General features: G+C 39.6%; 4 protein-coding genes across 8 annotated transcripts; 2 read left to right on the forward strand and 2 right to left on the reverse strand.

The window, feature by feature from the left end:
* Positions 1 to 20,658: 20,658 nt before the first annotated feature.
* On the reverse strand, positions 20,659 to 40,457 carry LOC310644883 (homeobox protein SIX4-like; the record flags this gene model as incomplete). The annotated part of the gene is made up of 3 exons (XM_083370211.1): positions 39,511 to 40,457; positions 28,743 to 29,446; positions 20,659 to 21,461 (listed from the first exon to the last, which is right to left on the reverse strand). The coding sequence occupies exons 1-3, from the start codon at positions 40,428 to 40,430 to the stop codon at positions 20,659 to 20,661; spliced, it is 2,427 nt and encodes an 808-aa protein (XP_083226337.1). The 5' UTR covers positions 40,431 to 40,457.
* Positions 40,458 to 47,242: 6,785 nt separating this feature from the next.
* Positions 47,243 to 179,942, forward strand: MNAT1 (MNAT1 component of CDK activating kinase). 2 transcript variants are annotated; one of them, XM_083370343.1, is made up of 9 exons: positions 47,243 to 47,389; positions 90,768 to 90,920; positions 91,849 to 91,922; positions 96,437 to 96,540; positions 97,172 to 97,312; positions 107,150 to 107,275; positions 134,097 to 134,218; positions 170,638 to 170,800; positions 179,835 to 179,942. In XM_083370343.1, exons 1-8 carry the CDS (start codon positions 47,301 to 47,303, stop codon positions 170,756 to 170,758), a joined length of 930 nt encoding a protein of 309 aa, XP_083226469.1. In that variant the 5' UTR covers positions 47,243 to 47,300; the 3' UTR covers positions 170,759 to 170,800; positions 179,835 to 179,942. The 2 variants fall into 2 exon arrangements, with proteins under 2 accessions (XP_083226469.1, XP_083226470.1); XM_083370344.1 differs by lacking the exons at positions 170,638 to 170,800; positions 179,835 to 179,942 and adding an exon at positions 172,835 to 172,964.
* Positions 173,012 to 183,779, reverse strand: TRMT5 (tRNA methyltransferase 5). 2 transcript variants are annotated; one of them, XM_083370235.1, is made up of 5 exons: positions 183,725 to 183,779; positions 179,556 to 180,193; positions 177,082 to 177,209; positions 174,361 to 175,006; positions 173,012 to 173,317 (listed from the first exon to the last, which is right to left on the reverse strand). In XM_083370235.1, exons 1-5 carry the CDS (start codon positions 183,727 to 183,729, stop codon positions 173,241 to 173,243), a joined length of 1,494 nt encoding a protein of 497 aa, XP_083226361.1. In that variant the 5' UTR covers positions 183,730 to 183,779; the 3' UTR covers positions 173,012 to 173,240. The 2 variants fall into 2 exon arrangements, with proteins under 2 accessions (XP_083226361.1, XP_083226360.1); XM_083370234.1 differs by lacking the exon at positions 183,725 to 183,779 and having other exon boundaries at positions 179,556 to 180,357.
* An 8-nt stretch (positions 183,780 to 183,787) lies between these two features.
* SLC38A6 (solute carrier family 38 member 6) lies at positions 183,788 to 228,548 on the forward strand. 3 transcript variants are annotated; one of them, XM_083370253.1, is made up of 16 exons: positions 183,788 to 184,093; positions 185,450 to 185,580; positions 186,974 to 187,047; positions 192,040 to 192,092; positions 193,010 to 193,049; positions 203,681 to 203,759; positions 210,260 to 210,342; positions 210,829 to 210,887; positions 219,106 to 219,171; positions 219,716 to 219,769; positions 220,545 to 220,624; positions 223,830 to 223,930; positions 225,564 to 225,688; positions 226,747 to 226,891; positions 226,988 to 227,082; positions 228,274 to 228,548. In XM_083370253.1, exons 1-16 carry the CDS (start codon positions 183,992 to 183,994, stop codon positions 228,352 to 228,354), a joined length of 1,368 nt encoding a protein of 455 aa, XP_083226379.1. In that variant the 5' UTR covers positions 183,788 to 183,991; the 3' UTR covers positions 228,355 to 228,548. The 3 variants fall into 3 exon arrangements, with proteins under 3 accessions (XP_083226379.1, XP_083226380.1, XP_083226381.1); XM_083370254.1 differs by lacking the exon at positions 226,747 to 226,891; XM_083370255.1 differs by lacking the exons at positions 185,450 to 185,580; positions 186,974 to 187,047.
* Positions 228,549 to 248,857: the final 20,309 nt, after the last annotated feature.

Consider the following 248,857-nt stretch of genomic DNA (forward strand, 5'->3'; position numbering starts at 1 on the left):
TTATTATTTTTATTGTTACTGTAAACCCTTCTTTAGAAAAATGAAAATTTCCCTGGAGTTTCCCAACTATCAGAGATTGAGTATCAAGATACTCAATTTATAATCATAGGTCTACTTTCCTGGAACCTTGTTCCCCTTAGGTGGAACAGTATCTTCTTTGGTAGAATCTGGAGTATACGTAAATTCATGGGCTGATCTAAATTTTGCATCACTTTCTCTTAAAGGAAGGACTTGAATGCTTTTAGAAAGCTCAATATAGGTCAAACTTTGTGGTTTAAAACCTATTCCATTGTGATCCACTTTATGTACTTTAATAGATTTCTCCCCATCAGCATCAGTAAGCTAAGTGCTATTACAGAGCCAATCTTTTGCTTTCATTTTCTTGTAACTTGCAGTTAAATGGAGTTTACTCCTTTGGAAAACTATAGATTATTTATAGTCACTAAAGAAGAGGCACAAATGCTGGCTTGCTACTGTGGTTGCTTTTAAAGGCTTTTTATTGATTAATGGTTTGCTCAATTCTTCCTGCTACGCCCTGAACACTAAATCAAATGTTGTTCTAGTTTCTCAGAGGTGTTTGTTTTGGTAGACGATACACCATATTGAAGACAGGAATCAGGTACTGTACCTGTTAACTAGAAGGAATAGGAAAAAACCTACAATACACATGCAAATAAGACTACAGATTGTTCTAAACCCACCTGCTCTCACAAATCTCCATTGTTTATTTTGGTGCATTGATTTATTTATTTTTTAAAGAGATCAGTCAGTTTCGAGAGTTTTCTTCCTTTCTTTGTTGCCTACAGCTGAATTGATACCCTAAGTGAGAAGTTAAGAGATTATTCACAAGCCTGGGCAAGAATATTTGACTTAAATGGGTGTAACAAATCTGAACACATTTTTACAGTGTTTTGACCTCGGCACGGTACTTGGTTCTTGTCCGTTTTTGACCCAACTGAGAATACTGATATTGAAGCATTAGGCCTGATTTAAAGAGTTGTGCTTTAGAGAATCTTCTCAATTCATTCTGTGATTCTCCTTCTTTACATGTGATAGAACAGCTCCTAGAGAAGGATTTCTTTCCTGTAACACTTTTCTGTAACACTTTGAAAATGATTTGGAAGAAGTCTTTGTACCGATATAAGCAAAGCACCACTGCAGTTCAGACTCAGCAAGTGAGAGGAAGTAGTTACTTTGAGGAATTAAATCTGCAGATCATGTGGATGGAGAGATATGTTCTTGTGATCTTGGAACATACCCTCACAAGATATGTTCTTGTGATCTTGGAACATACCCTCATCAGAAATCCTGCTGTCATGGTTTCCGATAGATGAGACCAATTAAAGCAGAACTCCGAGGCTTGAGTTTTCTTCTAAGAACATGTTTATTGGTTACAAAGAATCGGCTCGGTCAAAAGTGAAACCAAAACTAAAGTTCCCTCTGGAAAGTAAAAGTATTACAAAGTTAAACTTCCCAACCCATAACCTATGCAATCAACTATGTTTCCCAATGAAATAGTTTGGCGGGTTTTCTAATATTTAGCACAACCCCCAGCCTAAGGAACAGAAATGACCTTGGTTCCCATGGAACAGAGAATTGTTTAGGCTAGCATAAAACTCCCCATTCCTACCCCCAATCTTGTGGCAACTGAAAATGAGCAAGACAGCTTCAGCCAGGTTCATTGCAGAGTTTACACCAAGTTTGTTTTAGGATAAAGCCCGTGGAATTAGTAGATTTATATGGAGATCTAGGATTGTGTAAGAAAGTTCTGTATGTATTGCTTGAGAAACATCTGAATCCATTGTTTGCAAATTAATGACATTGCTAGCTTAAAGAATTTAGCAGTCAAAACATGTGCTCTACTTTTGAATTACTGTATATTTTCTCAACCAACATACTGCTCAATAATTCCGAGCTACATTCAAACTACATTAAAAGGTGAACTTCAAACAAAACCCAGTAAGACATCGAGTCAATTTTATTTTCAATGTAAGACTAGATTTGTAAACACCAGTAGAATAATGTATATAATTCTAAAACATAACAGGAATTACTGATCAATTTATCTGGAGATACTAGTTTAGGAGAATTTGACTCTATAGGTAGTCCTCAACTTACAACCACAATTGGGCCTGAAATTTCTGTTGTAATTAGTGTGGTCATAAAGTGAATCATCATGTGACCAGACACAATTTTACAATCATGTTTTATCACAGTCATTAAGTGAATCTCCATGGTTGTTAAGCAAATCTGGCCTCCTCGATTGACTTTGCTTGTTGGAAGCTGGTTGGAAAGTCACAAATTGTGATCATGTGACTGCAATACACTGTAACCAATGTAAATGCAAGCTGGTTGTCAAGTGCCTGAATTGTGGTGTGACATTCATAAGAAGGACAGGTTATAAGTCACTTTTTCCAAGGACCTCATAACTTAAAGCTCTTGTTAAACAAATGATTGTAAGTCAAGGACTCCCTGTAATGTCCTCTCCTTTTAAAGATAACTTGCTAGCTCTGGATTCTGCTTAGAAAAATTAGTGTGAAAAAATTAAGACTAATCTGTAATATAACTTGGTCTTCAGGAAGCCAAATTTTAATAAGCACAGGTGAAAGATGAGCATGTGCATTGTGCAAGGATCAGACCCTAACCCAGGGTACTTCATGACTATGGAATGTGCTCTCAAGATGGGAATGTGTTTTGGTTTCCACTCTTCCAGTGTAGAGAGGATAGTAAAAATACATTTCATCAAGGTTTTAATTTTTAATTATCTCATTGATTTAATTATGATTTTAAGATTGTGTTTAGTTTTACACTTGCTTTTTAAAAATTGCTGTGAATAACCTTGAATATGAAATAAACAAAATGACAGGGAAAGGGACAAATCCAGGGAACTATAAAATAGTTTCCTAAGGATTTGAGGGTGGGCAAGGTTCTAGATAGGGACGCGGTGGCTCAGTGGGTTAGGACGCTGAGCTTGTCGATCAAATGGTCGGCAGTTTGGCGGGTCGAATCCCGAGTGCCGCATAGCAGAGTGAGCGCCTGCCAACCTAGCAGTTTGAAAGCACGTAAAAATGCAAGTAGAAAAATAGGGACCACTGCGGTGGGAAGGTAACAGCGTTCCGTGCGCCTTTGGCGTCTAGTCATGCCGTTCACATGACCACGGAGACGTCCTTGGACAAGCGCTGGCTCTTTGGTTTTGAAACGGAGATGAGCACCGGCCCCTAGAGTCGGAAACGACTAGCACGCGTGTGCGGGAACCTTTACCTTTACCTTAAGGTTCTAGAATAGGGGTCTCCAAACTTGGCAACTTTATGACTTGTGGATTTCATCTCCCAGAATTCCCCAGCCAGCAAAACACATGAAGCAACATGTCAGTAAGAATTCAGGAAATGATGTTGCTGTTATCAGGAATCATTAGGGTTTGTCAAGATCAAGTCATTTCAGAGTAACCTTAAAAAACTTGCTTGGTAGAGCAAGGGAATGTTGAGGATATATGTACTCTGATCACAGTAAGAATTTAACAATATTGCTCCTAATAGTTTGTAGACAAACTGGCTTAATATTCATTAGATGATGTTGCAGTCTAGTGGATTTCCAAATGGTAGAAACTTACATCTAAAGATTCTTGTACAGTAAATGGTTCTGCTCTTCCCGAAGAGACATATTGGATGGGTTTCTTAAAACTCCATTCTTGGCTCAATATTATTCAAATGCTTTGCAAATGGCTTAGGCTGGAAGGGATGCTTATTAAATTCAAACTAGATATTCACTAATACCTTAAGAGATAAAAGCACAATTCAAATTGAATTTTCCATAGGCTTGAGCATTGGCTCAAATTCAATAGGTTGACTTCAACCATGGCAAATATATGATCCTACAGTGTTGGTGGGGAAAAAAAAATCTAATATGCATATTGCTTGTGCACAAGAGGTGGTGCTGGTTACCGGATCAGCTGGTTTCAAAAAGGGTTACCAATTCATGAAAGTATAATGGAAGTGTGGCTTTCTTTGAAAGCTATTTCCCAGCAGACTAGGGGCTTCTTTGTGCAGTTGTTTGGCCACTATGAGAACAGATTGCTGAACTAAATGGGCTAGGGCAGGGGTCCCCAATCCCCAGTCCATGGAGTGGCATCGGTCTGCAGCATACCAGAAACTGGGCTACACAAACAAGCAAAGCACCATCCGCGGGATGCAGGTAGCCCACGAAACAGATCCTTTGGTCTGCAGAAAAACCCCTCTCCATGGATCCGGTTCCTCATGCCCAAATGTTTGGGGGCCAGTGGGCTAGGGGTTCAATCCAGCAGAGCAGTTTTATGTTTCTAGATAATAACGATCCTGGAATACTATTGACCAATCAGATGGATATGGGCAATGTAATTAGTGGTGTAAAATAAATGTAGAGTAAAATAATGAATGTTTAACAATAGCTCCTCCAGCTTCACTGCTGCAGCAGCACTGCAAGCTACCAACAACTGATTTGTGTGCCAGCTTTGCTCTCAATTCCTGAAAATTTAACAATGAGCTCCTCCTGTGAGTGGATATGAGCAGGCTCCAGCATACAACTGAGTGCAATCCAGCAGCAACTAAAAAATAAAATCCAGTCTAGACATTGCATTCACAAAAGCATTGCGGACCAACTGTATGGCGGAAGCGGCAGCAACGAAGGCGAGGGCGGCGATGACAGCCTCTCCGGGCCCCGGTCGACCGTTTTTGCCCAGGGGCCTTTGACAGCGGTGGTAGCGGCGGCGGCGAGGCATCTACGGCCCACACCCTGAGCCACCTTCTACGAGGCACCTTGAACGGAGACGTCAACAGCAGCGACATGACACCAGGGACTCCCATACCTCTGGGAGGTCACGCTCCGGACGGTCCCCAACCAATAGGGGCCTATGGAGCTGCGGCCGGGAACAACGCCCAGAGTATCAGGGAGGAATCTGTTTGGGCGGCTGAACCACCAAAGCCGACGCCAGTTAATGAATCCCTCCACCTTGCCTTCTGCCCACTCTCAACCATCCTTGCCCACTCTCTCCCCACAGGACATGACGGGCCTGGGTGCAAGCCACGGTGGCAGAGTGGCTTGGCCTTACACCTGCAACCCCATAGAGGTGGGAGCTCTATGGGGTATGCTTCACCCAGAGTACGTTCTGGACCACCCCCGGAAGCAGAGTCACAACCCATCTTGAGAGGATGAGGAGTGGCCTGCTTCTGGGGTTCGCCCGGCCAAGTGGCAGTGGCAGGGTGACGGTCCAGAAACCCACCTACCCGGCTCGACCCTCCTGCAAATTTACCATCCAGGGGACTGCCTTCCCGGAACCCCTTGTGACTATGCTCCTTCAATACTCCAGCACAGTACTGCACGCCCTCAGGGGTTCCCCCCTCTCCTGGGTGCGACCCGCCTGCACTACACCCAATCTCGATGATGGGCCCGACCACTGGGCCTCTGAGAGATGGCCGGGCAGGGTCAGGGGCCTCCAGCATAATCCCAACAAGAGGCCCCTGATTAAGTTCTTTTTTTTTTTTTTTTATTAAAAAGTTTTAAAATACAATTTTCCTTTGAAAAAACCCCCTTCCCCCTCCCTCCTCCCCTCCCTACCTCCCCCCTATCTCCCCCCCTCCCCCTCTCCCTCCTCCCTCCCCTGCCTCCCCCCCTCTACTTCCCCTCCTCCCCCCCTCCCCCCCGACTTCCCAGAGCAAAATACAAGGTATATATCTAAAAAGCAATCATAAACAATCATATACTAACAATTATAAACTCTAAAATCCATCACTCTCTAGCTTATATAAAGTAAACCAATCCTTAACAATACTAAATATGTATAAAGAACTAAAATAAAAGAAAACTAGCATCATTCCCATCTATGTTCTTCCACAATTCACTATTACCTAGACATATTCTCACTTACACATCACAAGCACCTATCCCTATTAACCTCTCTAGCCAAAATAGGCTATAATAGATAGTTCTTACACAAATTAACCCGCATTAACCCACAAAACTTTCTTCCTCTTCCTCTGTAGTAAATTGTCCATTAATTCCAAATTGAAAATTCTGTTAGCATACATATCATCCCAAAACTCTTAAAAACACAACTACCACTTGACTATAAGTATATTGTGGAAGTTCCATAGATTTCTACTGGTCTTATTTTTTAATCTTTTTTGAGCGTTTTAAGGCAGCACGCGTCACCCTCTGTTCTCTAGGATCATCCAAAAGAGTTGCAGCTTGATCTCCTCCTGTACCCTTCTCGTCTATCTGTCCATCTTCATCCTCTTGATGTTCTCCTTCTCCAGATCCCTCTACAGCTTCCAGAAGTGTTGATGGAGTTGCTTTTAAAACATTGTTGTAAAAATCATGCGCTTGCTTCACAGTACCCAAACAGTACCTTTTGCCATCATACATGAAGCTCAACCCAGCTGGGATCTCCCATCTGAACCTTATATCTCTTTGCTTGAGCTCTTGCACAAGAAATATAAAGTCCTTCCTTCTCTTTAAAATCTTTGGAGGAATTTCTTTTAGAACCAAAACTTCTTGACCAGCAATCACAACTTTAGTATCATAGGCAGCTTGTATAACTTCATCTCTAATTTCCCTTTTTACAAAATAAACCACCACATCTCTAGGCAACTTTCTCTGCTTAGCAATCCACGAATTCACACGAAACACTTTGTCCATGCCTTGTTTTATTTCAGATGCTGGATGGTTCAATACCCCCTCAAAAGCCTCAGAAACCAGCTGCTTTAAATCTTCCTTAATATTCTCTTTTAGGCCTCTAATTCTAACAGCAAACTGCATCTGGTAAAATTGAGCCAGACTCTGTTCGCTATCCATTTTGTCTTTTAAATCTTCAATTTCCAATACTTTTGCTTCTAATATAGCATTCTTTTGAGTCAAGTCTTCCACTTGATCATCCAGCACCTCCACACATTTAGCTACTTTATGCACTGAGGACAAAATGTCTACCTTCATCTCTCTAAGTTTCTGCGCCATCCTTTCTTCCATTCTCTGTTCCAATTTCTCCAATTTCTCCTCCATCTGTGCAAATTTAACACCCATTGACTCCAAAATTAGCTGGGTATGTTTTTCAAGATCCTTCGATGTCAATACATCAGGAGAATGCAACGCCTGCAGTAATGATTGTTGTTGCACCGGAGAATTTCCAGCACTCCGAAAAGTTCTAGGGGGAGGTTTAGCCGCCATCTTTTACTTACAATTGTGACGCACTTTCACTTTAAGTTTTAAGCAAAGTCCATCAAGCTTGAGAGTAAAATAAAATAATCCTCTTCATCTCTTCATCTTTCCCTCTTGTACTGCTCTGCCTGCTCTTTTCCTTTCATAGTCTCTCCTTCAAGCAGGGATGGTCGCAGACGCCTGGCTCTGCTCCATAAAGTCCGGAGCAGAGACGCTAGCCAGCTGGGAGCAGCCCAGGCTACGGGGGAGTTCAATCCTTCAGCCGCCCAAGCTCCAAGCTCAGGCGGCCCCGGAGAACTCGACCCCTACCTGGGGGCTCACCCCCTCCTCTTCTCCCGAGGAGGGGGCTTCAAATTCGCCCGAACAGCTGATCGGCGCTGTTTCGGGCGAAAAATCACACAGCTGAGCCGCGGGCAGCCCGGGAAGGCTGTCTCCGGCGCCGCGGAGCCACCGGGTCAGGGGCCTCCATCACAAGACCAACAAGAGGCCCCTGATTAAGTTCTTAGTTAAGTTTTTTGTGGGGTTAGGGAGGGGGGTGGGAGAAGATTATGGTTGCTCGGGAAAGGCACGCCTTCCAGCCACCATAACGCAGGCCAGGCCTACGACCATTCGCGACGGTGTAAAACGAGGACCAGTCGCCGATAATACCCAGTGGTGTACGGACAAACAGCCCATTCCCAGGATGGTGGGGAACGGCAGAAGGTGCACAAACAGAGGGCCGTATCGTCACCGGGAGTGTCATCTCCGCTCTGTACAAGCGGTGAGACGCTCCGACCCTCTGTACTTCCCCGGAAGACCCGGGAGCGAAGGCGTGCAGCCTCCTATGCTAAGGCTGGTCTACCTGAATGCCAGGTCCGTAGCTAACAAAGCTCACCTCGTTCGTGACCTAGTGGAGAGCGAGCATGCGGACCTGGCTTGCATCACGGAAACCTGGCTGGGCCCAGAGGGTGGTGTCCCCCTGGTTGACCTCTGCCCGCCAGGTTTCCAGGTGCTGCACCAGCCTCGGACTCATGGGAGGGGCGGGGGAGTGGCAGTTATCATCAGGGAGTCCCTTAGCCCGCGAGAGACCACCGTCCCTCAGATGGTCGGGTGTGAGTCTCTCCTACTGAGATACGGCCCGGGGGCGCAGTTGGGCCTGCTGCTGGCGTACCTACCACCTAATCGTGCAGCGGCGGACCTGCCCGAGCTACTCGATGTCCTCTCAGGGTTGGTGGTTGAATTCCCAAAACTCATGGTCTTGGGCGACTTTAACCTACCGTCCCTGGGAGGATCGTCCGAACTGGCTCGGGAGTTCATGGCTTCCATGGCGGCCATGGACCTGTCGCAAATAATTTCTGGACCGACTCATGAGAGGGGCCACACCCCAGACTTGGTGTTCTTGTCTGGATGGTGGCGTGATGATATCAGTGGGGGTGCCACGACTGTTACGCCCCTGTCATGGACCGATCACCACCTCCTATGGCTAGACTTCCCCTTTGCCACCCCCCACCGTGGGTGCACGGTGCCAGCCAGATGGTACCGCCCTAGGCGCCTAATGGACCCTGATAGGTTCCAGGCAGCGCTTGGGGATGCACATGCACTCCCTGCTCACAGCTCGGCGGATGCCTTAGTGAAAGCCTGGGAAAAGGCAGCCACGGAGGCTCTGGACCGAGTTGTACCCTTGCGGCCTCTGACCCGGCACAGATCCCAGCGAGCCCCATGGTTCACCGCGGAGCTCCGGGAGATGAAGCGCCGGAGACGGGGCCTAGAGAGCCGTTGGAGATCCAGTCGATTCGAATCCGACCGATTGCGATTAAGAATCCTCACCAGGTCTTATCTCGCTGCGATAAGGGTGGCAAAATCCAACTACTTTTCCACCCTCATCGCGTCCGCAGATAATCGCCCGGCTGCCTTGTTCAGGGTGACTCGCTCCCTACTGAACCAAGAGGTGAGGGAGGAACCCTTGCAGGGTCGAGCCGAGGAATTCGGTCAATATCTGCTGGATAAAATTGTTCGGATTCGAACCGGCCTGGACTCCAACTGGGCTGAGCTGGAAGAACAAGACATGGACAGTCTTGTCGACATCATCTGGGAGGAATTTGATCCTGTGACTCCTAAAGAAGTGGACAGGATTATGAGGAGGTTGAGCTCCTCCACATGCTTACTGGACCCGTGCTCTTCCTGGCTGGCTTATGCAGCTCGAGAGGGGACACGAGGCTGGTTCCTGGCGGTCATCTCTGCTTCTCTGACTGAGGGTCACTTCCCCACCGCCTTGAAGGAGGCGGTGGTGAGACCTCTCCTCAAGAAGCCCACCTTGGACCCATCCTCTTTGAATAACTTTCGTCCAGTCTCCAATCTTCGCTTCCTTGCGAAGGTTGTTGAGAGCGTGGTGGCGCACCAACTTCCTCAGATCCTGGATGAAGCGGTTTATCTAGACCCGAACCAATCGGGCTTCAGGCCGGGCTACAGCACGGAGACGGCATTGGTCGCTCTGATGAATGATCTCTGGAGAGCCCGGGACAGGGGCCATTCCTCTGTCCTAGTCTTATTAGACCTCTCGGCGGCTTTCGATACCATCGACCATGGTATCTTGCTGCGACGCCTCAGGGGACTGGGAGTGGGAAACACGGTTCTGCGTTGGTTCTCCTCCTTTCTCCAGGGTCGCTCGCAGTCGGTGCTGGCAGGGGGACAGAGGTCGACCCCGAGGCCTCTCGCTTGCGGAGTCCCCCAGGGGTCGGTCCTCTCGCCTCTCCTGTTCAACATCTACATGAAACCGCTGGGTGAGATCATTCGCAGCTTTTGACACCCAGCTTTTCATCTCAACTCCAAACAACATCAGTGATGCCCTCGACGTAATGTCCTGCTGCCTGAAAGCGGTCCGGGAATGGATGGGGAGGAACAGGCTTCAACTGAACCCGGACAAGACTGAATGGCTGTACATACCGGCAAGCCAGGATACTCAGAACATCCCATCCCTTAACAGGTGCTAACAATGACATACAAAGCCCTACATGGCATGGGTCCGGACTACCTACGGGAGCACCTTCTGCCAATGTCAGCACCCCACCGTCCTGTGCGCTCCCACAGAGAGGGCCTCCTCAGGGTGCCACCGCTCAAGGAATGTCGGCTGGTGGCCCCCAGGGGGAGGGCATTCTCAGTGGGTGCGCCAGCCCTCTGGAACTGCTTGCCAACCGAAATCCGGATGGCCCCCGACCTCCGCACCTTCCGGCGCGACTTAAAAACTTACCTGTTCCAGCAGTCCGGCCTGGCCTGATAGCTCTAATTGGGGTCCCAGTTTGTTTTTACTATTGTTTTTCACTATTGTTCAATCTGTATACCTACCTTACTCTGTACACCGCCCCGAGTCCCTCAGGAGAAGGGCGGTTTATAAAAACAAATAAATAAATAAATAAATAAATTGCTTCCAGATTACAGGAGGTATTAATTCCATTACGTATTTAATTTTAATTTAATTTTAATTTAATTTATTGAGATTTTTATACCGCCCTTCTCCCAAGGGGACTCAGGGCGGTTCACAGGGCATAAATATAAATAACAATACAAACATTAAAAACAATTAAATCAATGCCCAAGTTAAAACCAATAATAAAGCAAGCCTATATAAAAAAAAACCCATGTACCCCCATCAGGCCAGACCCGCTAGTTCAAATAAATGGGTCTTCAACCCGCGACGGAAGGATCGGAGGTCTGATGCCATCCGGAGCTCTACCGGCAGTTGGTTCCATAACGCCGGAGCACCCACAGAGAAGGCCCTCCCCCTGGGGGCCACCAGTCGACATTCCTTGACAGGAGGCACCCTGAGGAGGCCCTCTCTGTGGGTGCGCACAGGGCGGAGGGGAGTCGACGCCGGCAGCAGGTGGTCCTCGAGGTATCGCGGACCCATGCCATGTAGGGACTTAAAGATCATAACCAAAACCTTGAACCTTACCCGGAAGACAACTGGCAACCAATGCAGCTCACGGAGCAAAGGTGTAACATGGGAGTACCGGGAAACTCCCAAGACAACTCTCGCGGCCGCATTCTGTACCAGTTGGAGCCTCCGAGTAGTCTTCAAGGGAAGTCCCATGTAGAGAGCGTTACAGTAGTCTAGGCGAGAGGTCACGAGCGCATGAGTGACCGTACATAAGGCCTCCCGGTCCAGATAGGGTCGCAACTGGCGCACCAGGCGAACCTGGGCGAAAGCCCCCCTAGTCACGGCCACTATGTGATCCTCCAGAGTGAGTCGTGAATCTAGGAGGACTCCCAAGTTGCGAGCCCTATCCACAGGGGGTAAAAGCTCACCCCCCATAGAAAGAGGTGGAACGTCCCAGGTGTCCCGGGAAGCCGGAATGTACAGCCACTCAGTCTTGTCAGGGTTGAGTTGAAGTCTGTTCCTCCCCATCCAGACCCGAACCGCCTCCAGGCAACGGGACATCACAGCGAGGGCATCACTGGGGTGGTTTGGGGTCGAAATAAAAAGTTGGGTATCATCAGCATATTGATGATACCCAACTCCAAAACCACGAATGATCTCACCCAGCGGTTTCATATAGATGTTGAACAGGAGAGGCGAGAGGACCGACCCCTGAGGAACTCCACAAGTGAGAGTCCTAGGGGTCGACCTCTGCCCCCCTGCCAACACCGACTGCGAGCGTCCCAGGAGATAGGAGGAGAACCACTGGAAAACCGTGCCTCCCACTCCCAATCCCCTGAGACGCTGCAGCAGGATACCATGGTCGATGGTATCAAAAGCCGCCGAGAGGTCTAATAGGACTAGGACAGAGGAATATCCCCTATCCCGAGCCCTCCAGAGATCATTCACCAGAGCGACCAATGCCGTCTCTGTGCTGTGCCCGGGCCTGAAACCCGATTGGTAAGGGTCCAGATAATCCGCTTCATCCAGGACCAGGGGGAGCTGATGCACCACCACACTCTCAACAACCTTCGCAAGGAAGCGAAGGTTGGAGACTGGACGAAAGTTGTTCAATACAGCTGGGTCCAAGGCAGGCTTCTTGAGGAGAGGTCTCACCACCGCCTCCTTCAAGATGGTGGGGAAATAACCCTCGCTCAAAGAAGCAGATATAACCGCCTGGAGCCAGCCTCGTGTCCTCTCCCTAGCTGCATAAACCAGCCAAGAAGGGCACGGGTCCAATAAACATGTGGTGGAACTCAGCTTCCCCATAATCCTGTCCACTTCATCAGGGGTCACAGAATCAAACTCCTCCCAGATAACATTGACAAGACCGCCCGCGTCCTGATCGCCAGACTCTGCCCAGCTGGAGTCCAAACCGGTCCGAATCCGAGCGATTTTATTCGACAGATGTTGACTAAACTCCTCGGCACGACCCTGCAAGGGATCCTCCCTCACCTCCTGATTAAGAAGGGAGCGAGTCACCCTAAACAAGGCGGCCGGGCGATTATCTGCGGACGCGATGAGGGTGGAGAAGTAATTACACCTCGCCTCCCTCATCGCAGCGAGATAAGACCTAATGTAGGTTCTTAACCGCAATCGGTTGGGTTCAGATCGGCTGGACCTCCAGCAGCTCTCTAGGCCCCGTTTCCGACGCTTCATCTCCCGGAGCTCCGCGGAGAACCATGGAGCTCGCTGGGATCTGCGCCGGGTCAGGGGCCGCAAGGGTACAACCCGGTCGAGTGCCTCAGTGGCTGCCCTTTCCCAGGCTTCCACTAAGGCATCCGCCGAGCTGTGAGCAATGGAGGCAGGTGGGGACCCCAGCGCCGCTTGGAATCTATCAGGATCCATTAGGCGTCTGGGGCGGTACCATCTAGTTGGCTCCGTACCCCCACGGTGGGGGGTGGCAAAATGGAAGACCAGCCGCAGGAGGTGATGATCGGTCCATGACAGGGGCATAATAAATGGAAAGCCCCCACCAAGATCATCTAACCACCGTCCAGATAAGAAAATCAGGTCAAGGGTGTGGCCTCCCTCATGAGTTGGCTCAGAAATTACCTGCGTCAGGTCCATGGCCGTCATGGAAGCCATGAACTCCCGAGCAAGCTCAGATGAACCTCCCAGGGATGGTAGGTTGACGTCTCCCAAAACTATAAGTTTGGGGAACTCAACCACCACCCCCGAGAGGATATCGAGCAGCTCGGGCAGGGCTGCCGCTACGCGACTAGGCGAAATGTACACGAGCAGCAAGCCCAGCTGCGCCCCAGAGCCAAATCTCATAAAGATTTTTCATTTCATTGATTAGACCACACTAGGAATACTCTACCCAGTTTTGGGGATTGCAACTTAAAAGGGAAATGGAGAAATTGGAACAGATTCAGACAGCTATCATGAATAAGAGGATTGGAAGTTACTTTCCACTGAGAAACAGTTAAAGCTGGACACATTTTGCTTGTAAATGAAGACTAAGGGGAGTTATAACCATAAGGTGTGTGTGTGTGTTTGTGTGTGTATTATCCCATCTGAAATGGGCTTGGATTTTATTAAACTGACAGCTGAGATCAAATCAAATTTTAAAAGATCAACCTGAGTGTAAAGAGGCACAAGCTGTAAAGCAGTGAAACAGATTGGCTAGAACAATGATAGGCCCTCTATATCTGAAGGCTTTTAAACAGAAGTCGGATAGCCATTTGTCAGGAATGATTTAGTCAATCCTAGCAAATGAAGAGGCTGGACTAAATCACCCACAACGTTCTGCACAACCCATCCATTCTGTTTTTTTTTTTAAAAAAAGCCCTTCATGTCTGACACACAGAGAAAGAAATGGTTGTTATGGAAGATTTGTATGAGATTTTACTCATCACTCAACTTAAATGAAAAGTGGCAGCTTTCAATCTATGATCCAGAGTGTTCCATGATTTCTTAAAAATAGTGATTCCTTAATTTTTAAAAAAATGGTGGAAATGTTTCCTGTCAGATTGTACTATATTAGTACTTTGTATATTTCTCAGAGAAAATGTATTGTTTTCCAACTTACAAGATTTTTTATTTCTTTTTTTGGAAGTTGCTTGTTTTTAGACATGTACAGATCAGAACTCGGGAGAATATATCAGAGATTTGTAGTAGATAACTGCTGTGAGAAGTGTTTCTATAAGAACAGTTAAAAATGCTGCAATAAATGATCTAATAACTTTTGACACCCAGCAGATTATACTATTGTTGTTCTGCAGAACAGCAGACAAATACAAACATTTTGGTGAACAATTTTTCTTGCTCATTTTTCTCAGAAGAAACTGTTGTATAAGAGTTGATCCCGCAAAGAGCTTCTTTAAGAAAGCAGATGTCCTGCTTTGCCATGGAAAATAGCAACACAAGCCAGTTATAAATATAAAGTTTATTCAGTATATATTGTTTAGAAAAATAACTTCACATTTTAGAATACAAACAAACAAGAACACAATTTTCCAGGCACAAACTTCTACATCAGTGTTTCTGAACCGGGACAACTTGAAGATACGTGGTCTTCAAATCCTAACCACATCTTAAAGTTGTGAAGGTTGAGATACACTGCTCTATTCAGTATAACATACATACATATTTTCCAATCTCTTTGGTTTGGGAGCAAAGCACAGCAATCTCTCCAGAAATGCAATATATCATTCCTTAACAGTGCAGCAACACCCTTGCCTCCTAACATCTACATTCCATGTAATTTTCTTCTTTTGTCATAAGGCACAATCAAAACCATACTGATTTACCAAAATAAGATTTGCTCCAAGCATACAATTGTGGACAACAAATGGACCCTGTCCAAGCTGAATGCCAAAGACTGAAATATTCACATGCTTTTCTTTCTTAGGTTGAGAAAGGATATTAAAATTAAGTTATTAAAATATTACAAGAAATTTAAAAAAACATATGTCAATCTATCCTTTTAAGATATGACTGCTGAGTGATGAACTGCAGAAACAGCTTAGGCATAGTTCAAAACCTTCACTACCTCGAGTAACATGCATTCTCCTGATAACAGCAAAGAAAGACTGCTTTATTCCTCCCACAAACAGTTTCTTGCTTACTTGTAGTAAGTTGGACAATAGCCATTTACTGAAGGCTGGTTACTATGAGATATACACAATGATCAAAGGATAACTTACATTCTTTACTAGCAAACCACATTAAATTGAAGGGAGCTGAATAGGATTCCACAGGCATCACACTGGGCCCTCAACTGTTCAATACTTTTATGAATGGCTTGGATGATGAGATGGTGGTGCTTGTTAAATTTGTAGATGACACAATAGTAGGTTGCAGAAAAAAGCTAATATCCTTCAAACCCCCCCCCCCAAATTTCAAAATAATCTTAAAAAGTTAGAGAAATGAGCCCTAAAACAACAGAATGAAATGTAACAGAAGTAAAGACAAAGCAGAAATGAAATGTGTAGTATTGGCAATATTATTTGTGAGAAAAACCTTGGAATTACAATTGATAAGAAACACTATGAGACAATTGTTTGATATTACTACAAAAAAAAAGGCCCTTGTAGGCCGAATCAAAAGAATAAAGTTTCCAAATTAAGAGCTGACAGTTTTTCTTTATTTTGCATTGGTCAACATATCTTAATGTCCCCAGTTCTGGGCACCATACTTTATAAAGGATTTAGATAAACTGGAACAGATTTAGAGAAAGGCACTAAGAAAGATCAGAGAACTAGAAATTTACTGAACATGTTCAACAATTCTGTTTTCATAGTAGAAAAAATATTGATTCCTATTATCAAGGAAGGATTAGTCAAAGCAGAGGCTGAATAGACATTTGTCAGGGATATTTTAATCCAGATCTCTGTACTAAACATAGGATTGGGATTGATGTTCCAAATGGCTCCTTCCAACTCTATTGATATCTTTGCTGCAGAATTCCAAAATTGTTCAATTTTTCTTTTTCATTTGGGCAAAATATAACAGAGAAAATACATTATACAATAAAAAAACTCAACTGTTTAAGGTGTCAACACAAGTCTGGCAAAATGTTGTGACTATTTAGGTGTCCCAATAAGTTTTCGCTGTTTAAAAAGTGTCATCTTTTATTCATCCTTACCTGGAAGGCTGGAAAAGAGGTAAGATAGCTTTAATGAATAGCCGAGATCTGCTATGCTCCTGTGAGTTGTGAAACACTTATTCCAAGTAATTTTTGATGACCCTGACATCATATGGGAGTAGCTTGAATGGGAATTAAAATATTGTTTACTGGAGAGATTCTAGAACAAAATATGATTCAAAGGTCAATTTTTGTCATGTCACCCAATGTCTTCCAGTTTTTCATATAGTATAGATCAGGGGTAGACAACCTCGGCTCTTTTATGACTCATGGACTTCAACTCCCAGAATTCCTGAGTCAGCTGACTCAGGAATTCTGGGAGTTGAAGTCCATGAGTCATAAAAGAGCCGAGGTTGCCTACCCCTGGTATAGATAGATTTATGCATCCATCAACATGTAAAAAGAATGAATGGGTTTTCTAACTGTTTAGATCAGTGGTTCTCAACCTGTAGTCCACAGACCCCTGGGGGGGGCACACAATGTGTCACAGGGGGTCCACAAAGGCTTGAAAAAATGTTATGATTTAAATCTTGAGTTAGGTCCTGGGGGTCTGCGGCTACAAAAGGTATTTAAAGGCGGTCCATGGTGAAGGAAAGGTTGGGAACCACTGGTTTGGATGATGGGATGTTTATTTTTGGATACATAATTGTTACAAACAGAAATGCAGGCATAATTATAAAAAGCAGTCAAAATGATTTAGTGTTTAACCTGGAAAAAAGTAGCATGCATACATGAAACCAAGACATTTATCATTTATCACAGAGCCTTTCTCCAGAGTCATCATGATCACCTCCAAACCATCACAAACCAATTCATAGAGCCCTATGATTTTTTCAGTTGAACAGCTCTTGTATCCTCTTCAGCTAAGGAACTGGTGAATGCAGAAACCTGTGTTCAGCCAACACACTCCCCAACACGCTTCCTAACTTCACAGGTATGCGTTCATAAGTTGGTTCCCCCCTTATGTTACAAAGACAGGGAAACAGTACTGTGGCCTGATGTCTTTTTAACCTCAGATGGGAAAGGAAGAGAGCTGGGCCAAGGCAAGAATATTTGCAGTGCTACTGCTAAACCAGAAATTCGTCAGCCCAACAGTATTGAAGGCAACATGCAAGCACATTGGTGGGGAGATGTGGTGGAAATGCCACATTTGGAGGACCTTAGTGCTTTTGAAACTGGATCCCTGTTTTTTCAAGACAATTATTTCAAGTTGGGAATTTAAAACCTGTTTGGTTTCTTTTATCATAGTTCCTAGGATGCATTCATAGCAATCGGAAAACACATGCAGATTTCCGAGATGAACAATCCATCCTGTGGGCAATTTCCCAGCAAAGTAGCCTGCTACCTAATACATTTTTTTCACTTCAAAAATGGTTGTGGGAATCAGCAATTCATAAGTTTGCTTTTCCTTTAAATAGATTCTTTTAAATCCTGGGAAGCTATCCTGATTTCTGAATAGGAAGAGCTGCTAAAGTGGAAATGATAATCTTTCTGAATTACAGGCCTATGAGTTCCACAATTCTGCTAAGCAGTTTTCTATATTACTACAGAAACAATGTGAATCTCTTTAAAGTACCAGACTTGGATACTATTAATTTAGATCACCTACAGAAGGACAACTTACTCCTCTCAGAACAGATGATCAATTAACTATGTGGCTCAGCCTCTCTCTGGTAGTATACTACTGATCGGAGCAATTATATCTACTACACCACCACCACCACCCAGCCCCCGTTTTGCAGCTACTGTATTCTTTTAAATAAAAGTAGCCAGAGATGCTTTTCTTCAGGACAGTCTTGGGTGCAACCACTTAACCTACTGTCTTATTCATTTAAGATGGATCTCTACATTTCAGCAACTTAAGCAGAGCACTTACATATGCAGCAGAATCCTGTATAGATTATACCATTTTGTGTTTGAAAACTAGATATTGATAGGAAAGTAATTTCTCTGCCAAATCAAACTAGCCGTGAAACTTATTTTTTCTGTGTGCAGGAAAAGCAATAAACATGAGAGATCCAAGTATGTGTGTATTGAATAACTCAAGAAGACAACTACATGGTGGTACTCATTCATACCTCAAAAGCTTCCTTCCAATGTATGCACATTCTATCAGCCTTTCCTGAAAGATAAGATTTTTCAATTGATGGGAATTGCACTAACTGGTAATCCACGCTTGTTAAAAGCTAGTAAGGCAATCTTTTTTGACCTCATTAAATAAAACAAGAGTGAAGGACTTAAAAAAAATACTGTAGCCTGATATCTTTCGGGGTTTTGCTATATGGTGGATTTGGAAAGTACTTGTTCTATTTCTTCAGAGGTTCTTGAGATAACCTGACTAGATCATTCTTCTTCATCTTTGGTATATTGCAAAAAGAGACAAGTTAGAAATGAGATTGGGAGAATGCTTTTATGCATGATCACTATCATAAAAAGCACTCAGTCAGAGGAGTTACATTTAGTTATATCACTGATTTTTACCCAAATCCAATATACTAAAATACTACCAGCATTATGTATCTGAAATTTAACTTCTAGCAATACAGAATAATTTAGCATTTCTTTTGATATTTCATACATCTGAGATTCTTTTAACCAAAATGGATTTTCCCCAAAAGAAAAGATTCTCAAGGGTTCCTATTACCTTCAAAGTGATGAAGCAAGAGATTTGAGTTTGGGATATGGCAGTCATTCTTTCTTAGACCTCTAGGCACGTCCTACATGCAGAAAGGCTGAATGAATGGCAGCATAAACTCTTTTTGCCAAACCATTGCAATTCAACAAGTTGGGGGTGGAATATGGAGGAAGAAGGGAACATACTTTGAATATTTATAGGCAACATACCATCTGTCAGAGGTATCCTGCATTTATTTCACATCTACTAGTATGGAAATCTCATCCCTTGTTTATCAGAGCAATGGAGTTTTCAAGGGAATCTTGCATATGTAAAGGAATTAGGACCACTGTTTTGACTGCTGCCAGACAGATTTTTCTTTTCCTATGATGATGAATCATAGAATATATGTGGAAGGGACCTTCTGGATCATCTAGTCCAGGGGTGTCAAACTGCTGGCCTGCGAGCCGGATGTGTCATCCGGAAGCCACACCCACCCCATTGCTGGCATATGTCTTGCGATGTCACGTGACGTTGTGAGTTTGACATGTCTGATCTAGTCCAACCCTCCCTTCAGTATAGGATTCAATTAACTCATCTTTGGAGGATAACTATCCAGCCTGTTTGAAAACCTCCAGCAAGGAGGAATTTATTACTGTTCTAGGCAGACTCTTTCACTGCTTAACAGCTGTGCTGGTTAGAACAAGGATTTAAGGCCACTAGGAAGAAAGGCACATAGGATTAAAAAAAAAGAAGAAAAAAGAACCAATTAGCAGCCATTCTCAAACCATGTAAATTATCTAAAGCTAAAACGTAAGTAACTTTCATGAGGGTTTGTTCTAAAATCTATAAATGCATTTGTTCATAGCCAAACCTAAGACTAGTCCAAATTGTTACCAAAAAAAAGGAAAGAAAATCAATTAATGAAGCTTTATCAGGGAAAGAAATCTTTAAAATTAGGCAGAAATAATTTCCTGTTCAAAAATACAGAAAGAAAAAATAAATTAAACTGCTCATATCTCAAAATGATAAAATGGACACCAATGATTATAAATAGAATCATCCTACTAATAAAAACAATTCTCATTAGCACAATTAAAACAATATTTACATAGGTGGCAGAGCCAAGGATTGTGGGTTGCATAATTTCAAGTGGCAAAATGTTTTCTTCCTCTCCCCCACCAGTCCAAATCAGACAAAGAAAACTTGCACCATTTCAAAAACTATAAAAATTGAGAATGCAGAACATTAATATTCTGGTGGAAAACTTTTAACAACACACACATACACACACACACACACACACACACACACCAGAGTATTTGCAATTGTGCTCGCAAAAGAAGGTAACAGTAGCTTGTGAGGTATTGCCTAAAGTACTCCTTTGAAGTTGAAAACTGAAATATCACTTTCTCAATGCCCACCATCTGCAAGTAAAATTGAATCTAGACCCCAAAACAGTATGCATTTTGTCTTTTAGTTCCAGTCTTTTTAGAAAGATAATCTTGTTCCTAACCAATAGCTATTGGTTAATAAACATTCTGAAATTACTTTGAAGCTCTCCCTGCCAAAGAAGCTACTTGGGTAAGCCAAACCATCTCATATTTGACTGACATTTCCCTTCCAGCCATGTATAATTCCTTTTGATCAGGCTATAACAAAAGTTAGCATTCATGCAAACTTTGCATGGCAACTTTGTATTTATTCTTAGTGAAGACCTCCTTTTAGTAAACTGGATTCTTCTTCAATTATGCATTTTTTATTGTTCTATATGCCTATGGGGAAAAAAATTCACTGCTGTGCTTCTAGCCTTCAAAGGAAGAGATTTCTCTACTGAAATGCAAATACAAGATTATTAATCTTAAGGTTTTTTTTTTACAAGTCTTGCATATCTTCTTCCATCTGTACTGTCTGGAGTTTAGCCAGCTGTTTCTTGTCTGTTCCCAGTTCTTCACAGAGTGCATCGACTATATTGCTAGTAACATACTTGTTTTTGGAATCCAGCATCACCGAACTGCTTCCTGATCTGCTTTCTGAATCAGATAAAAAGTTTTCCTTTAGAGTGGGAATGGATTGCAGGATCAGCCGCTGTTCTCGAGTGAAATGGGGATGTCCTTGCAAAGAGAGGTGGGATCCAATGTCATTGCTTGCTACCCCACTGATCCCTGTTAGCGCTGGCTGCATCGGAGAAATGGACACCAGGTCGTGGCTACTGATGAGGGAGCAGTTCTGAAGTGTTGCATAGTTTGCATTACTAATGGAAACAACAGTCGCTCCACTTGTGGTGGAGGGTTGCATTGGTGGGCTCTCAGAAATGGCTGAGTTGAGTTCTTCTGCATTTAAAAGAGAAGGTGGTCCAAGGGAAAAGTTATGCGATATAGTCACGTTAACTAAGGAGGAGGCTCCTCCTGGCTGGAGGACCCCATTGGGTAAGTTGTCTGAAGGTAGACTAGCATGAAGTTGGGCATTTTGACCAAGGGGCATGACTTGAGAAAACACCAGGCTCGTTTCCAGTCCTTCCTGTTTCACCGGCTCAACTGCCTGGCTGGTGTTTGGGATGGTGTACACCACAGTGCTGGGAGCAAGAGAGCTGAAAAACACTTTCCCTTGTTGTGCTGTTGTAGAGTCAGTAGTAAATGTGCCATTGCTTGTTGTGCCTTGGTTAATGGAAACACTACCTGTGGTGGGAGAGAAACAAACAAATAAAAACAAGAGAAAATTTTAAAGGCACAGTGTAAAATTAAGAGTTGTAGGTTTCTTACTCAATCAGAGCATCAAATTAAATTAAGAGTTGAATTTTCATCTCCCCCATGGTTTTAAAACAAAACTTCCATCCAATAATGTCTATTTAAAAAGGAGATTTTTTTGCTATTCACATAAAATTCTAAGCCTTAAGTGGTTTTCATTTTGAGGTGTGACCACCCACTGGCTATTTTAATATTTATGGTTGACCATATTTTATGGAAATTGTTCTACTGATGTTTCATTTTTATTATATGCCACCATGACTCCATATGAATTTGTTGGCATATACATTTAATAAACAAGCATATGTTATCCTTGAAACTATATAAAATGTAAAGATCAACAGAGAGCTTTCTCACCATATGAAAGGCATTTCTCTCCATTCATGGTGGTTTTGACCAAATGCAGTGAATAACGAAATTGTGATACTTAATTCAATTTCAGAAATTGTTTTTCTAACCCTTCGATGTGTTTTTTAAATTATGAAAAGTATACAGTATTGATACACACAAGCACGCAGTGGTTGTGTGAGCTGCAGTCAAATTAGTTTTGACAATACACCAGAATGCAAATTCTACTCTAATAAAAGAGTTCTGACAAAATGTGATCCACTGGAGAAGGAAATGGCAACCCACTCCAGTATCTTTGCCATGAAAACCCCATGGACAGTACCAAAAGGAAAAAAGATATGATGCTGGAAGATGAGCCCCTCAGGTAGGAAGGTGTCCAATATGCTACTGGGGAAGAACAGAGGGCTAGTACTAGTAGCGCCAGAAAGAATGAAGCGACTGGGCCAAAGCTGAAAGGACACTCAGCTGTGGATGTGTCTGGTGGTGAAAGGAAAGTCCGATGCTGTAAAGATTTTTTCTCCATAGGAACCTGGAATGTAAGATCCATGAATCAAGGAAAGCTGGACATGGTCAAACAAGAGATGACAAGACTGAACATCCACATCTTAGGAATCAGCGAACTAAAATGGACAGGAATGGGTGAATTTAATTCAGATGACCATCAGGTATACTACTGTAGGCAAGAATTCCTCAGAAGAAATGGAGTAGCCTTCATAGTCAATAAAAGAATAGGAAAAGCAATACTGGGATACAATACCCAAAATGACAGAATGATCTCAGTTCGAATCCAAGGCAAACCATTCAATATCACAGTAGTCCTGAAATTGTTAGAAGGGCTAAATATTTGGGGATATATTTTTCACCCTTATAAAATAACTATGTGTGGTAATATTTTATGTTGCTTTAATTTTAAGATAATTATGAAAATTTAATTGGGAAAATTTGTAGTAGTGCTTACTGAAATTTTGTAGGTTATGATTTGCTATTTGGTTGGTATGTATAGTTATGGTGTGATAAGAAGGTGGATATTGTGTTTCAGGTATATACTTTGTGATATGCTCTGGTGCAAGTTTGGGAAAAATTATAGATGAAAGTTAACTTGTAATATCTTTATGGGCAATAATGAAATATGTAATAGAAAATATAAGAATGATGTGATTATATAAAAAAAACTTTTAAGTTTGGAAAGTAATGTATGGTACTTTAAGCTGTATAATATATCAGGAGAAGGAAAGATTGTATAAACTTGGTTTTAGTATGGAAATTTAAAGCCCAGCTGGAAAGAAGAATAGTTTTTAATAATTGATATAATATTGTTTTGTCTGTGATTGTTCTTATTGGGTATTATTGATATTATTGTGGTGGATATTAAATGGATGTTGAATTTAACTATGGCAGTAAGATTTCTAGTAAAAAGGTAGAATTACTGATTACAGAAGAATGGACTGTAAAGTTTTTAATTTCGAGGATATGGTAAAGATCTTAGTGCACCTGAAAGACTATTTGCAACAGAGAGATACTATGGAGTAAATATGGGACTAAAAAGTATTATTTTGCATTTGAATAATTATTGATATGATATATATACGTTTGGAGTTTATCTATATGAGTTAAAGTGCGATAGTTTAAATAGTTTAGGATTGTTTGCATAAGTTAGATTATGATTGTTTGTATTTTTATACCCTGTACTCAGCTCTGGGAAGTCAGGGGGGGGAGGGGGGAGGGGAAAGGGAGGGAGGGGTTGGGGAGGGGGAAGAGGGTGGGAGGGGAGGGGGTTGGGAGGGGTTTTGTTTTGCTAAAGATAAAATGTATTGTAAAACTTTTCAATAAAAAAAATCACAGTAGTCCAAGTCTATGTCCCAACCACCAGTGCTGAAGAGGATGAAATTGACCAGTTCTATGAAGCCCTACAGCACCTTATAGAACTAACACCAAAAAATGATGTACTTATTATCATGGGGGATTGCAATGCTAAAGTAGGAAGCCAAAAGATAACCGGAATAACAGGCAAGTTTGGCCTTGGAGTACAAAATGAAGCAGGGCACAGGCTGATAGAATTTTGTCAAGAGAATACGATAGTCATAGCAAATACTCTTTTCCAACAACCCAAGAGATGGCTGTACACATGGACATCACCAGACAGTCAACACAGAAATCAGATTGACTATGTGCTCTGCAGCCAAAGATGGAGAAGCTCTATACAGTCAGTAAAAACAAGACCAGGAGCTGACTGTGGCTCAGACCACGAGCTTCTCATTGCAAAATTTAGGCTTAAACTGAAGAAAGTAGGGAAAACCACTAGGCCACTCAGGTATGAACTAAATCATATCCCTGACGAATATACAATAGAGGTGACAAATAGATTTAAGGAATTAGATCTGATAGACAGAGTGCCTGAAGAACTATGGACGGAGGTTCGCAACATTGTACAAGAAGTAGCAACTAAAACCATCCCAAAGAAAAAGAAATGCAAGAAAGCAAAATGGCTGTCTGAGGAAGCTTTGCAAATAGCTGAGGACAGGAGGGAAGCGAAAGGCAAGGGAGAAAAAGAAAGTTACGCCCAATTGAATGCAGAATTCCAGAGAATAGTTAGAAGAGATAAGAATGCCTTCTTAAATGAACAGTGCAAAGAAATAGAAGAAAACAATAGAATAGGGAGGACTAGAGATCTCTTCAAGAAAAATGGAGAGATGAAGTGAACATTTCATGCAAAACTGGGCATGATTAAGGACCAAAATGGCAGGGACCTAACAGAGGCAGAAGAGATTAAGAAGAGGTGGGAAAATTACACAGAAGAACTATACAAGAATGAGCTTAACGTCCCTAATAACCACGATGAGGTGGTCACTGACCTCGAGCCAGACATCCTAGACCTAGAATGTGAAATGAAATGGGCCTTAGGAAAGCTGAGCAACAACAAAGCTAGTGGAGGTGACAGTATTCCAGCTGAGCTATTCAAAATCTTAAAAGACGATGCAGTAAAAGTGCTACACTCAATTTGCCAGAAAATTTGGAAAACTCAACAGTGGCCACAGGATTGGAAAAGATCAGTTTACATTCCAATTCCAAAGAAAGGCAGTGCCAAAGAATGTTCAAACTATCGCACCATTGCACTCATTTCACATGCTAGTAAAGTTATGCTTAAAATCCTACAAGTTAGACTCCAGCAGTATGTGGATCGAGAACTACCAGAAGTACAGGCAGGATTTCAAAGAGGCAGAAGAACTAGAGATCAAATTGCCAACATAAGCTGGATCATGGAGAAAGCTAGGGAGTTCCAGAAAAACATCTACTTCTGCTTCATTGACTATGCTAAAGCATTTGATTGTGTGGATCACAACAAACTGTGGCAAGTTCTTAAAGAGATGGGAGTACCAGACCATTTTATTTGTCTCTTGAGAAATCTATATGCGGGTCAAGAAGCAACAGTGAGAACTGGACACGGAACCACTGATTGGTTCAAAATTGGGAAAGGAGTCCGGCAAGGCTGTATACTGTCTCCCTGCCTGTTTAACTTATATGCAGAGCACATCATGAGAAAGGCATGGCTAGATGAATCAAAAGTTGGAATTAAGATTGCCGGGAGAAATATCAACAACCTAAGATATGCAGATGATACCACTCTAATGGCAGAAAGTGAAGAACTAAAGAGCCTCTTGTTGTGAGTGAAGAAGAGTGCAAAGGTTGGGTTGAAACTAAACATTAAGAAAACCAAGACCACGGCATCCACCCTCTCAATTCCTGGCAAATAGATGGGGAAGAAATGAAGGTAGTGACAGATTTTATTTTCCTGGGCTCTAAGATCACCGCAGATGGGGACTGCAGCCAAGAAATTATAAGATGCTTGCTCCTGGGGGGAAAGCCATGGCAAATCTAGACAGCACACTAAAAAGCAGAGACATCACCCTGCCAACAAAAGTGTGTATAGTAAAGGATATGGTCTTCCCACTTGCAATGTATGGCAGTGAAAACTGGACCATAAGAAAGGCTAAGCACCAAAGAATTGAACCCTTTGAACTATGGTGCTGCAGAAGACTCCCGCAAGTCCCTTGGACTGTAAGACGATCAGTCCTAGAGAAGATCAACCCTGACTGCTCTTTAGAAGGCCAGATTCTGAAGTTGAAACTCAAATACTTCGGCCACCTGATGAGAAGGAAGGACTCACTGGAGAAGAGCCTAATGCTGGCAAAGGTTGAGGGCAGTCGAAGGAGGGGACAATAGAGAATGAGGTGGCTGGATGGAGTTACTTAAGCAGTAGGCGTGAACCTAAATGGACTCCAGAAGATGGTAGAGGACAGGAAGGCCTGGAGGAACGTTGTCCATGGGGTCGCGATGGGTCGGACACGACTTTGCAGCTAACAACAACAAAGTTGTTAAGATCTTTTATCAAATAATGAAACTGATAATTTATTCTCCTATGAAGATGAACTATGAAGACTGGATATATGAAACTGTTGGTTTCTTGTAATATATAATTAAACTATATTCAATATTATATTGAATTGATAAAATAGTAACGGAAAGGACAATATAATCCCCTGAAAGTTACTTAATTATAGCAGCTGTGATATCAAGGAATAGCATTGTGCAGGCCTAAAAAATATGAAAAAAGTAGAAGAATTAAAAGAATTTGATTTGTTTTCCAAATTGTACAAGGAACGATAGAAAAGTGGGAATTGTAATTCAATTCTAACTAATTCTCATAATTGCTGAAGGCAACAATTCAGTGTCTCTGGAAGGCCACAAGGTACAAATCCTGCCTTGAGGGGGGGGGGTTGGACCTCCGAGTTCCCTTTCAGCCCTACGATTCTATGTTCTATAAAAATACAGATTATGAGTTAAATTGTTTTTTTTCTGAATACCTTCAAGATATTTTTACAGATTAATGGTGAAGTGGGAACTATTTAGTCATGTTTTCATGGTCTAGCAGCATATGGGGAAATGTCCTTTCCATCCAGTTCTTGCTTTGACCTTGGCCAAAAGTATGAGAGCTAAAACCACAACTGATGTGGGGAATAAAGTCATGGATCTTCATCTTAAACACTGCTCTCATGATATATTAAACACATAGGCATGACAGAGGTGTATGGCTTACTCCACTAACATGGGATAGGACAGTAAATACTACCAATATGTGATACTTGGTAAAGCTCAAGAACAGTCAGCCATGATATGTAAAAGAAGAAGATAAATATGAACATATGCAAATCTCAGTGAGGTTTCAGAAAACAGAGAGGTTGGTGAGATTTACAAGAGGTAGTGCTGGACATTAGTAGTACATAGTACATAGTTTACCTTTCTCCATTACTATCAAGCACAGGGTTATGTAAAGTAGTGAATAAATGCAAATACTAACTGCATACGCATGAGTGTGCTTCAGCTGTTCATAGGGAATATTAGAGCTTAGAAGTCATCTCCAGGGGATAATACACTCTCTCTCTCTCTCTCTCTCTCTCTCTCTCTCTCTGTGTGTGTGTGTGTGTGTGTGTGTGTGCATGCGCACGCCTTTGAGTCAGCATTGATTCCTGGTGACTTCCTGGACTGGCTCTCAAATAAGACATTATATATGAATGATACATAAGCCAATGTCAACTAGGAATCTCAGTATAATGATTATACTGTAATTTTATACTCACCTAAAAGCATGATCACTTAAAAATAATGAAACATTACCAAATAGGATTGTATAGTAATAGCAAACTGGTGTGCTATCCAGACCATCCTGGCTAAAATCTCCTCTGTCAAGGTTTAAAGTAAAACCTACTACTACTACTAGCAGTTACAGGGTAAGTCTCTGTTACTTTCTTGGCAACATTACATAAGTGGTCAGTGATTATTTTCTTCCAGGATATTTTTTTTTCAATTTCCCAATCTAATCTTCATCTGATAATCTCCTATCCAAGTACTAATGAGGTCTGATCCTGTCCAGCTCTTTTGTGATCAAACATGGGCATGCAATGGAAGGATTATTATACTGCCCCATCATGCATAGTTGTAAATATTATGTGTGATAACTCTATAAATTATCTGCTTTGCATTTTAATATATCCCTATCAAATTCACACTTCCCAAATATGAAAGTACAATATGTAGTAGACTGAATGTCAGTATTTACACATTTCAAATGTGTAAGGTGCAATTTTCCAGTTATTAAAAAAATAATAAAAATGTTAGTACACATTAAATATTGTGTACTGGCAGAAATAACATTTAACATTTAACAAATAATATACAGTAAAACCTCGTGTTAATGAAGGTTTGTAGAAGAAAGAGAATCACATTAAACCTGCTTTTATATTATTTGCATGAATTAATGTCCTGGGTAATAATGATGTGCGTTATATAAGTTAATGCAAATGACAAACATTGAGAGGAATCACTCAAATTACATTGAATACAATGGGCTTTGTTATTTTGATAAGGTATCCAAACAGAAACTACACCCAGTGTAAAAATGAAATCTGTTAAACCAAAGATTTACTCTCTTGAACAGTATCTTTTGCCACACCTAAGAGCAGCAGGCTAAGTAGGGCTGAACTGTAATCTATATGGCTCCCTCTACTCAAAAACAAAGCTAGTCCTACAGCCAAAACAAGCAAATGAAAAATAGTGTACATCATAATTTGCTGAAGCCTGCTGATATGGGAAAAAGTTTGAATTTTCATTGACTCTCCATCACTAGCCATCTAAAAACCTGTTTCGCTGGATTTGGGTGTTTTCCCATCAGTACAAGTCTCCACCAGGTCAAAGTGTCTTCTGGTCATGGAAAGGCTCCTTTTGTACACAAGGAGCATGTTACATATCTCCAACATTCTTAATTTCACAACATAAAAGCAATAATTTAATACAGTGAAGGGTTTTTACCTCGGGAAGTTGCTGCTGATACTGGGGGAAGCTGCACTGGGGAAAAACTGAGGCCTCCATTAAGTAACTGGCCACTGTTTGCTGAATTAGGGATTTGGACAACACCATATTGGTTGATTTGGATTGGAGTGGTAAAAGTGACTACTGAGCCACTGTCTTGCGATGCTATTGCTTCTTCGCTTTCTTCCCTCTTTACTTCCATGCTTGGTGTCAAGCCTGGGAAAGAGGCAGGCCCAGAATTGGGGCTGTATGTTGTTGTGGGTGTTGATGGTGCAATGGAATTGGACAGAGAAGTCTGGAGGATTTTGAAGTCTTTCACATCTTCTGCAGAAGGGACTAACATGTCACCCATAGAGACTCCATTGCTCAAAGTGTTGGGTGATGTTTTGAGTGGACTTGATGATACTGCCTGAGAAGTTCCCACACTGAGACCATTGAGGAGGAGACCATTGGGGCCCTGAATGAAAGAAGTACCATTAAGAAAAACAGATGGATTGGGAGGCATTAGGTTTCCATTCAGTAAAACTCCTGAAGAGCTTAAAGATATTTTGGAGTTTCCAAGTTGTTGCATATATACTTGCTCCATTGGGCTAGGAAGGCTTAAGCTGGTGCCGCCATCGGAGGTGCTTGCTAGGGAACGTGGAGACAAGTCCTCTTGCCCCTTGCTGGATTCATCTTCTGTGCTGGGGTTACCATCCGACTCACTACAAATCAAGAGAGAAGCAACAGTAAATTGATGTGGTATCTTCACTGGATTCCAACACTTTACTGATGGGATAAACAATTATTGTACCCACAGAAAATTAACAGATCAAAGAAAAAAAAGCACTAGATTAGTCCCTATGAGGATTCCAGTTTTCCATGTGTAAGCTGTGTATGAGAAGAAAAATTAAATTGGCACTACCATCCTGTATATTTCTAAGGCTAACAAAAAGACTCCAAATCCTTGGATTCTTAGTGACCAAATGCAAATATCCATATAGGTTTTCTTAGCGACAATATAGAAATGGGTTCACATTGCTTTCTTCCAGCATGTTTGTCACTTCCCAGTCTAGCCTACAATGCTGATGCTTCCTGATGATATTAACCAGGTCTGAGCCACTTTAGCTTCCAAGCCCAGGCAACATCAGTCAGTTACTGCCACTTGGTGAGGCGTGCCTACTCAGAGATTAAAAAAACAAAGAAGCAAGCAAGCAAGCAAGCAAGCAAGCATTACTTCCATATTCTTGCGTCCAGAATTACACCTTTATAGCAGAATTCCATACAGTAAGTACGTTATACAGAGGTTCACACCACTGTATGCAAAGTGACTTACTTAGAACTTCAAAAGAAACTCCAGTTTAGATAATCAAAATAAGGGGAATGGGAATCAAAATGGCACAGTCACAGTCACATAAAATTATACTTGTAGCAGTCACTAATCTTACATTTTCTTATTTACTAATGTATGAATAAGGGATTGACCAGGAAACATCTCTTGGTGTTGTGATGAAAAGCCCAATTAAGATATTGGCCAATACTATGGAAAAAGCAAATTTTATGTTAGCCTTTTAGTATACCCTCTTGCTAACGTCATTGGTCTCCTTCCTGAGATTCTCATCATTCCCCCCCCTTTTTAAAGCCAATGGAAATATTACTATTTTTTTCTTCATGTAAATTCATAAAGCTATCATGCTTGCCTTTCTATAAACTTATAGTATGGCCATTCGCAACACGTCATGTAATTGGTGCTATAGAACAAAATATTCTGCTACAGCAGAAAATAACTATCCTTTAAGGGGAATTTATTCAATAATATATAGTATTTAAGATTAGAAAAGAATGCAAGAATAATTGTCATAGAAGAACAAAAAAAATGTCACATGGTTTTTAGGGAACTTTGATAATTCAGGACCCTGAAATTAACCATTAAATTTTTTACCTTGAGTACTATGTCCACTTCTGGACATAGCATAATTATGCATAGAATACTGCATAATTCAGAGAAAGACAACAAGAAGATGAGAAAATTAGAAACAAAGGCTTATGAAGACAGAGAATGAAAAATCTAGGAATGCTTTGCTAACATCAAGCAGGACATGAAGACACGCATAGGGCAGGCGGACTACTTATTCCTTATTGTTCCAATATTCAAGATTAAAAATAGTTTTAAATTATAGAAAGACAAATTGTGATTATCAGAAAAAATGTCCAATAGTTAGAAACAGTTATATAGCTGAACCAATTCCCCACCAAAGGAATGGTGGCCAGCCTTTCAAGGGCAGAAGCTAGACAGCCATTTGTCAGAGATTCTTGGATTCTTGAACCAAGCAGGTAGTTGGATTTGATAGTGTAAATGGTCCCTTCCCACACTATCATAGTCACCAATTTAGGTGGATTTAAAAGATGATGAAATAAAGTGTCATCCTTTTGATTCATATGGAAATTTAGTTAATCAATCCGTGAATTGGCTAAAATCCATACAACTGGTCGAATAAGATTCCTTTAAGTTGGGTAAAGCTTTACTCTGGACACATTGAAGCAACAAAGTCCCTCCCACATGTTTTGGGATAAAACATTTCATTTAAAATAGAGCAGAATCTGCACTTTTCCAGGTATTATATTCAAGTTATATTAATTTCAGAAACTAAAACATGTCTAGGTCATATTTTTAGGACAATATATTTAATGCAAACCTAATGAAATATATACTAGAAAGCCAATTTAGCTAAACAGATAAGCAGAATGACCATGGGTAGGCAAAAAAGCAGTGAGAACAAAAGTGACTTCCTGCGGGCTTTCCCATTGCTCGTTTATGGGAAGCTGGCAGAGAGTGTTGGAAATCACAATCACCTGACCATGGCCGACTACAATTACACTGTAGCAGCCACAGCTTTGCAAATACAAAGCTGTGAATATCCTTGAAATTTCAACACACATTTATTAAAGTTTTATGTTACCCATCTCGCCTAGAGATGACTCTAGCTGGCTTACAACCAAATGGATATGTGGACCAAAAGTTAAAGAAAGGGAATTCTCAAGGAATGTTTGCATATAAAATAATACTACAGCTTCAAAGGATTGATCACTATTTTAGAATACAAGCATGGTTGATATTTTAAAATGCCATTTATACTTCTAGTTTTAAAAGTTTACACTAAAATGCATGGGAAGATTCCTATTCTTCTAAGGCTATTAAAACAGGTTTTTACATTGTTTGATTTAAGTACTTTGCAAGTTCCACTGATTTAAGGAATGATTTAAGGACATACATAACTCTCTCACTGAGGTCCATAAAAACCTGAAAGCACTTAACTTTGACTGGATTATATCCAAACTATTTAGATAATAGGTTCATTTAAAAGAAAGACTTTCTTCATAATCAGCTTCAGACATTAGACATGGACCACTTGCTTATATGTACAAAGAAAAGAAAGAGCTGCGAAGATTAACATTCTTAATGTGTTTCTACAATATCTTCATCAAAGACAAAGCATCATTATTACTCTTTCAACAGTGTTGAAAGGTTTCTAATTACTGCAGTGTGCAGCTTTTACATGAGATAATTTTCATGAAAGGAATAAGCTGACATTCTCCCTCACTAAAAATCTTGACAAAATGTATGTTGCACTTATTTTTATGTGGTTGGATTATCCACTATGGGTGGATTCATACAATATGTGGCTAACTCGAGACTAAATTAGTCACATGATCAAGCACAGTGTGTGAACCTAAACTGATAAATCATGATGTAATAAATCATACTATGGTTTGTTTAGCTTTGACTGTATGCTATGTGAATCCAGAAATTTTGATTTGCAAAAAGACATGGGTTATGTCTTAATGACTTGCAAAAATTCACTGGATAGTGATTTGTTGAATAAAGTATAAACAATCCACAGCCCGGATCAGAATGTGAACCTCTGCTCTGGCAGAAAGCTGAGAAAATTGACGAATGTACATACCAATCGTTTCACATCCTTTCAGGATAAATAATTTTATAATACAAATGAATAAATGAAGTAATACAGCTTGGTTTCATTCTTCTCTATTTGTTTCCTGAATGCATAGCTCCACACAGGGGCAAAAATGACAAAAAGAGTAATTCTGGATATAAACAAAAATAAATAATTTTATTTCTTTAATTTAGTAAGATTTAAAGTAGTCACTTTTATATTTTTAGAATGCTAGGATACTGTATTCTACAGGTTTTAAATTAGCATATACCTCCAGAAGCACTTCTACCTATTGTTCAGGGAACTATATGATTTAATTCTGCCTGCTCATCAAGATTTCTGAGATTAAGAATCCAAAGAAGTTGTGATACACAGTAATTCTTGTTCAAAACTTGTAGTGATCTGCAGTTCCAAAATTCAAAAGTGTTGCTGGATCTTTGCAAACCTTATTATGTATATCAGCAAAAATAAATTGCTGATTTATGCCGTGGTGACACAGTGGTTAGAATGCACTATTGCAGTTTGACTCTGAGCTTACCATTAAGTAAGGTAAAAGTTAGCAACACCATATATATTCTACCAATATTAGAGTAAGTCAAATGCAAAAATACCAAGATCCCATTATGGTATAAAAAAAAATAATAGATTGGTAGGGATAATGGATTTAATGCCCAGCCACACATGTATCTCTATTGTTGACGGATAATTTCCTGCCCATAGGGAGAAAAATTCTAAAGAGTTTTAAATGCATTGGTTCCAATGCTAGTCAAATCTTTCAAGTATTGTGAAATCTATCAGCTCTTCTATTCACTATGGAAAGAAGTGTCCAGCACACACAGCTTGTGCTCTTTGTGAAATATCACATGTGTACAGTACAACAAAGTTCATTTCACTCTGCCTTCTGTCTCATTGTCCAGGTGCTTTTAGAAAGCCTGCAGAAATGGTACCAATGCTGCAATATCAGTAGTGGACAATTTCTATAAATGGAGATTTAACACAGATATTCAAGGTAACAGTTCTTCAATTAGATCAGTGATTTGATCTGGTCCCTTTAAGAACTACAAGAAGGTATTTTTAAAAACAACCAGATCATCACAACTCTCAATGGCAAATTGTGTAAATCCAGCATGACCAAGAGTCATTTTTGGTCAAGCGGATAAGACGCCAGGCTAAAAACCAGAAGAGTGTGAGTTCTAGTCATGCCTTAGGCATGAAAGCTGGCTGGCTGATTTTGGACCAACTGCCTTCTCTCAGCCCAACTCACCTCACAGTGTTGTTGTTGTGGGGAAAAATAGGAGGAAAAAATAGTGTTAGGCATTTTCGCTGCTTTATTTATAAAACTAATGAAGGTGGAATAGAAATAAATACTAAATAAAAAACTTCTGTGAAATAGGTGGTTTTTGTTTTGCTCAACTTTGCATCTGCCAGTTTTTACTAGGTTTTCCCTTGTTCTAGGATCAAGGGGAGGAAGAAAAGATCTCTTTCCCAGCCTATCAGGAGACGCCAAGGCAGAATATGGAACTAGCATTCTGTTCTAATATTAAGTAGAATTGCTTCTACTACTAAGTCACATCCTTTTTTTGAATATGTGTAACCAAAGGAAAACAGCAGCCAGGACATTCCTGTAATAAGCGTAATAGACATCTAGTGATGTGTAGTAAGGCAATATCCTGATCATCAAGTTGCCCCAAATGGCAGTGGTTGGTCTCAGACACAACAGTCTACTAATGGCAACTTGAACTGATGAATTTACCACCATTGTGAGAGAAGGGCCAAATTGTGTTAGCTGCCTTCAATCCTGGGTATTTCTCAAGGGAAGAAGAAACAGCTCAGCAGGGGAGTGGAAGAAAAAGGTTATTGTAGTCGAAGCTGATCAGAGGGAGGATACCCTTGCAAATAAAGAGGGACTGGTTGTTTCTGTTTGATTACTCTCATATATGCAATTCTTTCAGATATAACAAAGGATATTTTATAGACATCTCTACAAGAAGCTACCTTTTCCCCCCCTGGAAATCACTTAACAGAAAGGACTAAGGAAGATTTTTAAAAGGACTGGGATACTAGGCACACACAAAAATTAACCCATAAGCAGTAATTAATGCATTGCAAAATAAGTAGGTATCTTCTCTTGAAAGAGAGAAGTTGGTTGTATTCCAAGAGAGTTCATAATATCATGAATGTTGCTAACAGCTGAAAGCAGTCTATTCTTAGACAGGAACAGGGGCAACAGTTCGTATTTCTATAAGGAAGGCAAAAAGAGCCAGTTAATTATCATGATTACAGTGGATATGTTCATATAACATATTAATCTATGGTTAGGTGAACTATAGTTTAAATTAATCCAGCTGTCTGAGTTTGAAGAACTCTCAGAACTACAAACTTATCATACAGGTTTATTTCCAACATACATAAAGCCACAAACTAGCCAACCATTATTTTAGCCACTTGTACTGTACAAACTTCTCCAAAATAAACCAGGGAAATCTAGGCTGAATTTCCCATCCAGCCACAAAGCTTATTGAATATATATCCACACAACACAATTAATAAGACAGTTATAAACATAGCAGTTCATTTGCATGATGTACAAAGATCAGTTTGAGGTTCAGCTTTTGAGAATTGTTAATTTTAAATTTAAATGGTTAATTTGCCATTATTGCAATTGTTAATTTATTGGTTATGATTCAGAATGTCTGAACCCAGGCAGTGGTAGCTTATCAAAAATCATGATTCAACAAACCACACTATGAACTGGATAGCTAATATTTTTACTATTTTATGAATGCAAAGTATTATTGACTTGGTGTATCTATCTATCACGTTAACTGATCATGGCACAACTGATAAGGTTGGATAGAATAACATTATTCCTTTGCTCAGTGCACGAACCAAAATTATATGTTTCAGGGATAATAATTGCTTACTCTTTTTAAATTTCAGAGCTGCAGCCATAGAGGTGATGCTTTTACATAAAAAGGATCTGTGTCTTTGACCTTGTGCACAAGCTAACAGTTATTGGCTGATGATCATTACAGTCAGTGTACTATCAGTGAACCAGTTAATTGATTGGACTTATAGATAGATGCTGTAGAGGTTAGGTGTCCAACCTTTTGGCTTGTCTGGGCTGCATTAACTATATATAATATAGTTAATGTAGATAAATCACATAATATTAAAAGTTGATGAACTTGTGAGGCCACCTTACTACCGTAGTTGTCTAGGGCTGCATGGGGCCTGTAGGACAAGGGTTGGACATGCCTGCTGTAGACCATCTACTGCAGACATGTCAAACACAAGGCCCGGGGGCCAGATCCGGCCCGCGAAGTGGTTTCATGCGGCCCACGAAGCCATCCTGGAAGCAGTGAGGGAATGGCCCCCACTGCCTTGGCCCTGGCCCAGAGACCCTCCTCCTGCCAAAGACCCTCAGATCTGTCCCACTCCTGCCCAGGCCCCCATAGGCACCCTTGATGCGAACGATGTAGAGCTGGCCACGCCCACCCAGTAGGCCATACACACTCTAGTCACGCCCACCCAGTAGGCCACGCCCACCCAGGCCATACCCACCCAGCCCCCTGAGGGTAACTGCAATGCTGATGTGGCCCTCAATGAAACTGAGTTTGACACCACTGATCTACTGTGATCTAAAGCAAGTTGAAACTGGCCCCAACCTCTATAAATAGCTTTGCTAGCCAGAATTTAAATTAAATTTAATTTAATTTGAACAATTTTAAATTGTTTAATTTTTTAAAATGAACTCTTCAGGACACGAAATTATGCTTGGCAATATTGATGGAAACAGAAGAGGAAGACAACTGATAAAGTGGATGGAAAGGATCAAAGAGATGCCCATGGAAAAGTAAGGAATTATTACAAAGAACAGGACAGGAAGGCAAGCATTTGTCTATGGAATTACTATGAGTCAAACCCAACCTGGCAGCTTCTAGCTAAACAAAAAAAATGTTTATAAAAAGAGGAAAAAAATTACAATGTAGCCTACAGTTACACTACATAATAAAATTTGGCCCTGGTTTAGGCTCCTTTCGGAAAGCTTGGAAAGAAAAAAACAAGGATCCTTTTAAAATGGAAAAGATCTGGGGTCTTAATAATCATTTTACCCACCAAAGGAAAACTGTTTTCAAAAGCCCAGCAAGGCCCAGAAGGTAATTATCTCATAACACACTCCCTCCCCAAGCCCCTTTATTCTTTAGCAGCTGTAGCAAGTCCAAACATCCACACATGCCTTCAGTATTCTGTACTTTCTACCTGGCTACAGTTTGCTGACTGGCCCTCCTCCACCCCACTTCCCACTTGCCATTTGTGCATTTGATGCCTTTGCTCCAAGGACGCAAAAAGGGGCTGGATCAGCACACTTGTGTCCTTATTTGAAAATAGGTCTCTGAAGCTTAAAAAAAAAGCAGGCAGCAACTTTTCCTGACCTCAACCAGTCCCTCTGAAAAGAAGGAAGGGAGGCACCTTGTGCAGAGGCAGGTCACCTCACCTGGCTATTGCAAGACAGATGACTATCTGGGGTGACCTCTTGTCAGACAACTTTTCTCTCCTTTTAAAAGGTTAGCATTTGGAAGGCCCTAACTAAGCAGTTCCCTGGAGCTACAGAAGGGATTTCTGCAGCATCAGGAATTATTATGTCCATGGATTTAGTTGGAAAATAAGAGCTGTAACAGGTAAGGTTTCCCCAAAGGAAGACTGAATTAACCAATTGTGCCAAGTCCTCCTTTGCAAATTCACAACTGCTGGATTCACTGCCACACCATAAATTATCAAACCTCATTACGGCTCAGCATGATGTGAAACCCCAGAGGACTCTGGCTCCAGTGGAGAGGCCAGCTGAAAAGACATCTGGCAGGTTGCTTAGAATCATAAAGTAGGGAAGACCTCATTCCCATCTTCTGAGGACATAAACCTGATCCAAATCAGCACAGAATCAAGTTTCACAACAAGAAGAGCAAACAAGGCATCAACCAAAAGGGTGGAAGGGAGGGAGGGAGATAGCTCACTAGCCAAGCTTCAAATTTCACTTTTTTTCCTCCCTCAGTGACATAAAACCTGGGGAAATAATTAACGCTGTCAAACAAAATGTGTGGGGAAACAGTTTCCTCACAATCTCCAAACACAAAGAAGCAGGTCAAGGAATAGGACATTCTTTTTTATTAAAGGGAAGTATATAAAGCATCCTTTATATTCCAGACCTACACAGCAGCAGCCTAGGAAGAAACAGAATTTTTCACCTCTGTTAAAGAGAAGATAGGCTGAAGACCTAGAGAAAAGGGCTTCCTTCTGTCAGAGGTAGACCCAAAATACTAGTCTGGACGTAGCAGGGAATAAGGCTGTATTGCAGAGCGTGGCAATGAGGTGCTTGGGACAAAGCACTAGTGGGTACAAAGTTTTCCATTTTTGCAGAAAGAGGAGAAACCTTAGGCATAAACGCTAGACCCAATCTGAGCTACAAAGAACTCTTGAGGATTAGGGAGAGGAAGGTTTGAGAAAGTCTGGGGAAGCTATGCCCCCAGGCATAGGTTTTTTTTTTTTGAAGATTACAAGGAGAAACCAGAGCTGAAAAAATGGGGGTGGAGATTTTGGAGACAGATTGTGAGAGAAGATGGGGAGAAAATTATGTCTAAAGGATCAAACAACCTTTTTGTTTGCAGTCAACAATCCCTTCCTTGAATCCAGCAACTAAGAAGCAGAAACTTGGAGAAGAAAAAGCAAGGTTGTTGGGAAGTGGGAGACAGGAAAGAAGAAAGGGGCTGCTGAAGGTAAGCGCCATATTTGTTAGGAATGAAAGCCAGGCAAGGACAGAGGGCAAGGGAGGGGGGAAGAGGGGAGAAAGGCAGACAAGAGGGGAGGGGAACAGGAAGAGCAAGAATGAGGCAAGGTGTTAGATTGAGGCAAATTGCTCTGGTGGAAATGAAACAAAGCCAGTCCAGTAGGTTAGAAAGCAGGAGGGCAGAAGGAGGGCAGCTGGGAGGCCTAGGAATTGAGGCCCAAGGATAGAGTTTGGGAAAGCAGCAGAAGCAGCAAACCAGGTGCCTTCCTTGGAGCCATGTTGTTTAATCTTGCCAGGGCCCCAAATTCCATAGGAAGCCTTGAGGAGTGCCGCAATTTGCCCTCCAGAAACCTCAGCCAGCAATACAGGAAGGATCATAACGATGTCCTGCACTGCAGGGATGTTGTGAGGTTTACCAAGAATATATAGGAAGCACTTGGAAATCCAGACCCAGATGGCAGAAAGCCAGCAGAGGAAGAGATGGCATATAAGCAAAGGAGGATTATCCCTCCCAGGAAAGCCAGAAATCAAGTGGTAGAGAAGATACCAAGAAGCAACGGATGGGGATGTAGGGGATGTAAACCGAATTTACTAAACTCAGAAAAGGATGGGGCTCTTTCCCACTCTCGCGATGATTCTATCTGCTAACCGTGCTGGTCATTTCAGAGTCACTGTTGGGAGGGAGCAACAGAATTTGTTCCAACGTTTAAAGCAGCGTTTCCCAACCTTAGGAACTTGGAAGATGCGTGGACTTCAACTCCCAGAATTCCCCAGCCAGCATAGCTGGCTGGGGAATTCTGGGAGTTGAAGTCCACGCATCTTCAAGTTCCTAAGGTTGGGAAACACTGGTTTAAAGCATAAGTAAAGAGTCTCTGAACATGTGCAGTGAGTTTCCTTTCTCGACGGAATTTACGCGGCGAATCTCCAGAAACAGACGCCGCTCTGCTTCCCGCCATGCCGCCTACCCCCCCCCCCACACCCCCCCCGCTCCGCTCTGGTGGAAGTGAAAGGCTCCGGGGAGCCGTTCCCGCGAACACGCGGCTCTCACCTTTTGGACTGCGGCTCCGCGGGGTTGCGATCCCGTTGCCGCCGGTTTTTGAACCAGTTGCTGACCTGGGTGAGCGAGAGGCCGGTGATCTTGGCCAAGTTGCGCTTCTCGGCTGGGGAAGGGTAGCGGTTCTGCTTGTAGAGCTCCTTGAGGGCGTTGCGCGACTTCTCCTTGAAGCAGTAGACCGTCTCCTCGCCGTCCCAGATGGTGCGGGGCAGGGGGAACTTCCTGCGCAGGCGGTACTTGTCGACGGCGCCCAGGGCTCGGCCGCGGGCCCTCTCCGCCTCGGTGTAGCGCGCCTTGTACCAGAGCTCCTGCAGGAGAGGGTGGTTGGCGGCGTCGAAGCTGTGGCTTTCCAAAATCCCGTAGAGCTCCGCGTAGAGCCCCTGGTGGAAAGCCACCAACGCCCGGGCTTTCAGCAGGCTCTCGTTGCCACGTAGTAGGTCGCTCTGGGGCAGGGACCACAAGAAGCGGGCCAGGCGGTCGAGGTTCCCGCCTTGCTGCAAAGCCTCGCAGACGCAAGCGACGTGGTCCGGGGAGAAAGCGAGCAAAGCCTGGGGCGAGGTGGAAGACGACGACGAGGAGGAGGAGGACGACGACGACGACGACCGAGGCGAAGCCGAGGACAAGGGAGACGCGGCGGCGACGGTGCCGGGATTCCGCACCAAAAGTTCCGAGTGGAGTAGAACTTGACCCACAACCCGACCGGCTTCCTCCTCCTCGTCCTCCTCTTCCCCGGCTTCTTCCTTCCTCGCAAAAGGAGCTGCCGCTGCAAGACCAGAAGGTGGTGCAGACGCGGGAGCCGAGCCGTCCGAGGTTACCTTCTCCGTCACCCCGCCACAGAACATTTCCAAGACGTTCTCTTGCTTGATCGTCGCCACCACGCTGGGAATCGCGGTGGTGGGAGAGGCAGAAGACATCTTCCCCCCCGGTCTGCGTTTGGTGTTAGGTGGAGGGGCTTCTCCCCCGGCTTTCTCCCCCCCCCCTCCCCGGAAAGTGCTCACACACCCCTCCTGCTGCTGCTGCCGCCGCCGCCGCTCCTCCTCCTCTTCCCGGACCGCCACCCGGCTGGCGTTTAGCTGATCAAGTTTCCCCTCCGCCACGTAGTAACCATTAAGACAGCTTGTTCTAGCACAGCTCGTGTAAACGGATCGCGGTTTCTCTCCCCCCACCCCCCCCAGCCGCTCTCCTCTCCCCCTCCTTTTCGCTCCTTCTTTCGTTCCTTCTTTCCCTCCCCAACGTGACTCCTCAGCCCTTCTCTCACCAGCTACATATTCTTAATAGCTCAAGCGGTCGGCTGGATTCGGGAGGGATCGCTGATTGGCCGATTCCTATGGGAGGGGGGGCGGAGGATCCGGTGTTTCTATAGAAACCGTCAATCAACTCCTCCCTCTCCCTCGGCTTTATGCTCAACTCGACTTCCTCCTCTAAATGTGAAATACCTCTACCTGGAGGCTTGTGCTGCGTTTTGATTTGGCTCCGTGCTCTCGTTTCTCTCCGCTCCAGTTGCCAAACAAAATATTAATACTGATATCTTAAGCTCTCTGTGTGGGCAATTTTGTTTTTACACTGTGTAGGAGAGACCTTTAAACGCACGGGCGCACGATCCAATTTTTTTGAAATTTTCAAATGAATTGACTGTACTCCGATTGGGCGGTTCTGAACGGAGAACCAGTACCGGGCAGCGTTGGAGTAGAGATACAACTTCAGGTTGCGCCAGAGACACAATGCGCGTCATCTGATCAATGGATTAAGGCTACAATGCTGGTGCTGAGTTTCAATTAACCCACTGGGACTTGCAGAAGTTTGAAAATTTGAGCGAGTTTATTTTGGAGAGAAGCCAGTTCGATCTATTCACTATGGTCGCAATCATTTGCATACTTGTTTGAGTTCCGTGGAACTTCACATTGGACTGCAGCTTTAAGCCTGCACTCTTATCTTGGAATAAACTTTACTGAACTCAATGGGACTTTCTTTTGTAAGTGCCTAGACTTGCTCTGTTGCTTTTGTTATTTAAACAAACAAAAAAAGGATTCTTCTGCCCCAAAAACCAATAAGACATTTTGGGCAGATAACATCCAGATGTGTAAGCTTAAAGACTCAGTACTAGAAGACAAGGATCCTAATCTGTAAGGAAGGAACTGTAAGGAAGGAACTGAACTCACTGGGATTTATCTCTAATTACTTTGCATTTGTGCTTAGGATTCCAATGCAATTTTTAAAAATGTATTCATTTCCATAAGTTATATGAAGAAATGTGATATACCCATTTTACAGATGACAACTGATGATGGAGAAAGATTGGTCAAGGGCAATTGCTTTTTCTGCACTTTTTTTTTAGAGCAGGCTTAACTGGCTACTGCTATTAACTTTTCCTTAGATGCAAATTCTTCCAAGTTCAGTTATGTTTACTTCCAGGTCATCATTTGATAGAATTATAACTTTAATTTCTCAGAAATATTGAGTTTATAGGACCAGAGCCACAGGAGTTCAATCTTTTCCCATTCATCTACCCCAATGCCTTTAAATGTTTTATAGGCAAAGAAACTTAAAGCCTTTCAATTATAAATCATAATAATAGCCATAATGTACATGGCCTAGCACAAAGTTGGCATTAAACAAGTATAGGTGATAGCTACATATTAGTGAATGATAAATAATCAAGTATGAACGAAAGCATATCCTGATATGTTGGAATAGTAACTTGGTACAGAACAAATATATTCCAAAAAGTGGTGGGATAGATCAACTTTTCACAGCTGGTTTTCTGGATAAACATTCCCATAATTTTGGGTGAGAATTAAAATCTAAAACACCTAGAGGGCTCATGGGTATGAAAGGTGTAGGGATGCTGGACTGTTTTTAATATCTCATGTACAGTCATCTGAATAAACAATAATTAAAACCAAATGACAATTACAAATCAAGAGATTGAGCACCACGTAGTCAAAGTATAAACACTTTGTGACTGGATTCACAGAACACATAATGGCACTTATGTGTTCTAGAGAAGACAAGAAGGTAAACATTGTGAAAATGCTTACCTTGGGGTGGTTAGCTTCTCCAGTCTCTGTGTTTCCAGGAAATTATCAATTACACTTTACTGTAGATGTCATCATTAATTTACAAAAACATTTCACCATTCAGTAGAATCAACAACTAGTGGTAAAATCCCAATTGCTCTTCTAGGAAGGAGTAAGAAGCACTCCTCCTTACTGGGAAAGTACTATGGGAAAGATATAAACAAAGGTTGTCTTGATACCAGAAAGAAGACTTCAGAGCAACCTGGATGATGCTGTCTGAGAATGATGAGGATGTAGCTCCAGCTTTCTAGAGGGTGCTGGGTTGAGAAGGGCAACTAGTAGAGTAGAATTAGAATATAATGGAATGGAATGGAATGGTTTGATTGTTAATTTTACAATACTCTCTGGGCTCTTTGATTCTCAGAACTTGTCTTAATTCTGAAATGAATAATGCTAAGGATGCTGGCATGACAATCAATTCTCTTGAAATGAGTGAATTTTAGCTGAACTTCTTTGGAATAAACTTATTTGGCTCTCCAGATCCGATCCTGCCTGCATTCTACCAAAAGCTTGTCTATCTTCAATTGAATTAAACCTCACTTTTATGTAAGTTTGCTCAGTGGGAAGCCCCATTGATTCCAAGTTTTTCCATACACAGATCTGTGTATTTAAGCTTTCATCCTTACCCACTAACAAAGTTTCCAAGCCTTCTGTTTTCTGGTCTATGGACATTTTTCAACTGCTGTAGCCATTTTTGACTATGGATGATGGCCTTCATGCTTCAATACATCAGGAGAGTATCAGCCTGGGGAAGCCTAAGCCAAAAAAGGAGATTAGATCTACATTACAAGAGTGTAATTGTAGGGCTATTTACTTAGGTGTAAATCAAATTAAGACCATTGGATTTATTGCTTAGTAAGTGCAGGTGAGGTCTGACTTATCCAGAAGATGTTCTTCACAGATTTCTACAGGAACAACAGAAAATGAAAAGTCTGATAAAGACTATTTTGTTCATGGTTTCTTTCCTATGAGGCTATTTCTGCAATCTTTATATGACATCAGGCATTATCTTTGTTTTAGAACACTTAGGAAGATCTATATTTAATCCACCTCAGCATCACAGACTAGGACATGGGGATCAATAGATACAAATATTCCTTTTCCATTGTTGGAATAGGCAACAATATTCCACAAGCAACACTACTGTATGCTATATGAAGACACATCCCTTTTAATTTAGTGGGACTTGCCTCTGGGGAAACATCACAACACACACATTGGAGAATGCAATGTTAAGATATGCAATTATTTTAAAGCAATTTTTTGATCCAAGGCATCAATGTACTGGTTGGTATTGGGGATGGGTTGGGGAGAATCTTAATCTGCCATATCTGGTTTTTGAGCATCGCTGCCAAGCCACACAACTTTGGCAGCTCTTTGGAAGGGCAATAATGTGAACTGGGATTTCAGAGTGTTTACTACCATTTCCTCAAGGTAGGTAGAATTATATTTATAAGCCAGCCAGAGTCTCTTAACAGTGAGATGGGTGGCAATACACTTAATAAATATATCTTTTTCTTTCACAACGCATTCAGGAAGTTTTAGGAAATCTGAATCAAGATGGGAAAATTATTTCTCTCTGTAAATGGAAACTCTTTCTTTCAAGGTGGATTGAATCCATTATGGGGGTTTAACAAGCTGTCACTTGCACTTCTCAACTGACTTTGGGGAAGGTCCCCGCAATCGGGCTTTGTTGTGGTGAGGAAATAGGGAAATAGGGGTAGGAAGCACAATCCCATTACCGACCTCCTGATCAGAACGGGATCACCTTTGAAGAAGCTGTTTTCAGACATCGGGCTCAACCTTAGCCTGCCTTCGCATTACAGGTTAATGATTTTTGCCAGCCTCGAATCACGTTGCCATACACAGTCGGGATCACAGCGACATCAGGTCTAAAATGATGTGTGGTTGGTTTGAGGTTCAGTGCAAACATCCTACTTTTGAGATGTGCCTACAAACCAGTTCAGTAGAAGGGTATTATAAGGATCATCTGTGCATTCCAGGTTCCTTTGTATCTATGCCCTGAATAACATGCACGCCCCGCATTCCTAATACCGCTGTAACTTGATCGGAGTGATCTTCTAACCTGCCTGGAGATGTCTCTCCCAGCACGGTGGATCCTTTTTGGTCCCGGAAAATAAAATTAAATCTGAGTTAGAGGTTTTGGGTAAACCCTTTTACATAATTCTTACTCCAGTGTAGAGCAGAATGGTCGTCGCTCAGAAGCACCCAGGACTGACTGAAACGTGTTTCCCTTTCCACACATCTGGCTGCGGGGACGCTGAATGGGAACAGACCTAGGGGTAGAATGGCTCAGTCACTGTCAGTCATTTGCAGGCAGCCGAATGCCCGGATTACACCAGGGCAGTTAGATTTGGGAACCACAGGCAAATACAGTCAAGGCAGGCGGAACGACCGACTTGGTGCTTAGGCACCCCCCCCCCCCAAGGCTTTCAGCCTGAAGGAAATGAAAGCAGAGCCGTTTTTGGTCTGCTGGAGTTTCAGCGGCTGGAACTCAGTTACTGTATTTGCTCACCATCGGGGGCGGGAGCCGAGGGGCAGGTGGTAAGGAGTCACTGTCTTCAGACCATACAGAGTTGGGTTCACCTCTAAAAGGCAACAAGGAAATACAGATAACTCTTAGATCCTTTGTGTCTTTCAGCGGCTATCCGGAGTTTTGAGCCCTGTACAGCGTAATTTACGTGGCCAATTTGTACAGGCGCAAGTCCGGGCATGGGAGCAATTGTGCTGAGGGACGGAGCGGGGGGACGGGGGAAATGGGGGTCTAAATTTAGAAATCTACCGTAGGTCCACCTCGGTCTCGGAACGCTTCCACTCTAATTGGCTGACGAAATCAGTACGATCCTCTCAGAGCCTGGCAGCCCTGGACCATAATAGTCGACAATGACTTGGACGTCGGTGCGATGGAAGCTCCGGCTGTTTCTGAACACACACACACACACACACGTACCATTTAATACGAATCCAAGCTTATTCTACAGTCAGAGTCTAATGTGATGTCAGAAGCCATCCCATACATTCAAAAAGAAATCTCAAATTAGATAGAGGATGCATCTAAGTGGATACATTTTTCAATTAGTTTTATTTCAATGGGCTTTGTTTTTAAGAAGACTTCCGGAATCTTGGGATGAGTTAGACTGAATACGGTGGATGACCCTTTGTCTCAATGGCCCCAAGTACATCTATATACCAATCTTCCATTCGTCTGACCTCAAAGAGAGACTCACAACTGTATTAACTAACTCTCTGGGGTTTCGGAGCCCTAATAAGCAGGCATATACATAGAATGAAGGCTATTGCTAAGCACATTGGTTTGTGCTTAAATTGTAAGCCGCCCTGAGTCTTCGGAGAAGGGCGGGATATAAATGGGATTAAAATAAATAAATAAATAAAAATAAATAAGCCTGCGCAGTGAGAATCTTCATTCAGAAACTGCCAGGAATCCCTGACCAGCTTCTTTCAATCAAGCTGCACTGTCGTTCTATAGGTCAATTCCTTCCCAGCACCATCACTTGCACATCACCACTATCTGGATACTTCTCTTGCTCGAAAATAAATGCCAATGTCGTTACCAACTTCATTCATTCCTCCAAGCCAAAACACTGACAGAGTTGTAGCCTGATCCCTATATATGTTTCCTCATAAGTAAATTTGAGCTAGGACAAATGGCCAGATTCATTTCATCCCAGAGAAGCGCACATGAAGGAACCCTGGGTCTCGTTCTTTATGCATGCTTATTGAAGAAATATTTGTGTGCCTCTCTTCCAGTGGGATTTCGCAAAACAATATTAAACGAAGCAACGTTTGCTTTTGAGTCGTGCTGACTAATCTAATGCAACTTTTCTTGAACATTTACTTCGACTGTGTTTGTAAAAACTGGTTTCCAATACGATCCTTGAGAGTCGCTCTACACCAAAATAGCCGACAATGACTTGGGTAAATACTATTGAAATCAATGGGCTATGTTTATGAGGGACCTACAGTATTAAGCAAAATGGAACAAAGTGATAGGAACCCATCAACAGGCTTCAGGTTTATCTCAGAGACATTTGAGGGGGAATAAATGCTATTCAATGCAATGCAGAAGACTTACTTCTGAATAATTTTATGCGTAGGATCTTGTAAGGATGTGATCCACTGCTCACTCCCTGAAGACACTGAGGTTTTCACTTTTGGAAGATATATATCGAATTAGGAAGCACATTCCACTGTTACTTTATGATTTTCCTATTGCTGTTGCGGCTGCTGTCTCTAGTAATTTCTGCAAGCCCCAAGGGAAAGGAATCGTCTCGTGTGAAGCGATGTTAGCTCTAAAGCCGCAAGTGGCGCTTTTGTAAGCATTGAAACTGCCTTTTTTTAATGAAATAAATCCATCGGATGAATGAAACTTACTTCCGAGTAAGCATGGATAACAGTCTTTCACATTACGGTTAAATACCTGCTGAGGAAATTCGCTTCAAATCTGCCCTCCCCGCTTCTCATCCGCTTTCTTTTTTCAAAGCACACGCAAAGTAATTAGCAAAAGGGCGCAAGATGCTTAAATGTTCCCCCCCCCTCCTGCTGCACAGCGGAACGATTCTTTCCTCGCTAGAGAGCCAGACGGCCGATTTTAGCGGTAGGACGCCTCCTTTCTGGAATGAGGGTAGCAGCGGCTTCGGCGGCAAATTTAGTCGAAAGCTTGTCGCCATGGATGATCAAGGTTGCCCCCGGTGCAAGACCACCAAATACAGGAACCCTTCCCTCAAGCTGATGGTCAACGTTTGCGGACACACGCTGTAAGTGTTTCTGGCTTGCAGAGGAGCGGTGCGAGAAAGGAAGGGGGCTTAGCTGTTAGGGCTTGACGTCCCGAGTCTCAGTAGACCGAGGGTGGGGAAGCCTGTTTCAAAAGCTAACGTTGCTCTCTAGAATTTACATTTCTACACTCTGAGCACCTTATTTATTATCTAGAGATATGGAGATAGGCCGTAGTGATATAAGTGCAGTTTGCAGGTGCTTAGAGGTGTCCCTGTTAACATGCTAGGAGATCAGATCTTAAGCTCTAGAAGAGTTTGAAACAATACAGAGGATTTCAGAGGATCACTGTGCAGTAAAATATTGAAAGTTCTCGTGATGTTGAATGTATTTAGTGCTATCTTGCAGCTGCTCACATCCCAGGAGACAGCTGTCATGTCGCCCCTAATTCTTCTCTTCGTCAGACTAGATCAGGGGTCTTCAAACTCGGCCCTTTCGTGACTTGTGGACTTCAACTCCCAGAATTCCTCAGCCAGCGTGCCTGGCTGAGGAATTCTGGGAGTTGAAGTCCATAAGTCACAAAAGGGCCGAGTTTGAAGACCCCTGGACTAGATGTACCCATTTCCCAGAACCGTATGTATCCTGCAGACCCTTTGACATCTTTCTTGCTCTTCTCTGCACTCTTTCTAAAGCCTCAGCGCCTTTTTTTTTAACTCCGATTACCAAGAGCCTTGGTGGAGCAGTGGGCTAATGCCTCCTTCAGTAACACCAGCTGCCTGCAATTAGTGCAGATTCGAGTCCCACCAGGCTCAAGGTTGACTCAGCCTTCCATCCTTCTGAGGTAGGTAAAATGAGGACCCAGATTATTGGGGGCAATAAGATGACTTTGTAATAATGCCGCTTGGGGGGGGGGCGAAAGCCCTAATAGGCATATACATAGAATGAAGGCTATTGCTAAGCACATTGATTTGTGCTTAGATTGTAAGCTGCCCTGAATCTTCGGAGAAGGGCGGGATATAAATGGGATTAAAATAAATAAATAAAAAATATAATAAATGGTGAGGGTTTTTTGCATTTTGTTTCTTAATGTTTGTTTCTTATAAGGAAATATGCGTATTTCCTTATATAATCTACAAGTCTAGATGTATGCTGTATCCAAACAATTGAACATATTCATTTTTTACTATGCTTATCTTTAATCTACTTTGAAGAATCTTTACTATTTGTTTAGCATAACACCTACTTTCCAGAATGCTACTGTTTTCATGTGGGCATTTGAAGCCAAGGAAATGTGTGACTGAAGATGTGGTAGATAATTACTAAATAGGTGTCTTAACTATTTTTTGGCCTACCGGATTTGAAAGGAGACATTGGCTGTGGAGTCCTAGTGCTCTCTGAGGTTGGTTGCTTGCTACTTGCAGTTATTTCATTATTTGTTCAGGTAACATCATCAGTGCTAGGGAGCATGGGGTTTGCTGCTTGTTTACATACAGGAGCTGCCCTGCCAGTGTTGGTGGAGGTGTGGTTTTTGCTTTAATTCCTTGATTAGGATATTGTACTTTGCTTGATTGCTTGTCTGGTATTAATCCTTGCTCATCTGGGTTTTGTTTCCTGGGGAGGATATGTTCTGATCTTTTTGTTTTTAGTTTTTTGAGTGGTCTGTAAATGTGGGTTTATATAAGGGATTGGATCTCTTTTTTTCTACAGTTTGTATCCTATTTTTTATTTTTTTAATTGTTTTAAGCTTCATCGAAGAAGGAAAAGGTTAACTAATAAATCATAAATAGAAATAAAGATATATTACTATTGTATAAAAACTGTGTACTATAAAACTGACCTTATTTAAAAAAGGACTAGGTTGTGAGAATAAAAATATCAAGGCAAAAAAAAATTGGAGAATAATCCAAGGGAACCCCTGCTCCCAAACTAAGTAGAAGTCCTCTCATATCTAATTCTGTGATTTTATGGAGGAATGACTTTGGTAGACAGGAGGAAGAATCACAGACTTGCCAGTGGTCGGGTAAGAGCAAGCTGAGCATGCAGAAGGAATGGGAGCATGGCAAATCTCTCAAAAGGGACTCTCCCTAGTTTCTTGGACTACAAGGGCAAGGGGGGGCATATTTTCAGACTTGCAAGATTTATTAAAGTAAACTTACAATAAAGATAGAGATAGTACTTCTGAATGTGTTTCTTGTCTGGACTACAAAAGTCAAAGAGAATGGGAGCCCACCTCACCTGGGAGGAAACATGTTTCACAGGGTGAAGGCAATAACAGAGAAGGCTCTCTTTCTGGACCCCACCAGCTAGAATTCTTTGGCCGACGGTCTGCAACATACCTTCACTGTCTAACTGGGTGGGAAGGACCAGTTGCTAAGGTACCATTTGAAGTTATAATGGACCATCCTAAAGGTACTTATTTTATGTTTGCAGTCTGCAATTTCCACAGGCTGCATTGGGAAGGACTGATGTAGCAGTATGAAGACAGTTCTGTAGGTAACCTGGCCCCATGCTGTGTAGGATTTTAACGGTCATAACCAATATCTTGAATTGGACCTAGAAGCAAATTGGCACCCAATGTGGGTTGCGCAGCAGAGGTGTCACGTGTGCCATTTCTTTGGTGCCAAAGATTGTCCATGTGGCAGCATACTGTACTAGCTGAAGCTTCCAGATATTTTTCAAGGATAGCCCCATGTAAAGCGCATTGCAATAGTCCAAACGGGAGATGGCCACAGGGCATGAGTGACCGAGCAGAGAGCCTCCCTATGAATTATACAATAATTTATACTGTTAGTCATGCCTCTTATTTGGGGCAAAGCTATTCATATTGTTTAGGTTTAATTCACTGTTCAAAAACTACATCATAGTTATGAAACAGAAGAAAATTATAGTCTTCATTTTTTTGTCTTAATTCTTAATGTATATACTTACTGATGATCTTTGCAGTGCTCAGAACTTGGGTGGTGCAGTTGTCCTGGGCTCTCCTGGATTGCTCAGTGCTTTCGATATGTGGACCTTGGTATCTTCTGGACAGATTTTTGGGGCTGGGATTTGGAAACCCTGTTTTGTGGAGGTTCGCCTTTGTGGCTTTCAGTCAGTATTGGGGGGGGGAACAGGTAGAACCCCAGCCCCCTGCAGTGCATCCTAGAAATTCAGGACAACATATTTTTCATAGTTACGTAAACTTTGTTTTGCATGCTTTGGATACCCTCCTGTTTGGCTCAATTATGGCAAAAATACAGCGATTTGTGCTGACATAGATTATTAGCAATGCTCTGCTATTTTGTGGACTTTTTGTTTTGGTAATTCAGAGACTGTATGCTACTTATATTGTCTTTTGCACATAGAATAATAAAGTTATAAAAAGATGCCATTTCTGCTCAGCAAAGTAATTTGTATATTTATATTTATACTATATATTTGGTAAATATCTACTAAATTATAGCACCCCAACAAATGCCTGTCCACTCTCCACTTGAACTCATCCAGTGATAAGTCTTGAATGTTGTGTTGTTACATTCTTGAGCCTCTGTTCCCAGCAAATACCACACTCCATAACATATGAGTTTCATCAGTAAATGTTTATTTCATTTCCAGATAGTAATGTCTTATTAGGTATCATGTCTCTTCACTTTCTGATGGAGTGTAATTTCATCTTCTCTATTTTTTAAGGATCTATTATGTCTCCTGTTCTGTATCCTCTTTTTCACCCCTCAAATTCAGAACTGTTTTACCTGTCAGCCTGGAAACTGTTTCGGGATTCCAGAAGTGCAGAGTATATTCTATATTTCTTTATTCTGGTTGTTACTCTAGGAGGATTCCCTTTGTGATTGTCTTCCTCAGAAGCTAATATGAGGCTAATCACTGTTGTGGTCCTTTGATTTTTTTTTCTACAAGGACTGCAGTACTGAAAATTTTTATATATACAATTATATACCACATTGTTTTCAATGTGGAGCACAAACATAAGCATTACTGGTCATAATTGCAGATTTCTGCCCATTTATCTCTGTCTTTGCTTATTGAGGAATTACTAGTAGAAAGTCTTTTTATTTATTCTTGAGCATGGGGAAGACACAGAAGAAGAACACAGCTGGACAAAGTTGCTAAGATTCTCAAAAAGAGAAAGGTGAGAACCAGGGCTGTCACAACTGGCTATAGCAATCCAGATGATCACTAGATACGGTAGTAATAAAGAGATTCTATTTTCTCTTATGGAGCCCAATTTTGTGGAAAGCAAAGGCAATATATGATTAGTTTCATTGATGTAGTATACCCAAGGATGGTTTGTCAAGTGACTGGTGTTGTTTAAAGCTAGATTTAATTCAATTTCTTTCTCTTAAATCTCCTTTTTTCTTATTTCCCTCCTTTAATTCTTTTACTGTTTTCCAGAGCTATGCATAACATTGTTTATCTTGAAAGAGAATCATGTGATGGTTTGTGTGTGTGTGTGAGTATATTTTATTTGCATATCCATAGTGGATAACAGCTGCAGTCCAAGTCATTTAAAGACAGTCATGCTGGGGATGGTGTTTTAACTTAGAATTAAATATAACTAATTAAACCTTCTGGTAAATATGGTAGTATGGATGAATGAAGCTTTTTGTATGAGCTTCCGTTTACAGATTGGATCATAAAGGAAAGATTATTCACATTAAGTGAAAATATGTTTTAAAATACAAGCAGACAACCCTTTCTACTTTATCCTTTGTATTAAAAAAACAGTGTTGCAATAATTTTCAAAATGTAATTTTCAAAATATGAGCTATTAAAATTTTTCTATTCTGTATCTCTAACTCATGGCGAATCCATATTTTTACAACACATAACCTGAATAAAGGGAAGTATATTAATGAATCAGTTAAAAGTTTTTATGAAGTTGAATGCATGCATGTAGTTATTATTGAAGTACGAAATTCTGCTCTCTATCTGCTAAGATTGCTTTTGCTTTTACTTATTTAGTGCTATACATAATATTTTAAAAATGCAGCAAGACAGGTTCCTGCCCCAAGGAGTAGGACTAATAAAAAGAAAAAAACACAGAGGAATAAAGTGGTTGACAAGGATTGCTTATGTTTGGGGTTTATTACAATTTAAAAGACAATAGCTCATTGGTGAGCTAATTGCTCCCAGAGCTGGGAGGTTAATCTGCAAAGAGGAATTTATAGGTCATTGGTAGACATGCTGTTATACAGAAGGACTCAAGTTTGATTTTTCCTGCTTTCATCTAAAAGATCTGGGAGCAAATGATTAGGAAAATCTCAGCTTGATTCCTGGAGAACTGCTGCCAATAAATAATGCTAGGCTAGATAAAGAAAAAGTTCATTTCTCCAGTTCTCTCCATTCAGTGGGAACTGGGATTGCTATGTAGAAACTTATGAGTTCTGAGGGTGTTAAGTTTTACTCTTCCTTGATTGCTTGCTTATTTATTCAGCCAATTTGTATATTGTTTTTCAGTCCAGCTGAATATTAAAGGTGGCTAAAAAATCTTCAAATGCAAAGTACAAAAAATACAAAAGCCTTTTAAATCCACTACTATAAAGATTAACAGGTAAAGATTGGCTGTATTAAATGTGTTTTGTCTGCTATTTTAAAGGTAGAGAGATTGAGGTTAAATGCATAGCTGTAGGGATGTCTCTTATTTGCTTGACAAATTAGATGTGTGTGTGTGTGTGTGTCTGTCTGTCTGTCCTCAAAAGGAGCTTTCCTGCAGATCTTAATCTTTTCTTGATTGTAAGCATGCCTGCCATACTTTGAGAAAGGAAAAAAAAAGTACTTCAGCTATGTCCCTTGAAGGTCAAACACCCTGCCAGCAAAAGCAGATGCAGCACTATTGTTTTCAGCAAAGCTGTATCAGCTGCAAATGTGATCCAGAGAGAAAAGTGGGGGGGGGGGCAGCTGCAGTTTTTATGATGTACAGTTTTAAAAATAGAAAATCGGATTGCTTTTACATCCCCTTTAGCCCTCGATGGCTTCAGATTAGGAAAAGGATTTCACACTATAGTTATGTCTTAAATGCAGAATAGATATTTTTGGCCCACTATAATAGTGATACTGCTGGCTGATACTTTTGATGAGAGATCATCTGGACCTGATTTTATTTTCTCCGATGAACTTGGGTGAAATTTTGCAGTAGCAACTGATTAGGCTGAGATGTAAATTTGAATTTTTATTTCAAAAGGTCATCTTGGGAGCTTTTTAAACCATATCTACTTATGCAACCTTATTAACCCCTCTGGAATCTCTGTAATAGTAGCACAAGTAATCCTTGACTTATGACCACTGTCTGTCTTAAATGAATCATCACATGAGCATGCCTAATTTTACAACTATTTTTGCTGCAGTCAATAAGGCCATAACATAGTTGTTAAGTGAATCCTGATTGTCCCATTGACTTTGTTTGTTGGAAGCCCCTTAGGAAGATTGTGTATGGTGATCATGTGAGCCTGGGATGCTTCAGCTCTTGTAAATACGGTACATGTTGCTTACTGAGTGCCTGAATTTTGATGATGTGTCTGCGGGGAGACTGACATGCTCTTAAGTGTGAGGACTAGCCACTTTTTCAGTGCCATTGTACAGTTGCAAAATGATTGGTCATAAGTTGAGGACTCAAGTTGCAATTTTCTCGCTCTCCTAAGCGTGTTCGATAAAAGAATAGCGCTATGTACACAAAAGGGCTGCAACCTGTTTTGCTGTCATTATTGGGGAGAGCTGTTGATGAAACTTGAAGTTGGGTAATCACTGATGATTACTTAAAGGAGGTTTGTTTACACTTTTTAAAGTATCATTAAAACCAGCCTGTAACATATGTAAAAGCCCATCCCTAAAGAAAAGTTGATTCTTGCATGCTGGACATAAGGAATTTTTCAGACACAATCCATTAAATCAGCTTGTTTGGATATAATGAGAGCAAGCTAGAATGGTGGAATTATTCATGTATTATTGTCTATTGAATATGAAATAACAGATTATAAAAAAAGTTGGCTGACAAAGTTCATCCCTTAACAAATGTTTCCATTTACATTTTTAATTATTAAATTTATATGCTGCTATTCCCAGTGACTCTCCTGGCTAGGACTAAAAAAGAAATGCTCTTTCTGAAAACCTGAGACCAGAAGCCAAAACCCCTTTGAGTGCACATTAAGGTATTGATAAAGGAGAATATTTGTAGCTCAGGTTGAAATGAGGGTTCCTTGGTGCTCTCTGAGCTTGTTGTTTCTTGCAGATGTTTCATTACCCAAACTGAACATCAGTTTGGGTAATGAAATGTCTGCAAGAAACCAACCAAGCTCAGAGAGCACCAAGGAACCCTCATTTCAACCTGAGCTACAAATATTCTCCTCTATCAATACCTTAATGTGCACTCAAAGGGGTATTGGCTTTTGTATTATGGTCATTGTAAAAAAAATCATTTAAGATGTACCGTATTTTGAGATACCTAAGGATAAGGGGTTATTAATAGATACCGTATTTTCCGGCGTATAAGATGACTTTTGAACCCCTGAAAATCTTCTCAAAAGTTGGGGGGTCGTCTTATACGCCGGGTCGTCTTATACACCGGAAAAAAAAACAAATCAGTCGAGCGTACTTTCTTGCAAAGCCGGCGCGGCTCCGGGACACGGCTGGGCGGGAGCGTCGGGCGGCTCTCCCCACGCAAAGCTTTGCAGGTAACTCGCGGGCTAGGGAGCGGCGCCCTCTGCACGCCTGCGGACCCGGAGCCACGGCGGAGAGGCGCTTTTTCCCTTTCCCTTCATGGGGGGGTGGTGTGCGCCTCTCCAGGGACTGCTGGGTGGGCCACGTGAAGCCGAGCGGCGCTTCCCGTGCGAGTGGCTCGGCAGAGGCGCTGGGAGAGGCCGGGGAGCGAGGCGGGCTGGCGGACAAAGGCGAGAGGGGCGTGCCTGTGCTGAAGGTTCTCCCGGAGCCTGGCCTGGGGAGGGGGCTAGGGAGCGGCGCCCTCTGCACGCCCGCGGACCCGGAGCCGCGGCGGAGAGGCGCTTTTTCCCTTTCCCTTCATGGGGGGTGGTGGTGTGCCTCTAAAATTTAGGAAAGAGTGGGGAGAAAGAGCTGTGCCCATCTCCCCAGAACCATCTCCCCAGATGGATCAAAGAAGTCCATTGTGGGGGCAGGGGGGGTTGAATGTGAGTAGAATTCTAACATTCCTACAGCAGTTACAAGCACCCAAAGGAGGAATTCAACAACGATTATAGAGATCTCTCCAAGAGGGAAGAGAGCAACATTAACCCCTCCCTCCCTCTCCCCTTGGACGCGCGACTACTCTTTCCCCGCTAGCAAAGAAAGCGCTCCTGTTCAAGTAAGCCCGCCGGCAGTTGGAAAGGGAAGAGTCAGGGGCGTCGAAGGCAAACGCGCGTGCAGGCTCTGATTGGTGACTTCTCGTGCAGGCGCCCGAAGGCCGGAGCCAAGTAGGCCGCGGGGCTTTTTGTCAAGGAAACGCCTCTGTTTACAGTTGTTGCGTCCTTCTCTGCTTCCACCGCAACCGCCTTCTTTTCTCTCCCCTTAGAAGACTTGCACGTTTTCGCTGTCCACGTCTAGTTCCAGGCAGGCGAAGAGTCATGCCTGTACACTGGAAGATGAGAGGGTGCTGCTGTCGTGTCCTCGGCGAGAGGCTCTCCCCTCTTTTCCTAAGAAGCTTTAAGCTCTAGACAAACGCTCGGCTTCCGTTTTTTATCTCTCCTCTCCTCTCCTCCCCCCACGCATACTTGGTATTGGCCATTGTATTATGGTCGTTTCAAGAGAAACGCCCATTGTTGCCGCTTCGGGGGTTTGTTCTGTCTTCATCAGGAAATAATTTGGGTCGGCAGCTGCTGGTTGTCTCGCAAACCCTCGCAGGACTTCCCTGCCAGCTCCCGTCCGACGCTTTTCCCTCTTGAGGCAGCATCCCCGAGGACTCCTTAGGAGCCAGGGAGCAATGCTGCCTCAAGAGGGAAGGGCGTCTGGCGGGAGCTGGCAGGGCAGTCCTGCACACGCCCGCACTCCCCAGCTGCTAAGGAGCAGCCGGGGAGTGCACGTGTGCGCAGGACTGCCCTGCCGGCTCCCGCCAGCCTGCCCTGCGATATTCCGGCGTATAAGACAAAAAGTCTTTAAAATCACCTCAAAAGTTGGGGGGTCGTCTTATACGCCGAGTCGTCTTGTACGCCGGAAAATACGGTACTTAACAAATTTTTATAGCTGCCAATCTACCACAATTAACTCTGGCAGTGAACAAGATAAAAACAAAGTTAAAATTTAAATTGAACAGAAACATATGTTTTAAGATACTGCATCCTATTACCGTATTTTCCGGCGTATAAGACGACCTGGCGTATAAGACGACCCCCTACTTTTTGTGTTAAATTATAGGGTTTGGGCTAATAACTCAATATTTCACTTCCTGGCACACAATCTGCATATTAACAACTCGTTTAGCGTTAGTACCCTTTTTTTATAAGTGCCAAGATGTTGCTAAAATAAAAGAGGTAAACTTCGTGACCCTTCCAGCCCGTGCATAAAACAGAAATGAAAAGGCTTAAGCCTTTCCGTTCCCAAATAGCAAGGTTTCCCCCGAGTTTTGCGCGGTTAAACAAACGGCATTTGCGTATTAATGTTTCTCTACGGAGCACAAAATTCGCCCGAATCAAGGAAAGTGGGGAGCTAAAGAATCTGGGGCTACAGGGAATACCTCTGGCACGACAGGCAACCCTGGGAAACACGAGGACTGTAGCGGCACGCTCAGTTTGCACAATCCAATCCAGAAAGCACCCGGAGGCTCCTTCGTTACTTCTAACTGCAGAACGTCTCCACGTCCCGCCCGCCTTGTCTTTTAAACCCCGCCCCCTTTTCCCCTGTAACGTTTCTCTGCTCTGCCTGCTCTGTGATTTGCCCAGCTTTGCTCCTTCCCCGCCAAATGGGCGCCTCGCCTTCTTTTCTCTGAGCTCTCTCGCCTGGTGCGCTGCTGCTCTCAGTTCCGCACTCCGTGACCGGGCAAGCAATTCTTCTGGTCGGCACGAGTCAGGCAGTGCCTCGGCGGGAGCAAAGGTGCTCCCTTCCTACGGTCGAGCGGGGCGCCTCTGGGGACTGCCTGCCCCTCCTCTCATCGGGGACCTGACAGCCAGCATTGGAGGCGCTAGCATGGCCAGTCCTAGAGAGAGCAACGGCAGCAGCTGCAGTAGCCGCCCCAGAGTTTGCCCTCCATCACCCGTTCGCCGTCAGCTGCTTTACCACGGGTCGCCACGTCTACCTCCATTCACCCAGTGATCCCGCCACCCAGCAGAAAAGAGAAGAGATCCGAGAGGTATTTTTCCGGCGTATAAGATGACTCGGCGTATAAGACCCCAACTTTTGAGGTGATTTTCATGGGTTAAAAAGTCATCTTATACGCCGGAAAATACGATAAGTGTTAAATCATATTAGAGCTTTTACCACTATATCCAGGGGCAATAGGCTGGTTATTATAAGAAAATTTAGAATCTATTTTATGATATTTATTTAGAAGTGCCTTGAGTTGGGTTTACCCAGAGATATTCTTAAATAGATTTTCATCTTTTGACTAAAGCATGACCTCTCAACATTGAAAATTAGTTTTAAATTAGTTATAAACTATAGAGTTAATGCAGCTTATTGAATCTATTAAGTCTAAATGGCGGTTAACTGCAGGAATTCATATCAAAACATCCCTATACTGTAGATCACAAGTGTCAAACTCGATAGCATCACGTGACATATCGTGACTTTTTTGCCTTTGCGGAGCTGGGGTGGGCGTGGCTTGCATGTGATGCATCTGGCCCATGGGCCGCCAGTTTGACACCACTGCTGTAGATGAATACTTGTAGCAAAAGTAAGCTCATTCCCTCTTTCAATAATTGGTCCTACTAGAGTTTCATACAATTTTATCCTACATTGTTTCTAACACTAGTAAGAATTCCTATTTTTATCCCTAACATTCAGCTGCTTTCTCTCTACAATATCTCCTGGCTTTTTGGGAAGACGGAAAATAAATAAATCTCGCTCTCTTGTATTTGATACCCTGTATCAAATACCTTGCTGTTGTGTCCATCTTCTTTGGACTAGGCCAGGGGTAGGCAACCTCGGCTCTTTTATGACTCATGGACTTCAACTCCCAGAATTCCTGAGTCCATGAGACATAAAAGAGCCGAGGTTGCCTACCCCTGGACTAGGCCAAGGGTTTTTAAACTTTCTCTATAAGCTTATCGTTTCCTGATGGTTCTTGTCCTTCTTTGAAGCTGTTCCAATATTTCCAAATTGTTTTTAAAGTCCCGTACCTGACAAAATGTTCAAGTTGTGGCCTGACTAATGCAGAATTAAGTAGAACAATCATTTCTGATTTGGAAACTATGCTTTGCTTTATTCATCCTAAATTGCTTTTGTTTTTTTCTGTAGGCCATCAAACTGCTGACTCACATTCAGTTTGTGATCAAGATTAATTCAAAGATCTTTTTTCATTCCATACTAGTGTTTCTGTTTCCAAAGTCAGAAATTTTGCATTTGTTTCTCTTTTATGTTTTTTTTCAACCTCTTTCTTTAATTTAACAAGATTGTTTAGAAGTTTAGTTCTGTTTTCTAAGGTATTAGCTATGTGAAAAGCAAATTTGATAAGCATTCCCTCCATTTTATCCAAATAATTAATAGAAAGGTGGTTGTTGCACATACTTATCTATTAGAGAGTATCTCTCTTCCAACTTGGTCTTGCATCACCAATTATGAGCAATGATTTCCAGTCTGATTGTAAATAGAATGATGACTTCTAGTTCATGTTTCATGCTCAGTTTTTTTCGTTTAGTCTCAGTGTAATCGTAGTCTGCCACCACAGAGCATTTTACAGCTTAGTACAGGGGTGTCAAACTCAATTTCATTGAGGGCCGCATCAGCATTGTGGTTGTCCTCAGGGGGCCGGGTGGGTGTGGCCTGGGTGGGCGTGGCCTACTGGGTGGGCGTGGTTAAAGTGCATATGGCCTACTGGGTGGGTGTGGCCAGCTCTACATCGTTCGCATCAAGGGTGCCTATGGGAGCCTGGGCAGGAGTGGAACAGATCTGAGGGTCTCTGGCAGAAGGAGGGTCTCTGGGCCAGGGCCAAGGCAGTGGGGGCCGTTTCCTCACTGTTTCCAGGATGGCTTTGTGGGCCGCATGAAACCACTTCACGGGCTGGATCTGGCCCCCAGGCCTTGTGTTTGACATGTCTGGCTTAGTACTTTATAGTCTCTTAGTTTATCTTATTTATTATACTCAATATAAACCTCGTATTAGAAGGTGAACTTAGATCAGTGCTTCATTGATCATAGAAAGGCTTTTCAATAATGTCAAACTATGGAATGTGTTTATAAAAATGAGAATTCCACAACATCTAATAATCTTCATGAGAAATCTATATATAGGTCAGGAAGCCCCACTACGGACCAAACTGATCAAAAGACTGGCTCCAGGTTGGCAGAGAAATGAGATGACTGCACACTTTCCTCTTATTTATTCATTCCATATGTTGAATATAAAGAGGGGCTGGATTGAAAGAAGATGAACATGATTTAAAACTGGAGGAAGAAAAATCAATCTGCATTAGGCTGATTGCAGTACCCTGATAGCTGAAAATGCACAGGATCTCCAAGCTGTTGTAAGAAAAGTCAAAGAGCATAGTTTTTTTTTAAAAAAAGGAATAAAATTAATATAAAGATGACCTAATTAATGACAATAACCTTAGACCAAGCTAATGATCAAGCTAATGCAATGAGTCTTGTAATTGACAGTGAAGATATCAAAGTGGTAGGTAGCTTCTCTGCCTTTTAGGATCAACTATCAATAGTAAAAGAACAAGCAGTCAAGAAAAAGGAAGTGGGAATTGAAATTTGAAGAAGCAGGAAAGAGAGTATTGACACTTTTGAACTTTGTTGGAGAAGACTCCTGAGAATACTGTGGACAGCCAGGAAAATAAAATAGTGCATTATTAAACAAATCAACTCAAAAAGTCTCACTTGAGACATAAATGACCATATTTTTGCAGCCTTTACGTAACTTATTAAAAAGTTCAAGAAATGAGATAAAATTAGTTGGCAAAATTATTGCATAGTTCTGGTTATCCCTGTATTGCAGGCATGTCAAACACAAGGCCCGGGGGCCGGATCCGGCCCGTGAAGTGGTTTCATGTGGCCCACAAAGCCATCCTGGAAACAGTGAGGGAATGGCCCCCACTGCCTTGGCCCTGGCCCAGAGACCCTCCTTCTGCCAGAGACCCTCAGATCTGTCCCACTCCTGCCCAGGCCCCCATAGGCACCCTTGATGCGAATGATGTAGAGCTGGCCACGCCTACCCAGTCGGCCACGCCCACCCTGGCCATACCCACCCGGCCCCTTGAGGGCAACCACAATGCTGATGCGGCCCTCAGTGAAATTGAGTTTGACACCCCTGCTGTATTGTTTTCACGGTATTTATAAATCAGCTGGGTCATGATGTTATCTGGAAACTTTGGCTTTGACATTGTTTTTTGAGGAGGGAGACAAGGATAAAATTAAGTTTTTCTTCAATTATCTGTCACTCCATCTTCATTCTCTAAAGATAATACATAAGGGCTTGGCCTGGTCCTCAGCAAGTTTCTTTAGTATCCTGAGATATAAATAATTTGTGTCTGGAAATTTAAACACATTGAAAACAAGTAGATATTCGCTGGGTATATTTCTGTCCATCTAAAGCTTCAGTTTCGTCCTTTTGTTTTGCTTGGCATAATTGTCTCTTGGAACATACATTCTTTCATCATAAAAGACTGACCCAAAATAGTAACTGAATACCGGTAGTTTTTTTCTTGCTGCTACCTGCATTTTTAAAATCCTGATTGAGCATCTATTGTATTGATTCGTTTCTTTTCCTTTGCTTTTGATCATACCTAAAAAGGCCCTTTTTTGTTTTTCTTATTATCCTCGACCAATATAATTTTATTCTATGCATTAGGTTTTTTTTCTGATATCATCTTTATAATTCTGGCCTACCTATTTCTTTACTCCTTAGTAATCTGTTTCTAGTGTCTACGTGTATCCTTTTGTTTTCATAAGTTCTCTAAACTTTTTTGCGTAATCCCATTCATTATCAGCTCTCTTCCATTCTTTCTCCTTGTTGGAATTCTTTGCATTAGTCCTTTTAGTATCTCCTTTTGGGGAATTGCAACTCATCATAAGCTCCTTTTCTCACTAGATTCTCCTGCCATGGAGTCTCATTTACATTGTTTAGTGCGTTGAAATTTTTTAAAAAATATTACAGCTTAAATTTTCCTGAAAACCCATCTTCTGCATTTCTTCATTCTGAAAAAAAGTATCAGTGAGACAAATCAGAAATTTCCTTGAAGTACCATGCTCAGCAGGAAGTTGTTTGAGGTAATTAAAGATCTGTAATTTGCCTTTTGAAGTATTATCCACACCATTAGTTGCTGAGTGTTGGTAGATACTAGGAACAGTGTTGGTTTCCATTTGTTAACATTTTTAACTTAGATTCTCTGTATAGTGCCACCAAGGTTTTTACTTGGATTTCTGAGTATGTTTGATTATGTTTAACATACAAAATAATAAAATAATATTATATAATGAAAGCATTTCCCCTTCATTTCTATTGCTTCTGTTACTGTTTTACAGGTTTAATCCTTTAGCTGCTGTATTCCAATAATGGGAGCAATCACAGCAGTTCTATCTTATACCTGTTAAATCCTGTTTGTCTGTCTGTACTGATTTCAAGTTTATCTTGTTTATCATATAGACAATGAAGACAACAGACTTAATGAGTGTTCTTACTATTCTTTTAGTTAGTGGTTTAACACTCTCCATTACAGGATTACACTCCCATTTCTTTCTACAGTGATTGTCTGTATTGCAGACATTTTTTATCTCCAAAGTCCATAGAATACAATTGAAGTCCTCTGTATTAAGATTACTGTGCTTTATTGGATCAGATTATTTACTAATTCTTGTGAGGTATGACCACTCTTATGCCCGCAATCATCATCCAGACTATGCCTCAGAAATGAAATCTTGGCAATCAGTACCATTTCTGAAACCAGATCTTCTTCTATTCCTTTTTCTCTCATAGATAAGAAGATGGATGAGAATACCACTTGAATCCCTCTATTTTTAAGTTCCCTTCCTAGAACTTCAGTATCTATAATCATATAGATAGTTACAGTTACTTATTCTTTGTCCTTAGATGGATTAGTAGGAAGTTATAATTGTCAATAGACTTAATGCTTTAAGTCTTTAAAATAGTTTTGCCATATTTTTAATCTGTGCTTCTGGAAGATAGCATACTTAATAAGACACTAAGTGCAATCAGTAGTATATCACTAACAATTATAGTAGCAAATCACCAACAACTATAATTCTTCTTGTTGTCTTCTTTTAAGAGTACAGATACATCCTCTCTGCCCTTTGGAGATCTCTTGTCTCTTATCCAGCATTTTTTCCTTTTTCCCTTCCCTGAAGTTACAGACTTTTTTTTGTAAGGATCTGAAAGTTCTTGGGTTTCAGAGGTGCTGACTGTTTCAAAATATATGGCACCTTCTTTATCTTCATTGTAAGCATAATCGTCATGTGTAAGATTCTCTTGTCTATGTTACAGCTTCAATCATTGTACTTTCTCTTCAAATACTACTACATGCTTGCAGTTGCTACAGGCCTATCCCTATACTTACTAAGAAGGAAGAGAATTTAAATAAGAAAATTTTTCTTTATTTTCTAGGTAAATAGATTTGCATTAAGATTTTTCTCTCTTTCTCTCTTCTTTAGTAAAGATGGAAGGAAAGAAATTGTTACTGTATTCAGTCTCCATGTTTTGAAAGCCTTGCTAGGGCATTTTATTGCAGTGAAAAAATGTCATGTGTATTTATACTTTCGTTTATCTTCTGTTCCCTTCATTCAAGGCAGATGAAAGTACAAATAGTGAAATCCTGTGTTTATGATAGTTTATTTGTAGACGTGGTAAGGACTTTATTGGAGTTTAAAGCAGCCATTTAGTAGATAAGAATATTCCTCATTTCCAATGAGATAAACGTGAGGTGGGGGCGATGCCAAACCATGGATAAATTTGTTTTGTCACACTTATCGAGATATTTTAATTGGAAATACCAAGGAGTGATCAGGTAGTCCTTGCGTACTGACCACCTGTTCAGTGTCTGTTTGAAGTTGCTTAAGGCACTTATGACTAGTCCTTGAAGTTGCACCACCTTCACAGTCATATGACAGTGATCTGGGTGCTTGGCATCTAGCTCACAGTTACGATGGGTGCAGCATCCTGCCATCATGTGATCATGGTTTGTGACCTTTCCTGCCAGCTTCCCACAAGCAAAATCTATAGTGGAGCCGGCATGGAATCTCGCAAGTTTCTCGGGTAAGTATTTCCCACCTGGCAGCAGCCACTCCTAGAACTGAAAATGCTTGCACCTGCCACTGCAGCTATCAATTCACCCTGCTTCCCTCACATTAGCCACTTATCTGCCAGCTGGCCTGCTTGTGAACTGCCTGAAACCTGCAACTTCCTGCTAGCTTTTCCACTGACTGGTTGTTGGAAGCTGCCAGGAAGTTGTGAGGAGGTCCTTGCTTAATAATACACAGTTCTCACTTAATGATGTCAGTGGGGACTGCTGTGACATCAGACCATGAATGCATCATTTAGTGATGGAAATTCTAATCCCAATTACAGTGTTAAGCAAGAACTACCTCTAAATCAGGGGTCTTCAAACTTGGCCCTTTTATGACTTTTGGACTTCAACTCCCAGAATTCTTCAGCCAGGCACGCTGGGCGAGGAATTCTGGGTGTTGAAGTCCACAAGTCACAAAAGGGCCAGGTTTGAAGACCCCTCCTCTAAATGAATAATATTGGAGAACTGTTTTTATATGGTGCTTAATTTGTTAGATTAGAAACTGAGAGACTGTGACTTCTGGTTCTCCCTTAGGCATGAAAGTTGGGGTAGTTGACTTTGGACTAGTTACTTTCTTTCAGCTCAACCCACCTTGCAGGGTTTAGTTGTGGGGAAAAAAATAGCTGGGAACATTTTGTGCATCACTTTGAATTGAACAAATATAGTAAAGACAGTATAGAGCTAATAAACCTGCTTTGTTCCTTTGTAAATGTCTCTTAGAACTAATTATGAGTGTCGTAAAGTTGTTTAATGTGTTATGAAGTTGATTAATGATAATTGAAACAGGAAAGATTTTTTTGTGTTGTCTACACTTAAAATAACTCTGATTTTCTTGATCAGAAGAATGTACAATATCTGTAGAAACGTTCAGAGATTTCATTTTGTTAATGAAATATTCATACTATATAGTTGTGATATGGAGTTGGTTGCTATTCTTAGTACATCTTCAGTTGTTTCCTTAGGCAATCTGTACCCAATATCTTAATTATGTGCCATTTAGGAGAAGTGATAAAATATGACTTTAATAACACTGTTGTAAATCATTTTGAGTCTATCAGTGTGCTTGTATATTATTCTTGGCTTTACTTCAATTGCAGAGAGATAATTTTGAACACATATCAAGTGATACCTCAGGTTTTGTACTTAAAATCCTTGAGTAATTGTTGCTAGATTATTTGTGTGTGTGTGTGTGTGTGTGCACGCGTGCGCACACACATGCCAGGATCAAAAGCCCATATATATTTATTTGGTATTATATGTCTTAATAAACTCAGTGGGGTTACTTCTGAATAAAAACATATAGAGATGTATGGTTACATCAGTTTTCATAACTGAGATAGAGCATTTTGAAGGCTTTGATTTTTTTAGCCTATCTTTATATATTGCTAAACTGATTGTTTTCTAGATATATTTAAGGCCTTAGACAACCAGTGGTAGGTTAATTTGTAATATTCTGTATTATTTATCCCTTCAAGATGTTTGAGATTTATTATTATTAATGAAGCATATAACAAATATTTTTTTAAAAATCAGTGATACTACATATAAAAACTATATTATAGGGATTAAAATAAGCTAAATACAAGGGGAAGGGAAGAAACTGAGGGTCATAATGTTAATAGAAAATTAATATTGTTCCATTTAATTTTTAGAATATAAAGGCATTTTAAAATTTGAGAAAGAATATATATATATCTTGCACCCCTTCTTTAATGTCAAGAGTATAGATTTTTTTTCTATTTATGATACTCAGTTTTGTTCCCTGACTTTTCTGAATTGAGTCCTAATTTGTCAGCAGGCATAAAAGTGCATTGAGTTGACTATATAATCACAATTAAGCTTGCTTGTAATGTCCTTGAGACTTCCCCACTCAATATGAAAAAGTTGGAAGTGGAGCAGATGGATTTGTACATCTACACCCTGCATGAGTACAAATAATAATAATAATAATAATAATAATAATAATAATAATAATAATAATAATAATAATAATAATAATACAATACTGCAGTGTTTAAGGCCAAATCTGTGATTTTGCATGTTGCAACGATGTGGCCCCAGTGGCCGGGGCCATGTGTGTAGAAAGAATAGTTGAATAAAATACGTCTCTTGTTAAATGAATACAGTTCGAGTATTTGAAAAGGCCAAATGTATTTGATGATGGGGAAAAAGTGAAAAAGTGCTTTGCTGGTAGAATTAAAAAAATAAACATTGCTTTGTTTCTTTCTTAAAAAGAAAGGCCAAATATGGAAGAAGTTATTATTGAAAATTTAATGATATTTCCATCAATATTGTACAGCATCTCTGCATTTTGTAATGATTTATTTATATTTAATGAGTCTGCAGTTTCTACTTTTAGATAAAAGAAATAACTACATATAGCTTTGACTTATGTGTTTACAAAAAACATGTCCTCTTGCCTGTAATTTGAATTTTTTAAAAAAACAAATCTTATGGTAGCTTTTTTAAAAATACACTTATTAAAATTCTTGGCTTGGGTAATTACTTGACATAAATCCAAATATCACTGTGTTTCATCAGACTACTGTTAGCTTGATGTAGTACTTAAGAGTTTATAGTCTGAGTAGTAAGTATCATTTGCCTACTGAATTTTTTTTGCAGCCCTTTTTGCTATTCTAAACTGTGCTGATTATTGCCAAAACTGTTGTTGAAATTAGATAATATGGCTTCTGCTACTTTGAAGCAGAATATACAGTGCACCCTGCATTGTTGCTCTGGGCTTGATCAATAGCAGCTGTTAGCACTGATTCAGTGCTTGTTGAAAATATGCTTATAAAAGATTCTCACTTTCACCTAAGAATGGGATAAGTTTAGAAAATAATAGTTTTTATAAGATCTTTAGGCAAATCTTATCACGGATATCAAATTCCATACTCATTTTGAGCAGGAGACAAATAGAATGCCTACTAGTGATGTGTTTTCTTACTATTACTCATGCTGAATAACATTGCTGAAGATTGGGAGATGTGAATTGCTGAATTTAACTCACATATACTATGGCTCAATTTGCAGTTCTTGGCTTGCTAATTCACAATTTAGCAAGTAAGAGTGAGCAATAAGAGCTTGTTTGGGCAGACCTTGAGATTTTATTAGGTTGCAAGTTATATACATTTACATGGGAGTTCAGGTAGTCCTCGACTTTTTAGCGACCATTCAAAGTTATGGCACTGAAAAAGTGACTTATGATTGACTCGCACTTATGACAATTGCAGCATTCTGCAGTCATGTTATTGCCTTTTGTGACATTTCCAGCCTGCTTCTGATAAGCAAAGTCAGTGGGGAAGCCAGCAGGGAAGGTTGTATATTACAGTCATGTGATGTCTAAGTTAATGACTGCACCATTTAATGATGAATTTTGTAGTCCCAGTTGTGGTTGTAAGGTCAAGGATTACCTATAAGCCTCATTGAAATCAGTGAGATCTATTTTTTAAGAGAAAAGTATGGACTGTTCATTAAATATTCCATTCCTGATCTAATAGAATATCTTAGGTTGTCCTCAACTTACAACAGTTTCATTTAGTCACTGTTTAAAGTTACAATGACATTGAAAAAAGTGACTTATGACCGTTTTTCACACTTAGAACTATTGCAGCATCCCCATTATCACATGGTCAGAATTCAGAAGCTTGGCAACTGATTCATATTTATGACAGTTGCAATGTCCCGGGGTCAGCTGACTCTCATTTGCGAGCTTCTGACAAGCAAAGTCAATGGGGAAGCCAGATTCACTTAACTACCGTGTTACTAACTTAATAACTGCAGTGATTCACTTAACAAATGAAGCAAGAAAGGTTGTAAAATGGGGCAAAACTCACTTAACAAATGTCTTGCTTAGCAACAGAATTGTTGGGCTTGATTGTGGTTGTAAGTGGAGGACTACCTGTATTTCTTTCCCTATTCTGTCTGTCTCCCGTAAGTATTTTTCCCAAGGTTGATTTGGTAAGGTTGGTACACTCAAGCGTCAACTTCTGAACTGAACCTGGCTGAAGCCATCTTTGTTGTTCTCAGTTGCCACACAGGTTGGGAGGAAGGCGGCGGGGGGAAGAAACCGAAAGGATTGCTAGACTAAACACAGAGCAATCCGTGGGAACCAAGGTCATTCCCACAGATGCTGGAAGGTGGGAAGAAGTGTCACAGATCCCGCCAATTGTTCTCATTGGGTAGCGTGATTAATAGCGTAGTAGGGGGAGGGAAGTGTTACATTTAGTTACATTGAATTCCTGGGGGGGGGAGTTTAGAGTTGTTTTCACTTTTGACCATGCTGATATTATGTATCCAATAAACATGTTCTTTGAGGAAACTTCAAGGCTCAGAGTTCTGATTTGTTTGAGTCCATTAGTTGGAACCTTGTCATCAGAATTCCTTCAGTTGAATGGTGCCTTCTATTGGGACACTGGGAATGCGCCTTCTCTGTAGCAGTACCTGCCCCTCTGGAATAAGGTTCCCACCAAGACTTGAATAGCTACTACCCTGATGGTATTTCAAAGGGCTTGGAAATCCTTTCTGTTCATTCGGGCCTTTGGTGAACATGATTGAAGCCTCCTTTTTTTTCTTTCCTTTTCCTTTTCCTTTCTATTTGGATTTGTTTTCTCTGCCATCTTTTTTCCTTTTGTTTTGTGGTTTTTAACTTTTAAATGTTTCTAATAATTTGTAAATGGCCCAGAATTGCAGTGAGACAGGGGGCCTATAAATTTAACTAACAATATGTTATTAAAACTAAAGGTGCAGTTTAAATGAAATATAGTGATTTGGCTTCAAAGACAAAATTGGAAAGTGGGCCCATTAATCCATTTGAAATAACAAATCCTATCACAAATTCCAGGAAGAATTTGGCTTGTTGCTAGTGTTACATCTGAATTCTACAAACTAACTGGGGGCTACTCTTCATGGAATGTACTCAAGCAGAGGTTGCCCATCCATCTGTTTGGGATGTTTTGATTTGCTACAGTGAAAGAGGGTTGAGTTCAGTGGCCCAACTTTATAATTTTATGATTGTCAGTAGTTTGGGGTAGTCCTTGAAGTAGGCATTAGTAACTAGTCATATTAGTAACATATTAGCTACTTCCTCTGGATCCTGCTACCCACATGTTTTTAGAGAAGACACCAAAGAAACTTGGAGCAATATGGAAGCTGCTCAGATTGCCACTGTATGATATTACCATGATACTGTATTATTCAGCCTTCTCTAATCTGGGATCTTCTTTATTGCAACTCTAGAATTCCTAACCAGTGTAACCAAAGACTAAGAATACTAGAAAGTCTGGCTTAGGATATCTGGATAATATAAGAAGTCCCTATAATTTCCATAAGGTAAGTTAGTCAACTTTTCCTTCAGATGGTTATTTCACAACACCACTATAGCCAAAAAATTTCCTCATTTAATGTCTAGTACATTTTCAGAAAAAAAGGAACAGATTATTTACTAATTATTTTTTTTATTGTACCCTTTCTATACAAGTATTCCATCAAGGATTCCATGAGTTGAACTTCCATCTATTTATCCAAAGGCAAGGATTCCCTCCAGGGCATACATATACTGTGCATATCTTTGAAAATAAATTGTGGAGATCTTTTTGTGTGTGTGTGATTTTGATATTAATGTGGGAGAACTAAAATCTTTTTTGAGTCTAATTAGGACCCTTGCTAGTTTGTGGTCCCTTAACAATAAAAAGTTATAAAGTATCTTACAGATTAATACATTTATAATAACATGAATCTCATTTAAGCCATAACCTATAACAAGTTAATCTTAATGATCATGTAAGATATTTTGTGTTGAGCTATATATAGACTACTTTATTTACCAATACTACCTTCAAATAAATGCATGCAGGGATACTAATAAAAGAGAAAGCCATCCTCTTGGCTCCAAAGACCACAGTATTTAGCTCATAGCTCTCTTACAGTTTCTCATAATTGGCATGCATCCATTATTCACTACTTGATTTGTATTTTGGAAAAGGATTCCAAGAAGAGGCCCGTATAAGGCAAGGCCACCGAATGCAGAAACATAAAACTTAACAACCAAGAACATTCTTTTCTAATGTAGCCTTTGCTGATATCTCAAGTGTAATCTAGAAAAAGAGAGGTTTGTTCTTTTCTTAGCAAAATTCATACATGTGTTTCTACTTGCCCAGGCTTCCTCTGCCCTTTTTTTGGTATAAATATATATATAAAAAGATGAATGAGGCATTAAGAAAAAATGCAAGGTTGCAAGTAATATTTTATTATAAATAAATGTTTAAAAGATGTATTGGAGCTGTACTACAGAAATTCTCCAAGTGTAGACCTTGGACTTTGGCAAGTATAGGCAAGTTACAAATTTGAAACAATTTGATTATGATTTATGATAGTTCACATATATTGCTCTTTCCCTAGTCCTACTTTTTAAACTTGGCAATACTAACTTTCTTTATTATTTTGCCTAGTTTTATGGCTGCTATTTCTTCAGACTGGTGTGCTTTCTAACTTTTCTGCCTTTAGGAAATCCTTCCCATTACAATTCTGATTTAGAAGTTTCTGGCATTGGGTTTATTCGAAGAGGTACGCCTCTATTGTTTCACTATTGCCCTATCTGAATTTTGAGTGCCCTAGGACATATTTATATTGGCTTGGTTCAGTAGAAAGGAAAAGATTGTCTTTAAGGGATGTATTTGCCTACCATTATGAATCTAAAATAACAAAAATAGCGTGATGATAAGAATAATGTAATTGTGGAACTAATTGCATGAAGGCAGTCTGTCCTTTTTCATGTTAAATATTTGGGAAGTAGGGGCTGGAATACATGGTCCTAGATTTCTTTCTGTTGGAAAGAAAGAAAGAATTCTGTTGGAACTCTTGAAAAGTTTCTGAGGGAACACAGTTGTCTTTAAACAAGTTTTGAACAATTCTGCAGTATTATACAGAAAAAGAAATCTTCAGAATAAAAGTCTTAATACGGTACTGACAGCCATTTGATAATTGTCTTTTACAGATGTTCATATTGTTTCCTCTTGTTTTAAAGAAAGCAAGCACAGGTTTGCCACATAGGAAAAGAGGTAATGTTTTATCTCCTCTGCACGCTCCCCCCTCCCCCTTCTTTCCTGGAAATGGCTGTATGTACAGCTGTACTGGCTGATACTGGAAATTGAAACCTTTGAGAAGTACATCATGTCCTTGTGTCCCCATTCTAAAGGGGTAATGAATGCAAAGCAGGTGAGTCAGTCTTTTGTGCTTAGGACCAGGTGCTTTTCCTTTTTTTCTTTTTTTGGGAGATGGCATGCTAAAACACACCCTGGCATTCATCCTGTTTGCAAACACTTCAGAGTATTGAGAACAGGTAGGGATATATTTTATGAGTGGGTTAGCCAGTTTTCTTTAACCATACAAGAGAGACTAGCTTCTATGTAGTTCTTTTTTATAAGATTAGAACAAAATGAAATTCTAGGATTGTTATTAGGCTATATTAGCTGCCCTCTGACTTAGTTGGACTTGGTTTTGCCACAGATTGAGAATCAGAAAGTTAGAACATCTGGAGAGCATCTAGTACAGGGGTATTAAAACTGCCAGCCCGTGAGCCAGATTCATCATGCCGAAACTGCGCCCACCCTAGCTCCGGCAATGGGGAAAAGGTCGTGATACGTGTTAAGGAATTTGTTGTGCAGAGGTCTCCTTGTGCTACCAAAGAGTTGCACAGACAAGGAAGGGTACTGAGAGCAGTAAGAGTCACACAGTAAACACAAGAGTACACTGAGTTGTAAAAGCAAAAAGTAGTTTACTTTTGAGGTGGTGTAAAAACAAAAATGCACAGTCAAAAATAAACAGTCCAGGTCATACACAATAGCAATGGTCCAAGAAGTAATCCAAAATACAAAGTCTTCTTAACGGTCCAGAGGTCAATACACAGTTCAGGTTTATAACAGTAACAGAGCAAAAACAGTAATAGTAGAGAGCAGTGAATTCAGAGAGAGAAAGAAGCTATGTTACTAGCTCCCTCTTATGGCCATGAGAACACTTGCACACCCATTGGCCAATTAACATCTTAAAGACATAACATCATGGTTAATATATTTTCAACCCAACATTGTAGGGTAACACCATATGCCTAACAGTGACATGTCACGTGACGTTGGGAGTTTGATACCCTTGATCTAGTATATAGGAAGCTTAGGGAGCAAAAACTATGCTAGTTTCTTGCCAACTAATATTCTATTGTTAACTAAAATGGGATATATTTTATGAATGTGGTATTTGTGCCTACTACTTCATCATCTAAATCCAGCAGGTAGCTGGATCTGGATATCTGATAGCTGGATTTGCTAGTAGCTGGATTTGCTAGTACACATCTAGCAAATTAGAATGAAGTAGTAGTCACAAATACCACATTCCTAAAATACATCCCATTTTAGGAATGTAGTATTTGTAACCACTACTACTGCTACTAGAATTATAGCTACCAGAAATCCAGATCCAGATACCTGTTGGATTTCGTATTTATTTGAATGCTTTGATGCATTTTTAAGCTGTTTAAATCTAATAAACCTAAGACATAAAGGTTTTGGGAGTGATTAAAAGACAGATTAATTTGTAAATGGTACAATGCTGTTGTGAGGAAAACCTTGTACAGATGATGTCAAAAAACTCTATGAAACTGTAAAGAACATATTGATAAATTAAAATGAATTTTAACGACGTCAAAATGACTTTGTTTTCTTTCTGTTTTAAGTTTTGTAATCAAGGTTACAGTATCTCCTGATATTCCAGGAGAAAATCCAGAGAAAAGATTTTCACGTTCATAAAAACCTTTCTTAACTGAGTTAAAAGTTCGAGTACTTTACTGCAGTGTTTTTAAAAAGATGCCATTATTTCAAAATTAAAGGTAAAGCCTCTCCTTCAGTTGAGTTGAATTCATATGAGTACATGGGAATGTCCATATAATTTTCTTGGCAATTATGTGCGAAGTTCAGTGGTAATGAACTTCTGGTTGATAGGCTATGTTCTAATTATTTGATATCCAGATGTTTTGCCAGTAACTTTGGTTGGCATCTTTAGAAGTGAAAATGAGCACAAATATTTGGTAATCAGAACATGGCCTATTAGCACAGAAACTTAATCACCACTGGAATGATGCTGATTGTGAAAGTCTTTGTCAAAATAGAGAAATTGTTTGGCATTCCCATCCTCTAGCTGATTTTTTTTTACTTCTTAGCCTAAACTAATCTCCAGGCTTTTTCTAATGGTCTATCCAAATATTAATTAGATAATAATAATAATAATAATAATAATAATAATAATAATAATAATAATAATAATAATAATAATAATAATAATTAATTTAATTTCTAGACCGCCCTTCTCCTGAAGGACTCAGGGTGGTGTACAGGGCAATACAATAAAATACAACATACAAAAATTAAAAAAATATTAAATATTACAGCCCAATTCAATACAATTAATACAATAACATTAAAATACCCCTAAACCCATCAGACCAGGCCGGCTTGTTCAAATAAATATGTTTTTAGGTCACGTCAGAAGGAGCGAAGGTCGGGAGCCATCCGGAGTTCCACCGTAAACTTAGTTTCTGTGATCAGCCAAAGTTAACTAGGAATTGCTGTTCTATAACTGGGCTGTTCTACAGTTGCAGCCTATTAATTAGAATAAGAATCATATCAGTTTAAAGATTACACCACTGAGAGAGAGTTAGATTCAATGAATATAAATAGCTCTTCTCTGTTCTGTGAAATTATTTATTTACTAAATTTAGAATACTTTCAGGGGGATTTCCTTATCCAATTCCTCTGGCTCTTTTGTAGAAGTTGCTGGGAGAGAGAATGGGGGGAAGAGAGAAGAAACATTTTCTTTTTGTAGTTTCCTGGTGCTTTTACAAAGTTTTTTAGTCTTTTTTTTACTACTAGAAAAAGAAAAACAAGATGGTACTTTATATTTGGGTCTCTGTTAGAAATCACCAGATTAAAAATATCCAAATTTATGCTTTTGTTCTCACTAAATCAATGTTTTGGAAGTATTTGGTTTTTTTTTTTTTTAAAAAAATAGTAGTTGATTGGGAAAGGAAATAAATGTTTATATCAAATTCAAAAGAGGAATCATTTTACTTTCTTTACTTTTTTAAATTAATGTAATGGTGGATATACACATTTTCAAAAATATTTTTCCACACTGGGAAGACTGGTTGGTCACATCAGCTGGAATTTGCAGATACTGGAAAAACTAGTATTTCAGGTTTCCCTTACAGCATCCTATCCAAAGAAGAAGCCTAAGTATTTCCTTATCAGGAAGGGGAAAATTCATTGTGAGTGACAATAGTAGAAATTATCCAAAGCGAGTCTCCATTAGACATTTCTGTTATATTTGCATTTCTCACTTGTAGTAGTGAACATCTAAATAAGCCCTGGGAGACTGCACATAACCAGCTTAATTGAATACGAAAGCTTTTCTCCTTAGACCAGTACATGAGACGTAAATAAAACAGAACAATCAATAAATAAGTGCATTAGCTGAATTTACAGAAACAAGCTATGAAACAATATTGTTTTTAAGCAGCAGAAAAATATTTTTGGGATGTGTCTTGTGAAGTGAGTTACTTTTGAAAGAAGACACCGAAGAATCAGAGATCAGATTGTAAGTAAAGGAGACAGTGTGAAAGTAAATATGCAAACAGACAACTAAGGGCAACTGTGCCATGAGCATTACTGTAAAACGAATCATTTGAGTGGGGAATTCTATCAAGTTCTAGATTTTAAAAAAAAGCTTCATAGCCTGCTGGATGTTTGTAATAATGGCACTTCAGCATGGAGATTATATAGATGTGAAAATACAGTCACCATTCCAGCCATTGTTTTCTGCTATGAATTTAGCCTTTCAGCATCTTTAATGATTATGATGGCCCTTCTTTATCCTTTTTTTCAGCAAAGCATTTGATAGAATAGCCCTAGACATTCTGATTTATAGGTTGATTAAGAATGGAGAATTACATGTCTGTTAGCTGATAGCTTCCACAGTTGGCTTAAAAACTGCACTCCAGAGAGTGCAGATCAACAGTTCCTTGTCGTACTGTCATAAGATAATGATTGGGTACCCCAAGGTTTGATTTGGGTCCAGCTGCTCTTAAACATTTTTTATTTGTGGCATGAACACGAAGGTGAAGGACATGCATATCAACTTTGATCACTCAAAAGACAGAAACAAAATGCAAAATAATATTGATAGCTTAGAGAAATTAGCTAAAAATAAGCAAATCAAATATAGTAGAGACAAATGTAAAATTCTTCTTTAGGAGAAAAAAATACAGGAGTAGGTTGGGGATATGTAGCTTGGTAATAATGCTTAAAAAAGGATCTGAGAACAGTAATTAATTATAGCTAAGTGTAACTGTGAAGAGCAAACAAAATTTTGTTCTTCACTAATGCATAGTTTATAAATGAAAGGAAGAAGTTACTTCCACTTTGTTCTGCCTTAACCAGACTCTACTTCAAGCAGTATGCCCAAATTACTACATTATAACAGAATTTAAAAAAAACAACTAGATTTGGAGACTGCAGCAAGGATGATTACAAGTTGGAAACTTAGTTGGAGTTATGGCCATGACACAGCAAAGAATATTTGAAAGCTTAGTCCAAAACCAAATGTACAAAACAATGCCACTGCTGTACACCAGGAGGAGGCATGGTGAAGTAACCGACAAACAGAATTCTTTGGACAGGAAGACAAAGAGAAGAAGTGTATGTAACAAATGATGCTTTCCCAGGGAGTCCACCTTTAAGCCTCCAACTCTTGCACTGGTTTTTGTTTTTAGCTCCTTCATAGTCAGGGTTCTTGTAGGCTCAGATGTAGAATTGTGTCAGTACCAGGTACTGGAGTAGCAGGGTTTATAGGTATATTTGTAAGGGTCTAGGCTTGTTTCTAAAATTATCTAGTGGTATATTTGCATTGTTACATTTCATACATCAAATTATTTTTAAGGCATCACATTTGATATGGATGACAATTTTTATATACAGAACCAGTGAAATGCTGATATTTTTTACCCTTTCCCTAGTTTTTTCCCCATCTTTTGTTATTTGTTGCCAATATGCTTGAAGAAATTAATTTATTGATATTGGAATCTAACATATCAGTTTAGGATCACAATGAGGAAAACTGAAGTAAATCTGATTTCAGAATTCAGAACTAATATTATCAGAGTAACCAATGCTATCTCTCTCATTCCATAAGACCAACGCAACAAGAGAAATGTGTATTGTAATAACTTAGAAAAAACAAAGAGAAAGAGAAAGAATAACACGGGGAATCTATAGTCTGTATTACCTTGCCCCAAAGCCAAATATTATTTTCAAAGTATTTTCTGTCTTGTCTGCTCTTTTTCAAATATTCAAGCTGAAATTTAGACATATTCTTCCCCATAGTCTAAATTTCTCCGTTTAGAAGTAAGTGTACACAACTGTGTAAATCCTCACACCTTTCTTCCCTCCCCCTGTTGTGTATGGAAGATTGAAAGCAGCTCTAGATAAAAGCCAGAAAATTAAGAAAGCAGGCTCCCTTAATGGGCATCTGAAAGATTTATGAAAAAGCTCTTTGAAACTGCAATGTTAAAAGAAGGCAAGTGAGAGTTTGAGCTTGCTAATGATGATCGACATGAGTAGAAGGGCTTTCCCTTAGGCAAGGATTGCATATGGCAAGAAATACTGTGGCAAGCAGTAATGGATGAATTATGTTACATCAGGGAAGGGCAGCATATGGCTCCTAAATGGCATGAGGACTCAGAATATTTTATGTGACTCATGCACCTGTTCCAAATGCTGAAAATGTCCAGTTTCCTTTGGCAAATGTGGTGTTGTTTAGATAACTATTGAGCAAATCTTTACAGGGGATCCATCAATAATATTCATGTAATACAGAAGTTTTGCATGGTGACCCATGTCATGGCGGCTGTATGACTAAAGAGATCAACATCTAGCAAATCATTAAACATGATTGGTGGGCTGCACTTGGTTTGGAGGTCACATGTTGGGCAACTTGTTACATAGGTAATGTAGAAAATCTGTCAGTTGGATTTTTCTGAGGTTTATGTAAACATATCTGAATTGGGCTAATTGCTCATGCCCTTTTAATTCACTGCTGAATTCAGCAAGTAAGCAGTGTTTTCAAAGTACTGTAATTATTTTTATGCCTAGTGGGGAAGCAACTGTGTACGATCAAAGAGAGAGAGAGATTTCCTCAGAATCTCTTGCAAAGTCAATTTTTAGGTTTTTACTTTTTTTACATCTCAAATGTGACCAAATGGAGAGAATCTATGTAGTTGCTAAGTGGTGATATCAACTTGATGGCACATAATCAGAAAATACTTGAGCTACAGCTCATATAATAACGTTGTAACCTGCCTGAGTTATCTTTGTTTGAATTGGGCGGCCATGTAAAATTGTTTAATAATTAATAAATAAATAGGAATCAATGTAAGACAAATCATAAAAATCATGGTACTAGAAAAGTTCATGAAGTTAGCGTCTTCTGCGTGTCATAAATACATCTCTTAGACACTGAGATGTTGGAGCAGATCACCCTGAGGTTGATTTATATCATATTTTTATGCTGCCCTGGCAAAATCTGTATTGATTGTAGGTCTAAAATAGTATCATGTCCTCTCCTTGCATAAATGTACAAGTGATTGTTTAGAGATCTCTTTTTGGTGTGAAATTAAAACTTGTAGTGGTTGAACCAACAAAATACTTTTTACTAGGAAAATGTTTAGTCTAAGCTCTCACCCTTTGCCACATGCACTATTCTCTTTTAACAGTAAGGACAATAGCAATCACTTTTGGTATGTTTTGGCCAATATAACCCAAACACAATCAAAGCTCAGTTTTATCCTAAAAATGCTTATATTATTCTGTGCAAACTAGGTTCTCTAATCTACAGATACTCCTGCTAGCCTGCTTACTATTGCATATGTTATCAATTAGAGATAAATGTAATATACTGACAAATTCAAATTCAATTACAAAGTAATGTTTATTGGTGTTGTTAGTTTTGCTTTGCATGGGTTTTAGAAGAGGGAATGGAGATCAAAATTATTAAAATTGTTATTTTTTGATAATTTGCTAGAAATTTTAATAGTTTTGAACACGCAGAAGTGGTGGAGTTCCTTCCAGAAGTTTCCCTCTCATTTTATACCTTTGGCTCATAAAAGCAATTGAAGGGGGTTAAGTATAGGAATTGGAAGCTTTCTGGAGAGACTAATTGTCATTCCAATTCTTAATCAGCAACATTTGGCTAATTTTGATTTTGTGAATTCAGTGTGCTGGATGCTCTCAAGCTATAGATTGCCCATATATAGTAGTCTTTAAGATAGCATAAGATTCTATGTAGATTGTTTGAGTAACTTTGCTAAATAATAATAATAATAATAATAATAATAATAATAATAATAATAATAATAATAATAATAATAATAATAATAATAATTTTATTTGTATACCGCCCTTCTCCCGAAGGACTCAGGGCAGTGAACAGGGCAAACATATAAAAGTACAAAAATACAAAAATTAAGAAAGAATTAAACGAGATGCCCAAGTTACAACAATAGGTTAAAATACATTTAAAACAACAATAAAATCCAAACCCATCCCCCATCAGGCCAGGCCGGCTTGTTCGAACAAATAAGTCTTCAGATCGCATCGGAAGGAGCGAAGGTCGGGCGCCATCCGGAGCTCAACCGGCAAACGATTCCATAAATCCGGGGCACCCACAGAGAAGGACCTCCCCCTGGGGCCCACCAGACGACATTCTCTGACCGGTGGCACCCTGAGGAGGCCCTCTCTGTGGGATTGTTCATGTTTCCCCAAAAGTGTTGAGCTTCCCCTCCTTTCTCTTCTCATTTTTATTGCCTTCTCTTTTAATGCAAAGCTTTGCTTGCTTCTAGAACTAAGGAGAAGCTTCCTGACAGTTAGAACAATTAAGCAGTGGAACAACCTGCCTCCAGAAGCTGTGAATGCTCCAACACTGGAGGTTTTTAAGAAGAGATTGGACAGCCATTTGTCTAAAATGGTATAGGGTTTCCTGCCAGAGCAGGGGGTTGGACTTGATTACCTCCAAGGTCCCTTCCAACTTTACTATTATGATTATGATTATAACTACCTCAAATTATTGAATGGCACACGTTGCATTAGGATACAGTGAGCAATGAAAGGATATTCCTTTTTCTTTCTCTGGGATAGCCAATCTGAGATGGGACAGATGGGACAATTTTGAAGATTATTTCTGTCCATCTATGAGCAGTCCATCTTATGTCCTGCAGATATCCTTATTCCACCACAGAAGTTAGTCACTACAGGGGAAAGACTGCCAGGGAAACAAGTCCCAGAGGAATGACAAAGGTAGTGCTTACCTGCAATACTTCATAGATGGCCTTTGTATAAGGAAGGACGTTTTCCATTCTTAACTTTTGGAGACTGTGGAAATAAAGGGTCTCAGTATGTAGAAGCCTTTATTTGAAAGTGTCTTAGATTCCATTATAGGCTAAAAGAAAATTGGTACAAAATGTTTTACAAATGGTGCATAATTTTATCAATAATTAGCATGAAACTGAAAGAACATTCTACCATATGTGGTGGACATGTAAAAAGTTCAATAGTACTGGAAAGATATATATAGTAATGTGAAAAAATGGAAATTAAATTAAAAATGAAATCACAACCATTTTACTAGTCAATCAATCAATTTATTACAGCCAAAGGCCAACACATAAATTAACCATTCAAATAAAACAAAACTAAACAGAACCATCACAAGAGGACATAGCAATATATTACAATTAATGATGTAATCAATGCGTGACCAAGGTCTGCCTAGTTTTACAGACAGTATATCAAAAACTAGCTAGCTTCAGAAAAACTGAATCATACTGACCTGACGATAAAAATACATTGAGTATAGTCTAAAACCGGATTAAACACGTAATAAAATTAATTTTAAAAGATTATTAAAAAGATCTAAAATGATTATTTATGTTTCTGGTGAATCCCCAATGTTGCTACACAAAATCTAGCCACCTGCACCGTGATCACTGCCTACTCATCCTTAAGCAGCCACTGGAAATAAATACTTTCCGAAAGACCAGGATACCTATCAATTATGGGGAGGAAATGGTTTTTCTGAATAGCTCTGTAGAGGGAACATCAAAGGAGTATGTGTCCAATGGTGTCCACCTCTCCTGAGCCACAGGAGCAGAGTCTTTCAGACAGTCGTGTCTTTTTATACTTGCTGTACAGGACGGCCGATGGAAACACATGGCACCATGCAAGTGAGAATGCTTTCCAGTGGTTTACTGACTCCAACTGACTAAGATACCTGGCAGGTGTAACCACGTATCTAATAGAGTCTAGAGCCAGAAACAGCGGAGCTATACCTAAGTCTGCTTGCCTCTCAATGTCCTCTGCCCTTTGACACAAGGTTTGTTTTGCTTGGTCGTAGTCCAATTTGAGAATTGAGGCTGACGGGAAGCCTAGTTTGGCAAGGTTGGACTCGACTGCCTTGATCCATTCTCCATGAAGAGGAGAATTTATCTTGTAGAATTAATGGAGCAAGGCTTTGCCGAAAGCAATTAAGCCTTAGCCAGATGTTTAAGGAAGCTCTACAGATTCTAATGAGAAGGAAGGACTCACTGGAGAAGAGCCTAATGCTGGGAAAGATTGAGGGCAATAGAAGAAGGGGACGACAGAGAATGAGGTGGCTGGATGGAGTCATTGAAGCAGTAGGCGTGAGCTTAGATGGACTCCAGAAGATGGTGGAGGACAGGAAGGCCTGGAGGAACATTGTCCATGGGGTCGCGATGGGTCGGACACGACTTCGCAACTAACAACAACAACAACAACAGATTCTTGCTTCGACTTTTATCAATCCTGTCTCCAGGCGCAGAAGTGCATTTCGGACACAGCGTGGCATCTGGAGAATTGTTCTGATAAATTTGGATTGAACTCTTTCCAGTGCTGTAAAACACGAAGCTGAGGGTCCGAGCAAGGTCCCGTAGAGAAGCTGTGCCAGTGACTTGGCCAGAAAGAGCTTAATTTCACCTGGAACATAGTGTCCTCCCTTTGTGCAGAAAAAATTAAGAATGGCATTCGCTGATAGTCGTCCAGAGACAGCCGCATATTCTCCATGGGCTTTTTGTGAGTCAGTGGCATGGATGACCACCCCTAGGTACTTAAAGGTGGTTACCTGCTCTATTTTGTGGCTATTTAAATACCATGAGTACTGTTTTGGCCTTTTTGCAAAAAGCCATAACCTTTGTTTTCTCATAATTTATGTCCAGTTTATTATATTTGCAATACTGGACAAGGGCTCGCAAGGCTCTTTTAAGGCCAACTGGAGTCCTGGAGAGAATCACAGTATCATCTGCATAGAGCAGCAGAGCAATGCTTCGGTCAGCTATTTTTTGGGGGTGGTAATTTGGATTATTTACCATATCCTTATTTTACCATATCATTTATGTAAAAATTGAAGAGCGAGGGGCCCAAAATGTACCCCTGTTTAACCCTCTTGTGTTTCAACTGACCTTGAGAGAAACCCTTGCATATTACACCTCACCTTGAGGGATGTTTTGGCATGTAAGGCACGTAACAGATGGAGGAGTCTGTGAACAATTGAGGCAGCTTCCAGCTTCTCCCATAGCTTAGTCCTTGTAACCGTGTCAAAAGCTGCCTTAAGATCTATAGAGGCAGTGTATAATGATACAGGTCTATTTGATGCATATTTTTCAATCAAATGATGAAGGACTAAGCACTGATCTATGATGCTTCTCCCCTCTCTAAACCCAGCTTGTTCTTCGGCAATCAGGTTCTCAAGATCCTTTAATTTATCTTGAAGGTGTTTGGCATAGAGTTTGCTGATTATATTTAGCAGACTTATTGGTCTGTAGTTGGCAGGGTTGTCTCTCTTTCCTTTTTTATAAATTGGGACCACAATTGCCAAGCCCCAATCCTCTGGGACATGGCCGGTGGAGTCAATATAGGTGAATAACGCTGCCAGGACGGGTATCCACCACTCCATATTATTCTTTAATAATTCGGCCGAAATGAAGTCAGCTCCTGGAGCCTTCCCGATCCCGAGTTGGCCAATGAGGGATTTAATTTCAGACTGAAACTGGAGTCCACTCAGGTAAATCCTTCATTATAGACCTTGTACTCTCGCTGGAGGGGTCTTCATACATTCTCCAAAAATGAAGTTCCCAGGTTATAGGAGATATATGACAGTCTAATGGGGTATAGATTCTTTCAGAGTGGCAAGCTATTAGATGCCAAAATAAAGAAGAGTTCTTTTGCTTTGCTGCCATGATGAGCTGTTCCCAGGAAGACCTTGTGTCTTGTCTCTTCTTGAATGCAATCAATTGCTTGAATTGCTTTTTGAGTGTAAGTAACTGTTTAAGAATTGCTTTATTGCCATATCCAGTCTCGCTTTTGTACTCCTTATATGCCAAGTTAAGGGCTTTCTTGGCTTCTACGCAATCCTTATCAAACCATGGTTTGGAGGTGGTACAGGACCTCTTAACTGAGAAATTTCGGTCATGTGCTAATGGGCGCGCCGGATTTATGGAACCATCTTCCGGTTGAGCTCCGGATGGCACCCGACCTTCGCTCCTTCCAGCGCGATCTAAAGACCTACCTGTTTGAACAAGCCGGCCTGGCCTGATGGGTGATGGGTTTGGGTTTTATTGCTTTTTATGTATTTTAACTTTTTGTTATAGTTTTTGGGCATCTTGTTTAATCTCTTTTAATTTTTGTATTTTTGTCTTTTAACATGTATTGCCCTGTTCACCACCCTGAGTCCTCCGGGAGAAGGGCGGTATACAAATAAAATTATTATTATTATTATTATTATTATTATTATTATTATTATTATTATTATTATTATTATTATTATTATTATTATGGTTGTAGCTCATAAACTAAACTTTTATATAGTTCTAATAAATCTTGAGTTGGGTTGGCTGATATAAAGGCTGCACGGACTTTTTGAAAATTATCCTCTGTTAATGCTCTCCTTACCTTCTGATCATGTTGTTGTCAAATGGACCCAACATCTTGTTAGGCCAGCTGTAGAGATTGCAGGGATAAAATGGTCCTTGGAGGGTATCTGCCTGATAAAGGGCTTCATGTATATACACAGAGGAAGATGATCACTTTCTAGGTAAGGCAGGACTTCAAAATTTTCTATATAATGTACTAAATCCATAGAAGTTAAGATGTAGTCAATGGTACTAGTTTTGGACCCTGCCATGAATGTAATTTCACCAGGATAGTCACCAGGCCATGAGCCGTTAGATATGAAGAAGTTAAATTTATTTGCCAACTTGGCAAGACAGAGGCCAGCATAGTTAGCTCTAATGTCTTTAGAGATTCATATGAGGGGGGCGTTGGTTTGTATAGGGACCTCTGATGGAGGGTATTGATGATGTTTCATGAATAATATATACCGGTAATCATCTGGTCCCAATATGGCAGGGGTGTCAAACTCAATTTCATTGAGGGCCACATCAGCATTGCGGTTGCCCTCAGGGGGCCGGGTGGGTATGGCCAGGGTGGGTGTGGTCTACTGGGTGGGCATGGCTAGAGTGCGTATGGCCTACTGGGTGGGCATGGCCAGCTCTACATCGTTCGCGTCAAGGGTGCCTATGGGGGCCTGGGCAGGAGTGGGACAGATCTGAGGGTTTCTGGCAGAAGGAGGGCCTCTGGGCCAGGACCAAGGCAGTGGGGGCCGTTCCCTCACTGTTTCCAGGATGGCTTCGCGGGCCGCATGAAACCACTTCGCGGGCCGGATCTGGCCCCCGGGCCTTGTGTTTGACATGTCTGCAATATGGCATTAAAGTCTCCCCCTAGTTGGACCCTGGCATTTGGGTGTCCCATGAGTTGTTTATTAACGTAGTTTTCCAATTCCAGCCATACAGCAGTGGTTTCAGCTTTTCTTAGTGAAGGAGGGAGATAAACATTAATTATCAAAAGCAGGACTGAGTCCCACTTGAGGAGAAGGGCCATAGCTGAATGGTTTAAAGGGGTAATAATAAGTGTGGACACCGGTCTCAAGTTGGTAGAAATAAATTACCCAGCCCTCCTTTCAGTCTCCCTGGGCCTCTGCTGTCCTTGCTTCCAGCTTATATGAATAATAACCATTAAGCAGGAGATCATCAATAGTCCAAGTCTCTTGCACCAATATAATATCATTACCTTTCAGAGGATCAGAGTGATTAACGATACCGCCCAGCTACATTCCATGACATGATGTTTAAAGTGTTTTTCTTGCACTGGCCTTCATATAGTCAACTCAAGTTCTCCATAGGGGCAAGAAATATCATAATTTACTGAGATACAAAATTTGCCAAACACTGAAAATAGCATGCAATTCTGATGATATCTAACTAGGAATTTAAATTTGGAGTATAAGCAACAATTTCAGAATTAGAAGCATATATACACAAGAGAAGTTTAATCAAATTCAAGAAAGAATGGTTTCTACCAACCAACCACCTACTATTAATATTACTAATTTGTATACCACCCAACTCCCAGTGATTCTGTGAGTGGCATATATGTACAATAGATTAAGCAGCATGGCAAATAGAGACACATTATTGCTTCTATGGAAGCCTAAATGCTTATAAACACCACAACTTGGTGTCTGGAAGTTGAGTCAGCTCCCCTTCCTCCAGATATTTTAGATACCAAATCCTAACTTGTATAGCCTGTATTATGGTTGTAATAGTCTAATCCATCTAGATGGTTCCAAGCTAGGAATATCGAATTTATCACCCAGGTTCTCTTTATCTGTTTATACTGTAAATAGAACAAACCTGTCTATCTTTTTTCTATAATCATTTAGTACACATTATTGTTTACAATTTTGTTTACAGAATAATAGAACATTTATAGCTATAAATGATAAAGGCAATTTTAGTTTAGTATAGGTGGAGGGTATCAGATGGATGAAGACCAGAGTAAGGTTAAAAATAGACCTTTAGCCTTACCTCAGAAAATTGCATGATGCATGAAGCTTTTCATTATTTTTATTTCGTGACAGAGTAAAGGAGAGATTTACTAAGAAATATAGAGGGACAGGCTGTAAGTTTCTCATTGTGAAGAAGGTTTGTTGTTAGAAGCAGCATTCTTGATTGTTGAATTCATCTTTCATCAACATTGTTTGTCTTGGCTTGTGCCAACCCTGAGACAACCAATATTGGACTGTTTCAGATGAGCTGAATGAGACATGTTTAAAGACAAAGGTGTAAGATTTTGTAATGTGCTTTAATCATTTTTAAAAGTTCCATTTTGTAGCCAACACTCTTTTCTGTTCCAGGAGGATATACTGAAATATTGTTTTTCCATGGGTGTGTTACTACATTTGTTTGCCCAATCTACTAATGGATTTTGAAGTGATCCTTCTTGTAAGTTGGGTAAATTTTGTGTTTGACCTGGCATTGCTTACATATTGTGTAACTACTTGTTTTTTCTTTCAAAGCAATAGCTATGTTAAAAAAAATGGGGTGAGGTCTTTGAGTACCCCATGGGATCACTTCCATGGACTTTTGAAATAATTGGAAGAGGAGCAATTCTGGTCCAAACTGCAGTTGATAGATTGTAGAATACTGCCAAGAGGTATTCTAGTGGTATATTTTGGCATTCTATTTATTTTTTATTTAAACAAGTATTTTAAAGAAATAATGCAATTCGGATTGAGTTTTGGCACATTCTGGAAGATTAATGATGGACCTCAGACATCAAGCAGCCTATTCTTGATTTAGTCTTAAATACCATTCAAGATTGTTGCAGAAGTCAATACGCTAATTCTATGTATTTGTTTAAAGACTTTTTAACCTTGCTTTTTAGGTAAAAGGGCTCCTAGAGTGATTTGTAAAGTTATATAGTATGACTCTTCCTGCCCTCTGACTCACAGTTCAGGTTATCACATACAGTATATAGAGAAAAAGAGACTAGAGGGAAGAGGAACAAAATGAAATACAGTGGAAAGGAGTTCAGATTGATAGGTAGATATTGCGTTCTGTTTTTTTTAATAATAGTAATAACAAAGTAACTTCCTTTTCCCGTCTCCTTGAAAGAAAAATCTGATAACTTTTTCCCATGAAAAGACTGAGCTTTATTCAGTTCTGGAGTCATTCTAAGCAGTATGTTTTTGATACCAGGATCTGGTTGGTAGCTCTCAGAATTTCAGTAAAATCATAGAAGAGTGTGTAAGCTTGAAGTCTACATACCGTATTTTCCTGAAAATAAGATCCAACCAGAAAATAAGCCCTAGCCTGAATTTTTAGTGTGCTCCTAATATAAGCTCTACTCCCAAATTAAGCCCTAGTTAAGATTGTCATCAGCTCTTGGGTGGTGGTGGTGATGGCCAGCACAGCACAGCACAGGAGGTGGTGAGCCTGTGGGGGCCGACAGTGTCCGGCAGCAGCCACAGCCCGTGCAGCACAGGTGAGTCCTAGTGCAGCGATCACCAGACTGGCCCTCCAATCAGAAGCACGTGGGGAAGGCAGGTGATCCGAACATGCAGCGGCACTAGCAGCAGGTGGAAGCAGAGGCATGGGGTGGAGGCAAGTGATCCTGATGCGCCACAGCTGCTTGGACAGGTAATCAGCTCACCTATGCTGTACGAGCTGCGCAGCCCCAGAGTGCGCCAGCAAAGGGGCCTATGTGCTGTGGCTGCTGCCGGACACCATTGGCCCCCACGTGCTTGCCACCTGTTGTGCACGTATTGGGGGGGATCTGGCTGGGCTGATCACCCTGATATCGTGTTTCTCTGAAAATAAGTCCTAATGTGTCTTTTGGAGCCAAACAAAATATAAGACTGGGTCTTATTTTCCGGAAACATGGTAGTATCTGCCCAATCTACTTGATCTTGCAGATTCCTTTGATGTTATGTAATCTATTTGGGCCTGGAAGTGCTCATTCTCAATAGCAGATGGGGTCTTCCTTGAGATCCAGATGGCTCCAACTCTCCTCTTGTTTAGGAGAGCCATGAAGAACTGGTTTTAACCCAGGCCTTTGGCAAAGGAGAATGAGATCCTCCACTTCATTCAGTCTGAACTGTTGTACTTGCTATCTTTTCTCTATCTTTTATTGATTTCACTATAACTACTTTGACTGTTATGAACTGCCCAGAGTATAGGGAGTCAGGTACATACAAGTTTAATAAATAATAATAATACCTGGGCAATCACTTGCAATTAAAATATTACAAAACCCCCCAAAGGCTTAATTTTGACTGCTCAAGAGCAAGCTATTTGACGTAATGCAGTCAAAGCCAGAATTCAAAAAATCATCAAATACAGATTGTACAAAACAGAAGAAGAAAGAGTAGATCATATACTCAGCTTGTGCAAGAAGATTGCATAAACTGATTATAAACAGTGACATAATACAGTCAGCAAAAGTATTCCCTGGAACCTCTATAAAAATTATCATGTGCAAGTAATAAAAGTATAGGTGAAAAAGTACGTGAAAATTAGCAGCTTAAAATATTGTCAGATTTTTCAGATAAAACTTAAAATCTTGGCACATAACACATGACTGTGGTTAAAAAGAAGAAATATGGCTAATTGATGTGGCAATAGCAGGGGATAGTAGAAGATTAAGAATTAGAGAAGATCACAAAATATCTTGGGTGTTGCCCAGAGTCTCCTTGTAGGGCAGATGGGTGGCATAAAAATCAAATAAATATCTGAAAATTAAAGTTGAAAGATTATGGCATAAGCCAGTTATGGTGGTCCCAGTGGGTATTGGCACTATGGGTGCAATATAAAAAAATCTTGATAATGATGGCACTTGGAAAATTGACAGAATTTTCATTTCATTTCATTTCTCCACTGTAAAAGGCCATACTGCTTGGATCTGCACTTATGCTGCACCAATACATTGCAACATTTTAGATTCTTGAAAAGAATTCAATGAAGGAACTGGATGAAGGAACTCCAAGGAACTGGCAGCTGTAATTTCACATTGCTGTGTATATACTACTACTACTATTACTACTACTATCACTAGAGACTGGACAGCCATTTCTCTGAAATGGTATAGGGTTTCCTGCCTTAGCAGGGGCTTGGACTAGATGACCTCCAAGGTCCCTTCCAAATTATTGTTGTTGTTGTTGTTGTTGTTATTATTATTATTATTATTATTATTATTACTACTACTACTACTACTACTACTACTAGTACTACTACTACTACTTTGGGTGTGCTAGTGTAATAACAGAGTGGAATCATAGAACCAAAAGTCTGGAAGGAACTTTGGAGGTCTTCTCATCCAAATTCCTGTCCAGTGCAGAGGATTTTATACCATCCCAGACAAATGTTGTCCAATTTCTTGAAAACGTCCAGTGATGTGGGAGGCAAGCTGTTCTAGTGATTAATTGTTCTCACTATCAGGATATTTCTCCTTAGTTTAGTTGGATCTCTCTTTACCTTTACCTTTAACTCACTTCCAGTTAAGACAGAAGCTAAAATATGTGGCACTCCATTTGTTCAAATTTATATGTCATCATTTGCTACTTCCTTGCTCCTTTGGCCAAAATAAGTAGATGATGATGATTTAGTCAGTAATGATTTGAGTATTTGTAATAACATATTTCAAACGTTTTTCTTCCTCCTGAAATCTAGTCTAACTAGCTCTCTTGTGACCTTCTAAAACTAGCTGTTGCTGTGCATGCCTTCATTTTATAGACCAGAGGTGAGGAACGTTCCCTATCTTTTACTGGCTTTTACCAAAAAAAAAAGAAAAAGAAAAAAGAAAAAAAGCCATTTAACATACTACCCAGAAGACAGAACAACCTCTCCTTCTGGGAGAGGGACCTTGTGTGGTGGCTCTTTCACTGTCACTTCAGTTTTCACTGTCTGAATTGCTTCCCCCAGGTAAAACTGTGCTCTTCATCTCCTCAGTTGTGAGGGAGATATTAGTAATCCTCAAGATTCGCAAAGTAAAATAAATCTTAAGATGATCATACTATAATACAGGGCTTTTCAACCTTTTCACCCATTGTACCACTTTTAGGATATGGCAACATCCGAGTAACCACCAGTTGCCTAGCAAGGTGTCAAAAACTTGATGATCCTCCCCCCAAAAATGGAAAAAAGTGATGAAGTACAGGTAGTCCTTGACTTACAACAGTTCACTTAGTGACTGTTCGAAGTTACAATGGCACTGAAAAAAGTGCCCCCCAAGCCACAGCTGAGCAAGACACTTGCCTGCCTGCCCGGTGGCGCTCTTCCTCCTGTCCGAGGTTTTCATTGTTGTGAGCATTTCTGTTGAGGATTGGCAGCGGGGGTGGGGTGTCTGGTTTTTATACCCCCCTTCCCCCGTCCGCTGGGTGGTCGCAGCAGGTTTAGGTCACTTCACATGACCCTGGGACACTGTGACCGTCATAAATATGAATCAGTTGCCAAGCATTTGAATGTAAATCACAAGACCCTGGAGATGCTACAACATTCCAGCTGATTGGCACTTCTTCTGGGCTCAGCTGGAGCCTGGCACTGATCCTGGTGCTTGCACTGAGCCCTGACAGCCCTGCAGCTCCAGCCATCTCTCACTCAGGCTTGTGCGGTGCTGCCACGGGTTCAGCTCATTCCCCTCCCCTGCTACCACTTTTCTAGGATGGTCGCGTACCACCTGCCAGGTGCCAATGTACCACAGGTGGTACCCATACCACTGGCTGAAAAGCCCTACTATAATACTCAGAATGATCCCAGAATATTGACTGTTGGGGAACCTGCAATAAAAAAACCTGGTTTGGAAGCAAGGAGCAAAATGGAAAGGAAATAGCAGTTTACGTTGCAAAATTTTATACAGGTTCAATTTCTTCCTCTATATCAGGAATAGATAAATTTATGGACTTCTGGCAGGCCCTCCTTGGTGGAGCAGTGGGCTAATGCCTCCTTAAGTAACACCAGCTGCCTGCAATTAGTGCAGGTTCGAGTCCCACCAGGCTCAAGGTTGACTCAGCCTTCCATCCTTCCAAGGTAGGTAAAATGAGGACCCAGATTGTTGGGGGCAATAAGCTGACTTTGTAATAATGCCGCTTGGGGCCCCCCCGAAAGCCCTAATAAGCAGGCATATACATAGAATGAAGGCTATTGCTAAGCACATTGATTTGTGCTTTAAATTGTAAGCCGCCCTGAGTCTTCGGAGAAGGGCGGGATATAAATGGGATTAAAAAAAAATACTATTTTACTGTGTGTGACTTCCAAAGATACTGACCTTGTACTGCTGAAATATGAAGGCACATGTTTGCTTAAAAAACCCCAAAGAAACAAGGAACATATTAAATCTCTAGTAGGGGTTAATGCACCTATTTTGATAAAACAACAGCACTATGTCTCAAATTCTTTTGAAGTGAAACATGAAAACTACAATTTGTGTCAGTGGGAACAATCAATTTTCTTCTGGCAAAATACACATTTTTATTCCCATTGTACTCTTGAGTACATATTTTGTTGCTTTTATTTAGCTTAGATCAAGAATATACCGCAGTGTTTGGAGAAAGATAAAAACTGGAATGAGAATACTCTTGGAAATATAAATTGGGTTGACTTGCTTAACAGTGAGAATGAAATAAAATTTTTAACCATCTCTGCTTACAATACTGTAGAATTGACCATCTTCTACATTTCCCTTTCTTTGGCTCACTATCTCAGTTTGGAGATGGTAAAAAGCACTTTTTGAAGATTTTTCTCTTTGCTGGTTCTTGAGAAGGGGAGAGAGCCTTCCATCAGCCATATTGATTTCATCTTTTTGTCATGAATGCTTAAGCCACTGCTTATGCCAAGTAATTAGATTATTGTTCTTCTGGAATCTTTCACATCTGTAATATGTTACTCTTTTTTCATGCATAGATTTATCTCCCCCCCTTCCTTCCCTTTGAAAATAAAAAGGAAACATGAATATGAAGCTACCTACTGGACCACCTGTCTATTTTATCACTTATTTATTTTTTAGCATCCAGTGATTTTTCTCTTTCAGTTGTGAAAGCTGCGTGGAGCTGCTGTTTGTTCGGGGAGCTGGGAATTGTCAAGAGTGTGATACCCCTTTGCGGAAGAACAACTTCAGGGTACAACTCTTTGAGGATCCAGCTGTTGACAAGGAGGTGGAAATCCGTAAGAAGGTGCTGAAAATGTAAGTATCAGAAAGCCCCAATTAAGAGAAGCCACTTCTTTTTTTGTTTGTGTTTTCAAATTCATTTTAGCCATGTTTGTGAAAAGGGTTTGTTTAAAATATTTGCAAAATATTCTTGCTCAGGAAAGTATTTTTTCTGTTTTTTGGTAATTTTCTTTGGGTTTTTCAATACAAAATAGGGCAGAGCAATGCACAGAAACAAAGACACCTGATTTGTGCATAAATATCATTCCATATGACAATATTTCAGGCAGGAAACTTCAATTCTTTATCTTAGTTCTGATGTGTTGGGAGTTTTAATGTTGGTTGTTAACCTGAATACAAGCTAATTCTGCTGACTGCCAGCAGTTCGATTCTCATCGGCTTAAGGTTGACTCAGCCTTACATCCTTGTGAGGTTGGTAAATGAGGACCCAGATTATTGGGGACAATACGCTGACTCTGTAAACTGCTTAGAGCTGCAAAGTACTATGCAGCGGTATAATAAGTCTAAGTCCTATTGCTATTATGTGGAATTAACCAAAAACAGCCAAGTTGCTGAGCATAAAAACTAGTAAGGATGATATTTTTACTTTTTTCCTTATTGCTCTTTAGCTATAAAACTTACCATAATCATTTAAAAATATGAGACATTACCTGGCGTCAGGCTTATATGATCTTGTTCTAGACCTTTAAATGAAATAACAAACTTGAGATTATAATTTTCTTAGCTCTTTAGATCCCTTTTATCCATTTGTCATTGCTCTATTCTGTTGGCTTTGGGGAAGCATTTTTATTAGCTGCTGACTCACTTAAGGTTCAGAAAAGATCAGTTTAGATAAAGTCTGAGTGCTTGGCTTTTCAGAAAGGATGAAGAAAGAATGTCAGAAGTTTATATTTTTGAATGCTCAGATATAATCCTATTTTTTTGTGTGTGTCTCTTTGCAAAGATACAATAAAAGAGAGGATGACTTCCCCAGCCTAGCAGAATACAATGATTTCCTGGAAGAAGTGGAAGAAATTGGTAAGTTCTAATGTGTGCATATTTGATGCTCTGCATGCTTTGATCCTCATTGAATGTTAAAGCTGAGCCTCTCTTCACTGATATTTATTGGAGCACTTGCTGATTGGCTAATTACTTTCTCCTTGGATTTTTAATCAAGAGCCCTTCAATTGGAGGGATGCATCTGAGTAATAAATGTTTTTAGTAGTCATAGTAAGGATTTAATTTAATTTTAATTTAATTTATTAATATTTCTATACCGCCCTTCTCCCGAAGGACTCAGGGCGGTGTACAGGGCAAGAATAAAACACAAAGTTACAAAAATTAAAAAGTAATTAAATACATGCCCATAAAAACAGTATGGGTTGTGGTATGGTGGGAAACACATACAGCAGATGTGGTTATAAAAATGCTTTGTAGGTTATTGCTGGGACTGCAAAAGAAAAACTCCCACCAAAGAAAAAGGGGAAGGAGGAGCATTCAGTTCTTAATCTTGGCTTCCATTTGCCTTTATTCACCACGACAGTAGCCATATGGCCCCCCCTGTAATCCTCTTGCTGCTTCAAGTACAGTAGCTGGGAGGACTTGAGACATTTGACCCTACATACATTTTGGCAATGTATTTATGGGGCTAATGCAGAAGGACAGAAGTTAAAGAGCAAGATGAAATCTCTTTTTTCTCTCCTTCTTTGTTGAATTTCAGGTCTACAGATGCTATAGCTTGGGGGCTGTCCCATTTTGTTGGCAGTTGTAACACAACATTCTCATTGGGGAATGTTGACCTAACAGATTGGGTGGGAAATAGGATCTTTCTTGCATTGGAGACCAAGGCATGTTAATAGGGGAGAGATGTATGTGCTCTTTGAGGTCTTGTTAATATTTAATGCCTTCCCTCTATTTATGGCTATACTCCAGTGAGCTTTTAGTGTGCATATTTCAATCGAATCCTCCTCTCCTTACCCTGCACAGCATTTATCTGAGTATAGGTGGCGAGATATGCCTGACCTTTGGGGCTGAGTTCCCCCAAACCTTTCCCTTTAAGAAGTCCCCTGGATCTATTAGCTCTTGCTTTGCTAGCTGGGCATTAAAGTTTGCTCTTGGTTTTACATTTTTTTGTTTCTGCCCCTGCTCTTGACTATATCATAAACAGAAGACAAAATTGGGTAATAGTAAGCAAATTAATGTGAGTACAAATTATTTGACACGGTTGGTGACTTGCAGTGCCACTGTTATTTATTTTACTTTCAATAGTCCTGTTTCTTATTGTATTCAAAAAAATAATCAAGTTGTAATAAGTTTCTGTGCTCAGTCACTCAAGCCCTGGTCATGTCTTGCTTGAACTACTGCAATGTGCTCTACATGAGACTACCCTTGAAAAATATTCAGATGCTGCAGCTGGCACAGAATTTAACTGTGAAAAACACTTCTTGGAGCTCCTAAAGTAGCCCATGTTACACTGCTGTTCCACGAGTTGCACTGGTTGCCAGTTTGCTTCCGATTCCAATTCAAGGTGTTGGTTGTCATCTTTAAGGCCCTTCATAGCATGGGTCCAGGTTACCAGGTTAAATGGATGAGTTACATTGGTAGAAGGGGCTGGAGACTTCATTGGCCAAGGAATTCCAGCTGGTGGGGCCCAGGGGAAGAGCCTTTTCAGATGTGGCTCCTGCCCTTTGGAACATTATGTCCTTTGAGATGAAATCTGCACCTACCCTTTTGGCCTTCCGAAAGGGCCTGAAGACTTGGCTCTGCCAACTGGTCTGGGACCCCAATGGGGATACGTCGTTCTGGAGGTGGTTAAGGGAATGATAAGACCCCCTTCACTTCCCCCTCCCATATGCATCGTACTTTCTTCCTTCTCTTCCCTACCATTACTTTAATGTTATTTTTTAAATTTTTAATATTTTTATTGGTTCTTAATGATTGTAAAGGGACGTGGTGGCTCAGTGGGTTAGGACGCTGAGCTTGTCAATCAGAAGGTCGGCAGTTTGGCGGGTCGAATCCCGAGTGCCGCGTAACAGAGTGAGCGCCTGTTACTTGTCCCAGCTTCTGCCAACCTAGCAGTTTGAAAGCATGTAAAAATGCAAGTAGAAAAATAGGGACCACTACGGTGGGAAGGTAACAGTGTTCCGTACGCCTTTGGCGTCTAGTCATGCCGGCCACATGACCACGGAGACATCCTCGGACAAGCGCTGTCTCTTCGGCTTTGAAACGGAGATGAGCACCGGCCCCTAGAGTCAGAAATGACTACCTTTACCTTTACCTAATGATTGTAAGCTTCCTAGAGTCATCGCCAGGCTAGATGGGTGGCATATAAGTTGAATAAAACAAACAAACAACAAACAAACAAATGAGCATTGACTGATCATTATTGGACAAGAGAGCTGACACAGGTGAAGCAAAGCTGATACCAGGTGTGATCAGGCAACGAGGGTGAGCTAACAGGCCAATTTGCAAGAAGCAAGTATTTTGATCAAAATTAACTTGCTCAAATTCTGAAGAGCCAATTCAGACCTGGGAAACCTTATACAGTGAGATGAAGTCCAATGATTCTTTTTGTCATCCAGTCTTGATGGGTGACAAGCAATAGTTCTTTCTGGCCATTTCTGCCAAAGAGCTTTAACAAAAGGCTAGCAGCTCCCTCTTCTGGTGAGGTAGCACAGAGTGAGGTAGCTGGGCCTGAGCACCCCTAGCTCTGTGGCTGGAGATTTGTGCTGCAGCTGAACTGGGTTTCCCCACCCCCACCCCAGCACTACAAATTTGATTAGTGATTGTGTGTGTGGTTTTGAATGCATGCATACATACCCACCTCACACCACACAGCCTTACAAGTTAAATGGGAATTTTTTGATTTTGAGGTTTTTTAAAGATATGAAAGTGGTATTAAAAACAATTTGCATTGTGTTGTATCTTAACATCTTAAAGGCAGGACAACATGTAAAAGAACGAAAGAGAGATGAACAAAATTACATTTGTCTATCTCCTTTTTTCTTGCTTCTTCATAATTGTGAAGGCCTAAGACAGGTTTATTTGGAAATGTATGTTGTGCTTCAGTGTGATTACATAAGAAAGACTTTTCTAAGTTGTCTACATAACAGTCATCTGTACTAATGCCAACCTGAGAAATTTGCTTCCTGAAATAGAGTAACAAATGGGTCTTCATGGTCCACTGCATTATATCCTGTCCCAGCTTGACAAATGGGCATTCTGGGAATTGCAGTCCTAGCTTAACTGGAGGTGCTAAACTGCGAGAAGGTGTCACATGGGTGTCCAAAGCTAGTTATGTTAATTACCACTGAGGACATCCCATAGATGCTGTTCCCTGATAAAAGGTTAAATGATAGCATTCATTCATTCATTCACTCATACATTCTATTTTGTGCCTTATTTTTCCATTCCTAGGTAACTCATAACTCATAAGCAAAACACAATATTGATCAAGATTATAGGAAGTTATTATGGGTATTAGCAGTATTTTTATTTGGTTATGTGCATGTATCTAAGAGTAGCACAATTTTATTTTATTCCTTTCCACAAAAATAATCTTAGTTTTGTGAAAGAAATTATTTAGGCCAAAGTTATACCTGGTGAGTTTTCATGACAGAATGAACTAGAACCACATGGGGAAGGTGGTTATTGTGATTAAAGGTGATACAACCCATTACAGAATCTAGTGGACAATTGCATTTCTATATTTTTCACATGTTGGATTATTTTGTTTATGAAATAACAAAATAGAGTAAACTTTATTTTATCTGTTCATTCCATTTTACATATTGGTAGAACTCACATGAAGTTCTAATATCATTCAGTGCCATACTTATGTAAAAATCCAAAATGAAACAAATACCTTTTCACAGAACATTAACAATTTGCTGGCTTCCCCCCCCCCCCTAAACTTTGACAATCAGAAGTGGCTGCCTTATTCTGACCCCAGCCTGTAGTATACCTCAACTATTTTCTGCATCCTTTCTAGCTTCCCAATATTGTTATAGGAATTGAGCAGTGTCTAGAACTTTACCCAGGATTCCAAGTATGGTTGAGCCAAAAATTAGTAATGTGGTATTTTATAAGAAGCATAATGGGGGGAAAATACAATCAAATCTAAACTTTGACTTCAGCATTGTTGAAGAATTCATTGCATTTCTAGAGACTTGCTTCTCTTCCTGTACAGTTGAATTAACACATCATAATGCTTGAATTTTGCATTTTTCACCCTTTGAATAATCCTGTGACTTTTCAGCAGTAACTGTAATAAGTAGGCTGTTGCTTGATGGAATTATGGAACAACTTAGGATAAAACAAAATTGAAATAAAAGTATGTGAATATAGATAATCTCACCACTAATTTTTAGAAGAAACATATTCCAAAATTTCTAATAGTAACTATTATTTTAAAAATAGGAATATTTTGGGAAATACTATTTTTGGAACAAAGGCAGAGCTTTTAATGTTTACTGATCCTCCCCTCCCCTTCTCTCTCCTTCTCTTCCCTCCCCTTCCCTTCTCCATTATTTTTTTAATCAAAATTGATCCAGTATTCAACCTCACCAACAATGTTGATGTAGAAAGCACAAGAAAGAAAATGGAAATATACCAGAAAGAAAACAAAGAAGTTATTCATAAAAATAAGATTAAATTGGTAAGTTTTGTAGGGTTTGTTTGCGTCATTTTTTTCTGAATTAATTGAAATAAAGGAATTAATAGCAAAATATTTAAAAGCATCTGTTCCATCCGCTCATCCATTTTTTGAGATCCTTTATCTGGTGACTTGAATATATAGATATAGATATCTGCATTGTCATTTCAACGAACCTACAGGGAAAATAGAGTAGACTGAACTATCCATGACATATAAGGAAAATCATACTTGGTTTTTGGTATATTTCGTTTCCAGCTTTGCTTAGAATTCTTGAAACATGGATATAATCTAATCTTTAATTGAACAAATAAGGGAGGTGCAGATCATTGGGACATGTTTCTATTGTTAGATTTGAATGGGATTTAGCCTATTTCTTAAGGAAATAGGATCTCGGTACCTTTATCTTGTTAGTCTGAAAAGGACACTCATTAGATGACTTCTGTTATGAGAAAGGATGATTTCGGCTCCCCTCTCTGTCAAGATACAAGAAACTTTATAATATCCTTGATGTCCATAGTTGACTTTTCCTAAGCGTAGATACTAGCTGCTTTTTTCAGGTTTTCTGTTGCCCTAGTCTTGTACCCTTAACAAGTTTCAGCTCAGAAGTATTAATTATTATGGTTCTGCTTAGTCTCGAGAACAAGAGGAGCTGGAAGAGGCACTGGAGGTTGAAAGGCAGGAGAATGAACAGAGGCGGCTTCTTATACAAAAGGAGGAACAAATGCAACAGATGTTGAAGAGGAAGAATAAACAGGAACTTCTGGATAAGTTGGTAAGTAATGAAAGAGACAGGTTTAGTAAGCAACTACATATTACTGAGTTCTGAAATGGACTGATTATATTTCTCTTTTGTATGGTTTATTCCTTTTTTCCTGCCACCAAAGAATAATACTAAAGGATTAACTCAGAGGTTTCCTTTATTATTCTTTTACTTTTTGCAATCATTGGAGCTCTTATGAAATTCAAGAAACATCTGTAATCTTTATTTCTTAGACAGTCCTATGGAATAGATTAACAGCTTAACAAAAAATGAGACTATATAGGGATTTGAATACTAGCATTTTTACTCTATACTGGTCGAATGAGCTGGAGTAAAATATTGGATTTCTGCTGAGAACTGGTTTTTCTGCCCTTTCTCTTTTCTCTCTCTTCGTAATTAGTTGTCAGTTCATTACACACACACACACACACACGCACACACACACACACGGGATTATGGATATATTTTAAACCTAAATTGAAAGGTGGGAGAGTAAGGCAGGAGCCAACTACATCTACAAAAACTATTAAGGAAGCTGAAGCTATCACCTTTATCTCAAAATTGGCAGAGTTGGTAGGTAACCTGGCAGCAGAGAAGCATCCTTGGAAAGACTACTCAACAGCCAGTTAGCATGGAAAAAATACACTGAGGAGAGCCAAGTGGTTTGCTGATTGCTTCTTTTGTTAGCTAGGGCAGGGAGGAGGAGGAGGAGGACAAGAAGTTGGAGTTGTTTGGCTTCAAAGCTGATGGACATGTGTCTGGAGCTGAATTTTTATAAATAACAGTTTCAAAGCTAGAAGGGGAAATGCTTCTCTTTAACTTAAGCAAGCCTGTTGAAGTAAGGAAAGGGAAATTGCATGCTGGCTTGGCCCAGCCTTTATCCCATGGTATATTTTTTTAAGCTGTGGGGGATTTTTTTAACAGTTTAAAATAACTAAATGAAGGATATATTTCTTCGAAATCTCATTTCCCACCCCTCTTCAGTTCTTCTTTATATAAAATATTTCCAAATGAGCTTCAACTTGAAAGAATGTAAAAAAGCAAACAAAAATGGGCTATTACAACATCTAAAATCTCAAATATTCAAAAACAACAAATGATTTTGAATTTTTGCTTGCAAAATAAGAGAAAATAGAGTGAAAATAAACTGAATGTATGAGGGCTGAGGAAAATAGCAGTCCTTTGAGGTAACATTTAGCAAAACCTACCATTGACTAGCCTCATGATGTTTTCTATCTCTATCAAATGCTCACTCCACATTATCTGCTGAAATCATCAAGTCACTAGTAAATTCCATTAGCCTTTGTAGGAGAGCTAGATACACAAAAATCATTTTGAATTGAGGCTAAGCATTCCAAGAAATGTTTAGTAACTAGCAGTACAAAAGGGGGGAAAGTATAATTGTAATAGATGGGGATTGTTCATTTGCACTGTGCAATCTGCAACTACCTAGGGCAGTGGTGGCGAACTTATGGCACGAGTGCCAGAGGCGGCACTCGGCGCCCTCTCTGTGGGCATGCATGCCATTGCCCCAACCCCGCCTCCCCCCACAGCCTCCTCCTCACCAGCAGCCCCCCTGGAGGAGAGTCACCCTGGGTGCAGCCTGCGTGGAGCAGCACAGCCAAGCACATGGTAGCTGGGCAGCAGATGATGCTGCGGGGCGTGGGCGGAGGGCGTGGCCACCATGGTGCTGCAGGGCCACCTGGGCGATCTGCGGTGGTCCGTGGATGGCCCTGAGGGCAGGCAGGTTGAGGGCGGGAGTGGGCAGGCAGAGCAGGGGCAGGGCGGGGGCAGGGCGGTTTGTGGGCACTCGGTCTCTAAAAGGTTCGCCATCACTGACCTAGGGTTTGACCTACTAGTCTGCAATATATAGAAAAACTCATTAAGTCATGGTCCAGAGATGGCTGTCCAACCTCCTTTTCAAATTCTCTAGAGAAAGAAGTCATAATCTTCTTAGGTAGTCTGTTCCATTGCTGTATAGATCTTACAATCAAGTGACATTGAAAATGAAAGAAAAAGAAGACTCAGTTTATTTTAGAACATGGGATACTTTTTATCATTGGCTAGAAAACACTTAATTCGATCTGTCCAGACATCCAGTTCACAATAGAAGAAGAGACCAACAATGCGCTGGCATTTCTAGACGTTTTCATCAGCTGTGAGCCCAATGGTGTTTTTTCTACAAGTGTGTATTGGAAAGCCACGAACACCGACCATATTTTGCATAATGACAGCGACCATCCTACTGTGCACAAAATCAGCTGCATCAGGACATTGTTTAAAAGAATTGACACCCGCTGCAACATGATAGCAGTGAAATCTAAGGAACGAACACATCTCTACCAGGTATATATACAGAACAGATATTTGACAGATTTTATTCAACATTGCTGCTGGTGCCATGAGTTGTGACCAATTGATGATGGATCCACAACTGCCATTTGGGCAACACTCCCATATGTTAATGGAGTATCTGAGACAGCCGTGCGGATATTATCGGCTCATGGCATCAAGGTGGTACACAAACCCAGCCAGACCCTGCGAACAAGGGTAATGCGCTCCAAAGAATCCTTGCCTAAAGGAGAAATGTCATCTATGGTTTACCAGATTAGTTGCAATGACTGTACAAGCAACTATGTTGGGGAAACTGCTAAATGCCTGCAGACAAGGATTCACAAACATGAGTTGGCAGTCAGGCAAAATGAACATTGGTCCCAAGTTAAACAACCACTTGTTTAACTTTGTAGGGGCTGAGGTCATCGCCCAGGATTCAGCAAAGGGTGGTCGCCTGCTAAAGGAAGCCTGGCTGTCCGACCAGCATTCCAGATCAACTGGCATGTTGATCTGTTACCAGCATATCAAGAGCTAAAACATCATGAGCAATCGCGCAAGGGGTCAGAAGGGGTAAATCGAGAACCACCCTCCGCCCGTGTAATCACTCAGGGTAAAAAGGCAAGACATCCTGATTCCACATCAACTGATATGCTGGTACAGCTGGAAGCCATGATGATTGAGGAGATGGGAGAACGGACCAGACCTACCACGAGATCGAGGATGAGACAGCAAACTGGTGCGATTGACACAGCGAGCATGGCTGAGAAGCCACCAGCTGGAGCAAACACACGAAGCGTTGACAGCGTATCGGACTGTGACAGTGGGTGACCATGTGGCAACATCAGATGGTCTGATGCTATATGACAGGCATGTTCGGCCAGCGGGGCAAGTGGCAGGAGGCAGAGTGGCAGGAGCATGGCGGATGCCGGCCAGCACAACCGAACTGAGATCAATACATCCAATCAAATGTGGGCGGCAGACTGACGGACCTATTACGCGCACATTGGCCAAATTACCAACACTTAAAGGGCTATAAAAGTCTTCCCAATGTTAGCTTACACTTTGACAATGTTAGCGGTGGCTAACGAAAGCTTAGTGCTTAATAAAACTTTCTGTCCCAGAGATCAGTGTGCCATTATGCCTCTTTTACAGATAAATGTACCTGGGACTCAAATTTTTAGAGTAATTACATAAACATCAGTGACTCAAGATGTCATGCAATAACATTTAAAACATCACAAAATGGAGTTGGGCAAACCTCCCAATTTTGTGTTATCTGCAAATTTGATAAGCAGGTATCAATTCCATTATCCAGGTTACTAATAAAATGTTGAATAATATGGTTCCAAGATAGATCGCTAATTACTAGCGTGATGTAGAACCATTAATCCTGATTCTCATAATTAGTCAGTTAACCACTGTCTCTTTGCGGTTGCCCTCAGGGGGCCGGGTGGGTATGGCCAGGGTGGGCGTGGCCTACTGGGTGGGCGTGGCTAGAGTGCATATGGCCTACTGGGTGGGCAAGGCCAGCTCTACATCGTTCGCATCAAGGGTGCCTATGGGGGCCTGGGCAGGAGTGGGACAGATCTGAGGGTCTCTGGCAGAAGGAGGGTCTCTGTGCCAGGGCCAAGGCAGTGGGGGCCGTTCCCTCACTGTTTCCAGGATGGCTTCGCGGGCCACATGAAACCACTTTACGGGCCGCATCCGGCCCCCGGGCCTTGTGTTTGACATGTCTGATCTAAATCATATTTTAACAACTTGTCAATGAGAATATTATGTAGAACCTTGTCTAAAGTTTGCTGAAATTTAGCTGATTATCCACAGCATTCCTCTAATCCACCAAAATATTTACTTTGTTAAAGGTGACATTGAGCTTTATTTAATATGACTTATTTTTTTGCAAAATCCTGCTGACTCTTAGAAATCATAGCATTATCTTCATGATGGTTTCAAATGACCTACTTTATTACTGGCTGTAACACCTTTTTAGGTACTGATGTTAGACTCGGTGGGATTCTCTATTTTCCCCTTTCTTGAAAAGGAGGGGCCTCATTTGTTCTTTTCTCATCCTTTGGCGCCTCCCCAATTCCATAGGTCTCTTCAACATTAAATAACAAAGGACCTGACAATGTTTAGTCATCTTTCAGTATTCTAAGGTGCATTTCATCATGGTCTGAGGTCTTGATTCCTACTGCATTTACCATATTTTATGTTTCTTTTAATGTATTTTCATTTCCATATAAGCATACTCTTAGTCACAGTAATTTATTTATTTTTTTCACATTAATTCCTCACAACAAATGATATACTACCCACTAAGTTTCTACCAGCAATTGTGCACTTTAAAATTTCTTCAACCATTTCCCCATCTTTGCACATGTGCAAATGTAGCTCTCACATTCTTAATAGGTTTGTTTAAACATCTTTTGGTGAAACCAGCCAATGGCTTTGTTTTAATGAAATGACCGACTGAGTCATTTATTAACAATATTTATCGCAAATACCTCAGGTGGGGTGTATCAAAGTCATGCTCAAAAAAGAATAAAAATGCTACGTCTACTTATTAAATCTTCAGTAAGCAGTCTTTTGGAGGATCCTCTAGAAGAGATCATGAGGCTATGGGGAAGGGGAAGATCTGTTTGGTCAAAGTTCAGCTGGCCAAAGTTCAGCCAGTAAATAATATATTCTGGACTTCATCCAGAATTTTGGCTAGTTTTTTGAAGGAGCCAACCTCTGTGTAGGAAGTTCTATAATTTAAGTTGAGAGATGTGACTAGCTCCACACACAGCTTGCTTTATAACTAAGAGAGGATTTTACTTTAGTTCCTCTTCATTGTAGAATTACGCTATAATCAGAGACAGCACAGTCTCTCACCATGTTGGCCCTCCTAAAGGAGGGTTTCTCTATCCCAGGTAAGTGGAAGAATACTGATCATACCTTTTGCTCTCATGTGGCAAGGAAGGAACTATACAAGAAGCATTCCTAAAAGTAGATGTACCTCACATATAATTAGACTATGAAGGTCAATTCAAAATAGCTTTATCACTAACAGTTTACTTTTTATAATGACTTAAGAGAGGGAAAGGAGGGAAAACTTAACAGTGAGTCACCAAAGTGTTTCCAACTCAAATGTAAATGCTCTTTAAATTTAGATGAGCTAACATTATTTTCTTATAAAGCAATTGGTTTTACGGGAAATCCATTTTGCCAAATGCCTTGCAAAAAAGAGCAGTTATAAACAGCCTTTAGGATATGACCAAAATAGGTAATTGATAGACCTCTGTGTACACATCGTTACTAAACATATCTAAGTACGTTATTAATGACCGAAAGGTAAAGTGAAGGGCAGGAGTTTGTGTTATTTTCTTCCCCTAAGGCAAATACTGTCAATCTTTTTTGTTTAAGGCTAACTTCAAAAGTTAATTATTGTGAAGAAAAATATTTTGAAGAATACTCCTCATTCTGAAATATGCTTAAATATTCTAAAATAGTTGTATTAGTAGTAAGGATTTTCAATATTCTCCTCAAGTACAAACTCTCATTCAATAACAATAATTACCGGTATTTTTTTTTCTGTTCATTCTTGTCCAGTTCTCAGAAACTGCCTGGATAAGTCCCTACAGTTTTTTGGGCAAGGTTTTCCAGAATTGGTTTGCCATTGCCTCCTTCCTAAGGCTAAGAGAAAGTGACTGGCCCAAGCTCACTCAGTTGCTACAATTTATGTTTTCTTGGTTTCCAGTCTGGATGCCACTACACCAAACTGCCTAGTAATGTATAGATATATGTGTTTTGGTTCTCTTTTGCTGTTAAAATAGAATTACCCATTACCTTAAAAACAACTAAGCCTAAGCACATATTTTATCCCATAACTGGACACATTTTCTGTTTGTTGTGTGATAAGGAGATCATTTATGCATTTCAAAAATCATAGTAAGCCAACAGTTCCATTACATGAACAGGAAATTATATTTCTTTCCTAATCTCTCAGGAATTAGAGCAAGTAGATCAGCCAGTGCTTTCATATTACGAAATGTGTGATATGTACTGCACAGTTTGTGAAATAAATACCAATTAGAATACCTACTGGAAAACATTTTGAAAAAAATGCTTCATTTGAAATAATGGTAAACCCCTGTTTTATGTTACTCTTAAGTATTTTATGGTAAGTGGACTCGGGTTCCAATTCTGTTTCAGTAAGATGGAATCTTTGTTCAATTGCTCCAGTTTTTAAGGGGCATCAAAAGAGATACTTAATGTTTATAATATCTAATAAAAAATGACACAATCATATGTATTTTTCTATCCTTCTCCTCTGCCCCCATTCTGCTGTGCTGCAGCATCGTGTGTGTGTGTGTGTGTGTGTGTGTGTGTGTGTGTGTGTGTATTGCTGTTGTTTTTGTTGCTGGAAAGTATGAATGAAGAATACTAGGAGTATATGCCATGCCAAGAATATATACTCCCATCAGAAGGAGTGAAGGTCATCCCAGATGCCTAGCTATATCAAGTAGGCAGTTATATCTGGTAGCAGGAGGAAGATAATCACACAACAGCAAAGATGATTTCATGCTGCATGAGAGAAGACGGTGGCATACCATTTCTGTATTTTATCAAGAAAATCAAATGGATGGAGCATGTAAAGCTTATGTATGCATGTATGAGTTTGTTTGTGTGTTTATTTATTTATTTGTCTTTATGTATTAACTGCTCAGTATTTTTTATTGTTTTTATTTTAATCCCATTTATATCCCGCCCTTCTCCGAAGACTCAGGGCGGCTTACAATTTAAGCACAAACCAATGTGCTTAGCAATAGCCTTCATTCTATGTATATGCCTGCTTATTAGGGCTTCCCCCCCCCCCAAGCGGCATTATTACAAAGTCAGCTTATTGCCCCCAACAATCTGGGTCCTCATTTTACCTACCTCGGAAGGATGGAAGGCTGAGTCAACCTTGAGCCTGGTGGGATGCGAACCTGCACTAATTGCAGGCAGCTGGTGTTACTTAAGGAGGCATTAGCCCACTGCTCCACCAAGGCTTAGTAGCCAAAGCTTTGTTTTTTGTTGTTGTTGTTAGTTGCGAAGTCGTGTCCGACCCATCGCGACCCTATGGACAACCTTCCTCCAGGCTTTCCTGTCCTCTACCATCTTCTGGAGTCCATTTAAGCTGACGCCTACTGCTTCAGTAACTCCATCCAGCCACTTCATTCTCTGTCGTCCCCTTCTTCTATTGCCCTCAATCTTTCCCAGCATTAGACTCTTCTCCAGTGAAGCTTTGTTTTAGTTATTACAATTAAACATGCTAAACAAACTAATTGAGTGAAAGCATATACAATAAAATCAAATAATATATAAAATCAAATCAAATGACATATAAAATAAAGGTACCACACAAACTAAGTAGCACTAAAGGTTAGTAATTCAAAATGAAAAACAATATGAATTATAATACTAATAAAGCAATTAAAATATAATTGAAAATGCAATTAAAATTTAAAATAAAAAGAGTTTGGAAAATAGTAAGCTATTCGTCTGGCATTGAAATGATTCTAAGGTGGGTGCCAGTCAAGCCTCTTTGGGGAGGGCATTCCATATAGGTTGCCATCACAGAAAAAGTTTTGTCACTTTCAGAGCCACCCCACACCTCCTTTGGTGGTGGGATCTGGAGGAGGACCTCATTAGAAGATCTTAAGGTCTGAGTATGTATACACATAAGAAGATCTTCCTTCAAGTAACCTGGTCTTATCCTCAGGAAGAACTGAGTATCTTTCTGACTACTGTACTAATCGTGTTTATGACATGGATAGGTTACAACTTTCAGAATGCCTAGTTCATGGGTGTCAAACTGCCAGCCCGTGGGCCAGACGCATCATCCAGAAGCCACGCCTACCCTATTGCCGGCAATGGCAAAACTGTCCCGATACGTTGCGTGACGTCACTTGACTCGTGAGTTTGACATGTCTGGCCTAGTTGATGTTGACATACAGAAAAGAGAATCTGAAACGGTAAAGGTAGAATTAAAGTGGAAATATGGAATGTTACAAGCCTGAACATTGGAAACCTCAAAATACTGAGAGGAATTTGCCCGTTGACCTCTTAAGCAACAGTGAATTGAAATGTATGGGAATTGGACACTTTCACTCAGAAAACAAACATTTTACTGTTCAGGAACAAAAAATAAAGAAGGAACTATGGTGCTTTCATAGTTAGGAATGGTATAGCAACAGCAATACGTAGGTACACTACAGTTATACTAGTTGGATTCCCTTTAATATACAATTTATGTTCCATTCACTGATGCAGAGTAAGAGGTTGACAAGTTTTATGGTCGAGTTCAATCTGAAATTGATGCAGTATGCAAGCAGGATGTGCTACTTGTGGTTGGAGACAAGATTAGCAAACTTGGAAATAGTAAGAGCAAAGTAATAGTTCTGTATGATTTAAGAAACAGAAATAAAGCATGAGAAGGACTTAACAGCTTCTGCCAATCCGGTGATTTTTTTCATTGCTAACACGGTCTTCAGATAATCAAGATACCACCTATATAAATAGACATCACCAGGCGGAGTTCACAGAAATCAAATTGACTATATTATTTAGACAGGGAGGTGGAAGAGCTCAGTTATAACAGCAACAATGTACCCAGAGGCTGACTGCAGAACACACCATAATCTATTCATAGGTAAATTCCAAATTAAGCTAATGTGGAAGAAGAAAATCAACTACCTTCCATGATACGATTTTGAGCTTATGTCTACCCTTCCTGAAAACTTCAGGAAACACTTTGAAATCTTGAAACTAATTCATAGGAAACCAGAGGAAACATTGAGTGGAATTTTATTTGCCTTTTGTTAGCCTGGGTAATATTATTATGCTGTCCTAAGTTTTAAGCAAGTTTCTGAACAACTCTATTGTCCATTTGAATCAGTGGGCGCACTGTTTTGTATTAAAGAGGTTGTCTTGCTTTTATGGATGGAAATTATTAAAGGAGAAAATAACTGTAATAAAGAAGAAATCTCATTGTGTGAGAGGACTGATGAGAATAACTTTCAAACAGCCTCAAACAAAATCCAATGAAGAACCAAACTGGATGGAAGTTTTGGATCCAGCTTAGATGACTGTCTGTGCTGCTTCTTTTTAGAATTGTTTATTCTAATTATTATGACATTAAAAGTGATACTAATTACACACTTATGTAATTATTGGAATAATGATCCTATTTTAATACATTTGTCTTTTTGGTTATTACATTTTATTATATTTTTGTTGGTGCAGAATCTATAAAAATATATTTCTATGTTGTTTTTTTTAAATTAATGAGACTAATGTAGCTTTCTTCTATTAGTAAAAATGACCATTTTCTGGTAAACCGGGAGTATTGAGCTCCATTCTTCTGTAAATGGCCAGAGAAAGCCATTTTTGAGAAAGGTGCAATTTGTTGCTCTAGGAATACATGACAGTAATGGTGGATGGTTTATGGCTTTTAAATATTTTACTCTCTGTTTTTAATTTTGATTGTAGGAAAGTTCTCATCTGCCAGCTTCTTTGCTGTTAGCCCAGCATAAAGATCAATCTACAAAGCTAGAAATGCAACTGGAGATTCCCAAACCTGTCAAACCAGTGGCATTTTCAACAGGTATCAAAATGGTAAGATCCAAACAACTTTCTCTGTGTATAAGAGAGAAATATTTTTTTCCTTTTTCAGTTTGGAACAATAAATTAAATTCTAGATTCACTGTAGCACTTAGGTTGTGATTAACTGATTAGAAGACAGGGATAAAGAAAACAGACTTATATACTAACTGGTTTCAAAACCTTGTTATATTTTCAGTTCATGAATGTACAGTAGATTATCACACACACAAGAAAGCATGGCCCATTGGCAGTGGATTCAATGTTTCTAATTGCAATCTTTTTATCAATTTCAACACCACACAAATGGATACAATCTATTATGCTGGATATTGATGGCTGTTTGCTCCAGATATGTTCTGCATTAGGGCTTGGCATATTTTGAAAATGATTAGAAGAATTATTTTGGATCTTGTACAGATGTGTACATAACACCTCTCTACTATTTGTTGAAGAAGCTTTTTCAGGGTTTGGCATGAGGTTAAAAAAAGAATTACAGCTTTAAGAATCACATTAAGAGAAGGATGAGGGGTGACATGATAGCATGTTCCAATATCTTAGGGGTTGCTACAAAGAAGAGGGAGTCAAGCTATTCTCTAAAGCAGCTGAAGGCAGGACAAGAAGCAATGGATGGAAACTAACCAAAGAGAGAAGCAACCTAGAACTAAGGAGAAACTTCCTAACAGTTAGAACAATTAACCAGTGCAACAACCTGCCTCCAGAAGCTGTGAATGCTCCAACACTGGAAGTTTTTAAGAAGAGACTGGACAGCCATTTGTCTGAAATGGTATAGGGTTTGCTGCCTGAGCAGGGGGTTGGACTAGATGACCTCCAAGGTCCCTTCCAACTTTATTATTATTAATTTTGGTGAGTCAGCAACCTTAAAGCAGTTGAAATTGAAAAGACAGAAAAAAGGCTTACATAACATCTGAAATGTTATTTTGGCATCATTTTTGAAGGATTGACAGTCCTATTCTTTAGGAAATATGGATAATAATAGTGTGAAATAGCTCTAAATAGTCTCTAAAGTTCATCTAGATTTGGTATATGTTTATTTTCTCATAAAAATTGACAGTTCCTTGGCTGTGCTACAGATTATATGTACTCTTTTCTTATCAATGATCAGCATTCATTCTTGACTGGCTTTGGACATAACATTAATCTTTGATATAACTATGAAGAAATAATACTTTTTATTTCTATTTTCAATTAATCTTGATTATACAGATATGCAGACATATATTCAATCTTGACAGTGGTTTAGGGCATTTCTCCAACCTAGTGATCTCAGTTGCATTGGATTACAACAATCTGTTGGTAAATAGTTACAGCTCTTATGCTTGGGAAAGGCTGAGTTAAAGAGGAAGGCCATACTAAGGAACAAGATGCTAAAATTGAGTTTTTCCCTAAGGCAGAAATAAGCATTTTAGTGCTGTCCATATATTTTGAACTTCAGGTCCCATCAGCCTCAGTTATCTTGGCCTAAACAAAATTGTACAGACAAACCAGAGATTGTCTGGATAAATCAAAGCACAAGTAGTTAAAAATGGAAGTAAAAGTAACATAGGTGCACTTATATCCAAAGCAGAACATCTAGATCCAATCACAACTTTCTTCCATATAATATCAACCTTGTGAACTCTCAAGTTTCCTCTTTTCATTATGTATTCAAAATGGACAGGGATTAATATACACACATATATGTATATATATGTGTGTATGTATGTGTATATATATATATATATATATATATATATATATATATATATATATATACACACATACATATATATATATATATACATACATACATATATATATATATATATATATATATATATATATATATATATATATATGTATATAACATGTGTATATGTGTATGGGTATATACTTTATTTTGAGAGTGGGCAACAGAATTTCATTTTTAATGTGTGCCAGTATGCTCGGAGTGAAAAAAATGACAATAAAGGTTATCTTATCTCTCTCTTATATCATAAAATATGTTGGTAAGTGTTTTTTGATACAAAGAATCATTAAACATTCTTCGGGAAAAGAGCAGATTCTTGCTAGCAGGAAGATTTGTTTTAAAAGGTTTCTTTAAAGACAAAACTTTTATTTGGTATTATTTATTTCTCTTGACGTATGACAGTGATGATAATCTTGCAGTTTTCTCAGTTTTACTTTGTAGAGATTGTCATAAAAGTCAAGATAACTTCTGTCTGCCTCTTAGGGGTGGGAGTGCCATTACATGGTTGCAACTGCCATCCTGACTCTGTTAACCTCCCTTGACATCTTTGAACTGAGTACTGTTTTAAATGTATTATTTCATATTTACATTTCTCTTTTGTGATCTTTCTTTTGAATACCAAGAAAGGATAACATAGGACAAGTTGTTGACCAAGCCCAGAATTAGTTTTCACTTGTCTTAGCTCAGTTTAATATAACTCTGTTATTGCTAATTGCATTTGTGTCCTGCCTTTCTCAGAGAGATTGTGGTTGTTTACATGAGAAGGGAAGTAGAGAGGTCTCTTCTGATTTCATCCCCGCAACAAATAGCTTGGTAAGGTAGACTGGGCTGAAAAAAAAATAACTGGATCAAAGGCTGATACTTAAGCATCTCACTACACTAGCTCTCTTTTAATAAATAAGGTACTACTACACATAGATAGATTTGAGCTGTGTGCTGAAAAGTAGTCTGTCATTAGATCAATTTTGGGGAAAAAAGTATGCTAACTTGCCAACTTATATATAGAGTTGTTTAACTAGTTTAAGGATTACTAGAACTTGTAAAGGCATTTGACACAATTAGCTTATTTTAGCTTCTATTCTTTCCCATCCTAAGGGCCAGTTTAAGGGTGTTGCAGTAGTACTGGGCCTCAGAAAGTAGGAGCAGGGACACTTCCCACTTTCCTCACATGTCATCCCTTAACTTCTTATGCCAGATATAACTTAGCCTGTAATATTCTCTATACTATTAATTTTTTAAAAAATTGGTGATGTGACAATGGATGTCGGCGCTCTGACAACAGAATTAGCAGCCATTTTACTTTTGCTTTTAATGTGCCTTTTCTATTTTAGAGTTCAGATGTAGAAGGATAGGGTAAATGCTTGAGGGTTTAGCTAGCCATAACAATGTAGAAGTGTGGGAACTCAAGGACATTGTCTGACAAGCTTTTGGTAGGCTGAAGAGCCGGAGAGAAAAGCCCACGGTTTGCGCTAATGGGTGAACATGATTTATGACCGCTTTTGTGGGGTGGGAATTGCAACTTGTTACTTTGTATCTGCGGGGAGGGAAGCTCAGTCTTGGGTTCAACTATGTAAATGCCAGATACTTTGTTTCCTAAAAAAATGTTCTTTAAGGAAGAATTCTTGCCTTGAAGTTCTGTTACAGGTTTCATCTATTGCAGACATGTCAAACACAAGGCCCGGGGGCCGGATCCGGCCTGCGAAGTGGTTTCATGTGGCCCGCAAAGCCATCCTGGAAACAGTGAGGGAATGGCCCCCACTGCCTTGGCCCTGGCCCAGAGACCCTCCTCCTGCCAGAGACCCTCAGATCTGTCCCACTCCTGCCCAGGCCCCCATAGGCACCCTTGATGCGAACGATGTAGAGCTGGCCACGCCCACCCAGTAGGCCATACGCACTCTAGCCACGCCCATGCAGGCCACACCCACCCGGCCCCTTGAGGGCAACCGCAGTGCTGATGCGGCCCTCAATGAAATTGAGTTTGACACCCCTGATCTATTGGAACCATGACATATTCTATAGTTGTAAAAAAAATCCTTATCATTGCTTTCTTGTAGAATGTTTGTCTTTCTATCACCATATCTTCCCTTCTTGGAATCACTGCCTATCTTATGGAGAATATATTGATGGCCACTTTAGCCCTGTGGTTGCTATGAGCTTGGTCAATATCCAGCCATGCCACTGACACTCCACTGTCCAATCAGCTCCTCCCTCTTGTTAGGACTGAGGAGGGACTGAGATGTCTGCTGCTTTGCCAGTCTGGACTCCTTGCCATTCTCCAATGAGGGGATGGGGATGAAATTGCTACTAGGAAACCTGATACTTCTCTTCTCCCGTCTTATCTGCTGCCTCTTATTTCTGTTGAGGAAAAGGATGCAAGGGAGAGAGGGATATTTAACATCTCATTTTGTAGAAATCAGTTTCTGTGTTAATCTAGCTGGACGGAGGCCAAATGTGAGGTTGCATTATGCCCACAAATTTCTTACATAATCCCTATTTTTTCATCCATATTTTAGTAAAAAAGAATGCTTGAAACTACTCTGAACAGTACTTTCTTTTTTATTAAAAAAGTGCTATTAGCCTTAGAGCCATGAGCTATTTATCTTTGAGTTAGACAAATGAAGGGAAATCCTCAGCTGAAACCAAGGTTCTGATTTTGTGTAAATGCACCTCATTTATAAGTAATTGTAAATATATGAAACTGCATTTATACACATACATTTGTTATTTTTGATTCTTTTTATTTGCATTTCTCTCTCTACTCATCTCCCTGTTCTTTAACTTTGAGCTGAAAAAGTCTTAGGGGTAGATTTGATCTTTCTCGCTTCCCCAGGTTCCCAAATGAGTACATGTGAGTCAGTTTTCATAATCAGACTATTGGTCTGTCTGACCACTGGTTCATTTAGCACCATATTATCCATTCTAATTGGCTGGTATTAGTTTTCTTTCACCCTGAACAGAAGCCCTGCCAATTCCAATACTTGGGTTTCCTTAAATTGGAATTGCAAGACTTGAATCTGGGTTGCTGTGAATGTAAAATATTTGTTCAACACCGACCTATGACCCTACCTTGAAAACTGATGCCACACTGTCTAGGATAAGAATGAAAAACTGAATGCAGCAAAATGACTGGATGCTTCCCAAGTTTACATCTGGAGTACAGGTGAACTCAATCTGGAGGAGAATCCACGCAATCAGAGTTCTTGTTTTAAGTCATTTCTTCCTGACTTGCTTCCTCTGGCTTTCAGCCAATGTTCTTGTTGTGCCCTGTGCACATCTTGTTCTCTGATTCAGACTGAGTGAGGCTTTTGAGGGGAAATATGTCAATATGAATGCCTTGTAGGCTGGAACTTTTCAATCCCTGATCTAAGGGTTTCTTTGGTTGTTTATTCTATTATACATTAATAATATATTATTATTGCCACATTATGAACCATAATTCTTGGCATCTCACAAAACAATAAAAACAAAAAAACCCCCGCAAACAACCAGCGTCTCAGGGCAACACTCTCCCACAAATCAACATTCCACCTTCCACTGGGCTCCAGCCTCCTCATATCCCACTGCTTGTAGGAAGAGCTCTTCAAGGCTTTCTAGAAGACGAGGAGGATCTGCTGGATGTCATGGGGAAGAAAGTTCCACTGGCAAGGGCAGCTATAGAGAAGTGCACTTTGTAGGTGCTGCTTGATTACCAGATTTAAGAGAAGGGACCTGGAACACATACATTCTATCTGATCCTCAGGGATTAGAATGAGCAGACACCACAGATGGTTTCACAAATGTTGTTTATGATATTATCTTTGTTTTAAGGTCCTCATAGGTCCTTCTGATGGTAAGAGTATGAGGAAGAGTTATCTGCTGTGTAGTAGCCCCAAAACAATGGAGCACCACTTGAGGAAGCTCATTCCATTCCCTTGTGACAGAATGGGTCAACTAAACTCTGTTTGGTATTCTGTTATATGATTTTTCAGATTCAGATTCAGATTCAGATTTAAATTCATTTCATTTCATTTACAGCTGATATCCTGAGGCTGGGACAGATATGGACCCTCCGGTTAGTACCCTTTTATCCGGGGGTGAGGGGGATCAGGACCCTGAGCTCAGACTGGTGTATTTTAATGCCAGATCCGTTGTGAACAAGGCTCCCCTCATCCGGGAATTGATCGAGGAGGAACACGCGGATCTGGCATGCATTACGGAGACCTGGCTGGGCCCAGAGGGCAGTGTCCCTCTGGTTGAACTGTGCCCTCCGGGTTTCTGTGTGCTACACCAGCCTCGGGCTCAGGGCAGGGGCGGTGGGGTGGCGGTGGTTATACGGGAGACCTTATGTCCACGGGAGACCACCGTTGTCCAGATAGGCGGGAGTGAGTCCCTTCTCATGAGATGTGGCCCTCAGGCTCAGTTGGGCCTGTTGCTAACATACCTGGCGCCCAGCTGTGTAGCAACGGCCCAATCTGAGCTGCTCAACACCCTCTCAGGGTTGATGGTGGAGTTTCCCAGACTCAGAGTTCTGGGCGACTTCAACCTGCCTTCCCTGGGAGGGTCATCAGAGTTAGCTCGGGAGTTCATGGCTTCCATGATGGCCATGGACCTGACCCAAGTAATTCAGGACCCGACTCATGGGGCGGGTCACACTCTTGACCTGATTTTTCTATCTGGGCAATGGTTGGATGATTTGGGAGGGGGCTTGCCAACTGTTGTCCCCCTGTCATGGTCCGATCATTATCTCCTGCGGCTGGTCTTCCGCTGTGTCACCCCCCGCCACCGGGCTTTGGAACCGACCAAGTGGTTCCGTCCCAGGCACCTAATGGACCCAGAACGGTTCCAGATGGTGCTTGCGTCCTTACCTATCTCCCTTGCTCACCGCCCGGTTGATGCCTTGGTGGATGCCTGGGAAACGGCGGCCACCGAGGCACTCGACCTTGTTGTACCCTTGCGACCCCAGACCCGGCACAGATCCCGTTGGGCCCCATGGTTTTCTGTGGAGCTCCGGCAGATGAAGCGTCGGAGACGGGGTCTAGAGAGCGGTTGGAGATTCACCCGGTCTGAATCTGACCGATTGCGACTAAGAGCCTTCACAAGGTCTTATCTCACTGCAGTGAGGACGGTGAAGTCTAATTACTTCGCTGCCCTCATCGTGTCCGCAGATAATCGCCCAGCTGCCTTGTTTAGGGTGACTCGCTCTCTACTTAATTGGGAGACAAGGGAGGAACCCTTACAGGGATGGGCTGAGGAGTTTAGTCATTATCTGGTGGCCAAAATCGCTCAGATCCGGACCGGTTTGGACTCTGGGCAGAGTCTGACATGGAGGAATCAAGCAGTCTTGAGCATGTTATCTGTACTGAGTTTGACCCTGTTTCCCCCGATGACGTGGACAGGATCATGAGGAGACTGAGCTCCACCACTTGTTTACTGGACCTGTGCCCCTCCTGGCTGGTTTATGCGGCTCGGAAGGAGACACGAGGCTGGTTCCAGGCAGTAATATCTGCTTCTTTGAAGGAGGGTGTCTTTCCCGCCGCCTTGAAGGAGGCGGTGGTGGGACCCCTCCTCAAGAAGCCTGTTCTGGACCCAGCTGTTTTAAATAACTACCGTCCGGTCTCCAACCTTCGCTTTTTGGCGAAGGTTGTTGAGAGTGTGGTAGCGCATCAGCTTCCTCTGTTCCTGGAGGAAACTGATTATCTTGACCCGTACCAATCGGGTTTCAGGCCTGGGTACAGCACGGAGGCGGCATTGGTCGCACTGGTGAATGATCTCTGGCGGGCTCGAAACAGGGGTTGTTCCTCTGTCCTAGTCCTTTTAGACTTCTCAGCGGCTTTCGATACCAGCGACCATGGTATCCTACTGCGGCGTCTCAGGGGGTTGGGAGTGGGAGGCACTGTTTTACGGTGGTTCTCCTACCTCCTGGGCCGCTCGCAGTCAGTGTTGACGGGAGGGCAGAGGTCCGCCCCGAGGTCTCTCGTTTGTGGAGTCCCTCGGGGTCGGTCCTCTCTCCCCTCCTGTTCAACATCTACATGAAACTGCTGGGTGAGCTCATTCGTGGTTTCGGGGTGGGGTATCATCAGTACGCTGATGATACCCAACTTTTTCTTTCCACCCCGAACCAACCCAGTGATGCACTCGACGTGATGTCCCGTTGCCTGGAGGCGGTCCGGGTTTGGATGGGGAGAAACAAGCTTCGTCTCAATCCTACCAAGACTGAGTGGCTGTGCATACCGGCATCTCAGGTTAACCAGGTCGTTCCATCATTAATGATGGGGGGTGAGGTGTTACCCTCCGTCGATAGGGCTCGCAACTTGGGCATCCTCTTGGATTCACGGCTCAATTTTGAAGACCATATAGGAGCCGTGACCAGGGGGGCTTTTGCCCAGCTTCGTCTGCTGCGCCTATCTGGACCGAGATGCCCTACGCACAGTCACCCATGCGCTCGTGACCTCCCGGCTAGACTACTGCAACGCTCTCTACATGGGGCTGCCCTTGAGGACCACTCGGAGGCTTCAACTGGTGCAGAATGCAGCCGCACGAGTTGTTATGGGAGTTTCCCGATACTGCTTTGTAACACCTCTTCTCCGTGAGCTGCATTGGCTTCCGGTTGCCCTCCGGGTGAGATTCAAGGTGCTGGTAATGACCTATAAAGCTCTAAATGGCTTGGGTCCGGATTATCTAAGGGAACACCTGCTGCCGGCATCAACTTCCCATCATCCTGTGCGCTCCCACAGGGAGGGCCTTCTTAGGGTACCGCCGGTTAAGGAATGCCGGCGGGTTATTCCCAGGGGAAGGGCGTTCTCTGTGGGCGCGCCGGCTCTATGGAACCAACTTCCCACGGAACTCAGGACTGCCCCCCGACCTTCGCTCATTTCGCTGGGACTCGAAAACCTGGTTCTTCAAGCTGTTTGGCCCAGACTGAGGGGTTTTAATTAATTAATTTATTGGGTTTTAGCTTAACTTTAGGGACTGTAATTTTGTATATGTATTTTAATTCTCCCTGTAAACCGCCCTGAGTCCTACGGGAATAGGGCGGTATATAAATTTAAATAATAAATAAATAAAACCAAAATATTTCCACATGCATAGTCTAACTGTGTGAGGCAGGTACAGAAGCTGAGATGGTCTAAGGCAGTGTTTTTCAACCTTTTTTGGGCAAAGGCACACTTGTTTCATGAAAAAAATCACGAGGCACTCCACCGTTTTCCACACCGTTGGATCTCCACACGGTCGCTACACGAATGGTCGTAAGTCGAGGATGGCCTGTGTTCTCAAGGGGTTGGACTAGATGACCTCCAAGGTCCCTTCCAACTTCTTCTTCTTCTTCTTCTTCTTCTTCTTCTTCTTCTTCTTCTTCTTCTTCTTCTTCTTCTTCTTCTTCTTCTTCTTCTTCTTCTTCTTCTTCTTCTTCTTCTTCTGATTATTAGCCTCTTTATTTTATTTTATTTTGGGGCTTTTGTTTGTTTGTTTTTGCTGTGAAGGAAAAGGAAAGCTTGCATTTCTTTTTAATTTATCTTTCTGTATTTTCTTTTTTCCCTTCTTTTCTTTCTTCCTTCCTTCCCTCTCTTCCCTCCCTCTCTTTTCTTTCTTTATCTTCCTTCCTTCCTTTCTCTCTCCCACTTTCTTTCCCTCCCTCTCTCAATTTCTTGCTTTCTACTTGTTGTGGAAATTGGAAGCTACTTGCATTTCTTTTTAATTTTTCTTTCTGCATTTTTCTCCTTCATTTATTTTTCTTTCTTTCTTTCTTTCTTTCTTTCTTTCTTTCTTTCTTTCTTTCTTTCTTTCTTTCTTTCTTTCTTTCTTTCTTTTTCTTTCTTTTCTCTTTCTTTCTTTTTCTCTCTTTCTTTTCTCTTTCTTTCTTTCTATCTTCCTTCCTTTCTTTCCTGCCTTTCTCTCTCCCACTTTCTTTCCCTCCCTCTCTCAATTTCTTGCTTTCTACTTGTTGTGGAAACTGGAAGCTACTTGCATTTCTTTTTAATTTTTCTTCCTGCTTTTTTTCCTTCCTTCCTTCCTCCCTTCCTCTCTCTCTCTCTTTCTTTTCTATTCTCCTTTTTTTTCTTTCTCCCTCCCTTTTCCCCTTCCCCCTTTCTCCTTTTTTCCCTTCCTTTTTTCTTTCTTTCTCATCTTTACCATCAAAAGCACTTCACTCCAGAGAGGGGGGAAACCCCAAAGGTTTTTAATTGCTTTGGTCCAAAGGACATTTTATTATGCAACGTATCAAAAGGACAGGTTAAAAAAAAATCAGCCATGTAATTTTTCAGACGCAAGCGAAGCCTCCAAGAGCGAAGCGGTCAGATCCCTCTATTTCGGGCTGGGGCGAGGGGTCGCGGCGAGCAACCAGGCAGCCGACCAGGTGGGAGTCTCGCATCCTCAGCCACGCGGGGAGTAAGGAGTAAGCGGCGCGTGCTGGGGAAGAAGAGCTTTTTCGAACGTTGCAGGCAACCAACCACGCGACAGCTCAGGCGAGCCGGGCTGGCCGCCCGTCTGTCCTCTTCCGATAAGCGAGCCGGTCGCCTCTCCCCAGCTTCTCTCTCTTCAGCAAGAGACCCTCCGAAGCCAGAGAAGGGGGCGGAGCTACGCTGCCGTGGAGCCCTGGTGCCTAGAGAGGTCGAGCCCACTTCTTTTCCCGGGCTTTTGCTTCCAGCAAAGTAGGGCCGTCAGCTTAGCCAAGGCTCCCCGCCAGAGAGTCTTGCAGCGCCGCTCCGCCCGTGGCTGTTCCTCCTCCTCCTCCTCCTCCTCCTCCTCCTCCTCCTCCTCTCACCGCTGTCTCCTAGGTCAGTGTTTTTTCAATTCTTCCCACGGCACACCAGGCGACATCTAGTGTGCCGCGGAACAGTGGTTGAAAAACACTGGTCTAAGGTATGGGTCCCAGCCATTTGCAGAGAGAGACAGAGACAGAGAGAGGCACTTGCGGTTCCCTTCTCTCTCTCTCTCTCTCTCTCTCTCTCTCTCTCTCTCTCTCTCTCTCTCTCTCTCTCTCTCTCTCTGTGTGTGTGTGTGTGTGTGTGTGTGTGTGTGTAACTCATGCTGTTCTCTGAGAAGCTGACAAGCTTATTGGGTGGGGCTCCTGCCTTTGCTGCATCTCCACAGGAAGCAGCAGAAAGCAGGGTGGGAGAGCCAGCCCAATAAGAATGTGTGTCCGCTTGTCCACAACAGCGTGAAGCCAGCTTGCCAGGTGAGCAGAAGATCGGAGAGAGGGAGAGAGAGGGGGGGAGAGAGAGAGCGGGAGGGAGAGAGAGAGAAAGAGAGAGAGAGAAAGAGAGAGAGAGAGAGAGAGAGAGAGAGAACTCATGCATAGCAGCCTCTATTTCTTTTTAATTAAACTTCTTCAATCAAGTTTACACCCCTTGCATGCACGCACGCACGGGTTTTGCGGCTCCCAGTGTTTTTTTCCTCTGGGAAACAGGTCCAAGTGGCTCTTTGAGTGTTTAAGGTTGCCAACCCCTGGTCTAAGGAGCTGACAGGAAAATAGTTTTTGGACCCAGAGAAAGAGAAGATCACTACCAAGCAAAAATAGATTTAACTAGTTTCAGACTGCTAAGTACATACATAACCTTGGGAGAGTTAAATTGCCCCAAAAAAGTTGTATGTGTTACTATGTATGGATGTGAAAATGATGCTTTGAAGATTCAGTCTACCCAGCACAGAGGTCCCAAGAAAGAAGAGTATTTGAAGATAATATAACCAAGAAGGTAATTATGCTTTACTAGCTCTAAGGCACGGGTGTCAAACTCGCGATGTCACGTGACGTGTCGTGACGCATCACGACATTTTTCCCATTGCCGGCAATAGGGTGGGTAAGGTTTTGGCGTGATGCATTCGGCCATGGGCCGACAGTTTGACACCCCTGCTCTAAGAGGTTGCCTGCTACCTCTGACATAAGCTCTTGATTGACTCTATGGAGAAATTTAATAATAGCTAAACATACAGCAAAAGGCGTCGATAGACATAGTAGCAGAGGGATCACTTTTACAGGCAGGGAGATAGAGCACATTAGGCCACAAATCAATTTGCTACTTTTTACTTCTGAAATTAGAAATGAGAGGGAGCGAATGATTTGTTTGTGTGCTTTAGCTGAATGCTACTTGTTGATCTGTCTATCTGAAAAAGTCAACCTCTTAGAGAACCTGATGTTTTTCTCTCTGGAAATACTACAGATGAAGAAAAAACCTGTATTCTGTTTTGTCTGTTCAGTCCTGAGGGGGATCCCACTCCATAACTAAATTCTTTTGTGCTACATTGTATCTATTTCAGGGGTGTCAAACTCAATTTCATTGAGGGCCGCATTAGCATTGCGATTGCCCTCAGGGGGCCGGGTGGGTGTGGCCTGGGTGGGCGTGGCCTACTGGGTGGGCGTGGCTAAAGTGCGTATGGCCTACTGGGTGGGCATGGCCAGCTCTACATCGTTCGCATCAAGGGTGTCTATGGGGGCCTGGGCAGGAGTGGGACAGATCTGAGGGTCTCTGGCAGAAGGAGGGTCTCTGGGCCAGGACCAAGGCAGTGGGGGCCGTTCCCTCACTGTTTCCAGGATGGCTTCGCGGGCCGCATGAAACCACTTCATGGGCCGGATCTGGCCCCCGGGCCTTGTGTTTGACATCTCTGATCTATTTCTTGTATGTTTATCTTGTTTTGGGGTTATTTATTTTCCTATTGTATAGTTCAGGGGTGTCAAACTCATTTTCATGGAGGGCCGCATCAACATTGCGGTTGCCCTCAGGGGGCTGGGTGGGTATGGCCAGGGTGGGTGTGGCCTACTGGGTGGGTGTGGCTAGAGTGTGTATGGCCTACTGGGTGGGCGTGGCCAGCTCTACATCGTTCGCATCAAGGGTGCCTATGGGGGCCTGGGCAGGAGTGGGACAGATCTGAGGGTCTCTGGCAGAAGGAGGGTCTCTCGGCCAGGGCCAAGGCAGTGGGGGCCGTTCCATCCCTGTTTCCAGGATGGCTTCACGGGCCACATGAAACCACTTCGTGGGCCGGATCCGGCCCCCGGGCCTTGTGTTTGACATGTCTGGTATAGTTAAACATTTTGTTGGCTGTTTTCCTTCTAAAGTTTTTTAATTTGGTACATATGCTGCTTTCTGCCTCTTTATGCATATTAGAAAGAAGAGCAATTCAAATTTCGAAAGAGAGAAGATATCTGGTAGAGCAAGCCAAAATATGTCTGGCTGGAGATATGCTTTCCCCCCTCTTCTCTGTCTTTCCACAGTTGTTTGCTTTGGAAAGCTCACACTTTAAGCACATGGAAATACTTCACACTTTTGAGAAATGCTGACTTCCTACATGCTTTATGAAGGAACAGCACATCATTCATACAATGTAAGCACATTTTATAGATTATCTCAATATAACTTTTCATTTCTGCTGTGTGTTTTTTTTAACAGTTAGGTCTGTAATGTGTTCCTTCTTTTATTACCATGTTTTGACCATGTGTTGCATAAATCATGGATAGCTAAATCTTGCACTATATAAATATAATGGAAAAATACAGCTTTACTGCTAGATTTTATGGGCTAGAATACTAGTCGTTAAGTTTAAAATTTCAAAGTAAAATAAATCGGAAAAGGCATTTTAATTAAAATGTAATAACTGACAAGAGTTGGCCTCAAAATCAAACTGTGTTTCAGTTTATTCCTTAGATATTTTTTTCTCCCGGTAGAAGGGGGGTTTGAACTGAAACATCTTTCTTTGTCTCAGAAGCCTAAATTAAATTCCATATACACTTCTATTTCTCCAGAGCCATTGCTAAGAGGACAAGCTTTAATCTGGGGCCGAAGTAGGATAAACTCAGATTTATCCTTCCGTCTGTCCTGGTGAGCTATTACTTGCTTGTCTCCTTTCCTCTAAAGAACAGCTTCTGTCTTCTGAAAGAGAATCCCCCCCCCTCTCTGTTTAGGACAGAGGTAGGCAACCTCGGCTCTTTTATGACTCATGGACTTCAACTCCCAGAATTCCTGAGTCAGCTATGCTGACTCAGGAATTCTGGGAGTTGAAGTCCATGAGTCATAAAAGAGCCGAGGTTGCCTACCCCTGGTTTAGGAGGATAAAGGTTGAGGAAGTCTCCTGAGCTAGTAATACCTTTGTCTGAAAGAAGTTGTGTATTCCCCCTCAGATGTTTTCTGGCATTTTGAATGGCAAGGAAACTAAACTTTTGTGAGTTCTGGCTAGCTATTCACAACAGAAGTATACTATCTTCATTATTACAGAGTAATATCTATTTATTCTTCATGGTCTCTCTATATTACACAGGGCTTGTGTCTATGGAGACTAACATTCAAATATTCCCTTGTCTGAGTTTTGGTTAGGTTACCTGCCTCTAAAAATATTTCCAAGTGTAATTGTCTAAGCATTTTTTAATTGCCACATAAATAGGACCATGAAGAAAAAGTTTTACCGATATTATTTTGAGCTTTTACCTTTGATTTTTTTCTGTTCCCTTCCCCTTACTCCTGTGTATTGTATATTCATTATTAATTAGCATATTGGTTTCTCTTGGCTGTAGCTGGTCTACAACTCCAGTTACCAAAATAAATTTCCTCATAGATCGACATTCCCATTGCTTTTTTGTTCATGGAGAGGATCCTTTCTAGGAGATCAAATGCTTCAGGGGGTGTTATTTCAAATATAGTCTGCAGTGGATGGTAATATGTTGCTACAATTAGTAGCTGAAATGATTGTACACCCCATTTCAGTTATATTTTAGGATAAACAGTGGTGTAAGACTTCCTAACCCTGGACATCGTGTACTGTATGTATAAACTGCCACTTCCAGCATTCTCAGCAATTGGCCATGTTGGTGGAATGTTCTAGGGTTGAAATTTATATGCTTGGAGGATGCCAGGTTGATGTAAGATAGGGGTGTCAAACTCGCAACGTCATGTGTTGTGTTGTGATGTATAATGACGTATCACGACTTTTTTTGCCATTGCTGGCAATAGGGTGGGCACGGTTTCACTATGATGCATCCGGCCTACAGACCACCAGTTTGACACCCCTGATGTAAGAGGTTGGTTGCTTGCTAACATTTGATTTCAGAAATGTGACTGATTTAACTTTCCTAGACATTGGTAATGCAGGTTGCTACAGCCTATCAAGTTTTACAATTTAGGTAACTGCTCTCAATCAGAATTTGAGTAGTGGAGTGAGTTCATTTCTCTGCTCTTATTGTGTCTGCAAACATCTGGCCAGTGGTCCTATTTAGGGTGGCCAGGTTCTTTCTGAGTAAGGCCAAGCCAGTTCAGCCCTTGCTAGATTTCTGTGAGGCATGTTCTTAGCATCGGGATGCTAAGGACCGGGATGCCTTGCGTACAGTCACTCATGCGCTCGTGACCTCTCGTTTAGACTACTGCAATGCTCTCTACATGGGGCTGCCCTTGAGGACTACTCGGAGGCTTCAGCTGGTACAGAATGCGGCCGCACGAGTGGTGGTGGGGGTTTCCCGATACTCCCATGTAACACCTCTACTCCGCGAGCTGCATTGGCTTCCGGTTGCCCTCCGGGTGAGATTCAAGGTGCTGGTGATGGCCTATAAAGCCCTAAATGGCATGGGTCCGGATTACTTACGGGAACACCTGCTGCCGGCATCAACTTCCCTTCGTCCAGTGCGCTGCCACAGAGAGGGCCTCCTCAGGGTGCTGTCGGTCAGAGAGTGTCGACTGGCGGCCCCCAGGGGGAGGGCGTTCTCTGTGGGCGCGCCAGACCTTTGGAACCGTTTACCGGTTGAGCTCCGGATGGCTCCTGACCTTCGCTCCTTCCGCCGTGACCTAAAAACTTACTTATTTGAACAAGCCGGCCTGGTCTGATGGGTTTGGGGTGTTTTAATATTAATTTTATTATTTTTACTGTAATTGGGCTACAATGTTTAATTCTTTTTTAACTTTTGTACATTGTATTTTTATTGTATTTATTGCCCTGTACACCGCCCTGAGTCCTTCGGGAGAAGGGCGGTATAGAAATTTAATCATCATCATCATCATCATCATCATCATCATCATCATCATCATCATCTATTGGATAAAGTCTCTCAGCTTCACTCAAAATCGTTATGTTGGTTGGTTGGGTTATATGGAGGTGAATGGGTCATGTCTGAGCTCTGTTATATGGGAAAAATTTAGCCAGTCACACCAGAGGAAGTGGATAGGATCCTTAGGGCTATTAATTCTGCAATTTAGTGCTGGCCAGTGCCGTTCCTGGTTGGTGAAGGTCTCTTGGTAGGTGGCATGCAGTTGAGTCCAAGTAGTTATTAATGTTTGTTGAGCAGATGATGGGTGCTCAGCTTCAGAGGCCCCTAGATGAAACAGATTATTTGGACTCTTTTCAGTCAGGATTCAGATTGGGTGACAGCAATGAGACGTTGTTGGCCTCTTTTGTGAATGAACTGTGGAGGGTGAGACAGTTGATGTATTTGTCCTGACATCTGTCAGTTGTTTTTGGTATCATCAACCATGGTATCCTCCTGGATCAGCTCTGGAGTTTAGGAGTTAGGGATATGAGTTGGGGACATTGTTTTGCAGTGTTTTTTTCTTTCCTTGTGACAGATTCCAGGTGGTTTTGGTGTAGTTGGGGGGTGGGAATTGAGCTATGTCCCCGCAATGTGGAATGCTTCTGTTTTTGCCCCTCTTCTTTAATAGCTACATGAAACTACTGAGAAAGGTCATACCATGGTACAGGTATGCTATTTGCAGGACTGCTCTTCCTCAGGATATCCCCCACCCCTCTCTCTAGGATAGAATAGACATACTCCAAGTCCCTTCCCTTAAATGTTTAGAAAGATCCTGGCGGTGGGACTGATAGTGGCTCCTAATCTTTGAAAGATCCTTCATCTGAGATTCAAGAAGGCCCCTACCCTCCTAACCTTGCAGAAAGTGGGTGGGCAAACTGAAATTTATTGGAGTCCAATAAAATTGGGATATGTGGGGGTATGTTGCTTTTTGAGGCGACAGTAATTTTTGTGATGGTTTTTATGCTTTTTACTGCTTTTATTGTTTGTTAGTTGCCCAGGGTTATGGTGCGTGAGATGAACAACCAAACAAGTGTTTTAAAATAAATGAATAAATAAATACATTAGAGAATTGGATTGTGGCTAGAAAGATATCATGTCAGATTGCTGCTGTTGCACACATTTGGGGCCAGACATTATCTCTCAGTCTAACTTGATTTTTATAAAATGACGTAAAATGGGTAAGAAGACATCCATGCATGCCATAAAGAGACAGGATTAAAATATAAATAAAAGTAATTAAAAGGCAGATGTTTCAGATCATTCAAGGCAAAAGGTTTTGCAAAGCAAAGTTATTTTGGAGTCAGAGTTGTCATAATCAAACAATGATAAAAAAGCAGACTGATAGCTGATTAAAAAAAAAAACTTAATTACCACAGTGGTGCTTGTGGCACATTTTTCCTTATAAGCCTTAGCTGATCTTTACTTTCTCTTACCTCTTTACATCAAGATTAGTTTTATTTATAGATTTGTTTAATTCTGCTTTTAAACCCATCATTAAATGGTGAATAGTTGTTTTTAAGAAAATATAATTAGATATAATTTTCTAAACTAAAAATCAAATGAGTAACCTACTTGCTGCTGTCCAGCAGTTTAAAAATTGAATTGTAAGTTGCTACTTTCTGTTTTGCTTGGTGCAAGTTTTTTCTTTCTGCCTCCTAATTAATATATTAAAAAAAACTGCAAACTGCAAAGAAATTAAAGCAGAAAAATGATTAGTAGAATTTTAACCAATGGGAAAAAATGTTGGTAATGAAAGAAAATTTCACATTAAAATGCATTTATTTTGCTTCCTATTTTATAATCAGAATTGCCTGGAGTTTAAGTATAATCATTGATTGCCTGCATATGCTAAGGAGAAAAGATTTTTGGATCAAAGGGACAATGCACTCTAATGAAGAAGTAGTCCTAAACAATAGTTTTTAGGAAGGGTGTTTGCTCAGGTGTTCACGGGTGGAGAAGAGGTTATTGTTCCATGCAACCATCATCTGGCATCAAAAGCTGGCACCCCCTTGTTGTACCCAGGCTGTTTTGGGGATGTCCATCAAGATGGAATTGAGGAAAAAACGCCTACTGTCAGTTACTGTTGAAAGAACCTTCTTTGATTGTTTGGAAAGGAGGGAGGGAGGAGGAAAGATGGTTCATTTTAAAAGGTTTAATGGCTTATTTCTTTTTTGTGGTTGTTAATTGGCCTTGTTTCTTTTCAAGTAATTAACCTAGCGTTTTGTGTTTCTGAGCATATTATTAGGTCTTTCCAAACCCATAAAAATAGAAGTTGTGCTGGTCCATTAAAAATCACACCTATGCAATATTTTTATTTAAGTATTGCATGAAAATAAATTAAACAAGAATTTAAAGTATTTTCTCTGGGACATTTTGAATTTAACGTATTCACACCTGGTAACAACTGATAGTTTTAAACTCAGGACCTGTAAATAAATCTGATAAAGTTAAATACTCTATACCCTGTTTAGTGTAAATCTGCAACACATGAGCTCTGTTCACAAATCATGCTATATCAAGTGGTGGTGGGTTGTTTTTTTTTTGGCTTAACATGTTATGCAAACCTATTTATTGTAGTTAGTGAACCATGATGTAGGGGTAAATGTATTATGTGAATCCAATTTATTATTGCTCAACCAATCATGATTAAGCAAATCATGGCTTAGGGACATACAGTGTGATGTACATACAGTGTGATGTACAAACCTAGTTAGAGTGAATTTATGGGAGGTATAAATTTTGTCAATAGAATGTGAGAGAATTTGTCTTAAAGTAAAGGTAAAGGTTCCCCCGCACATGCGTGCTAGTTGTTTCCGACTCTAGGGGCCGGTGCTCATCTCCGTTTCAAAGCCAAAGAGCCAGCGCTTGTCCGAGGACGTCTCTGTGGTCATGTGGCCGGCATGACTAGACACCAAAGGCACACGGAACGCTGTTACCTTCCCACTGGAGCGGTCCCTATTTTTCTACTTGCATTTTTACCTGCTTTCGAACTGCTAGGTTGGCAGAAGCTGGGACGAGTAACAGGCGCTCAGTCTGTTACGCGGCACTCGGGATTCGACCCGCCAAACTGCCGACCATCTGATCGACAAGCTCAGCGTCCTAACCCTTCCTCTATCTAATGCTGTTGGAATATGTTGGTTTAAAACTAATATAATTGGTTCTGAGAGGATTAATCAAGCTCACTTCTCCTTGTAGCTTAGTTCTGCAAGATATAAAGTAAAAGAAAAAGATATGTTGAGTTCAGACTTTTGCTTTACAATTGGTAAAATGGTGAGGGGAAAGGACTGTGGGGTTAGATCATGGGTATCCAACCTTTTGTCTTGCCTGGGCTGCACTGAGTGAAGAGGAATTGTCTTGGGCTGGATATAAAATATATAATATGGTTTTATAATATAAAATCACATAATATTAAAAGTTTACCATTTGTGAGTTGCATTACTAGCTGAACCCAGGCCGTGGGTTGGATACACCTGTGTTGAGTAGTAGAGAATCTCCATGTGTTGTTGAGCATTTTGCCTAGTAAACATTGGGGGCAGGATGACAGTAAGTGTTAAATGCAAGTTAATTTACTGATCTTCCAAAAAAAATGTGTTTTTTGAAATGATGGCTAAGGTCAATGGAACTACTAAAAGGCTGGGAGTATGCGTATGTATGTATACAGAGCTTAGTTTGGAAAGTATCAGTTCCTCATAGTTCTCTTTGTTGATGAATTTCAGTTACCTGAGACAGCTTATTTTGAGAAAAGAGCTGAAATAAGAAAAAGCTAAAAATAATAGCTGAATCAACATATTTTAATTTTGTCAAAGTAGAACTCATTTTCTGCTGAGGTCCCTAATTGAAAATACTAATGCTAATATTGCAGTAATTTCTCCTGTTTCTTTTTCAACAAAGAAATTACAGGATGTTTGAGGTGTAAGTTTCTTGAGCTAATATAAATAAAGAAATATAAAGTTCCTGTGATTTAATTTTAATTTATGTTTAGTGCTCATGAGCTATATGTTGTCTTTTCTTACTTTGAAGTCTTGTTCTTGGTTTTTCATGCATTAGCTTGTCTTGTGGTTGTGGCTTATGGTTATTTCAATATTAATTATTTGTTAGTCTAATCAGAACATGATTGTAGCTAAATGGCTATTTATTTTGGAGCCACTAACTTTTGACAGTGGTATTCTGCCCTGTAATATCTCTGAAACTCCTTTGCAGTAGCTTGAGCAGTACATTGCAAAATATTTGCTGTTATTATGAAGGAAATTATCCCTCTAGTGATTAATTGGGGAACTGATTGTTGGATGAATGTACACATGTTGGAATGCTCCCTTCTTTCTCAAAATTGGAGGAGGGAGCTCATAGAAACTTGGTTTCTATTTCGTTGAGTCCCATGCAGCATTTTATCTGGTAATAATATTCTGTAATTGGAGGCGCCTTGTAAAAAAACAATTTCAGAAGTAATTCATATCCTTGAATAGCGGGAATAAACTTGTAATATAGTAGTTTATTTGACAAAAGAATATAATTATGCTGTCCTGTAAGGAGGTATTTTATTATATTACCAGAAAGGCATGTGAATGAATATATTTCATAAGAATTTGTATTAACGTATTTGTGGCATTAATGTTTTATTATGTAGTTTTGAGATGTTTCTCCATAAAATCCCCTTCCTCCCCAAAATAATTTTTATTAATTAAATTTTTTTTATGTGGCCCATCTTCCCTATAAAATGAAGCTGGGTGGCTTTTTACAAATCCAATACCCGTTTCTTTTGGCAACTACTTCCACTCTTGATGTGTTCTTACAATCAGGAAATTTTTCCTAATATTGAATAATAATTTGGCTTCTGGTCATTTGATACCATTATTCTGGGTACTGTACAGGTAATAGAGAAAAGGATTTACACACTACACTAAGATTTCCCCCCTATTTTCTCACTGTTAAGAATACTCAGGTCACTTGGTCTGACTCTTAAAATTTAATTTCCAGTTCTTTAATCATCTTGATTCATATTATAAAGTTCTTAGGGAATCTTTACAGTTTCAGATTTGAAAAACACTTTGGATAAGAAGATGAATAATTTAATGTAAAGAACTATTTCTCTTCTATAGTCACATAAAATACTAATATATTAATAAAAGGCCTGTTGTACTTGCAGAATACTATCTTTGTGTCCCAAATGACAGATGAAAAATATTTTCTTTTGAGCAATTATTAACATAGTTCAAAAAACAAAATTTGTTTAATAAATTATTGATTTTGTAAAATATCTAAAAGATTAACTATGTTCATGTTGGGATTTCCAAATGGTGTATAATAATTACATGCTTCCTTTAATTTACAGACTTCATAAATACTGGTTATTACTAACAGTCTTGTAATAGAATATTATATTATATTATGCATTAATTCCCATGGTTCAAACTGTGTGTCAGAATTCTACCATAAAGGAATAGTGAAAAATGAATAGAAGAAAATGAAATATTATATTTGTACAAATATTTGGGAAAATCACTAGATAGAAGCTTTCAGTGAACAATGTACCACATGTACATTGAATGTGGCAGTTAAGGTAAAAAGATTATTCAGTATTAAATAAAGTATTATTTATTCTGCAGTTTGTTGGGGGGAAAAATAAACATGTAACAAACATCCTGACTGGAAATAATTGAAAAAGTAATTATATACCACTGTCATCATTTCCACCTACTTACATCTACAGTAATGAAATTTAGTTTTTTAAACATTAAATTTGGTTCTTGTTTGGTGAACATTTTTTTAAAAAATGTCATTTTATTAAATATTTAATTTCAACATCCGATTTGTTAAACTACTTTTTACAAGTGAAATAGGGTTAAACTTGATTTAGGGTTAAACCTGAAGATAGTGCAGTGAATGCCTCTTCACTGGTCTTTCACAATACAGTAAAATCTAGAGGGAATAGTCGTCTGAAGGGCAAGATGCCAGAAAGAACAGGTTCGACTTGTCTGCAAGGATTTATACCACAGTAGAATGTACAACTGTTTTCTCAGAGGTTGTTGTGAAGGTCAAGGAGCTAGTTTGCATTACCAAATGAGAACAGCTTTATGGTGATGGGGAGGGAAAGTACTTGAAATCTCACTTGAAATGGGTGAAATGCAATTCATTCTTTCTTAAGCAAACCACCTCTAGAAATCTGAAACCTCCTTTCACTTAATTTCTTCAGCCAGAGTATTATTGGTAACTAGAACGATCCAAGTCCTAAGCACTTTCATGAGGAAAGACGAAAGACAAAAACTTCCCTAAGTTCTTATCACTGAAACATGCCTCTAAACATTTTCCTTGTAATGGAGCGGATCTCCTGTGAGGGTCTTAGCACTGAGTGGCATATTCTTCGCAAATAATCCCTACATTGAGTGTGAGCTGGCCAGCGATATTTGATAGGTGACATCCCCCTTCCCGTCCCCATATCCCAAGAGAGAAACTGGCAGAACAGAGGCAAGGTCAGAAAAGTCAGTCATGCAACAGTTAACCTACTTTGTTAATGTGTAAATCTGACTTGCTGGAGATTTAAATATTATTTTTTAAAAAAATGGTGCAGCAAATACATAATTCTTAGGACATTGGCTAATGCATTACTTTCTAAAGCATGGGGGGGCTTAGTTTAGTAATGTGATGATTTTAATGAACAGCATGATAAGAGGCTTATAAAATTATGAATACTATAAAAGTCATGAGATTTATGCAGAATTCATGGAAACAGATTCATATATAAAGTAAAAATGTACTCCATATTTTGGCTTCTCAATTTTAAGGTGGCTTACTTACAATGAATATCAACATTTTATAGGCACTGATTTCTTTTTAAGAAAAAGACTAGGAAAATTCAATCAAAACTCTTACCCTCCTTTATCCCTTTAAATGAAAAAGGGGCACACATTGCAAATGGCAGATAGCCATTGGGGAAGAGCAATGGAGAGATTAATTAGTAAACACAGGAATGTGCACTAGCAAATGTGCCTGAATGGCATGAACAGATGTGACAGCAACAGGTGGAAAGTGAGTGCTTCTGTTTAGGGAGCTATTTCCAAAAAGGCTTCAGAGAGATGTTAGTCTTTAAACAGATTTCTCTGCTAATTGCTTCAAATTATTGTGCTTATTTTTAAAGTTTACTAACATGCTCTGTGTCGTATGTAGATTAAATGTAATCTCCAAATTTTATAGTGAAGAATACAGTACAAGCACATATTGAAATAAAAAACACTGTTTGTTCTGACATAGCACAAGGGAGACCTGAATGCATAGTTGATACAGCAGAAAATATGTGTTTGGAATAAAATCTCAATCCTATTGAGATTAATAAATGTTTGTTTTATGAACAGTTTCATTTGGAGTATCCAACTACAGTATGTATACCTAAAATAGACATAAAATAAAAATGTCTGCTTATACTTTGACTTCCCAGGGTTCTAGCCAAGAATTTTCCCACTGGCAGCATCCTGATCTCCCACTCTTGCTTTTCTCCCTAATTCTGGAGATAGAGAAAAATGAAATTATGTGGGGAAAGGCTGTGGTCCCACCACAATTAATATTTCATGTATATATAGGCACACTGAATTGTAGAATTTGATTGGGGTCATATTATGAGTTCAGACAGATGCGGGGAGCAATATTAATATTTCCCAAAATGTAATTAAGGAGATCATGTGTAATATAATATGGAGGGGGAGAGGTGCAGCAGGACAAAAGCACTAGAATAATTTATATTTATTGCTTTTGATGCAATCAGGAATTTCCTTTCAATTTCACAAGAAATTTTTGGCTCAAGTCATTATGAGAAAAATAATGGACACATATTGGTGTGGATAAATAAGCTTTTGTTCTTTTTACTTTTATATAAAAGTAATTCATCATTTTTATCATTGTGTTCCAAAAATGTTATTAACTGCTAGAGTCTAGCTTTGTTTTCAGCATACGGTATATATTCCATAAGTAATAGAATTAGATATTCCATTATTTTACTCCTTAGATGTGATTTTTTAATCTCAACGCTTATCTTAATGTTTAATGTTTTAATTCAACATTCAACAAGATAGAGGAAAGTTATTCCTTGATAACTTTTGACCCTACACAACTGAACATTCTTGAAAAAGAGACCAGATATCCAAAATCCAACTTCAGTAGATTATTGATTGATTGATTGATTGATTATCAATCTGAAAGAGATTTAACTTTGATTTAAAAGGCAGTCAACAACTTGATATTTGTGATCAATTACAGAAAAGTATCACTTGGTTGCAATGATTATCATGGCATTAGTGTGTGAGTAATTTTCTTTTTAACAATACCCCCAAGACAAAAGATTGCTGAAAACCCATCTCTGGAAAGATATGACATCACAAATGAATGTCTAAAAAAATAAAATAAAATCACATGGCACCCTTATGAGTTTCCTAAGGCAGCCTGACGTACTGCAATGCACTCTTTAAGGTTTAACTGGTTATATTCTGCTGTGTGTTTAGTCCTGCCAGGGGACATTCTCTTTTAGTAAGATTGCCCAATCCAGTTTAAGGAGGAAGAAGCATAAGCAAAAGCTCTGGTCTCTTTCTTATATGTTATTGGTACTTGGACAATGACTGAGCAAGCACACATGTGGTCAGCTGGTCTATCATTTCTACTAAGGAGAGTAGCAACCTAGAACTAAGGAGAAACTTCCTGACAGAACAATTAACCAGTGGAACAACCTGCCTCCAGAAGCTGTGAATGCTCCAACACTGGAAGTTTTTAAGAAGAGACTGGACAGCCATTTGTCTGAAATGGTATAGGGTTTCCTGCCTGAGCTTGCTGCTTCAGATTTAGTGTGATTTTCCACCAGCATCTGTATTATCATTTTTCTTTTATGGTCCTCAAATGCCAGTGTGTACTATTTGTTGAACTAATTAGCAAGACATGAAGATGTTTTAGTGTGGACGCTGATCAATCCAATATTGATTCTCCAGGTTTTCAGGCAGAGGTCTCTTTTCCAGTTCTATTTGAACCCCTTAAATAGAAATGTCAAACCATGGGCTGGGACTTAGTAGATTGAAGCCATCCTATACCATTGAACTTGAGCCTTTTCAAAATCTCCAGGAATGAATTCTGTTTACCTAAATAAGGTGTTCTTTTCAGGACCAAAATAAAGACCACTATAATACGTTATATATTTTCTTTAGTTATTGTTAAATTCTGCATGGTTATATCAGGGTGTTAAAGTGTGAATGGAATACAAATGAGTTTGACAACTGTTTCTGAAAAACATAATAATAATAAGTGTCTTCTTTCAAGAAGCACCCACTAACTCTTCTGTCCCATCCTAATGAACACCTGCTGCTATAAATATAGCAGCAATCCAGAATGTTTTGATGTATTGATGGAATAGGTGGAAAAAACTCAATAGCTCCATGTGAGATAATCCTTAAACGTGCTCCACAGGTGGGTAGACTGGTTCTATCTATCTGTCTGTCTGTCTGTCTGTCTGTCTGTCTGTCTATTTATGGGATTTGTACACTTCTATATTAAGCAGACATTTATTTTATCTGGAAATTGTGGAGAAATTGTAGTAAATTTGTCTATCTTCTGATGGATTACATTTCTGATTGTCTTTGAGCACGCCCACTCTGCCCGATTTCATCAGAGAGATAGGAACTGAGAGACTAGAATTAAGCAATACAAAAATGGGATTACAACCTAGAGTTAATGTTACCTTGATGGGCAATCCAATCTTTGAAAGAATATATTTTCAGAACAAGATTTTGAAGCTGACTTATTTCAACTAATCAAACAATTAATTATAAGATAGTATCTGAATACTGTGCTACGCTGCAACCAATGCAAACTGGAAGGGATCTTCTAATTCTTCAAGGAGTGTGTAATCTATTGCACCTATTTCTCCAGGGCTGGATTAGGGTGAGATGAGTGCTTGTGGATGGTTTTGTTGGAGGCATACAAGGAGGAGGGCTGAGTTGCTAGATTTTTGTTTTATAGTTTTGTTTATTTTATTGGTTTTATTCTTGCAAGCTGCCCAGAGTTGTGTTCTAAGGTGGGCAGCCATACAAATCTTAAACACCACCCTCTCTGCCACAATGAGGCACCACAGCAGGGCTCTGGTTTTTTTTGGGGGGGAGAGAGATGTCTGTATGTATGTGTAATTATTCCCAACTCTGATAAGCATAAACTTGATTTTTGTACAATTATATTGAAGCTTCCATTTGTGTTAATATCATGGCTAAACAGCATGGAAAAATGTATAGCCTGTAACAAATGCAGATTGTATATTATGTATACAATCTCAATGTATACATGGTTGTACTTTGACAATAAAGGCTCATTCATTTATTTCTTTAAATTCATTATAGCTGCCCAACTCCAGTGGAGCCTGGACTCTCTCAAATTTAGATCCTATTGTGGTACCTTGCTTTAATGGCAGACCCTGAAGAATTTTAAAGACACTCTTGTCTGAAGGCTAATTTGAGGAATGCAAATTATTTTTTTAAAGTTCTGTAGGAATTTGTTGAATTAATTTTAATGTTACAGCAAACATCAATTCTTATAGCCATCACCTGTGGTAGTTTAAGATTAGGTAGTTAGTTAGGTAGGTAGGTAGATAGATAGATAGATAGATAGATAGATAGATAGATAGATAGATAGATAGATAGATAGATATTAGGATAATGTAAAAGTAGCTTCCACTTCTCATTTAGAGCTTGGTCTTGCTTTACTCTGTTTATTTATCGATTTATGTATTTATTAAATGTATTCACTACTCATCTCACTGTTACTTGGTATTGCTTATGAGAAATGTAACTTTATCTGTTAAATTCATCTGCCACAGAGGGAAGTAGCAGCACTTAGTGTAAATCTGGTGTCAACTAATTTTATTTTCCACACCTCCATCTTTAGGAATTATAGCTAACAAACCATTATTTTTCTAAGATTAAGATGTTTGGAAACAATGTCATCTTAGAAGCAGAAAATAGATTGTATAATAGCTACTGAATGCTCAATTTTTAGTTTTTAATTCAGCTTTTGTAAGAATAACAACTTCTTATTATGAATCATCTAAACTGAGCCACAACTTAGATATCTCCCTATATATTTTTCAACAGGGTCAGCATATTTCCTTAGTGCCTGTTCAAAAGATTGAAGAAGTACTCTATGACTATAAGCCACTGCATGTAGAGGCATATGGACCATTGGTTCCAGAGGTGGAATTGCTGGGAAAATTAGGGTAAGTTTGTTTGTTTAAATTGACTTAAGATTGCACCCTACTGGGAACCTTACCACCTTATTTGTTTTTCAAAGCAGAGTGTTTTTTTTAAAGCAAAATAAAAAGACGGTAACAAAATAGACAACATCCTGTCCAAACCAATGTTTTGTTTGGGCAGCCACATGTGATTTTTGTTTGTTCCACGCTTTTCTTTGGTTTTCTAGCATTTTATATATTAACTGAGAATTCTGCCAGATTGCATTAATGTTTTTAAGATTGCTATAGGCAGTTGAGGAGAAATAGCTGTTCGTTTTCAATTTATGTAGTTTTAAAAAATATACATATAAAGCTTTGGATCTTGATTTGTCTAAGAACGGTGGGCCAATAAAAATATTAGGGCTGGTTTTTCATTGTGAGAGAAGTTAAATTTTACTTTCAGTGCTGGATTCTTTCTGTCGGGGGAAATCTTTTGCCTGAGTATCTTTTAACTATAAATGTAAGATCAAACTTATATAACTGGCAGTTCCCATATAACTTTTTTGTAGGTGTTGCTATGGGCATGTATTCTGGTGCAAACTTCACAAAAATTTTGTGAGGATAACCTTCAGCTTGAAATACAATGCATTCGCCTATAAATGTCAAATAGATTATATTGAACATTAAAAGATACACTACATAGTTGATAGAGTATTTTAATCTAAGTGAGGAGTACAGAGCTGACCCTGAAGCAGAAATGTTATAGGTAATCATAGAGATTAAACAGAAATGTAGAATATTATTTGTGTAAATAAATAAAATTCAACTAGTCAGCTTTGCTTACCTTGCCATTTAGAATGTCGGTGTTAACAGCAGTATAACATCAGCTGTAATATAAATAAGATAACCAAGTTGGTTAAAGAATTAACTATATTATCAGTATGTGGTATTAGAACCGGTTTTGATGTCAGATTAAATTGTGTGGCAAGAACTAAGCACCTCATGTCCTATTGGGTTTTTGTCATTTCATGTTTTTTTGCTGGCGTTTCAAGTTTATTTTCAGCAAGTTTATTTATTTATTATTGGGACTTATATGCCGCCCTATCTCCCGAAGGACTCAGGGCGGCTAACAACAATAAAACACAATAATACAAATGTTAAAAAAAGATTAAACTAACAAGCCCCAGTGATAAAATATTAAAAACATTTTTTTTAAAAAACCCTATTGTCAGTCCAGGTCAGCATGATGGAAAAGAAATGTTTTGAGGGCACGATGAAAGGACCGGAGATCCGGGGCCATCCGGAGCTCAAGGGGAAGCTGATTCCACAGGGCAGGCGCTCCCGCAGAGAAGGCCCCCCCGGGGGTCGCCAGCCGACATTGTCTAGCCGACGGCACCCTGAGGAGGCCCTCCCTGTGTGAGCGCACTGGGTGATGGGAAGTCGTTCCTGGCAGCAGACGGTCCTGCAAATATCCCGGGCCTCAGCCATGTAGGGCTTTATAGGTAAGAACCAGCACCTTAAATCTCACCCAGAGGGCAACTGGTAACCAATGCAGCTCACGCAGGAGGGGTGTAATATGGGAGTATTGGGATACACCCATCACAACCCGTGCGACTGCATTCTGCATCAGCTGGAGCCTCCGGGTGGTCTTCAAGGGCAGCCCCATGTAGAGAGCATTGCAGTAATCTATACGGGAGGTAACGAGCGCATGAGTTGTATGAAATAAATTCTAACATATAGCACTTGGCAGCAAAACACTGAAATTAATAAACTGCTTTTAAACTACTTGCTCTTATTAATAAAAAAGTATTTAACAAAAAATAAAGTAGTAACACATTAATTTATTCTACTACTTCTGTAATTATTATTGAGACCTGTGATGTTTAATGGATGAATTAATAATCTAAAGCATAATTACATAGCAATGTTGAAAAAATAGGAATAGCACTAGCAATACCAGTTAGACTTATATACCACTTTACAGTGCTTTTACAACCCTCTGTAAGTGGTTTACTGAGTCAGCATATTGTCTCCAGCAATCTGGGTCCTCCTTTTATTGATCTTGGAAGGATGGAAGGCTGAGTCAATCTTGAGCCGGTGAGAATACTGAAAGGTAGTTTATTGTTTCATGTATTTAATACTTAAATAGGAACAAAAAAAGAGGTACACAAAACTAGATTACGTTACCGTGTTTCCCCGCAAATAAGACTGGGTATTGTATATATATTTTTTTACTAAAAGACCCATTAGATCTTATTTTGGGGGGATGTCTTACATTACAGGAGGTGGCGAGCGCGCGGGGGCAGGGCATGGCCTGTGCATGTGGCGGCAGCCCAAGGCCAAAGCGCTAGCAGAGCACTGGAGGGTTGGGGAGGGTGCTGAAGCAAGCCAGTGTCCTGACTGCAGCGCCCTTGCTGGTTGCCCCTTCCCTGCCAGAGCCGGAATGCCACCATATTTACCATAAGTGCCAGCACTGGTAGATGCTGGCCTTTCCTCTGGTGGGCCTGGGCAGCTGCTAGAGAGCGACAGGCCTGTTTCAGGCTTGGCACCCTTCCAAGCCAGACTGCTTGCGCTTTCGTCCAGCTGGCCCCCTCTTTGCAGGTCTGCCTACACAGTCACCGAAGCACCAGGTAGAGCGCCGGAGCCAGAAACGTCACATTTCTCTGCCGCCATGGAGCTGGAGAGCTTGCCTCCCCCACCACCACCCAGATGCTTTCACCTTCCCAAAGCATTTCTATGCTAACCTTGACCCACAAACAGAAGAAGTTTGTCAAAGTGGATCCCGGGCTGCAATGTGTGCTGCAATGAAGAGACAGGAAGTGGAGCAGTGAGGGAAGGTGGAGCAGGGAGAAGAAAGAGGAAAAGTGGCTGAGTGAGAAGTGGGGCTGTCCTGGCCAGTCAGGCACCGAACAGCCGCTGAAAACAACGGAGTCTGTGTGTGCGCCTGCTACACACTCACCCTGCATCAGCCATACTCTCCATGCCTCAGATCAGCTGCAGCTCACTGTGAAGAGCATGGCGAATGTGGGATGAGCATGTGGCAGGCAGGCATATGGACTCTGCTGTTTTCAGTGGCACTTCCCACTTGGCCGCTTTTCCTTTTTCTTCTCCCCGCTCCTCCTTCCCTTGCGCCGGCTGCTCCACCTCCCGTCTCTCCACTGCAGCACACATTGCAGCCTGGAATCCACTTTGGCAGTGGCAGGGTTTGGGGGGTGGTGAATCCCCATTTGTGGTGTGTCTGCCGACCAATTGCCATACCACCTCTCGGGAGGGCACCAAAAAAAGTGGAGTCCATGTGCGTGCCTGCCTCATGCTCGCCATGCATCCGCCATGCTCTCCACGGTGCACTGCAGCTGACCCAAGGCAGCTGGCCAGACACAGAAGCGCCGCCGAAAACAGCAGAATCTGTGTGTGCACCTGCTGCACACTCACCCACTCGCCGTGCTCTCCATGCCTCGGATCAGCTGCAGAGTGCTGTGGAAAGCATGGCTGATGTGGGCAAGGCAGGGGTGCACACAGACTCCGCTGTTCCCGGCAGTGCTTTGGTGCCTGGCCGACCACCTCAGGTCAGCTGCCGCACGCGGTGTAGAGCATGGCGGATGCAGGGTGAGTGTGAGGCAAGTGTGCACATGAACTCTGCTTTTCCCAAGTTTCATTTTAACAACCGGTTCGCAAACTCAAGAGAAAGTAGGTAACGGTTCTGCCAAACCGGTATGAACCGGTTGAATCCCACCAGTGATCTTAGCCCTACTAATTATTCATTTTGAGAAGATACTTGCTATCTATAATGCATTTATGCTTTATCTCAGGAACACCTTATAAAAGAGAACTGCCAAGTACTTCAGCATTACCTTATTTTTGCTCTGCCTTTTATCATGACCTGGAGAAAATGTGTTGAAAGAGTTGTTATCCTATTTCAAAAGGCAACTGGACTTTCTTCATTTTTCTTTTTCCCCTGAAAGTGCTTTACTACTCATCCTTTGATGAGAAACAAAACATTTTTAAGGAAAACAAAGTCCAGTTACCTTTTGAAAAGCACCTTTGGAACAACCATGACCTAGATGATTGAAAATCTCCATAGACAAGGATTTGTTATGCTGCAAAAATTGTCCTTGATATAGAATTCCATGCTGTGCTCCATCCTGAAACCCCAGTAGGTGAAGTCTGAGTCACCCTTTGTGAGGCTTGTCAAAGACAGGATTGGCATCAGAGCTTTTTATTTCACAGCTCAGTCTTATAATACTATATACCAGAGGGCCCCAACCTTTTGAGCACCAGGGACCGGTTCCGTGGAGAGAGGTTTTTCTGCAGACCGGAGGGGGCGTGGTTTCATGTACTGCCTGCATCCGCAGATGGGGCTTTGCTTGTTGGAGTGAGCTGGGTTTTGGCATGCCGTGGCCTGGTGCTGGTCCATGGACCAGGGGTTGGGGACCCCTGCTATATACTGTATGTTAACCTTAATTGTGCCCTGTTCCTAATTCAAAACAGCAGCTTTGTGAGGTAAATAAAGCTAAGAACTAGACTTGCTCCAAGCAACCCAGAGAGCATAATTGTTAAGCTGGGTTTTGAGTCTGAATATTTTAGATCAGGCATGTCAAACTCGCGACGTCATGTGACGTCGCGCGAAGTATCGGAACTTTTTTCCATTGCCGAAAATGGGATGGGCGCAGTTTCTCCGTGATGCTCCGGCCCGTGGGCCGGCAGTTTGACACCCCTGTTTTAGATAGACCCCAATATTCTCAGAACTTCACTGTGGTTCTAACCAACATTCAGCTGTATCTCCAGGGGAGCAATTCCCCTAGTCTCCTGTTTGATCTTTTCTGGCTTCCCACTTCTTCCTTTGTTTGGCCTAGTGAGTGCTCAGCAGCAGCCTGTGCAGCCACCTATATTGCCACTGGAACTCCTTACTTGTCAAGGCTGACTATCATCCAATGTAATAAAAAAATAGTTTTCTAGCCTAAGAGGCTCCTGTGTCTATCTTTCTGCAGCTTTGCCTGTTTTCCTGTGTTTAGGCTGTATTTTACATTTGAGAGCCAGCGTGAATTAATTACTGGACAGTTGGATTGAGATCAGGGAAATTGGGTTCAGATTTTTTACTCAGCCACAAACCACAAAGCTGACTGGGCAATCTTAGGCTGGTTACCAGCTTATAGTTGAACTTAACTCACAAATTTATTGTGCAAATAAAAGGGTGGGGTGGGGATAGCTTGTTTGTTTCCATTTGAAATGGAAGGCTGAGAGAAAAATACAATGAACACAATTCATAGGTCTTTCTTTCTTTCTTTCTTTCTTTCTTTCTTTCTTTCTTTCTTTCTTTCTTTCTTTCTTTCTTTCTTTCTTTCGTCATTCATTTGATTTGTATGGTAGCCCATCTTGGAGTACAATTGTGGGTGACTCACAGCCACAATAAAACTACAAAAACCATAAAACCCATAAAATACACTATGACTTATTAGAACGCAGAGAGCATTTATATGCCACAGGTCACTTTTTTGAAAAAATAAATGTGAAAGGGATGGGTTTTTGTGTTGATGAGGAAATCAAGAGGCTTTCAGACTGGAAGGGTCCCTGGGTGAAAGTCTCTTTATCTTTCTGATTGCTTGTCCCCTTGCTGCTCCACGATTCAAGTTCAAGAGATGGAAGGGTAGTATAAGATCCTTTGAGTTTTCTGAACCGTTTTAGGGAAGGTCAATCAATTGAAATGATGGTCAGTGCCTATTGCCTTGAATTCACACAGTGGTCATGCATTATGGGTCCCTGTTATTGTTGTCTATCTTGTGGGAGGCAAAAACTTTGGCAGGAACTGTGCCCTGTGGTTGAGGTGCAACATTGGGAGGAAATAAGTAAAAAGTCATACACTTGATGATTATGTGTTAACATTGTGATATGGCTGCAAAAATATAAAAACAGTTTTAGATGGCACAAACTGCCCTTTAAAAGAAGAGTTCAGAGAAACTGGACCAAATTCAGAGAAGAGTAACAAAATTGATCAGAAAGCTATAAAGAGATTGAATCATCTAAGAATGTTCAGCCCCAGGAAGAAAGAGTGCTGTTGTCTTTGCAAATTGCAAAATATGTCATACAAAAGAAGGTCAAAACTTGTTTTTTTATTATCCTAGATTTCAGGACATGTTAAAATGGAATTAAAACAAAAACAAGTCAGTTTGTAATTGACCGTTGGTAAAAATTCTAAAATTAAGAATAATTTGAAAGTTGAATCAATTATCCATAGAAGTGCCAAGCTACCTGTAATAGATGTGTTCAGGAAGAAGCTGGTCAGCCTTCTGTCATGGATGTTTTAATCTGGAGTTTTATGTCAATCTGAGCTTTGGTTTTGTGACCTAAATGCCCTCTTCTAGCTCTGTGATTCTATTAATTATTTAATGATATGGAGAATGATAGTTTGAAAAGAATATTTTCCTAAAAAATGTTTTAAGTCATTAGTTTCTGGAACTTCAAGAGCACTTTCTGTTATATTTGTGTAGGCCCATTTTTCTCATAAAGTTACAGAAATAAAGATAGTTACATGATGGCATTCTAGCTTTTTCTCAGTACAGTAGGTGTTCAAATTCTTCAATCATTTTGGTTGCCTCTTTTGCACTTTTTTCCAGCTGTATCATATATCCTCCATTAAATCTGGCAACTAGAATGGAATATAGTATTCCAGATGTGGACATAGTATAGATTTGTTTAAAGACACTATAATAACTGACAGTTTTATTTTCAGTCCCTTCCTAAAAGATATATAGCGTGGAATTTGACTTTTCATAGCAGCTGCACACCAGGTTGACATCTTCAGTAACTTGAAGATAGCATTATCTATTTCAGATCTCATTTGTAAAGCTACGTATCTCTTATTATAGTGTATGGTTGCTAAGTAAAAATTAATTTGCTTCGCTTTTTCCTCCACCATTTGAATCTACTCTGCATCTGGTTTTGATTGTTAGAAATCTTGGATTTTGTTTTGTTTTGTTTTCCAAGTAAATATTGCAATTTTGAAAGGTGCTCATACCAGATTAGAAGTTTCCATTAGGGCCCCTCAGTAGCGGTCCATTAGTTCAAGAATGTGCTTTCTTCAGCATTAATGATCTGTTCTGGTCATCAGAAACAAGACTGCTAAGGAAAAAAAACATTGCTTGATTTAGACTTGTTCTAAGTTTAATTTTTCTTATGGAAAGTGTTTGTGGTTTACCTCTATTCAGAAACCTGACTGATGACTGGATTTTTTGAAGTGGTGGTAGGATTTGCTGTTGGGCTGCAACATATACCAGCTTCAGCCTGCAGCCCAGAAAATTTTTGAGGTTATTGGTTAGATAGTTTAAAAGAGTTCCAGTTCTGCTGACCTGAAAGCTGCAAAAGACACTCTTTTGCAATACGTACACAGCTCAGCCAGCCAGCCACTTAATATGTTCATTACTTATAAGAATCCAGTATGGTACACTAGCTCTTTATAGTAATTGAAATAGACTGTGAAGCTTGACACTGTCCCAGATGGGCAGTTTAAGGAAGGCTTAAGCCTCTCCTTAACTCCTCCTTTAAAGCTCAGAGTCTCTTTTGAGGAGGGGAAGGATTGTTACATTCTCTTGAAGCATGTAGTTTGGTTTGCTTCCTTGTAGAAAATGGTGCTACTTGATCTGCAGTATTTTGGTTCTCAGTAGACTAGCACGCATGTGTGTGGGGGGGGCAACCTTTACCTTTACCTTTTTATCTTCCGGTATTTTTGTTCTCAGTGAGAATATTGAAACTTGAATGAGCACCCTAAGGTCAGTCAGCAGAGAAATTTTAAACTAACACATTGGACAATAAGGGAATCTAATTATATTTTCTGCTCCTCATATAATGTAGAAAGTTCAAAAGATGCCTCTTCCGAACCACCTAGATTAGTGCACCACTATCCAAGGATCCTCATGTTTAAAGCCTAGTTACACATGTTTATTGTATTTTTAAAAAAAAGAATGAAGGAAGCAGATAGATTTCTTCAGCTGATTTTGAAATCAAGGACAAGAACTTGGCCTCCTGCAGGAAGCCTAAAATCTCACTGTTTTAAAAAGTTGGATGTTTTGACAAAATATCTTCTGAGATTTTTCAAATGACACCATATAGTATATGGAACTTTTGCAGTGAACAACACTTCTGCCAAAATCATTAGCAGAATATGTTAAGATTGGATTGCTTTGGAAATAGACTTTCTTATTTCCTGTCCACCCACCTGTGGGTCTAGTGTGGGCTTGTAGCTCTTGACAGTCTCAGGAGAATTATGAAGACAAAAAAAAATATGGGAAATGTATAAAGAAAAAAAAAGAGAAAGTCTATGCTTGGCTGCACAATTACGTATATTCCAAGTTGGCTATAATTGTGCAAGTTCCTGCAAGATTAACTTCAGAAACCTGGACCTGACAACAAAATGCCTATAATAATGGCTTTTCTTGGATTCAGAATTAATTCAGTGACTGAACATAAGCTCTGAATACTTCACCTATAATCTGTGTGGTAGTCCCTAACTTCTTTTTAATATAATCATGGGCAAAAAAAAAAAATCTGCCCCAAGCAGTTGTCAAACAAGCTTCTTTCATTGACAGTCAGACACAGGGCAGCTGAATAGAGTTGTTTAGTCTAAAGTAAATACTCCAGAGATTACAAGGTCGCTGAAGGAAATGTAATTATACTATTTTATTATAGAATAGCTTTTCTGTGGTGTGAGAATTGTAAAGCTTACACAATGCTGGAGTGCAATGTTTGTTAAAGATATGTTTTCTCAATATAGATATATTTTCTCGTTACTCAGAAATATGAAGTGTTCAGGCCAGAATATAAAGAAGTATGTTGAATAAAATGAAGTGGAGGGAATGCCTTTCAAAATCATCTCTTGAAGATCTGATATTCTTGGAAAACTTTTTAGGGCTTTTGATATGAGAAATGTAATTTCCCAGAAAGACAGGAATGCAGTGGTATATTGAAGATTTGTTTTTGAGAAATAAAGAGGAACTAATGATGAAAAGCAGAGACATCACCTTGCCAACAAAAGTGCGTATAGTCAAGGCTATGGTCTTCCCAGTTGCAATGTATGGCTGTGAAAGTTGTGAAAGGCTAAGCGCCAAAGAATTGAAGCCTTTGAACTATGGTGCTGGAGAAGACTCCTGCATTAGGCTCTTCTCCAGTGCATTCTACTGCATTCAAATAAATGGAGCAACCCTGACTGCTCTTTAGAAGGCCAGATCCTGAAGCTGAAACTCAAATCCTTTGGCCACCTAATGAGAAGGAAGGACTCACTGGAGAAGAGCCTAATGCTGGGAAAGGTTGAGGGCAAGAGAAGAAGGGGACGACAGAGAATGAGGTGGCTGGATGGAGTCACTGAAGCAGTAGGCGTGTGCCTAAATGGACTCCAGAAGATGGTAGAGGACAGGAAGGCCTGAAGGAACATTGTCCATGGGGTCGCGATGGGTCAGACATGGCTTTGCAACTAATAACAACAACAACAATGATGATAACTCATGCCCTTATCAGAAACCAAGATAGAGTTACTTCATGAGGCTACTTTTGAAGACAACCTGGAAGCTGCAGTTACTACTGGTAGACAATGCATGCTGACATACACAGCAGAAGCAGTTTCAAGTATGTAATATCTCTATTGTAGGCCTGTGTTGGTTTAAAATAAATTGATAGATATAACGCAGAGTTAATTTTAATTTTTAAAATCCAAATTGGATTGGATCCTAGCTACCTTTTGGATTGTTTCCTTGGATTCCATGGGGTTTGGAATCCAATCTAGGATTTTTATATGATAATCTCTTTTTATGTGGTAAACCTTTTCACTAGAGGTGAATCTGAGGCCAACTGGCAGCTTTTTTAAAAGCTGTCAAGATCAAGTTGTTCTGCAGAATATTTGACAGTTACTGTTGCCCAATGTGTATTATGTTGTATTATGTTATGTTCTTATTGTAGCACGCTGGGAGTTACATTGAACTTCATAATAATTCTAATGATTTGGGCATTCACTTTCCATCATTTCCCATAGTTCCCCACATAATTTGTGGGGAGGCTTCAAGTGGTGCACAATGCAGCTGCGCAAGTTGTTATGGGAGTCTCCCGATACTCCCGTGTAACACCTCTTGTCCGTGAGCTGCATTGGCTTCCGGTTGCCCTCCGGGTGAGATTCAAGGTGCTGGTAATGACCTATAAAGCTCTCAATGGCTTGGGTCCGGATTATCTAAGGGAACACCTCCTGTGCGCTCCCACAGGGAGGGCCTTCTTAGGGTACCGCCGGTCAAAGAATGCCGGCGGGTTATCCCCAGGGGAAGGGCGTTCTCTGTGGGCGCGCCGGCCCTTTGGAACCAACTTCCCACGGACCTTAGGACTGCCCCCGACCTTCGCTCATTTCGCAGGGACTTGAAAACTTGGTTTTTTGAGCTGTCTGGCCCAGACTGAGCGGTTTTAATTATTTATTAATGGGGTTTTAGTTTAAATCCAGGGACTTAATTTAATCTTAGTTTTAATCGATTTTAACTTTGTATGTTATGTATTTTTAATTTTTCCCTGTAAACCGCCCTGAGTCCTACGGGAATAGGGCGGTATACAAGTTTAAATAATAAATAAATAATAAATAAACAATTTAATGTTCCCCTAAAGAAAACTCATTGAAGGAAGCAAATATACTTAAGGGTTTTCATCTGATATATATGGAAATTATTTTTTGAATTAATAGAATTAGTGAGGATAAAACTGATACAACTATCAGTTATATCATTCCAGGGCCAACTGCCTACAGGCTTTCAAATCTAAATGATATGACATAAAAGGGAAAAAAGATTCGGAGATGGTGCAATCAGCCACCAGTTTTTAATGATAAACTGTAATTCCAAAAAGAGATGACAAAAATGGAAACACTTCAGAAAGAAGAGGACTTCAGTCTTTCAGCAGCAATTGATGGCATGTATCTGTTGCTTATCTCCCTTTCTGCAGTCTCACAAATGGGTATTTTGGTGCTTTGTTTCTCTGTTCTTGAGGCCAAGCCAGAACTGGGAGAATACAGTGTAGTTGCTTTATTTATTTTAACCACTTTATGGAAAGTTCAGAAAGAAAGACAAAGAGGAAAAATAAATACGTGCATTTCTTTTATATAATCAAGAGCAAACAGATATTCTGCTTTGCTGATTTTGTTGACTTTTAAAATTATCTATGTGAGAGTGAGCGAAAGAGATTCTTAAGAACGTTTTGCCTTCAGCTTTACTTTTCTTCATTTTTTCCCCTCTCCCCACCTTTAACTTGTCTTTTTTGGTTATTATTAGGTTCAAAAGACAACTGATGAACTTCTCATTCTTTCTCATTTATCTGCTTTGCAGTGGTTAACATTTGTCAGTTAACCAGTTTTGTCCTTTACTAGTGCTAGGTTGCTACATATGTGGATTCAAAGGTATGGGGGATTTTTTTGCGTATGGCAGGCTTTCCTACTAAACCTCTTCTTCATAGACATTGCCTTAGAAGTTATTCTACTTGCAGTGATCCAAGGTTCTGCTTAAAAAGAGCCTTGGTGGAGCAGTGGGCTAATGCCTCCTTAAGTAACACCAGCTGCCTGCAATTAGTGCAGGTTCGCATCCCACCAGGCTCAAGGTTGACTCAGCCTTCCATCCTTCCGAGGTAGGTAAAATGAGGACCCAGATTGTTGGGGGCAATTAAGCTGACTTTGTAATAATGCCGCTTGGGGTGTGTGTGAAAGCCCTAATAAGCAGGCATATATATAGAATGAAGGCTACTGCTAAGCTTGTAAGCCGCCCTGAGTCTTCGGAGAAGGGCGGGATATAAATGGAATTAAAAAAAAAATAAGTGTGATTCTGCAGTTGTCTGCAGTGCTGCTCTCTATCCCACCCCACTACAGATAGCAGCCACCATTGGAAGACACCAGCCTCAAGCTTCTAGCTTTATTTTCTCAGTGCAGTCAAGAATTGGGGGAGAGAGAATATGGGGGAATGAGACCATTTTATTCGTTTTTGCCTTTTGTCTATTAGCATCAAGTGGAACTGGTACTATAGTGAAATACGTTTTTTCTGGAGTCTCAGGAACTCAGGAAAAGATGCAATTGCCTCATGTTGTTCTCAGCCTGTCCAGCATGCAGGCTCCTGTCTTTTGTGAAGTATTTTTTTAAAAACTTCTTTACTTTTTTTCTTCATATTTATTTGAAATGGGTTTTTATTAGAGGAAAACAACTGCTTCCGGTTGAGACTCAGGTTTTCGAGTTTTGCTCTACCCTCACTGTAGTAGTTAAGGGAGTTGTGGAATATAATATGAATAAATGGTTGCAAGATCTGCCTTTTCCATTGCAATTGTGAAATTTAGGCAACCTGTGGTCTTTCTGCATTTAAGAAGGCTTGTATTAGAACCATTTTACAATAAATTATATATTTTGCATTACTCTATAGTATGTTTTGAGTAATCTTGGTGCATACATGCCCACAAAAGTCTTTTTCATAACGACAGGCTTTCCTGTCCTCTACCATCTTCTGGAGTCCATTTAAGCTCACGGCTATTGCTTCAGTGACTCCATCCAGCCACCTCATTCTCTGTTGTCCCCTTCTTCTCTTGCCCTCAAACTTTCCCAGCATTAGGCTCTTCTCCAGTGCATTCTACTGCATTCAAATAAATGGAGCATAGGCTTACCAAACTAAAACAGTTTGGAAAAGGGACTCATACTGTATGTTTTTGTGCATGATTGAATGCGTTTGTGTGTGTGTATTTATATATCAACTTATGTAATTACGGTATATATTAAACATGCTTGCAGATAATGTCAAGAAATAGGAAAAGCTGGTTATGAAATGAAATTAACCATTGTCAAGTCTAGATGGGGCATAGCCATATTATGTCTTTACAGAACAGCCTCTAAATGCAAAACCTTACATAGCTCATCACTGGATGAGTGGTGTGTGGGCTTATTCACTATAATTTTTTGCAGGATACTGGTCCAAGCAAGGATACTGGTCCAAATAAGGCTCACTATCACAAGACAATGTCATTTCACAGATTTAAAAGTTGTTAAATAGTCTTGGATAAATTGCACAATCTTTTGTAGTGAGGTCCAGAATAATTTTCTGAAGTATTTTGCAGGCACACAAGTTGAATAAACTCTGTTGCGATCACCAATTCTCAATAGTTTTACTGGTTTGCCACTGCAGAATCAATTCTGTAAATTTACAAAAGAAAAAAAGTGGATTGCATATGGCTGACCTGCAGAAACACTATACTTCTGTAACTTGTCAAAATCAGATTTTAGTTAATGCACATTTTCAGTGATGTAATGGGAATTTTTTGGCAGACAGAATGTAATGAACCATGATTAACATTTTAATAAGCAGTTTTGCTCTTATGATGCAGAGCTGAAACGTTTTTCTGTTCAGACTGATAGTCCTGAAGCATGTGCATGCATATGATCTTTAAAAAATACTGAATTCTTTACTTTTTTGAAGTATTTTTTTATTCTCAGCAGTATCAACAACTCTGAAAGTATGCCATCAAGAGAGTTATTGATTCCACTCCCTAAAGTGATTGCATTAAAATACACAGAGAACAACAAATATATACAATATTTAAAAGTACTTCAAAGAATAAGAATGCTTCATTTAAAATAGTAGAGTTAGAGTTATTTTTGTATTCTGGTACATGTATTTTTCTCATATGCATTGACTTTTCTGTATAAACTATGGTTTATTTTTAATATATTTATCTTAATACTTTTCACATTAACACATTTTCAGCATCTATAACACAAAATACCAACATGCCCCCTCCCCCCCACAATTTTCTTCATTTTGGTAGGAATTGTATATGAGTGTGTATGTGTGAGAGAGGGAGATGGAATTGTATCTCAAATCCAGGGACACCATCCTGACTCCTAAATCATTCTGTATCTCATTTTTAAAGAAAACTTAAATGTTTACCATTTCCTACTTTGGTTGATAATGGCTGGTAATTGTTGGTAATAATCTACTTTGGTTGGTTGGTTGATCTCCGTTTTGTTTTGTTTTGTGTGTGTTGTGTGCTTCTTCTGTTTGATCAGAAATTTTTATTGCACACCCTCCCCTCCCAAGGGAAGTTCATGTTTTATCCAATATTCTTTATTTTCTTTTTGCTTCAGAGGCTTTTTTTAAAAAAAGCAATAATGCAAAAAGATAGGTTTATGATTATATGTTTTTGTGGCTGGGAGAAAATGCTGAAGGCAGTCTTATAATAAAAATAAATACTTATGAAAATGGTTGGTTTCCAGTTTCATAACTATATGGAACATTTTTTCCTGTAAAATTCAGCATGTATATTCAGTTAAAGTCTGCTCTGTTCCAATTTATATTATGACTTGAGAATTTCACTTTCAGTCAGTCAATAAACTTTATTATGGTCATTTTTTTTATTAAAGAGTTTTACAAAAAAAGATTTTACAATACATATCCCCAAAACCCACCTACCCCAAACCACCCCCCTTCCCCCCCCCACTTCCCAGAGCTAAATACAGGGTTATAGATATAATAATCATATTCTAACTAAAAATTATCCATAATATAAAATTAACCAAATTCATAATGTGCTTTAACTCCCCTTTAACATAGATACATACAAAGTACTAACACTAAAATTAATAACAATATTCCTCTAAAATCTACTCATAAGCTAAATGGAACTTTTTAGTCCCATGTTTATTCTGAATATAATCTATCCATCTCCTCCAAACTGAAATATATCTTTCTTGTGAATGATCCTTCAAATAAGCAGAAATCTTAAGACATTTCTGCAAGATTCGATACTTTAAACACCCATTCTTCTATAGTAGGCAAACTATCCTTCTTCCAGTATTGTCCCACCAGTAACTGTGCTGCTGTTATCAAACTTTATTATGGTCATTGACTAAGAAAGAGGACAAAGTCTGAAACAGTAAATAAAAATTGCAGCTAATCTAAATAATTATAAATTTGATATAGTCAAAGTACTTCTGTTTTTAAAATGATAGAGAAAACAACCACAGTCAGAGAAATCAATGTCCCTATTTGGTGCTTTGGGTGAAAATTCTTCTCTTTCACCCTGTTTAGAATTATGTCCTTCCTTCCTTCCCTTCCTGCCTGCTTGCCTCTGCTGATTTTCTTGGTTATAAGCTGTTATTTGTTGCTTTAGTATTTTCAGTACTTCCTTGATCTTCCTTGTTTTTCAGTGATGTTTCTTGATCTTTGCTATTCTTGTTGTTCAGCTTTTTATTGTGGGCTGTTCCCTGACACCACTGGATGACATTGCCAGGGCTCGTTGCCTTGGAAGAGTGAGGAAGATTCTCAGGGATGACTCACACCCTGGACGGTATCTCTTTACTCTCCTACCATCCGGTAGGAGATATAGGAATATAGCCAGCCATACCAACAGGCTGAAAAATAGCTTTTATCTGTGGGCTGTTAGGCTTTTGAATGGGACATAATCTTATGCAGAATTGACTTGGGAGGCCGGTGTGTGGTGTAGTTGGTTCACATGGTGTGGTGGGATGGAGGGTTTGTTGTCACTGTGTGTTGGGGGGAGAGAGCAAAGGGGGGGGAGGCTCAGCTAATCTCAATGTACACATGTTGTACTTTGACAATAAAGGTTTATTATTTATTATTATTGATTATTATCTTTCATCTGCTCTAGCTCGCTTGCATATGTTGCTAGCATGCCGATTTTATTTTCTAACCAGGTCTTCCATTTTGGTGATGTACTGTTTGGCTTTTTTCATGTGTGTAATGTCACTCTCCTCCAACGGGTGTTCTCCAAATGTGTGGGACTATAACTCTCATTAGAAGTGGCTGGCAACAATGCGAGTTATAGTTTATTACATTTGGAAGACCCCATTTTGTGAATGACAGATGTAAGAATTCAGTATGATTAATCAGAACTAAGCTTTCTTTTCTATTTACAGTATGTATAATATTTAATTTCTTTAAGGTAATTGAGTAAGAGTTGAATTTTTAACAATATAAAAAAGAAAAATATAAATAATAAAAAGTTGGATTTTAGAAAATAAACATTCATGAGAAAAGGCAATGTGATAACGATTGATTAGAACTTGCTTTAAAAACTTTTCCAATTTGTATTTTTCCAAGGGGCTTTCCAGTATTCTAAAACAATGAGAAATTACTAATAAAATGGTTTCTAAATCATAAATTAGAGGATTATGTTTTGGAACATGGCTCATTTGGTTTTCCACTTAAGAAATGCAGTGGGTTTTTTTTTTATAGCCAGTCTGTTTTCCCTTCCATAGCCACAAGACAGTGGCAACTTACAGCATGGATAAAGAATTAGATCTGTCAGGTTTGTAAGTCTTCTTCAGGTTAGTGAAAGGAGCTAGAATAAAGCCCAAACAACCCTTCTTTTCAACAGATTGTTTTAAAAGATACATACACTTTCTTCTGTTACCCTACTTTATTTCTGAGTAATGGCTGGGAAAAATAACTGTAAATGTAATAGCCATATCTATATATTTTCCAGCAATATGTTACCTGTGAGACCCTTAGGTTGATAGTTCCTATATGTCTCCCATATAAATCTTGTTTAATTGCAAAATATGTCTCTCTGTGCTAGAATTTCTCTGTTCCTTCCTCCTCTATCTTGTAATCTGCCAGCTCATTTCTCATCTTTTCATATATTTGTCAAAATATTGTGATCTTCATTTATGCACGTTAATACCACTTTATAATGTCTTAGTAAGATCACACTTGGAACACTGCATCCAGCTTTGGTTGCCACAATATAAAAAAAAAGATGTTGTGATTTGAGAAAGAGCACAGAGAAGAGCAACAGAGATGATTAGGGGACTGGAGGCTAAAACATATAAAGAATAGTTGCTGGAATTGGGTATGTCTAGTTTAATGAAAAGGACTAGGGGTGGTATCATAGCAGTGTTCCAGTATCTTTGAGGTTGCTGCAGGGAGGAGGGGGTCAACCTATTCTTCAAAGCACCTGAGGGCAGGACAAGAAGCAATGGATGGAAACTAATCAAGGAGAGAAGCAACCTAGAACTAAGGAGAAATTTCCTGACTGTTCTAACAGTCTGAAATGCTATAGGGTCTCCTTCTTGAGCAGGGATTGGACCAGAAGACCTCCAAGATCCCTTCTAACTCTGTGTCTCTGCATTCTATGCTGAAACGAGTGCAGGGGCTATCTATCAACCAGTGGGCCTGATGTTTTATCTTTAATATATAAATACTGTAACTCTGCAATGCTTTGACGATATAAAGATGCTTCAAGGAACATGGCGATGTGAAGACAGAACCTGTCTACAACTCTTTAAAGTATGTCCTTTCCCAGGAAGAAAAGTGGTATAGACTTCATAATACTCTTTCAGAATTTTGTTATTTGCCTGAGTAGAGGGTTGGACTAGAAGACCTCCAAGGTCCCTTCCAACTCTGTTATTCTGTTATTCTGAATGTCAGTCTACTGTAGAAGATGAGGTGCTAGACTGGCATCAGGAAGACCCACATTCTAATCCTCTCTTAGCTTTGAAAGCTCTCTGGGTGACCTGGGCTAGTCACTCATGTTCAACATTATCAGTAACTGTTGGGGAGCTGGGACCAAACCAGGTCATGCCCAACTAATAAAATAAAACTGCTTTGGGGACCAGAATGGGTGGCAAATTGGGATCAGGCCCTTTATACTCCTAGCAAACTATCTAGTGGAGCTTTAGATCCTGTCCAAGCAGCTGCTTCAGCACTTTACAAGATAATGCTCTGAAGATTTGCTCTGATGTTTTCCTCTGGGTGTTATAGATTGGATGGCTAGCTGGTATGTGTGGGGTGTTGCTGCTACTGCTATAAAGAACCCAAAATAACAGCATTCAGAGGAGATGATTTTTATACCTCAGTGATCATAACCCAGTAGTATAGTGTACTCTTTGCAGGCAGAAAGTTCCAAGTTCTTTTCCAATCCAGGTAGGATTAGAAATGGAGCCTTCCCCGAAGATTTGGAGAGTTATCTATGAGTAATTGCATTAACATATCTTTCGAAATGGGGAACTCTCCAACTTTCAGAATTTTTTTTTAAAAAATCCCATTTATATCCCTTCCTTCTCCGAAGACTCAGGGTGGCTTACAATCTAAAGCACAAATCAATGTGCTTAGCAATAGCCTTCATTCTATGTATATGCCTGCTTATTAGGGCTTTTGCCCCCCCACCCCAAGCGGCATTATTACAAAGTCAGCTTATTGCCCCCAACAATCTGGGTCCTCATTTTACCTACCTCAGAAGGATGGAAGGCTGAGTCAACCTTGAGCCTGAGATTTCTCTGTGTTAAAATTCACAGAGGATGGAGAGTCCTGGGTTATGTCATCCAGGCCTAAATGAATCACTGCTTTGACTTGATATAGGATAGTTTCTTATGATTCTATGACATTTTCATACACTGTTTCAGCTGGAGAAAATGAGTTCAGTTTTCCATCCCTGTATTGTAGTTGGATGAAATAATGGATATTGTAGACTGGATGAAAGGATAATTAATTAATTAATCAATTAATTATATTGATTTATATTTATATAAATTTATAAATATATTTATGTTACATTGATTATTAAGAAAACAGTCTTAAGCCTCACATCAAGCACTGTCTACCCATAATAAAATAAGTTCTAAATTGCAGTGGAACACATTGTGAAATATAGCCATTATTTTTCAGTGCTGTGGGCAGCAATAAGCAAGCTTGGTTGTGAAGACAATATTAATTTTTAATCCAGGCAATTCTTATCCACTGTCCACTCTTTTATTTATACATTGTCCACACTTTTACTTTTGCTTATTCATGCTGTCTGTACTTTTACTCTTAAATTAAAATCTTAAAACAAAAGCGACACGCAAAAATCCCAAGAAATGATACTGAGCATTAAAAGAGCCCTTCCTAGTGGCCTTTGCCTCCTTTAATCCTTCCATTTATATGGGTTCTACCTTAAATCCCATATCCTCTCTGTTTGCAAGTGGCCCTAAAGAGATAGATCCTCCTGCCACCTAGTGTTTAATGGAGAGCTTCTGTGTCTTCTGAAAGCTTACAGCAAGCAATTTAGCAAAACATGTTGTGTACTTCAAAATATTTAAGACTTCACCCTAATTTGGTATCATTAAAAAATCTGCTGGGGTACAGCAGTTGAATGAGATGGGAATTTTAAGAGTTATAGAATAGAATACTGGGACGACACCACTACTGAATAGGTTTTTTAAACTGTACAAAGATGCCGTGTCTACATTTGGGTGCTTTCTACAACATAAAATCACTCTAACGCTTCAGAGCACCTTATGTTCCCCAAACCTTTGTGTATAGCAACCAGAAGCTTCCAGAAGGTACTGCTAGTTTATAAAATTTAATATAACAGAAGCAACAAATAATTAAATATAAGGTAATTGAGTAATAATACTACCTGTTACTCTCTGATAAGATGGATGGCCAATAAATTTTACAGACAAATAAATAAACTGTATTTAGCATAGATTCATTATGAATGTAAATGCAATAATAATTCTTGCATTGACTTTTTCCTCTTATTGTTGGAGTACAGCTCTCACCAAGTGTAGCTCTTAGCCAAGTTAAATTGTGCATCCTCCCTCTGTAAAGATATCCCTTGTATGTATGTCCCTTTTTCCTAAGGATATATATATCTTTCCTTGTGAAATCTCATGGTCATATATTACTGAAAAATCCTTTTATGCCAAATTGTTTCAATTCCTTGATCTTCTCGGACAAAAGTCTTCAGTCATAAGGAATGTATTATTTTCCTTTAGGTAGGTAAGGAGTAGGCATATGACATTTATCAGAATCATAAGAAATTGAGTCCATTTTCTCTGTTTCCTAAATCTACCATGTTTAAAGAGCTGGAAGAGATTATCAGCATCCTCAGATCTATTGCCAACAATATCACTTGAAGTTTACAAAAGTTTGAATTTTTGCCCTTATTAAAATGATCGTTAGGTACAGCATCATACCCATGAATGCATACACATGGAACCTGTTCTATATTAGGGGACATATTATTCTTTTGTGGACTGGCAAAGTTCATTAACTAGCTTGACTTGTTCATTGACAAGAGATTTGTATTTATTTACTTATATAAGACATTTTTATAGCCACACAGATGTTAAAACATTTAAAAACAAATAACAATAAATACAAAAGCACTACAAACCCCCCCCCAAAAAAAACTGGCAAAGAAAAGAAATCTATGGTGGAATAAATAAGAAAAGAAAAGAAAGACTTCTCAAAATACCAATAGGCTGGGAGCTGTTTAAATTTTGGGGATAACCTCATTCCAAATTGGTAGGTACTGCTTACAGAGAAGGCACACTTCAGGGTCCAGACAGCTGGCATTGTTTAATCAATGGAACCCAGGGTGTGCCAGCCCTGTCAGATTGAACCAGCCAGGCGGATCGTGAAATCGGAATGAATTCTGCTAGTCCCAATATAGATTGGAATCCTTTGTAAAGAAGGCTGCACAGAATCCCTTCTTTTTCTACTGAACCAAGTAGGGCATTACCTACGAACAGAGGTAAATGTTAGTTGTTTTTTTTTAATTGAATGGGTCTGCGGTATCTTAATTATTTATTTTCATACCAGGTAGTAAGTGAAACTCAGTAAAATTATAGCCTTAAAATAAAAGCAACCAATCAGTTAAAAAAGAGCCTTCAAAAAGTATTTTGACTTTTTTTGTCTACAATCTGATTCAGAAGGAACCTGAAAGCGGACCAGATGTTTGAAACAGCCTTCCCTCCCCAGATCAGATTTACCCCAACCCTGCTGGCTTTCTCAAAGTTTTAAAACTTGGATATGCTTCTAGGCACGGAGGTCCAGAAGTTAGCTGGAATTTGTGGACTGTTCTCAGTTTATTAGATTTGGTTTGGGGGGTGAACTATTTTTTTGAATCTTTTTATCTATTACTTTGGGGGGAATAGGAGGGAAGCATTTATTTTGTACAGTCTTTTTATCTATTACTACTACCAGAGTCACAAGATGGGGTGGGCAGCTACATAAATGAACAAACGAACAAATGAATTCGCTCTATTTCCAAGGAAACTTTTAATGTATGGCATTGTTATTGAAACTACTGTATCTAATGATGCGGCATACTTGTATTACAAGAACAGAGAATTAAACTGCATTCAGAATATTTCTCAGGGCTCATTTCGTTTTACACATATTGTTGAAATTTCATGTCCAAAAGGTTTTTGCCCTCCTCAGATACAATCAGTTGTTGCGACATCCTTTTTGTTATTATATCTTGGGTACATAAATTTGTAGAAACAACTGTCAGCATTGATTGATGATCATAAGCCTGACCTATTTCGTGGGCAGAAAGCGCAAGACAGCTGAAATAAGCGACTGTAATTGATTGGTGTGAAAGTCACTGGTGGGTAAAAATGGAACAAGAGTCTTTCTTCTACTTTTGTAATATCATTCCCTTATCTTTTCTTTCCCAAGTGGAACGTTGCAAATAAAGATCCACAGGTTTCCATCTTAATGACGCCTGCCATTTCAGGAAATTGTATTTGCTGCTCAGTATTATATTTGTAGCATTGATCTGAATTCAATATTTCTCAGAAAAGATCTTATTGTTATTGAAAGAAGCTAAGCCTTTTCATTGTCTCTGCTTTTCTCCTCTGTTTTTAAACTGCATTTTCCTGCAATTCATCATAGTGTAATGAAGGGGATAATAAAATGGAATGAGCTATGTACATTTTTTTTGGTAACAAATACCAAAAACAGAACACTGTTTGGCCTAATAGTAGCTAGTAGTGCATTAGTAACAGGGAACACTGAGTTATTATAGAATATTTACTTTCCACTACCCACTACAGATCCCTTTTTAATGGATTTTACTTCTTGACTAATTTAGTTTGGAGTGTTGCAAGTTACCCTAAGGTCTGGCTCATATATTTAAATAGACCTGTAAAATAATATCACCCATGTTAAATTCATAAATGAGTAATTAGCTCCTGGTATGTAGCATATTCATTTGGGAGAAGATTAAAGAACAGATAATCTAGATGACTGTCATATGGACCATGCTTAGGTAGTGCCAAACTCAGATTTGTAGGGAACTTTTATATCAAGTGTCCACTTAACAAGTAGTAGGAATCAAGTAGCCCTGGTCAGATTCAAATATGCAAATGTGCTGTTTGATATTATTGAGATAAATCTTGTCTAGAGATTCATGTACCATCCTGAAATCTTTTTGATCAATTCCTAGCTTCTTGATTATTTTAACCCTTGTCTTCATAATATGAGAAGGTAAGCATTTGACATCAACAGTATGTCTGCCAACAAACATTCATTGGTTTCCAGTTAATTTATTTCTAATTTAATAGAGTACAGGTAGTCCTTGACCCACTATTGGTTGCTTAGTAACCATTCAAAATTACAACAGACCCCCTGAAAAGCTGCTTAAGTCCTGGTTTCAGGTTATGGCTGCCCAGTGTCCCTGCAGTTACAAGAACAAAATTTGGGTGAATTGATCCTTATGACCAGCACAGGTACACCGCAGTACCCCTCTACCTAAATCCCCATCCACCCTGACCCACTGGGTCCCCACAGACCTTGAGTCTGCTTTCCTACCCAACTGGGTTCCACACCCTCCTCTTCATCCCCCATTTCTGTCACAATCACTCATTTACCTTCTGTAGATCTGAGCTTTGGAGCTTGTGTTGGGGAAGCAGAACAGGCTGCATGGTGCCATCCTGGAGGCAGGCATCATTTCCAGAGTGACTGCAATGTGTGGCCACTCTGAAAATGTCGCCCACTTCTAGGACAGCACCATGTGACTTATAGGGGTGCTGAGGGATGGAGCTGCCTGCTCACCTTCCACAATGCAAGCTGTGGAGATCTACAGAACATGACTGATCTATGATGTGTGGGGAGGAGGATGTGGGACCCAGTGAGGTGGGAAACAAGCCCAAGGCTTGTGGGTATCCCAAAGGGTGGAAAGCAGAGCACAGGGTGCCTTCAGGTGGGAAAGAACTTGGGATACTGTGGGCAGGCAGGCCTGTCCCTGTGGTAGGCCTCTCAGGGGCTTCCCCACCCTTGAGGCACCCCATGCTTTGCTTAATGACCTGAATAGTGGGTTAAATTACATCAGGGATGTCAAACTGCCAGCCAAAACTGTGTCACTCCAAAACTGTGCCCTCCTCATTGCTGGCAATGGGGAAAAAGTCACAATACATTGCGACATGTCACGTGACGTCGCGAGTTTGACACCCATGAATTACATCATAGAGAGCAGGGATGGAGTGCCTAGCTTAAGGATCCTCATGATTTGCAACAATAGTGGGCCAGCTCCATTATGGTTGTAAGTCAAGGACTTTCCTATAATATGAAATTCTAAAGCATCTTGCATTGCTGAGAAATTAGAACAGGGTAATTTCTTTCAAGTGGGATGGTTCATAGACTTAAAATGGATATGCAGCCAACACTGTTGCATTCTGCTTTTGGGGCAAATAAGGCATTGCATTATGGACTATAGTTTTTAAGTATTGCCTTATTTCTGGGTACTGCTTATCAGTAATAGTGTTATGTTGTTGCTGTTAAAGAGATTTAGCTGTAAGTGCAGGAGCTGTTTCAAAACTCTGAAATATATAAATTGAAAGATGGTGGGCTAATTTGACTTAGGACTCCATATTCTGATCCTAACATTACATTAACAGTTCTTCAATAAATCCATTTCAGTGTCATATTTATCTTTCAAATCAATAAAAATGAAACACGTTTCAGTCAAGTCAATTCAACAGGATTCAAGCTAAAATTCCCTGCAACCCCCCTCAGTTACATTAATAAGATTGCTTGAAAAATGTTGAATGCAAATGTCTTGTGTCTGTGACTGCTCATATTCCCAAGCGTTCCATTAAACAGACAATGGATTGTAGGGTAGCAAAAGCAAAAGCACTACTGGTGTGATGAGAAATCCAGATTCCAGTTGTATAAGGGCAAACAGCCAAGACGGGGTTAATGGAAATTAAGAGCGTCCCTCACATTTAATTACATTCTCTTTCTCTCTCCCCTCTCCCCTCAGTTAAGTGCATGCAAAACCTGATTTAGCCATGGCCTAAATGTTGCCACAGCTCTGTGGTTGTCAAGTATAATGTATCCCCCCCATGCAGCGCAAGTGTTGTATGGATCCTGGCTTAGAGCTGAGTGCAGTGTCCTTGCCAGCCAGAGCCGTTGCTCAAGGATACGAAAATGCTTACTTGCAGTTATTTCTGTGGAGGGATGATTGATTTGCTCTATCTGGAGGATTTCGGACCTGGAAACCTGAGCACAGCAGAAAATGCGCTGGCTGTTTTGGCAAAGCTGAGTGTTGAGAGGACAGACAGCTGGCTGATGACCTCAAGAGAATGACAAATATGGGGCCAGGTGCCTCAGTCATTACAGAATGCTTCATGCTAAGCCATGCCTTGCCTTGAAACGCAAAGGGCGGAAGCAATTTGGAGTTAAAGAAAGCCCCAGCGAGTCAGATCTTGGTTTCTGGAAACAGAAGTAACTTGTGATTCTAATCTCAATACGAAGAGAAATGAATTCCTTCTTGCACTTTGGGAAGAAGATAGTGCTTTTGCTGTTGTGATGGAAACCTAGTTAAAGGAATCTTGTTGTTTAGACAAGCAATGGCATGTGGAATGTGGACGGATGAGATCACTGGAGTAATCTAATATGCCAGTGAGTCTTCAAAAAAACAAAAACAAAAATAAATGACATTTTTACCCAGCATAACCTAGCTCTTTCTCAAGAGGATGTATGTGCACCTGTTGAAAACTCTGGATGCTTGGAAGGAAATGAAACAATATAAAATTAACACACCCTGTGCGGAAAAATCCAAATATATTAATTGCACAATAAACAAATTTATTTCTAAGTGACATTCAAATTCTGTTCTTAAATTAACTCATCCAAACCAATAATTTTATGCAAATGATCATTGAATTGCAAATTATTTGGAAATGTGTCTTACTAAAACCAGTATACTTATGAACAAGTAAATACTATTAACGTAAGAGATGAGTGCAATTTTTGCAATTTTCCTCAACTTCATCTAAAGCCTCTCTTTTGGTCTTTGTGCAGTGTGACTTTGCGTTTAGGATGGAAAGTGGTGAAGATGGTATAAAAAGCTTGACAAATGAACAGCCTTTGGATAAGGGGGCTGCTATTGAGGAGCCCTGAGTACAAATGGGGAAGAAATTCCTTCACCATCTGTACCACAGAATTTTTAACATCCTAATCTAAGTTAATGGTTTTTTCATCAGGCATAACTAATTTGCTCTGCACTGGGATCAGGATGCATTATCCAGATAATGACAGGTGCAGTATCCCATGGATTCAAGGTTCCAACTGTGAAATTATAATATTATTGAAAATTGGTGTGCAACAAATACAGGTTGACCTTGATGAAAACTCATTTAACAGATATTATATCTTTCAAAATAACATAGTATGAATTTTGAGAATTTGAATCCAAATGCTCACTTCTCGCTGGCATCCAACAGCACAAACATTCTTGGGATAAAACTAAACTTCAGTTGTGCTTCTAGTTACTGCTGTAATATGCCACAATGGACTGGTATGGTCCTTACTGTTAGTAGGAAATATTTCATGTCCTGTGAAGACTGCATCCATCTCTGAGAATGGGATGGATGACATCAATATATCCTTAGATATACAGGGAAAAATAGGAAGAGTAAATACAAAAAGGTTTGGGGGATTGGTTTGTTAAGTGTGCTCGGGAAGGTGTGTGACAAAATTCTGATTGAAAGGATATGAGAAAATGATTAAAATGGAATTAGTGTGGCTTTGTGCTCTAAGCTCTTCAACAGGTCATTGAAAAATATTTGAATGTGAGAAGGAATTTTATTGTACATGTGTTGATTTATAGCATATAATACAGTGAATAATGTGAATTTGGAGTGTTTTGCAGTAGAAGTGTGTATAATAACAGTTAAGATATATAAAAAACCAAGGTGGGTCTGTATGAGGAGGAGAATCTTTTCTGCTGCAGCACCCACCCTCTGGAACAGCATTTGAAATGTCCCCAACCCTGCAGGCTTTTCAGAAGGCCATGAAGACATGCTTTTGTCATGATGTCTGGAGATCCAAGGGTGGTATGGAGCCTGTCAAATGGTTCTATTGTTAGCAGTTGTATGGATTATATTCTCCCACAAATATTTATGGTTCTGTATTGTTTTAATTGGTTTTGAATATTTTTTTATTTTAGTTTGCTTATAATTATTATTTTTATTTTTTAATTGTATGAGCCACTTAGATATATATTTGAGATGGATGGCTATATCAGTTCAATAGATAATAATAATAATAATAATAATAATAATAATAATAATAATAATAATAATAATAATAACTTTATTGATTAGTCCTTGGGTAATAATAATAATAATAATAATAATAATAATAATAATAATAATAATAATAATAATAATAAGAAGAAGAAGAAGTTGGAAGGGACCTTGGAGGTCATCTAGTCCAACCCCCTGCTCAGGCAGGAAACCTTATACCATTTCAGAGAAATGGCTGGCCAGTCTCTTCTTAAAAACTTCCAGTGTTGGAGCATTCACCACTTCTGGAGGCAGGTTGTTCCACTGGTTAATTGTTCTAATTGTCAGGAAGTTTCTCCTTAGTTCTAGGTTGCTTCTCTCCTTGACTAGTTTCGATCCATTGCTTCTTGTCCTGCTTTCAGGTGCTTTGGAGAATAGCTTGCCTCCCTCTTCTTTGTGGCAGCTCCTGAGATATTGGAACACTGCTATCATGTCACCCCTCACCCTTCTCTTCATTAAACTACACATACCCAATTCCAGCAACCGTTCCCTATATGTTTTAACCTCCAGTCCCCCAATCATCTTTGTTGCTCTTCTTTGTACTCTTTCTAGAGTATCGACAGCTTTTTTACATCGTGTTGACCAAAACTGGATGCAGTATTCCAGGTCTGGCCTTACCAAGGCATTGTAAAGTGGTATTAGTACTTCACGCGATCTTGATTCTATCCCTCTGTTAATGCAGCCTAGCACTGTGTTGGCTTTTTTGGCAGCTGCAGCACACTGCTGGCTCATATTTAAGTGATTGTCCACTAGGACTCCGAGATCTCTCTCACAGTTACTGCTATTGAGCAAGGTACCACCTATACTATACCTGTGCATTTGATTTTTCCTGCCTAAATGTAGAACCTTACTTTTTTCACAATTGAATTTCATTTTGTTAGATAGTGCCCAGTGTTCGAGTCTGTCCAGATCCTCCTGTATCTTAAGCCTATCTTCTGGAGTATTGGCTATTCCTACCAGCTTGGTGTCGTCTGCAAATTTGATGAGTTCCCCATCTATCCCCTCATCCAAATCGTTGATGAAGATGTTGAAGAGCACTGGGCCCAGAACAAAGCCCTGGGGTACCCCACTACACACTTCCTTCCATGTAGATGCAGTTCCATTGAGGACCACACGCTGAGTACGGCCTGTCAGCCAGCTACGAATCCATCTGGTGGTGATGCTATCTAACCTACATTTTTCTATCTTATCAAGTAGTAGGTTGTGATCTACTTTATCAAATGCCTTACTGAAGTCCAAGTAAATTATATCTATAGCATTCCTCTGGTCCACTAATTTTGTCACTTGGTCAAAGAATGCAATAAGATTTGTCTGTTGATCTGTTTTTGACAAACCCATGTTGGCTTTTAGTGATAACTTTGTTCGCATCAAGGTGTTCGCTGATTTGTTGTTTGATTATCTTTTCCAGAATCTTCCCAGGTATTGAGGTCAGGCTGATAGGTCTGTAGTTTCCTGGATCTATTTTTTCCCTTTTTTGAAGATGGGAACTACATCATCTCTCTTCCAGTCCTCTGGTAGTTCCCCAGTGCTCCAGGATCTTTGAAAAATATAGTTCAGTGGTTCTGAGATCACGTCTGCCAGTTCCTTGAGAACCTTGGGGTGTAATCCGACTGGTCCTGGTGATTTGAACTCATGTAGGCTGGACAGGTGCTCACTTACCATTTTCTTGCCTATCTTAACTTGCGTTTCTATTCTGTTTTTTATGGCACTGGTTTTGGTAGGTTGGACTGTTTTTTCCCTTTGTGTAAAGACAGATGCAAAAAACGAGTTAAATAGTTCTGCTTTCTCCCTGTTGCTTGTCACCTTCTTGCCACTTTCCCCCACTAATGGACCAATCATTTCCTTAACTTTTTTCTTGTTTCTTATATGTTGAAAGAAGCTTTTTTTGTTATTTTTGACTTTGGTCGCAAGCCTTAGTTCATTTTGAACCTTAGCTTCTCTCACTTCATCTTTGCAGGCACGGGCTGTTTGCTGATATTCTGCCTTAGTTATGTGCCCCTGTTTCCACTTCTTATACTTGTCCTTTTTATCTTTCAGTTTATCAGAGAGTTCTTTATGCAGCCATGCTGGTTTCTTTTGAAAGCTGTTATTTTTCTTCTTTGTTGGTATTGTGCTAGACTGGGCCTTTATTATCTCACTTTTCAAAATTTCCCAAGCTTCTTGAGTTGTTTTCCCCTTTAGGATTCTCATCCATGGAATTCTTCCCAAGGTCTCTCTAAGTTTATTGAAATTAGCTCTTTTAAAGTCCAAGACTCTAGTTTGGCTGTATTCTATTGCTTGTGCTTCCATAATGTTGAATTCCAATATTGCATGATCACTTCCCCCCAAGGTTCCTGTGGCTTCGACACTTTCTATCATTTCATCTCTGTTAGTGAGAATTAAATCCAATATGGCTAATCCCCTAGTTCCCTTCTCTACTTTTTGGGAGAGAAAGTTGTCTGCTAGGTTTGTCAGGAATCTGTTAGATCTTCCACTTGCTGCAGAATTTGTCTCCCAGTTGATATCAGGGTAATTAAAGTCCCCCTTTACTATTGTGATGCGCTTCCTACATACCTTAGTTAACTGACTAGCAAAAAGTTCATCTATTTCCTCTGCTTGGTTGGGCGGCCTACAGTCATGGCCGAAATTGTTGGCACCCCAGAAATTTTTCCAGAAAATCAAGTATTTCTCACAGAAAAGTATTGCAGGAACACATGTTTTGCTATACACAGGTTTATTCCCTTTGTGTGTATTGGAACACAACAAAAAAGGGAGGGAAAAAAGCAAATTGGACATAATGTCAAACAAAACTCCAAAAATGGGCCGGACAAAATTATTGGCACCCTTAACTTAATATTTGGTTGCACACCCTTTGGAAAAAATAACTGAAATCAGTCGCTTCCTATAACCATCAATAAGCTTCTTACACCTCTCACCCGGAATTTTGGACCACTCTTCCTTTGCAAACTGCTCCAGGTCTCTCTTATTGGAAGGGTGCTTTTTCCCAACAGCAATTTTAAGATCTCTCCACAGCTGTTCAATGGGATTCAGATCTGGACTCATTGCTGGCCACTTCAGAACTCTCCAGCGCTTTCTTGCCATCCATTTCTGGGTGCTTTTTGACGTATGTTTGGGGTCATTGTCTTGCTGGAAGACCCAAGATCTCGGATGCAAACCCAGCTTTCTGACACTGCAACCCAAAATCCTTTGGTAATCCTCAGATTTCATGATGCCTTGCACACATTCAAGGCACCCAATGCCAGAGGCAGCAAAACAACCCCAAACATCATTGAACCTCCACCACATTTCACTGTACGTACTGTGTTCTTTTCTTTGTAGGCCTCATTTCATTTTCGGTAAACAGTAGAATGATGTGCTTTACCAAAAAGCTCTATCTTGGCCTCATCTGTCCACAAGACGTTTTCCCAGAAGGATTTTGGCTTACTGAAGTACATTTTGGCAAACTGTAATCTTGCTTTTTTATGTCTCTGTGTCAGCAGTGGGGTCCTCCTGGGTCTCCTGCCATAGCGTTTCATTTCATTTAAATGTCGATGGATAGTTTGCGCTGACACTGATGCTCCCTGAGCCTGCAGGACAGCTTGCATTCCTTTGGAACTTGTTTGGGGCTGCTTATCCACCATCCGGACTATCCTGCGTTGCAACCTTTCATCAATTTTTCTCTTCTGTCCACGACCAGGGAGATTCGCTACAGTGCCATGGGTTGCAAACTTCTTGATAATGTTGCGCACTGTGGACAAAGGCAAATCTAGATCTCTGGAGATGGACTTGTAACCTTGAGATTGTTGATATTTGTCCACAATTTTGGTTCTCAAGTCCTCAGACAGTTCTCTTCTCCTCATTCTGTTGTCCATGCTTAGCGTGGCACACACAGACACACAATGCAAAGACTAAGTGAACTTCTCTCCTTTTTATATGCTTTCAGGTGTGATTTTTATATTGCCCACACCTGTTACTTGCCCCAGGTGAGTTTAAAGGAGCATCACATGCTTTTTTACCCACAATTTTGAAAGGGTGCCAGTAATTTTGTCCAGCCCATTTTTGGAGTTTTGTTTGACATTATGTCCAATTTGCTTTTTTCCTCCCTTTTTTGTTGTGTTCCAATACACACAAAGGGAATAAACCTGTGTATAGCAAAACATGTGTTCCTGCAATACTTTTCTGTGAGAAATACTTGATTTTCTGGAAAAATTTCTGGGGTGCCAACAATTTCAGCCATGACTGTATAGTATACACCTATGGCAATGTCATTTCCCCCCACCTTTTATATTGACCCAAATACATTCAAGTTTACAGTTTTCATCATTGTTGTGCTCTATTTCTGTAGAGATAAAGTTATTTCTTATATATAGAGCAACTCCACCTCCTCTTTTGTTTAGTCTGTTTCTTTTAAATAATTTAAATCCCTCTAGCTGTGTGTTCCATTTGTGGGTTTCGTCCCACCATGTTTCCGTAATGGCAACAATATCATATCCGCCCTCATTTACCTGAATTTCTAGTTCACCCTGCTTACTGTTCATACTCTGCACATTGGTGTACAGACATTTGAGTCCTTTATGACTGACCCTGTGTTTACTTGCTACATAACTTGTGTGGTGCCTAAGTTCCCCTATTTTCTTAGATTGCCAGGGACAGTGATGTTCTGTATCAATTAACTCACTGTCCCCGTTGTTTAGTTTAAATATTCCTCCAGAAAAGCTGTGAATTTATTGCCAAGTAACTCAGTCCCTTTCTCAGACCATCTCTTTTGTACATTTTTTCATTGGACCAGCTACAGACATCGTGACTAATATAATCAAAGCCTTCTCATTTACACCACTCCTTTAGCCACATATTAAATTCTGCTATTCGCTGGCCTTTTCCATTTTGCTCCTTATACACTGGTAAGACCTCTGAAAAAGTGAGCCTACAGACTATTCTGCTGAGTTCCTGCCCCAAGCTCTGGAAATCATTCTGCACAGAGAGTACATCGTTTTGGGACAGATTGTTAGTACCAAGATGTACAATGGCATCCACATCACAGTCTTTGTTGGCATGGTTGACTATTTTGAAAATACGCTTCTTGTCCCTACTGGCAGTAGCACCTGGAAGACACCTGACCTCTTTTGAAACCTCTGTATCCTTTCCTAAATTTACAACCCTTATAATTGAATCACCAACCAGAAGGTGGCTACTCTTTTTGGGTACCTTTCTTTTCTTGAATGACTGATATGTAATACCTGATTTGCACTTCTCCCTGTCAAAAACAAGTTCATCTCGGACCATGCTAGATAGATAGATAGATAGATAGATAGATAGATAGATAGATAGATAGATAGATAGATAGGAAACTGGAGTGAGTAATTGCAAAATAGATGGATGTAGATATATAGGTACAGATAGACCTATAGGGTAAAAGCTACAGCAAGTAAAGAAATGTTTGTACCTTAGTAAAAAGTTGTGGAAGTAGATAGAGGTACTAATGCTGGAGCAAAAGGAGTAGGTAACATGAATGAGTGAAAAAAGACTGTTTTTCTGCCATATGGAAGTGACAATTAGAAGTTCAGAAGAAACCAAAAAATTAGTTGAATGTGGTGGGAATGGAGTATTTAAGAAGAAGTGTAGTAAAACAAGGACGGATAGAGTTGATAATAAATCCATGAATACAAGAACAGCAGTACATTGATCTGGTTATCATAGAAAATTGGAAAAGGATTGAATAGTAAAACATATACAAAGGAAGAGCGAAAGGGTGGAGATTTGGTGTGGGGGGGGGAAGGTTAAAAAAACAAAGGCATTGTAGGAAGCAATATATAGATTTGGGGAAACCAAGATAGAAAGAATGGAGAAATAATAGTGAATAGTATCTGAATTTTCTTAGTTTTTTGTCTTTATTTGGTATAGTATTTTTTTACTCCTTTTTTATACTTTGCATTGCACTGGTTACCCTTGAAGGGAATAACATGAGGTTGTGGTATGTGTTTGTATCAATTTCTTCTGAGACTGTTCTCATTCATATAAAGAAAATTTAACTTCGTAACATTCCTTTTTGGAGTGTTTTGTTAGCCTTTTCTGCCCAAGGCTGGAATCAACTTTTAATAATCTGTCCTTGATTTATACTTTTCTTGACAGTAGAAAGTGATTGCCTAGGGCTTGCTGTGTTAAGTAAACAATGTGTTTACATTTGCAACGATGTGGCTAGGGGAGCTGCATGTCCTCTTTCATCCTTATTTGGATTCCCATCCTTTCCCATCCAATTCTAGCTCCTTAGTCTAATCCAGAGGTCCCCAACCTTGGCAACTTTAAGACTTGTGGACTTCAACTCCCAGAATTCCTCAGCTAGCCAAGCTGGCTGAGGAATTCTGGGAGTTGAAGTCCACAAGCCTTAAAGTTACCAAGGTTGGAGACCCCTGGTCTAATCCCAGGTTGTCTATTTTCTGTAATGCCATGAGCCTGCAATTTTCTTTCCTCTAAAGTCACCATGCTGTTCTATTCAAAAGCCTTTTTAAAATATGGTCTTGCCTCATTTCTTTTCTATTTCCTTGTCCCTAGAAATTTCTCCTGGAAAACATCTGTAGCACCATTTTTCTCTTCAGATTGCTCCTCAAATTTATATTTTCACATAAAGCTGTAAGATTAATTTTTCAATAGCCATCTAGAACAAATGTTTTCCAACCTTGCTCATTTCCAGGTGTGAGAACTTTAAATCCCAGAATTCCACAGCCAGAATGGCCATGATGGCAATTCTGGAAATTGAAGTCCACACACTTGGAAGTCACCAAGGTTGGGAAATGATGATCTAGAACAGAGTTCCCCAACCTATTTGGCTTTGAGGGCCAGCAGGGAGGAGGGAATGGTTCTGCACATGCATCGTGGGCAAGCCTGCGTGCATGCAGCTCCATTTGCGTGAGTGGCGGGCACATGGCCCCGCTGTTCACGCAAATGGAATGCGGGTATGCAGTCACCCATTGCTTGCATGAGTGGGAATGTGCGTGCAGGCTGCTTGCCCACTTCTGGCCGCCCTGTTCCGAAATGTTCAAGGCCTGGTAGTGGGCTGCGGCCTGGGGTTGAGGGCCCCTGCTCTAGAATTTAAATGGAATCTTAAGAATGCATTGTATTTGCTTGTGTTCACCCATCTCTACCTTATCTGTTCTTTTGTTCCTTCTGTTTGAATTATTGAAACTTTGTGGAAAAAGTGCCTTGCAATCAGAAACAAATCTTTCAGCTTAGGATATCATGTAAAATATTGTGTAAAGTGTAATATGAATTGATAATTTTTTATGAAATCATTCTTCTCAAATCCAATTCGTATCGTAATAGTCAGCCAACATAAGCAGTGGAGCTGTAGTCCAACACAGCTGGAAGACTAAACCATCTGGAAGACTATAAGCCATCAGTAGTAACAGTACATGCAGAATTCACTTCTGTTGCAATATGGCAATGCACAAACCCAAGTCCTGTTTGGAAGTGTTTTTAAGATTTGTTGCCAGTTCGGTTATTGAGCTCCAGAATTAAATCCATAGTTGACTTAATTAAAAGTGTTGTGTATCTTCTTTAAGTCATAGTAGTGGAGTTCTGGAAAAGAAGACTCCTTACAAATCAGCATGGGGAAAAGAAGCAGGAAGACTAAATTTCAAGAATTTAGCAATATTTTAATATTTTCTTTCCTACTTAAAACAAATCTGTCTTAAAGTTACAATTCCTTTCCTTCCAAATTTTATTCTTGAAGATGATCAGGAAAAAAGTTATTTAATAGATGAATAACTTTCATATCAAACAAGTGATGGATGAATCTTATCTTTCCCATGCTATTCATAAGACATCTGGAGAGCAGATTGGAGAAGAGACATCTGTATGCCAAATACATACAGATGGATTGCAACTGGTCCATCTACATAATGCAAACCACAAGTGAGGACTGGATAGGAGGAAGACTTAGGCCATTATCTGCATTCCTGTGAAAAACTGCTTTGCCATCTTGTTTGGGTCATGTACTACAGAAATGAAAATGGGCAGCATATGGTGACCAATTACCCTGAGAATCTGAATAACTTTCTCATAGTTGCATTACAACTGAATAAGCATTGCCTGTCCTTAAAACAACCATTTTTTTAAAAAAAAAACTATAGCTAGTTTAATTGCAAAAGAAAATGCTTTTCTCTAGATGTTGCATCTCTCTCTCCACAGCCATGTGGCATTCTAGAAGAAATTGTGAAGAGGAAAAAAGTATATAGAATACTTAGTTCTTAAAATCAGAATTCTGGTGACTCATAATCATAGGGTAAGAATGGATGTATAATCCCCTGAAAATGGGGTAATATGGGCAGGTGTCATCCATCTTAAACCAATTACACACACACACACACACACACACACACACAGAGAGAGAGAGAGAGAGAGAGAGAGAGAGAGAGAGAGAGAGAGAGAGAGAGAGAAAGAACACCTTCTCCCTCCCCAACTGCAGTATTGAGAACTTCATTAGGATATGTCAGTAAAAGCTGACTTGCTTCATTATGCATCTTTTTGGGGAACTGTGTGCTGTTATAAATTAAAACATTTAACTGTTTGGGTTGTATTGGTGGTCTCATGTGTATTCAAGCCAGCAAACATCTGTTCAGAATTTCCCAGGACAGTGTATAAAAGGCTATGTATGAAATGACTACACCTTTCCAGAAGCAAAATGAACCAAGATAGGCTGAATCAAAATAGCTTACTCTAGTTTGCACTGGAACTGTGGAACCTGGTTTTCATTTGCTATACTGTTTTTTAAAACCTAATGAGGTTGGCTGTCCCCTTAAGCAGGATAGTACTTTATGCTCATATAGAGACAAGCATTTGGCAGGGTAGAGATTTCATGGGCCACACCTTTTATTTACAGGATAGCCCCCACTGCCTTCTTTTCTGATATTTTAATCCTAATGTATGTCAAAATGAAAATCCCATTCCCAAGTAATTCCTTATGTTTAATCTTTCCATCATAGCATAAACTACAGCAGAGGGCTTAATTGTGTTCTTCCTCTCTGCTGCTCTCTTGAGGTCTTTATGGTGCCAAGGCAGAGACTACTGACTGAATTGGATTGTAAGATCAATGGTGTGCCAAAGCCACGTCATGCAATTTTCACTGAAGAGGGACAAGATGCAAAATCTTTGGCCTCTGCTGACTTAAACAATATCTAAGAGGTCAAAGAAAGATCCACAAGTTACATGCATGTGAGACCCATTATGATAGAATTGTTGAGGTTCCTCCTGAAAGATAAAATTGTGGCGGCCAAAATCACTGAGCCACTATCCAAAGGCAGGAGAATGAATCCAGGGAGTAAAGACCTAGAGGATTTCTGGGAAAGGAAGTTTACAAATTCTTGCTTTCCACCCTGTAGACTAAGCTATGCTTTTCTTCAGTGAGTTCCTATTTTTGATCTTTGCTGCTCTGCTTTTCTTCAATGAAATGTAGCATTTTTCCATGCCGTACCTTTTGAGGCTTTTAAAGAAAGAATTGACAGTTGAAATCCTGAGAGGCAGTTCGTAACTTTAGCCTTGCCACTGCTACTGTATTTGGTTGACTGAGGCCACTGGTCTCAGTAAGTAGCAATGGGATTTCCAAAAACTGAAGCTGACATTCCATCTCCCTGCTTTTCTTGCAGCAAGTATCTGAATTTTGGAATTAATTGGCATTTCAGCAGAAATCCCTTGGAGTTCACAAACAGAAATGCAGGTTTTCAGTTATTAGGCCTTTTCTAGCATCAAGATAGGAACAACTGTGAACAAACTGAAACTGTAGTACTGCACAGTATTTTGTAGGTGTTCAGGAAATCTTAAGAGAGGCATGCGGTGTGGTTGTTTTGGTATAGAGAATTCAGTCTCGAAGCCACATAGATGAAACACCAAATTCATACAGTTTATGTGAATTATAGCCATCCTGACTCCTCGCCAGAGCATAAAGGTCAGGTTTTAAAATAAATAAATTTAATCCAACAAGGATTCTAAATTGAGTTCAGTCTTTCCTGTCTCCAATTCCAGCTTTTTGAGAATGATTCAGTCTATAGAAATGTGTTCAGCAGTGGGACCCAGAGAAGTTGGATTTTCTTCCAGTTCTCGTTGTGGAGCATGAAATGTTTCTTTGCTCAGACAATGCTGCTCTTTGTTCTAGGTATCTAAACCATGTCCGAGCTGCTTCCCCACAGGATCTTGCTGGTGGCTACACTTCCTCTCTTGCCTGTCATCGAGCCCTTCAAGAAGCCTTTAGTGGGCTGTTTTGGCATCCTGGCTAGCTGGGGGGTAACAGACAACAAAGCAGAGCAAGCAAAACTCAGGTGAAAAATTGTTGCCGTCTGCACTATGGCTAAACTGCAGCCCTCTACCTTTAAATAAAAAAGAAGACATTGTGAAGCCAGCTATACCTAAGTGTTAAAAATTCACTATATAGAAACTTTATTTAGAAAAAATGGTGGTGTGTTATTTGCTTTTTCTTTTCTGTGGTTTGAGGATGGGAATGGGAGACTCTTTATGTCACTCTCCTGAGATGTTAATGTAAGATGTGAGCCATCGTTTCATGCATTTAAGGTTTCTGAAACAGACTGGTAATTTTTTTAAAAAATAATAATAAATAAATCCAGATGTTGTTGTTATTTTCTATAGTTTCTATATCTTCTTTTCAAGTTTCTATTTGCAAAACCACTGAAATGCTGTTTTCATTAAACCTGTGTAGTACAATTCTACTAAAAGCCAAAAGCCTTTTCTTCCCTTAAACAGTGTCTATTGTGAATTATGTTTTTCTTCCCTGAAGCATGATATAAGAATTGGAGATACGTTTTTTTCCCCTAATACCTTGAATTCTGAGCAATGAAATCAGAACCACATTGGAGATTGCAACAATGTCACTCTGTAAATATTCCATTATGTATCTGGCTCTAAAAATACCAAAAACACATACAGAAAAAAGCCATAACTACTTGAAACTTTGTGTACATTTTTTTACAAGCTCTAACAGAATGGGGTTTTTAGAATACAAGAGTGCAAAGATGAGCAGCCTGCAATTCACAAGCGATTATCAGTTTGTCTTCAGCATGGAGAAAGCTGACATTTTTATACCTGCTTGATTTTGGATGGTTTTAAGAGACAAAATAAATAGGGCCATACAGCGATCCAGATTCTAAGATAATTTTGAACATGGTGATATTCATGGAGAGACTGCATCTTTTTTTTAGATTCTTTGATTCCAGGAAAAGATGGGTTTGATTTAAGTGGATGCTGACAGATATTAACATGCACTCCAAATCATCTTTACATTTACATTTGAATTGCTTGCTGCATGGTCCGAAAACATGTACCTTAAACCTTGAAAAGTTTAAAGGTCCCAATATAATAATTCTGAAAGATGATCAAAATTCATCTAATTTTTTTTCCTATTGAGGATGTTAGTTACTATTTGCAGAAATTATTATTGGGTAATTATTGCAATAAAACCAATAACTAGATTAATGTTTACTGGATAAGAAATAACTGTCTTAGGACATTCCCTCCCCCCCATGAAAACTCTTTTATGTTATTGGAAGAATATTACATGTTTCTCAGAAGCAGCTTTCTGGACTAGAGCCCACTCCATATGATACATGAAATGTTAATTATCGATTGACAAAAAACCAAGAATATTATCACATTTTAAAGACCATTTAATTTGGGAAAATATTTCATGTATTTGAAGCATACCAATAATCATGTATCAGGAACAGAAGTACATTTAGAATTCCACAAACAGAGTAATAGTATGTCATTAGAAGGCATAAAAATTCTATATTTTGTTACAAAATTAAATACATATCAGCTGTTATTGAAAACAGCAAAGCAACTGCTTTATGAACTTAGGAAAAGGTGGGTTGTGTTTTAAACTGTAATATAAGATGCATTTGAGTACAATTAAGCAAAATGCAAGAAGGCCTCTCTAGGTGTAATATACACCTAGTTTACAGACTAATATTTTTATTTCATATCCTGAATTCCCCCTTCCTCTAAAACAGGAGCATATAACCATCAGATATGTGTGTATAAACACAGTTGCGATTATAAGCAAGGAAGTGAAAAACCTCATTTTATGAATACAGATGCTCTCGGTAAACAACCATTCTTTCAGTAGTTGTTCAAAGTTACAATGGCGCTGAACAAGGAGCCTTATAGAATCCTCAAAGTTGCGGCCATTGTAGTGTCCCATGGTCATATGATCATGATTCAGGGTTTTGGCAACTGGCTCACAATTATGATACTTGCAGCATCCCACTGTCATTGGATCGCCATTTGTAACCTTCACTATATTTCAAATACTTTATTGCTTTATCTTTCATCTCCCTTAGCTCCTCAGGAGCTGCTCAGGATCTGTGGATGGACATAGACATCACAGGACCAATGACATCCAATGCCCTATGTATGGGTACTTCAAGAATGGAGTGAAATATTTCATCTTGTCAATTTAATTTTATACTTTCTCACTGGTGGATGAATAACTGGACACAAGCCTGAACATATAACAATTTATGGAAAAATACAAAATTTAATGCTCTAAATAAGACAACTGACCCTAATCATATATAATTTAAAAGAACTGAAACATAATCAGCATACAATTAGCTCATGAGCATACAATTACCAACACTGAGAAAAGATTAGATAACTGCTGTTACATAGAGAGCAGATCCAATGTACTTTCCTCACCTTGAAAAATGAAATTAAAATTCTATTCAGTCATGATCCACATATCTCCTAGATGGTTTGATTATTTTCTTCAGTGTAATTTTCATTTGGGCATAGTCGTTTAGAAGGAGGTTCCTCCGGATCATCTGCAAGATGTTTAAGATAATTAGATCTGAATGGCAGGTATATCTGTCTGTCCCTCCATCCCAACCTAATAGCAGCTTATCTTTCTCAGATAGTCTCTAAGCACTGTTAGTTGTATGGTTTTGGCTAAATAATTTTTATAGCATCAAAACCCACATATACACAGATAGCGGTTTGTTGTGATGGCCAAAGCAATCTGGTTTCATGCACAAACAGGGAAAAAATTATTTGATCCCCTGTTGATGTTGTACGTTTGCCCACTGACAAAGAAATTATCAGTCTATAATTTTAATGGTAGGTTTATTTTAACAGTGAGAGACAGAAAAACAACAAAAAAATCCAGAAAAAAGCATTTCAAAAAAGCTATAAATTGATTTGCATTTTAATGAGTGAAATGCATTTTTCTGAATTTTTTGTTGTTATTCTGTCTCTCTTTATGGTCGTAGATCATCATAGATGATGAGAGACCGAAAGCTGAGACAAACAGCAAAGAGTTGCCCGGAAGTGGAACAGCGCAAAAAGTGGTTGAAAAAAGAGTTATAAAAGAAAATCTGAAGCCAAAATTGGCAAACATTATTAAAATCTTACAAACTCATAATGCACAAGAATTAGCAACGTACAATAAACACCACTTAAAATAGATATGGAGAAAATAAGTGAATTATAAGAAAGGGAGCTTGAAAAAGAATGGAGAGGGCCACACACGGACTGGATTATTTTGGCACACCACCTCCCAATGTATCTTTTGAAACACCAATCCTGACACCAATCCTGCCATTTTACAATGGCAGTCAGTAACTGCCCATTTCACTAAAACATGATTTGGCTCTTATCACTCAAAAATAAACCAAGTTAACAGTTTATGGCAATTGGTTTTACAAATCACACAAAACCAAGCTGACTAACTAGATTATAGGTTAATGCAGTATATATGTCAGGTCGAGACAAGAGACGCATAGTGCTCTTTAGATCTCAACCCAAGAAATATCCTCAGAGCCAGGTAGCAAAATTTTACTAAGCCTCCATTCACCCACATAATATTTACCTGCCAGAGAAGACAGTGGCTTGTATAACACCTCAGCTGGAAGTTGAAAGCTAATGCACATCATTTCTTTATTGGGTGCCACATTTCTCACCCATTTAACAGAACAAAGACTATATAGGGAAGTTCCCAGTAAAGCTTCCACTCTTTCTTGAACATCTTGGGTAGGGTTATCATGTTTGGAAAAACAGTGGCAGTGCACTGTAGGAAGTTCAGCACTGATTGGTTCTCCATTTAGGAGATGCCTGAAGGCATCCAGGAACTCAATGGCCATGGCTGGCAAATTCATGATGATATGTACACAATTCTTCCATTCCTTTGAAGAGAGATGCTTATCCAGTTCTTCTTTCACTGGCCCTTTCAAGAAAGTCCTGCCATCCAGGTTGAAGACTTTGACTTTTTTGTCCACTTTGTTTAATTTACAGTTGTGCTGGAGCCACTTGCAGGACTCAGGGTTGAGATCGTTTGCAAACACCATGCAGTTCTTCTTTGCGGCAGGGATTGCAAAAGGCCCCACCCCTGCAAAGACATCAAAAAGAAGGTCTCCTGGCTTTAAAAGGTTGACAATCCGCAAATGTTCAGTAGAGAGGCGAGGATTCCAATAAACTTTGGAAAAATCAAATTCATACGAGATATAGTTTTCCTTAACCTAGAAGAGTTCAAGTGAATAGGCTGACTGTTAGCTGCCAAAGGTCAGGAAGAGTGAAATGCAATGAAATATTACATTTTATACCAAAAATTAGAGTTCCCCTTTGCTAGCTATGGAAGAATTGAGAACCATGTCCTTGCAAAGGATCAGATTAGGAATAAAGAGACCCAAATTAAGATTCATCCTCAAATATGGAAGTTCACTGGATGACTTTGGCCCCATCATTACGTTTCAGCCATCCTAACATAGGGGGTGTTATGTAACTAAGTTCTAGAGTAACAGTGATGTTTATATTGAATGAATAAATATGTTGTCATATTTATATAAAACTGATTAATTAATTAAAAAAGACAGGACACATAACCCCATAGCTCTATATATCAACCCTAAGCATTTATGTTACAAGAAGGGGCAGATCCTTAGAACTACATAGCTACAAAAAAGGTTTATAACACTGGCATTTTATATCAATGTGAGATCTAGTTTTTATCAGTTGAAAGAAACAGTTTTACACTCTAAAGCACTAATGTCTTTCCCATTCAGAAGTTCAAGATGGTTTTTTAAAATTTTGCCTTACTTAAAAGAAAAAAATACAAATAAAATAATTCAGTCACTATCTTAAAATTAAATATTACAGTTTGGTTTACAACTTCTTCAGTAATATATATTCCTAAACAAATTCTTATCTTTAAAGAGAACATACATTTATCATACATTTACAATAATTTTGTATCAACGGTCCCTATGAGGGAGTTGGAAATATCTGTAATATATTCGGAAGGAAAAAGCTGAGATAAATGAGAGTAATATACTAAAACAATACAGTACATACACCTTTTCAGGAATCCTATATACAGGATCAGCCTTGTATACATGAGTCCTAAATCTTATTGCAGTAATTCACTTCACTCATTTGCTTTACAGGTAGTCCTCAGGTTACAATGGCAATTGAGGCTGCAATTTTTTATCACTAAGTGATGTAGTTATCAAATGCAACAATCTGTGACTACCTTGCTTATCAACAACAATCCAGACAGTAACAGTTACGGTTGTAACTCAGATGTAGGAGAAGGACTGATAGAACCTGGGGGCAGAAGTAAAAGAGGGATCAGCCACGTAACCATAAGGGAATTAAGTCTAACCTCCCTTGAATTCTGTTGACCCTTATCTAACTCCAAGCAGGTATGGTTAGTTAAGAATATTCCTGTGCGTAGGCATGAGTAGCAATAAATCAGTGTAACTGTACCTTCACGTGTGGACTTGATCTTTTGCACCCAGCATCAGAGACTGTGTAGTTTATGAAGAGGCCCTCACGTGACCAGAGTCCAAGGCAAAACAGGCCAGGGGGCAAGGCTCTGGGGCAGGAAGGTGCTACGGGTGGTCCAGCAGGGGCTGGAGGTTGGTGCTGTTGAAAATGGGCAGGCTGTCAGGGCTACTGCAGGCGGGTGAAGAGGTGCTATGAGATACCTAGGTTCTTGTACACCATAGCAGGGCTCCTTGGAAGAAAAAGTAGCAACCGAGACTTACAAGAGTGATTTGAAACTTTCCCTGCCACCTTCCCCGTTGACTTTGTTTGTAGGAAGCTGGAAGGGATGGTTGCAGTGTTCACAACGTCACAGACTATTCATAGGTTTCCCTTGTGCAGCACCACTGTAACTTTGAATGGTCACTGAATTGTGATCATAACCTGAGGACTACCTGTTTTCATACCAAATGAATAAATACTAAATAAAGCAATCTGATTCTGAAAAACGAAAAAAAAAGATAGTTCCTAAACTGAATCTAAAACAAATGTTTTTGCAAGAATTCTATACATGCGTGTGTGCATGGACGTTATATAAATTCAGCCGCTGGTAAACTATATTCCTCTTACCAGAATCTTTTAATCAGAGCTGCAATTTTATTCAGCCTAGACAAGGATATCTGAAAACACAATTTCAAACTTTATAGAATTGAGAAGCAGACAAGCAATTTATGGTCCAACATTCAATAGTGTCTATTTCTTGCTCTGCTTGTACCTCCTTAATAAGAGCATTCTTTTTGCTAGAATAAAATACAATTGAAAGTCTCAGTACCTTTGTTATCATGTTGGCACCATCTCCAGCTAGTAGCTCCATTTCAAAGTTTCGATACATACTATCTATAATATTGATTTTATTTACAGCACAGGTTATTCCTTGATTTTTGTCAATGATAACTTGTCCTGAAAGTCGAATATGCAAAAAACACCACAAACATAAAAGTGGTAAGCAAAGCACAGAAAATCTCTTCCATGAAATGAGTGCTTCACTTCTTAACAAAGAAAAGTAATCTTATTCACTGTTCTTCCCTAGAGGGAGAAGGATTACATTATCTGGCCTGGCTATCCTCTCTTTGGCTCATATTCTTCCCTATACAGAAAAAACTTAAAAACACTCATTTTTCCTCATTTTGGGAAATTTGTTGAATGGCTAAGGGGCAAAAATGGTACACAATATACTTTATTTTAAAGAGATATTAGAGAGGAAGACGCAATTTTAAAAAGGCAGCAAAAACAGACAAAGAAATGGCTAGAGAAGATGAGAACCTCGGTCTCTTAATTTTTTTATAAAAAAAACCCCAAATATCCTCTTAAAATATTTGAATGAATTAAATTCAAGAATTTATATTACCCAAATGCATTTTTACTCCACAGAAAACTTCATTAAAGGTAAGGGGGAGGGACTTTTCCCATACAGGATCTACTCTTTTGTCCTTTCAGTCTGCCGCACAGAAAGAACTGCCAAACTATTCTTGACTCAGTATAGAAAACATCAACCAGCAACAGTGAGACTGGAATGATCAAAGGGAAAAACAGAGAGACATTGAACAGAGACCTGTGATTATTGCCAGTATACAGCCACTGGGACTGCTGAAAGGAGGAAGCTGGCATTTTGCCAACTGACAATTTTGGATATTAACAAGAATTAGGATGTAAAAACATCAGAGCAGAACTCCAATGTACAAGTCTTTGAAATCCCGGCTTCCCCCCCAGAGGTTGGTTTAGAATAAGTGGTGAGCCTTTTGGGGGAAGAGGGGAGATTTTACATGTTAATTTGAATGTCTTTTCCTCTGGACGTATATAATTCTTTATCTTTTATCTTGGCTCCTGCCATTTGGTAATGTTGCACACCACCCAGAATATTAATGGTTCACAAAATTTGATAATACACTACCTCTTTTTTTTTACATTACGCAAACATATTAATGCTTTTATTTTATATTATGCAGAGAACATCTCTCAGGTTATCTGCACCTTCTGAAGGATTGGGGAGGGGATTTTATGCTTGGCAAACTGTGGATGCTGCTGGAATCATCGTTCTGAGCTTACTGTGCCATGAAACCACTACACTATGTGACTTTCATACAGCACACTTCTGCCATTCTGTACACCATACCATTTCCTTACCCCTTCATTGGCTGCTGAGAAATTGGGGACTGAACCACATGACAGTGCAGAAATACAGTTGCTTTCAGTGCTTTTAAAAATGACAAAACTGATGGAAATATTTTACTCAAATCAATCGTGCCTAAGATTGCAGAAAGAAAAAGATGCATTGTTGCTTTCAACCATAGCCAAAAGTCAAGCAAAAGACACAATTCTATGGCTTCATATTTAAACTCAGGGAAATTGAGTATTTCATTTATTCTTCCAGGTTCTGTTGCATTCTACTGCCTCCCTGAATAGGCAACTGCAGGAATATAACAGCTCAGCAGTTGCACTCATACTCTTCAAGCAGAAGGTCACAAATTTCGATTTCCCCAGCATCTTTATTTAAAAGGATTGGTTAGCAGCTGACGGGAAAAGACCTCTGCTTCCAATTTTAGAAAGCCACTGCCAAGGCTAGATTGACAGTCTGAGCTGATATAAAGTACTTTCCTCTTTTCTTCATTAAAAAAACACACACATAAACCATTGAAACTGACCTTGCTTAAATTGAATTCTGTATCACATATTGTGCTAATTTATGCACTAGGTTATACATCATCTTTACAGATGATTTATTGCTGTTAAAACTACATAAAACAACTCACCTTATTTTAGGCATTGAAAAGCACAAATGATTTTTCACATCTAGTTTTAAAATATTAGCCCAATTATCTCCTTAAAGGTAAAGGTTCCCCCGCACATGAGTGCTAATCGTTTCCAACTCTCTGTTTCAAAGCCGAAGAGCCAGCGCTTGTCCGAGGACGTCTCCGTGGTCATGTGGCTGGCATGACTAAACGCCAAAGGCGCACGGAATGCTGTTACCTTCCCACCGTAGTGGTCCCTATTTTTCTACTTGCATTTTTACGTGCTTTCGAACTGCTAGGTTGGCAGAAGCTGGGATGAGTAAAAGGCGCTCACTCTGCTACGCGGCACTCGGGATTTGACCCGCCAAACTGCCGACCATCTGATCGACAAGCTCAGCGTCCTAACCCACTGAGCCACCGCGTCCCTATCAATTATCTCCTTAGAAGCCATTAAAAAAGCATTGCAACAGTTTTTTTGATGCACAGGATTACACAGTAATTTCTGACCACAACCTACCAATTAAATGTTTATAAGGCAGCTGATGGCTTCTCAGATTCATGTGAGCAATATGGCCAATTCTGCTAAAGGCTGTGGTGATCTCCTGGCCTTCAGGAAGCACCGCTTTCAGAATTTCTTCTGTCTTGAAATTATCATAAGTAAGTTCCATGTTATACTTGACTGTTTCAGGGTTAATACCAAAGCTTTTTAAGATCTGTTGTTCAGATTCACCCAGAGAACCGTCAGCAGATATTTTATGTGGGTCTAACAAAATGTACTTTCTGTTTTCATCGTCAGGGTCTTCAACGACTCTCTTGAGACCTGGCCGCTGGAGTAGTGCTCCTTTAAGAGACTTCAGCAGATTGTTTGTTATGTCTTTGTTAACTAAAAGAGCTGGGATGATAACATCATTTTTGAAAGCAGCTTTGTCAAGGGTGGTCATTCCACGTACTCTGGGATGCGGCAAGAACCCATCAAGGTCAGGTTTCTTATCAGCTATCTCCTGCATGGTGGAGAAACTTGGTCTCTGAATTCCTGGAAGATGTTCAAGCAGAAACTGGTTCCAAAGCATCCACGCTGTTGGAAATAATGTTTCTGATCCAAAATATTTCACTTTCAGGAGGCAAGGGAATAAGCTTTTTAACTGTCTTAAAAATCTAAATGAAAAAGTATTCATGTTTTAGATATTACTCAGAGAAAAGGTACAAGTTTACATGTCTGTACGGTAGTCATAAACTATTCATATGAGAAAGTCTAAATCAAACTTTGGGTTATGCAAGATTTGATTAATAACAAGCTTCACAGAACATTGATCTACTAATCATGCTTACTTATTTTAGGATCCTTGGTGCTCTCTCAGCTTGGTGGTCTTCTTGCAGAGATCATCAGCACTGATGATGCTAACTAGTTTAGTACTAAAACATCTGCAAGAAAACCACCAAGCTCAGAGAGCACCAAGGAACCCACAGTTCTACACTGAGCTAAAAATATTCTCTTCTATTCTCTTGAAAGTTCCCTGATAGCCGTAGTTCTTCCTTTTTTTTATCCAAAGTGGCAAATCATGATTAGCAAGTTCAGAACAAGCCAAACTTCTAAACCAGGTTTGAAGGGTGATTTAAAATCTTGTTCTAGACCTCACAGTCATAATAGTCATAATTTCCATAATCCAAAAATTACAATTATTAAAGGATTTCTGGGTTCATCTACTGCATGGCAAGAAAAGGTAAAATAAAGCATTCTGTACCCAGACAAAAACACTTGCACATCTTGACTTCATAAACATTTTGCAGATAAAAAATAAATGTAGTTTTTGCTTAACATCCATTTGTTCAGTGACTGATGTTAAAATGATGCTGAATGAACAGACTTATAACCAGTCCTCAAATTTCTGGCTATTGCAGCACCCCGTAGTCACGTGAATAAATTCGGGCAAACACCGGCCTACTCACATTTACAACTGCCACCAGCTACCCCTGCAACCTGGCCCTATCTACCTCCATCGAACCTGGGTACACTACTGTACTGGCTGGGTCTTCTTTATGCCACTTTTTGTTTTGTCCCAATTCAGTCAGCACTTTTCTCACGCACTGGGCAAGGCTTCTCGCACTGGCCAAGGTGTTCTGTACCAGCCTACTACCGGCCCCTGCAAGAGGCTGGAACTAAGCCTGCCAAATTTATTAACATAAAACAGAGCAAACAGAGACACGAACCATGAAACAGGAGCTATTCAAACGGTTGCCTTCAGTAAACCAGCCCTCCCACACATTCCCCTTTTAAACAGTTCAAGGCGTGGCTTCTCTCTGCCTCCTTCCAAGGTGCCCCATTGCCTTCCTGTTTACTCCTGATTGACTGCCTCCTGCGTCGGGCGTCCTTGAACAGGGCCAGCTGTGGGTCATGTTCATCCACGCTGTCAGGCTCACACAGCTGGGTCTGCGTCATAACCAGATGGGAGGGGCCTGGCTGAGGGCTCTGCGGAGCCTCAGGGCTATCCTCTGGAGGCTCTCCAACACCCCCCTCCTCCTCCTCTGAATCGTCCGACCCAACTGCCGAACCCACAGGCTGACCCTGAATCACAACACAAGGCTCCTCGTGTGTGCTGGCCAGGACCTCCATTCATATGCTAGGCAAACTGTCTTCAGGAAATGAGGTCCCTGGGAAGGGTATGAGAGAAGCCCTGGCTGCATCGGTGCAAAAGAAGATGGCATAAAGAAGGCCCCAGACAACAGAGTAGTGGCATGTGTTGTGATGGGAGGAGTAGCAACAGCAAGTAGGCAAGTGATCCAAAGGGCCAAAAGAGGTTAATGAGGGGAGTTGAAATAAGAGGCAGTTCCTTCACTTTTTCCAATAATGGCTTGGATTCTGGTGGATCCTCATCTAATAACTGTGTGGGATTTGCTCAACGACAGTAACTGGAACTGCCAATGCTAAGCAGAGTAGTCATTTAATGTTCAGCGTAACAAATGCATCAGAGTTGCCAATCCCAATTAGGGTCATTTAAGTGAGGACTACCTGTATACATGTCAGACTGGATCAGTTTCTCTTGGTGTAAACAGAATACTTTTAAATATACATATATAATAAAATAATAACAAATTTGCAAATGAAGTGCCAAAAGCAGATCAAACTGTCGCAGATTTCTCATCTCGCTCTTAACATACTCCAGTTGTCTTGCATAAAAGACAATGAAAAACTCAATAACCATGTTTCATGATCATATACTAACCTAATCAGACAAACTATATCTTATCTATAGCACAGAATACTATAAAGTGCAGTTAGTCCACTAAACCAGTCGTTTAGTAATCAAAGTTAGAATGGCACTGGAAAAATTGACTTTTGACCGCTTTTCACACTTATGACCACTGCATCATCCCCAAGGTTATGTGATCAAAATTCAGATGTTGGGCAACTGGTTCATATTTATGACCGTTGCTATGTCCCAAGGTCATGTGATCACCTTTTGCGACCTTGCAAAGTCAATGGGGAAGCCAGATTCACTTAACAACTGTGTTATTAACAACTGCAGCGATGCACTTAACAACTGAGGCAAGAAAGGTTATAAAATGGGGCAAAACTCACTTAACAACTGTCTCGCCTAGCAATGGAAATTTTAGCCTCAACTGTGGTCATAAATTGAGGATTACCTATGCTATATCAATTCTTCCCAGTCCAGTTTGTTTATATCTTGGCAAATCTTTTAATTACTGCTCTTAAATTATTTTGGCATCACATTTATACACTACTTTTGTGTTAATGTGTCTAGCATGCTCTTGTGTCAGTCTTAACTCCTGCCGATTCCCAACACATCTATGCGGTTTTCTTAGCCACATTTTTAGAAGTGGTTGCCATTATTAAACTTTTGGATTCACTACTATGAGATGCGGTACCAACTACTACTTTGGCTGGCTTCAAAAAAAAAAAAAAAGGTTGGACCAATTTATGGACATCACGGGATCAAATACGATGCCTTTTAACATTTTACCACACTGATCTTTTTTTTTTCATTTATTGTATTGTTGCTAGCCACCATCTTTTTAAAAATAGTTATTTATTTTTATTTATTTATTAAATTTTTATGCCACACATCTCCCCTATAAGGTGATTTTGGGCGGCTTAATGAAATCTACCAAAAGGCATACGAGCCATAATAATGTGATTGAATATTAGGATAATCTTCTTCTCAGTCGAAGGTTGTGTAGTTTTCTGTCATGGGAGATTTTTCACAAGGTAGGCGGTTAGTGCTTTTCCAAAGAGCCTTCTACAACCTGGTGCCCCCTCTATTATAAGCCAGAGTGAAAAACACTGTTCGAACCACTGATTTCTCCCATCGGGCAGGGGTTAGTTTCCTTTGGACCAGGGGTCTTCAAACTTGGCCCTTTTATGACTTGTGGACTTCAACTCCCAGAATTCCTCAGCCAGCAAAGCTGGCTGAGGAATTCTGGGAGTTGAAGTCCACAAGTCATAAAAGGGCCAAGTTTGAAGACCCCTGCTTTGGACTGTCTCTTGCAGCACGTGCAACGTGCAACTGCCTTACTGCAGAGAAAAGCGACCATGCAAAGAGAGAAAGGGACAATCTGCAGAGGAGAGCTTGACGTGGGGGAGTACCCAAGACCTCCCCCCCTCCCTCTCGTGCCCCCTACTGAAACGAGGGCACAAAAAGAGGCCCTTCCCGCTTCTCCCGACCTCACCTCATGCCGGCCTGGCGCCGCGTTCCCTTCGCTCCTTCCCCCAGAGCAGCCCGGCCTTCCCGGCCTCATCATCACTCGTCGCCGCGGCCAAGGGCGGAAGGGGGCGGTGCGGTGCGGCCCGGCCTTCCCGCCCACAGACTGACTGGCTCTGGGTAGGGCCGAGCGCCGCCTCCTCTACCTCGGCCGGCCGATCGACCGTGAGGACCCGCTGGCTGAAGAAGCGGCGGTGGCTGCGGTTGTTTGCAACCTTTGCTCGCCCGGCGCGCCATGGAGCAGCCGCGAGTCTGCGGAGTCAATTCCGAGCCGGGATGGTATTTGTCGGCTCAGGACCTGGAAGAGGGAGCTCCGCTCCTCTCGCCCCCGGACACGGTGCGTGTCTCGCTTGGGGGCTCTCGGGGTGCGGGGACGCGACTTTTAGCAGGCAGCCTTGCAGGCTTTCTCTTTCTCCATCTCTCGCTGTCTGACCGGCAAGAACCGGACTTGGACCCAGTTCCTGAATTAACTCATTTTCTGGGTTGGCTTAATGCTCCGATTTGCAAGCTTTGCATTTCTAAGATGTGCGGACCCCAACTCCTAAAGTCCTAGCGGGGGAATTTTGGGAGATCCACACATTTTAAGGTTAAGGGTGTACACAACACCCTTAAGGGTGAATGCTGAACCATTAGAAACAAGGGTTAAGTCTTTACCAAGCTTAATTTCTAGAAATGTACAGACACAGCTAAGCATGTGTCTGAACACAAGGTGAAAAACATCCAGGCTGAGTCAGGGTGAAGAAATCACACGATGCGATTGCCATTGCTATGTAGCCTGGTTCGTATGTGAAGTCACACTACCTCATTTCCTCAAGCCTCTTTGCCCCTAAGTCTTCACAGTAAGCCCCCTTTCATATGTGTTGGACTACAGTTGTAGTGGTCCCCCCAGCTGAAAACGTTTAATCTAGGGGAGCCAGTCGGTGGAAAAGGCACCAGGTTAGAAATGGGGAGATTGAGTTCAAGTCCTATTTAGTCATGAAGACAGTGGGAGGTTGTTGGACTAGTTGCTCTCTCTTGGCCCTAAGAAGAAGGCGGCAGTGGCAAATCACTTCTGAAAACATTAAGCAAAAGTACATGGATTTTTCCAAGAAGGTGCCAGAAATCAACACTGATTTAAAAAATTGAGGCATTGGAAAACTTACAATGTTATAGAGAAAAAAATAGCATCCCTTGTTGCCACCAAATGTATATTTCACAGCTTCTTAAAGCCTCACTGGAAGTGCCCTGTTACCGTAGAGAAACACATAATGCAACAGAGATCCTCCCCCCCTTTATAATTTTCCAAATGACCTGTCCACCTGTCCAAATGGGGTGTTCTACATGATTTTGTGTCCTAGAACTTTCCAAGCCTGTATAATCTATAGAATGAGTAGATATTCTTGTACACCCATAGTAATAGTAGACATACCTTTTGCAACAAAGATTTGCTCCATGAATATCCCAAATATTTAGACTTTTTGGAATTATTTGATTCAAAACTCTTATTAGCTATTTTGAATCTTCAGGTTATGTTTAATATAAATGCATATTTTAAATCAGCTCCCATTAGAATAACTGTAGCAAAATATTTGTATGTCAAACACATGATTTCAGATTACTGTGAATTAATTGGTTTCTTTCATACTTGGTTTGGCCTTGAAAAACTAATTAAGAGATTTGAATGTAACAATACATTTGGTTCTAACATTTGCAGGCATCATTGAATCATGTATCAACTGGCACCTCCTTTGGCTTTTCTGTGTTTAATTTAATGAATGCTATCATGGGAAGTGGGATTCTTGGTTTGGCATATGTCATGTCCAAGACAGGAATCATTGGATTTAGGTATGTTTTTATTATCAGTTCTATTTTTGAGTAGTTTGAAAACTTCATTGTGGTCTATATTTATGTTTACTTTGTTGGGCGTTTTAAAAAACCTGATTATTTTAAGAATAAAAGTAAAATAACTAAAAGTGAACAAGCAGGTCAAGAGAATGTTGAATTCCAGATCCTTCCTCTCTTTAACTCAGTCTCCATTGGTATACTATTGGAAATTACTAATTATGATTTCAGGTACAAAAATCAGGCATTTAATTTTAATAAATAAATGTCATTTTTGATGCCTCTACAAAATCAGAACAAAATAGTGTGGAGAAAGTTACACTGTTATGCTTTCCATGAGGTCCAGTCCTCAGTCAGGGATGGGAAAGACTTATCTAAGCTCCAGAGAGCTTGTCATTGCAGACAATACTGAGCAAGATGTACTGATACAGATACAAGCTGCGTTCTATTTTTCTACGTACATAGAATGGAAAATAATTAAATCAGTACAGTGAAATCTTTTACCTGCTGTCTGAATTGGTGTAGGGATTTATTTTATCAGAAGGCCTATATTCTGCAATAGAATATAGTATTGTATTCAGATTGTTCAAATATGGTAATCATAACTTTCCCCCTACAATAGTAGCAAATCAATCAAATTATAATTTAGTGTGATGAATAAATCCAGTCCAGTCTGATTTGGCAATGTTAGCCCACGTATTCTTCTGTGTGACAGAAGGAGGCCATCGCTGTTTTAATTAGAAATGCTAAACATTGTATCTGTGGCCTTAATGTAGAAAAGCCCCGTTTTTATTCTAATTTACTAAAAATATTCAGAGTTAAAGTTCTATAATTACCTATGTAACAAAACAGGTTTTGAGATATCAGTTTTCAGTTATGTGTCCAAATAACACAAATATTTATTTTGATGGGTGTATATTGGAAATCCATTTTTTTTTTTGGCTTGGGAATTACGATTCACTTTGCAGTTCAAGGTTTATACAGCTAGAGCCAGATACTGTGATGATTAGTGAGCAAACATATAGTTGATATTTATTGTTCCTCTGCTCATTGGTATCTACTGATAACAAAGATACAATACAATCATTTAAAATACTTTAAATGTTACCAAAGTGTATGTTGTAATAAAAGGTTTGTTATTTTTGCTAGATTAGGATGAATCATGAAAGTTGCTAAATTCAGTATTAGAGAAAAGTCAGAAAAAGCATATCATGGAAAAAAGAATCAGCAGTCATGTGCATCATATTCTATCTGTTTAAAATACCAAACAAGGAAATATGTCTTATGATTTCTTTTTGTTCGTTGTCTGGGGGAAAATGTAGTTTCTCAACTCTCCATTTTAATGGGAAACAATGATTGAGCACATTGATGTTCATTATTTCTCTTTTTGTCCTAGTATGCTGCTGTTAATTGTTGCTACCCTTGCATCTTATTCTATATTTCTGTTGCTTAGTATGTGCATTTACACTGGTAAGTAAAAAAATTATAGAGTTTTAAGAAGCTATAAAACTTTGTAAGACTTTAGTGGGGGCAAAATAGAAATAGATTTTACAAACTGCATTTTACTAGTCCTATTCCTAGAATAGTCTGTGGAATGCAGGCAAATAATTTTTAACCTTATTAAATTACTATGAAGAACAGCAGCCTTTTTAGATGGTGACACTGTTGCAAAAACCTGGCTACACATATATGTATATTCATATGTACATATACCTATATGTTCATATACATACATACATACACAGATATGGCAAATTACATCATTATTGTTGCCAAGAAAATTGTATGGATATATCGGTGTAGTTGTTGATAATCATGTTATCCAGTCATGTCCAACTCCTGGTGGTTCTATGGGCCAGGTCTCTCCACATCCTCCAAATCTTTGTAGATAAATTGACTGATAGATTCTTTACCTATACTCACCCACAGATATAGTTTGAAAATTATACTTTAAAAAGTTGTGCTAATGTATTTAAATATTTTAAAAATCTACATAGTTTGTCTGAATTGTTGATTACCAGAACTATAAATTATTAATGCTGATTATATATCTGATGAAAAATACTTTATCTTTGTAACTTATAAATCAAGATAATTAAGTCTATTTCTGGAATATTTTCAAGAACAAGTTCTGAATTTTGTTCTTATTTAATATATTCATTCAGTGAGGTGATATTGTGTACGTGCTTTAGAGCTCTTTTAACATGGATTATCCTTAAAACAGGATTTGCTGCATTTTGAAAATACACTTATCACATCTTTTTAAAGAATTTACTTAGAAACTCTGTTTGGTGCTCTGAGTTAGAAAGGAGCTAAACATGCTTGCAAGATACCATGTACATTGCAAAACACGTGTCTCATAATCTCTGTGTTGAGCAGTTTTTCACCCGAATTTCAGAAGTTTATAGACATATAAGTGGAGATATGTTGAAAAAAATTGAAATATGAAGAAAAGACATATCTTTTGTGGAAGTGTGAATGTGATGTTAGTAGAATAAACTCCAGAAAATGTAGGGTTTTTTTTTAAGTGTCTCTTTCTTTTTATCTGAACTAGTTGACATTCCCTTCCAAATTGTCTTCATATATCTTTAATTGATTATTCATTGCGTCTTTGCTAGTTTTATAATTAGCTTCTACTAGAAACCCATTGGAAATCTGTGCTTGTGTATATTTTTAGGGGACAGGTAATAATCAGAAGTACAAATCTTACTTGCTTCTTAGTACCGAGTGATAGCTCCCCCCCCAATGAAATGGCATTCATTGCTGCTGAAGAAGAGTGAAGGATCTTTCGAAATAAAATAATGTGTTTATGACAAGCTACATTAAAGCCTTCTAGATATTTAGTTGATGATGTTGACATACAAGAAAAGAAAAGCTGAAGTTGCAAAGACAAAATAAAACAGGAACATGGAATGTAAGAAGCACGAAAGCTCAACAAAGTTAAAAACTGAAATGAATCAGCTGTACATGGTAACTTATTCATCAACGAATTAAAATGGATAATTTTATAATAATGTTATTTATTCAGGACAGAAAAATAAATGGTTGTTTTCAGTTACAGTATTCGCTATATACTGTACATAGCAAAGAAAATACCTGGGTACAATGCAGTTAATGAGCTGATAATATTAATTTGATGGTTATCCATGTTTATGCCTAACCGCTGATGCAGCAGAACATTCAAACAAGACGTGCCGTGTTGTAGTTAGTGATAGTACTACCAAAGTTGGAAATTGTGGGCAGGAAAATAAAGTTGGATTGTATGGCCTAGAAAACAGAAGTTAAGAATGACAATCGGTTTCTGTCCATCCAAATATTTCTTCATTGATAACATGTTCTTCAAAATGACCCCTGTAGTGAACATTGCCAGGTGGAGCACACAGAAATTAAACTGGATATGTTATTGGTACGAGGAAGTGAAAAAACTCAGATATGTTAGCAAACAAATTGTGTGAGGCCGATTATCGAATAGATCATGAACTGCTCGTGGGCAAGTTCTAAATCAAGCTAGCGCAAAAACAGGTTTCCATCTGCTTCCATGTGCATCAGCTACAAAATATGGAATCACTAGGAAGTCCTGAATCTCACTGAGAAAGTACCCGAGAAACTGCAATGAAATAAAGGAAGTTGTTAAAGAAGACTATGGAAAAACATTTCTAAAGTTTATAATCAGAAGAAAACAAACTAGATATCAGAAGAGATGAATCTAAAGCCAAGAAAGACAAAACTCTCAAGAAGGAATTTAATGAAGAATACTGTATCAGAAAACACAAGAAGCGGTTTTTCAACATCTATAAAAATATCAAAGAAAGAAACAGAGAAACACGACAATTGTTTACAAAGTATCTCTAAAGTCAGGAGGACTGCCACCTCAAACTGGTATGCTAAAAGATTCCAATGGACACACACTAACTGATTTAAATTAGATGGAAGAAGTATACTGAAATACTGTACAGTAGAGATCTCAGTGTAGAAATAAAAGATACTGCTTATTTATAAGAACCTCTACCATAGTACTTGAAGATTAAGTTAATCAACACTCTGATTGTTATGAAATCAGAAGGCTAGAGGAATTTGTGGAACATATATGAAAAAATAGTAAGCAACAGAAGAAGAATCCTTAAAGGTTCTAACCAAGCCATGACAGGAAATTGGTAAACAACAGAGTGACCAATAAATTGGAAGCGGCTAATCTTCATACCAATACCAAAGAAAGGTGAATCAATAGAATGTGCAAACTATCCCACGATATCCTTTTCTGCCCTCACCTCCCAATGTCGGAGGGTAATTATCACAACTGCCATGACACAACAAGCATAGCTTTAAAAACATCAAAACTCACAGTCATATCAAGCCATTGGTTAAGTTTGGATGACATTTTGAACTTAGCTTTTCTTCACCCAAGCCATTTTATTTTATTTATTTTATTTTATTTTATTTTATTTTATTTTATTTTATTTTATTTTATTATTTTATTTTATTTTATTTTATTATTTTATTTTATTTTATTTTATTTTATTTTATTTTATTTTATTTTATTTTATTTTATTTTATTATTTTATTTTATTTATTTAATCCCATTTATATCCCGCCCTTCTCCGAAGACTCAGGGCGGCTTACAATCTAAGAAGCACAAATCAATGTGCTTAGCAATAGCCTTCATTCTATGTATATGCCTGCTTATTAGGGCTTTTGCCCCCCCCCCCCCCAAGCGGCATGATAGGAGAGATAAAAGAGTCTGGGATTATTTCAGCTTTTTTCATTATTTTATGGTTGCAACTCACCCATTCAGCTTTCTCAGTTGTTACTGGCTATCTTATATTGTTCTTTCCTGTTTCAATTTTAATTTCTGGACTTCTGTGCCTTTACTTTTTATGGAACAGATTTTTTTCATGTTGGGTTTTCTTCTTCATACTTCTGGTTCTGTGTAGCTATCTCTGACTAGTCAACTTTCCTTGGTTCTTCTCAAAGACTGTTCCTCTTCTCCATTTGATCTGCACTTTTATATATTCAAGAGGTAAGATCCTATTGTTATGTGTAAATCATTATTTATTCAGTCAATTGCTTTTCAGTAAATATTTCCCTCTGCAATATTTAGTAAAGTAAGCCTGCAGTTAATGTACAATAAACACATTTTAAAATTATAGCTAATCAATAAAAGCAGCAGTAAAACAATCATGTTGAAAGCTATCACAGCTTAATTGTGTCTGGTGGATCAGTCTGAGAATGCTTTTAGAAGTAAAACCCAGCAAATAGTGGAGTCTGATAAAAATTGTCTGTGAAATAGGCCTTTTGGATAAAAAATACGCATATTAAATCCCATATATTTATTTCCTTGATTTTGTAGTATTGAGCATGCTAAACTTGGGAACAAGCTCCAATGGGTGCCAGAAGATTTACTTCTGCAATACATTCTCAAAGATTTGTATCCAAGATGTGAAGTTCTGAACATTTTCTAACACACACACACACACACACACACACACACACACACACACACAAATAAATAAATGTGGATTGCTGACAAAGAATTAAAGGGAGACTGATATAGCTATTTCAAGCTTCTTTGCTCTCATCGGTCAGCCACACCCTTCTGAGATTCGAACCTGGGCTGCTTTGCATTTTAGGCAAAAACACTCCAGACGTGTGTGTGTGTGTGTGTGTGTGTGTGTGTATTATATATTCACAAAATACACAAACACACACACAAATTTTATAAAACTGTATTTTGCATTGAAAAAATTCACAAATATAGCTCCTAACACGCTAAGTTAGCAAAAATTGGAATTTTCTTCATATGGTATACTTACCAAAATCTTTTTCCCAGATCATTTCCCAGATTCCCCCCCCCCAAAAAAAAATTACAATATGAGTAAATAGAATGGTACACTATTTTGTATTCGGGAATTTGTTATATATCTTTCTTGGATATAGAAAGGATAAAAGCCATTATTATTATTATTATTATTATTATTATTATTATTATTATTATTATTATTATTATTATTATTATTATAGTTTATCACCCAATGAGATGTTTAAACTGTTTTTGACATTTTTGATCACCTATTGAGTCCTTCCAAAGGACCTGGAATAGGTAGATGTTATTATTTAATAATAAAGGTATCATTGTTAATGATTGAATATTGATATGACTTTAATAATGGTTGTGAAGTGATATATTGATATAAGGTAGTCAACATGCAAAGCAATGGTCTTTTATCATGTTAAATATAAATATAAATAAAATATCATGTTTTAAATATACATTTGTTCCAAATGTATAATAAGTAGAAAAAACACACCAGGTCTGGTACAATGGGATTTTTTTTAAAAGAAGAAAAGAAAGAAGCATATTAGTTAGATCTATAAAAATTAAAGTTTGTACTTTATAAGAATCCCTTAACTATATATAATATACCACTAAATGTGTATTGTGAATTGTTTGTTCTCTTTTTATAGCTGTCACATCTTATGAAGACCTTGGTCTCTTTGCCTTTGGTTCACCTGGGAAGGTAGTTTCCAAACTCCTCTTGCAATTAATATGCTGAAATCCAAGAAAACAAAGATAAAGTTTTATTACACTAGAGCAGGGGTGTCAAACTCAATTTCATTGAGGGCCGCATCAGCATTGCGGTTGCCCTCAAGGGGCCGGGTGGGTGTGGCCTGGGTGGGTGTGGCCTACTGGGTGGGCGTGGCTAGAGTGCGTATGGCCTACTGGGTGGGCATGGCCAGCTCTACATCGTTCGCGTCAAGGGTGCCTATGGGGGCCTGGGCAGGAGGGGGACAGATCTGAGGGTCTCTGGCAGAAGGAGGGTCTCTGGGCCAGGACCAAGGCAGTGGGGGCCGTTCCCTCACTGTTTCCAGGATGGCTTCACGGGCCACATGAAACCACTTCGCGGACCAGATCCAGCCCCCGGGCCTTATGTTTGACATGTCTGCACTAGAGCATACTCTAGAGTTCTACAGAGCTCCTGTATTTACGGAATTTATGGAATTTTGTACATGTAAGAGAAGAAATGTTTTTGTTTATGACTCCCCCAACCTCTCCTATTTTTGTTCTTTCACCCTTAGAAAGAATAGAATTTTCTTACATCACTTTCCCATATAATTATAGAGACTGTTAATGACCTGTTCAACATGAAAGAAAATTGAAAATTGTCATTAGCAGGGCATGCAAATATCTCTTTCATTCTACTTGATGTAAAATATATAAACTTATAGCAGTTATTCTTCTGATCATAGTTATAAAATATTTTAAAAATCATCTTGATTTATCCTTCCATTTTTTAAAATAAATTTAAAAATCCATCCTGTATAAATATTTAGCTAATTTCTTAATTCAGCAATTTCTTATGAGTTTTTAAACACATGATTTACATCCAACAGGGAATGTTTCTTCTTTTCTTAAACTAATCTACTTTTTTGGCAGGTTATTGTGGCCAGTACAATCATTATACAAAACATTGGAGGTAAGGAAAACCCTTCCAGACATTAAAATACTGAATGTCCCTCAGAGACAATGTACATTAAACCTTAATATGGTTATATAATATATAAATGATAAAGCAGTAGTAACTCTATTTAGCATATTTCCAATTTGAACTGTAGAACAATTACCTGGAATGCGAAAATTAAATCTTATGTTTATTTCATTTATATTACAATTCAAACTGTAGAACAAGTACTTGGAATATGAAAATTAGACCTTTTATTTCATTAACTTTATATTTCAAATAATGTTCCAAAACATTAAAGGTTTTGGTAATTAAATGAAAATAGATTGCTACATTCATATTTATGACTGCAAATATATTTACATCCGACTGGTGTTTTTTAAAGGAAAAGGAAGTGGCATAGTCTGTCCCCTTTGGCCTTTCTCATGTAAAATGTCCTGCAGATGTTCTTGTAAATATGTATGTGCAAGGAAGCGTAGAAAGTTCAGCATACTAATTTGCTCCTGCATAATTATGGACTTCAATGTTTTACTTGAAATGAAGCTGGTTTCAGCTGGCAGGTCTGCGGAAGCCATTAAAAAGCTGACAGATTTGTAATGGGAGGGGGGGGGGAGAGGAAGCTTGTGCTCATATATAAGAATATTTGAAGATGTATCAGCTATTTAATAGATCTCTTGCTGTGTGTGATGTTTGTTCAGTAATCACATGAGGTGAAAGGGCTAAAGCAAGTTCCTCTTTTAAAAAAAATAAAATAAAATGGACTAATTAGAACTATTGACCAAGAAGAGGAATGAGTGATAGCTTTTTTAATCTAAATATGCTTCAGGGAATCAAGCTGGTTTCAATAGACTTCTAAGCCAGGGATTCTCAAACTATGAACCTTTGCCAGCCTACAGAGATCTATCAGGTAGTATACCCATAATTAGCATTCAGAGCCTACTTACTACCTCAGCTTCTTCCTCTTTGTGTTCATCACTAGTGAGTTGTCCAATTTCTGATCTGAAAAGTTTAGTATTCAGAGATTGTGTTGAAAAAATAACTTCAATCAGCAAGTTTTTCATAAAAGTTATTAGTATATGACAGGGGTTCCCAATTGGGGGTGCTTGCACCCCCCAGGGATGCGAGACGATATTTCAGGGGATGCGAAAACTTGGGTTTTCAAAATTATACTGTATATGCATATTTTGTTGCTGTTGTTTCAAACTTTTGTAAAGGGTGTGAGAACATATCAGAAGCTTTCTAGGGCACAGGGTATAGAAACGGTTGGGAGCCGTTGGTTTATGCCATGGGGTGCATCAAATAAATTTTTAATTTTGTGTTAACATTTTAGTTTAAAAAGGCCTTTAAAATGGATGTGATAGCAAGGCATATACAATTGCAACTATCAATATTATCTCATACATTGGAAAAAGCAATCTCATAAATGTCTCTAACAAAAAGTGTTGGGAAAGGGCATTTATTTAACTGATGGTCCTTATAATTTCCAAACAATTTAGTCCACAATAGCAGAATGTTTTTAGAAACTTTGCTCTGAGTTAATTATTCTGAAAACTATGGGTCATAATCCCTGGGGAGAGTGGGGGGCTGGGGTGGGAGGATATGAACAAGTTTGAAGGTAGATCATATTCCATCTTGACAAACTGAATGCTGCCTTGTAGGGCAGCTGCTAGGAAATTCTGGGAGTTGAAGTTCAAACTTGTTAAAGTTACCCAGGTTGAAAAACACTGGCTTACTTTATGGCTAAAGTCTTCTTTTGTTCTGTATAAAAATAATGTAGAACAGACATTGTGTCCACCATCTTGATTTTTTGATCTTGTCCATGCAGATAATCTTTGCCAGGTTGTATAGACAAAGAAAATTGGCCTTAGGATAACAGGAAAAGCCTTTGCAAATGGAAGAATATTGATTTTTTGCTCATCCTCTTTGCTATTAGAATGGCATACATTTTTTGGGGGGAAGACAAAATTTGGTAAGTTTTATGATTTATATGATAAGTTAGAAGAGAAGAGAAACATTGGAATTAATTAACATTGTAGATTTAAAATACTTCATTTAAATACTAAGACTGGGAGACCCCCTAAAGCATGGTGTGGAATAATATTGAAATGGATCTAACTCCTCAGTTCTTAAAACACATTTTTTTCATGTAACACATTTTTAAAAAGGCTAGTCCAAAAAATTAGACAAACACTGATGAAAATTGGAAGTAGAGTTTTTTTCTCTCTCCACAGTACATAATTACAAGTGGATATGAAATAAACAGGCACTTAAGAGCAAACATCACCAATCTCTGCCATGAAACATCCGTTTCTTGGTAGAGGTTGGCCTGATTTAGTCTTTGAGTTCCTTCTGTATTTTCCACAACTATTGAATGTTTACAGAGAGATTTAGACTAATTTGAGTGCTTACCCCTTCAGCAGAAGCTATGTTTGGCCAGAAAGTTAATTACCTTACTGTTCTAAATTGAGGATTTCCAGCTCTCTTTTTATTGAGGCAAGTTTGACATCTGCTAGTTGAACAATTTGGAACCATTAAGGTCTGTTGTATTTTTTGTATAATGTAGTAAATAGTCCAGGATGTTTTTAGAATTGTATTTTAAGGAGGGATTCAGAATTTTTTAAAAACTTGGTTATAGGCCGCATTATTCAACCTATATAAATTATGTAGACTAAGGTTAGATGATTTAATTAAAGATATTTCTGAATTTGGGGACTAACTGGTAATATTTTGAGTATTATTTGGAATAATGCAAAAGATATAACATCCAAAATCCTGTGGAGTCAAGATTGTTTGTTAGTTTGTCCATGTAAAGAACATTTCTATCTAGGTTCCGCTTCATGGATTTTATTTGGCATTAGAAGAGGATCTTAAGGTAGAGAATCTCATTTGTTTGATTAGTGAGTTGAGAAAAGTAAATATAGTTCAACTTTATAGGTGTCAAAGAATAGAACTCTCTTTCTCACAGAGTCATTGGAGCAATCACAGAGAGGGCAAATCACTTTGCAAATTAAATATCCATATGATTGATAATAGGAGTATTAGAGTCTAAACTGTTCATATAGATACTTGCTGAAATAAAATTATATGTTGTGCTTTCTTAGTTTGTTTCATATACTTCCACAAAACATCATGAACAAAACTAATTGGTAGGAACAACTAGTCAGAGGGAATGCAGTTCATTCTTTTCACACATCACATGTTTTTAAAGGTGTCATGAAAACACTTCAGTAAAGAAAGAGAATCACGTGAACTCTCTGACAACTCCTTAAATGTTTGACACATACCCTCCTTTTGTCACCAAATTGAAATGTTGGCATTGATCTTTTATTTGTGGACTGAGTAATTAGGGAAAACTGGAGCCAAGACTATGACTGTGAAGCTTTAAAAACAAATGTGTGTGTGTGTGTGTGTGTGTGTGTGTGTGTGTGTGTGTTTGTGTGTCAGCATTGTGCAAACTGAGGGTGAAGTAATGCATCTTCTGAAGTTTATATTTGTTTTCACTATTCTTACATAAAATCATAGAATCATAAAATCCTAGGACTGAAAGGGACCATAGAAGTCTTCCAGTCCATCCCCCTGCCCAGTGCAGGAATTCTTATTCCATCCTGGACAAATGGCTGCCCAATCTTTCCTTGAAAACCTCCAACAATAGAACACCTATGACTCCAAGAGGCAAGCTGTTCCATTGGTTAATATTTCTCACTGTCAGGAAGTTTCTTTTTTAGCTCCAGGATGGAGCAACTTGGGAGTTCTCCTAGATTCACAGCTTTCTTTAGAAGATCATATAGTAACTGTGACTAGGGGGGCCTTCGCCCAGGTTCGCCTGGTGCGCCAGTTGCGGCCCTATCTAGACCGGGATGCCTTGCGTACTCATGCGCTCGTGACCTCTCGGTTAGACTACTGCAACGCTCTCTACATGGGGCTGCCCTTGAGGACCACTCGGAGGCTCCAACTGGTGCAGAATGCAGCCGCGCGAGTTGTGTTGGGGGTCTCCCGATACTCCCATATTACACCACTGCTCCGTGAACTGCATTGGCTTCTGGTTACCTTCTGGGTGAGATTCAAGATACTGGTAATGACCTACAAAGCCCTACATGGCATGGGTCCGGAATACATTAGGGAGCACCTGTGGCCGGCATCAACTTCCCTCCGCCCAGTGCGCTCCCACAGAGAGGGCCTCCTTAGGGTGCCACCGGTCGGAGAATGCCGTCTGGTGGCTCCCAGGGGGAGGGCGTTCTCTGTGGGTGCGCCTGACCTTTGGAACCGTTTACCGGTTGAGCTCCGGATGGCTCCCGACCTTCGCTCCTTCCGACGTGATCTAAAAACCTATTTGTTTGAACAAGCCGGCCTGGTCTGATGGGTTTGGGTTTTAATTATTGTTTTAATATAATTTATTTTTACATTTGGGCACTAAGGTTTAATTTTTTAATTTTGTATTTTGGTATTTATGGCCCTGTTCACCGCCCTGAGTCCTTCGGGAGAAGGGCGGTATACAAATAAAATAAAATAAATAAATAAACAGTCAAAGCAAATTGTTGGTGGATAAGAGTTAACGGAATTCAAGGTGGGCTGGACTTAAATCTCTTGTGGGCACAAAGGGACTCGAGATTAATGACATGCCCCTCCCTTGGGCTCAGCCTGGTCATCTCTTACTTTTTTCCCCTAACATTTGGTTGGAATTTCCCTTCTTGTCACATTGGACCATTATTTTGTGTCTCAAATTCTGGCACAGCAGAGAGCCGATCTCAATCATGTTGTGCCTAATATTCTTTCAGGTACTTGAAGAATGCTCCCCTATATTTCCTCATCTTCTCTTGTCAAGACTAAGCAATCCCAGTTCTTTTAATCCTCTTACCATCCTCATTGCCCTTCTTCAAACCTGCTCTAGTCTGTCTGAATCGTTCTGAAAGAGTGGTGCACAGATTTGACCAATACAGTATAAAATTCTTATATCCTATGACTTGGATCCATGCTTTTGTTAATACAGCCTGTAATTATATTTTTGCAACCACATCACACTGCTGAGTTATATTTAACTTTTTTGTTCCTTTTTTGTACATATCAGCAAAAACAAAACTTTTTTGCTGTTCTTAGCATGTTTTGCTAAGTGGTTCTAAACATAAACTTTGCTGATTCTCTTCTACTCTTCCAGGCTACTCTTAGTTTGTGACTTGTCTCTCTTTCAGCCTCCTATATCTCCTTTTTTGCTGCTTTGTTTTCTGATTTTAATCAAGCTTTTTCAACAGCCATATTATATTCTACAGCCATCTTCTGTCTTCTATTTATTCCTTTCATTTGTAGTTGCCATTATCTATCTTCATTTTTAGAAACTCTCTTTTCCATTAGCTTCTGTATTATGGATTTTGTTTATTGTTGTTCTGAGTTTAGTGAAATCTGCTTTTGAAGTCCAAAATGAATATTTGACTTTACTTGGCTTTAGTTTATGTTTTCTCCTATGTATTTGCTATTCCCATTTTATTTATTAAGTCTTCCTTACTGTTTAATCAAGCACAGTAGATTCTCTTGTATGTTAACTTATAAAAGAGGAAGTTATCAGAAAATAAGGTAGGAATTTCCTGGAAGAACCATGGAGATGGTATTCTCCATTAGTCTGAAAACAATGGTGCCTCTGCTCATCTACATTAGACTCATCTCTACTCATACTCTCTACTCATCTACACATCAACACTGGAGATTTTTAAGAAGAGATTGAACAAGAATTTGTCTGAAATAGCATGGGGCAGGGGTCAGCAACCTGAAACAGTGAAAGAGCCACTCGGAACCGGTTCCCTCACAAAAGGAAAAACTGGGAGCCGCAAAAAATTGTGTGCACATGCGCATACGTTTACGTTTTACGTTTTATTTAATTTATATACCGCCCTTCTCCCTGGGGACTCAGGGCGGTTCACAGGGCATATAAATAAAAATACAATACTATACAAAAGTTAAAACAGAGATTAAATCAATGCCCAATTAAAAAACAATAATACAATCTAAAATAACAATTTAAAACCCAGCTCCCCCATCAGGCCAGACCGGCCAATTCAAACAGATGGGTCTTCAGACCACGACGGAAAGTTCGGAGGTCCGATGCCGTCCGGAGCTCCACCGGCAGTTGGTTCCACAAAGCCGGGGCACCCACAGAGAAGGCTCTCCCCCTGGGGGCCGCCAGTCGGCATTCCCTGACCGGAGGCACCCTGAGGAGGCCCTCTCTGTGGGAACGCACAGGGCGGAGGGGAGTTGAAGCCGGCAGCAGGTGGTCCCCGAGGTACCCCGGACCCATGCCATGTACCCCGAGGTACCCCGGACCCATGCCATGTACCCCGGACCCATGCATACATGTGCGCATGCGCAGAACAGGGTTTGACTAAAGAGTGGAGCCAAGGCGAGATATTCACGTACCCTGCATATTTGAATTGATTGGTTGAACTTTTTTAGTCCCACTTTTTTTTTTGGACTGCACATGGCAGAGGACTAGGAGCCGGAGGAGGCGGCTGAAAGAGCCGCATTCGGCTCCGGAACCGCGGGTTGCAGACCTGTGGTATAGGGGTTCCTGCTGGAGCAGGGGCTTGGATTAGAAGATCTCCAAGGTCGCTTCCAACTCTGTTATTCTGTTATCTAGTCATTAAAATGGCTCCCCCCATCAATTCTATTACTGGAAAAAAAAATCATTGCACACTAAGTTGCTTTAGGGTTGTCTGGCTCTCCAGGAGATATATAGCAGGATTGTGGTACTATATGTGAAATCAGTTAGGGGCAGTTTAGTGGGAGTTGCACAGAAAGCTCAAACTTCATCCACTTTTACCAGCTTAGAATTCTAAATAGTATATGGAAAAGCAGACATTCTGACCTTGAGCCATGTTGGGAAACAAACATAATTGATACCATATTTGACATACTGATCCTAAGCATTAGAGAGATGGTGAATGTATTCAAAATTGCCAGGAGCAAAGTGCAGTAGGCTTAACATTCCCATGTCTCAGCTGTAGAATTTGGGGATGAGGGAACTGTAGGATTTCTGCTTTCACCAAGCTCACTGAAAATATACAGGCTACAAAGTCATCTTTAACTCATTTGCTCACCTTGCGTCAAAAAGACTATTACCTGGTTTCAGTGACAACCGTGCAACATGGAAAGTAATTGTATAATGAAAGCTGAATTAGAAAAACATAAGGATGGAATGTGCTGGTGCTAAAAGCTAATAAAGAAGCACTGATAACCCATGTGTGCAAATAGAGTAAGAGATACAGTATCATAAATCTACAGAGTGGAGCAGAATTAAGCATTATGCAAATATATTTTAAACTTAAATTTGTTGAGCAAATTAAAGTGACCTAATTAGCATGTGAAGGGATTTACATATCATGCTAACACGAGGGCAAGCAAAACAAATTTAAGATCATGTATAAATCAGACTTAGAGGACAGATACATAAAAGCAAACAATTTGATCTAGCATTCGTCATCAATAAGAACCAGTCCAACATTTGCCTATAAAACTTTCATCTGAAAATCTAAACAAGAGCTGATTTGTGCAGTTTATAGGCTAACATTCCATCTTCGATAATACATTGATAATTATTTAAAATTACACATAAAGAGAAGTTAATTTCTGACTACTTCTCAGTTGGCAGTTAGAATAATAAGTCCATGTAGATTAGTGCTGCACTATTTTTTGAATCTTCTTTCTGCAAATGACAGGGCAGCTGTGAAGATTAGTAAACATTAATGAGCATGTAATGTTTGCATTTCATTACACTTTTTATTTTTGAATATGTTGTTTCATATTATTGAATGGTGGCCTTCCAATATTTATTAGTATTATTTGAAGGTGATCTTTATATGTAAAAGCCTTCCTTTGATGTGAAGGCATGGAAGAAACAGTATGAATGACCCAGTAGCTTTCCCTCCTCCCTCCCTCCCTCCCTCCCTCCCTCCCTCCCTCCCTCCCTCCTTCCTTCCTTCCTTCCTTCCTTCCTTCCTTCCTTCCTTCCTTCCTTCCTTCCTTCCTTCCTTCCTTCAAACACACTCATCCAAATAGCAACATTTGCTCATGAGCAGCCAAAAAATGGAATATCTCCTTAAGGAAGCCTAAGGGTAAAATTGTATTCATTAATTTAGCATTCATTTCCTTTATTGTCTATAAGAAAAAAAACAGTATATGAGAGGTAGACACATACTTTTTAGTTTATATAATGACAGATGAGTATAACAGAAAATTGAAGGGGTTTTTTTAAAAGAGGTATTCAAAGAAGTAGCTCTGTTGTTTAAGAAACAAAAGGGTCAATCATACAACAAAGGATAAAAATGATCAAATGACTAGCCAGAGGCTAAAATACATGCATGGGGAAGAGTGACAGATTGTATATTAGCAGGAAATTTGATCTGGATATCAGTTGAAGGCTTAAAAAAAGCTGATGTGATTTAAAAAAATATTTGTGGTGTATTTGATCTTTCAGTTCAAGATATGCACAATATAGCTACTTAATGGAAATTAGAGAAAGGTATTTTGAAACAAAAGTATTTCACATTTATTTGCTGTTTTTTTTTCTTTAAAAAATACCTCTTTACATTAGTTGGTGCCTTTTAGTCATTATCAGAAAATAGCAGTTTTATCTTTAGATATCCTCATGCTTTTCAGATTATGTGCCTTTATAACACCTAATCATATTTTCTTTTTTGGAATTGCAAAATTAAATAAAAGGTCTTCTTAAGAATTTGTCAGTTGGGAAGGTCAGCTTTATTTGGAGAACCTCTGTGATTCAGTACATGAATGCTTCCTTATTTAGTGACCTCACAATGATTTTTAATTTCACTTTGCTGTAGGTACATGACATTCTGGTTTAATGTAATCCATTTTTTATAGATGTCATATTCATGCAATTTCAAAATATATAATCTTTAACTATTTCAAGTCTGCAAAATTTTATAGCTGCCATTTATTGTTGTAATTTAATAACAAAACATAAATATGTATGGTTTTATTATGTGTAGTTTAATAAAGAGTATGTGTAGTTTAATGAAGAGAAGGGTGAGGGGTGACATGATAGCAGTGTTCCAATATCTCAGGGGCTACCCCAAAGAAGAGGGAGTCAAGCTATTCTCCAAAGCACCTGAAAGTAGGACAAGAAGCAACGGATGGAAACTAGTCAAGGAGAGAAGCAACCTAGAACTAAGGAGAAACTTCCTGACAGAACAACTAACCAGTGGAACAACCTGCCTCCAGAAGTGGTGAATGCTCCAACACTGGAAGTTTTTAAGAAGAGACTGGCCAGCCACTTGTCTGAAATGGTTTAGGGTTTCCTGCCTGAGCAGGGGGTTGGACTAGATGACCTCCAAGGTCCCTTCCAACTTATTATTATTATTATTATTATTATTATTATTATTATTATTATTATTATTATTATTACTATTATCACAAACCATGAAAAACTCCTTATTGAATAGGCTGATTTATATCTGGGTAATATTTTCCCAAGGATTTCAAATGACAAAACAAAACTTGGCATTAAATGAAGACTATAAATCTTGACTTCAGGGATGCGGTGGCTCAGTGGGTTAGGACGCTGAACTTGTCGATTGGAAGGTCGGCAGTTTGGCGGGTCGAATCCCAAGTGCCGCGTAACAGAGTGAGCGCCTGTTACTCGTCCCAGCTTCTGCCCACCTAGCAGTTCGGAAGCACGTAAAAATGCAAGTAGAAAAATAGGGACCACTACGGTGGGAAGGTAACAGCGTTCCGTGCACCTTTGGCGTCTAGTCATGCCGGCCACATGACCACGGAGACGTCCTCGGACAAGCGCTGGCTCTTCGGCTATGAAACGGAGATGAGCACCGGCCCCTAGAGTCGGAAACGACTAGCACGCATGTGCGGGGGAACCTTTACCTTTACCTTTATAAATCTTGATGGTCACAAAACTCAAATGTTATTGATGTACTTGTAAAATGTCCATCATTATGTCAAAGATGGTAGAGAGAGAATCTGTTGCAATAACTCATGAGCCTCACTGGTGAATAATCTATGTCACAGGCTGATTTTAGCTGCATCTTTAATTTCCCTATCTCTTGTAGGAATAAATGGCATTATTTTATCTATACTGTATAAGCAATGAAGAATTAGATGTTTTAATGTTCTCTACTGTTTTTATTTTTTTACTGCTTTTATTGTTTTAAAATGTTTTTAAATTTTTTTATAGTAATACATGTTTTGAGTTGTAAGCTGCCCAGAATCATTTACTGAGATGGACAGCTATAGAAATCAAATAAATAAATAAACAAATAATAAAATAAAATGACATAAAGTAACCTTCCCCAATCTGATGCCTCTTGGTAGGTGCATCTGAAACTCCAGGCATCTCCAGCAGAACTTCTCGTCCAAGTCAACTTGTCAGACACCAAGTTAGAAAAGATTGTTTTAGGTCTTAATTCAAAGGTAGAGCAATTCATAGTTCAGTTGCTTCTTAAACAAATGTGTTCATGTTATAAGCACATCTGAACTTTCATCAGAAATATGTGACGGATGACAATTGGGTTAATTTGGTGGTGCCACACAGTTTAAGAAGACCTTTAGACCTTTTACTTTCAACCAATTGGTTCAAATGTACAATGGCCAGTATCTCACTTGACTAATGCTTGGTTCTATATTTGCAGCTATGTCTTCTTATCTTTGTATTCTTAAATCCGAACTTCCTGGTGCTATAGCAGGACTTCTGAATGGAGACCATAGTGGGTAAGGAGATATTTAAAATTATTCCATGAGGGAAAATACAATCATTTCCTTTGCATGCCTCTGGAAAAAAAGATAGATGGGACTTTGCAGATGTCCACACCTGTGCTTACCAGTTTGCAGTCTGAATGTGAAGAACAAGTGTAATTCCTTGCTGACTTAGTCCATAGTGATTAATAGGAGCCTGCAAGTTATAGCTTGCTGTCAGCATCTTTTATATCTGCAACTCTAATAAAAATATTTTGTTCTTATTTATGCCAAATGAGGAATTCTTGGAGTGAGTTTGCAAATTCAGCAGGACTATGTGACAACAATTTTTCCCAAGCTGGACTGTTTTAGGCTGAAAATAGATGATTAGATGTGTTCATCTTTCCACCTGCATATTTTAAAAAGTCTTTGTACATTAGGAAATCAGGATAAACAAGGCAAGAAGCATAGCTAATGTGTCACTTTTTACATTTAAATAGACAAGCATTGAAATATGCACACGTTCTTTGAAGTGGTATGGCTATTACAGTCTTCCCAACTTAGGGTCTTCCAGATAGTTTGAGCAAAGATTCCAGAATTCTTGGTGGTAAAACTATCTGAAGAATAGATTGGGTCTAATAGTTATATAAACTGAGGTTGAAGTATATTGAAAACCCTTTTCTGGGGCTACCTCAAGTGCTTTTTCCATTACCTTGCTCTTCCTGTTCAGCTGGACAGAATTCCATTGTTTCCCTTTCTGATTGGAAAATTCAATTTTCTAACTCAAGGTCTGATGTATGCAAGCCTTATTTAATTGTCTTTTAGATCAACTGGAACTTCATGTAAAAGAAACCAATGGATTCTTTTTTCTTGTAGAAACAGCCCCAAGTTGTATTTCTGTTTTCCTTACTGCTGGCTTCACAAGGTGACCTCATCCCATACATTTCATACAGAGAGAATTTGACATGAATATTTTTCCCTTTGCAAAATAAAATACTACCAAGATGAAACCTAATTTGTATTGGATTTTGTCACTTGCCAAAGGAACCACACTAGGCATAAAACATAAGAACTGAACCTGTGCTTCAGCTTGAACCTTTTAAACTACTCTTTTCATTTTACTGTATTAAACTTTTTTAAAATCAGCTAAGCAAAATTTGGCAGGTATCAACATTTTTAAATATTTTTGTTTTTGATGAGTAGTTCTTAGAGTTGCCTTCGGGAATTGTTCCAGTTTCATATTTATTTTATAATTCTTCCAATTTGGCTGTGTAGCTACGTCCACTATATTTTTACTATTAACTCAAAATCAAACACACACACACACAGAAGAACACATATATAAACACACATATAGTGCGGCTTAGTTTTCTGACAAAAATATTCCAATGTTGCTCTTGTTTTGAATAAGCTGCCTTTGTTCCTGCTTGGTTGCTTTTCTAGTCTTCGGCTTTCATGAATTTGAACTTTTATCATTAAAAATATACTTTTCGAATGGTAAGTCAGTTAAAAATATTTTAGGTTTTTTTTTTAAAGGCAACAGCAGCAGAAGTATTTTCATTGTTCATCCTTGGACTGACAGAGCTAATACTATATGATGACTCCCTATTCATGAGAAGGCAAGGCCATGAAAGGGTTCCTTCCTTGTTTTCCTGGAAGAAGCATCAGAATTAACCTTCTCAACCCCCCTCCACCCCAAACTCTGAAAAAAGAAATAAAAGAGTGAATGATTATACAGTCTACCACAAGAAAGTAATTATCTCCTCTCCTTGCCACATAGCCAACAGAATCAAAAGATTCCCAAGATTGGGAAAACTAGGCAATGCAAGGTTCTGCACCTCTCTAGTGAATGCAATCAAATGTCACCAGCACTTCACAGATAAAATGGAAGACACCATGTTTTTATTACTTGTATTTGTATTACTGTTAGCTGCCCAGGGTTGCATGCCACAAAATAGGAGGCCATATATATTAGTCAATCAATCAAATAAATTAGCAACCTCTAAGAGGTGAGCAGGTGATTCTAATATTAGTAGTCCTTCAAGAATTATGGATATGCTGTTCCAGCACAACCAGACCCCTTTCTCATTAGGGCAGAAGAAACAGCAGCAAAGGAGCTGGGTGATGGCCTGAACTGAACAAAAAGGAAGCTCAAAACTGTCAGTTTAATACCATTGCTCTAGACTTTTAGTTGCGCAATATTGGAAGAAGGAGGAACTGCCTTCTATAGAAGAGTGGACTTTGGAAGTTTCTAACTTGGCAGAAATGGCAAAGATTTCAGCATATTTGAAAGAACAATCGCAACAGAGATATATTATGGAATGGAGAAGATGGATTGAATATACACAGAATAAATATGGGACTAAAAAGTTTCATTTAGCATTTGAATAAGTATTGGTTTTATATGATGTATTATTAGTTATTTGTTATTGGTTAGTAATATAGTTATGTTTAAGTTGAGTTAAAGTGCAATAGAATTTAGTGTTTTATTTTAGCTTGTTAGCATATTTTAGTTTAAGTTTGTAAAGTTTATACCCTGTATTCAGCTCTGGGATGTTGGGGGGGGAGGGTAAGGGAGGGTAAGGGGCAGGGGAGGGGGAGGGAGGGAGTTTTTCTTTTTAAAAAATGTACTGTAAAACTTTTCAATAAAAAAATACCATTGCTCTAGATACCCTTTACAGCAACTCAGCTCTACCACAGAAGAGACTGAGACAGTAGCAACAGCAACAGCTGCATAGTCCTTTACGGCGCTCTCTTACAGTTTACAGAGTCAGCATATTGCCCCCAACAACCTAGGAATAGGTCCTCATTTTACCAAACTCAGAAGGATAGAAGGCTAAGTCAACCTTGAGCTGGTCAGGATTGAACTGCTAGATGTAGACAGAGTTAGCTTGCAATACTGCATTCTAACCACTGCATCTTCATTGCTCAGTATGAAGTGGCAGCTTACTCCAGCAACCAGAAAGGCTACAACAGGTTCTTTTATACCTCTAGAAGAGAATATATGTAATTCAGGATTGAATTGTAGAGTCCTTAGTGGTTGCTCAGCATAGCTGTTTCCTTGCAGATGTGTCATTACCTAAGTAAGTAGCATCATCAGTGCAAGTGACCATGGGGTTTGCTGGTTTGCTGCTGTTTATATATATTAGCTTGCCTTGCCAGTTTTGTGAGGATGTGGCTTCTTCCTTGGGTTTCCTTGATTAGAGCATTATTTTCTGCCTGATAGTTATATGGTATTGATCCTTGCTTAGCTGAATAGTGGCTGCTGGAGGGAATGTGTTCTAGTCTTTTTGTTTCCTTCCTAGGTTTTTTATTGTCTCTTTTGAATAATATGAATTTCCTCTATTGGGTCTCGGGTCAGGTGAGCACATCTGGGCCAACTGTTTCCTATTCTAGGGACAAAGGTATGAGGAGAAAGTGAGCTACCTCAAAGTAGATGCCAGATGCAGAGGAAAATCAAAACCAATTCTTAACAGAGAAATTGAAAAGAGTGTGACAAGAGATAAAGGCCCCTTCTTAAATACTGTTAAGAAAGAAAGGGAGTATTTGTTGGTGAGATGATACATGAATCCCAGCTCCACTTCAGTGACAAATTCCAGCATCGTCCTCTTACCCTTGTAACATAGTTATATTACAGGGATGAAGGGGGGGAGAGAAAGCCAAAACCTTAGGATAAAACTAGGGAAGTGGAGAAGGGGACAAATACAAATGACAATACAGCTCAAGCAGTGGTTTCTATAAGCACAGGAGCAACATTAGCCTATTTGTTAAATGATCAGAAAGGACTCCATTCCTCTGGGGATTATGAGTAAAGTTTAAGAGTGCCATAAGAATGTCAAGACGAAAATATCCCTGCTCAGGTGTTCACCTGGAACAGTACCAATTCTGCTGGGCAAGGCAGCAAATAGGCACAACAATACCTACTACCAAATCAATGCCCAACCTGCTATATATAGTATTTTTCTTTGAGACAAAAGTCCCATTGTTACAGTTCTTTGATATCATATTATCAAAGAGCAAATAAGGCAGCACTAAACTTTGTTTTTTTTTTATTCTGAACTCTAAATTATATCTTCCAATGGATTTAAGGTGTGAGATTTCCCAAACATCGAGGATGAGCAGGTAATGATTTTGACTCCAGGCTGGTGGTAGTGAGAGATTTCCTTATGAATGTGTTCAAATGATGAACCTAGATGATGTTTAGATCTCTGCAGAAGACCTGATAATGAAAGTAGGATCAGTGACCTTGCTTATAATCGGATCCTTTGTTTTATAGACAGATCCTTATTCTTCAGAGGCAATTCTCAAGCCCTTAGGAGTCACGTATTGGCAGGATTCCTTAAGTAGATTTATAGAAAGGGAAAACTTTTTATGTTACAGAAAACATAGTACCTGGATATGCTTATTTTAGTATCCAACTTATTCCCATGTTGATTAGGATGGTTTCTTGACCATCTTACTAATAAAACGTTGATGCACACGGGAGCTTGACTATTCATTTTCATGATGAAGGAAGAATATGTAGATGTTATGTGGTTGTAATATTTTGGAAACTCTCATCTTCCCAGGCTCCGAGAAGCCCGTTACAGAGGAATTAACTTTAGAGAAAATCTAAATAAATTGTAAAAAGTGTTAGAATTCATGTTCAATTCATCCTAGGATAGAGATTTTTTTCATTCAAAGAGCACAATATCAGGTTGTAGCAATTTGCAAGGGATTATGGCTAAAATATTGAGGGGTGACACATGCACACAGCAGTGGATTACTAATTCCAGTAATAATTCTTCCTTTATCATGAAAATGAATAGCCAGCTCCCCTGTGTGCATCAATGGAAAACAGTACTCCTGTGGCCTTAACTTTAACCAAGGAGAGCAGGGTAACTGGAAGCATTATTGGTGGGAGGGAATCTTGCATTTTTCCCACCATGGCAACTGTTTTAAGAATACTCATAATGTGCTCTCACAGTTCCATTGGCTCACAAATATTCGGGACCTCTGGCAAAAGGCATATATACAGATTTATATAGAATAAGAACTGAAGTCTAAATATTAGCCCATCTGACATTTTCAAGAGAATGTGCCAGGACTGCTGAAGACATCTGGCTGTGCCAAAAGTTATATACTGAAGAATAAACTCTTTATTAGAAAATCCTCTCTACCAGTTGGCCTGAATAGCCAAAGAAAATGTTTTGGAGACATGGTGTTGAAATCCTTGTAAAGGAAAAGAACTATCGCTGAAACAGATTAAAAATATTCATGGCTCATTCTTTAACCATATAGGATAAATATATTAGATCCCATGTATATAGCATCTAATATAATTGACCAGAGTAACTGTATATTAAATTATCATATCAGTCCACCATGTTTTAGAGGGAATCTTTTTATTTATGAACAGTTTTTAGTGAGAGTTTGAGAGCATAGTTCTAACCTTGAGAGCTGCTAGCTTTTCTGATTATACTGTTTTTTTCCCATAACAAATATTTTTAAATTGCTGTATAAGCAAGAAGCATCTTTCTTGCTTTTGTCAACATCAGCCAAAGACTTAAGTGCTGATAGGGCAGAATTCCCAATTGCCTAAATAACATTTTAAAAAGAGATTCTTGTTCCCATGAGCTTTATATTTCCTTAAATTAATCTATGATGGAGCAGAACTTTCACATCTACCTTTTTGCAATGGATTTTTAAAATAAAAGAAAGGCTTATAAATGAAAAACAGGTAGTTGCATGCCAAATCAAGGAAGGAAAGAAAATGTTTGGTTTCAAGGTGGTAGGAGATATGCGATGTGTCATTTTCTAAGAAATTTGGAGACCTCTATTTTAATAATATTTTTGCTAATACACCACCTCACATAGGAGACATTTTATCCCTGCTCCACTGTGTGTGTAAAATACCTTCTCCTCCAAAAGATCATGCTTGCAATCAAATGTGCGCTTTTAATTTGAATTGGTTAAGCAACATTTCTGTGCCAAGAACACATTTTGGGTTTTGAGAGCATGCTGTGGGCCCACTCACAAAATGGCTATCATAGGATATCTCCCTATTCATAAAAGTAGAGTTTCACAAAATGAAAGAGACAAATTAGCTATTTGGGGTGTTCCTTATTATTCAAATGGTGTTTTAGTGAGGTCCAAAGCAATTGCTGCAAATAAATACGATGCAAGAAGTTTATAACATCCTAGTTTCTTATTTATTTGCTTTTTTACTAAATACTTTTTAAGGTGGAAAAGAGGCTGATAGGCATCCAGGGAAAGGATTTCTCAGGGACCGACATTGTCAAAAATTGATAGCAGGAATTTTGTAATGTTTGTCTGTCTGTCTGCTTAGGAATAACACAAGCATATATACCTCTCACCTCTTTATATTATTTTGTTTGGTATTCTTGAGAACTCAGATGCGTCATACTGCTTTGTAAAACATATACTAGCTTGATAAATACATCTTAATATGGATTTTAATTTTTATCTGTTTATCTGTTTATCTCAGTATGTAGGTGAAGATATATTGAATTTGTTTGCATTATATCTTCTAATAGTTCTTGGTATCTTGATGGAAGATTACTGCTGCTGATTACCTCAGTTTGTATTGTCTTCCCTCTAGCACTTCTTCCTAAAATTGGTGAGTAATTTTAAAGAGAATATTCCTGTTGTGTAATTTACCATTGGCAGCCAACTTTTCTTTCTAATAGCAGCTTGATTGAGAGACGTCAGAGAGGCTCTTAATATGAGTTTAAATAAATTAAGGAAAGATTGATCAGGGTAGATTTATTTGCAATTTAGTCTGCCTTCCAGACTTGCCTAGTTAAACTATTAGTTAGATTGCCCATATTTTGTCTGCTCTACTAAAATTAAACATTTACAGAAAAACATTAAAGAAATGCATTTACTTATTGTATGCCATTATTGGTAGACCAGTTCTAATTCAGTGCTGTAAAGCTACATAAATGGTCTGTGACAGGCAAGTTGGAATGTTTTTGATGGAGTTTTAAGCCCCAGACACCAAACTCTATAATGAAAAACATACCTACAATGTGAAATTCTTTTAACCTTATACCAGGATCACTTTCTTTATAAATTGTTTCTTATTTTTACTGTTATTTTACAGGCTTTCTTGGCTACACAAGTAGTTTATCATTTTTCTTTATGGTGTACTTTGCTCTTGTGGTAAGTAAAAAGATTCCAGATCATAGCTTATGTTTTCTTTTTATTTTGATCGATTTCAGAATTCCTTTGAAACAGATGTCTGTCTTTAAAAAATTTGTCTTTAAAACCAAAGTATTCCTTCTCCTGTCTTTTACATGCAGCGTATGTGTTTCCTTGTGTGTGGGTAAGTTTTTTGGCTTAAAAAATCAGGAATATGAAAAAAAACACCATTGTTAATTTTTTTGGACTGTAAAATGGAGTACAGTGTATTTGTTTTTGCTGACAGGGCAATGAAAAATATTAGTCTGCGTGGGATGGAATTTTTCATCCTTACTTCAAACCACCATTTACTGCAACTTGCACAGAAGAAAATGTCATCTTTTCCAAGTAAATTGAATTTACGTGTTAGTTTAATAGCGCAAAGCACAAGAAGCAGCAAAACTCTTCTGAGAAATTTAACATCTATATTAATATATCAAGGTCTTATTCTTTCAGACTGAAAGAAACTCTTTCTTCCCAGTCTGTCTCTGTGTCAAATAGGTCATTCAGTGCTGATGTTTACATTCATCGCTTCTTTTGTGATCTATGGAAAACAGTAAGGGTGTGCATTTGGTTTAGATTTACTTCTACTGTGGTTTCTGCAACAGTAAAGAATATGTAGAAATGGATACATTTCAGGATAGGTTTAGAAATGAATTATCTTCAAACCCAACATCTCTATGTGCAGGGGCCACAAATGTGTATTCAAGCAATTGATATGTTTTAAACGTTCCCGCATATGCTGGTAACAACTGTGTCATCTATATCTTGGAGGTATTTATTTATTTAATCAAATTTATATACCACCCATCTCATCTAAGTGACTCAGGGCAGTTCACAAATAAAAACCATGAAAAGTGATATAGTTCAAAACAGTATTAAAAACAGAGTTAAAGAGATAAGAGTTACAGAGGTTAAAAAAAATTAAAAGGCAGAGGGAGTGCCCTTAAGACACCAACCACCCCCATGGAATACATACCATTCTTAGACACCCATACCAGTTGGCAGAGCCAGATCTTGAAGCTGTTCTGGAAGTGTGGGAGAATGGGTCTTACCTCACCTCTGGGGGCAAGATGTTCCATAGGGTATGGGCCACAGCAGAGAAGACTCTTTTCCTAGGTTCTGCCAGCCAAAATGTTTTAGTGTTAGGGGCTTTGGGGATAGGACATATTTATACACATTGGCCAAGTTGAGAGACGGTGTATCATTGCCTCTTTCAAGGTTTGTGGCATCACATTCTTCCTTAAGGAAGAGTTCACTATCTTTTACATCCAATCCCTTATTCCCTATCTCACCACCTAGGAGTGTAGCCTAAAGGTATTGGATCTCATTCCACACAGAACCCCAATTCCTCAGAATTCACAGGTTCAGAAAAATCTCAGGTGATCTCACAAGGTATGATGACTATCATCTCCTGAGATTTTGTCCATCAGATTTCCAAATATGAATAAATGCAAGCAATTATATTGGCAAAATGCCTAGCAAAAAGGTCAGCTGGTAAAAAAATATATCTTGAACCCCATTTGAGAATGTATATTGGAGGTAGTGAAGGAGGAGAAAATAGAAACTTTATAATACGTTATATTATAGGGAATAGCTTTAATTAGAAGAACATTGAAATGTAACAAAAAATCACTGTCTTCCTTTTTTGTCACTGTTCTCCTTTTCTTAGGCTATTTTAATGCGGCGCACTACATGAGCCCATTACATATGCTGTCAAAATTACAGATACTTCCATAATCCAGAAAGGTTGCTGATCCTTGGGTGCAAAAAATACCTTCTATTCAATTGAAAAGGGAATCCATAGCTAAATCCACAGATATGCTCATGTGGTCTCTGGAAGAGAGTGAATAAGGACTAGTGAATATACAATATACATTCTGCTCCCTTTCCCTTCCACTATCATATATATTCAGGAGTGCCATTGCACACATGTTCCTTCTTGGTGGGTTGTCTCCCATTATTCTGTGATACTGTACTTTCAAAGCAAGCAACTCTCAAATAAATTATTGCCCCCCCCTTTTCTTTGGGTAGTTAACCCATAGGCCTGGGTAAGATTACTTTACTACTTGGCTGTTAGTAAGAGGTTACCACTTTACCTATTTATCTTCCTTTGAGTGCAAAGATTGGCTTTCAGTGGCTCATGTTAATCACTAGACTCGAGTAATAACTGAGTGCTATGCGTGCTGATGCTGTTTTAATTTTCAGTCACATTGATGTGTAAAGAAAACTGGCAGAGGGCATCAAATAGGTACAAGTAAAACCAGAACAGAATGATAATAATTATTTATATGTGTGTGGATTTATCTATTTCATTATGCCCCCATCACTCCTATTTTCTTTTAAATGGTTGCTCTTTGACCTAGGATAGATTGATGGAAGAAGAAATTAAAGCAAATGAAATAGCAATAACAGCCATGCTTAAACATCATCATTCTCTCTCTGCCTTCCACCTGAGCAGGCATGCTTTGCTGAAGTTTGGTGCTTTCCCTGTAGAATAATAAGCAGTGCCCCTTGACTCTCTTGTCTTGTGTTGACTTGCAGGCAAACCTTACTTTTCCTGTGTTTTTAAGAAGATAAAAATCACATAAAGGCTGTCCTGCAAAAATGCCATCCAGAGTGGAAGACAACCAGTCCATTAAGGAATTGAACTATAGGATAAAAATCAGACTTCAAAGCTGTCAAAATCTCTCCCTAAGGGCAGCATCTTTCAAGATCTCCAAAATATTTTTGCCAAGTCTAGGAGATGATAATCTTCTGCAAGCTCAGCAACCTTCTGTGAGCTAAATTGCCATTCATTAATACCTACTTGGGCTTACCTGCATCCAGTATGTCTCAGTTCCTTGGCAGGTCCAGTGACAGATCACTTATTCACCATCCTGTTTGTTGTAAAAGGATTTTAACCAGATAGTCTGGGAGGGAGATGGCTGTGTACACTGTATCTAAATGATGTCTTAACCATGTTCTTAGGTATTTTTGTTGTAACACACATTTTACTTGATTCTGGTTTGTTTGCCGAGTTCTGTTCCCAAGTAAAAGTCCCAGTTGTTTAATGATTTTGCGTGAGCTTGATAATACTAGAACTATTCATTCTCTCAGTGCCTAACTGATGACCAATCAGGGATTATTCAAAACAATTATTCTCTGCATTTAATAGCACATAAATCTCACTGGTTGTTGTCACTAGGGGTTGTTTTTATTGTTGTTTGGTATTTTGCTCTTCAGGTCAGTTGGATTTTGATACGTTGCTTTTGGGTTGTAAGCAGTCCAGAATCTTTGGAAATCTGTTGGAGAATATAATAAAATAAAATATATAGTCAAAATATGCCCAACAAATTTTTTTGAAGAACTTAAAGAGTGAAGAATATTAAGACAAGCAACAAAAACATTTAAATGAATTTCAAAGAAGTAAATAATCAGAGAAATTGTTTGGCCATTGAATAACAGGGGCATTTAGGAAGTGGAGGAAATTACCACGAATTGTATGAATTCTTCATCCCTGTTTTCACTTCTGAAGATGCAGGCCAGATACTGTGTCTGAACTGCATTTTTCAGGAAAGGGATGGGTAAACTAGGCAAAGTAACAAGAGATAAATGCAATTGACAAATTAAAAACAAATAAATCCTTGGCTCCAGATGGTATCTGTCAGGAGGCTGTTTAAAAATTAAAATATGAAGTTGCCGGTTTTTTGACAGAAATAGGCAATTTCTCTTTAAGAACAGCATTTGCTCCCAAAGACAGGAAGAGAGCCAGCAAGACTCCAAACATAGAAAAAAATCACAGTCAAGTGAGCTTATTCATTCCAGGTAAAATGGTAAAAAGCATTACCAAAGAAAAATAATTTATAGCTTCTTTTCAGCATGTTATTCTAATATGGCTTCTGCAAGAATAAATCTCATCTTTGTAAGTACAGGTATCTAAATACATCTTGGCACCTGGATAACCTTTAAAGGCCCTTTATTGTTACTCTGCCAAGTGCTTGTCTACTGCATATTTCTTAACTGCTGATTCATTTACTTCTAATAATCAATATTAAAAGATAGAATCTACCCACTACCCAATATTTTCACTATCAGTTCTAAAGCCAGTTGCTGTACCTGGTCTCATTAGTTTGGTCTTAAATATAATTGTAGGCCCATTGTTTTTTTTAAACTTTGCTCCTTGACTTCTTAAGTTACTACAGCTTCCAGACATTTGCATTTTCAGCTATCAGAATCACGTCATCTGCATTGCACAAGTCATTTATAGTTCTTCCTCCAGTTTTAAAACCACGCTGATCATCTTCCAATACATCTTCGGTAATATACATTCAGCATAAACGTTGAATAAAAAGGGAGGGGGAGTACATAGCCTTGACTCACTTCATTGCTAAGCTGAAGCCAGTCGCAGTCTTTTCTGGATTATGGCTTCCTGACTTATGTGTGGGTTTTGCATGAGGACAGTGAAATGGCCCGAGTTCCCTATTTTCCTGTGAATATTCCACACCTTATGATAATCAAACATGATAATCATGTTTACACAAACAGTAAAGCATATACAGGTAGTCCTCGACTTACACAATCGACTGGGCACAATTGAGCCCAGAATTGTTAAGTGAGACATTTATTATGTGAGTTTTGTCCCCTTTACAATATGTCTTGCCACAGTTGTTAAGTGAATTACTGAAGTTAAGTTAGTAACCCAGTGGTTAAGTAAATCTGGCTTCCCCATTGACTTTTGCTTGTCAGACGATCACATGACCATGGGACACAACAACACATCATCAATATGAGCAGTTGCCAAGCATCTGAATTTTAATCACAAGACCATGGAGATGCTGCAAAAGTTATAACTGAAAAATGGTCATAAGTCACTTTAATCAACTTTGAATGATCACTAAATGAACTGTTGTAAGTTGAGGACTACCCGTACCAACTTCTTTTTGTCATTTTTTGCCTTTCTCAATTGTCCATTGTGCACCACCAATAATATCTCTTCTTCCTTGACTTTTTCTAAAGCCAGCTTGAATAGCTAGGATTTCCCTTTCTCTTAAGAAGGGCTCTGATCTGTGTTGGATGATCCTAAGTATTATTTTGCTAGCATGGATAAGGATATATGTTTACATACAATGATTTCTTCTCTTTCTGGTTTTGGTATGTGAACTGAGGTCTTCCAATCTCTTGTTCATTTTGTCATTCTTCAGATTTGCTGGCATAGTTTAATCTATTAAATTAATTCTATTAGTTCCTGTAGTCTCCTGATTTGGTAATGACCAATTCATAGAATTATAGAGTTGGAAGGGACCTTAGAGGTCTTTTAGTCCACCCCCCTGCTCATGGAGGGAGACAGAGGGCAGCAGACCTTTCATAGGGAGTTCGCAGAGAAGGGGGACTCCCATGTTCCTAGGCCCCAAGACCAGGAAGGGCCCCTTAAAGGTCCGCCCAGTGGTGGCTGCCCTCCTTCTGCAGGGTGTAACTCCAAGGAACTCACATGGGCTGGACAGAGCTGTGAAGGAAGCGGGGAAAAGGCCTGGGGCAGGGAAAGGCTGAGACTCCAAGAGCTTCAGCCCAGCTGGAGCAGTAGGCCGAAGCCTTGGGGCTCCCGTATTCACTGGGCTCGGATGGGGCCACTCCGGCTGCTTCCATGGCTGGCCTCCCGTCCCATTATGAGAAAGTGCTAAGTTTCCCTTCTAGGACTAGAGGTGAGCTGTAGTGTTAGCTTTACTCTTTGTAAGGAAAAGGTTTCGCATAAAGCTGAAAATGTTTGTGTGTGAATATTATTCAGTTCAAACATATTATTTAGCACTTCTAGTGTTAATTAAAATAAATAAATGCTAAAGGAAATTTTCAGAGGTCTATTAAATCCAATTATATTTCCCTGATCTATTTTTTTATTTTTATTTTTGGTCTTGAAAGGTGAAAATATAATGTATGGTGATACCTGCTGTGCTTTAGTTTGCATATCATTTTCTTGCTATCTTAAGTACATACCCTTTAATATGTTCCAGGAATCCAAAATCTGACCTGGGCATATGGAAGCAATATTTTTATAGTAATATAATTTTCTCCTTTTGGTTTTTGGGCAAAGCGTCTGCTCAGGTTATTGCCTGTGAGGACAAATATTAATATTGGCTACAGATATGGGCTTGGACCCAAGAATTGAAATTCTGCCTCAGCTAGAGACTCCCTGGGTGATCTTGATCTGTTTTCCTTCTTTTTTTATCATTATTAACAGCTTGCCTCATAGGGATATTATGAGAATGAGTGATCTGAGGAAGGAAAACTATTCTCTGAAACTGCTCAAAATGGTGATCTAAGAATAATGAATGGAGTGTGGAATTTTGTCCTATAATGGAACATTTTTTTAGTTTTTCAGTATTCAGTTTTCTGTCTCTCTCTCTGTCCCTGCCCCCTCCTTCCTCACTGCCTTTCAGCTTTGGGTAAGCAACCATTAGGGATTCTTTTACATTACAGAAATTTATTAAGTTTTCTTAGTATACTTCCTTTGCAATTCTTAATAAAGCTTCCCAGTCATTATGCTCTAAAAGTACAGGCTGTTATTAATATTTATTAAATTTATATGCTTCCCATCCCCGATAAGATGATTTTAACTTGACAAATGACTGATCTCTTTCAAATCAGTTAATGTCCTATGATTACTCTAAATTAATAAAATATAATGTTGTAAGGGCTTTATATTCATTTCTCAGTGTTTATTGTGATCTTTGATTTGCTTTGTTGTCCAATAATTTCAAGAGGTGGAATCTAGTTCTTAAATATCCAATGGATAGTAAATAGCATTTTGGATTTATAGCATTTCAGAGGTTCAAGGTTCGCTTGACAAATTGCTCTTCTGTGAATAAAAGAAATGTTGGAAGGGACCTTGGAGGTCTTCAAGTCCAACCCCCTGCTCAGGCAGGAAACCCTATACCATTTCGGACAAATAGCTGTCCAGTCTCTTCTTAAAAACTTTCAGTGTTGGAGCATTCACAGCTTCTGGAGGCAGGTTGTTCCACTGATTAATTGTTCTAACTGTCAGGAAATTTCTCCTTAGTTCTAGGTTGCTTTTCTCTTTGATTAGTTTCCATCCATTGCTTCTTGTCCTGCCTTCGGGCGCTTTGGAGAATAGCTTGACTCCCTCTTGTTTGTGGCAACCCCTTCAAATATTGGAACACTGCTATCATGTCACCCCTTGTCCTTCTCTTCATAAAACTAGACATACCCAATTCCAGCAACTATTATGTAATTTTGGGTTCATGATAGGAAGGACTACACTTGCATCATACACATAAAATATATTGACTCTTACCTATACCTAAACATAAGTTCAGCCAACTGCAAGAGTGTTAAAAATGAAAGGAATGGTCCCCAAAAATTATTTAGTCTCTTCTTCATCAGAGTGCCTTGAGACAGTTAGTATAGTGCTCATAATTAGGTGGGCACTGAGAGGAAATTTGCAAACATTCAGACTTAAAACTATGTTCACTTCTCTGGATAAAAACCATTTGCCACTGCGCAGAACACTATTGGATTGATGTTGATTATTGAAGGGAATATTGACCTTTTTGGACACCCTTCCCCACCATTTGGTACTTTCTAAGGAAAAGGTAGAAACAAGGTTCAGTGTCCTGTGGCTTGGTCTTGTACATATTGCCGTTTCGGAGATAGCCCTTGAGATAGTACTTTCATGAGCTTGTCTGAACAAGACAAAGTAAACAAGACCTGATTAGTAAAAAGATAGAAAAAGTCTTTCAGATATCCCCAAACTGAAAATTATGGAGATGTCTCCGTGTAGTCATCAGAAGTTGAGCTTGATGCGAAGGACACTTTATATATAAATCACCATAGGACTTCCTTATATGACTTCTTTGCTCAGTCTGAGGAGCAAAGAGAAGCTGAATGCAAGCAAAGGTGAGCTCTCGATCCTTTGTGACCTTCTCAATCAGTTTTTGAGCATAAGGGCTATTTCCCACCATTCTTACTTACTCTATCAAATCACAAGGGCTCCAGTGCCAAAGAAAATTCTGTATGAGTAAACCATTATTTTTAAATATAACAGACATATTTACAATGGGGTTCTCCAGATATGCTGATCTACTATTCTCATCATTTCTGGTTAAATATTTAAAAACTATGCTGATTAGCATGATAAGCCTTAATTTGTGATTGGATGCAGTATGGTCACCATTAACTGAACTCTTATTTTTTTTTCTTTTTATAGATAATGATTAAAAAGTGGTCCATTCCTTGTCCTCTTCCACTAAACTTTGCTACAGGATTTTCCCAGGTATTAAGCTGCTTTAAATCTGAAATTAATTGTTCTTGTATTTTCTACAGGCCTTTTATTTCTAAACTACCAACTGTTATGCAGTAAAATGATTACTTTAACAATAATTTATAATACCTTGAAATAGCACAGATGGTTTGCTGAATTAGAGATACAGTATATATTATTGTATCAGTAGAATTACACTATCCAAGATTATCGGTTTTGCATGCAACATACCTATGTCTTTTCCTCATTAATTTATGTGGATGCATTGGACTACAAAGAAAGAGAGAATCTGGAAAGGAACTATTCATCTGGAATAATTTATTACTGAATAAGATGAGTTTCCCCCCATATCTTAAACCATTTCTGTTTTGTTGACAGTTGCAGTAGGCTGCTACATGGTTTTGAAAGTAATTGAGGATTACTTTAAAGTGATTAGTATAAATGTGGCCTTTATTAAATCTTTTTTGTAAGTTTACTGGTAGGAATTTGAAATAGTTTTTAAATTATGTAATTTGAACCCAGCTGGTGTGCTTTTTTTGGTCTTGTTTTTACATAGGTTTCAAATTCTACTAGAGACTGTAATGCACAACTTTTTAATTTCTCCAAAGAGGTAATGTAAAATTTCCTTTTAACAGTTTAAAAGAGTTTACAAAAATGTGTTTGAAGCATTAGAATTACTGATAAAAAAGAATATTTTGTAGCTCAGGCTTGAACTGCGGAGTTCCTTAGAATTATCATATTAGAATTAGCATTAAAATTAGCCAGAGCTTCTCAGTATGACTGTCTTCATGTATAGTACTTCCTAAGGATGTTAATTGGAATTGTGTCCTAATGCTCTTTAATATCAGCTGGTGATCTTTTACATTGATAAAGAATTCTAGTTTATTTTTTCAAATGGATGCTTTGCAAGCTATAAAGTCTTCATAACTGTTATTATTTCCAATAATGTCTTTGAGCCCTGGTTGAACTCTGTAAGTTTTCTTAGAAAATAAAAATTGTGGGAAAATGCAGCCTAGTATTTTATTTGAAACTGTATTCACCTGCCCAGAAAAAAAGATAAAAGCAGAGATAATAGGGCTCACTGGGCAACAGACAGCCCTACAACATTTTGGTAAATGGGTGCTTTGTAACTCATAACATTTCTCATCTAGCCATGTTATGCACAGTTAAATGTCCTTGCATCTTATTTGTAAGAGAGAACACAACATATTCTCAGAAACTGTTGCCTGCTGAAAATTGTCCACTGTTGCTGTCTTATTAATAATGTGTAAAACATAGTGGAATCAGTACAACTTAATTCTTGAATTTTTTGCAAGGGTTTAAAAATTAGTATCAAATATTTACAGACTTTATTTCAACACTCTTTCTTTTTTATTTTTTATTAGAGTGCTTATGCCATTCCAACTATGGCTTTCTCATTTCTCTGCCATACATCAGTACTGCCAATTTATTGTGAGCTCCAAAGGTAACATTTAATTTGTAAGTGCAAACAATTTAAAAAGAAGGAGTATTGACATTTGGAAAAAAAAATCATTTCCTGTTTCATCTAGTGTGAATAATATTGAAAGAGGCCATTTAGGCTCTTTCAGTGCAACCCCTGGTTTGCAGGATTCCAAGTTAACCATCCCAGATAGGTGACGATCTAACCTCAATTTGATCACATCCTATTTATTTAAATTAAGAGGCCGCTTGATGCCAAACAATCCTGGGCACTTACATATTAACATTCATAATAAAAAGAAAATGAATGTCTGGAATAACACAATAGCCTCCCTCCCCCCAAATAGAACAGCACAACAAAATAACATATTTTTCTAAACTGATATGAGCTCAGCAACCTCTCTAATCCCCAGCTTGAGAGCAAAGTCAAGTTTTCAGGGACTTAAGGAGCACCCCTTGGAAGGGAACTTTACAGATAAATGAAGGGGATCCCCCCACCTCCATGTGATTAAAAAAACGAGACAATATTAATTGGTTCTTTTAATGTACTGAAGCTCCCTCTATATGATTAAAGGGAGGCGCTTCCAGCTAAAGATCTGCTAGTGTTCCATTCATCTTGCTAAAAGATCCATATCTTTCCTTTTGGGGGAGCCACATGCTTGGAGACTCAAGGACCTGAAGCGCCTTGAATTAACAGACACAAGTGTTCAGGCATTTTACAATTGGATAACATCAAACATGGAAAAATAAATATGTGACGAATAAAGAATACAGCCAAAAAGTGAGAAAAGTGCTAAAGACAATACAGAATTCTGGAAACACCATCAAAGTCATCAATATCTGGGCCAACCCAATAACACGCTGTTGGAATTATTAACTGGACACAAGCCAAACTGGATAGTTTGGACAAAAAAATAAAAGCTAATGATTATTCACTATGCAATACTTCCCCATAGTGATATTGATAAATTATACCTGCCTTTTTTTTAAAATTCCATTTATATCCCGCCCTTCTCCGAAGACTCAGGGCGGCTTACAAGCTTAGCAGTAGCCTTCATTCTATGTATATGCCTACTTATTAGGGCTTTCACAAACACCCCAAGCGGCATTATTACAAAGTCAGCTTAATTGCCCCCAACAATCTGGGTCCTCATTTTACCTACCTCGGAAGAAATGGAGAAATGGAGGCAGAGGTTTATTTCAACTCAGATAAATTGTTGAAGAAGAAAGGCTGAATAATAATAATAATTACTATTATTAATTTTATTTGTATACCGCCCTTCTCCCGAAGGACTCAGGGCGGTGAACAGGGCAATACATATTAAAAAACAAGATACAAAAATTAAAAACGATTAAACAAATGCACATGAATAAGTTAAAACACATTAAAAATAGATTAAAACAGATTAATAAAACCCAACCCCATCCCATCAGGCCAGGCCAGCTTGTTCGAGAAGGTAGGTTTTGAGATCGCGCCGGAAGGAGCGGAGGTCAGGCGCCATCCGGAGCTCGACTGGAAGATGGTTCCATAAATCCGGCGCGCCCACATAGAACGCCCTCCCCCTGGGGGCCACCAGTCGACATTCTTTGACCGGTGGCACCCTGAGGAGGCCCTCTCTGTGGGAGTGTACTGGGTGGAGGGAAGTTGACGCCAGCCGCAGGTGCTCTCAATTGAATTGAGAAAATTGTGCAATATTCAAAGAATCTAAATTTATGATTGATTTGATTGTTTATGATCAAAGATCATCAAACCCTCTATTGAGACCTCAGAATTGTGCCTTCTCTATGGCAGGGCCTGCCTTCTGGAATGAGGTTTCTCCCAAGGTCTGGCCTCACCCTGCTGGTGTTTCGAAGGGCCACGAAGAGTTGACTCTTCACTCAGGCCTTTGGCAAACATAATTGAAGCCCCTGTTTCTTTTGTATAATTATTTTTGTTCTGACCCAGGCTTGTTATCCCTGCCATCTTTGCTCTTTTTGTTTTCTGCTGTTTTCTTGTTTTAAATGTTTTTAACAATTTATAAATTGCCCAGAGTTGCTGGGAATCAGACAGTATATAAATTATGAGATTTATATTTATTAAATTATTAGTAGTAATAAATAAATAAATAGGAGATAGTGAGCAAAGTTATTCAGAACAGATGGTTGTTTTTCAGCAGACCATTGAGAAAAACATGAATATGAGAAAGAAAGTACACTCAATGTTTGGTGCTTCAGGAAAAGCCTATGAATGGGCTTCAATTCTGGAGTATTTTGTTTGAAGTTGACACTGTTGTAAGGGCAAGCCCAAATGGGTAAAAAATGGAGTATATTTGTATATATGTTTGTATGAGGTTTGGAAGCTATCTGATTCCAAAATTACTTGGGCAGTTTACACTAAATATTTAGGGAATGGTTCATTAAGCAGAGAATAAGGCACAGATGTATGATAATCCTTGGTTGTTTAGTGTATTTATGGCTAAATGTATAAATTTATAAGGAATGCTAGTTCCAATGCTAGTTGGCTTGTTCTGATTGGGAACCAGTGGTTAAATTGACAACCTAAAACAGTTATTTCCCTCCATTGTCCCAGCTTGACTCCCTCAATGATGCTCATGGAGTTAACCCTAACACTAGTTTATCTTAATCAGTAGTAGAGATTCCATCCTCTGTCTCTTGATCCTGCAGGATTATGAACACTTGCCTGTATGGAATAGTCTTACTCCAGAGTTGACAGAAGGGATTGACTAGCTCTGCAAACCCCCCCCCCCAATGTTCATGCAACTTGGGCCAACTTCTTCATTACTTCGTTCTTTGCATTATTTGTCCAAAGTACTTAAGCTTTAATTTCATTATTGCAGCCAGTGAGCAGTATGTTTTACTTCATCTAAAAGGAAAGCATATGTTCTATCAGTCTACGTTATTTTCAGCAATTTTATATAGAACCACAATTGAAAGGTGGCAATTTTTTTTGTTTATCCTTTTTGAGGATTTAGCTTTCATAGTTGCAAATTATACCTAAGAAAACCATAGCCTTCTCAGGATATACTTCTGTGATATTTCTGGAAGTTCCAAAAAGCTGTTCTCCAAGTCTGTATAATATTCCATCCAAGAATTTGTTCCTTGAGGCGGGATATAAGGGGTGTGTGTTGAAGGAAACTGTTATCCATTGGTTAAGAGATTAAACATTCATCTGCAGAGATTTGTGTTTCAGTGAATTCCTTCAATAATGCCACTTTTTTCTCTTTCTGTAGTCCATCCAAAAGCAGGATGCAAAAGGTTGCCAACACAGGAATTGCTCTCAGCTTTCTAGTTTATTTTCTGTCAGCGCTATTTGGATACCTCACTTTTTACAGTATGTTATCAAATATTAATTTCTGTTTATTAATAGGAGATAAAGCAGAACACCCTAATATGGTGATCCAATATACCAGAGTGGGCAGCATGCAGACACTTTGTTTCCTGCCCCAACTGCTTGCTTTGCCCTGCTGGCATTGCAGATTCAATGAGGAATGCAAAGGTAGATCCTCTTAATTGATTTCCCAGTATGATTCCCAACATGATTGGGTTCCCAGCGGCTATCAGCTAGCTTTTGGAAAGCCTTTTAGGGCTATGACAACATTGGGGTAGAAGACGCAACTTCCCTAGCTTTCTGCTCAATATTGTCTGCAATCCTTAGAGTCAAAAAAAGCTGTCCCTCCTGCTTTTTCCATCCCATAGTATACTTGAAGTGGGGTACCAGTCTTTACCTAGAACAATTACTTATGCAAATTCACTTCAAGAGAAATGGGTTCCCACAGAGAATTTCTCTCAGTATATAATGCATGCTTAAATACCAATAAGTATATATGCGCCCTAAAGTGGGTTTCCAAGTAACATTTGTCAAGTAACAAGCATAACAGTAATGCACATCTGGAAAAAAACCCTAATGTTGTAGCTCCACACTTTTTAAATTTACAAACAGTAACAATTTCTAGACACTTAGTCTCTAAGCTACAAGTTCAATCACCATCATACGCTTTCTTTGACTACAAAACTATTTTTGTTTCTCTGCATGAGCATGCCAAGATAATATGGAATATTTAGATAGTTTGGGTTCATGTGGCAAGGGAGGGTAGAAAATTTGAAATACTATAATTGTAAACATTATAACAATGAAGCCATTGTTAATCTTAACAAAGTATAATTGATTTTGAAGGGATGAGCTGGGCTAGTGGCTGATGGCAGCCTCAAACGTTCCTGAAAATTGGCATCCAAATATATTTTGATCTATAACATTCACACATAAGTGTTTATGTTTTGTGATGTTTATATATACCACCTTTTTCATCACATATATTGAATCAAGCCAGTTTTCACAAAAATGAAACAATCAAACACAATTAACTTAGTGCTGCCTATATAGAACATTCCAAAATCCATACAGGAATATCTTTATTAAGCCAACTAAAATTTTCTATAATAGTGGTAAGCTTTGAGTTTCCATGAACTCTTAATTAAACAAGTTGATTAAAAGCCAGGAAAAAAAATTGACAGGGTGGTGAGGGGAAGAATGTGGCAGATACAGAACTGATATTTGAGCCATGTCTGTTTCAGTTTATGTTCTTAAATTCTTGAACCTCGGCCCCTTCTTTTTTTTAACTTTGAACCATCTTATATGATGAAGAGATCATGGAAACACAAAAGCCTGCAAATATTTGTGATAGCTAAACCTAAGGAAGACCAGACAAATCTCTGGATTTTAAACAGTTTCTCATGGCTATCATTTGGCTATCATTGCTTTTAAATAAAACAACTATTCAAGCAGAAGTCATTCAATTTTTTTTTCTAGTCAAAAACAATCATGCATAAATTTAGTCTTCCGATGTTTCTTTAAATTTACTTCTAAAACAGAGAAAAATATTGCATAATAGACTGACAACCCCCCTCCTGGAATTTACAGTGTGAGAATTAGGTGTTGCTACTTAATATGTTTTAAATAATTTCAGACCACGTGGATTCAGAATTGCTTCAAGGATACAGCAAGTACTTACCCCGTGATACAGTCATCCTGACAGTAAAACTGGGAATCTTGTTTGCTGTGCTGTTGACAGTGCCTCTAATTCATTTCCCTGTATGTATTGCAAAATATTTGATTTGCTGGTCTAGCCGAAGTCATTCTTAATTATTTGCAGGCCCTACAAACAGTTTGGCTTCCTTAGTTATACTTCAAATAGATCAGAGTGTTCATGTCTTCTATGACCATTAACAGCAACAGAGGAACGAGACCTAAACCAGTATACTAATTTGTTTTGTGCTTGTTTGAAAAAGAAATAGTTTTAAATTTGAGCTGACTTACATACAGCATTGCAATTTGCAGAATATGATATTCTTAAAATAGATTTGGTATGCACATCTGTGTGTGTTTTCTTTTCGTTTGGTTTTTAAGTTAGCATGCAGTGTAATAAGCAAATGAAAGCCAGCAAAAAGAAGTTTTAATGATATTCTGCAAGCTTATTTTTAACAGGGGTTAATACAAAACCACAAAACTGCTGCTGGTCTTGGCCTTTTCCACATTCTCATCCTGAAGTTTTTGCTGTTTGGGAACTAAGCAATATATTAATCCAGTAAAACATTTTTTATGGTTGCTCAGTAGGCAGAAATGGTATTGAGAACATTTCCCTATGGCTGGTTTCCCATTTATACAGTCTGTTTTGGAGCATGAGGGATATATATATATATATATATAACCTAACATACAAGAAAGTTTCTATTCATACAAAGTTGGATTTCTTCTAATGTGTTGACCCCTGCTGTCAATCAGTAAGTTTAGCTAGCAATGCAAATGGAGCTACAATCACAGTAAATATCAATGGAGATTCTCAGTCATCCAGGCCATGGTTATCCCACATAGGTTTTTTCAAAAGGCAACTGGACTTTCTTGGTTTTTACTTGGAGACATTTCACATCTCATCCAAGAAGCTTCTTCAGTTCTGAATTAAGACTATTGAGACTAGTTCTGAACTGAGGAAGCTTCTTGGATGAGAAGCGAAACGTCTTCAAGGAAAAACAAAGTCCAGTTGTTTTTTTGAAAAAGCACCTTTGAGTCACAGTAAATTATTAAATGTTATTTGCGCTATTGCTTTTTTATTATTGTATTGACATGCTTTTTAAATCTTTTGAATTCTACAGGCAAGAAAGGCTGTAATGATGATATTTTTTTCTCATCTTCCTTTCTCCTTAATCCACCACATTTTCATCACTTTAGTACTAAATGCAATTGTTGTCTTGCTCGCAATGTATGTGCCTGACATCAGACACCTTTTTGGAGTAGTTGGTAAGGTTATGTGATTTTCTTCCTATTCCTGCATTTTGAAATCTGTTCATAATAGAGCTTACAAAGACTAGAAGACTTTTGACCTGTCTTTTCCAGGGTCTACCACTTCAACATGCTTGCTCTTTGTGTACCCTGGACTGTTTTATCTTAAGATTAGTACAGAGGACTTTATATCATGGCAAAAACTTGGGGTAATCTACTTTTTCTTTTTTTAAAAAAAAAAAAGCTTGTCATTGTTTTAGGTTGCGTGTACAAATTTAAGAACTCATTTCTGGTTGGTGAATACCTTAAAAATATGCTGTATGCTGCTGTGGAACTACATGAATGTTGGTAGTGCTAATGGTATATAACAAAGCTTGATGTACTGTAAGTCAGAATAATAACATGCACTTCTACATCTAATACTGTCTATTCAAATTTACAACAATTCATGGCCTGTAGAAAAAATATTTGCTGTTGCTCTTTCTGAAATCCTTTTCACCTAAGGTCTGACATAATTACATTTGGAGTATGCTTTCTGCTAAATGTGCTAAATTACTTATAAGCAACGTGCAAAGGGGCATAATCTTGTTGTGTGAAAGATATCTGCATTTGTCTGGACTCTTTTCCTGCACATTTTCTTCCTTTCCCAACATAAATACAGTCAAATTTATATCCTAATATGTCACCATTCAGAAAATTCAGACCACGAAGTTCAAAAATTATCTGCCATAATTCTGCAATAAATAATTTCATCAATCCTCACCCAGACATTGTCACTGGAGACGCCTAGTAAATCTATGCATTTGGTTTGAAGTCAATACTGTCAGGCACAAAAGTACGCTGCCTTCCCCACCCCAGTAGTGGAGTTTTCCTTATATGAAGCGTTTAGGGAGAAATGTATCAATATTTGGCTGCTGTTCTGTCTGGGTAACTATGAATTTTTGGCAGATGCTTTTCTGCATGTCTGGATTGCTTCAAATTTTGAAATGCTAATGAAACTTCAGCATGTTTCAGATTTGGAATGAGTCTTTTTTTGTTTTTTGTTTTGAGGAGGAGGCTTGCTTTGGTTTTCATCTGCAGGAATCAGTCCAGTTTGGTTTGGCATTTGGCCAGTTGTTTTGCACAGCTCTTCTTGCTGTAGCTACAGTCACTTGACAAGGGCAGATCTGCTAAAATCATTTCCTAAGCCAGAAATCTAACTTGTTTATTGCAGGTTGTTGTCCTTGTCTCAATGATACCCACATATCCAGATGAAAACATCTTGATATTTGTGTTGTAAATGCAACTTTCCCACCATCTAAGAAGTAAAATGATGCCATTACAACCATTGCTTTGATTAACAAAGGATTGATTTATTTCTGTTTTTAAGATTCATCTGTTTGTCTCACTTTTATTCACAGGCCTGTGCACTGCTAATTTTTGGCCTCCTTGTTGGACTTCTCAGTTTATCAGTAATCGTGTACAGTTGGGTCCACCATTGAAAGTATTCCTGGCTTCTAAAATCTAGAATTGTACATAAGAAGAACTGGCAAAACAAATAATTTCCACAGTGTCTTAAATAAAATTATTCTGCCAAGTGCTGAAGAAAGTTGAGTGATGGTGTTCTATAGAACTCTGTGCTCTTTGCATACTAACAACTACTTGAAATAGCTGGAGAAATTAACTCAGAGTTTTGGAATGAAATGCTCTTGTTATTTGATGACATTCTGCTCTACTACATCTTACCTTCTAGTTCTAAAAGAACTGTGCTGTTGTCTAATCATTGGTCATTGCCTGGATGAGGAATACAAAGCTGAAATTCAATCCAGACAAGATGGAGGTTATGTTGGTAAGGAAAATATTAAGGTGATTGAAGTGAAGCTGGTTCTGAATAGGGTTGTGATCCTTTAAAGTGAGCAGATTTGCAATTTTGAAGTGACATTTCACACACACACACACACACACACACACACACACACACTACTGGATTTGCAGATGGTAGTTGGGGAAAGGAACCCGTTTGCCCAATGGCAGTCATTGTGCCAAACGCAATCCTTCCTGAGCCAGTTAGCCTTAATGAGAATGATCCATGCCTTGGTTCTGTGGAGCTACCCATGAAAAATGTCCAAAAATGGCAATTTGTAAAATGCAGCAATCAGGCTGCTGATTGCAGCAAGGTTCAGAATCATATGATACCTGTACTGAATATTTCTTTTGGCTACCTTTGCCTACAAAGTATAAGTTAAGATGTTAGTGTTACTAGAATTCAGAATATATCTAACACAGGGTTCAGCACTGAGATGTAGCTGCATTCACAGAACTTTCTCTGGTTTAGTATCAATATTGAAGATCCATTGGAGGAAATTATTGCAGTTTATAGCCCTGATAGAGCTGTATTTTAGGGCTGTGTGAGAGAAGTTCCCATTATATTGGAGTGCACATATTCTCAGAAAGCAGCTACTGTACAAACTAACTTCTTTATCCTTGATTAATGTACATGAATTGGGAATTAATCCTTTCTGGCTCCAGTGTAGTGTTGATCTGGCTGCTGTTGTCATTGCTTGACTTTCTGGTGAATGATATAGTAGTTAAGGCGCCAGACTAGAAATCAGTAGATCTGTCTAATTCTGTCTTAGGCACAAAGCTGGATGGGTGACCTTGGGCCAGTCACTATCTTTTGGAATGCCAAAAGATTAATCTCCTGTATTTCTTTGTCCTGCAAGCAGGAGCTAGTGCAGTTGCATGGGGGTGCACAGGACAAAATATCACATTGGGTTGTTTATTTCAAGTCTTTGGTGTCATAATACAATTAACCGGAGACTGAAGGTCTCTCAGCTCAGTCACAGTTTGTACTTTTGCAACTGCCTGCCTTCCTGGTAGATCAGACAGGAATCATAACCATGTGAGCTTATTCTATTTTATTATAAAGTCACATCAACAGAATCTTGCATACAAATCTCCTGCCATCTTTTTAATAGCCCAAGAAATTAGGGAGGTTTCTTTCTTTGCTTGTTGTTCATCTGCAGGCTATGACTTCTCTTATCTGACAATTCCCTAGGCAGCATCTCTTTCCTTTGTCTCCCATAGTCATATATCCTGTATATCATTACTGCAACATGCAATAGAAGGGACTACCTTTGGGAGCTGCAGCTGATCCAGAATATGGTTGCACTTGTACTTACGGGCTCACTTTGGTATGCCCATGTGAGCCTGCTATTGTTGTGGCCCCGACCCCCGAGCCTGTCCTACCCAAGGAAGAGGACTCTGAGGATGATGGGAAGGAACTGGCAAGGCCTCCCTCTCCAGGACCCTCCCCTCTGGCAAGGCCTCTGTCTCCATCTAAAGGCCAACAGGAGCAGGCTGTGATTAGCCAGGCTGGGAGTGAGCCAGAGCAGCTGCAGCAGATGGAGAGTAGCGGAGATAAATCATGGCTAGATCCCCGAGAACGGTGCAGAGCCAAGCGTTTACAGCAGCGTAGGAAGAGTAGGAGGGTCAGGGATTAGCTGAGTCACTGAGCCACACCCCACAAGGTACAAAAGGGGGTGTGGCTGCTCTCAGGATTTTGTGACGAACAATAATTTAATCAACTTCTGGTCACATCTTCGGAATTCTGTCGGATTTACTACCTGTTTGAAACCCTGGCCTGAATTCTTGACAACGCTTCTGTACTTTTGTTTCTGGACTGTTTACTTGTTTACTTGGACTCATTTTGAGTAATTGTTTGGAAGTTATCTCATTCCAGTGGACGCTTGAGGTAACGAGCCTATTTTGGCTGACTGTTTGTATTTTGCTGCCAAGGCCTTATCACAAGGCAATTACTAAAGCCTGAGGAATTAACCCTTGCTAGTCGTGCCTGCTTGTCTGTCTGTTTGTACCCCGGGGAGGGGGGGAACAGAACAGCTATTGTGTGAGCTACATTAACTGTTAGCTTCTCGTTGCAATTCAAAGTATAATAATAATAATAATAATAATAATAATAATAATAATAATAATAATAATAATAATAATAATAATAATAATGATGTTGGAAGGGACCTTGGAGGTAATCTAGTCCAACCCCCTGCTCAGGCAGGAAACCCTATACCATTTCAGACAAATGGCTTTCCAGTCTCTTCTTAAAAACATACCCAATTTCAGCAGCCGTTCATTATATGTTTTAGTCTCCAGTGTTGATGATTATCTTTAAAACCCTTCATGACTTAGGGCCTAGTTATTTGTAGGACCGTCTCTCTAATGGTCTCTGCTCATCCATTAAGATTGAACAAGCTTGATGTGTTCCAGATTCCTGCTAAAGAAATGTCATGTTATGGGACCCTGGAATGCCTTCTTTGTTGCTGCTCCAGCCTCTCTCCAAGGTCCACATGGCCCAATCCTGCTGTCCTTTAGTGAAATCATAAAGGCCTGGTTCCTCCAGCTGGCTGGGCCATGGGGCCACCAGTCTGCTATGATTGGTTTAATTTTGGGGGGAAGAGTCCTGGCGGCACAATAGTAAGAATGCAGTACTGCAGGCTAACTCTGCCCACAGTCTGGAGTTTGATCCTGACTGGCTCAAGGTTGACTCAGCCTTACATCCTTCCGAGCTCAGTAAAATAAGGGCCCAGATTGCTGGGGGTTATATTCTGATGTTGTAAACCATTCAGATAGTGCTATAAATCACTATGGAGCGGTATATAAGTCTAAGTGCTATTGCTATTGTATTCCTGGACAGCTATTTATTACCTGGTTCTTCTTTTATTGTTATATTGTATTTTTAATTTGTCCTACATGCTGCTTTAAGTCATTTGATGATTTGACAACCTTAGAAATCCAATAAAAAGTAAATAAAAAGCAAAGCCAATAAATCTAATAAATAAGTAAAATAAAATTGCAGCATGGAGAAATAGTTTGTGTATTGTTGCTGTGCATTAGCGAATAATCCTCTGTTGGGGAACAAATGTGGAAAGGTTATGGCTAAAATCCAACAAGACAGGTGGCCTTTTGAGAACATTTTGCTGAAACTGATTGAAATGTTGCTGCACCTGTTCATGTCAGTTTTACAGAAACAGCTTGCAGAGCCTCTCCATCCTCCTCACTTGCAGAAAACTTGGATTTGCAAAATGACGTTTTGCCCAGTCTAAGTTTAATTAAAGGTGCCGTTCAAGACAATTTACATTTCAGTAAAGAAGTAAGAAATAGTTACAGTGCCTGTCAACATGTTCTAACTTTGCAAAGACATCCATCATTTTTATATTTTATACATTATCATATTTAAAGATAAAAGTAATGAATTAATAGTATGGTAAAGTCACGTTCCTTTCAAGTGCAATTGTGCATTAAGAAATCTTCATTGTAAGAGGGTTCTGTAATGTCTACAAGAACCTAATTTAAACCATATGAATATAACTTGGTAAACTCATTTCATGCAGCTGTATCTTCTTAAATATCTAAATGTGATTGTGTTTGGAGAAGGGAATGTTACTAGTTAGTACCACCGCTGCTTTCTGAAAAACTTTTTTTTAAAAGAAATAAGGTGGAATTTAGACATTTTCTCTGTGGTGTGTGGAGTCCTTGTCGTAACAGAGGTTTCTATACAAAAACTCTTCATATAAATTGTGCCTGGAAGCAGAAATGTAGCCACCCTGGTCTGTTTTGACATCAGATACTTTAAAAAAAGAATCATGGGTCATGTTAGGACTGCCATATTTTCCAAAGTTACGAACATCTGAAATATTCAGAGCATTTTTTGATCCTGATTGCTGAATTGTTGTCATGCGGAGGCAGTGCTGACATTTCCAAAATGGCTGTCACAGAGTACATGGCCACTCACAACCCTCTTGGCAAAGTCTGGAGCCCAGGAAACTGTAAAATCATCCACGACAAGAGAACTACTCTACCCTGATTCAAATGCCTGGGGAACAGCTAGGTCAGGGGTGTCAAACGCGCAACATCACATGACGTGTTGTGACGTATCGTGACTTTTTTGCCATTGCCAGAAATGGGGTGGGCGTGGTTTCGCTATGATGCATCCGGCCGGCAGTTTGACACCCCTGAGCTAGGTCTTCAATCAGCAAGAAGATAGACAACTGCCATTTTTTAAATTTGTAAGAATGATTGTATAATCATAGGCTTTGCATTGTGCTGTGACAGCCCCCATTTGCTTATTTTTGTATTAAATTAGAATAATTTAAAACAATTTTTAAAAAATTACTTTAAGAATTGGGAGGGAGCTATGGGAAAGGGAGCTATGCAGATGTCAAAGTGTCCATAGACATTGATGCTCACATGCACCTAATCCAAAATTAATATTCAGTGTACAATAAATTTAAAATGATTGAACCACATAACTCATCATGGTATAAATACTGTTGACAATGGTAGGAACTGGGTTAAGGAAGAATCAGGGCGCACAGAAGCTGTTTGAGAAAATCTAATGTGAATGTGCCAATTATCCTGATGCTTAAAGCAGGACAATTGGTGAAACATGTTGGAAAATGAATTGTTAATAATAAGCCTCCCTTTATATTGAAAAATCTTCACGGGAGTTAATGAAAAGAAATGCAATAATTAAGAGTAGAAAAGCAAAAAGAACTGAACTGTAAAGTGATAAAAGGAAAAAAATCCCCTCTATATAGAGTTTTAATCTTTAAAAATGCATATTTTCAATGTTTCTTGGAAGGCTAGATATGAAGTAGTTGAAGAACTTCCCTTTATAGAAAATGCCTTGATTCTAGATAGGATAAGCCTGTACCAATAGAAGAACCTGGGATAGTGTTCAGCATTTTCTCACCTGGAGCATTAGGCTAGGTCAGAAGTATTGCTATTACTTGTACATGCCATTTGAAATTTTTTAAAAGAAATCAATTTGCTTAAGGTTATCATCTCGGACTGCATCTGAGGCAGTCCATGACAATGCCCCTTCCAAATAGAGTGTTAGGAATCTTACAAAGTGCAGAGGATGATTTAATTTCTTAAAGCTCATGGTTCATGTGATGAATGTGGGGGAAACACTCTAATTTGCATTTCTATCATATTTGTACCAGGATAGCCAGCAAGTTAAGTTTTGCCTTCAACATATCTTGGCAAATCCGATATTATTTGTAGAATAAAATCAACTAAATACTGTTATTTATTTTCAAAATTTCCAGTTGTCTGAAAAGCTAAGGGGACCTTTTGTCTTTCTTGTAAATTTGATGCTCAAAGGAAGTAGGTTTCTCAAGAAAATAATTGTTTAACGTAAAATTATGAAATTAAGCCACAGACCGGGTTATGAGAAGAATTTGGAGTTAGGAGCTCCTCATTGTTTCCAGATGGACGGATAGAGTAATTTTGGCTGAAAGCTTACAAAAGCAACATTGCCTTCTGAACACTCCTGCCTGTGTGCCTAAGCTTCTCACCAAGAGCAGAAACCTTTCCTGCCCCATGTCTGCTCCAGTATTGTTCACTTCCAAATGGATTGGCCCATTTCCCCATAGAGTTTATATTGTCTACCAGGATTCTATACTGACATTTTTCTTTCACCGCTTGGAATATTCATAAACTAGTTTTGGCCTAAAATACTAAAAACATATGCAAAAGAACTGCTAATATACGGCAGTCTAGTTCAAATCAGTATTTCAGTCCTTTGTTGTCTTTTGCCTGTTTAGTTCCCCTTTGCCACATAGATACCCTTGTGTTCCTAATGTTTCTTTTTTTATTTCTTTCCTTTCCTATCTGATATTTGTGTTTTTTCTTTGTTCTATCCTCCCCCCCAACACTTTTATAATGTATGTTCACAGGATGTAAGGCCTGTTATAAAAAATATAGTTGTTTGTATGGTAGGTTTGTCCCCTGAGTATTCTTTAACACAGAGGTTCCCAACCTTTTTGGCACCAGGGACCAGTTCCGTGGAGAGATGTTTTTTCATGGACCGGAGGCTGCGTGATTTTGTGTGTTGCCTGCATCTCGCGGATGGGGCTTTGCTTCTTTGTGCGGACCGGTTGCTGGCATGCCACGGACCAGTACTGGTCCATGGATCTGGGGTTGGGGACCCCTGCTTTAACACATTGCTTAGTGTATGGTGTGAACTTAGTCTTTTTGTAACATCACAGTAGCTAAACCAATAACAGACAATGATCAGCATACTGTTTACACCAGAACAAATCCATCTGCTATTGAAAATATTCAATCCAATTTTCTCCTATATAATTTTGTTGGAGCCAGACATATTTCTAAAAAAAAAGACTTATTGGAGAAATTAACGCACCACGCTGAAGCACAATTGTTAAACAGTGTCTTAAAACTGGCTGAGTTCCCACACACTGCAGTAAGTCAAACATAGTATGTGAATTTGGCAGTTGAAATTTGGAATCTTTAATTTTCAAGAACCTGCTTTAAACATGGTTAAGTCTGACTCCAATTGACTGTATTTAAATAAAGCATTAAAATATATTCCATTGCAGTGGTGCTTGGTTTTCTTGTTATAATACTTTTGCCAATATAGAAGCCAGAGAGCATGAGATGCATTCTTGATCCAGAATAAAATTGCTCGGTATATAAACACATGACAAGTGATCATCATTGCTGCCTTCCTTTCCCAGGATCTCTTAATTCTCCAGATTCATGAGCTTAGTTATGCAGTTAATACCCAGCTGTCTGAATCTGTAGGATAAAAATCCTAAACAGATAACAGATGGGAAGAAGAACGCACCTTATGCAAAAAGTGAAGATAACTGTAAATCAGTTGTTGCTTTTTTTAAACTTTGTCTTCTGGGACTTAATTAATCTAGGAGGGGAAAAAACAAACACTGGAGTTCTGTGTGCATTATGAGTTTAAAATATCCATTATCAAGCAATCTTGAAATTTGGATCCAGGGAGCATAGCTTGCATTACTATAGTATAATGACTCCTCAACTGTGATCAAACAAGATTTGACAGTACAAAAAGTTACACATGTAGAAACCAGAGAAAATTGGATGCAGCAGAGGTGACACTGAACTATTTTTCTTCTTTGATTTGTCTTTAATTGCGAAATGAGAGGCAGAAACTGAAAGCTGAACTTGTCCCCATTCTCAAAGTTGCAATCTTATCTGTACTTTCCTGGGAAAAGGTATCGTTGAAGAAAGTACCCTATTTCATGGATCCCATTAATTCATTAAATCATAAACTCTATAAGAACAACTTGGTTGATTTGGTTCAGATGAAGACTTGAGGGCTCTTAAAGCTTGTGAGTTTCCCAGGAATGCTGCAGATTATTTGCTGATCTCTGAATTGTATGTTAAACCCAAAAGTGGTCCCAACTTTTGCGGCTTGGCAGCCTGGCTGGGGGAGAGAGGGGAACTGGCCCGCTGCTCGCATGAATGGAGTTGCGCAAATGCATGCACACCAGCCTGCCTCTTGTATGGTCCAGTTCCAAATAGGCCATGGCCCCGTAGTGGGCCACAGTCCAGAGTTGGGGACCCCTGTGTTAAACTCTAATGCTGTTAAGAATGTTTATAAATTAACATTAGTGAATGATTTGCTACTACCACTATAAGCTAAACTAATGAGAATGTGATGTGGTGATTAAACCTATAGTGTAATTCTGTTCAATCTTATTCTGAAGTGTAATCTCACTTGGAGAGGAAAACCCATGTTCTAGTCCTTCCTATATTCTGTGCTGATGCTTCATCATAATAGTGAGTCATGGGTCTTTGGCTGTTCCAGTGCACCTCCATTCACTATTTCTGAAATGAAGGACAAATTTCTTAATACTGTCATGAAAGAACTCTACATTTTGTCTCATCAATGAGTTCAGATAATCTTTTCCACCTCTTCAATTGAGTTGCAAAGTGTCAAGTATGGTGGATGGTGTAAGTTGGTGAGATCCATCTTCACAATAGTGCAGGTTGAAGGAGATACATGTGATTAACACCATTTGCACCCTCAAAAAATAACTGAGATTTCCTGTTAAAGCTTGAGTAGTTTCTCCCACAGGTGACACTTTGTGATGATATTCTGTGCCGATGCTTCATTGTAATGGTGAGCCATGTTTTTTGATCTGACCCAATGCATTGGAGAAATCCTTGCCTTCATTCATGTAATGTGATAATAATTGTCAAAGTTCAATTCTCAAAGATTTCTTTGCTGCCATCAGCTTTTGAGGAATCCATTTCACACAAATCTTAAAATATTTGAGAACATCAAGAATGTGACCCATATGTTCTTGTGAAATGCCATTCTTGGCAGCAATTTTTTTGATCCACAGATTGTCCCTAATTTGTTTGTAAACCTTTCTCAATTGAAACGTGTGGCTTGCTGTATAGATTATCCATGTTATTCCTGTTTCACAAATAAGTTATTTTCTGTTCACCACAATTTTGGTCCAGTGATGCACAATGCTCATGCCAACACAAGTCACTGTCAACTCTACAAATGAGCATGGCTGCAGCCATTTTTCCTACTCATTTTTGGTTAGCACATAGAACAGAGGGAGGGGTGTTGCCCAAGTGCTTTGCTAGTCAAAATAATCTTTTGTCCTGTGGGAACCAAGGTCATCAGCTGCTCCCGAGACTGTAGGCTGGGCGTTACATAAAAATCCCATTGAGAAGATGTATTGGGGAACATAGTTGCTTGCATAGTTCTATGGGTGGGATTTTTTAGCTTTGTATTGGGGAATTGTTATGTGTGTCTCCAGACTTGGTTTCACTTTTGACGTGCTGATATTTTGTAACTAATAAACATGTTCTTTGGGGAATTTGCAAGCCTCGGAGTTCTGCTTTATTCATCTCTTTCTGTCGGAACCATGACAGTCACCTTAAACACAAGCTGCATTTCGCAATTAATTTCAATTGGAGGGACACCTTTATCAAACAAAATACAATTACAACAGTTTTTTTAAATCACTGATGAGTACTCACTGTAGACTTCTATACCACAAACAATAGCAATACAACTTTTTCTCAGCAATGTCCCACCAATTGTAATGAAAGGAGAACGCTAAAGAATATATCAGAATTTCTAGTGCATCAGTACTGCCATCTGTTGTCAATTTATTACATTGGCCGAATTACTCTTCATTCAACCCTTGTATTTGAAGCAAGCCATTTTCACAGCACAATACTGGCTGCTAAAGTACACAAATAAGTTGCCCTTTCCTCCTTATGTATTACAGCCAGTTGGTGATGTATGAGTCTAATCTTACACTCCCAAGCCACTTCCATTTGGGAACTCCTGTCCCTTATGCTGAGTCAAGCCTTGGATGTCCCCTCAAAACACCACTGAATGGTATCATATTTTCTTCCCTCCTCTTTTTGAAACTCTCAGTCCTGTGAAGCAACCACACAACTTTCAGGCTATGGAAACTTTTCATCATTAATTTGATTTGTTGTAATTTTATAATCTGTTTCCCAGATAGGCAGACCCACAAAGCCAAGTTGATTAGCCTCTGGGCAGGTAGCTCCCTGTTCAGTTTATTATAAATTGTGTGCCTCCAATTACATCATGCCAGAGAACTGAAACAGTCAGATGGTAAAGGAATCAGAAGCAGTCCTTTAGAGGCTCAGCAATGCAAACTTCCCCAGATGAGACATGGCAACATTTCCTGGAATAGGATAGCAAAAAAGTGACATCATGTTCAAGTGAGCTTTAAAGGCAAAGCAGGTGCTGAGGGATACTGGGAGAGATTATGAGCAGCCAATAGGCGGAAAGCTGGATTTAATGTTTTCTGTATTTGCAGGGAATTGCAATCATATCTATGGTGAAATCAAGTTCTGGTGGATATTATTACCTCCCCTGAAATTATATGAATTTACTACCCAAAGATTATACATATGTGCGTGAGGGTGGATGCACACCCATTCATATGTATGCACTAAGGCACTTACATTCTATGTGTGTGGAAAGATAATATATCAGGGTAAGACAAGAGAAAGCGATATTCATTCAAGAAATATCTGCTTCATTTTCATGTTCTTTAATGAAGTTTAAATCATTCCTGCAAACAAAAATAAAAGCGTGACAAGTACCTGCCTTGTCCTTGTGTGGTAGTTTTCTACTTACAGGGAAATTTTAAAAATGAAGGTAAAAGTATTCTCCCATTACAGTCTGAAGGATCTATTTCATTTGATACATGATTTCAGTCAGAAGGTAGGCAAAATAAGCCATTTCAAGCAGAAATCCTCTCTCCCTTATATCCTTGTGTAAGACAGTATGATCTAGCTCTGGGAGCATTTAACAGTGGAAGACTTTCACCTGAACCCATGAAGAACATCTGTTGGTCAGGTAAAAAATGGATCAGACATCCAAAGGAACTTAGCCTTGCCCAAATCAGCTTCCTGTATTTGTGGTAGGGGAGGTTATAAATTAACCTAGCCAATTCTTAATCATGCAACCTGGAGGAATAGAAATAAAATATAACCCAAACAAATAAATATGCTAAGTCATGGTGAAACTGTCCTTTTGAAGTTCCAGGATTTACTTTCACTGGATAAATATTCCAGAAATTTGAAAGAGAATTGCCTCTCTTTTCTAAACCATGTCAGAATCAGTTGTCAGGTGCAGCAAAATATGTGTGCATAAAGCAACATCAATCTATTGGTGAGATAATAATGTTGAAAAGGGAAGTATGAAGCCATACTATCTGGGCAACAGAAGATACAGCTGAGTGAAAAGACCATTTCTTTCAGCTCCTTCTCACTCTGAATATCTTCCTATTCAAGCTGATATAGACAAGAAACATAGTAAATTTTAGAACTGGTACCTGTGCATGCTTTGTTTTACCCCTTCTTTATCCTCTTTTTTTTGGCGGGGGGGGAGGGGCAGGCAGCAACTTAAAAAAAACAAATGTCAAGGAAAGAAAAATATTTTCACATCCACATGTTCCCTAGCAGCCAACCTTCCGATAAGCAGGAAACTGCATCAGATAAACAATCAAGGAACCATCAAGGAACAAACCACACCCCAATCAAGACTGGCAGGGTAAGCTACTAGATATAAACAACCAGTAAACTCCATGCCCCCAAGCACTGTTGAGATGACTCATCTACCTTGCTAACAAAGTGATCACAGAAAAACAACCAAGCTCAGATAGCACTAAGAACCCACTAAACTAAATCTGCAACCAAAATCATTGTCACTGATTTCTTGAAAGCCAGGGCAGAAATCTGGGCCAGAGAGAGATCTACCCCAGTGTTTTTCAACCTTTTTTGGGCAAAGGCACACTTGTTTCATGAAAAAAATCACGAGGCACTCCACCATTAGAAAATGTTAAAAAATTTAACTCTGTGCCTATATTGACTATATATAAAGTAATTCTCTTGAATAGGAATCAAATAAACACAAAGAAAGTATTTTATAATTACTTTTCAATTTTTCCCACAGCACACCAGGCAACATCTCGCGGCACACTAGTGTGCCGCGGAACAGTGGTTGAAAAACACTGATCTACCCAACAAGATAGCAGCACCAAGCTGGCCCCTGGCCAATTTCAAAAGCCAGTACCATTGGCCTGGCTTCTGAAATTGTGTGGATAGGTAATTACTGAAAATCTCAAGACCATAGATTAGACTGGGAAGTACGGTAAAAAAAAAATATCCCCCCAAAGGCAAACTGCTTCAATTAGGTCACCATGAAAATTACATGGGCATACTATACAGTGAGTTTACTAGGAGTGGAATGGGCTCCAAAGGTGATGCAAATGTTTCTCTTACACCTGCATGTTGGGCGAAGAATGCATGTCAATGAACTTTAGGCTGATCAAAGTTTTAAATAGGATTCTCTTGTCATGGGAGAAAGGGGACCCTTTGAATAGAGTTCAGGATAATCAAGTAATAAGAGCTTTCTGAAAGCAGTTGCACAGTCTAACCTAGATGGAGTTCAGGAGTTAGAGGCAATCTCACTTGGTAATATCCACATTGAATCATAAATTGGCCAATTACATTTTAATCAAATGTGATTATGGGCCTTGCTCATATGTTTAATTCATGGCTCAGTGTATTTTGCAAACGGTAAATTGGATTAACTAACAAATCCATAAAATGCAAAAATAGTATAGTTACTCTTGGAAAGGAGAAGGAAATTCTAGCTAATTTCTTTTGAAAATATGCTGTCATAAGTTTGCTCTGGTGGCTTTGCTTGTTCAGGGCAAGAGTAACTTTTGTTACAGATAATGCTAGCACCTGTTTAAAACAACTTAGTTCTTTTGTTTGTGTTTATCATTGAAAATTAAGATGAAATTGAGAAATGTCAGGAAAATAATGCCAAACTCTGGAATCCTTTTTTACTAGCCAGTATCTACAAAGACGAGAAAAGTTCTAAAGAATACTTATGCTAGGATACAGTCTCTATGCGCAATAAACTGGGCTTAGGCCTGGCATCTCAGTGGTAGGTTTGTGGATGGTGCCAAACTATTTTTAAATGGTGGTTTTTGATTGAACCATATTGCCTGAGATCACACTTTACACTAAGCCATGAACCATGACTTACAAATCTAAAGAGAAGACTCAATAATCTGCTGAGTTAAAACCAAACCAATTAATATAGCCTAATGAAGTGCGTGAACCCAGCTACCCTAGGTCAGAAATATAATATTTTTGCACAGTAGATTCCTAATGCTATAATTCTTATAATTCTTCGATGCAGGACCCTACCTGAAAAAATAGATCTCTGTTATTGAATGTAAATATTTGTCAGCTATAGCGGTCCAAATTTTTATTACAGCAGGATATTTTGGCTTGAATTGGCAGGCAGTGAAGATCAATATGTTCACATATCCATCAGGGAAGGCACATAGAGCCTTGATGGAGCAGTGGGCTAATGCCTCCTTAAGTAACACCAGCTGCCTGCAATTAGTGCAGGTTCGCATCCCACCAGGCTCAAGGTTGACTCAGCCTTCCATCCTTCCGAGGTAGGTAAAATGAGGACCCAGATTGTTGGGGGCAATAAGCTGACTTTGTAATAATGCTGCTTGGGGGGGGGGGCGAAAGCCCTAATAAGCAGGCATATACATAGAATGAAGGCTATTGCTAAGCACATTGGTTTGTGCTTAAATTGTAAGCTGCCCTGAGTCTTCGGAGAAGGGCGGGATATAAATGGGATTAAAATAAAAATAAATAAAAATAAATAAATGAAACCAGAGCAAGTGCAAAATCTTTGCTGGCATGATTAGGAGACCTTCTCTTTTCCCACTACTCCTGGCAAAAGGATGTAACTCCAGCTTCTGCAAGCTGCCAGATTCCAGGTGTGCCAGCCTATACAGGATCTTATTGAGGAGGAGAACGCAGACCTGGCTTGCATCATGGACACCTGGTTGGGCCAAGAGGGGGGTGTCCCTCTCTCGGAATTATGCCCACCAGGTTTCCGGGTGCTTCACCAGCCGCGGGTCCAGGGCAGGGGCGGGGTGTGGTGGCGGTTATTATTAGGGAGAGTCTTTGTCCGTGAGTGGCCACTGTCCCTCAGATAGGCGGGTGGGAGTCTCTCCTTTTGAAGTGGGGTCCTGGAGTTCAGTTAGCCTGTTGATTACGTACCTGTCTCCCAGCTGCTTGTCATCGGTCCTGCCCAAGCTTCTCGACGTCTTGTCCGGGTTGGCGATTGAATTCCCCAGGCTTATAGTTCTGGGGGATTTCAATCTGCCTTCTGTGGGTGAGGCGTCTGAGTTGGCCCGATAGTTCATGGCTTCCATGATGGCCATGGACGTGACTCAAATAATTCAGGACCTGACCCATAATGGAGGGCACACACTTGACCTGGTTTTTATCTCTGGGCAGTGGATTAATGATCTGGGTAGGGGGGATTTAATCATCCAACCCCTGTCATGGTCTGATCATTTTCTTCTCTGACTAGAATTTCAGTATGCCACCCCCCGCCGCTGGGAGGCGGAACCGACCAGGTGGTTCCGCCCCAGGCGCCTGATGGACCCTGAGAGTTTCCAGATGGAGCTTGGGACATTTCCTGCTTCCCTTGCCCATGACTCTGCCGAGGCCCTAGTAGAAGTCTGGGAGAGGGCGGCTGCTGGGGCCTTGGATCGAGTTGTGCCTTTGTGGCCTCTGACCCAGCACAGACCCCAGGTGACCCCCTGGTTTACCGAGGAGCTCCAGGAGATGAAGCGCCGGAAAAGATACCTAGAAAGCTGTTGGAGGTCCAGCGGATCCAAATCTGATCGAACACAGCTAAGAACTTATCTTAAGTCTTACCTAGTGGCGATGAAAGTGGCAAAGCGTGTTTACTTTTCTGCTCTCATTGCGTCCACAGATAACCGCCCAGCTGCCCTGTTTAGAGTGACCCGCTCCCTGTTTAATCAGGGACCGAGAGATGACCCTTGCAGGGTAGGGCTGAGGAATTTGTACAGTATCTGCAGGACAAAATCGCTCAGATCCGGACTGACTTGGACTCCGACTGGGCACAATCCAGCGGAGTGGAGAGGGCAGGTCTTGATCATACCATTTGGGGTGAGTTTGACCCTGTGACTCTGGATGATGTGGACAGGATCATGTGTAGACTGAGCACTACAACTTGTTTACTGGACCCATGTCCCTCCTGGCTGGTTTCGGCCGCCTGGGAGGTGACAGGGGGCTGGCTCCAGGCAGTTGTCAATGCTTCTTTGATGAAGGGTGTCTTCCCCTCCACCTTAAAAGAGGCGGTGGTGAGGCCCCTCCTCAAGAAGCCTGCTCTGGACCCGGCCTCGTTGAATAACTACCGTCCTGTCTCCAACCTTTGCTTTCTAGCGAAGGTTGTTGAGAGTGTTGTGGTGCATCAACTCCCACAATTCCTGGATGAAGCAGACTATCTGGACCCGTACCAGTCCGGTTTCAGACCTGGCTACAGCATGGAAACGGCATTGGTCGCACTGGTGGATGATCTCTGGCGGGCCCGGGACAGGGGCTTTTCCTCTGTCCTGGTCCTACTTGCCCTCTCAGCGGCTTTTGATACCATCGACCATGGTATCCTGCTGTGACGGCTCGAGGGGTTGGGAGTGGGAGGCACTGTTTTACAGTGGTTCTCCTCTTACCTCTCAGGCCGCTCGCAGTTTGTATTGGCAGGGGGACAGAGATCTACCCTGAGGCCCCTCACTTGTGGGCTGCCTCAGGGGTCAGTTCTCTCCCCCCTCCTGTTTAACATCTATATGAAGCCGCTGGGTGAGATCATCCATGGCTTTGGGGTGAGGTATCACCAATATGCGGATGATACCCAGTTGTTCATCTCCACCCTGAGCCAACCCAGTGATGCCCTTGACGTGATGTCCCGGTGCCTGGAGGTGGTGCGGGTCTGGATGGGAAGGAACAGGCTCAGGCTTAACCCCTCCAAGACCGAGTGGCTGTGGATACCGGCATCTCGTATTGTCCAACAAGTTCCATCTCTTTTGATGGGGGGGAGGTATTGCCCCGCTCAGGAAGGGTTCGCAACTTGGGTGTCCTCCTGGATTCACGGCTTAATTTGGAAGATCATCTAACGGCCGTGACCAGGGGGGCCTTTGCACAGGTTCGCCTAGTGCGCCAGTTGCGTCCCTTTTTGGACCGAGATGCCCTATGCACAGTTACCCATGCCCTCGTCACTTCTCGCCTGGATTACTGCAATGCTCTTTACATGGGGCTGAAGAGCACCTGGAGGCTTCAACCGGTGCAAAATGCGGCCGCATGGGTGCTTATGGGAGTATCTCGGTAGTCCCATGTTACACCATTCCTGCGCGAGCTGCATTGGCTTCCGGTTACCCTCCGAGTGCGATTCAAGGTGCTGGTAATAACCTTTAAAGCCCGACATGGCTTAAGCCTGGGGTACTTGCGAGACCACCTGCTGCCATTGTCAACCTCCCATCGCCCGGTTTGCTCCCACAGAGTCGGCCTCCTCAGGGTGCCGTCGGCCAGGCAATGCCGGCTGGCAACCCCCAGGGGGATAGCCTTCTCTGTGGGCACGCCGACCCTCTGGAATGAGTTTCCTCCAGAGCTGCGGATGGCCCCTGGCCTTCGGTCCTTCCGCCGTGACCTGAAGACCTGGTTGTTCCAACAAACGGGCCTGGACTGACTACGTTTTTTAATTAGGCTTTTTACTGGGTTAAATTGTCTTGTAATTTGCATTTATTGTTTAATTCTCTTTTAAATTTTTTACTCTATGTTTTTTATTTTTATTGTTGTGAGCCGCCCTGAGTCCTCAGGGCGGCATATAAATTTAATTAAAATCAAATCAAGCCTTGGTGGAGCAGTGGGCTAATGCCTCCTTAAGTAACACCAGCTGCCTGCAATTATTGCAGGTTCGCATCCCACCAGGCTCAAGGTTGACTCAGCCTTCCATCCTTCCGAGGTAGGTAAAATGAGGACCCAGATTGTTGGGGGCAATAAGCTGACTTTGTAATAATGCCGCTTGGGGTGGGGACGAAAGCCCTAATAAGCAGGCATATACATAGAATGAAGGCTATTGCTAAGCACATTTGATTTGTGCTTAGATTGTAAGCCGCCCTGAGTCTTCGGAGAAGGGCGGGATATAAATGGGATTAAAATAAAAAAAAATAAATCAAAATCAATTCTGATCTATGGCTAACACAATCATGGCAGCGATGATGGGAGTTGTAATCCAGCAGGTTTGGAGTGAGATGACCTGAGAAGACTATTACTAGGCACTTCTTGAGGCCCAGTATTGGAAGAGCAATACCTCAGTAAATAAGGACTGTTTGCCTTAGTGATCAGAAACCATTGACAACATTCCTTTACTGATCAGATATGTTGTGGTCAACAAATGCTATGCAAATATAGCCTGAGTAGGCATTGGAGTGATTAGCTTGCTGCTCACAATCATTGAAAGAGCTGCAAGTGTAAACAGAGTAATTATTTGGCAATTTACTGCTTGGGATGGATGGTAGTGGCAGATGCTGAAAAGGCATAGGCCTTGCTGAGAACAAGAATAGTATCTGCTATTGGGATAAAGTTACAAGGGCAAGCGTTCCCCTTGCACAATTCAGTCACCTGCTAGGATTAAGGAAGAAAATGTCCTCTTTGGGCCTGTGGGCTGTTACTGCTCAACAGAGGGACATTCTGAAAGTCTTGTATTTCCCCCAGTGACGTGCTCAGAATGCCTGAAGGACAGACAGGTGATTCTTTTTTTTTTAATTGGGTTCCTCTGGCGCTCTTCCCATGGTTTTTTGATGGCTGCACTCTACTCTCAAGAATTCAAATCTCGACTCAAAATGTATACTATTTCTTTACAAGCTAACATTCAGATTTCTATTTCCCATTGGATCAGTATTGGATTGGAGACTGATTCGAAGTCTGGGTTTACTACAAGTCAACGTTTGCTACCAGTCAAGGTTTACTACCAGTCAACAGGATTGTATATTGACCTCTTTTTTCCCCTCTGAGAAACGTCTGATATTACCCATTTCTAGGAGAACTAGAGTTTATCACCTAAATCCCAATACATCTCCAACCATATATGACTATTTTAAACTATTACTGTGTTTTCAATAGAGCTCTGTACGTGTAGCTTAGGGTAAGGAACTGCTAGGCCTCCAGATGTTTTAAAAATGAACTTGGCATGCCTTCAACTATAAGAGATCTTGTTGAATGACAACCTTCAGCAGCCCTCTCATCATGACCAACAGTAAGGGGAGTTGGAGTTAAGGACTCCCCAATATTCAGAGCAGCTTAGAGAGCTCTAAGTTCCCACCTATTGAATATATGATGATTTACAGTTTAATATATGCAAAACAAAAAGTTCTCTACTTGTCTGCTATTAGAAGGAAAAGAACAGAGGGGAAGCATGACATCAGTGTGATCTAGTCATGACAACTACGTTTGCCTTCATGTTTAGAATCTGTGTGCTATTAAATATTTTACCCTGTGAGATTCCTGAGACAAATTGTATGGGCTACCATGGAAGGCAAATGAGATGCACTACTTACTGTATTAGTCTAGTCCTGCAGGGATCATTCTGCCTCCCACTCAAGGCTAATTTTTAAAATTTGAGCCCCAGCCTAACAAATCCAGGAAATGTCACTTCCTTTGAAGCCCAAATACTGAAGCTCACAATGCCATCTAGCACAGCAGCCCCACCTCACATTTGTGTCCGTATATTCACAGATTGTGCCTGGGCTTATGGAAAAAGGTATGAATCCCTTCAGACAATGGGAATCACTCTCACTGATCAGTTGGTCCAGCCTCAATTTCAGGAAAAATATGCAGATGGCACCAAACCGTATTATCACTTCTTCATGGGAGTTTTTGGTGACCCAGCTATACAATATATGCAAATCAAGAACCGTCCTCCTCCTCCTTCCTTTTTGGCAAAGGAGGCTGCCTTCTGATTCAGTTAGGATTAATTGAAAGTAGAATGTAGGGAATGCTTCTGGGCTTGCCAGCTGGGCAAACTATGACCCTAATAGGTTTCATCCGCCTTTGCATTCCAGAAAGCATTTTTCTTCCTTGTAGGATTAGCAGACTGCTTCTGCAGTGTCTCCAGCACCTGCTGAACTTTGCATAACAGCTGATTGCATGGCCACAACTGTCAGTGCCATCCATTGAGCATCTCCGGTCAGTTGCTTGTATCTTTGCTCCCTGTCCCATCCTTCAGTTTCCTGATTGCAAAGCCATTTTTACAAGGGTGATTGTGGAAGTCAGGCCATGAGTGCTGGATTTATCTCAGATGGACACAAGAGGGCCCTTGGGTGACTGACTATGCAATTCCTTCTGCAGCTGTTAGTGAAGAAACAGCAGGAATCTTCTTGTTTCCAAGATAGCCTTCACTTTTCACATTAGAATGATCAGCTCCCCGGTGAGCCATGGGCTGATTTGCTTTGGATTGCCACCTATCCTATCAACAGCTCCTTCTCCCCATGCCTCCATCATGGATACATACCGTAAGTGATAGAGTTATTCAACTAGAAACACAGGGTAGGAAGGCATCTTTTTTTAAAACCAAGGACCATCTATTCCTCATCAAAACACAACCTTCTGGATAACTCATTTTTGGTTTCAAGGCATTCTCGCAAACGGTATGATCTAATGGGGTATGATCTAATCTCATAGTATGATCAACAAGACTTCAGGACTTGTTAAGGTGACCACTTATCCATCACACATGCACTCCGGATAAAAATGAGATAAACAGAAGATGTGCATTTCTAATTTATATCCATTGATCCTGCTTTCCAGGATCAAATACCATAGGCCTACAGACTGATTTTATCTTTTTTAGATTCCTTTGAGTAAAGAAAAGGGGAAGTTGGCAAGTACCAGTTGCAAGCCTGTTTTTCCAACAATGCTTCAAGACTTCTCTTGAGTCCCTGGGACATACATGAAAATAAAATGATGGATGGATGGCAGCATCCTATGGTACTTTGTTAGAACTGTCATCTGCCCCCTCCCATCAACAACAATTAGCCAAGTTTAGAAGCCTCCTGGAAAGCTAGAGAAGCAATCTTACTTATTGCTTAACTATGCTTTTTATTTGGGGAGCACCTGCACAATGACAGCCTTCATTTTCACCTTCTCAAATGTAGCTACCAACCCCCAAATTAGGTAGAACCTGCTTTAAATAAATGAATAAATGTGAATATCAACACCTACAGGAACACTGGCCATAATGCATAGCCTCAGAGCGTTTCCATCTTTACAACCTTGTTCAGGCAATGGTAGGAAGTGTAAATTGTTGAATCTGTGTTAACATTTTGCCTTTTTCATGGAACAATTGTGGTACTGATTTTTTCCCCTCTTTTGTTTTCACTGCTTGTTTACAATTGCATTCTGCTGTCTATTTTTCTCTTTCTTTGGAATATTTTGCAATTATAGTTTGCATATATTTTTTTTAGAAACTCATTTAACCCTCACTGTTTTTGTAAAGATGGAGATATGAATTTTGTCATGGAGCCTCTAACAACAGGTAAATTATGTTAGATGACCTTCATCCTCAGGTCAAAGAACAACTTCTCTATAGAGAAGTAAGCTTTGAGTTGTAGGAGGAAGGACTGCTTTGCCTTTCTCTTCTTCACTGAGTGTCTCCACAAAAATGCTCCTTAACTGGACTTCTGTTCACAAATTTGGCAAAAGAAAGGAAGTCTGAAATACTTGGCCAGCTGGGCCTTTGGAGCT

The sequence above is a fragment of the Vipera ursinii genome (genome assembly GCF_947247035.1).
Source record: "Vipera ursinii genome assembly, chromosome: 1".
In the NCBI taxonomy this organism is placed as follows: Eukaryota; Metazoa; Chordata; class Lepidosauria; order Squamata; family Viperidae; genus Vipera; species Vipera ursinii.

Coding starts and splice junctions, on each gene's coding strand:
- MNAT1 (XM_083370343.1), top strand. CDS start 47,301: ATGGATGATCAAGGTTGCCCCCGGTGCAAGACCACCAAATACAGGAAC. Junction 107,276..134,096: donor TTTCAACAGGTATCAAAATG/GTAAGATCCAAA, acceptor ATTTTTCAACAG/GGTCAGCATATTTCCTTAGT. Junction 134,219..170,637: donor GAATTGCTGGGAAAATTAGG/GTAAGTTTGTTT, acceptor TCTTTGTTCTAG/GTATCTAAACCATGTCCGAG.
- TRMT5 (XM_083370234.1), bottom strand. CDS start 180,213: ATGAATACTTTTTCATTTAGATTTTTAAGACAGTTAAAAAGCTTATTC. Junction 177,210..179,555: donor GCCTTATAAACATTTAATTG/GTAGGTTGTGGT, acceptor TTCGACTTTCAG/GACAAGTTATCATTGACAAA. Junction 175,007..177,081: donor GTGCCAACATGATAACAAAG/GTACTGAGACTT, acceptor GAACTCTTCTAG/GTTAAGGAAAACTATATCTC.
- SLC38A6 (XM_083370253.1), top strand. CDS start 183,992: ATGGAGCAGCCGCGAGTCTGCGGAGTCAATTCCGAGCCGGGATGGTAT. Junction 184,094..185,449: donor TCCTCTCGCCCCCGGACACG/GTGCGTGTCTCG, acceptor TAACATTTGCAG/GCATCATTGAATCATGTATC. Junction 210,343..210,828: donor AGCACTTCTTCCTAAAATTG/GTGAGTAATTTT, acceptor GTTATTTTACAG/GCTTTCTTGGCTACACAAGT.